General features: G+C 38.7%; 5 protein-coding genes, 1 long non-coding RNA gene and 1 pseudogene across 12 annotated transcripts; 4 read left to right on the top strand and 3 right to left on the bottom strand.

Moving 5' to 3' along the window:
* Positions 1 to 2,904: 2,904 nt before the first annotated feature.
* On the bottom strand, positions 2,905 to 27,287 carry niban2a (niban apoptosis regulator 2a). Its single transcript, XM_055040254.1, has 14 exons — positions 27,126 to 27,287; positions 20,656 to 20,786; positions 17,795 to 17,923; positions 17,608 to 17,713; positions 16,406 to 16,573; positions 10,876 to 10,991; positions 8,966 to 9,070; positions 8,735 to 8,897; positions 7,205 to 7,392; positions 6,943 to 7,098; positions 5,707 to 5,820; positions 5,512 to 5,619; positions 5,323 to 5,434; positions 2,905 to 4,505 (listed from the first exon to the last, which is right to left on the bottom strand). Exons 1-14 carry the CDS (start codon positions 27,178 to 27,180, stop codon positions 3,652 to 3,654), a joined length of 2,505 nt encoding a protein of 834 aa, XP_054896229.1. The 5' UTR covers positions 27,181 to 27,287; the 3' UTR covers positions 2,905 to 3,651.
* Positions 27,288 to 28,653: 1,366 nt separating this feature from the next.
* Positions 28,654 to 50,929, top strand: stxbp1a (syntaxin binding protein 1a). Of its 2 annotated transcripts, XM_055040255.1 has the most exons (20): positions 28,654 to 28,797; positions 33,994 to 34,043; positions 34,429 to 34,510; positions 35,127 to 35,203; positions 36,378 to 36,456; positions 36,793 to 36,896; positions 38,986 to 39,134; positions 39,239 to 39,323; positions 40,288 to 40,418; positions 40,488 to 40,595; positions 40,690 to 40,750; positions 41,282 to 41,347; positions 41,440 to 41,520; positions 41,611 to 41,749; positions 42,260 to 42,369; positions 42,473 to 42,574; positions 42,818 to 42,903; positions 43,742 to 43,896; positions 46,596 to 46,749; positions 50,736 to 50,929. In XM_055040255.1, exons 1-19 carry the CDS (start codon positions 28,761 to 28,763, stop codon positions 46,703 to 46,705), a joined length of 1,812 nt encoding a protein of 603 aa, XP_054896230.1. In that variant the 5' UTR covers positions 28,654 to 28,760; the 3' UTR covers positions 46,706 to 46,749; positions 50,736 to 50,929. The 2 variants fall into 2 exon arrangements, with proteins under 2 accessions (XP_054896230.1, XP_054896232.1); XM_055040257.1 differs by lacking the exon at positions 46,596 to 46,749 and having other exon boundaries at positions 28,655 to 28,797.
* A 3,537-nt stretch (positions 50,930 to 54,466) lies between these two features.
* akna (AT-hook transcription factor) lies at positions 54,467 to 74,394 on the bottom strand. Of its 4 annotated transcripts, none has more exons than XM_055040247.1 (23): positions 74,259 to 74,394; positions 70,668 to 71,026; positions 69,768 to 70,185; positions 69,236 to 69,533; positions 68,096 to 68,170; positions 66,134 to 66,275; positions 65,948 to 66,036; positions 65,818 to 65,877; positions 65,623 to 65,744; positions 64,932 to 65,298; positions 63,639 to 63,811; positions 63,308 to 63,454; positions 62,307 to 62,520; positions 61,342 to 61,445; positions 60,745 to 60,968; positions 59,904 to 60,081; positions 58,436 to 58,642; positions 57,255 to 57,394; positions 56,477 to 56,590; positions 56,301 to 56,399; positions 55,557 to 55,652; positions 55,321 to 55,453; positions 54,467 to 54,769 (listed from the first exon to the last, which is right to left on the bottom strand). In XM_055040247.1, exons 2-23 carry the CDS (start codon positions 70,972 to 70,974, stop codon positions 54,517 to 54,519), a joined length of 3,960 nt encoding a protein of 1,319 aa, XP_054896222.1. In that variant the 5' UTR covers positions 70,975 to 71,026; positions 74,259 to 74,394; the 3' UTR covers positions 54,467 to 54,516. The 4 variants fall into 4 exon arrangements, with proteins under 4 accessions (XP_054896222.1, XP_054896225.1, XP_054896223.1 ...); XM_055040250.1 differs by having other exon boundaries at positions 58,472 to 58,642; XM_055040248.1 differs by having other exon boundaries at positions 62,307 to 62,517.
* A 5,838-nt stretch (positions 74,395 to 80,232) lies between these two features.
* On the bottom strand, positions 80,233 to 209,575 carry whrna (whirlin a). Of its 3 annotated transcripts, none has more exons than XM_055040251.1 (12): positions 208,389 to 209,575; positions 159,134 to 159,352; positions 138,494 to 138,619; positions 116,970 to 117,253; positions 115,268 to 115,304; positions 107,178 to 107,390; positions 106,794 to 107,015; positions 100,748 to 100,822; positions 98,442 to 98,961; positions 97,321 to 97,487; positions 93,641 to 93,763; positions 80,233 to 80,957 (listed from the first exon to the last, which is right to left on the bottom strand). In XM_055040251.1, exons 1-12 carry the CDS (start codon positions 209,124 to 209,126, stop codon positions 80,775 to 80,777), a joined length of 2,907 nt encoding a protein of 968 aa, XP_054896226.1. In that variant the 5' UTR covers positions 209,127 to 209,575; the 3' UTR covers positions 80,233 to 80,774. The 3 variants fall into 3 exon arrangements, with proteins under 3 accessions (XP_054896226.1, XP_054896228.1, XP_054896227.1); XM_055040252.1 differs by having other exon boundaries at positions 80,235 to 80,957; positions 116,970 to 117,178; XM_055040253.1 differs by lacking the exons at positions 97,321 to 97,487; positions 98,442 to 98,961.
* Positions 97,428 to 101,337, top strand: LOC129366426 (uncharacterized). The gene is made up of 3 exons (XR_008606619.1): positions 97,428 to 97,517; positions 100,292 to 100,384; positions 100,741 to 101,337. It is a non-coding gene; the product is annotated as an uncharacterized LOC129366426 (long non-coding RNA).
* On the top strand, positions 143,522 to 145,614 carry LOC129366425 (tripartite motif-containing protein 16-like). The gene has a single exon (XM_055040258.1). The coding sequence runs from the start codon at positions 143,542 to 143,544 to the stop codon at positions 145,231 to 145,233; it is 1,692 nt and encodes a 563-aa protein (XP_054896233.1). The 5' UTR covers positions 143,522 to 143,541; the 3' UTR covers positions 145,234 to 145,614.
* On the top strand, positions 148,835 to 150,846 carry LOC129366424 (tripartite motif-containing protein 16-like; annotated as a pseudogene).
* Positions 209,576 to 218,427: the final 8,852 nt, after the last annotated feature.

Below are 218,427 nucleotides of genomic sequence, written 5' to 3'. Positions count from 1 at the left end.
AATCAAAGAAATTGATTTGCAAACAGACAAAACAATTATTTATTATTTTATTTATTTGCTTGGGGACCAGGTACATAAAGTATTTAAAATTTAATAAAAGAGAGAGATTCTGACAGAGTACGTGACATAAAATGCCACGACATATTTTAGTTTAACTTAAAAAAATACATAGGCTAGAGGTATCGTTTTGGCGTCGCAATGGTTTGGGAGCGTGATGCAGCATCTAGGAACTACTCACCAGTTATTACACTTTGTGGTAGACTGAACATGTATCATTACAGCAAATAAACGTACCACGTAATCCTCAGATATTAACTACAATCAACGAAAAGTCAGTTGTGCACTGACGAAGTGAAGAAACAGAAACCGGTAGCTAATTTTGATGTCTTCAAAATTAGCTACCGTCGTCAGTATAACAAATTGATTACTTTATACTATGCTAGCTTATATTGCAGACTTAATTTAAATTAACAAAACCACAATTCTTACCGTTGTAAATAGCTACATTTAGCTAGGTGATTCCAGGCGGCAGGCGCGACCGATGGTACCGTCAAATCGGTCCAGGTGGACTGAACCAATTCGAAAGGGGGTTCAACCTCCACAGTCTCCTATCTCATTATATTGAGATACTATCTCATTATTTTGAGATACTATCTCATTATTTTGAGATAGTATCTCATTATAATGAGATAGTATCTCATTATATTGAGATACTATCTCATTATATTGAGATACTATCTCATTATATTGAGATACTATCTCATTATATTGAGATACTATCTCATTATATTGAGATAGTATCTCATTATATTGAGATACTATCTCATTATATTGAGATACTATCTCATTATATTGAGATAGTATCTCATTATTTTGAGATACTATCGCATTATTTTGAGATAGTATCTCATTATTTTGAGATACTATCTCATTATTTTGAGATACTATCTCATTATAATGAGATACTATCTCATTATTTTGAGATACTATCTCATTATAATGAGATAATTTTATTTAATTTTTTTAACAGAGTGGCGGAAATGGGCTTCCATATGTAATATTTACTTTATTACTTGTTTTATTTATTGAACAATAGATAGATAGATAGATAGAATGGTAAATTTTGAAACCGCTCTGATGTCGACACACAAATGCACAGAGAAAGATGCACAAAACCAGCTTGTAAATCAAGAAATATCTGTCTAAAACAAACAAGCGGGGATTTTGTTCCGAGCATCTGTGAATTATGAGACTGTTTTAGCTCCATACACGTGAGACTCAATCAGCGCGTGCGTGCCTTTTGTCACGTCGCCAACGGCTGTTTAGCTAGCTTAGCTTTCAGCTACAGATGAAACTGGACAATGACGGATATTTTCTCGGGATAGTTTCACCTAAACGCGGAAACCGGGCTCCCGGACTTCCAGTTGGATGTAAAATGTCCCAGGAGTCATAAAAGTGGATCTTATGAGGTGCTTTTATGAAGCGGGAATCGTTTTCGGCTTCGTTGGCCTCCCATTCAGCTAGCAAGACCCGCTCTAGAGACTGCGTTTCCTTCTTTCTTGTTTTTTTCCCCTGTTTAATAGCACCTTTTTGGGAAAACGTTTTTACTTTTAAAGTCCAGAATATTTACCCCATAAAAGCCAAGACTTCTGTAATTATGGAATTATTGTGTGTGCCTTCTTCAACGGATGCGACGTCCTGACAAGATGGCTGCCGTCCGTGCAGGGAGGTTTCCACTGGTTCTTCCCATCTTTAGAAGCCTGTTTGAGTAAATATTACCTGGAACCACAGGGGTATGAGCTCTTGGTATCGGCGGATGTTGTAAAGATGACTTCATCCAACATGAGGACACAGGAAGCTGACAACCGGAGGTAAGTCAACAGTTTGGTAATCTGTAAGGTTCTTTGTCTGTTTGTTATGTTTAAGCTGTCAGTGAATATGGCTTTAAGCGTTTTACTCTGACTGTGATTCGACACAGCTATCCCCGATTTCAAGGTTTATTGTGCTGAAAGGATTAATCGCCACGAGTCATCGATTATTAATGGTTAAGTGTAGAGATTCAATAAAAGGCAAAGAGAGCAGTAATTAAACAAAACCTTGCAAAAAATACATACATTTTACATTTGAGATACAACATGAAACATCTGTTTGTAAATCTGGTGTACCCAGAACTAAAGTTGCACAGTTTTAGCTACACTCTGTTCAAATTCTTTAAAAAAAAATTAATCAGTTAATCCAAACAATCAGATTAAACCTGTTTCCACTCAGCTCTTTCCAGCTGAAAGAACTGAGCTTTTCACATGTTAGAAGTATTTTTAGCTGCAGATGCAGCCTTTGGTACAAAACGTCAACTGAAGAAATACTTTCTTGCATCCTTTAATGTATTTATAATATTGTATGAAAGATTTTATGTGGTTACATGACAAATCTGCAGAATGTTTCAACTTTTTTTTTATCTGATTAACAATTATTAATCAAACTAACTGATTAATTGTGAGTTGCAATTATTAAATGCCTTTTTAGTGCCCATCTCCAAAGTGGCCAGTATAAAAGTGACTGGAGTAATGATTTGACAATTAAAAAAATAATTTAAATGTAATTTTAATGAAGATATTCTGGCTTGTTACTTAATAGCTTCATTGTGGAGATAAAGAAACTAGAGAAAATTGAATTGGACTGTCAACCCTAACCTGGTCTGCTGAAAGACTCATTTCAGTTAAATATTTACTTTGTACTGTATGAAATGTGGCTGGATGATATTTCGGTTAATTAAGATTAAAATGAGTTTTATAAATTGTTTTGATAGTTTAGTATATAGAACATTATTGGCCTTCAGACAAACTGGTTCCCAAATTACATATAATTCATGCAATCAGTGCTAATTAAGTTTTATCTCTTGAGAAATATACAAAACTACAAACCTTTATTTAAATAACTGATAGGGTAGCTTACAGTTAATCACCACTATGATCCCGTTAATGAGTGAATGAAATCAGCTTTACAACACCATGACAGCTTAACAACCCCTATGAGATTATAAAAATATTAAACAAAAACATTAAATAAAAACAAAACATATTTAACTCAATGTACTGACTATAAACACGTTCATGTATTTAAAACAGATATTGCTGATTACCTTAGAAGATCAATAATTGTTTTGAAATATAAAGGAAATACAGGAGGTTCTCAGCTGTGGCTGTAGCGCCCCCTGCTGGTCAGATACACATATTTACAGTCAAATGAAGCAAGCTGATTAAAACAAGGCGGTAAAATGTTTGCAGATGATGAATTTAACTTGAGTGAAGTTGACAAAATTGGTGAGTTTGTGTCATTTTAAATGTTGATAAAAAAGTTAGTCTTGGGTAACGTGGAGTGGCCTGATTGACCTTTAAACTTCCAATAATATCTTCAAAAGTAGCACAAATAAATATTTTTGATGCACAATCTGGTTAATTGATACCAATTTTGTTAGAGTTGTAGCAAGTGGGAGGAGCCAAACTTCACTCAGGGATGAATTTAGCGTTCTTTACATCTAACATTACGTTACTTCTAATCATTTAACAAAGATTTCTTCTTTGTTTAAATGTCTGACAAACACATTAATAAATAAATTTATATTCTCATCGTGTTTTGGGTTTTTACAGTTTTCTATGCTAGCAGCAGTTCCACGTCCACTGGGTCGGCAGTTTGGTCCGGACCATTGGTGATCGTTTCGGTCTCAGCCTCGTTGGTCGGGGACTGGAAGCCGCTGTCGTCGTTACGTGAGCCGCAGTCCTTCGCTAGCGGCTGAGACTCCGAGTCGGAGGCTTCTGTCGTGTGTTCGCTCGCTTCCTGTTCGCTCGCTTCCTGTTCGCTCGCCTGTTCGCTGTCCTCTTCCTGCACCGCCATCTCCATCTGCTCGATGGCTCTCTGGATGGCCGCTTCATCCTGCAGCTCCTTCTGCTTCCTGCTGCCTACCAGCTCCTCCATGATGGACTTGGACTTGCTGATGCTGTCGCTCACGATGGTGGTGACGTGGGTCACTTCCTCCTGCACTCCGTCCTCCAAGGTGATGGTGCCGTTGGTGGTCTCCGTCCCGGTGGTGGTGTCCTCCTTTGGACCCGGCAGAACCACCTCCACCACCGGGTTGATCAGGTCTCTGATTTGGTTCACGCTGTCGGGAGACTTCGGGTCCTCGGACGGACCCGGGTTCTCCTCGATTTCCCCCATGTCGTCCTCCGCAACGTCCCCGTCCTCCTCGGGAATGAGTTCCACCCCTGGGACCTCGAGGCAGGACTCGTAAGAGATGGGCAGCCCCTCCATCTGGATCATGGAGACCACCTGCTTACGTCTGCCTCTGAATCCCTTTTCTTTGCCGCCGTCTGAACCGTCGGATCCGAACTTGGCATCCCAGTCCACCTGCGGTGTTTCTTCCAGAAGGTGCAGGTTGGGGTCGCTGTTGGTCAGAACGATGCTGTCTCTGTACAGGTTGTGTCTTCGCTGCACCGCCGCCTCCTTCACCGCTGGACAAACACAAATAAGACACAAAGTCATTCATCTTCACACGGTTCCTACAGTTTTCATTTCAAATTTCAGAAAAGGCGTCCGCACATCTGCCTGTCACAATAACACAGATTCCTGGACAATAAATTGTCCCAGAAATTATTGCGATACTTTGTTGAATCTATCATCAGGTAATGCATTAATAATGTTATTATAATGCAAAGAAAAATTAAGAAAAATGCTTTTCTAAATAAATATTAATAATTAGAATAGAAATTAGGCAATATAACTCACACTACCCCTATTTGTCCCAGAAGTTATTGCAATAAACAATAATGTTTTTTTTAGTTTTTCAGTAATATAATGGTTATGGCATAATAATGAAATAATACATTCATTTAATTTCTAATAAACATTTTTAAGCGAAACTGGAAGACATTTTAAATATTTAAACAACAATAAACATAAAAAACATCAAATAGATTATGAGGTTGACAGAAAATGTGAAAATATCAATATGTAATTATGTGTTATTGGAAGACACATTCAAATCATAAATACCAACTATAAACTAAAAATACAAACATTAAAACAAGCATTATTTTTTCACTTCGCCTGGTGGGAGCAAATAAAGCCTGGTGGCCTGCCAGGCTTAAAATGCACAGTGGCTAACTGATCCTTACAAAATTAAAGTCTTAATTTCATTATTATGCCATTTTCAATATATTTACTTGAAAATGGTCTCCAAACGTTATAGTTTATCACAAGTCCTGATAAAATTGTCTTTGTTTGGAGTGAAGCAACAGGACAGATTTTTTTTGTTTTTTTCGTTCTCACCCATCATGATGTCCTTGGAGACGGACTGCAGGACGACCTCCTCGTACATGTTCTCCACCAGCAGGAAGCGGGACAAGTCCTCAAAGATCAGCTCCTGGAAGCGAGGCAGCTCCTGCAGAGAGCATCACAACTTTTAACACATCAAACCGACATCTGACAGGAGCGTGGCAGAGCCGCTGCGTTACTGACTGGTGTGCAGGTCGGGGCGAGCTGCTGCAGCATGTAGGGGATGATGATCTGCAGCAGAGCCTCTCTGAAGAACTTCTTCCGCACCGTGCTGCTGTCGTAGTCGTATTTCTGGCAGGAACACAAACAGAGTCGACTGTTTTCATTCTGCCCGTTAAAAATAAATCCGATTTAAACGCAGCTCTGCGGCTGGTTCACCTTGATAACTCTGTCCTGACACTTCTGGATGGTTTTACAGAGGTCGTCCTCGCCCTGCGCCTCCAGCGCCTGGTGGAGCAGCTGCTCAAACGTGAACACCGCGTTGTCCATTTGCTGCCCAAACAAGCAAATACAAAACGTTTTCACACATGAAACTCCATCGTGAATTAATGCAGAAGTTTAAATATCAAACCTGGAAAAACCAAAGACTGCAAACAAGGAAGAGACGGACGGAGAACTGCAGCTCTATAACATGAAATATCACAAACCAAAGCGCGTCCTGCAACCAGAATGCTGCACTTTTAATATTATTTGAATTTTAATGGAAGTAAATCATATTAAAATTTATTTAAATAACATTTACAGCTGGTTGGATCAACCTCCCGTGCCCTTAACGCAATCTTCATGTTCATTTATTTATTTATTGTCTTTTAAAAGTTGAAAATCTAAAGATTTAGTAGGAATATTGTCATGGCAACATTCATTATATCTTGCAGCCCTAGAAATTAATGGATCAGTTGGTGGATAAAAATCTGGGATTAAAATCTGTAAAAAAAATAAAATCATGCCTGGAAAATACTTGAGCTTCATGACAATATTTTTCTGCTATGGACTGTAAGAGTAACTATAGATAAAATATTTTAAAAATTGGCCACGCAGGAGTGAATTTCCACCAAAAACAAATCCTCTTAATTATTCAAAACCTCTGATCCCGGCAATAAAATTATACTCCCTTGATATTACCAGGCCATTCTATTGAATATAGAAGAGATTATGCTAAAATGAGTAATAAGAGAACGCACTTCTCTCCACGCACACGTATAAGCGATTCATTTTACATAAATACAAGAAAAAGCTTAGAAATGTTCCTTTGTCAAAAAGTTGTTACAAATTAAAAATTTCCCTAATTAAAGCCATGAATTTACAATACTAAAACAAGAATATCATCTGACCCTGTACAGTTAGAAAATTATAAAACAAAAACAAAAAATGTCAATCTGGTAAATGTAGATTCCAAAATTTTCACCGAACTTCATATTTTGATCAATCTGATGATGTAATGTTTAAATATTAAATTATTAATTTGATCTTTTACTCAGTACTTGAGTGGACTTTATACCAAATACCTTTTGTAATTTTTGGGCTCTGCCCACCTCTGGTTATTGGTTCATAATCACAGGAAGTGTGATGCGTGTAAAAGGCCAGCAGGTGGCAGCAGAGTTGCGCATGTCTCACCTCCCTCATGAGGATCTGGGCTCTGCTGACAAACACGTTGGGGCTGGAGACGTCGAACCTCTGCTGCAGCCCCTCCAGGTTCAGCTGCTGCATCTGCTGGTAGCCGCTCTGCATCTTCACCGGGTGGAAGGCCAGCATGGACAGGCGCTCCAGTTGCTGCAGCACAACCAAAAACACACACAATGACCTTAGCCGTGACCTGAGGCGTAGCCTCAGACACTCCCTGGTTAGCAATCTAAAGCCGCCGCGTTCCTCCGCTCACCTCTCCCAGGTTGTCTTTGCCGCTGCCGTTGAGCGAGTTCTTGCTGATCTCCACCACCTCCTTGAAGAAAGTGTCCCTGATCTCGGCGAAGCCGCGGCTGGTGGGCTCCATCAGGGCGTCCAGGATGGAGCTCAGGTACGGCTGGATGCTGCTGCGCAGGATCTGCTCGGCTTTCGGCATCACCACGGCTGGAGGTCAGCGACAAAACACCGGAAGAAGAGTCAGAACGCCTGTGGGTTTCTCTCAGGAACACGTGTCACACTCTTCTGAAGAATTTAGACTGAATGTTCAACATGTGGCTGGAATGCAGACCTTCCACTCTGCCTTTATAAGAAGAGCTGCATGTTTGAGATGATGAGACGATGTCAGGATCAGTGGCTCATTTGAAAGTGTAAAAGTTCACAGTGATGACGGAAAACGCATAACAAAAAGGGGACGACTGAGGAACTTTAAAAGAAGTAAGGGATAAAAATTAGAAAAACAAATGGAGGACGTGAGGAAAGAAATGCATAATGAAAGTGAAATGTAAAGATGTTTGGATGTGGACTAAAAATGTAATTATTATTCACTTCTGATGAATATCAGAGATAAAAAGCGAAAAAATGTGATTCTACACCAACAGTTTCCCAAATGTCAAATCAACATCTTGGTCTGAGAAGAAATTTAAATAACCTGTTTGCATTACCTCATCTCATTCAAATGTTGTGTTTTATAGGTTTAGTTCATCATGCCAATAAAATTCCCATAAAAGGAGAAGCTGCTGAGCTGCTTTACTCCTTAACTTGCAATGGTGACATGATAATGACATCACCATGAAACTCATTTTCTTTATATTTTGAAAAAACAGGAAGCTTGCTCTCGATGCGTCATGTTAGACCAATGAGAACAACCGGAGGTAAAAACTAGAGCCTAAAATAAGAGATGATTCATAAAATAAACCAGATGAAAACTGAGCTTCTCTAAATGTTTTCAATCAGACTGCGGCCATGACGGTCATCAGAGCGATTAGTAAAACATTGAAATCATATCAGTAAGCCTTAAAGATGCAGTATGTAGCTTTTATAAAACATATATTTTTTAAACATTTGTTGAAACTAACTATATTAACACTTTAATGTGACAGATAATCTGTGTCCAATCAGAGCCAGGAGGCGGGTCTTACTGCTGTCAGTCATCCTATGCAACGACCCTCTTGCTTCCTGCTGGGCTGCAGCTAGCATCAGTGCTGAGGCTAGTTAGCATAGCCAAAACTAATGGTAGAGAAACAGTAACAGTAAGCTGTTACTTGTCATTCAAAGGATGATTGGCAGCGTTAAGCCCCGCCTCCTGGCTTTGCTTGGTTGTTTTTGGAGCATTTCTTCAGACGCCAGTAGTGGCTCATGGAAAAGGGGGAGGGGGTTGATGTTTTCACAGATGATATTTTACTGTCTGAACATGGTGATGGTTTAACAGAAATGTGAAAAACTTTCATTTATAAAAGTTTCATACTGCAGCTTTAAACCAGCGTTAGTAACTTCTAACTCCAACCACCTCTGATCTTGCCGATGACATGTTCTTTGGTTGTGACGAGCATGTCCATGTCGCCACGCAGTCTGACGTCCAGCGAAGGCTTCTGGGCCTCACAGGCGTCCACCAGGGCGGCGTACTGGTCTCTTGTCTGGGTCAGAACCTGCCGGTACACGGCGTCAGAGATCTGAAGAGCAGGGAGACGGTCAGAGAGACTGAATGGACCGAGAACGTGTCGGTGGGACAGACACTCACCAACATCCACTTCCTCTGTCTGTCCTGCAGCTTCCCCTTGAGCCGAGGGCCAATCGCATTTCTGAGCTCAGGCTGGAGCGTCTCCAGAACCAGGTTAGCTAGGATCTGGAAAACAGAACCCGGTTGTCACAGAGACAAACATTTCAGTATGCAACGACCAACGAAATGCCGAGAACTAAATCTGATGAACGGACAGACAGATGAACGGATGGATTGAATTTAATACATTAGTGTTAGCATTTGGCTTACATTAGCATGTTGCTAAGTAATACCGGCTAACTAGACCTAGCTGAAGATGTTAGCTTTCAGAAATGAAGCTTGGAGTAAACTTTTTAAAAAAAATCAAAACCTCATCTGAATGTAGATCTGATTGAACTGAAATTAAGTTTTTTTGTAAAGTACCTCGTTATAAACTGAATTAAAAATGAGCCATCGCTCTTTGGTAGTGCGTTTTGGTAGTGTTGGCTTTTGTCACAGCCAATCAGGGAAAACACAGATGTTTAAAAACAGCACTCCCTCCTTCCTGTGTGGCTGCCTGGCCGCTTTTGGGAGGCTGATTTACGGAGGACACATCGACCTCGGCACCAACATGGAGGCTTAACTGTTTACTGAGACTGAGCGGCTGGACAGACTCCACTGTTACCGCCTGTTTACCTAAAAGCTTGTTGGTCTGGAACATGAAACTTATCAGTCTGTACAATATTGTGAATTTAGTCCAAGAGTCACAAACTTTAAAAAATTACCTTTGTACATTTTTTGGTTTTTTAAATATTTGTAGTTTTTTCTTTTCATTTTAAATGTATATTTTTCTCTTTTTTAATATATTTGTATATATATTTTTTTATTTTTATAAATGTATATTAAATATATTTTTACATTTCAAAAAGGACAAAAACAATCTTTGAAGAATACATATATTATTTTGTAAAAGTATATAATTTTTAAAAATACTTTTTCTTAAATACATTTTTTTTTCAAGAATTTTTGTCTTTAAAAAAAGAAAAAAATATGTTATATTAAGAAATTATTTTTCTTCACATAATTTGTGTGTACACATATATTTATAATGGAGAAATATATTGACATATTTAAGAAAAGTTTTTTAAAGGAAAATTTTTTTCTAAAACTTAGGAAAAAAGAATTCTTAAAATACTTCTACACATAAATAAACATGTAAAGCAGCAGACTGCAGGCTAGGTATCTAAGGCATTAGCTTTATAAAAACCAAAATGAAGTCACACTCGTATTATAATCTAATTTTAACATATCTATATTGCATAGAAGCTGATTGCTGCAGACTTTCTTTTGCATTTCTTTCGTCACACCTAAATATTCCATAGCAAGCATATTTCATGCAGCTGCTGCTTTCCTGCTGCAGGAACGCGGAAAAATATGTTGCTGCTTGTTTTCAGTTCTGCCCTGAAGGACGTGGCAGTTTCAGGATTACTGGAACTATTCAGGCTTTGTGTTTATTTTTATAGCTGTCCTTCACACTGTGAAAGGGCTGAAGTAGAAATATTAACATCAAATTTAACTCCTGACCTGCTAATTATGAACACATTAATGTGGGGGTCGTGTAGATGATGCTGTGTTCAGGAAACAGGGCGGAAGATTTGAATAATTGAAGTGCAAAAAGCACAAAGCTTCAGCAGAAGCAGAAAGCAAATTATTTAGAGATGATCATCAGAAATGTTTATGAAAGCTCCAGGAGGAAAGCTCGCCGCTAAAAGCAGCGCTGCACGTCTCTCATCACCTCGACTCTTCCTGAGAAATACTTTCTCTGTGTTTAACACGTCGCCAGGGTAACAGCCCTCCCTTCAATTAGGGCGTGGCTCGTTAAAATATGCAGAGGCTCCCGCTGAGTTTAAGTTGCAAACGTGTTCGAGACGTGAATAATTTAAGGTCCTGACCTGAGGCGGCGACCCGCACATCATCTCCCAGGTGCCGTAGTGACCTTTGACCTGCCTGTAGCGCCTCACAGAATCGGTGAAGGCCGGAGTCTGGACCGTGTTTTCCTCTGACAGACCTGGACAGAAATAAAGACAAATTTTAAAAAAATATAGAAAATAGCTAGATAATTACGCTAATGATGAAAAAATAAGTTAATGAATACAATAATCAAAAAAACTTAAAAAATTTATTAATGCAGAAAAATTTAAAACATAAAATGTAGTTGAAAAGAATTGAATCAAGTGCTTTTATATTAAAAGTATTTTTATTCTGTAAAAATAAAATAAAATATAACAATTATATTAATCGGTAGTTTAAATAATACAAAATGGTATTTGGACTTTTTTTCAAATTTAAACATTAACTCCAAAGTTACAAAAAAATGTATTTAATAAAATTAAACTTTGCAACGAGTAAAAAAAAAATAAAAATTATTTGTTATGTTTGGATTTATTTTGTTTCCCTGCCAACTAAGTCACAGCTGCTGCTCGGTGCATCAGAGATGCTCCCTCTGATGCACCGTCACACACGTCTGTGAGCCCTGAAAACAGGAAGATGTTGACCCGCCGGTTGCTATAGCAGCCCTCCAGGTTCCCCCCCCCCACACACACACACACACACAAAACGTCAGGTCGGTTTGAGGAAGTTCGCTCTCACGAAAACAGAACCGAGCTTCTGATTCTGGTTCCGTCCCAGATGTGTTTCTCCAGTTGATGCTAAACATGAACAGCAGCCATGAGTTTCTGAATGGGAGCCGCTGGAAGCTGCAGGTTGCATGAGAAGCTGCAGCTTCCTGCTCTCCAGTTGGATGCTGAGTTGGACAGGAAGCCACAGTGGTGATTTGCTTGTTGAAAGCCCTAACACACACAAACACACACACACACACACACCCCCCCACACACACACACACACACACACACCCCGTGAATGCCTGTCAAGCCGCTGACGAGTGTGTGACTAAGAGGCGGCTCACAAAGACAGGAAGTTACCCAGAACTCTGGACGAGGAGGGGAACCAGACAGGAAGTTCTGCCGGGCTTTGGGCTCCATGTTCTCTGGATAAATGGCCACAGCACTCAAACACACACCTCACCAGACTGGTCAGCATCACTGGGACCAGTCCGGTCAGAAACAGAAACTTTTCTGTGTTCAGATTAAATGCAGCGAAGGGAGAAGCTTAGAAATGCTCGGCTTGCTGGATCAACCTGCTGACATTCCTGAGGCTTCAGGCGCATTTCAGACATGCGACTGATTCAGAAGAGAACAGTGCTTTACAAAGTTCAACATACTGGATGCTTTTACTGTTTTTATTCAAATATATAAATATATCAACTGTTTCACTGCAGTCGCTCTGAAGCAACACAGCAAAGTCACCATTTACTGCTTGTATTATTTGTATTTTTTATTGGCTTTTAAAAATAATTTCTGCCTTTTAATTTTTAAACTATCAGTTCTATTTGAAAATCATTTTATGTTCATTTATTTTGGCCCAATTCTGATCTTTTCATACAAGAAGATCCAGGTTTTTTTGTTCCATACGAGGAAATAAATCTGATACAAGTCAGACAAACAATCTGCAGTCAGAAAACTTTATTTTTTAAAGTTAGATATGTGTCATAATTCTGCACCAGAATACGCCTGGGACCAGGCTGAGAAAACAAATAATTAGAAGAATAAAACGATGCTAAAAAGTTGTAATAAGTCATATTACAGTTTAGTGATAAGTCTAGATATCACAATAATAAAGTTGTAATTTTATTAGAGACCTCCTCTGATTATCTTCTGATTTCATCGTTTAACACGTCAGCATCAAATTATCCCCAGTAGCACAACTTTGAAATAATTAAACTATCAAAATCTGACATTATTGATTCAATCAAAGCTTTTTTTTCTCTTAACTTTGTCTTTATGATCTCAATATTTATGACTTAAGTGTCATAAATATTGAGATTAATCAATTATAATTAATTTTCCAGAACTCTTGACGAATTGTAATTAATCTGAAACATAATTATTTTTGACTGGATCAGTTTTGACCCTTTAAAAACCCATTAAATCTTAATTTTATGCATTTTTCCAGGAGCTCTCCATGTTTTATCCTGTCAGGCCTGTAAAAATCTAAACATTTTCCAGCATCAAGCTCAGTTCAGATTACAGCTGTGCTGCTGCTGTGTGTGTGTGTTTTATTAATAGAACATGTGGCAGCACTTACCACGGTGGTTTTATTTAAGGCATTTCCCTTTCTGCCCGCCTCACCAACACTCAGCCGGTTCTCTCTTTCCTCTCTGACCTCACAAAACGTTTTTCTCTTTGCTCCCGCCTTTAAAATAAAATCCGCTCTAATTTAAGAACGTCTTTCTTCAACACTTCACAAAGCGACACGCATGAGTGCGATTTCCCCGTATGGTCGCAGTGAATGGAAGCAGGAACCCACAGGACAGTAAACACCCACGGAAACACACCATCGGCCACAGACATCACAACCGCCGAGCAGCTTTAGGTCCCCGCCAGCCTGCCGGCCGCCTGACGGCCTGGGAGTGAATTTAAGACGTTCTGGAAGCTAACACACACACACACAACCAGGCAAAGTTTCACATCGTAAAGCAACGTGCAAAGAGCAAGTTAAGACGTAAAACTGCCCTTTAATTAATCCTAACAAATTCTGCTGGACGATAAATAGTCCCTGAAGTTATTGACATAAAAAATAATGTTGTTTTGAGACCATTTTCAGGTAAAATGGCATCTCAAAGATCAATAAACTTTAGATTCTAATAAACATGTGACAGTAGAACTGGGAGGATCTAAATATCCAAAATAAATAATGTTAATAACTGCTGTCATGAACTGCCTTTTGGTATGGAATGACTTTTAATGCAAAGTTTCAGTAAAAGCATCAGCTTTGCATTAGTCCATAAATAATGACACTTTTAAAGAAAGGTTGCTCCAAAACTTGCAGTGAAAGTGACATTGCAGTAGATTTTTAAGCCGTTCAGTGATTTATAAGCAGGTAACAGTATTTTAAAGTCTATTCTCTGAGCTACAGGCAGTGGAAGGACTTTAGGATTGGTGCGATGTTGATCCGTCTTCCTGGTTTTAGTCAGAACTCCAGCAGCAGCGTTGATTATTTTTTAGGCAGACTTTGAAGACCCTATTGAAGTAATTAATGACACTGGATGAGTTTCTCTAGATCTCGCTGAGACATTAGTCCTCTAATCCTGGAGATGTTCTTCAGGTGATGAAAGGCCGACTTTGTAACTGTCTTCATGTTGCTCTTAAGGTTCAGGTCAGATTTCAGCCTAGTTATCTGTCTTCTGACACAACATCATCTTGATTAGTTCAAGGGGGTCAGAGATGGAGCTTTCCAAGTGAATAAAGTCACTTCCTGTTCTGAGGGGGCGGGGCTTAGATGATGTCAGACCATGATGACATAGGATTGTCAGGCATCCAACCAGGATCACTCCTGCCAAGTTTGGTATGAGTGACTCTGCGACCGTCTCCAGCTGTGATACTGACTCTAGATAGTTTTAGTCGGACCTTCCTGCTGAGCGGATGATTAACTCAACGATTTGCAAATCATCTTGTTAAGGTGATGCAAAGCAGCCGGTCGCTCTATCCAGGATGAAACAAAGAAAGCTTTAGCCAATTCAAATGAGCCCTCGGTTTGTCTGAGTCAACATTTAACTTATGGTTTCTCCATCAGAGTCGGCTGAACAGAAAAAGTCTTTATACTCCAGATAGGTATTGAGAATAATTGATAAAAACCAAAAAATAAATAATTCTCTGCAATGTTTCACATTCCTATTATTTTTTTCACTGACACGGAATCACTGGAGATAAATGTTGAATATGAAGCAACGAGAATCAACAAACCAAACTGGTTCTGATGAAACCTGACGGTTCTCATGTTGGAGACGGAGAATAAATGGTCAAAACCTCCAGATTTCAAACATCCACTTCTATCTCAGATGACCTGTTACGGTCTGGAAGGAAAAATTACCATTTGTTTTAATTTATGGATTTATAAAGAACATTAAAAGCACTTAATGATGCAGGCTTAACGCTTAAAAAGAAATAGAAAGTTTAAAAAGGAATGTGCTAAGGACAACATTTAAAGCAACGTTGTCACAGCTTCTGTTTTATCAATTAAAGTGAAAGCACTGGTTTAATAAATCAGTGCTTTCACTTTAATTGTAGTGCTGTTGCTGCTTTGGTTCAGTAAAAACACAAACCGTCTGTCCCAGCCATCCACATCTACTCAAGCAGAAAGGGTTTGATTTTGTAAATATGTTGCAACATAAACATTACATCACACCTGCTTTTCCACCTGACCGAAATCAAACAAGTCCATTCCTGTAAATGTTGGCCTGCGTTTCTTCATCAATGAATCTGTGAGAGTTCACATGTTCCTCATTTATCCTGCTCGTCACCATTCCTCAAAATCAACCGCGCTGAAATTCAGAAACGTGACCCTCGTTGCCAAGAAGGCAGGCGATGAGTGCGCCGCCGACCCAAGATCTGCGAGGCATGAGGCGGGGCGTGACAACACAACAAACAAGGTGGCTGCAACTTCCTGCTGCGTCTCTGTGTCTCTAAACAATGAGGTGTGAGTCATGTCACTGCAAGAAGAGACGGCTCAGCAGCAGCTCCCCACCCTGATGAAGGAAAACTTCAGGTTTCCTCCTCTGCTAATATTTCTAAATGCATTTGAAGAATGACAAGACTTTGAAGAACGACATTTTATTCCCAACGCTACGTTCACACAGCAGCATTTGATGTTGATGCTGAGTTTTCTGTTTTGTTGCTGAAATCCAATTTATTCTGCGTAATTATTTGAACTCAAGTTTCCGGACCGCAGTAATTTTTTATGTAGCCCTACAGATTCTAGACTAACCACCAACCAAGCTTAAATATGATCTTATCGATCAAATCAATGCAGGTTTTATCCATTTACTGACAGATTATATTAATCAGTTTTTCCATTTTCTTGAGATTTATTGTGGAAATTCTTTCGAAATCAACAAATTCCCACATTTTTTGCGCTAATAATTGGACATTTATTGCAGATTTTTCTCAAAAATTGTCCAAAACTTTCCTACTTGTACTGAACAGCTGCCTCAACTTTAATTGATGTCAGATTATAATCCATGTTCTATACAGTGAGTAACATAAAGGTTGATTTACCCCATTTAAAGATGACAAACGGTGCTCAGGGATTGGCTGCTCGACAAACACCAACCAATAGTGTCAAGTGGCTTTGTGCCAAAATATTTCAGCTTCCTAAGTTGCATTTCTTTTGACTGTTCTACATTAGCGCTACGTAAACCTCTAGAAATAGACACATTTTCCACAAACACTGAACTGTAAAAATTCTCACAAAAAGTAGAAGGAAGGCTTGGATTGTTTTTGGTGCTCAATTAAAAGACAAAGTGTTTGTTTTCTAAAGTGAACCTGTAATTTAAGGTACCAGCTGTGCATGTGATGATGTCATTACCGTTGTTGCTGTGTCTGACGCAGTCCTGCAGCACGGCGTGCCACTTCTGCTGCTCCTTCTCCGTCACCACGCAGAAGAAGTAGTGGCGGGCGTACGGGTGCCACAGGATCAGTGGGAACTGGGTGGCACACTTGATGAAGGGAGCGTTACTCGGTTTGGCCTTGATTTCTGAAACGGGGAACAGAACGAGTCATTTGACGTAGTTCAGACAGAAAGTATTTCAGAAAAGGTTGAAGATGGTACTGTGGTCAATGTTTTGGTATGCTAAATGCTAGCCTAATTAGCCTTAAACAGGAAAATCAGAATGGATCTGATTTTTATTAAACTCTGTAGAAACAAAAAATAATTACCTGAAGGCCTTGTACACACGTAGCTGAATCTAAAAATAATGTAAATGTGATTGCACACGGAAATCAGAAAACCTGCAATCCACATGAACTCTCATAAATCTGCCCTGAGCTTTGGTTTAAACACGCCAGGCCCATAGGGGGCAGTGTAGCACAAAGCCAAACCTGCGTCAGCCAATCAGATTGCTTCAAAAATGCTTTATTATTACTATTCAGTCACATTTTTTCTTGCCTTTTATCAACTCTCTTTCATTTAATGTTTACTGGTCAGTAAGATGCACTTCATTCAGTATTGTAAAGATGATAGAATAACTTATTTTATCACATTTGACTGATGGCTAATGTTAAAGCAGCGAGATAAATGTGGGTAACCATGGCAACAAGTCAGCATCTAAAGGCCGGCGTCCTCTGTGTTTGCAAATAATCCCTCTGTCATGTAACCGCTGTGAGACAATTGAGCGTTTTATTTTTTAACTCCCACAAGCTGTAGGAGTTTTATAACTGTCAAAAACAACTGACATTTCTCTACAAATGGTTATTTTCAAGAGTTTTAGTGATTTAAGTCCTGTTTGTGAAGTAACTGCAGGACAAGTTGTAAACATTAGTTCTGCAGAAGCCAATGCTAACACGCTAACATCAGATTGCTTCAACCCATCTAACACCAAACCAAAGTTTTCGCAAATTGGTTTTTTAATTTTTGTTTGGATGAAACGCCAAAATGTTTAAAAATCAAATTGTTATCCCAACCATCCAGGAAAACTTACTACGTTACTTAACAAATAGGAAAGAACCGTTTTCCCATGGATTGTTGTGAGAAATGATGAGACTGCAGCTGTGTTTTGGATGGTTCCCCACCTGGCAGGCTGCTGGTGAGCAGCTCCATGTACTCCTCCATGGAGGTCAGGGCCTTGTACCCGGCACAGTTAATGGAAACCTTGGGATGCAGCGTTCGGTCGTAGGCCTGCGAAGCAAACACGGGTCACAAACCGATGCTGGTTCAGATCCTCAGAACCAGCATCAGTTCACTCCGACGTCCGCTCACCGCTTTGCTCTCGTAGAGGTCGACGGAGTAGCTGTTTGGGATGAAGACGAAACGGTTCCTCCACTTCCGGTTCTCCTCCAGGTACTGGAACAAACTCCCGGAGAAAATGGTGTGACCCGCCAGAGGGTCCTGGAAGAACCACAGGCCTTTCGTTAATCCTGTGAAGACGTTCCTGACGTATTTCTGACACGTTTTAGATTTATTTCATTCCCACGAGTCTTAAAACCTGAACAAGAATTTCCAAACAGTGATGGGAGGAGAGTTTTACCTCCAGGTGTTTACAGAAGGACGTGCAACACCCTGGTTTGTTTACAGAGTTCCTGTATGGGATCAAATAACTCACTCAAACGCAAGAAAAGTTTGAGATTTACTTTTATGTTTTCTAAAAATTTATCAATTAATAATCAAAGAAGTGTTTCAGATAATGCAGGCCAGCATTAATCTAATGGGTTCATTAGTTAGGATTTTATTTCATTGCACCATATTCTGAGGATTTCCATCAAATTCAATTTGATGAAGAAAAACGTAACAAAATGGAAGATTTTTGGTGTATATGAGCAGCTGCCTGCATCTGCTCATGTGTGAAATGTGCTCTAGTTTCCCTCCAGTGATGGTGGAAAAGCTCAACAGCTTTAGCTTCATTCATTAAAGATGCACAAAAATAAGCTAGAAACATTAATAACATCCTGGATCGACTCATCCCTGCATTTTATGGAATGAACAAACTGTGATCCCTTCAAAATAAAGTCAGAAATCTTGCACCATTTAAAAACATAAAAAAATTTATTTGACTTTGTAAATAATTTAATTCAAGCAGTTTATTTAAATACAGTCGCCTTCTGATCTAATTATATTCACCTTATTAGACTTAGAATTAGTTTAACTGCTACTTTAAACAATCAGCCATCAGATTTATGCATCTACAAAACTTTGTGTAAGTCAGCAGAGTTTCACTTCTTTACTTATATTATTTAATGGTATGACGTTGAGATATTTTGGCTTCATTCATAAAAGATGCGTTAATGTTATATTTATCTTTAAATGCGAGTGACTTTACTTATTGTAGCGTGTAACCGCTGTGAGAGAATCAGGCGTTTTGTTTTTATCTTCATTTTTCTTTTTAAATATCTTCTGCAAAGTTGGAACTTTGAGTTTTAGAAACATCAAAATCAACCAAAATTCCTTTGCAAATAAATATTTTCAGGATTTTAAGTGATTTAAATCACACTTCAATATGAAATAGCTTTGAAACACTGAAACCGTAAAGGGTTAATTGTTAACATCATCTACGCTGACGCTAAGAACGCTATGCCAAAACTCTTTAGCTCTTTAGCTAATAATGCTAATGCTAAAGAGCTAGCATCAAATTATTTGAGAGTACAACCCTGGAGCAACAATTTAATTCTGACATTATTCTTCTCTACTGTCTGTTTTTTATTTCTTGTTTGAAAAAAAGTTATTTGAAAAAAGAAAAAGAGAAAACCCAGCAGCCATTCACTTCAAAATAAAAGCATGAGTATAAGCGTCTACTGAAATTAAGTTGACTACCAAAACTTCAACACAGATGTTGATTTTTATTCATCTGAAAGTTTACAAGACAGTCAAGTAAATTAGTGCTTTAGGATTAATTTAGGGGAAGCTAAGTGCTAAATAGTTTCAGAATTAGCTAAGTTATCAGTTGGCTCTGAAATTCGTGTTGGTCTGATTTTAAGGAGGTGGTTTTTGTTCTCAGATCTTAAAGCTTCAGGAATGACTCAGTCTGAACAGAGCAAATAAAAAAAATACTGGAAGTTAAAAGATTAAAACATAATAGAGGGAGCGGCGCGTCTGTTAGCTTGATTAGTTTTCTGAATGAAGCAGCAACGGGAGGATCAGGAAGGAGAGACGTCTGTCTCATCATCAGCGGAGATTATTTACCTAATGAGTAAAAACGCAAAACGCCCTGGGCTGTTTAGGTTCCTGGGGTTAAAGGTTAAGGTTAACAAATGTGAAGCTAATTTGGCAGAAAAAATAAACTATTTTTAACTTAGGCACAAACTATGTTGTTTTATTAGGGTTTTATGTGCTAAACCAACTTTAGAATAGAATTCAACTTTATTGTCATTGCACTGTCACATGTACAAAGCAACGAAGTGCTTAAGGAAGTGGAAATTATACATCATATAAATAAATAATATAAAATAGAAAGAAATAGATTAATATAAATAATTTGATTTTGAGGATTTTCAACCAGTTTTCTTAATTTAAAGATGGAAATCTCCAGCCGTTCTTCTGAATGATGATCTGTGACCAGCAATTTTCAAATTCTTACCTTAATTTAGATGGAGACTTTGACTAGGCCATTCATTTGCTTTGGTGTCCAAAATGTGGTTGAGGGGCCATTTGTGACCCCTGGATTCATTTAGCAAACTGCCGTTCAAGAACGGCATAAATTTTGCTCTCAACATGTTTAACATTTATTTTAGTATTTATATTTTTTAAATGTCTTGCATAAGACATTTTTTTCTTTAACTGTTTTTGTTCTATTTCTATTTAATAAGTTGTGCCATAAACATCCATCAAATCTTTACTCCTAGCAAATACAGCAAAGCAACATTCATATTTTTGTTGCAGAAATTTAAGTAATAGAGAAAATAATGAACTTAAGTAGTTGTAAACATTAAGGCAAACGTAAAAAAATTACTGCTGTGCAGCTAAAATAGGAAGATTTCACTAATATTTTTGTGTGTTTAATTGGGCGAAAACAATAAAACTTTGACCTTACATTCTTCTTGAGGATTTTGTTGAAGAAAAGTCATTAATTGAAGCTGAAATGTAACTTTCAGCTCTGTGTTGTCGACGTTTGGGGCGATGAAACTTGCCTTTCGGTGCAGCAGCTGCGACTGCGCGCCGCCGCCTCCTTCTATCTCGAAGCGGACGACGTTGAAGAGGGCGACGGCGTACTGCTTCTCGTACAGATCGCCAAACTGCCTCATCACGTCTCCGGTCCGAGCTGCAGGAGAAAAAACACCATCATTTTATTTTTTTTAATCCACGGTTTGTACAAATTTGCACCTTTCAAAGTGAAAAATGAAGAGACTGTTTCCAAAAGTAGTGAGTGTAGCTGGTTTATTATAAATGCAGAACCACAAATCAATCATTTTTCAGTTGGAACATAATTTGTAAATTATTTAGCTCTTTTAACGTTTTCATTGCAACCAGCCTGCTAAATAATCTCAGCTGAAATGCTAACGTCATCCTTTCAAAGTAAATTTTATCCAATTAGTCAGAACAGTATTTTGGGAAACAAGTGGGAAGCCTCTAATTCAGATCTTTCTTTTTTTAGCAGCTGTAACTAAATGAACCTTTGACTTCCACATCCACTAAAAAGAGCCCAGATTGTATCAACTTGGAGGCAGTTGTGTAGCATCCCAATAAAACCGTCTCAAGAACCTTCTGCAGAGGACAAATCACGTGTTTTAGTGCTGTAAACAAGCGAGACGTGGACTCTGGTCTGTTTATGGAAGCATGGGGACAGGAAGGAGGGAGCAGAGCAGGAAGGAAGACGCTGACAGGACAGGATAGACATGGAGGGAGTGTGTAGGAGACGGGGGACAGGGATTAAAAAACAGCAGGGACGAAATGGGAGGACGAGTCTGAGGATGGGCCGAGTCAGAACCCGGTGAAGAAACGGCAAACGCAGCAAGAGACAACAAGTTTCTGATAACTGGCATCAGTATGGAGGAATCGCTTTAATTCAGTCACATTCAATCGTTCTTGAGCTTAAAGCATCTTCTTTAAAATCACAACACTATAACTCAATTGGATTAGGTCCATAAGACTTCATTTTGTGGTCTTTCAGCAGTTATATAATTTGGAACAGGACTTTCTGGTAGAGACCAAAATTTGTGGTTCCATCAATGTAATGAAGCAAGAAAGCAGCCCCACATCACCACACCACCACCACTTTGTCTGACTGTTGGTTTCCACAACGTTATGCTTGTTTTCATCCCAAACATTTCAGAAAACTTTACTTGGATTCATACCAGCCCTGTTTAGTCCACTTTAATCCAACTCCAGTTCGTTTGCATTTAAGTTAATTCATTTAGGGAGTTAAGAATGCAGAATCTAACTCTGCGATTGGTCTCTGGGAACTCGTTTCAAATCCATGTGTGAACACCAAGAGGACCTCAGACAACTCCAGGAAGTGGACTGCAGCGCAGCACATTCTGACCACATACAATCAAAACAAGTGTGCAAGTGCTAACAGGAGAAATGGCTTGTGGTCTTATACAAGACGAATCCTACAACTGCTAAAATCTGATGGCACTCAATTTTAAAGTTCATGAAAAAGGAAGTTGTGACTCTTATTGTTGACTCATGTCCACTGACTGTAACTGAGGAACTCTGTGGTTCTTTACAGGATATTTTGGATTCTTCAGGAATCTTCTGGATGAGTCGCCGCTGTTCTCTTGGTGTAACTTTTGTTCCTTCTCCATTGTCAGGTCTCACCCTACCCTCTTGCTGGTCAGTCTCTGGTTCGGTTCTAGCCAAGTTGGGTGTGTCTCCATTGGCATTGTCTTCGTCACTGATTGGGCAGGAGTCTGGGTGACCTACGATCCACACAGAGACTGATGATGTCACTTTGCGTGGGTACACATGGGTGGTCAGTTTCTCCAAAGTCTCTCAGCAGACTTGTTCATTGTGGGTTGTCCAGTCCAGTTGACGATGTATGCCCTCTTCCGAGTTGCAGTTCTCCATTTTGCCTCATCACAGATCCCACAGGCCAATCAACAAATTCAGTCTGCTGCCAGTCAAATCACTTGTGCCCTTTCATGCCTCTGATGAAAAGGGTTTCTGGTTGGCTAGCCATTCCTGGAAAAGCTTGCCTCTGTTTTATGTTTCCCTATTTGTGAATAGTGATGGTTTAAGAAGGGTTGAGCTTACTTTTTCCTCTCCGCCTGGTCGGTTTGGACAGCTTTACCCAAACCAGTTGGTTGAATTCCCATAATGGATCAATGAACTCTGAAGCTCTCTAAACTCTAAACTCATCAGCCGGACGATGATCCAAAACACACCAACAAGTTCAATTATCAAGACGTTTTTCTCTTTAAATGTCTGTTGGGATATTTGTGATAGTCCAAAGATAGTCTTCTTTTTCTTCTTCTTCTTCTCTATTTTGTTCTCTTGAGTCTAAATGCTCTGCTTGCCTCATTGAAACCAAAATAAAAAATGATGACTCAACGGTTTGGCACATCAAGCCCCTCCCATCTGCATTCTGATCTCCAAACGTAGCAGATCTCTGTTGGATGTTTGCTTTCATGCTCTTCATACCAACTGCGTTTTGCAGCAGGTAAGTGTTGGTCACTGCGGTTGGCTCTATGATTATGCACCAAGTTGGTACTTTCCACCAGACGTCCTGCAGGGCCAAAGTCAACAGACTGGAATGCTTTAAATAGTTGACTGGAGATTGGAAAGCGAAAAAATAAACCAAAACACTCTGTCTAATGTGTTTGACCTGAAGCACCTGCCTGGTCTGATGTAAGGAGGTTTCCCTCGTTGAACCTTGAATTTCTCTACAGGACAAAAGAAATGTACTGTCTTGAAATGTGAAGGACTGCTGAGTAAGGCTGATTCAAACTGTTTTTACCAGGAAATCTGATTTATTCTCTGAGGTCAGGAAACAGGTGGCCTATCTTATGTAATCCTGTTGTGTTTTTCATTGCAGCAGGGAGGTGGGGGGTCTTATTCAGACAGACTGGAGAAAAGACACACAGCTTTTAGACCGCGGGAATCTGGAAAAATTCCCATTTATCTCACTTTTTCTGCAGATTCAGATGATTCCTTTTCCAGTTGAGCTTTTCCTGGTGATCCCAGTTACACCAGCAGGTTGTTGACACAATGTGGTCAGTCACTGTTAAAGATTTGCTTAACTCTGTTTATCTTTTGTGCTGCGATCGTGTAGCATTTGCATGCAACAGAGGGACAATGCTGTGCAAAAGTCTTGAATTGTCCCTTGTGCTGTATCCTACCTGGGCAATAAGTTGTCCCAATAATTATTGCGATAAATAATATTGTTGTTTGAGATCAGTTACAAGTAAAATTTTGATAATGGCCGTCTCAAAGACCAGTAAACCTTCACATCTGAAACTGGAAGATATTTTAAATATCCAACATGAAGTGGAAACAAACATCACTTACAACTGAAACCACAAATAAAATGGGTCATAAAATCTCTATAAAAAAATTTCCCTTCAAAGAATATAAATGGAATAAAAATGATTGAGCTCATTTCAATTTATCATGCACCTACTCCTTGTAGTTTTTACATTTTGTCACAATTCAGTATTTCAGAACCAACTTTTTTTGCAACTAAAGCAGCAAATCTTGTTAGAAATGTCTCTGCTGTCTTTGGATTTGGGTGTAGACTTTGACTAGGCAACACTAACACATGAATATGCTTTGAGTTAAACTCCTGGATTGCCACAGTCTGGCAACTTTTGCATGCATCTCTGCTCCGTCAAAGCTGGATTAAATGAGCGATCAACATCCCGATGTTTGCTAAACCTGCTGAAGAGATAATTCAACGTTTAGATTCAGGTGTGTCGGAGCAAGAATGCATCGGAAACTTTCAGGATGGTGGAGAACTGGAGATGTACACTGCTGATCTGGCTGGACTTGCATCCAGAGAAAAATCTGATATTTTTTCTGATCAGTAAAAGCTGCCAACACTCTTCAGTGTGGAAGCTGTTAAGGTTAGCAATTCTTCGGATCAGAGAGAGAAAATAAGCACTAATTAAAAGGAAATTTTATTTAATACAGCATGTCAAAATCTGATTTCACTTCAGATTGCGAATAAGCGAGAGAGAGCAAGACTTTCAGCAGGAAACAGTAAGGCTAAATGACTGAGATTTCAGCTTCAGTCCTGGAAAATGCTGCATTTGGAAACCTTAGCAGAGTTGAGGTAAAGATTTATGTCGAATTGATAAATCTAAGAAATGCATTGGTGAACGTAAAATTAAATCTTCAGAAGCAGAGAATTTGATTAATCTACCCTAATTCCATCTCTTTTCTTCCTTCATATTTCTTTTGGACACCAAATCATCAGAGCAATGACTTTAAAAGAAAAGCAGTCTGGTTGTAAGTGACGACCTGAGACTTTTGCACAGCTCCACGCAAACAAACCCAAACCGCCACTACAAAGTCGGACCAGGACGTGTAATAACAGACGGGAACCCAGGCGTTCTCCTGTGGCTTTCAGAGGTTTGACGCGAGTCGCCGAGGAAGATGAGCAGGTAGAGGCGGCGCTGAGGAAGGGCGCGGCGCGAAGCGGCCAGACGAACCGGGACGTGTCGCTACCTGCTGCACCGCGTTCTGATCCGCTGCTCCCCTCATCTGCTCTGGAAACGACGCCAGCTCTTTACTGGAACGTTCAAACAACTTCCAACAACTTCCAAGGTCATTTTCAAACTTTTTCCAGAACCTTTCTGGAGATAAAAACAAAACAAACTAAATCTATTCACTATCATTGATTACTGTTATTGATAATATATTGTTATATTAATCCACGGTCCATAGTGAGGATGAAGGGAACTAAAATATATATAAATTTTATGTTATTAAATGTGCCTGACTGCAGCAAAATACTAAAAAAACGAAAAATTTAATTTTCAAAAATAAAATAAAATAATGCAATAACAGAATATACAAAGAAAATCACAAAAAACTTTCTTGCTAAATTTTCTGATATTTAGTAAACAAAAGTAATTTCAGTGTTTCCAACTAACCTAAAACAGAAACGTTATCTCAGATTTAACATCAGACTGAGAGAAAAAAATATGAAAATATCTGTTTAAATTTTTAATCAAACGTTAAACTTTATTACAAAACTTTGCTGTTTGAATATCAGGACCTTCAAGGACTTTCCAAACCTTGAAAACACCTTGAAAATTCAAGCATTTTCAAAGTAAGTTTCCAAACTTTAGATACAAACAACAAACACTAAAAAAAAAGCCCATTATTTATTAGTTATTAATGATGTTAACCTACATTCCACCACAAGAGCAAAATGAACTAAAATAAAAACCACAGCCTGATGCTGCCACTGCCTTGTCCAAACATATTTACATTTGTCCGGTCTGATGTTTTGTTGTTGGCCTATAAAAGCAGCTTCTGAAGATTTAATTTATTTTAATAGTCGTCTTTTTATTCTTCATTTTTAGCCATTGTGAAGGTTAATCTAGTCCCCGTTTTATCAGATTTTCCGTTTTGACTGTCGATCTAATTTATAAAATTATTCTAAGCATGAAACTGAAAATTTCCACTTTTTTAAACGCATCATCAAATACCACATTTTAGGATTTGACTCAGCAGTATTTTCTCTGTTCTTTATTCTTTGCATGTGAATTGATTGTACGCGATACATTGACACTAACATCGGTATCAGCCGATATTTGTAATTTCTTGACACATTGATCAATAAAACTGGGTCCATATGAGCAACTGATAGTTATTTTTAACTCCATTTGTTTCTGGTCTTTTTTTAAGTAGTGAAATGTATATAACATTGGTAAATATTGGTTATCAGTCTTAATAGCAACATCGATATCGGATATCGATCCATCGATATCGATGCATCGTTGAACTCAAAATTAACTATTTTTCCCATCCAGAGATGATTTTCTGTCTATTTTTTTATTAAACAGCTGCTGCCTCATTAGACAGGGAGCTGCAGAGTGTTTTTGAGAAACAATTTTTGAGTTTAGCCTTGACTGAACTTTGACTAGACCATCTGAAAACATGATCTAAGGAGGTTTTCCTGCTGGATGGTGAACCTCCAACAGGTTTCCTTCCATTTTGCCTCATGAAATCCCAATGAAAACATTTAAACTTGTATGAAAGTATTTAACTCAGCTGCATGCAGGCGCTGAATCTCTTTGAACAAAGAGGCCCTTCCCTTTTTTCCTTTTCTCAACTTCACCAGAAAGCATTTCATTTGTCGCTTCACAAAAAGCAACAACAAACAAGAAGAGAGTCTGCAGTTCAACAATCTTCAGATTCCTGCTTTCCAGCAGCAGCAGGGAAACAACCAACAATTAAAACATGCAGTAAAGGAGCAGAACCCTGATGTAAAATCCCTCTGATTGGGTTTGTTTCCATGCTCTGCTGGAACATTTCTCAGTGGGAGGCAGATCAGTCCCAAACTTAGACAAACATACCCCCCGCCTCTGCTGGAAACCTGCTTATTATCTCCGTTTTAAGAGTCATTTGAACTCTAAAAATGGAGAAAAGTGCTCCGATTTGGTGCGTTGTAGCCTAAAAAGGAAAAGCAAAGTGGATAAATCGGTGTAACCTGTAATCATCTCCCGCCTGCTCTCGTCCAGGTGAGAGGAAACCACGTCCCCCATGGCGACAGTGTTTCCCAGCGGTGCTAACTCCCAGGTTAAACCTCCAAGACTCCGGCGCTCTGCAGGGAATCTGCTGCTGCGGCTTCCCTCCTGTTTGGCTCCAGAAAACCCCGAGAGGGAGGAAGACGAGGAGGAGGAGGAGGTGAACACTGCTCCCTTTCACAGAGAGGCAGCAGGACACACCCTCTGGGAGTCATCACTGGTCCAACGTGTTCAGTCGGCCGGGCCAAAGGTGTGGCCTGGAGTCTGTGTTTACTTGTTTTGTGTTTTTGGAAACATTTTATATTTTTACTGGTTTTACAGCTTCACTCATTAGCGTCATGATGAGACGTTTCAGCTCTGGTTTTAGGCTGTAACATTTTGTTAATGTGGTGCTGAAGTTTCCCTTTGTGTGCTTAGATAAACAGAAAGCATACCTGCTGATGAAAACGGGTTTCTGCTGCCCCCTTGTGGCCGCGTTCAGAACTACAGTTTAAAATCTACTAAGAGTTTCTAATATTTTGGCTAAAATTAGCCAAAAACTGAACTGATCAAATTATCAATAATTTATTATTTAAAAATTACATCATCAGACTGACCAAAATCTAAAGTTAAGTGGAGATTTCGATATTTTAAGATCCAAAATGACAATAATTCATATAAGGAACAAAAAATAACAGTCAGGCAAAATAAAATGTTTCCAAATCCGTTTCCTTCAATTAAAAACCCAGAATCTTTTACCAAAACTGCAGGTTTGTGTCTGTTTATGGTGAGTGTTTGATTAAAACTTGTTTGTTTTTTATTTAGTGGGAAGAAAAAAACAGAAATTTTGCTTAAATAAGAGCAGAAATACTTTCTAATAAAATTATTCAAGTAAAAATAAATAGTGTGAAAATACTCCTAATGGTCGATGTTTCAAGTGAATCAAATACCATTATGTCATTTTTAACTGTTAAATGATTCATTGTTTGATCAGTTATACTTCATCTTTCCACCATGTTGTGGCGCCCTCTCTTCTACGGCGCCCCCACACGTCAAATGTGCGCCGCTGCTCTTTCATTACTTGACAACTTTTTCCTTTAAAATAATTTTCCACACTTGTGTTGGTTTTTAGTTTATTTTAAAAACGAGAGTAATAAAATTTCTCCTCTTCAGAAACAACACTTTTGACAACTTTTGTTGTGAATTTGCTACTATAAACTAAACTAATATAATTTTCTGTTATACAAAAAATGCCAACTTGTTTGTGGCGCCCTCTACAGAGCGGCGCCCCTGTATGCCAAACACACTTGAATACTTTTCTTTTACTTATGTTTGTTTTTGTTTAATTTTAATACCTAATAGAAATAAAATAAGAAATTTCTTAGATGCTCAGTTTTCTGTTGCTGCATCCGGATAAAAGTCTCGTTTTGACTGTAAAGTCGTTGCTTCTTGTCAATTAGGGGAGCTAATGATCACGCACGTCACGCAGTCCTGGCTGCGGGTGGAGGAGGGGGGCCGGTGCGCAGTGACGTCTCCATCTGGAGGCTCCGCGCTGCGGTGAGAGGCGACCAGAGGAGGGAGGAGGCTCATCGCTCCGCGGCAGCAGCAGCAGCAGCATCATGGCACCGATCGGACTGAAGGCGGTGGTCGGAGAAAGTAAGGCTTCATCCTGTTCGTGGTTGTCGGGGATTCTGGTGGAGATCTTTATGGCAGCAGCATAGAGATGTTTGGGTTTGTGCGCAGGCCGCGGGTCTTCATGAGGATGAGGATGATGATGGTGGTGCTAAATCACTTGTGCAGCTCTGATCTCCTGCAACCTGCGCTGCTGATGCGCAGAAAACCGTGAACCTTATTATCCCTAATTACGCTCTGGTTTCATTTTAACAGCCAATCAGCGATTTAATGTCATCAATAATCTGCCTGAAGGTGTTGAATGAGTGAAATATGGCGATCCGCGGGCTGATCACAGCAGAGCCTCACCCTCTGATGGAGCTGAAGTCGTTGCGTAAAAACAGCCCCGCTCGCAAACACCGACCTGAGGAAACGTGTTTGCTTTGTTCATCCTCGGTGACGCAGCAGGCCGGTTTGAGGCGAAGCTTTGGTGAAACTCAGGCTGGATGTTTGGTGATGGAGGCCTGGATAACAGAGGTCATTAAAACCGGCTTCGCTCTCATTTGCTGCAGGCTCCTCGCTGTGGCTGCGGCGCAGGATTTGATCCATTTAATAATTAAAAGCGGAATGGACATAGTTGGAAATGTTTATTATTTATTCATCTTCTTATTTAAATTAAGTTTCTATGTCCTTCACTCTCTCCAGGAAGGGTTTTCAGAGCACAAACAGATGTTAAATATAAGAAAATGCAGACTTGAAATCATTTTTTGGCGCCCCCTGTAGCCTGGCGCCCCTATATATCGCATATTCCTACAACCTACACCTCCCTATTTTAATAGTTCAAACACCAAACATGCCTTAATATTCATTAATATCAATATCTGATCAATACTAGCATGATCAGATTGTTTAGTTTGAGATTCCATTGTGAAATGTTATTGTTTTTCTCTTGTAGTTTGTAATTTCTTCCTTTGATTTTCTTTCTAATTCAAAGTTTTTGCTCTTTATTTAGGAGAAACAAACATTTATTGTTTCAATGGAACTTTGTAGACAAATATAAACTTGGTTCAAATTCAAAGGTTTTAGCAACATAATAGGAAAAACAGAAAAACGCCTAAATGTTTGTTTGACACATCAAACATAAATTAATACCAAAATATTCAGTATTTCTAGGGTCTCCAGTGGCATTGTTACCAAGCTGCATTTTCTGTGAATTTTTATTAACGTTGAACAGAAACACCTGCAAATATTGAACCAATATTTTTGTTTGTTGCTTTTTTGTTACTTTTCCCATTAAATCCTGACACAATAAATACTTAAGACCCGTTTTCTTCTCTCTGGAGGAAAATCAAAATCAAAACGAGTCAAAATTAGATTCAAAATGTCAAATATTGGGACCTGGGCCAGAAAAGGCATCTGTAGCTTTTCCATCCAAATAAAACAAGTATTTTTGTATATTTATGGTTTATAGGATGTTTAATAGGATTTCTGGCCTAATCTGACCAGATTCATTCAGTTCAGACTGTTTTGGTTGCAGAAATACTATAAATATGTTACAATAGACGCCTAATGTATCACTTTAGATTTAAAAAAATCAAATGTTACAATATTTAATCTAGACATCAGAGAACTCAGTGGATTGTTTTGCGTAGTTTAATCCTTATGAGAGAAAAAGTCAAAATTAAAATTGTAATCTGGTGATGAAACCTCATCAGAAACAGTCTGTGTCCAGGATGTGTGTGGTCTGCAGAGATGCTACCTTTAATGTAGAAGAAAAAGAAAAAAAGCAAACAGTTGTAATTCTTTATTATTTAGAGCAGACGGGTCCAAAACGTCCCAACAGTAAACTGAGCATCGAATATTTCAATAAGACAAACTAATCCATTTTGTTTAAGATCAAAACTTTAAATTTATTTATATGTTTTGTGTATTTGCTTTGTTAAAAGAAAAGCACCCTGTTTGCACATTACTTGGAAATCATTTGGAAAAATGAAATACATAAACATTGAGTTTATTTTTGGTATAAAAACAGGATTTTTTTCACTTTTTACTGTATTTGGTGAAGTTTAATAAATTAAATTTTGCTGTAGAGTGAAACTTTTGGCTAAATGTGGTCAGATTTACTACAAAATAAAAGGACATTTAAAGAGGCTGGTTATTAAATATTAATATTTCACATTGTATCTTTTATTTTAAAAATAAAATCACCATCCCGTTAACCAGCATTGTGGGGCCGTAGAAGATCAGTCTGGCGACCGCAAATGGCCCTCGAGCCGCACTTTGAACACCCCTGATGAAATCTCACCAACAGCAGATCAGTTCTTTAAAATCATTTCCCTTCGGCCTTCATAAGCGCCATCTTTAATAATTTAAGCTGCCGACTAGATGAGCGGCGGCCAGAGGCTCTGCGCGGCGAGCCGTGTCAAACATGGCGGCAGCGGACGCCGCAGGCCGCACCTGCACCCTGCGACGGGATTGGTGGAGGTGGAGAGGGTTCCTGCTGCAGCCGGGATGAAGGAGGGAGGAAGAGGAGGAGAGAGGGGGGAAGGGCAGCAGGCGGAGGCAGACGGAGGCTCCTCTCCCCCATCAGATGGAGAGATTCCTCCTGATTAGAGCTGCAGCTAATAATCAATTCTTTGAATTTATTTTTGGCTACATGTTCAGTGAGATAAAGTGCAAAAATGTTGGAAATATAAACGTTTATTAGTTAGATTTATACACATCAACACATTACCACTGTATAATTAGTGCATGACGTTCAGGCATTTAATCAATTATTCATTTATTCAATCAAAACATTTCCACGTTCTTCATATTTTATTTATTTAACCAGTAAAGCTTAATTTATACATTATTAACAAACAAAAAAATGTTACAATATAAGTAGTTTTTAAGAAAGAAAACATGTTGGCTAAAAAGCAGGTGATTCATGAAGGTTTTCATCTCGTGTTTCGGCTGTTTTTGTTTTTTGTTGCTGTTTCTGAGTCTTAAATGTGACGATGTTGAGATTAAACGAGCAAAAAACCAATAAATTAATAACAAACTGAAAAGTTTCTCTGAGGAAATAAATATTCAGAGAAACTCAAATGAAGCCAACAAACTTTTTCACTCTTTCGTTTTGTAGTTGGTGTGGCGTTAGCATTAGCGTTAGCTTTAGCATTAAACAGGCAGGAAAACCTTGTGACTTTTTTTCTATATAAACATTTAATTTATCTCTGATATATTTTTTATAAGATCCAAGCGCTGGCTGTACCTTATATCATAACTTTCTTTCTTTTATAACGATGATATGTAGATAAAATGTCAAAACATGCTGCTATGTTTACTACCACAGGCAGACTGAATGAAAACGCTGCTGTGCTAGAAAACTGAGCTGAACCACATTCAGTCAGTCCAGATTACAGTCAGTCTGACAGCAGAGCTCGGAGAAACAATCATCCTTACATTTCGTCCTTTAACCCAAACGCAAAAACTCTGTTGGTTCCTCAGACGGCAAGAGTGAGATTATATAATCTGTGTTAGAAGAGATGGATGTTGGAAAGTGAAGCACATCTAAAATAATGTTGCACAGAAGCCACCCAGTGACCCTGGAGGCGGCACTGAACCAAAGCAATACACACACACACACACACACACACACACACACACACACACACACACACACACACACACACACACACACACACACACACACACACACACACACACGCACTCGTCTGGCTCCAGTGTGTGACTCAGTGCCCCTCTCTGATTTATATTGAGCTCCAGCACATTTGGTCAGCTGGTTTTACCACCGAGTTCTGTTGTGGACTCACCATCCAGAAACCTCTTGCTGCATTCCAGTTGGTTGTTTAGGAGGCTCCACTTCTGCTTTTCAAAGATGTTCGGCGGTGTATTGGCGCAGCCATTTTCTAGTTGAGTTGGCAGCAGCTTGTTTGGATTTAAAGCGACAGGACGCCCTAAAATAGCTACAATATGATTATCTAAGAATGATTTTCTCCCCCAAAAAGTGTGATGAGCATGTTTTGTTTAGGCCGTAGACGTATTCTAAGCCTTGAGGATTTTGCTGAAGGTGAAGTTTTAGTTGTGTGACATCACTGTTGTTTGAGTCCCTCTGATCCGACCCGTAAAGGTTAAAGTTCAATCGTTCTAATGAGCCTCGGCTTCACGTTCTGCATCCTGTTGAACCGGCTGAGGAGCTGCAGAGACGTGTGTTTGTTAATGTTTTAATGTTTGGTTTGCACAGCTGTTTGCTGTGTTTGTTCAGCTCCTTCCCTCTCATTGTGTCTCTATCGGAGACGACAGGGAGGAAAAATCCACACGCCTCTTTCCTCCTGACACAAACAGTTTTCCGTCGGCGCAGGCTGGAAAGTTTGGCTCACAAATGATTAAACATGATTTTTATCAGTGCTTGAATGTAACTATTTAAAATCTACTGATTTGATTATTCAATTCATGCTGCATTTAAAAAATATATTCATCTTTGGAGTTTCTTCCTAGAAACTTTCTGAGGTAAATCTGAATTTTAAATCCGTTTGCGTGAAGGAAATGCCGAATCGGCAACTTTCGCTTTGATTTTTTTTTTTTTAATAATTCTTATTCTGATCAACAAATGCTTTAACAAAGTGAGGAATATTTAAACTTTTGTCTTTTTCAACTGAATTAATGAAACAAATGATCCTTTAAGTATCTAGTTGTTGTACTTCTAGTTTCTTGGATTTTATTTTTCTAACTTTTCTCTAATCCAATCTTTAATTACTTAATAATCAGAATTTTCTTCTATTTTTATTTATGTACTTTAAGTTTCACCAAATGACCAATCATCAGCTTCATAAATCTGCCTCTTCCTTTTCTTTCTGTGTTAGATTAGCGCTCTGTAATCCAGTTAATCTGTGATAATCCATCGGGGTTTGAGAGGCTGAGCCTATCAGTCCAACATGATGTTAAACCGCCGGTCCCTGTGAATGTTTCCGGCCTGGACCTGCTGGCAGATGGACGGTCACTGATCGGGCCAATATCGGCGTAAACATGGATCCATGTGGCAGCAGGCCGGATTAATCCCTGAAGCGGGCTGGGATTAAAGACTTCCAGCCAAAACAGGAGATATTCATAGTTTAGTTTATTCTGGCGGCGAAATTTTGCACTAATTTCTCCCAGTTTTGATCAAACTCACCTGGAGAATCTGTTGCTCTTGGTTTACATAAAATCCCGGATTAAAATCTCTTTATTCTCTTGTTACAGAGATTATGAACGATGTCATCAAGAAGGTGAAGAAGAAGGGAGAGTGGAAGGTGAGACGTTCTGCAGTTCTTATCATTTTCACCAAAAACTGCATTAAAATAACTTATTTTCTTTCTCTAAAACCCAAAATTACATTTAAAAACCGGAAAAATATGTCAGTATTTCTAAAAAACAACTAAATATTGATAAGTTACCTTTAATTTTTCCAATTTATTTTAACACGTAAAGCATTTTAATAATTCCCTCCATTAAACTCTGTTGTTCTGTCTCCAAAACTGCCTTTAAAAAAGTTTTTTTCTTTCTCTAAACCCTGAAATTACATATAAAACAGGAAAAATGTCAGTATTTATAAAACTTACCCAGACATTTATAAGTTACGATTTATTTTACATATGAAGCATATTAATAATTATTATTAATGTTTTTCTGCCCCAGGCTCTGATTGTGGACCAGCTCAGCATGAGGATGTTGTCGTCCTGCTGCAAAATGACGGACATCATGACAGAGGGCATCACCAGTAAGAACTGGGTTTAACCCATCAACCAGCTGGTCAACCAGCTGGTCAACCAGCTTCCTGCTGTGTTTCTGAGATTTAAAAAATTTTTTAAAGTTGACAGGAAATGTGAAAATGTCACCATGTATTATTGGAAGACAAACACCAATTATAAAGTTTTAAAAAGATATATAAAAGGGAGGGAAAACTTGAAGTTTATGTCCCATTATTTTTAATGAATCAAACTCATTTTCATTTTGGGTCAAATCCAGATCCTGAATGCTCTTAATGCATTGATAAAACCCACTAAACTGTTAAAATATGAATAAATACTTAAAATTAAACTCTATTGACCATGTCTTCACATTAACTTAATTGTGTTTGTGATTATTTGCAATGAAACTCAGTGTCTGCAGTACTCATTTAGAAATATTTGCTCTCAGTTTGACTTTAAACACGACTTTATTACCCAGCACAGCCGGTTAGCATCACCATGCTAAGAACGTTAGCATCACTTAAACCTGATTTTTTGCGTTAGCTCAAAATGTGAGAGGATTTTTGTCTATTTTGAATGAATGTCCACAAGAAACTGGTATGATTAGGACTGTTTAACTAAGTGTTTCTGCCTGTACCTTTAAAGTTGTGGAGGACATCAACAAGCGGAGAGAGCCTCTGCCCAGCCTGGAGGCCATTTACCTGATTACACCAACAGAGAAGGTAAAAATACTGAATCATGACTTCGCTTCATTTGCCACAGTTTTCTCCATTTAGACAGGGCTGTTGTAAACAAATGAATCAATAAAATCCTCCTGGGCTGATCTTGAAAACTGGACGTTATGCTGCTAACGCTTAGCTTTCGTCAACAACTCAGGTGGAAGTGAGAGCGCCGTGCAACACAAATAACGACCCGGCCGAAACACGATGCATTAAATAATAAAACTCAACGAAGCTTCGAGGCAAATACATTTTAATAGCCGAGGTATTGGAATCACTCTAATCGTTTCAGCCCTTTATTTAAATACTTCATGTTTGGCAACATGAAGTTCACTGAAAGATCCTAAAAACCACCAAATGTAAGAAACTCAGAAACTAGAGGAGGGAAAACAGCAAACTCTAATATAAACTCTTAAATCACTAACTTATTCACCAAAATATAAACTTTCAGTTCATTAAAGTTTGTTACCAACTGTTATTTATTCAAATAGTTAGTTAGATGTTTATGTTCATGCTCTTATTTTGAAGTGGATGTAGACTCTGTTCCGTTTCCTCTCCTCACACTTTCTTTTTTCAAGAAACTTTATTGATAAAATGGCAAAAATAAAAATAAACAACTGAAGAATACAACATTTACACAAATTAACTACTGAATTTATTCTCACTAGTTTCAGCTGAAATTTATTGAATGTCTATTGATCTCAATTTAACCTAAAATGTTTATTTTCAAACATTTTGCGAAAAACTAAATCCCTTTCCTTTAAACAGATTTTTTTAAAAATAATCAATAAATATGGTTACTGACAAGTAAATTATGAAATCAGCAAGCAAAAATGTCTGCTGTGCTAATGAGTTAGCTGGTTTTTATAGCATAAAAGATAAATTTGACTATTAGCATAAATCTGAAAGCTGACAGCCATTTGGATAAAATATGAAATGAGCAGAATAAAGTAATAAAATCTAAATGTACATTTATCTTTATTAATAGTGATGAATTCAGCTAGCATTGTTTTATTAGCTTAGCAAACAGAAATCTAAAGTCACTTTTTAATGCAAGTTTTTGATCAATTTAACACAATAATAATGACTGTTTTACATGTAACTTGCCTCATTAACCTCAGCTTTGTTTAGCATTGTTAGCGTCATGACAATATGCCTGTTATTTTTCATTTTTCAGTCCGTCCACACGCTCATCGCGGATTTCAAAGACCCTCATTCAGCCAAATACAAGGCAGCCCATGTTTTCTTCACTGACTGTGAGTTACACACAAATACCCCCCTGGGAAATGTTGCTCTTCATGGATGTATTTTCTGCTTAAAACGGGAGTTGTTAAGAAACATAACGTGCTAATGTTAGCATAATGTTAGCATAATGTTAGCATGTTATGCTAGCATTACCATAATGTTAGCAGTCAGTGTTTGAGAACTGGAATATATTCTTTTAAAAAGTCTGTTTAATGTTTAACCATCACAAAACTAAAATGATAAAGTAGTCCTTCAGTGTATAAATATGCAGTTATTCTACTATGGATGTTTTTCATTAAAGTTTATAGAACATCGGTCAGAAGAAATGAGTGTTTGTTTTTTTCCAGCCTGTCCTGATCCGCTCTTCAATGAACTGGTGAAAAGCCGAACCTCCAAAGTCACCAAGACTCTGACAGAGATCAACATCGCCTTCCTGCCCTACGAGTCTCAGGTAAACAAACAGTTTAATTGGCGACTGATTGGTTTTTCATTTTGCTTGTCAATTTTCTGTCCTCACATTTAAAATACGTAGAAGTTCAACTTTAACTCGATGTCTGTAGGTTAGTCCATCTCTTACTCGTCTACCATCATGTTTGACAGTTTCTGTGAGTTTTTGTGCTCAATTGTTGTTAAATTTGTTCCACAGATGGTGAATTTATGTCTAAACATCTCTACTTTGGTGTTAAATTAATTCAGATGAAGCCTTGCAAACCTAAATCTGCAACAGAACTAAAACTTCCTCCACTTTTCCCAATAAGCTACGTTTGTTCTTTCTTTTTCAACTTTAAGTCTGGAGGAGAAAAACCTTACTGTTGCTCATAAAGTTCTCTTTTTAGATGGTTCAATAATTAAGTTTAAAATGAATACATTGTCATATTAAACTTCATATTTCAGAATGAAGTTTCGATGTGAGAGAAAGTATCAGGTTGAAAATTTGGGAATCTCAAAGATAAAGTAAGACATCATCTGCATATAAACGAATTTCACTTTAACATTGATGCAGCTTGTTATTAAATCCCAAAAGGTCAGAAAATTAAGATTTATTTCTACAATATTGAAGCGTAATTATGAGGAAAAAAGGTATTTAGAGCTTAATAGCTGAACAGATGCCCATGTTTTGAAATATTGCAATTCTTTTTTTGTACATTTCTGGAAAAGTGATCCGACTCACGTGCATATTCCATGGACGTCTGGTGTTATAATATCTAATAACTGCACAGTATTTATCTGTCATAATCAATCAATCAATCAATCAAGTTTATTTCACATTTCAAAGAGCTTTAAATCATAAAAACACAAAAATACACTGACAAACTGAAACGTTACATTTTTCTGTCGAAACATCAAAATGTTTAAGTTTCATTTATGACGATTCAAAAACAACTTTAACTAGGACGGTTTAAAGTTTAGGTTTAATTTTCTAGAAGTTCGTCCTAGATCTATGGTTCATAGAATCTGAATGCTGCTTCTCCATGTTTGTTTCTACTATTGTTGTTTTTAATTTGTTTTTCAAATATTTAAAATGTTTTTGTGTAGAAAATCTGTTTCTATTCTGTTATTTAAAGCATAAATTGAATTAAATAAATGTTGTTTGTTGGGAAAATTGCAGGAAAAATATATAGAGCTAAAAAGCGTCTTTAGATCGATTAAAGTGATGCAGTGAAGGACAGAAATACTCCCAGATTGTTTTGTTTTTGATTTGGTTTTAGATTCAGAGAGAAAACAGAGAATCAGATGCTGAGTCATGATTCGCTCTGTTTACCTCAGGCTGATCCAGAAACGCTCATATTTCTCACACTGACTCCTTTCCCTCCATGTTTCCACTCCCACAGTCGATTCTGTAATTCAGCTCCTCTTTTATCTTCTTACTTTTCTCTATTTTTTCCCTCCATCTTCCCCATTAACCCATTTTTTGCGTCCCCTCTCTACTGTCAGCAGTGATTAATTCAGAGTCTGTGGTTTTGCTGCTTGAGGCAAAGCGATGCCTCTCTGTCCCGCCCACAAGCAGAATGAATGAATCCTATTGGTCAGAGCCAGACATACGCTGACGTCTGTAGCCAATCGCTGCTGAGCAAAGGATCCAAACGGCAGAGAGAAACGGTCATGTGACGATGGACAGATGGAGACGGAGGAGAGGAAAGAGGAGAGGAAGAAAAAAAAACTAGAATAAAACCTGTAAAAAGAAAATAAAAAGAAGAAGAAAGTGAGAGTGGAAAAATCAAAATAAAACAACAAAAGAGAGAAAAGAAAGAAACACAATAAGAGAGTAAATGAAAGAGGAAGAGAGAGGAACTAAATAAAAAAGAGGAAATAAAAAAGAGAGCAACAGAGCAAAAAGAGCAAGTAAAAGAGTGAAAAATAGATGGAGAACAGAAGACAGACAGAAAGAAAGAGGCTCCTTCTCTGGTTTAAGTAAAATAAATGCCACAAGTTAAATGTTTGTATCAAGTGGAAGACAATCAGTTAAACTGGGTTGAACTGGGTTGAACTGGTGTGTGCAGGTTGAACTGGGTTGAACTGGGTTGAACTGGTGTGTGCAGGTGTACTCTCTGGACAACCCGGACGCCTTCCACAGCTTCTACAGCCCCCATAAGGCCCAGCTGAAGAACCCGGTGATGGAGCGGCTGGCCGAGCAGCTGGCCACGCTCTGCGCCACGCTGAAGGAATACCCGGCCGTCCGATACCGAGGGTCGGCCATTTTGACTCCTCCAATAATCTGAACCAAAACATTTGGACTAAATCAGACAGAAATTCCTCCTTAGGAAGTTTAATTAAATGTTTTTGATGTTTTAGGGAGTACAAGGACAACGCCACCTTAGCCCAGCTGGTTCAGGACAAACTGGACGCCTACAAGGCCGACGACCCCACCATGGGAGAGGTGATTTAATTCAACATCCCTTTAAAATTCTCATTACTTTTTCCTTTCCTGTTTTTGTCCAGTAGACTTGGTTTGATTGGGAACCAAAATTGCAACATTTGTAACATTTTCAGTTGGTCCAGTTTGATTTCTGTCCAAACTAACTGAAAAGGCTGTTCCCCTCCTCGCCTGTGGGGGCGCTTTGTCAAGAACCACAGAAGATAAAAACCTCTAAAGACACTGAGCGCAACGTTCTTCTTCATAAAATGTAAACGGAACCAGAGTTCACTTTTTTGCTGCACATTCATATCTCCCCCCGAATGAACTGGACTTTCTCGGCAAATGAACTAGAGTTCAGTTAAAGTGAACTAAACGGGGCTGGTGTGAATGTGGAACCAACAAACTGAACTCGTCCACAAACCTCAGTCTCGGTTTGGCTGAAGTGAACTCTGGTTCTGTTCGAATGCATTTGTGGACACTAAGCGGACCGGAGACCGCTCCAAAAGCAGGAAGTGGTCTACAGCCCAGGGCATTCTGGGTAAAAACAACCAAAACCAACTCGCTAAGTTCGGGCTAATGATAGTGGTTTTTTACCAAAGACAAAAGGAAAATCCTGAAAGCACTACTCCAGTTTTGTTGACATTTTGTGAGGCAAGGAGTTGCACTGAGTTGGTTCTTGGTGCAGCGCCCCCACAGGCCAGGAGGGGAACAGGTTGTTCAATTAGTTCGCATCCTTTCACTCAGCTCAGTGTGAAACCGAATCTCAGCAGCTGAAAATCTAACAAATGTTGCCTTTTTAGTTCCCAGTCGAGTCGAATCAATCAGGAGAGTAAAAACCTTTAAAGACGTTTGTAGAAAACATAGAAAGCCTCGATGCTAAAGGTCAACCCGAAAGTGTTTCTGCCCTGCGGGACGCTCCCTGTTTCTGTCCGTTTCTCTGGTCTTTTTGCGTCGCTAATGCCTGTAAGTGCTTCTCCGTCTGCAGGGCCCGGATAAGGCCCGATCTCAGCTCATCATCCTGGACCGAGGCTTCGACCCGGTGTCCCCCGTCCTGCACGAGCTCACCTTCCAGGCCATGGGCTACGACCTGCTGCCCATCGAGAACGACGTCTACAAGTGAGGGAGAGCAGAAAACAGCCGCAGTCTGCTGAGACGGAGGATAAACGGTCTCTGGTCCTTCCTCAGATACGAGACCAGCGGGATGGGAGACTCGCGGGTGAAGGAGGTTCTGCTGCATGAAGACGATGACCTGTGGGTGAGCCTGAGACACAAACACATAGCCGAGGTTTCCCAGTGAGTATCCGCCGCCGCCATGTTCTCTGTTGGAGTGATAAAGCCTCTGTACGGCCGTTCAGAGGAGTTTATTCTGGCTTTGCTCTGATGTTAGGGAAGTAACACGTCAGCTGAAGGAGTTTTCCTCCAGCAAGAGGATGAACACGGGAGAGAAGGTAAAACCTGGGGTCAAATCTGAAACTGTACCAGGAGTTAAACTGTGAAAAGATGAATTTATGCCAATAATGTTCCAATAAATTGTTTTAGATTTGTTTTAGGTGTCGCTACGCCTGTAGCAATAACCCATAAATCAATTAATTGTATGATAAATTTAAAATATGTTGGTGTTTTCAATTCCAGATAGCATTTATTCTCCACAGAGACTTTATATTTATTTTGAATATTAAAAATGTATTTATTAGATTTTATCTTTTATCTCAATAACTTCTAGGACATTTTATCGTCCAGCAATATTTGCACACCGTCAAAACAAAACAAAGAAAATCTAATGTGATTTATTGCTTATTGTGAAAAACTTATGCGTAATAAATCATATTTTTCTGTACCAAGGAGGCTTTTCCTTGTTTTTCAAGTTTATTTTCCATCTTTGCAGTGAAAGGACATTAAGAAGTTTAATTACCTGTTATTATTTTAACATAAACTCCATTTAAATCTTTGGTTGTGATTATTATTAACTGTGTTTTCAGACCACCATGAGGGATTTGTCCCAGATGCTGAAGAAGATGCCTCAGTACCAGAAGGAGCTCAGCAAGGTGTGAGCCTCATGTTTATCCACATAAAACACGTCTGTCCCTCCGCTGAGTTTGGTAATAATACTCGGTGTTTGGTTTCGTGTTTTTGCCAGTACTCCACTCACCTGCAGCTGGCTGAGGACTGCATGAAGCACTACCAGGGAACCGTGGACAAGCTGTGCCGCGTGGAGCAGGTCGGCCCACCGAACCGTCACAGCAGACCGACAGACGAACCGCAGCAGGGCTGGGAGGAAAAGCCTGAACGCTGTGAATTGGTGTTTCAGGATTTGGCTATGGGGACCGACGCCGAGGGGGAGAAGATCAAGGACCCGATGAGGGCCATCGTCCCCATCCTGCTGGACGCCAACGTCAGCACATACGACAAGATCCGCATCATCCTGCTCTACATCTTCCTCAAGAACGGCGAGTAGACGATGCGGCTGTTTTTATCCAGAATAACTCAGTGAACAAAGACTGAGACATTTTCTCTGCTCTACTTTCATAATCCATAAGTATGAACTGCAGGTGTGTCTGGTGAACATTAAAACATGTTTGTTTTTCATTCAGTGGGTAGAAAATCCAGAAATTTTACTGAACTAAGAGAAGAAATACTTCATCATAAAAGTACATTTTTTCAAAACAGATACTCAAGTAACAACTCTGGACAAAAAGGGGTTTATGTACTTAGCAAGACAATAAATACCTGATGATAAAGGAAATAAAACTGTTTCAGAAGACAGAACTAAATTTACAACCTTCTCAACCAAAAGAGAAACAACAGATTTTTCTAAAATTTTCTAGAGATCTCGAGAAAGTAAGTCGTGATTTCTTTGTTTTCCCCAAAGACCCTTTTTTAATGTTACAGCCTCATATCTCAAAATGCAATTTGTTTTCATCCTGTTGGAGCTGAACATATAAAATGTGTGTTTGCAGGTATTACAGAGGAGAACCTGAACAAGCTGATCCAACACGCTCAGATCCCCCCTGAGGACAGCGAGATCATCACCAACATGGCTCACCTCGGCGTCCCCATCGTCACAGACGTACGATTCTCGCCTCTGATCATCAACCTGTTCATTTGACGTGTTTTTAAGTCGTTTCCGTTCTGGTTCTTGTTCACTCTTTGGTCCTCCTTTGCTTTCTCAGTCCACCCTTCGCAGAGGAAAGAAGATGGACAGGAAGGAGCGAGTGAGTGAACAAACCTACCAGCTTTCTCGCTGGACTCCGCTGATCAAGGACATCATGGAGGTAACGCACAGCTCCAAATCGCACCTAAAGACGATGAAACACTTCATAACTGGAGTGAATACTCAGGAACGCTTCTGTTATATTTGGGTTTTTGCTTTTTTTACATTTAATTTTAACTCAACATGAATCCAAATTATCTTTAGTCAAACATTCCCAGCTTGTATTTCATCAACATATTTAGTGACTCAGGTGGTTTTATGCCTGTTTCTATGAGTAATAAACATTTTATCGTGTTTCCTGCAGGATGCGATCGATGATAAACTGGACACCAAACACTACCCGTACATCTCCACCCGCTCCTCCGCTTCCTTCAGCACCACTGCAGTCAGGTATTCACGTTCTGGAGACACTTTGGATTTTTCTCTCTCCAGACAAACTCTGAGGGTTTGGATCGATTCTAGTTGGACAGATGATGAGTCAGATAAATTTAGCGTACTGGTGATTGGCGGGTAGTGATCTATACATTAATTAGATTGTCAATCAGACTTTCTGCAGACCAGATGATCTAGAAAACAGAAGATTGATAAAGAGCATGTTCTGAACAGACTCACCAGTTTTCAAGCCAATTGATCAAAACTTTTCAAAGGCTAAAAATGGCCAGAACCGGGTCAAAACCAATCAGAATTCCAAATTCAGTCCAAAATGGCCGACTTCCTGTTTGTTGTTGAGTTCAAAATCAGGAGAGTTTTTTGCAGTTCGGGGAATTTCCAGAATTGTATCAAATTTCATACTGTCACAGTTTTATGCTATCTAGATAAATAAGGATAATTTTTATCGTTTCCAGGGGGCGCTGTTGTCAGAAGCAGAAAGTTAAAAATATTCAAATAATTCAGAAGTTGAGGCCTTGGGTATCATGTCACAACCCATTTTAGGTTGTGGGAAAACCAATAATTTTTCTAATTATTTTGGTGCAGATTACTTCTATTACCAACACAACCTGATAATATTGTGTTTTTTTTTTATTTATTTGTTCAAATGCTAAGAAGGTTGAAATACTTCACGTATCAAACTGTTCAAAGTGTTAAAATGTGGTTCATAGGTAACTCTGGGCTTCTTTGATAAAAATGATTCAATGGGGGATTTAAAATTAATGCTAACGTGTTAGCATGTTGTGACGAGTGGAGGGAAAAGTTAAAATCTTGAACATAAATCGTGTTTCTTTTTCAGCGCTCGATATGGACACTGGCACAAGAACAAGACCCCTGGAGAGTACCGCACCGGCCCCCGACTGATGGTCTTCATCATCGGAGGCGCGTCCTTCAGCGAGATGCGCTGCGCCTACGAGGTCACGCAGGCTAACGGGAAGTGGGAAGCCATCATCGGTGAGTGGAGCAACGTTGGATCTTGGATCCCGACTTTACTTTAACTTCCTTTTCTACTGAGTCGCACAAGATAATCTGCAGACGTGGCTTCAAAAAGCCCCGTGTTTATAGGTAGCTGCAATCCAAACAGGTCTAATTAACCTGGAATCCAGTTAAGAAATTCGTTCACTTCAGTGGAAGGTGCCTGGTTGGAATTTTAACGTTCGGTCCAGTGAGTTTCCAGTAAGTTTTGTTAATATTTAATCAAAAACTGGGCAGTAAAATCTGTCCCATCTGGGTCATTCAGAAGGAAAAACTCAAAGTTTTGTCCAACAAACTCCTCCCTCCTTTGTATTTCAAAGTTATTGACAGTGTCTTGCAAAATTATTTATCATCTTTTGATTTTTTTCCCCGTTTTTTGACATTACAACCACAGATTTCTGTTTTATTGGGGTTTTATTTGATAGGCTAGCACAAAGTTACTAGGAAATTAATCTTTTATCCATTAAAAATATAATTGATAAGTTTAGTCCCTAAATAAATTAAAATAAATCTTCAGCATTTGCTAATTGTAGCATTTTTAGCTAGGTTTAGCGTACTTAGCAAAACTCAACAACTATAAAAAAATGAAACCAGGAGTGAAGGGTCTGTTTTAAAGAATCACTTCCTGAAGTTCAAACCGTAAATGTAGGTTGTGCAATAACAAATTTGGACCTCTGCTAATTCTGACATGCTAGGTGTCAATATGGTTGCTATTACCACTTTAGCGTTAGCTTTCACTCATTACCTTGTTTGTGTAGCACTTTTATCTTTATTTTCCATTTATTTAATTTCCTTTGGCATTGATAAAATATTTTTAATTGAATTAGCATTAGCAGAGCTAACATTAGTGGCTCGTACTTTAGCATAGTTTCTGCATGTTTTCTCATCAACTCAAATTTAAGACTTTTAAAGACAATTATGAACAGAAATGTAAGAACTCCAACCAGTTAGCTGGCAATAAATGTACTTATCCACAATAGACACAAAAAACTAGCTGGCTAGTCAAGCGTTTGTTAGCATCCAGTTTAAGTTTCTTCTTGATAATTTGTCACATAAAATCCCAGTAAACGGTTCCAGTTTGTGGTTGTGGTGAGACGAAATGTGGAAAACTCAGAAGGTATGGATTATTTTGCAAGGTACGGTACCGACTGTGTCACATCAGTTCTGTTGTGGCCCTTAGTGTTAAAGCTGAACCATCCACTGTTTTCTTGTTTCCTGTTGCTTTAGCTGTTGTCTCTCAATCAACTGTTGTCTTTAAATTGCAGCCTTGTCTTCTTCTGTCTGTTTTTGTTGGCGTGTTTGTGACCTGAGTGAAGTTGGCTCCTCACACCTTCTTCAAATCTAACAAAATTGGTGTCAAAGGTTTGCGCAGCAAAAATTTCCATTTGTGCTGCTGTCACTTTAAAGATATTGATAAAAAAAATAAGTTTCCAGAGGTATTTATCTATATCGGCAAAGCAAAAGCACCACAAATGAAAATATTTGCTGCGCAAACAAAATTGATTGACTCCAAGTTTGTTTGAATTTGTAAACGTGAGCAGGGAAATGGTTGACCTCTGACCTCTGGAAACTTTATCCTAAAATGATGGCGGCGCAAACAATATTTTTTTTTTGTGCAAACGTTTGACACCAATTTAGTTAGATTTGGGGGATGTGGGGGTGTAGGGCAGGTTGACCCTGTGACCTTTAAACTTTTCTTAATGTCTTCAAAGGAAAAGCAGCATTTTGGCTGGTTGACCTTTCATAACCTTTGGAAACGTTTTTAGTTTCAATGAAAGTCTCAATAGAAGCAGCGCAAAGTTTATTGACACCAATTTGTCTGATTTGTAGAAAGTGGGAGGGTGGTTGACCTTTCATGCCCTCTGGAAACATGTATTAATATCGTTAAAGTGATAGCAGCACAAACACAAAATTGTGTTGCACAAAAGTTTTGCTAGATTTGGATAATTGGCTGAACTGTTGACCTTTAATATCTTCAAACCAAAAGCAGCACAAACAATATTTTACGGCACAAACGCAGCAGAGTTGATTGTCATCAATTTTGTTTGATTTAGTAAACGTGAGCAGGGCAATTGCTGACCCCTAATGACCTCTGGAAACATTTATTAGTATCGTTGTACAGTTGTGGCACAAATTCACATTTTTGCTGCACAAACGATTGACACCAATTTTAGTTGGTTGACCTTTAAACTTTCATTAATATGAAAGCAAAAGCGGCACAAACGAAAACGTTTTACACCGACTGTTAGATTTTCATAATGTGTGAGGGCTGGTTGAACTCTTGACCTTTAAACTTTAACATCTTCAAAGCAAAAGCAGCACAAATGAAACATTTTGCAGCACAAACTTAGCTTTGAGTTTATTGACCCCAATCTTTGACCTCTGGAAACTCTTAATATCTAAGATGTTTGCAGCACAAACATCTCATTAGATTGGTCTGGTTGAACTTTTGACCTCTAAACCTTTATTAGTAGAAGCAGCACAAACGTTTGCCAGCGGCTGTATTTGCAGCAGGTGGAGGAGCCGACGTCACTGGGTCGGTACCGCCCTGTGGGTGCATGTCTGCCAGTGGACGAGTGTCTGTGTGTCTCTTCACGTCGTTTTGGGGTTTTATTTTGGAGAGTCGGGCTGTGCGATGCTGTGAGACGACTGGTGAAGCCGCCTCTGTTCCTTCACAGGTTCCACCCACTTGCTCACCCCAACCAAATTCTTATCGGACCTGCAGCACCCCGACTTCCGAGAGTCCACTAGGGTGTCCTTTGAGGACGCACAGCCCTCAGACGAGTGAGGCAGACAGATTGGGAGGGAGGGAGACAGAAATCACAGGACAAAGTAAAGGCAGCCGCTCAGAGAAGCCCTTTCTGAACGTTTAGCACAAAGGGCTTCGTTTTGGTTCCTCCCTCTTCTTTAAACACTCAGAACTGTTTTATGTACCTCACCTTCCTCCTCCTCCTCCTCCTCCCCGTTTCCCACCGGGATGGGCATTCCTGACCCTCCTCACTGCATGGGCCGCTCCAACTCCGACAGGCTCTCCTCCATTTGAAGCCAAAATGTTCAAATTAAAAGCTTTGGTTTAGTGTTTTGGGTGAATCTGCAGATTGAGTCTCGCCTGTGGAGGTCGATGGCGCTGGCGGCGTTGGCGGCCATGCCCTGAGGAGGTCGTGGCTCCATCCCTGCTGCCTCCTCTCCTCATCTCAGCCGGTGGATTAAATCGCTCTGATTTATGTCGGCCACCCGAAGCTCCTTCAGACCGTCTCACTCATTCACCTTTAACCCCCGACATCTTCACCGTGTGGCGCCGTCAGTGCTGCTGCTTTCCTTCAGAGCACAAACTGTGGCTGGTCACCTTTAGCCCGCCGTCACATGATGATACAGGGGTGTCCAAAGTGCGGGGCGGGGGCCATTTGTGGCTCGTGGAATGATTTTTTTGTGGTCGTCGAGAATGATGCAAATTTGACTGAACCAGTAGAGATAGTTAACAAAGAGAAAGAGTTTTTATTTTTAGTCAGGGTTTAAATTATGATGGAGTTTTAGGGCCAAACTAAGAATGAAACATGAATAAAACTGAAAAAAGTCAAAATAATGAGAATAAAGTCATAATTACAGCTTTATTGTTATATTTACTTTATTTTCATATTTTTACAACTTTATTCTTGTCATTTTATTTTTGTGTGGCCCTAATACTCCATCGTAATCAACATAATTCACTCACAATAGAAAATATAAAGTATTTGTCTTTTTCTAAGTGAATCGTGTTGATCCAGAGACTTTTACTGAAAAGCTGACTTTCCTGCACTGAAATCAACGTTTAATTTAAACGTGACTAATTAGAGCTTTTTGAAAGCAAGTTGCCCAAAGGGAACTGAAAACTAGATTCTCGTCTTTTAATATCAAAGTTTTACGACGAAACAATTTTATTGCTTTTTCACCTTAATGTTATTTTATTTCTTTGGCCCACAAGAACTTGTAAGTTGACTAATTTGGCCAAAAGTTTGGACACCCCTGTGTCGTCCACAGACGGTAAAAAAAAACAAAGCAGACATTTTTGTAATCGTCTGAAGCTCCTCGAAATTAAAACCCGGCTACAGTTAATGGTGCTACAAGCATCGGACAGGAGGCTCTTCACGTCGGTGAAAATATACAAAAATCTAAAGGCGGTGAAAAAAGGGAAGACAAATTAAAAACTTATGAAAGTTGACGCAAAAGACGCTTCAATAAATAACCAGAAAGCAGAGTAAATATCAGCAATGGCTCCTTTACAGGTTTCAATAACAAAACTTCAGTCGAAAAGAAAAACCATGAAAGACCAGAGATTACAAAAAAGTCTGGAAAACAAACTGAGCAGAAAAAAATAAACTTTCTACAGACCTAAACATCGTGAAATGCTGCAACTTGGCCTCCAGGTACGACGAACCTGCTGAAGCGTTACGGTTTAAACAAAATGGCCCCCAAATCTCTACCAGACACGACCAAAATGTCTGGCTTCATTAACCAAAACTGACCTAAGAAACTTTCTACAGACCCAAAAACTCTATAACCCCCAAAATAAAATGTTTTCATGTAAAACTTGGCTCCACCCAAACATCAAATATTTCGATTAATTTACTAAATTATGGTTTTCCTGAACAAAATGGCCGTCGCTGCCCAATGTCAGGCTTCCTTAAAGAAAAACTGAGCAGAAAAATAAACCTAAACATCTGTGAACATAGTGATCAAACCCAGTCAATAAAAGGTTTTCCTGTAATGCTCAAACTTGGCCTCCATGTCATAAACTACGGTTTTCTTGAGCAAAATGGCCGCCACTTGCTACAACAGATCTACGTTTAAAGCTTTATTGGTTTGGACACATTTGGAGAATCTGAGAAATCAAAGTCCAGAGTGTTTCTGGGGTGGAAAACCCCACAGAGCTGTTTGTTTTCTGAACAAACAAATTTTTTCTCACTTTTCCAACAAATTCTGCCTCCAACAGATGAAAAAACTCTCAGCTTTCCATCAGAAACAAACCGCAGTCCTGGTGAAAGGCTGCTGGGAGTAAATCAAAGCGCCCGTTTGCCTCAGAAACAATTTAAACTTCCAAATATTTCAGCCAGTTTGGAAAAGTTGTGGCACAGACTGTTTGCTTTACTCCAAAAAGCATCTTTCACGTTGTGCGACGTCTCCAACGCGTCTTCAGCCACAAACACTCGTCTGTCTCAGACTCCTATGTTGGATTTGATCATTTCCTCAGGGTTTTTGTAGCTTTTCCTCTGCAGTTTGGTAGTTTGGATATTCTGCTAGTTTAACTTCACTTTCAACCACAACCTTCTGTTCAAAACTCTTCAGCGAAACTCTGATTGTTCTGGTAGGTCACACACAAATTGATACTTTTATGCATTTTACTTTTTGGTGATTTTCAGGATTGTGGAGTTCATCTTAGAGAAACCCAAAATGTAGCTTCTTGGAAATTTTGTGTAGTTTTATAAGACCAAAAATAAATATTTTTAAAGTAGAAGTACGGTGGTTTAGGGACCAAACGACCCACAAAAAGCTAATATCCATTAAAAACACTTAAAACTTTTTATTTTAATCATTTTAACACCAAATATACCAACGTTTGGATCATAACACGCACAGTAGAAACCATTTAGCTCATCCATAACACCGACAGTCTTCCTCAAATCCACTTTTGGTGTTTCAGCCAATCACCATAAAGCCTGACAAATGGAGCTCCCTGATTGGCTGCTTTGGAACCAACAGCCAATAGCATGTCAGCTTCCCTTGGTTTGTTTTCTTTCAAACATTTTGGGTGCGCTTTACAGAAAAATCTCTGATTAGGTGAATTTTCTATTAATAATTTGGAGTTTATCCCACAAAATAATGAGTAAACACTAAACCACTAATAATTATTGCTAAAAAAAATATTTTTTTACAAAATTGTAGAATATTGTTAAATAATTATTATTAAAAGTTTGCATCCAAGAATTAATGGGAAGTTTAGTTGAAGGAAAAGGCATGTAGAAAAATATTTACATCATTTTGCCTTTATTTGTACAAATTTGGCTTGAATGTGTTATTTTCCATCAAATGACCTTTTTGTTTGAACTCCAGTTAATTAATTGATTGATTACAAAATTAGTTGAGGATCATTTCACTAGTTTCTACCTACGTTGCTGTTTTGATCATCAATCTGTATTGGTCTGCATTTTGGGTTTCATTCGCTGTAAACCACAACCAAACATCTGAAATATAACAAAGTGGAAATTAAACACTTTAATAGCCGTAAAGACGTTTCAGTGTGGAATTGGTTTAACTCCATCAGTACCGAACATTTCTCTCTGTGTGCGTATGAAACCAAACAGCTGCTTCTGTTCGGATGTTGTGTTTCTGGTAGAGAGCTTGGAGTCATTTCCTGCCTGCTCATGTGTTTCGTGTTGTGACCGATGGTTTCGGCCGCATGTGCATGCGAATAATGCATCGAAGTCCCAGCATTAACAGCTGAGTAACTAAAATATTTCTGCTGTTTGGTTTAAGACATAAAGAATCCTTTGACTTGTTCTTGTTTCTCTGAGAAACGTCAGTAAGGGGAAACCAGATAAAGTAATTCTTTGGTTTTTATAGCATTTAAGTGGATATTGATATTTATTTTTCCTACATGATTCATTATTAACCTTCTGACTAACTGATTATGATTTCATAACTCCGGGCTTCCATCTTTTCTTTCAACGGCTGCTGTCATCTGCCGTAGGCATTCATAACAAAAGCTGAGAACACGTTTTATTTTGATTTAAGTGAAACTAAACGCTCAGATTTAATGCTGCGTTTGTGTGTGTTGTGTCCAGGATCGACCCACATCTTCACTCCCACCTGCCTGCTGGAGCAGCTCAAGGCCATGAACAAACCAGATGAGGAAGTCACAAGCTAAGAGTCCTCCTCTTCATCTTTCCCGGCCAAATCCATCAGTTATGTATGCATTAATGCCTGGAAAAGAGAAAAAAAGAAAAATATATATCAAAGAATAAAACTGTTGCAAGTATTCTTGTTTTACAGTGGATGCAACAAATTAAATTTATTTAAAAAAGATGATATTTGAAGGCCAGATAAAATGCAAAGTACCAAAATGTTCTATTGTAAGCTAACATTATGCTAGGATGTGTAAACAGTTTCTTCCTCTAGCGTTCCTCCTCCCTGTGAGTTTTACTGTTGGCAGATCGAAAGGGGATGTGCAATTTGAGACGACATTTTGTAAAATATACCATGCAATATAAATGTATTCACATATTTCAGCAGAGAGGAGCGCCATCTGCCCATCTGAGATGTTCGTATTCAGTAGCATGCTTGGACTCGTGTGGACTGTTCTGTGTTTTTGTGTCGAGTGTTTTGAGTGCAGAGGAGTTAGCGATTAGCTTATTTTCTTGGGGTTGAATACGACGCCAAAAACTTCTGAGTGTCAAACTATTAGAAAACATGGTTGGTAACTAAAAGTGCACCTGCCTCCTGCTCTCAACCCATCTTCAAATTTAATTAAAGATTCTTTTTTTTCAAGGTTTTATGCTAATAAGCTATAAGCTACCTAAACTAATGGCTAAAAACCAACCTTTCTGCCATTTTGTCCACAAAATGTGACACGTGCACCAAAGTAGCCTGTATTTTGGACTTATTTAACAGAAATAAGTCCAAAATGCCATAAGTCCAAAATGCCATAAGTTGGTAAATCACTTTATTCACAACAGTTGCTTCTTAGCATGTAGCTGTCAACAAAAATGCTAATTAGCCGTTAGCGAAGAAATCTGATCAGCCAAATCAGAACAATTTTTATTCAAGTAGGCTAAGCTAGCCAGTTAAATTAACCGTTTTTCTCCTTTTGTTACTGTACCTTCTTAAAGACATTTTCCTATTTTGAAAATCTGAATACATTTAATTTCAAAATAACATTTTCAACCAACAAACATCTTAGCAGTTTTCTCCAGTTGAATTTGCTAGCTAGCTATTTGCTAACCAAGCTAACAAGCTAATCTACCAAACCTGGCTGTTTTTCTGTTGTAGAAACGTTGCTGAAAATGTTAAGCACATGACGAGCGCCAACAGGGAGAACAATGTTACAGAGATTTTTACGTTCTTCTCGTTTGTGCCGGCTTGTTTGACTCTCAAAAAACAAAGTTCTTGGTTTCAGTATTCGCCCAATAAGCTCAGTTAGGAAGAGAAACAAAAATATTAAATGAACGCTAAAACCTTCCTTCACCCCTCCTTACTGTAATTTCCTGCACCAACCTTTTTCCACTCAAAAAGAAGATTTATTGTTAAAAAAGGCTGTTGCTTGCTATATTAATGATTAACCCTAAAGAGGCCCGGCTGTGTTTCAGTATTGTATCCTGTCAGATCATTAGTACAAACCGGGCCGTGCACTGAGTAAGTAGTGTCGTGTATCTGCCATACGTTGCTGTTTTAGCGTCTTACTGTTGAATTGTGATTTATTTTAAAGCAGTGCAGTAGTGAAGCCTTTTCTGTGAAGCCGCCGTGTTTGTGACGTTTTAGCTGTAGATGTTAAACTAGGTAAAATATTTACTACTCTACTTTGTTTTTGGTGCAACGTGACCCCGTCCCTGAAGTTGAATGGCTTTGCAATGATAAAACTAAACCTGCGTGATATCGCCTCCCTTCTGTAGGCCAAACAAGTCGTATTTTGCCCTATAATGAGTTTTCTGTGATGCAAATGCTTGAGTTTTTGTTTTTTTATATATTTATAATTTAGGCTTTATTTGCCCAATCAATGTATTTATTTAAAAGTTATTCATCAGAGAAAAATAACAGTCTGTCTTGTTTCTTATTGGGACTGTATGTTTGCGAGTGTGTAAGCACAAAGCACATCCATGTGTACCGACATGTACTAAGGCTGTCTAATAAATTGGCTTCCATTACATATCGCCGTCTTTCACATCTCATGACTGCATTTCTACTATATACTTAATATTTAAAATCTAAGCTGGGTTTCGGCACAAAAAAAGTTTTCGTACATACAAAAGTACAATTTGTCACATTAATGTTTTTAAAAATGTTATGATAAGAAACATGACTTTTTTAAGGTTTTACAGTGAAAACAAAAAGTCAAAATTTTTACATTATTATTTATCATTTTAAATGATAACTGATACGATAAAGTTAAAATATCTTATTACACCTGAAATACAAGATATCAGCTGATTTTTTAGTAAATAACTCTTAAATATTGATTTAAAAAGTTTCTCTTGTAAAATGACTTTCCATGTGTAGTGATATAATTTGTAGTGTAATCAGAACTTTTTAGCAAAATTAAGGAATTATTTACTCAAAAACTAACTTATAGTGACTTTTCAGCAAAAAATAAAAATGTTTTGTTGTATTTGTTTGCTAAGATAACTGCACTACAAATTACACAAAATACGTTCAGATTTTGTGTTTTAATGTATAAGTTTTAATAGATAAAAGAATCAACTGTAACATAACTTGTATATTTTTGGTGTGAAGTCAGAAATATGAACCAAAGTTCAAAGATGAAACTAATAAAAATTTAGTTTGAGTTTAGACTGAGGTTTATCTGAAACAGAAATGGTTAAATTTGCTGTTTCTAAAAGAGGAAAAGTGGTAAAAAATAAAACTGAAAGACCTTCAGCTGCTGTCGTTCAATATTCAACCTTCGTTGTTTTAATATAAAACAATACTTTGTATGAAAATGTTGGAAAAAATAATTTTGATTTAATTTCACCTTTAAATTCTCAGCCAATTTTACATAAAAAAGGACAAAATTCAAGTGAAACTGTTTAAGTTTAATGTAGAATAAAAGCTAAAGATCTTACTTACATTACAGCTGGTCGGCGCCATCTGCTGGTGAGCGAGATCTCTGCAGGTCGGAGGTCACATCTCCCATCTGGTCACATGACTAACAAATTATACCTGAAATAATGTCGAGCTCTTATTCTGAAATGACTCTGATCTCAGCAGGAAGAGAGTTTAAAGTTCAGAATCACAAAAATCATTTATATACATAAAGAGAAATAATGAAGTTAGTTTACAGTTAAAACATATTAATAAATATATAGAAAAGTGAGTTACAAAAACATTTACAACATGTAAATTAAATCAATATGATCTACAGTACTTATTAAAAATTAGTAATTTTAGTTTTATCATTATCTCATATAAACATAAAACTATTTTCATCAGCTGCGTTTCCATTGACCAGAAAATTGTGCAAATTGGAATTACAAAAATAAATTTATCTGATGGAGAAAAAAAACTTTTAAAAATTTGCTAAAAAGTCTTTCATGTTGAGATGAGGCTTTTTTTACTTTATCAAAACTGGAATGCAAAAAAAAGACAACAACTTTGTTTTGCAGGTAACAACAACAGGATGCTACCACTGCAAGAAACGACAAAGACGACGACAGGAAGTGGAAACAACGCAATTACAAAGTCGTGTTTTTTGACATATTGACAATATTTTGCGCACATTTATAACAAAACAATAAAATTCATCTTCAAAAGCCGAATGGAAAAGTTTCTCCTGAGAGTAAAACCAAAGAAAAGTAACAAAGCAGAAAATTTACTGTTTTTATTCACTTTGGTAGAGTTGCTGTCCCCTGGCCTCTAGTAGTAGCAGGACTGCGTGAGCAGCTTCTGGTAGACGAGGCCCGACGCCAGCGAGTGCGCCATGTGTCTGGACGTGTGCTTCATGCGCCGCGCCGCGCGGATGGCGCGCTCCAGAGAGCCGTCCAGCGACGCCTGGCCCTCCCCCGCGTACGAGCGTCTGCGGCGGCTCTTCCTCTCTCTGGGACGCCAGAGTCCTGAGCCGTGGCCCGGCGACATGTCAGCAGAGGAACACCGAGGTTTGGAGGGCATCCTGGAAAAAAGGAGGAAAATATCAGGGTTAATAATAAAAAGAACTGATTATTTCAATTTATGCTTCATAAATATTTATTTAAACACAATTTAAAAATTCACTTCAAAATCCATTTATATTAGAGTGTTTAACTGATAAGCGGCCATTTTCTTAAAAAGCCCAGTTTTATCTTGTGTCAAGATGGCCGACTGATATTACATTTCTTTTATGTCAACTGAATTAAAAACATGTTTATTTTTCTCGCAAATTAAATAAAAATATTTCTGTTTATTAATAATAAATAATTAGAAAATTTTGTTTTTCTCAACATTAAACTTGGACATAATTATAAAATATATAAAAAAGGAACATCTCAGTCTGCTGATATTTTCTGTTGCTCCACAAATATTAAACGTGCGTGTGAGCGCCCTCTGGTGGCCGGAGGAGGACATCGTCTGGGACGACCAAATCTGAAAACTTTCAAACCCAAAAACTTTTGTGTGTTTTCTGGAAAATTCTCAGAATTTCTGTTTTTTCTGTATTGGGTTTGTTAGTTTTTGTGCGTTTCTCACTGTAGCTGTTGTGGGTGCAAAGGCATCTGATTCAGGGTTGAAGGTGAAACTGCGGCGACGCTGGACCTCCTGGTTCTGTCTGGGGAACTTGGCTGCTGGTTTACGTGACTGGAGGGAAAGTATCTGTAACAATCTGTGAATAAAACAGTTTCATATCCAAGTAAGTCAGTTTTTCTTTGATTTTGTTTTGTTAGTTTCTTCACCAGTGTTAATTGATTATTCTCTCCTTAAATCACCTGAATCTTTGCATTTGTGCATTTTGAGAAGTCCACAGATGTGACAGCGGTACCAACACGGCGGGTCCGACGGCTCTCTGCTGCCCCCTGGTGGACCTGCCAGCACATATCAAGCAAAACTTCATTAATTACGCAGAAGTCATGCAGAATTATGTAGGCGTTAAAATGTTTAAATAAAACTCAGAGGCAGCAGACGAAGGCCCTGTACACTTGGAAACAAGCACTGCATGTTTTTATAGTATTTCAAACTCCAAAAGAACAAGTTTTCCTAGAAAAAGTTTTTTTGTTGCAAATTTTCTGCTGTTCAAACTCTAGAAATCTTCATGCTCGAGGATTTCTGTGATTAATCTCTCAATTTTTAGGGGGAAAATTTTCGTAATTTCAACATTTTTCTTGTCAATTTCTAAAATTTATCTAAAATTTTTTGAGTTCTTTCTCACTAATATTCAACGTTTCAAAACTATAAAAAATTTTACGGTTTTGCCAGAAAACTTCTGAGATTCATCTAAACATTTCTGATTTCTTTCTACCAAATTTTCAACGTTTCAAACTCCACAATCTAAGTTTTTACAAGAAAAGCTGCGCATGTTTTGGCCCCTGTAGTTTCATCAGGGGCTGGGTTTTGTGTTTTTGGAGCTGAGTGGGTTTCTGAACAGCCTAAGTGACAGAAATCCTGAGTGGATTCGCCTGAAAGGTCTCGGTGTGGGCGGAGCCTCAGGCTGGGGATGAGAGCTTGTGATTTACGTTGTGCAGGCTGCCTGAGGATGGACAGACACTGAGGACAGAGAGGACTCTGGTCTTTGCCGTCAGGTTTGTCTGCAGCTTCCGGAGCGGAGGACATCCCTGCAGAGACAAACCCTGAGTTTTAAAACCGCGTTTTATTCATTTAAGCAGCAGCAGAACGTGAGATAAATCCTTACACGTCTGTGTTTTCCTGCTGCGAACGTCAGAGGTCGAGATGTTTGGCGGCGCCAGAGACGTTTGGGTGAATCTGGAAACCTGAGACTGAAGCTGCTCCGGTTCTGATCCCCTGACTGAAAAAACAAAACAAGACGCAATAAACAACTTCCTGTTATTGAGCGGGAAAAAAGAATTACTGGTATGTTGCACCAATTTTTATAAAGCCCAGAACGAGAGACCGAATGGTGATCATTTCTGGTTTTATATTTCCTAACAGTAAAATTAAAGAGGTTTTTAAGGATTTTCAAGGGAATTTTCCAAACTTTTCCAGCACCAGATTAGAGATAAAAACAATACAGATGAACTAAAGCAGGAAGTTCTAATTCACTATTATGTGATATAATTTATTACTCTTATTAATGATCATTTATGATTGTATTCTTGTAGGTCTCTACACGCTGACTGGTCCACAGAAATTACTAAATAAAATCTTAAAGTTTTCTGGCATTTGATAAACAGAAAACATTTTTCTGATTCTAACTGACCTAAAAAAAAAAGAAACTTTATTATCTTTAAGCATTTGGTTCCAACTGTAAATAACATTTACCAAATTTAGGATTTTAATTTAGCGTTAAATTTAACTAATATTTAAACATTCATCACTTTTCAAGGACAGAAATCAAACATTTCCAAACTTTGAAAACACCTAAATGAAATTCAACAATTCCAGGAAGCTTTAAATTACTGCAGCTGCTTAAACAGCCTGCAGGTGTCTAGTTAAAGTATTGGTAAACTCACAGAAGAGATTCTGTTGTTTTGGCGCAGCGGCGCCTCTCGTCTCTCTGGTTCGATGAGAGACGAGCGTCTCCGGTTCGACGTCATCGAAGGTCTGAACTAATTTCCTCTCCAGACCGACGTCACTGCAAAGCTCCGTGGATCTGACGAGCAGACGGGAAAACACGTTTAAAAACTGAAAAACAGCTAAAAACAACTAAAAACTGAAAAACAGCTAAAAACAAGTCACTAAACCCTAACCCCAAACCCTAACTAAATAAATGATATCAGATTTTTGATATCATTTTTATTATGAAGAGCGACAGAGAAAGTGTCAATGTTTTCCCTTTTTGGAAAATCTGCCCCCAAATGCAGTTTGCATAAAGACGATCGCTCTTTGTGAATAATCACCGTTAAGATAAAACAACAACAAAAGGAGTGAAATAAAACGGCAGCCTTTTGAAAACGTAAAGCATATAAAATTAAATTAATAGAGTTTAAGTTCAATTTCTGTGCAAAAGCCAAGCAAGTCAGTGCAACAGTAACACAAAGCAGCCATGAGCAACACAACCTGAGCAACGACACAAAATAATATCGCTGAGTGTCATTCTAAATGTGTACTGATGAAAATTACTGTATCGCTTATTGATGTAAATTTGTAGTTTCGGCTTTTATTAAAACAAAAACTATATTTCCCATTTTCAAACATTTTTGATGAAGCTCCAAAGAGCCGCTAGGGCGGCGCTAAAGAGCCGCGGGTCGCTGCAATAGATGAACTGAATGATTTTTAAATCAACCTTTTTCAGAATATTCTAATTTCATGACCAGCACGTGAACATATAGATAGTTTTTATGTAGTGACCGTATGAAGGAAAGCAAAAAATAAATAAAATGTTTAAAAAAATGTAAATATATTTATATATATTTATAAAAAAAAATTCCTCCACACCCAAACAAAGAAAAACCGAAGCAGAAAATGAGGAATATTTCAAAAATATATCTTGATAGTATTGTGAAGATTATTTCACAGAGTGGGTTTTATTGCAGTTTGTTCATCAATATTAAGGAATTATTGACTTCAAAAAGCTCACATTTCTTGCTGAAAAGTTATTTTTAAGTTCGTTTTGTCTCATTTCGGGTGCAGAGCTGCTTGGTGTAGCGTTTTGCAGTGTCCTCAGCTATTGCTGCAATGAAGGTGTGCAGACCTGGGACTAAGTCGAGGCTGGAGGATAAAATCGGACCTGATGGGAGACGGGGAGGAGCGGCGGCAGAAGGTTTTCTGAGCCGAAGTCGTCGCGGCGCCCAGCGGCTTCTCGTTTTTCGTCGAGCTCAGCGGTTCCTCGTACCGCCGAGAAATTTCCAGTTTCTCCTTCAGGCGGTTAACTTCGGCTTGCAGGATCAGGAACGCGTCACTGCAGAGCAGGAAAACAGGCGGGTGAGTCAGGATCATAAGATGCATGTTTACCTGGAAGCCTGGGTTTAGTTTCACACAGCAAACCAGTAAGAAAAGCTGCTTTACTGGGAGCATTTCCAGTTAAGTCCCACAAACATGCAGCACCACACCATGCAGTGAACAACAGATTGTACCTCCTATTAATCTCACTGAAAAGCAGCAGATTCTGCAATAAAATACAGAAAATTAAACAAGATTAAACATCTCCATAAACCGGGATATTTATTCCAGCAGTTTGGTTTCAACACAGATGATAAATTTAACTAGTTTTATTTCTGGAAATTTCAGCGTTTATGGCTACAGCCAATAAAAACCACAAATTCAGTTTGGAGAAATTACATAACACCAATAAAACGGATTTGTTTACTTAAATAGATATGCTCTCATTTGAAATTACTGTAAATATCCACCTAAAAGATTTCAGTGTTTTTCTACTTGATCTTTGCAGGAACAGAAAAGCTTGAATGTTGTTAAACCATATAAACAAGTAAACACTTTACTTTTCTAACAGTGAAATTCATTTTCAAGGTAAGTTTTCACCACTTTAGATAAAAACAACACAAACTGATTAAAAAAAAGTTTCAATTCACAATTATAAGAGCATTTATTACTGTTATTAACAATGACAAGCTAAACTAAAATAATACAAAATGGAATGGTTTGAAACGTCTCACACTCTAACAACAGAGGAATTTGACAAAAAAAAAGTCAATACCTTCATTTATTGTATAGGATATGAGCCAAACCTTATCTAAAGTACACAGATCAATAACCCATACGATCAATAACTTATAGAAACTACTAATCAAGATGTGCTACAGTAAATTTGGTTCAAATCAAAAAATACTTTACTGATTGCAAAGGGAAATTAAATGTTGTAACATATTAATTCAAAAACTAAACACTTAAACCATAATATTCCAAAAAAGCTAAAAAAAAAAAAATCTACAATTATTTTATGCAAAGTTTAGCAGACATAAATAATTTTGGTGACTTTGACCTAAACAAGAAAAGGATTTAAATTTCAGACGGCGAGGAAAAGAACATGTCCGCCATTTTATCCGGTGTGTGTAAATATACGGTTTCATCTGTAAATAATGTTTATTTTCCAGATTCAGGCTTTAATTCACTTTGTCACCAAACAAACTGATGCTGGAACCAATTCAACGCGTCACTGTCCCTTTAACGTCGCCGTGGCAACGGCCCGTCCACACACTCACATGGGGTTCCCCCCTCCCCCTCCCCCGCAGCTGGAGCTCCGCCCTCTGGGGGGGTCGCCATGGCGGCGGCGGGCGGGCGGCGGGGAGCTGGAGAGAGAGCCGCTGGCGGCGGCGGCGGCGGCGGCAGCAGCGGCGGCGGCGGAGCGGACGCTGCGCTGCTCTTCAGAGACGGAGCGAGCTGAGAGGGAGAAACAGGAAAGACTGAACCCGGCGGGAAAACCGTGTTTGTTTTGCTTTTACTGTCAAGTTTGTCACTTCATTCAGTTCACTTGATTTTGCCAACATGTGTTGAACCCACATGAAGTTTAATAAATACATTTTAAATTTATTTACCTAACATAAATATTTAAATATGAAAATGAATGAACATTTGAGTTAAATGCAGTATGAAAGCTAATTATTCAGTAACTAAAGTAAATATACTTTTTCATGCCTAAAAAGTCTCACATTCTGTTTTTTATGGTAATAAGTCGTGTATATTTTACATTTAATTTGAGTTTTGTTTACTTCTGGGTCAATATGTTAATAAAATGTAGTGTAAAGTGAAAAATAATAATAATTGTACTGGATTGTTGGTATGCAGCTTCCTTTAAGCAGCTAAAAGCTGCAAATACTTCACTCTAAAATGCTTGCTACGTCCCTATAGTCACAGACTTCTTTGTTTTCATCCAATCAGCTCCAAGGACGATAAATGGAGCTCCTGGATTGGTTGCTTTGTGAATGTGTCAGATAGCATTGCTGCTCTTTAGAATAATTTAGAAAAATGTGTAAATTTTCTCAATATTCTGAGTTATGCTCTGCCAAACAATAATCCGAGATGAAACCTGTTGTAGGTTTTTACCGTTGCTTGTGCTGGAGTAAAAGAGCGTCCAGAGGTCAGAGGGCTTGGCGTCGGCTCTGGCCTGTTTCCTCTGGCTGATGGAGCTTTGGGGGGAGAAGGTGCGCCTCCTCTGCCTGCTCCTCCTCCTCTGACGGAGCCCCGGCTCGGTGCCGGATCCAGGCCCCGTGTCCAGCTGGGAGGCAGACAGGGGGCTGTTTGGGCTTCTGTCCTGGAGATCCGACACGCTGCAGAAACACATCAACAGATTCAAACTGAAACAATCCATCAGAGCGGATCTGTTCAGTCTAATTCTATGTTTTGTGACATACTTAAAATGTATTTAAAATTCCTAATTACATGTTTTGAAAAAGGTTTGTTGCAGGTTATTTTTACGTGTTTGACCAAAGTATTGTTTTAGTTTCTTTACATCGGCTGTTATTCTCCTAATTCTACTGATATTTGTCCAAACTCGTGAATATTTTTGTATATTTAAGTTATAAAATAAATTTCTAATTCAAAACATTTATGTCTGTTTTTTAAAAAGAGAAACGTTTTCTGTATCGGCAGATACTGAACCCCAAATATCGGTAAGTGGATCAGTGAGTCAGTGCGCCCCACCTCTCTGTCGCCACCTGGTGGTAGCGGAGCGGAACTACCCCAGGAATCTGATGACTGCTCTCGGAGCCCATGAACCCGCTGTCCGTCTCTGGGGAGATCCGATCCTGATCAGTGAAAACAGAGGAAACGTTTCTGTTGACGTGATAGAGCTGGGTAGTAACTAGTTACATGTACTCAGTTACATTAACTCACTGCAGATACACTGAATCTTACCAAGTATTTTTCTCTAGTTTCTAGTGCAAATATCTTTTTACGGTACATTTGAATTAAGCCAAAAATTGCTACTTATAAGAAACTTTTCAGTACGATATTGGAGCTCTTTATGAAGTAAATAATTACTCAATATTAATAAAAAAAGTATTAGTTCCACTGGAAGATGAGTATGAAAATGTCTTACATTTTTTGTGAAAATGTTACTTTTAGGAGTAGCTTTACTTTTACTAGAGTAAAGTTTCTGAATACTCCACTGTGAGTTACATACAGCATCGTTATCGGCTGCAAGTATTTAGTTTTTTGAAAAAGTGACGCCTGAAATCTTATTTTGTAGACCTTATATATCCTCATCACTTGCACTTATAAAGCTTTTTAACTCGAGCCAGAGCTGAAACAAAGTGCTGAACATCAGTAATAATGAATAAGATAAAGAAAAATAAAACACAATAAAATGGCAGACAAAGAAAATCAATGCCAATAAAAATGAAGTAAAATCAAATCCCAGTTGGGTTGATTGCCAGTTTCCAAACTGGTTTTAAAAATGTTTATACCTGGAAGATCCTATAGCATGTCTTACACATCATGTGATTTAGCGGTTCTCAATCTGTAGCCTGGATTGTTTAAGTAAATATTAAAATCCAGATAATTTCAAACCTTTAAATGATCATGAACATCTATTGCTGTGTGAAGTGTTTGTTTGATGGAGCAGATTTAGATCTGCTGCCAACAGGAAGGTCTCCCCCTGCGCTGACCTGAGACGGGACCCTCCGGCTTCCTGTCTCAACCTTGCAGCTCCTCCATTCTGGCGCTGCGTCCGCCAGGCTGCAGGCGCTGCTCAGGCTGCTGCTCCGCTCCAAGCGCTTCCTGCTGCGGGCCGAAGCAGCAGGCGGCGTGGAGGGGGGGCTGCATGAGGGAAGGCTGGTCTTAGCGCGCCGCAGAGAGACGACGTCCAATTTCACTTTTCTGCTGCAGAAACAGGTGAGTGGGTAAAATGATCTAAACCTCAAAAATAAACACGTTAAAAACGCTTTTCAAAAATTCAACTTATTTTCTGCCCCATAACAAGTTATAATACAAAATATGTTTTTGACCAATGTCATTTGTATTGATGAGATTTCAGGCGTTTTAGAGTCTCTGTCACTTTAAATCCAGGTAAGCTGCTGCTGGCCACGCCCCCCCAACGCAAAGTTTACAGTCACAGGTGAAAATGGCTGCCAACAAATTTGGATTTATACAATCGCACATCTTTGAAAAGCAGAAGTGGAGCCTCGTGCACAACCAACAAGAAGGCAGCAAAGTGGCTTTGTTGACTCTGGACGTTGAGTCAGTATCAATCAATCAAATTTGATTGTTCAGCCCATTTCAGCAGCAAGGCCTTTCCAAGTGGTTCACATCATAAAAACACAAAGTCATGCAACACAGAATCAAAACATGACAGTAAGTGGGTTCTGAATGAAAAGTGGTTGAAAAGACAAAACAACTTGTCTTTTCCAGCAGCCACTGTGAAACCAGCTGACCAAATGTGCTGGAGCTCTTCTTGGGTTGCTAGGCAATCAGGAGGTTTTTGAAATGCCTCGTTCTCCAGATGCCAAAAAACTTTGGTTTCTGGTTTTCTGAAGCAGTTGAGACCCAAATGGAAGCATAAAAACATAAAAAAAATTTTTAATTTTCCATAATAGGTCCCTTTCAAATTTGACACAAACATCAGCTCAGAGTCGGCAGAACAGCCAGTCGTGGTTCAACCTCGACTCACCTCTGTGCAAAAGTTTCCTGGACTTCAGCGTTTCCATTTCTGCAACCTTTCTGCTCTTCTTTCTCTCCTCCGTGCTTCACAGGCGGGTTTGAAGGAAGAGAGGACGCAGGTTTGGGAACTATGAAACACTCCTTCCGTGTTTGGCAGCTAATCAGAGAAAAAATCAATAAAAACAGCAACGTAAACATGCTGACGGAGTGGAAAAAAAGATTCTTTGTTATTCTCCATTTACATCCAAAATGGCTGCCGATCATCAGATCTGGTCATTTTTGATTTTCTGGTAATGTTTAGAAACAAAACAAGATGCTTAAATCAGCAAATCTCCACTTACTAGTCCACCGAATCAGTTGGTTCAAACTCAACACGTTTGCCCCTTCTAGTCAAAGATCTTAAGTAGCGAGACAGGAAGTCTTCTTGAGCCTCTTGCTCACTGTTTTTGCAAGCGGATGTTGTCTCCGGCTCTGCTGCAGAAACTGAATCCGTCTGGGAAGGCAGAGATGGGCTCTGAAAGGAGAGGAGCCCTTCATTTTTAATGATATTTATTTTAAACGTTTTTATTTAATCAAAAAACTGTGGTCAGAATTATACATAACATAAATATATTTATGGTAGAAATTTCAGACGTTCTTCTGGATTTAACCTCCATAATCCTTCATTAACACAAGATACTATAGTAGCTTAAATTTCTGGGAAAATGATTGTTAAATATAATCAGGGTTACATTATTTAAATCAATGTGTGGGAAAAAAAAACAGTGCACATTTGAAGAGTATTCTGAAAATTGTTTAGAAACCGTGATTATAGTTTGAGTTAATACACAAACCTCTGTGCTTAATTCTGGTTTAAGGCAGAATTAAAATTAAACTGAAATAATTAATGAGATTAATCACAAGTAATCGATTTTTGAAATAATCGTCAACTAATTTAGTAATCAATTAATCGCTAACTGGAAAACGCAGACTCACAAAACTGTTACTGAAAGAGCAACAAGGCGGTAGTTTCACCAAAACTTTAGAAAAAATATATACATTTTGCATTTACAATATTAAAAACTTCACACAAAATTCAACAGGTAGTTTCAACTTCACCTGGATCACATTCTTAAAAAACATCTTGTTAGATACTTTATGTTGTCTCAGTACTAATTGGTAAATCCAATAAATAATTTTGAAAAATTAGCCAAACACTGATGGTTGACTTAGATTTTTAGTTGAAAACTTATTGTTTGCTACGAATGATCACAGTGCACACTAAAGGAAGGTTGTTTTTATATTTTAGGCAATAAAATGTTTATTTCTTATTCTAAAAAGAACTGGGTAATTTGTCTGGTTGCATTTTCTGCTGTTAAACAGCCAATTCTTTGCGATTAATCGATTAATTGTCAGGAAAAATCAATTAATTGTCAGAATAATCATGAGCTGCAGTCCTGTTTTGATTGAATAATGTTTGCATAATATCAGGTGAAATAAATAAATAAAAGGATCTGAAATTTATTACTCAAGGTGACCTTCCTACTCCAAATTGTACAGAAAATACGTTTTCAACTTCAAAGACATTTTTCAGATTTTCTGTTGCGTTCAGAGATGCGAAGCGTTAACAGACAGAAAGAAGAAAGTGCTGGAACCTGCGGTTGAGTCTGGGTTATTTCTCCTTCAGACAGATCAGATAAGGAGGTTCCAGGAGGTGAAGAACAACAAGAAGCAGCGGCTTTGTGCTGCTGAACCTCCTGCTGAATCGACTCTTGCTGCTGAATCTTCTCCTGCTGAATCTGATCCTCCTCAAGCTGCTCTGGAATCGGTTCCTGTTGCTCAGTCAGCTCCTGCTGAATCGGTTCCTGCGGAACCTGCTCCGCCTGCTCAGTCTGATTCTGCTGAAACATTTCCAGCTGAACCGGCTCCTGATGCTGAAGCTGCTGCTGCTGAATCTGCTCCACCTGCTCCTTCAGGTCCTCCATTCGCAGCCCACACTGGAAGATCAGGCTCTCCAGCTTCCTAGAACACAGCAAACCAAACTCTGTGAAACACAACCACATGCCAACGAACTGGAAAACTGTTTTTAGAGCTGAAACAATTAATCGTGATTAATCAAATATTGAAATAATCGTCAGCTAATTTAGTAACGATTTATCATTAACTGAACGGAGAACATGTTCAGAGCAGTAACTAAGTCATAACTGTACAAAGTTACAACGTTTTACTTAATTACATCTCTAATATTTTAAATCTGCAGAATGTGCACCTTGTTTTTTCATTCGATTAATCAATTAATCATCAGAATAATTGATTATTAAACATCTGTGTGGCTCTCCTGCTCACCGTTCGGGGTCAAAAAGTCGGGTTTCCTGTCCTCTCTGCTGCAGGAGCTTGTGCTCATCTCGAGCCAGAAGGTATCCTCTTTCTAGAGAGTTCAGCCCCTCGTAGAGCTGAGAAACGCCGCGCTGGGGAGAAACGGCGCAAAGTTGGAAAACAGCCGCCAGACAGATCACAGATCAAAGCTCGGTTTGCTCTCACCTTTAATTCTTCTAAGGATGCGAGGTCATCCTTCTTAAAGAGATCCTCAAAAATTTGCACCTGGGAAAGAAAATCCAAATTTACATTTTTAAGTCCAGTTGGTAGAACTTTGTTTTAGATTTTTTGTTACCTGCTGAAGGAACTTGTCAGACTGAGCGAAGAGGATATTAGAGAGTTGCTGTCCCAAGTCGGATGTCAAAGAAGAGGCGTCTAACTTTTCTGTTCAACAAACAGGCTGGTTACAGAAACGCATTCCTTCAGTTCCGTTTTTAAAAAAAGAATCAGATTAGAAAAAGGCAGCGGACGACGGCCTTACCCTGCCGGGAAGCTCGTCCAGGAGAGCAGGTCGTAGCTCTGTGAGGGTGAAATAAATCCATCTTGAAGGCGTATGAAGCCTTCTGGTTCAGCCCAGCAGGCACAGCGTGACCCGCCTTTGGAGGCTCGGAGTCCAGGTTCACCTGCACGGAAAAAACCCGAACAAACAGAAATATTATAAATCACCTGCTTCCAAATATCTAATTCTACTTCACAGTTTGGCTCATTTACACATTTTGTCTCCAGAAACTGGATGTTAAAGTAAAGGTTGCACCAACAGCAGGACCACAGAATATCAGGTCAGGCCAAGATATTTTCATTTGTGATTAGAATAGAATAGATTTTATTGATCCCCAAGGAGAAATTGTTGCTTCGTTGACAAGCTACTCCATCTGAAGTGTTAAACATTAATAATACAAATATAACCATAAGAGATGAAGTTTATAAAATATAGAGAGTGATGCAAGTAATTCAATTACTGAATATAAATAAACTAATAAAAAATAAATAAATGCAAATATGTTAACCTAAAAATAATCTATAAGAGAAAATTAGATTAATTTCTTATTTAACAGAAAGTCAAATGGTTACTGGCAGAAATTATAATTATAATAATTACATGCTATTAGGAGATTAAAGTCTACGCACATCTAAAGTCACTTTAGTCAATAAATGATTAACTTTTATTCATTTATTGACCTTTTAAGATTCACAGAAATAAAATCTGGAAAGATTTTTTGCTCTTTTACTTCTAGGTGTTTTTTTATGATGGGTAACTATGGTAACGAGGAGTTATTTTTGCAACTGATTAGCATCTCAAAAGCTTAAATGAACTATGACCCCAAGTCTTCCCTCAGCTTTACTGACCACACAGCCAGACGGATTGACAGAGTAGCAGCAAAAGCAAATGAGGTGGATTAGCAGGGCCTGGTGTCCAGGACATGTTATTGTGGGACGTCGTCTCTGACGTTGGACTCTGGAGCTGTTAGCATGACCCGACACTCATAACACTGTCAAACAACAACCGCCTTCAGTCAGAGACCTCTTCAGATTCACTGCGACACTGACTGCTACTGAGGATTCTCTTAGAAGATATTCGGATCGTCTGAGTTGCAACACTTGATTTGCTTTTGGGATAAATAAAGTACGCACAAAATAAGTAGTTTTGGTTTGTAGTAGAAATATATTTCAATATACTTGAATTGTGAGAAAATTTATGTAAACTTTTCAGCAAGAAATATGAGTTTGCTTAGAGTAAATAATTCCTTAAATTGCAGAAACTAGTTGTTCCACTGGCAGATTATCTCAGTGTTTTTGGTGAACTTTTCCAATAAACCCATATTTCTTGTTGAGGAGTTTCTTGGGATTTAGTTTTCTCTTTTTCAAGACTACTAATATATTTGCAATAGAAAACACTTGGTAAGATTTTGTGTTTCTGCAGTGTATTTGAATTGAGCTGAATTTTCCTTTTACATAAATTAAAATGAAGAAGTGGGATTGTTTTATAGGTCATAATGTTTCAGCTTGTATTCAACACACCTTTCTGACTAAATAACTTGTTTTTCATCGATAAAAAGTTGGATGTAACTTTAAAAAGATGCAATCCTTCAACAAACTACCATAATGTTCACCTGAAATGTGATTTGTTTGCACTCAGCTGATCCCCTGTGGTTAAGACGCCATCTTGAAACAAGAATAAAACGACGCATTATTTCGCTGAGCTGCAGAGTGGTCAAATAAAATAAACAAAGACAGCTGGATTTCATTTTTCTTTTTAATTTCCATTTAAAGTCTTCCGTCTGATCTTCAATCTAAAAGCAATTTTGGGAAACGAGACTGCAGTCATTGTTTTGAAAGTGGGATCAATGATAAATCGCACCGGCATCATTACTAAGCGACGCTTTCCTGAAAAAACACAAAGGTTGAAATATGAAAAACGAGCTCAGGCTCGGAGATAAACTACCTTTGCTTCCAGACGGAGACGATCGATGGTGTTCTCCGCCTCCGCGTACTTGGTCAGCAGCCTATCGTAGTCTTCCTGCAGAGCGACAAAAAGTGAGTAAATATTCCTCTGTTCCGGAAAACCAGATTCTGAAGCTAGACAACAAAAGAAAGTTAGTTGAAATAAAGTAAAATAATTTCTGAGGGATGAATGGACACATGGATGAAGCAAAATAGCATTTTAATCATAAATACGTTGTTTTTTAAATATACTTTTTTGAGCCTGAATTGTACTTGCATCCTTTTCAACTAAGTTTAACAGTTTTACTTCAGCACTTATTACTAGATAACCTAAATTGTACTCATGCCTGGAATCATTTTTAAATTAAATAATGTTTTCTTCTTACGGATGCGTCTGGTTTTAATTTTATTATAAATGCTTACTGTGAATCATAAGTCACGTATGTTTGCTAAGCATGTTGACTGTATTTTTTTAATCCATTTCACAGATTAGACTTAGACTTAGACTTGACTTTATTGATCCCTTGGGAAGACTCCCTCAGGAAATCTGACACATTTACATGATGTATTCATGTTGACGTCATCACAACATGGCTCCTGCATTAGCACTTTAAAACATTTTCAGCAGCAGTGAACTGACAGGTAGCTTGTTTAATGAGTTTAACCAGACATTTGCTAATTGCTGCTGGCTAGTCTGAAGGAGCTCAGGGGAGGAGTTGTGCCTTGAAGGCGGAGCTAGGTCCACCCAGGCATTTTGCCCAGCTGAATGGTTGCCATGGTGATCAAAGTATTTCTCAAACATGAATGACAGAATCAAAGCAACACTCCAGGTTTGTTTTGATGACAGAACAACATTATTACATGATGTACAGCTCAAAAAAGTCAATTTTACATAATATTTAAAACCTTGAAATTGGGCCTCTGTCTCTTTAAGAAGCTCCTCCTCTTTCTGACACAATGTCTTCAGCCCATCAACAGTTCTCTGTGATGCTAATTTTCCATATTACCCAATCTAACTATTATTTCCCTGCCGCTTTCACCATTGTGCACAAGAAGCCAGCAGTAGACCACTAGCGCAGGCTAGCGGTCTACTGCAGGAGCTAGGAAACGCTAGCAGAGGCGCGTTTCCTCCAGATCGTACCTGAAGCTGTTGCAGCAGAGTGGTGGCCTGCTGCCGACACCTGAACTCTAGAGGGACGGTGGAGTTGGGACCCTGTGTGGGCGTGTTGGAATCGGAGGAGTAGGAGGATCCGCCACTGTTGAACAGAACTTCCTGAACGATGTCGGCGGGGGATTTAAACACGATGGGGGGCTGCGGCGACATCGTGGCTTTCTCTAACGACTTCCTGCCTTTCGGGGGCTGGTAGCCTTGCTTGGGGAAATGAATCCTGGGTTCCACCTTTGAGAAGTTCAGGGTTTGATGAGACAGTGATGCTCTCCTGGAAAGGAAAAACAAAAGTGAAAGCTGAGATATTAGGTGTCAGTAGCTGCATTTTCATTCATCATAAAATTCCTCAGTTTGAAATTACAAAAAAAACAAAAAACATGCTTAATGGAAACTGATTTCAGGGGAGATCAAATAAATCACATTTTACTGCAAAATGCTGTTGTTTTTTTTACATGAACAGAATAGTGAGGAAGATTTGCTACTGAAATCAGTCAGATGAGCCCACCTGAGCTCATTCATTCCTGCAGGGTTACTTCTGGCTCCAGCAGCTTTCACGTTTCTGTCACGACCTCTGGCCTCTGGCGAGCCGTTCTGGGCTCCGCCGAGGGAACACGTCCTGGACTTCAGAGCTCCAGGAGGGAGTCCAGCTTTCTGCTTTTCTGATTCTTCTGAAGGAATGTTCTCTTGTTCAGAACTGGCCACAGCTGGCTGGGGAGAACCTCTGAGCTTCAGCTCCAGGCACGGCGGGCTGGACCTCATGCTGCTGCGGCTGCAGGAAGACTCTACTTCTGCGTCGGGGAGGGTTTCTCCTTCGATCTCTGAAGTAGCTGTCAGCTCCTCCTCGGTGAATGCAGCAAGGTGAGGCGAAAAGGAGGAGGTGGACTCGGAGACCAGACAGTTAGACTCTGGGTTTTCAGCTGCTGCTACGGAGGAAGAAAACATTAAAAGATACTTTTACATCAAAGAGGTTGGAGTTTTATATAGATGTGCAATTATACAACCGCACATCTTTGAAAAGCATTAGTAGAGCCTCCTGCACAACCAACAACATTGCAGCAAGTGGTTTCTGGATGGTAAGTCTACAACAAAACCCTTGCCATTTCCAGCAGCCATTGTACAGCCCGTCTCGCGGTAAAACCAGCTGACCAAACATGCTGGAGCTCCGCTTTGGTGCAACAGGTAGGATCTTACACTGGTTACCTAGCAACCCTAAGCAAGGGGAGAGGGGACTTGAAAGGGCTCATTTTCAAGGCACCAAAAAATTGAACTTACTGCCTAAAATTTGAAGCAGTCAAGACCCAAAAAGAAGTACAAAAACATGCAAAAGCAATTTTTTTATAGTATTTCCTCTTTAAAATATGTTGAATATTTAATCATCTAGTCTTGAAAGCAGAAATAAACTCACTGGCTGTCCGGAGTTGAAAATCGTCTCCAGAGGACTTCAGAGATGAATCCTTGTTGCCTCCACTAGGAACCGTGTCCTCTGGGGAGCAAGGATCGCCACTCGGGTTCCCTAATTCCCACTCCTCTAAGGCCTCCGACAGCCCAATGATGCCATCTTCATTCATTTCCTTGAAGAAGTCATCCTCTTCCTCTTCGTCATTGTCTTCCTCCTCCCAGGAGTCGTCGGATGTCAGCGTGGAGGAGGCAGACTCTCGGACGGGCGTCGGAGTCCAGTGAAGAACCCCGGGTCTGGTTTGTCTTCTGTCCATTCAGCCCTAACGTCTCAGCTTCTTAGTCGAGCAGTCGCATCGCTCTCAGGTTCTGTGGGACCAACAGAAATCGATGCAGTTCAGAAAAATTGAAATATGGAAAAAAAAAGTCCTGAAATGCAACAAATTATGTATTTATTTCTGGTGTTTATTATATGGTTCAGTAATCACTTCATGTTTTTTCTTTGCTGATTTATGGCAAACTTGTCAATTTAAACTATGGAAGGTTGTAAGTGCCACAAGACAATTATAACTTTTTTTAAATCATATCTGTGTATTTCCATATTTTGAGCCTTTAGTTATGCATTGAGTTTTATATTAAATGATCACATTTATGAATATGTATTTGGCAACAGTTACTGGATGTTGGCATATTTGGCCCTCCGTAGAGAAGAAAAAAATGAACAATGGTGAATGTTTGTCAACAGGGAGCTATTCTGGAATATATACACTCAATTAAAATAAATATACTTAATTTTCTCTGTAAAGAAAAAAATTTTATATTAGAATTTTTCAAAATAAATTTTAAATTGTATCATTGATTATGGTTGTATTGTATTTACTGCTTATCACTTTGGATGCAGTAGCTTGTGAACAAATCAGTAATTTCCCCTTGGGGATCAATAAATTATATTCTACTCTATATAAGAAAAATAAAAATCAATTACAAAAACAAAAGAAAAAATAAATGTTTCTTGAATAAAAATATACAAGAAAATTAATATATATATTTAATTATTAGTATAATCATGAAAATTTTAGTTATTTTTGAGATTTAAATTATTAATCAAAATCACAAAAGTAAAAGGGAGACACACAAATACCAAATGAAACAAAAAATAAAAATAAAAACAATAAATGGCCACACAGATTTTAAAATTACAAGCAGAAGTTTTGTTTTGTCTTGTTGTTTTCTGCACATCTAAACAGTCATCAGATTTTAACTGATTACAGAACGGTAATCCTGTTAAACTGCATAGAAGAGACATATTTTATGTCATTTTACATTTTACATTTTAGTTTGGTGATAATATATGGTAATATATTTATGATGCCAGACAAAAAAATGTCTCAAAATGTGCCTGTGTGTCATGTGATCTCAGAGGGATTGTTACAGATGTTTATTTACTGTCTTATTATTCACCTCATTGTTTTATTTAGTTCAGTCTTGTTTGCTTGAGCGTTACGAGGCTGCTGCCTTCACACAGAGAAGTGAGATTAACGTTCGCTGCTGTGTTGCTACAATAAAACCCCACGGAGCGGCCGACTTTTTAAAATCTATTGTTTTTATCAGAGGAAACATAAATGCTCACCTGTTGACTCGTTCAATCTCCCTGCAGAACTGAGGGTTTATCTCAGCTGCCATATGGGGGTTAATCTGCTCTAAACTCCTGACGGGGGGCTTCACTGACACCCAACAGACCCCCATCACCAGCAGACATCTACAACGCTAATCAGCTGACATTCATCGAGCTGCCATCTTGGATGGACGTTATAGAAATTAAGGGTGAAAAGAGGAAAATAAAACTGTTTTTTTATTTTAAATGGTGATGAAATCAGGTCATGTTGAGGAAAAAAACAGAAAAATGCAGGTAGAATAAATGCGACAGGAGGATGAGGTGAAGCACGGCTTGCTAGCCGGCTCAGATATTTGACTGATAATCTCCTTATGGTTCACCAAGCAGAGCCAAGGACACTGGAGGCTCACGCAATGGACCACTGTCACTAAAGGTTAATAAAACTGACGAAATAAAATAATTTAAAAAACATTTCTGTTAACTCAAATTAATAAAAATGTAATTTAAAGCAGAGTTGGGGAGAGTATCCAAAAATTGTACTCGAGTAGCTTTACATCAACATATTTTTACTCTAATAAAATTAAAATGTATTTACTGAGTAATTGATCAAATAATCAACCATTTAATATAAAAAAATTACATAATCAGATGGAGCAACAAATAGTTAAGTTAATTTGGATATTTTAAGGACCAAAATGATAAATATAAATAACATAATTACAAAATAACAAAATCAGGCCAAGAAAAATTTTTCAAAATGAGTTTCTTTCAATAAAAAACTTCAATAAAAAATGAAGGTGTGTGTCTGCGTCTGGTGAATTTTTGGTTAAAACATGTTTGTTTTTCATTCTGGATGTGAAAAATCCAGAAATTTTACTTAAGTAATACTTGATAATAACTTTCACCTTTTTCATTCTGTCAAAAAAAATAAATCACAAAGGTATGAAAAAAATAAAACTACTACTATAAGTAATGAAAAACTAAACAATATTTTAAACAAAAAGTAGCAGAACCACTCTGAAAGCTAATCAAAATTAACTGAATTAGACAAAAAGTCACAACAAAATAAAACTAAACTGTAATGAAAAACCCAAAACTATCTTAAACCTTGAAGTGAATGAAAAAACATCCAACATATTTTGGTTGGCCAATGCTTAAAGTAATACTGAAATAAATAACATCTGAAAGGACTTTGCCAAATAGTCTGTATTTGTGGCCTAAATTGAAAATCTAAAGCTACAATTTGGTGAGAATATAGTATTTCAACAGCTGCTGAATTTGGAAATTAATAAAAAAGGATTAAAAAACTTTTAAAACGCATTTTTATGTTCAGCAGACTTTAAAATGAATATTCTGCTTATTTCTACACTGCTTTCTTTTTTGGTCATTTTGATATAAAAAGATGTCCTAATATATTTTCCTCCAACATAAACGTATAAAACCAACAATTGAGATTTATGAGCAGTAGTAAATAGTGTGTAGTAAAGCTACTTCTAAAACTTTTATTTTTTCAGGACTGCTGCTCAAGTAAATGTAACTGAGTAACTAGATAATGCAAACCTTTGTAACACGAAAAACGTAATTTATTTATCACCTCTAAACAACCAGAGAAAGGAGCAGCAGATCGGATGCAAAATGCAGGTTTTTACAGCAGCGGCTCGTTGCCTAGAAACCATTAAACTAAAAAAAAAAAAGACAAAATGAAAGTCCCACCCTCCGTGTCTCCATGGCGTTCACGCCACAACAAACCACCCACTGGGACCCACTCACCGAGAGTTAAAAGACACAAAAAACAGTACGAACGTAAACCAACAAAATTATCTGATTCGTCTCTCGGCATTAGCGAGAAAGTGCGTCACAGAAAACCGTTAGCTCGCAGTTCAAAAGTTTGTTACGGTTTACAAACGCGGACAGCAAGTTACAGTTACAAATAAATGCCTTCTGCCCATTGTAGGGTTAGTTTTGACAGAAAAAAAACGGCGTTACCTCGTTTTACAAAATGTTACAGGACGTCTTTCCTCCAGACAACGTTGACACAGGTCACATTTAGAAAGCTAATTATCATCAGTCCAGAGCGCAACACTGATTCTGCTGCCTGGAAGGCTAATTACCCCAAGCAGAGTGAACGGGTTAAATTTCGCCCTACGTTATGACTTGCAGGTATTTCTTGCCAAATTATTGACGCAAGTGTACCCTTCAAATGATTTACAGCATCTGTGTGCTTTAGAAATTAAATATATTCCAACAATTTTCTGAAATACATGTTGAATTTCTGTAGATTTGAGGTAGTGTTTACCTTACAGTCAGCGCTGGGGGCTTTGCTTATACTTTCTAGGTCAGCCTGAGTTGTGATTGGTTATTATGGTAAAAGGAGGCGGGACATGTCGTTCATGAATAAACCTTGGAAAATGTAGTTCTTAAGCGACGCCACAAGAGGACACTGTTTAATAACAATTTGAACTTTAACTGATCCTCCAAATAAGTTTTCAAATCAAATAATTAGCAATTATATACTTGAATTTTATGCAAGTAAAAGTTCATATGTTTTTGGTAGAAAGTCTACTCAAGTAATATGAAATTGATGCAATTATTGATCATTTATATTTAAAAATCACATCATCAGACGAAACAACAAAGTTAAATGTAGATTTTGGTATTTTCAGGACCAAAATGGCAATAATTCATATAAGTAGCAAAAAATGACAAAATCAGGCAAAAAAAATGTTTTCCAAATCAGTTTATTTCAGTATAAAAGTTCAGAAATGTTAACAAAACCTCCAGATGTTTGTCTGTTTGGTGAATTGTTGATTAAAACATGTTTGTTTTTCATTCTGTGGATAGAAAATCCAGACATTTTACTCAAGTAAGACCAGAAATACTTCAGAATAAAATTACTAAAATTAATGGAAAAGTACAGCGTCACTCCAGGATTTCGCAATTTCTTTTTGTGGTGCTAGTTTAGAAATATTTGCAAAAAACTAACAGTATTAATACTTATATAAGACAGTAAATGTGACTTTTTGTCATGTTTTCATGAAGTTGAGGCAACAGAGTAGTAGAAGTAAGAAACTCCGCCACCTACAGGTGGGAGATACCATCACTTAAACCTAATGATCATTTTAGCAGAAAATTTGCAGTAAACTCACATTAATACATTAGCACAAAAAAAGTTTGTGGATCTGTTGAGGGACTAATTGATGTAATTTGGCAATAAACAGATAAAAATTGCTTTGATTTGACTTGTAAAATAATATTTAGGTATATGTGTGTAATATTTAAATGTGGGCCTAGTCGACGATGGACGGATGTTAACTTTCATCCATCAGCAGTGAAAAATCAGGCTGAATATTTTTCATTTTCTTCCAGATTTCCTCTTCTCCACCTGATGGGAGGTGACATCTGTTTCCGAGAACACACACACACGCAGGCAGCAGCTTGAATATCGTGTCTGACATGTCTCTGATCCATTAACTCTCCTGAAATGCCCTTCCTGTATTAGTCACTCTAACAGGAAGAGAATATGGAGGCGAAAAAGTGTCAAAAATTGGAGACAAACTGCGACTTTAGCTTGTTTTAATTTTTAGACATGGTTTTTAGCAGGTTCTAAACAATTAAAGAGTGGGAACTGACATGGTGATATTTTTCAGTAAAAAGGTATGGAGTTAAATCTGGGCCAAAAGAAAAAAAAAGACGCTGAAAACCAATGTTAAAACATAAAAATGCCCACTTTAAAACACAACCACATATTTGAAACTGAAGAAAAAAACTGAATCTGAAAAGTGGATTTAGACTTTTCCACTTCCATTTTTTTTTGTCAATTTCTAACAATTATTTTTATTTTATTTTTATCAACTTCAAATTATTGTTTCAGTTTTTTCATTTGCAATTTTTTCAGATTAATTATTTTTTCAGTATCCTATGTTTTTTCAGTTTCAAAAATTCCTTTTCAGTTTCAAATCAATTTATTTTTTCTTTTAGTGAAATGAAATCAGGTTGAATTTTTTTCAGATCCAAAAATTTTTGTTTCAATTTTATATCATTCTTTCCCTTCAAATAATTTAGTCTGAAATTATTGTAATTTTTTATTTTAGTTTTAAAAATTTGTTTAAATTATTTTTCCGGTTTCAAATATTTTATTCATATTAAAAAAAAAATTCAGTTCAAAATTTTTTTGTTTCAAAAAATTTGACTTTTATTTCAGTTTCAAAAATTTATTTAATAAAAAACAGTTGTATATCTTTTTTTTCATTAAATATTAGATGAAAATATTTTCAGTTTCAAATTACTTTTTCCAGATGCAAAATTTATGTTTCCAGATAAAAAAAAAAAAACAACAACAAAAAAATAAAACACTCTCAGTGATTTTTCTTTGACCAAACTTTATGGCTCTAATGTAGCTCTATATAAATATCCTGGTATTTCAGTGCATTCTGACCAGGCTCCCAGTGACTTTAGAGCAGAAACAGGCCCGCAGCATCACAGATCCTCCACTGTGTTTAACAGCAGGAGAAATGCAGTGATCAAAATTAGACAAATGAACTAATCTGAAAAGGTTTTACATGAAGTCTTATAAAGTTTCTTTTCTCAAGATCTTGGTGGATTTTTTCCATTTTGACTCTGTGAAGGTTAAATGAACTTTACTTTATTAATCTGTTGAATCCAGAATCAGCAGTTTGAGCCAATGACAGACTAAATCAGTTTCCATCAATCAGTCGCTGACATTCGCCAACAGGCGGCCGGATGTGTTAGAGAAGCTCATGTGGTGTTTTTCTCTGAAATGACTGACGAGTGTTTGATGGTGATTTGTCAGAACCGTCCAGGAGGAGCATTTCCTCTCCGCTGATGACATTTATATTCATCTTTAATCACCATCTGCTTGTTTTGACCATATTTCTCTCGTTTCGTCCATTAACCGCAAACAGACACGCTCCAACTGCAGAAAACAAACAGGACGCACCTTCCTGCACCAAATGCAGATTAATATCTATAATTTCAACCCAAACCGGCCCAACATGAGTCAACAGAGTGATGAACAGAGAGGAGAAAAAAACTAATGAATCAAATTAAATTCATTTTTGTTTCCTCTCCGTCTTTCATCGCTAATAACTGCTTCTAAAAACGGACCGAATGTGAACCCCCACCCGCTCTGCATGTAGGATTTTTATTTTAATATTTAGCAATGTCATTCTGTAAATGTCTCATTACTTTCCCTCTCAGGTGTAATTGCTGCTCCTGAAAGGCCCACAAGAGGGGAATGTGATTAAACGCAGCTGATTAAAAAAATTAAATCATCGTCTGGGGAACCGGTGCAGTCTGGGGTGAAAGAACGCAGCAGACTGAGCGCGTCTCATCTGAAAACATTAAAATGTCATTAAATAACATGGAAATAACTCGACTATTCTTTAAAAATAAACAACTCGCGCAATAAAACCCAAATTAAAAAAGCCAGTTTTCTTTCTTACTACTAAAACATCAAAACACGTTCAAGGTGCGTCATTTTGCAGAGGTGAAATGATAATTTGTGGATTGTGTGAATTTTTCTTGAAACCAACTTAATATATTTAACTCAGTTTAGTTTTTATAGATTCAAGCTTTCCATAAAATCTGTGGAATAATCTGCTAAAGTCACATGATGATGACTTTACTAAATAAAACACTATTTATAAAAAAGAATTACAAATTTGTCTTCTGGGCCATATTTAGCCAATTTAAAAAAATGTAATGTCAGAATGACAAAAAAAAAGTTACAATTTTGAGATTTAAGTCAGAATTGTAAATAATAAAAAAGGAAAGATCAGAGTTTTGAGATTTTAGTCAAAATTCTGAAAAACTCAGAATTCTGAGAAAAATAAATTTAATTCTGAAACTGCTCAGAATTTTGATAAAAGTGCACAATTTTAAGATTAAATTGAAAATTCTGAGGAAAACTGTCTAAATTCTGAGATTAAAATCAGAATTCTGAGGGGAAACAAAAAGATGAAAACTGAGATTAAAATCAGAATTGAGAAACAAAAATCAGGATTTATAGAGTATAATCAACATTTTGAGAAAAAAGGCTAAAATTTAAGATTAAGATCACAATTCTGTAAAAAAAAAAAAAAAAAAAAAAAGGTCTGAAATGTGAGATTTAAGTCAGAATTTTGAGATTAAAGTTAGAATTTTAAATTCTTAAATCCTTAACCCAATAATCTGAATTATTCCCTGGGAAACTAATCCAACACCAAAATTAAGGCTAAAATGCTTGCCATCTTTAAAAATTCCTAAAAAAATTTATACATATATATATATATATATATATATGTTTTTTTTTTTTTTTTTAAAGTGTTAGTGCATTTCAGTCTGGAAGCAGTTAGCTCAGGTTGGTTATTTATGTTTTCACAAACTATGTGAATGCTAATAAAATACATTAAGTAACTTTCACATGTGCACTTTATGTCTTTCTTTCTACTTGTTTCCTAGAAATCATTTCTGTTCCTTCTTTATTGATTGATTAGAGACTTTAAACTTCTAATTCTTCTGATTCACACGATGTAAATAAACATGCAGGTCTAATCTGAAAATCATTATCGGTGGGAGTTTTGATGGGATTCTCATTCAAAACATCTCTTCACAATTCACTGAATAAAAGATAATGAAAGTAAAAACTAATACAGGGTTTTGTTTTGAAAAAAACTAAATTATAAAGTAATAAACGACCAGCTTGTTTTTACTGCTAAGATGTATTCCTGAGAAAAGCTGTAATAAAATATCTGGTATATAATTAAATCTGTGGTTCGGTTTTGTGATGCATTCAGGCGACAGGCTGTTTGTGTTTAACAGAGGAGGATAAATCAGGGAGATTGCCTGGAACATCCATAATTACTTCCTTCCCAAACATTTGAGGTTCTCTGTCATCTGTTCAGATGCTGAAAATATGACAGCAACCTGTACAAGCAATATTATGTTCTTCATCGCTTATTTCTACAGAAAATTATAACTGGCAGTTTAAATGGCTCTAAAGTCAACATTATGTCTTCTTCGATGGTATTTTATTTTACCAAGCTGAAATATAGTTTTAATGTATTCTTCTTGGAGCTGCTGGTGGCAGTTTTTAATTAGTTATCCACTAAAAATATGCTTCGTATCAGTGAAATACATCAGCATGAAGGCCAGCAGGAACCCTGACGGACCTGCTAGTGTTAGCATTATGTTAGCATGCTAACGCTAACTTAGCATGCTATAATTGCTTTCTAAAGAGGTTAGATTTTCTTGGAAACGATACATTTCCGATGTTAGTTCATAATATATGTACTTCTAGTGTAAAATGGGGATAAATACGTTGTTTTGAACTTGTGCCACTGATAGAAAAACGACGTCTACTGCTACATTTGGAACGGAGCATCGCCGCCATTTTAGCTCCGGACAAACAAAGAGCTAATTTTGTTTGTTTTCGGCTGGTTAAGGTTGTTGCCCACCAACCGCTGTTAGCCAACCGCAAAAACACTCAAAACGAAGAACTGTTTTATTGGACACCGAGCTGATATAGCGACGCTAGGCTTTCATGTTCATATTTAGTTGCTAACGAGTGCTAGCTCCCACACTGTAAGCCAAAAAACAAATGAAACAAACCTACCTTTCAACCAAAAGCCTTCTTTCTGCTCACTTTGAGTCCATAATGTGATGATTGGTACTTATTTATACATTATCAACAAATAAACAAGAGCTTGAGGATATGAAAAATGCAAATTCTTAGAAAATGTCAGCATTTTGAAATTAAAGTCAGAATTACAAGTTTTCTTTCATTTTATTGTTGGCCCTAATCTTCTTCCATACTGTCCAGACTTGTAGGCATTGGTTAATTTTTTTCATCTGCTGTGAATTATCTGTGGATTGTAGCACATTGAGCTGCTTTTTCAAAGTAATTAACCTGCTTTATTTCATACAGGAAGGAACCATTGATCAAAATTGAGAGAAAAATGATTAAATTACCCTTTTTTATTGATAACTGACTTTTATCTAGTACTCATTTAAGTCAAAATCTGAGTTCTTTATACAAAAGGTTTAAAGATAATTCAAAGGTTACACATGTTTTTATTTATATAGGAGCATTTTAATGTGTGCAGCATATATCCATCTGTATCTACATATGTCCATTTTTACATACAGTACAAACCCGAGCTTGTAAAGCCAAGCATCCGTTGGTTTCAGCTGTACAGTTCACTCTCAGACAGAAGCAGAAATAAAGGTTAAATCAATAAAGGAGACATCAGACAGCGAGGAGCCGTTCCAACAGCTGCAGGTTTCAGACAGGAAGAAACCAGAAAGGTAAAGATTCACGAATCCTCGCCGCAGCCCATCGGGTCTCACAGCTGGAGGTAACACGTTGAGAAGATAATGCCGTTCAAGTTAAAGGTTGGATTAGAAAAGAGAAGGGCTCAGAGATCAGTCGGTGGTTCTGTTTCGGTTTGTGCCGTCGGATCGTGAAGCAGGTTGGCCGTCTCCATCGTCGTCGCCTGCTAGCAGCTATAGCGCCACGTTGAACTCCGTCACCAGGAAGTCGACGTGGTCCCTCTCTTTGGTCTTGAAGGCCTCGGCGATGAGGCGAGCGGCGTCCCGGTGCTCTCGGCCCCTGAGGGAAACCCCGTTCACCTCCAGGATGATCTGACCCACCTTCAGCTGGCCGCAGTTATGGGCCGAGCCGCCTCTCTGCAGCGCAAAAATAGGAAATGCATCAACACAGCACCAAGACGAGGTCACAGTGAGGGCTGCAGCAAACGATTCGTTTACTTTCATTTAATTATTTCAAACAGACAAAAACAAGAAAAAATAAAAATGAACACAAATTAGCTTCCTCATTGACATTCAATTTTACATTATTTGTTCGAAAAGAAGCAGGCAGAATATATAAGATATTGTGACTTCCTGCTAATAAATATTCTATTGATTAATCTGATGATTAATTGAGTAAAAAAGTAAAATCAATGACATATATCATGATATGTGATCAAAATTACCAGCAGGTGTAACATGGTAGAGGATATTTATTGCCACATTTGCGTCACAAACAGCACAGATCTTTGAAAATCAAGCAATTTAACAAACTTCTGGTGAGTTTTCCTCTGAAAATGTTCTGATGCCTTCATTACATCTAAAAAAAATTGCTTTAATTAACTTTTTTTTTTACTTAATTAATTAAAAAATGGTTTCTTAGTTTCTCTTGTTGGTAACATTTACAATATTAGACTTAGACTTGTACTTTATTGATCCCTTGGGAAGACTCCCTCAGGAAATTAAAGTTACCAGCAGCTCACAGGCAAAAAAGTGGCACACAGTGCGCATACGCAAAATAATACAAAAAAATATTGGCAATTATTTCCTGAATTCTTGCATAATGCCTGATTTAAATATGGATTAGATGGATGTTAATCAGTTTTAATGGTGCAAAATTATTATAAAGGCCACAAAATATACATACATACTCACAAAAATGTAATTTCAAATGTGCGTATGAATAAACATGCTAATTAAACCAATAATAAGACTTATGAAAAACATTTTTAGGTCACTTAGTGAAATAAATATAAATTTTTGAATAAATAGATGGGTTATTGTAATAAATGAAAGTAGCTTTTAATGCAAGTGTGTTATTTCATTCTGGATACTCCTAATGTAACATTTTTCTGCATCTTTAATTGCTTAACTTCTTATTTTTAAATATAAACTTCTGAAGCTGCACCAAAAAAAACATCTTGAAATTAAAATAAATGTTTCAATAAAAACAAGAATTTATTTTGCTCATAAATGAGTAAAAAACTTTCAGAGAAGCAATCAATCAAATATTATTTGTGCTTGTTAAACTAATATCTGATTTGTGCTTTTGGGTTAGCATAGCTTACTTTGTAGCTAGCGGTGTCGCTAGCTACCCACCTAACCCTATGGGCTCAAAACCTTCTAAAAGCATCAGTACACTGTTTTAATATATTCATAATTACAGTTGTTTTTAAATTAAAAACTTTCCTTTAAACGTGAAATCTGACTGTTTTATAACAGGATCTTTCATTAGGCTCCAGGTGGAGACGCCACTCAGCGGTAGAGAAAGAGCTCCTTGTTCCTTCCTCTGCTATTATCCACTGTGATGAGGAGCATATTTCTCATTATTAGACTCTCAGTGAAGTGACTCAGAGCTCCATTTTTGAGGTATAAACATTGTTTGTGCCTCTAAATTTAGAGACACGATGAATTAAGCTGAGGTTCTTATCGGCGAGGCAGTAATGGGGAATGCTGCCTGTAAAACGGCTTCATTCAAAGGCTTACTCCATTATTGGTGATAAAGAAATTTAATTCCCAGAAGTTTCGTCTCACTTGGTACATAAATGAAAGCTTTTTCTAAACCAATGATTGCTTTTGTTGGGTAATTCCTGATTTTTGCGTTTATTCGGCGGCCGGTTCCCGTTGGTTTCTGCTCCAGGTAGAAGCAGCAGACCACAAGAAGAAGAAGCTTCAGAGAGGATTTGTTTTCTGATTGCCATCACAAGCACGAACAGCACCATCACCTCCAACCTTCACATGCAGAGCAGCCGCACTGCTCTTCCTCACCTTATTATCTCCAATCTCACGTTTTTTTTACATTCTGTCCTCCAGTCGCCTATTTGATTCTGAACGCCCTGATTTCCAAACCTTTCATCCTTCCCTTGGCAATCAGCCGACCCAAGCCAACCCCACTTCTTCATTTTTTTATTTCAATCAGCGTCTCAGTGAAGTGGGAGGCTGAGAATGCTCAGACCTTTTAAAATCGCCGGTCCTGTGCTCCCTGAAAGCGATCTGCTGACTCACAGAAACACAAAATAGAAAGAAGCACCAACAGATGCAGACGGAAACTGTTTTACATGTCCTGTACAGAGGAGCATCTGAGTGAACTGCAACCTCTTTGATTAGTCATCCTTCAGTCATTCAGAAATGCATCGTTAAAAAAAAATCTTAGATAATAACGTCATAATTAGGCCCGAGCAGCTAAGCGCTGCGAAGGCCTATTGTTTTCCTATTGTTTATTAGGCCCGAGCAGCTAAGCGCTGCGAAGGCCTATTGTTTTCCTATTGTTTCTTATTATTATTCTCCCTCCAAATGCATTGGCTTTTTGGGGGCTTTATCATATTCAAAAACTCACCAAACTTGGCGGAGGCCTTAAGCCTGTTTCAATTTACGTATTTTTAAAGTCGACGCAAATATTGCAAAAGAAATGGCTGAATAGCGCCACCTAGAATTTTCAAGGACCCTTTGCTATTCACTTACTTCATCGTAGAGACATGAAATTTGGTACACTTGTAGAGCTCCCAAGACGCTCAAAATTTACAATTAATGTCATAGTGCAGGTATCACAGGAAGTCAGCCATTTGGATTGAAGGTCCAATTTTGAGGCCATTTTTGCCGTTTGCAGCCTTCGTATTTGATCGAACTCCTCCTAGGGATTTCGATTGATCGGCTTCAAACTCGGTCAGTCTGTTCATAAGGCATGTCCCATCTAAGTTATCAAAACGGTGAGTTTTTGGAGTATGCTGAAGGGGGGTTAGCAGGGGTCAAAGTTCACCTACTCGCCATAAAAAATTAAACTGCTATATCTCCTACACAGAAACTCACAGAGGCACCAAAGTTTCTGTGATTGATCATCATCGGGTCTCCTACAATATCCTATGGTCAAGTGATGACATCACTTAGGCCACGCCCCCTGAGAACAGGAAGTGTCATGTTTTACTGTCAAAGGTCGCTATCTGACCCCTTTGACCTCATCAACATGAAACTGTTCCCAGACACAGAAGACATGTTGGTGTATTGAGGATTCCAACCCCAACCAGCTTCAATGCAGCAGGTGGGCGTGGCGGCGTGGCGAAGTGACCTGTAACGCCATCGCCATACGTTTGGCTCTCAATTCCACATTTTTCGGGCGCAGCTGCTCCAAATTCACAAAGATAGACAGTCATCTACTACCGGACAGGAATCCATCACAATATTTGGTGGGCGTGGCCTAATTTCTCTATAGCGCCCCCTAGAAAACTTTAAATGATCAGCCCTAAGCCATGCTTTAACCTACAATTACGAAACTTTGTACACGTGTGTACCTTGTCAGGACTTACAAAAAAGTCTCTTGGAGCCATGGTCTAAACCCCACAGGAAGTCGGCCATTTTGGATTGAAGTTCGGATTTTGACCCATTTTTGCAGTTTGCAGCCTTCGTATTTCATCGAACTCCTCCCAGGGATTTCGATTGATCGGCTTCAAACTCGGTCAGTCTGTTCATAAGGCATGTCTCATCTAAAGTTATCAAAACGGTGAGTTTTTTGAGTATGCTGAAGGGGGGTTGGCAGGGGTCAAAGTTCACCTACTCCCCATAAAAAATAAACTGCTATATCTCCTACACAGAAACTCACAAAGGCACCAAAGTTTCAGTGATTGATCTTCAACGGGTGTCCTACAACATCCTATTGTCGAGTGATGACATCACTTAGGCCACGCCCCCTGAGAACAGGAAGTGTCATGTTTTACTGTGAACGGTCGCTATCTGACCCTTTTGACCTCATCAACATGAAACTGTGACAAGACACCGAAGACATGTTGGTGTATTGAGGATTTCAACCCCGACCAGGTACGATGGAGCAGGTGGGCGTGGCGGCGTGGCGAAGTGACCTGTAACGCCATCGCCATACGTTTGGCTCTCAATTCCACATTTTTGGCCCAGCTGCTCCAAACTCACAAGGATGGATCTTCATCCACTCCTCGACAGGAATCCATCACAATATTTGGTGGGCGTGGCCTAATTTCTCTATAGCGCCCCCTAGAAAACAGCAGCCCATAGGTTATGTTGTTATTAATTATTGAAATATACATTATTATAACTTTTTATATATATATTTATTTTTGTGGGTTAAAGTACAAACATTCATTCATTTTTGCTAGAAATAATACAAACAAAGTCATTCAGCAAAACTTATGACACAGCGAAGTAAGAACACACTGGGGTCAGTGTTGATGGAGTACCACTGGCACCTTGTGGCGATATACTGGTACTGCTAGTGCAATACCAGTATTGCCCAGCAGGAGGCAGTGGTACTCCATCAATGAGAAACAGATCGACGCTACGTAACAGTCAGCCGCGACAGCTGGAGCTGCGAAGTTTTCCTGAACATTTTGCTTGCTTTTTGGAGCCACAGAACTGGACTACGCTCAACATTTTGCTTGGATTTTGGAGTTGCAAATCCGAACCACACTTTTGAGCAAGAAGGCTCTGTTGGACCGGAGTTGGAGAAGTTTAAACTGAGCAACAGCTTCCGCGGTGCGGGCGGAGGCGCTGAAAACTGCGTGAGAGCTTCTGTGGTGGCTGGCATGAGGCGGCGGTTGCTCGTACCCCGCGGTGACAATAGGCCGGAGCGGCGCTTGGCTGCGAGGGCCGTTCGAGGCTGCTTGCAGCTTTAATTAGGCCCGAGCAGCTAAGCGCTGCGAAGGCCTATTGTTTTCCTATTGTTTATTATTATTATTATTATTATGATTCTCCCTCCAAATGAATTGGCTTTTTGGGGGCTTTATCATATTCAAAAACTCACCAAACTTGGCGGAGGCCTTAAGCCTGTTTAAAATTTACGTATTTTAAAGTCATCGCAAAAGCTTCCCATGCTCAAAATTTACAATTAATGTCATAGTGCAAGTATCACAGGAAGTCAGACATTTTGGATTGAAGGTCCAATTTTGAAGCCATTTTTGCCGTTTACAGCCTTGGTATTTGATCGAACTCCTCCTAGGGATTTCGATTGATCGGCTTCAAACTCGGTCAGTCTGTTCATAAGGCATGTCCCATCTAAAGTTATCAAAACGGTGAGTTTTTGAGTATGCTGAAGGGGGGTTAGCAGGGGTCAAAGTTCACCTACTCGCCATAAAAAAATAAACTGCTGTATCTCCTACACAGAACTCACAGAGGCACCAAAGTTTCTGTGATTGATCATCATCGGGTCTCCTACAATACCCTATGGTCGAATGATGACATCACTTAGGCCACGCCCCATGAGAACAGGAAGTGTAATGCTTTACTGTGGACGCTCGCTATCTGACCCCTTTGACCTCATCAACATGAAACTGTGCCCAGACACAGAAGACATTTGGTGTATTGAGGATTCCAACCCCGACCAGATTCGATGGAGCAGGTGGGCGTGGCGGCGTGGCGAAGTGACCTGTAACGCCATCGCCATACGTTTGGCTCTCAATTCCACATTTTCAGGCCCAGCTGCTCCAAACTCACAAGGATGGATCCTCATCCACTCCCCGACAGGAATCCATCACAATATTTGGTGGGCGTGGCCTAATTTCTCTATAGCGCCCCCTAGAAAACTTTAATGATCAGCCCCAAGCCATGCTTTAACGTACAAATACAAAACTTTGTACACATATGTATCATGTCAGGACTTATAAAAAAGTCTCTTGGAGCCATGGTCTAAACCCCAGAGGAAGTCGGCCATTTTAGATTGAAGTTCAGATTTTGACCCCATTTTTGCCGTTTACAGCCTCCGTATTTCATCGAACTCATCCTAAGGATTTCCATTGATCGGCTTCAAACTCGGTCAGTCTGCTCATAAGGCATGTCCCATCTAAAGTTATCAAAACAGTGAGTTTTTGAGAATGCTGAAGGGGGGTTAGCAGGGGTCAAAGTTCACCTACTCGCCGTAAAAAAATAAACTGCTATATCTCCTACACAGAAACTCACAGAGGCACCAAAGTTTCTGTGATTGATCATCATCGGGTGTCCTACAATACCCTATGGTCGAATGATGACATCACTTAGGCCACGCCCCCTGAAAAAGGAAGTGTCATGTTTTACTTTGAAAGGTCGCTATCTGACCCCTTTGACCTCATCAACATGAAACTGTGCCCAGACACAGAAGACATGTTGGTGTGTTGAGGATTCCAACCCCGACCAGCTTCCATGGAGCAGCTGGGCGTGGCGGCGTGGCGAAGTGACCTGTAACGCCATCGCCATACGTTTTGGCTCTCAATTCCACATTTTTGGGCGCAGCTGCTCCAAACTCACAAGGATGGATCTTCATCCACTCCCCGACAGGAATCCATCACAATATTTGTAGGGTGTGGCCTAATTTCTCTATAGCGCCCCCTAGAAAATTTTAAATGATCAGCCCCAAGCCATGCTTTAACCTACAATTACGAAAATTTGTACACATGTGTACCATGTCAGGACTTACAAAAAAGTCTCTTGGAGCCATGGTCTAAACCCCAGAGGAAGTCGGCCATTTTAGATTGAAGTTCAGATTTTTTCCCCATTTTTGGCGTTTATAAACTATTTCAGTAATTCGCCACTTGGGGTCAGTATTGCTCCACAAATGAAACAGCAGATAAACAGGATGAAGAACAATATCAGTATTTCGCCAGTAGGTGTCAGTGTTCCTCCACCAATGACAGATCCACGGGCGGATGGGCGCGAAACTTTGTGAGAGCGTTGCCATGAAATTTCTAAAAGGATAGAAATGTCTCAGATAATTTTTTGTTGAATTAAATCATGCAGTAAATGTAGCGTTTTCTTACTTCTTACAAACCATTTCAGTAATTCGCCACTCTGAGTAAGTATTACTCCAACAATGAAATAGAGTGCTTTAGAAACACAGCTGAAGATGATGAAAAATGACGAACTGTAGTACTTCGCCATGTGCATACGATCGGCTGTAAATGACACGTGGATCATCCGACTGACGCCAAATTGGATACGTATGACCTTTGTTGACCTCTAAAGAGAACAACAGCATTGAAATATATTTTGGCTCCACTGCGCGTCCTACATTAATCCGCCAGCTATATTTCCTCGCTAAACCAATGAATCTGCACCACATTTTTTGCATCGTCAAGGAGCGACTCCGAACGCATCAGTGCGTACCGCCTGGTGGACGGGCGCGGATACTGCGCAACAACTTCTGTCTTAGCACGTGGCCAGCGTTGATGGAAACTGAGCAACAGCTTCTGCGGTGCGGGCGGAGGAGCTGAAAACTGCGTGACAGCTTCTGTGGTGGCTGGCGTGAGGCGGCGGTTGCTCGTACCCCGCGGTGGACAATAGGCCGGAGCGGCGCTTGGCTGCGAGGGCCGTTCGAGGCTGCTTGCAGCTTTAATTATTATTATTATTATTATTATTATTCTTCCACCCAAATGAATTGGCTTTTTGGGGGCTTTATCATATTCAAAAACTCACCAAACTTGGCGGAGGCCTTAAGCCTGTTTAAAATTTACGTATTTTAAAGTCGTCGCAAAAATTGCAACAGAAATGTCTCTACGGCGCCACCTAGAAATTGGAAAAACACCCTTTTTTACCCTCTGCTATTCACTTACTTTATCGTAGAGACATGAAATTTGGTACACTTGTAGAGCTCCCCAAGACGCTCAAAATTTATAATTAATGTCATAGTGCAAGTATCACAGGAAGTCAACCATTTTTGATTGAAGTTCCCATTTTGACCCCATTTTTGCCGATTTTTGCCTTTTACAGCCTTTGTATTGATCTATCTCCTCCTACGGATTTTGATTGATCGACTTCAAACTTGGTCAGTCTGTTCATAAGGCATGTCCCATCTAAAGTTATCTAAACGGTGAGTTTTTGAGTATGCTGAAGGGGGGTTAGCAGGGGTCAAAGTTCACCTACTCGCTGTAAAAAATAAACTGCTATATCTCCTACACAGAAACTCACAGAAGCATCAAAGTTGCTGTGATTGATCATCATCGGTGTCCTACAATACCCTATGGTCGAATGATGACATCACTTAGGCCACGCCCCCTGAGAACAGGAAGTGTAATGTTTTACTGTGAACTGTCGCTATCTGACCCCTTTGACCTCATCAACATGAAACTGTGCCCAGACACAGAAAACATGTTGGTGTATTGAGGATTCCAACCCCGACCAGCTACGATAGAGCAGGTGGGCATGGTGGCGTGGCGAAGTGACCTGTAACGCCATCGCCATACGTTTGGCTCTCAATTCCACATTTTCGGGCCCAGCTGCTGCAAACTCATAAGGATGTGTACCCTCATCCACTCCCCAACAGGAATCCATCACAATATTTGGTGGGCGTAGCCTAATTTCTCTATAGCGCCCCCTAGAAAACTTTAAATGATCAGCCCCAAGCCATGCTTTAACCTACAAATACGAAACTTTGTACACATGTGTACCTTGTCAGGACGTACAAAAAAGTCTCTTGGAGCCATGGTCTAAACCCCACAGGAAGTCGGCCATTTTGGATTCAAGTTCGGTTTTTGACCCCATTTTTGCCGTTTACAGCCTTCATATTTGATCTATCTCCTCCTAGGGATTTCGATTGATCAGCTTCAAACTCGGTCAGTCTGTTCATAAGGCATGTCTCATCTAAAGTTATCTAAACGGTGAGTTTTTGAGTATGCTGAAGGGGGGTTAGCAGGGGTCAAAGTTCACCTACTCGCCGTAAAAAAATAAACTGCTATATCTCCTACACAGAAACACACACAGGTACCAAATTACTGTTGTTGATCATCATCAGGTCTACTACAATACCCTATGGTCAAATGATGACATCACTTAGGCCACGCCCCCTGAGAACAGGAAGTGTCATGTTTTACTGTCAATGGTGGCTATCTGACCCCTTTGACCTCATCAACATGAAACTGTGCCCAGTCACAGAAGACATGTTGGTGTATTGAGGATTCCAACCCCGACCAGCTTCGATGGAGCAGGTGGGCGTGGCGGCGTGGCGAAGTGACCTGTAACGCCATTGCCATACGTTTGGCTCTCAATTTTATTTTTAAAGTTTTATTTTTTTAATAATTTTGTATTGTGGGTTAGAGTACAAACATTCATTAATTTTGGCTAGAAATAATACAAACATCGTCATTCAGCAAAACCTTTATTGTGTTACTCAGCTCTGCTGAGTAACACATTCTGGTCAGTTGATGGAGTACGACTGGCCCCTGGTGGCGCAATACTGGTACTGCTGGCGCAATACCATTATTGCGCCAGCAGGAGTCACTGGTACTCCATCAATGAGAAACAAATCAAGTTCGGTTTTTTTCGGACGGCCGTGAAAACGTTTCCAGCGCGTCTGCCGTGAGATTTCCAAAAGGACACATTACATTTAACCTGAAATGTTATATGTAAGCCCTAAGATAATTTTTGTTGGCTTAAAACACGGAGTAAATGTAGCGTTTTGTTAATGACTGTTATTTCCTACCGCAAGTAAATGCATCATTTCCCTTGTCTCTGCCTTAATGGCCAGTCAAGGGCAAAACACAATTTAAGCAATTTGATTGGTTGAGAAGGACTGCACGTACTGTAGCTGTGCTAATACTTACTGTATGTACTGGCAGTCGGCAGGAGACCGTACATGGTTGAGGTTCGGCGCATTATGCTGTGGACTGTACATTTTTTTTGCTAAACTCTTGGAGCAGCTAAGTTTTCCTGAACATTATGCCTGGTTTATGGAGCCACAGAACCGGACCACGCTAACGTTTGCTTCGGTTTTGGAGCTGCAGACCCGAATGACGCTCATGAGCCGGAACTGTCTGTTGGAGAGGAGTTTTATTGCCGTTCGTCTTAAAGTGGTAACTGGAGATGCGGTGAGTGAAGCTCAGTTCACACTACACGATTTTAGAAAAGTCGGCCAATTCTGAAAACGTGAGAGAACACACACTAGCCTATTTAAAATCGTAGGTGTAACGGGTTCGTTCTAAGAGTGTGAGGTTTCACTCGAACACATTCTAATACCAGCTACGAAATACCTTCAAATTAAAATTCTGCACCACAGCTGAATTTGGAGTAAACAAACAAACATGGACAACGACGTTGAATTGGTAACTTTAGTTTGCGGACTTATTTTAACCCAAAAAAGACGTAACCAAAAATCAAAGCTTTGGATTAAGAACTGGAGATATCGTAAGCAAGGATTATATTTGTTGCATCGCAACATGGAGGTGAGTTTTTTTTTTCATAAAAAATACTGTTTTCAATGTTTTTAGAAAATCAAATGGGAGTTATCCTTTCTCCCCAACTGACCGCGAAAGCTTAACGTAGCCTATTCCAGCTCCTTTAATTGAAACTTATTATATTGTTTAAATTGTATTATGACTGCAGAATAAAATCAAATGCGCCATTTCAACCAAAGATTGGAATGTGCTTCTCAACCAGATGTACTCTGTGCAATAATTTTATAATTATCTTTCATTAAAAGATAAAAAAAAAAGTCGGAGGAACACCACAGAGATTGGATGAATGAGCAAAGATGATTAAAGACAGTCAATATCCCCGATTTTAGATCAAAGCGGTCCCGAGGTTCCACCGACTGAACTCGATCAGTCGTAACACACCACACACTACAGGATGATCGGTTACGATTGTTGGGAGCGACAATCTTACAACGTTCTGAGTTCTTAAGACTGATACATTGGGGTTGTAATATTTACTTGGACCACTTGCTGTGATTAATACCTAATTATTGAGAGAGATTAAACCTGTGCTTTTGTTCTAATGTACTGAAAGTTAACTGTGCTCTCTGAATGTGCATTGCCCTTGGTTTATTACTGATCAGAAGGGTTTATTAAACTGATACATCTTAACCTTTACCATTTTCCTGACTCATTTAGGAAAATGTTAAAGTTGCACTGCATTTAGATCTCAGTTGCAGTTAACATCAAAGCATGTGGATGTGGCTTCGTGTAATACCTTCAATATCTGCCATGAAACATAAACATTAAAAAACTTCCAAATGCAAGATCACAGCTGCATCACACTTCCTGTGTTTCTCTATAGAACAGTCCTGAACACATTTCCATGGTCACTTGATGAAATCACCCTAGCCCCGCCCACTTTTCAAAGGCAATCACCAGTTTTTTCTCCTGTGAGTTTTACTGTTATTCTATCTATATATGGGTTTCATCATGTGAATACTGACTTAAAACGACAAGATGATGAACTCTGTGAATGCTGGCTGCTGACCAAACCGCATTGGGGTGTAGAAATGGCGAACTGCAGTTCTTCACCATGTGCATATAATAGGCTCTAAATGATACGTTGATCATCCGACTGGCGCCAAATTGGATATGTATGACCTTTGTTGACCTCTAAACACCCACAACAACATTGAAATGTATTTTGACTCCACTGCGCCAACTACATTAATACACCAGCTAAATCTCCTCGCTATATCAACGAATCTGCACCACATTTTTTGTGCGTCGTCAGGAAGTGCCGCCGAACGCATCGATGCGTACCGCCTGGTGGACGGGCGCGGAAACCGCGCAACGACTTCTGTGTTAGAACGTGGGGAGCGTTGATGGAAACGGAGCAACAGTTTCCGCGGTGCGGGCGGAGGTGCTGAAAACTGCTGAGAGTATCTGTGGTGGCTGGCGTCGGGCGGCGGTTGCTAGTACCCTGCGGTGGCAAAAGGCCGGAGCGGCGCTTGGCTGCGAGGGCCGCTCGAGGCTGCTTGCAGCTTTAATATTACAACTTTATTCTCAAAACACTGAGTTTAATCTCATGTCACTATGAATAATCTCGTATTATTTTGAGTTTATTTCTAACTCTTGTATTTCTGCTGGTTTCACCAAATCAAATTAAACTTTTTTCGACTTTTATGAATAAAAATTAAGTCACTGATTCAAGCAATCCAAAATAATTGAAAAAGCTGTTCCCCTCCTCGCCTGTGGGGGCGCTGTACCAAGAAACAACATGAAAACCTCTGAAGAAGACACTGACGCTGAACTCGAAATAATAACAAAATTGGAGCAGCGTCAGATTTTAGGTTGTGGGATTTCTCTTTTGTCTTTGGTAAAAGACCACGAGTCGTTTCCCTCGCTAGTGCAGGCTAGCAAATCTGTTTTGGTTATATTTACCCAGAATGCCCTGCACTGTAGTTCACTTCCTGCTTTTGGAGCGCTTGGTGTTCACATATGCATTCAAACCGCACCAAAATTCATATATTGCTTAAATATTATGTTAATAGTCAAATTAATGGAGGTTTTATCTGTTTACAGCCAAATTATATCATTCAGTCCCTCCACTTTCTTGGGAATTATTTTGGAAAATAAAGCAAAAATTAACAAATACCAGCAGTTATTAACAAATAACTTCACCTCTACTGTCATAAATAAGCGCAAATATTTCCAAATTAGTACCAAAACACTTTGATTTTTATTCCCAAAAATTCTGGAGGGACTGAAAAAATGTTCAATAATATTATTAAATTTTAAGAATTCATTGATATTTTATCAGTTTGTGATCAGGTTTTATCGGTCCATTCTGGAGTAACCGGCCCTTTAAGAGCTTTAAGAGGTTCTGTGACTTTAACGATGTTGAATCTGTCATGGATTTTCCTGTTGTTCTTCTGAACTCACCTGGATGGTGACGATGCGCGGCAGCGGCTGGCGAGTGTTGGCTCCGCCCTCGATGGCGATACCAAGGGTGCTGGCGCTCTTTGGGACCCTCACTAGCGTGGAGGTGGGCTCCAAAAGCCCCGGCTGGGGCAGCAAACGGAGAGGAGAGGATTTCATTAAATATGTAAGAGCATCATTTGGTAAAACAACGTTTCTTCTTTGCATTTGCAGTTTGTTCTTTGAGCAAGAGGAGTTTTTCTAAGAGGCCAAGACCTTTTATTTCTTAACTAACTCAGTGTTACAAATATATTCATGAATACATTCAACATGTCAAAGGTCAGATCATTATGAGGAATTTCATGTCATCTCATTTTTTCTGACTCATTTAAATGTTTATTTCTTCAGTGAACAATCTAAAGCATGTTAGGGGGTTTAATGTTCTGGTCCAGTCAGAACCAACACCAAGAACATTTGCATTTCTGTTTCCAATGTTTATGAATGCCCAGTTACCACGACAACAATATAAAATGTATATAGTAGAGAAAAAGCTGTACGCAAAAATATTTAACGATTTTATAGAACATTTAGACTGAAATGTGAAAACTAAATGGGTTCTCGACGGTTCTAGACTTTAAGAGCAAACGTAATTTGAATTGGTAATAAGAGTTTAAGGAGCTTTTAGCTTTTGCTAAAAACCGTGTTAGTGTGTCACTTTAGCATTAGCTTCCACTGAATACCATGTTGGTATAGCGCTTTAGCATTAGCTTCCACTAAATACCATGTTGGTATAGCGCTTTAGCATTAGCTTCCACTAAATACCATGTTGGTATAGCGCTTTAGCATTAGCATTTCTTAATAACCATGTTGGTATAGTGCTTTAGCATTAGCTTCCACTAAATACCATGTTGGTATAGCGCTTTAGCATTAGCTTCCATTAAATACCATGTTGGTATAGCGCTTTAGCATTAGCATTTATTAATTACCATGTTGGTATAGTGCTTTAGCATTAGCTTCCACTAAATACCATGTTGGTATAGTGCTTTAGCATTAGCTTCCATTAAATACCATGTTGGTATAGTGCTTTAGCATTAGCTTCCACTAAATACCATGTTGGTATAGCGCTTTAGCATTAGCTTCCATTAAATACCATGTTGGTATAGCGCTTTAGCATTAGCATTTCTTAATAACCATGTTGGTATAGTGCTTTAGCATTAGCTTCCACTAAATACGATGTTGGTATAGCGCTTTAGCATTAGCATTTGTTAATTACCATGTTGGTATAGTGCTTTAGCATTAGCTTCCACTAAATACCATGTTGGTATAGTGCTTTAGCATTAGCTTCCATTAAATACCATGTTGGTATAGTGCTTTAGCATTAGCTTCCACTAAATACCATGTTGGTATAGCGCTTTAGCATTAGCTTCCATTAAATACCATGTTGGTATAGCGCTTTAGCATTAGCATTTCTTAATAACCATGTTGGTATAGTGCTTTAGCATTAGCTTCCACTAAATACCATGTTGGTATAGCGCTTTAGCATTAGCATTTGTTAATCACCATGTTGGTATAGTGTTTTAGCATTAGCTTCCACTAAATACCATGTTGGTATAGCGCTTTAGCATTAGCATTTCTTAATTACCATGTTGGTATAGTGCTTTAGCATTAGCTTCCATTAAATACCATGTTGGTATAGTGCTTTAGCATTAGCTTCCACTAAATACCATGTTGGTATAGCGCTTTAGCATTAGCTTCCATTAAATACCATGTTGGTATAGTGCTTTAGCATTAGCTTCCATTAAATACCATGTTGGTATAGTGCTTTAGCATTAGCTTCCATTAAATACCATGTTGGTATAGTGCTTTAGCATTAGCTTCCACTAATACCATGTTGGTATAGTGCTTTAGCATTAGCTTCCATTAAATACCATGTTGGTATAGTGCTTTAGCATTAGCTTCCATTAAATACCATGTTGGTATAGTGCTTTAGCATTGGCTTCCATTAAATACCATGTTGGTATAGTGCTTTAGCATTAGCTTCCATTAAATACCATGTTGGTATAGTGCTTTAGCATTAGCTTCCATTAAATACCATGTTGGTATAGTGCTTTAGCATTAGCTTCCATTAAATACCATGTTGGTATAGTGCTTTAGCATTAGCTTCCATTAAATACCATGTTGGTATAGTGCTTTAGCATTAGCTTCCACTAAATACCATGTTGGTATAGCGCTTTACCAGGCCTAATGTTTATGATCCGTTCTTCAGGGTTAGCATAGCTAATGTTTAGACAGCAGTGTAAACTGCTGCTGTGAGCTTTAAAATGACATTACTGTGGGCGTGTGTCACATTTAAATGTGTCCCCGAGGTCCGAGTTTGCATTTTTCATATCCTCAAGCTCTTGTTTATTCGTTGATAATGTATAAATAAATACAAATCATCACATTATCTATTTTGTTTCTTATGAGACGAAGAGAAAACCCCACAAACATGTTTCAGGTTTTTACCTTGTGACCACAGCAGGAGTTTTTTTTGTGTAAAACCTGACCAAAATATTTCCAGTCTCCCTTGTTTCCTTCTCTTAATGAAGAGAAAGGTAAATGTGATGATCTTTAAAATAAAAGCTTTTTATTACACACAGTCCATTTAATCCTTAATTTCCCTGAGAAATAATCCAGTTTGGAATAAATAAAACACTCCCATCCTTACTTGTTATTCCTGACATCAATCAAGCAGGAGCAGAGAGCGATTTCAGTTTGGTAACATTACAGCGCAGCAAGTGAACGGATAAATGATGGATCATGGCTGAATGAATGAATGAATGAGTGATAAATGAAGAAATAAGTGAGACAATGTGTGAACAAACAAGAGGGAGGAGAGAAGAGATTGCAATTAGGGTTAAATTCAGGATCAGGAGGAGGATTAAGCATCAGACACTTTGATTTATCGAGCTTCTACCAGCCGGGCCCGATTTAAACCGCACGCACGTGGGTAGACAGCCAATCACCTGCAAGGAAAATCACTGGGGCTCCAGGATTGGCTGCTTCGCTAACACAAGCTAATAGCATGTCAGCTAGTATTACGGCTAATGGTTTCAGTTTCTTAAGCCGTATTTACTTCAGAAAGTTTGAGAAATTCAAATCGGTGAATTTTCACAAATAATTGAAAATTATATTCCAAAAAAAGAAAAAAAAATTAATTAATTGTAATCAGAAGCTGATATCGGACGAAAAAAATTGTATTCAATTAAAAAATACTTTATTTATTCCACAGAAAAATTAAATTTGATTGTTTAATTTAGACAAAATAACTAGGGATGCACAATTTATCGGCATCAACATCGGTATTGGCTGATATTAGTTATAGTTTAACATATCGATTTCGGTCCGATACATAAAACTGGGCCAATATGAACAACCAATATTTATTTTTAGCTGTTTCTGACTGATTGTCTTTTCCAAAGTTATTGAAACAGCAGTTGAATAAAAATAATATTTTTAAATATTGGTTATCAGGCTTCATAGCAATATTCATATCAGATAGAAAAGTCTTTCGGTTTTTATTTTCTCAAACAAATCTATATTTTCCTTAATTAGTCTTTCTAAGCCGAGTCTCAGAAAGTCAAAACCAGCCATGTAAACATTCGTCAGCGGTAGTTGATTCTCCGTGTCGTTAATCTGCAGCCGGTTCTGAAGCGCCATCTCACCGGTTTGGACGGGTTTTCCCCTCCGCCGTCCTGGGAGTGGTGGGCGGGGCGTGCGGCTGAGCATCGGGGGCTACCGTCTTTACTGACGTGTCCCGACTCGGCGATGTCCACGCCGCTGTCCTCGCTGAGGGTCTGTCCGCTGTCGGACAGCTGAGACAAGGCGCCGCCTGAGGAAGCAGGACGACTCCAGGTTAAAGGTCACAGAAAATCGCTCTTTCATTAAATCAATTAGTAATTTACTGAATTAATGAGAGATTTATATGAAGGTATTTTGTTTCTCAGATCTTATTAAACTGGAAATAAAACTGATTTGTTTTAATTTAAAGCGTAAACAATTATTTCTACTGCTAAACATAAATCCACATATTGACTATAAGATAGCCTTTAGCATTAAATTTTATATTAGATTTTTCTCTAAGGACTCATTAAAAAATAGATTAAACTCAAAATAAACCAGTTATTGTAATGTTTCACTTTAGTGCTTTAGCATTTTTGCTAGCTTTGAAAACGTTTAGCACACTTAGCTTCTTTCAGGTAAATCTTTCTGAATGTAAACTTTATGTTTTCTGACCGAAGACCTAATGTGTCAACTAGGCTAATCAACAGTTAGCAAAACTCAACAACTATGAAGCTACCGCCATGAGTGGAATGTCCATCTCTTATGCAATAACAAGCTAACGTTGTTAGCATTCTTATTTCACGGACACATGGTGAATTTCAACAAGGTTGAATTTAGCACTTTTGCTTTAGCTTCTGCTAAATATCATTAATATTCAATTTTAGTATTAGTTTATGCTAAATATATTTTGGTATAGCCCTTATTAATAGCTTCTGCTAAATATCATGTTGATTTAGCACAATAAATCAACATGCAACTAGTCTTTTAGCTAGCGGTGGCACCCATTGATGCTTTGGATCCACATGAACTCGCCCCCATTGTTGTTTTAACCATGCCAAACCCAAAGGGGGCAGTGCAGCACAAAGCCAGTAACTATGTTAGCCAATCAGATCGGTTGTCTCATAACGACAGATTCAACAAATAATATTTTTATAAACGTTACACACTGCAGCTTTAAAAACATGAAACCAGTTCAGGGTACTTTCTGCCCCGGTTCTTTTACCTCTAGCCTGGGGCAGCGGCCGCACCTCGTTGACGTCCGGCTCCGCGTTGGGCCTGTGGACCTCCACCGTCACAAACTGCTGCTTGGAGGCGGCAGGCAGACCGAGGGAGGCCTTGGACTGGGACACCGGCTTAGAGGGAAGCAAGGGAGGAGGAGGCGGGGCAGGAAGTGGCGGCGGCGGCGGGGGCGAGGGGGACGGGGTGGCCGGTTTGGGGGCTCTGTTGGGCGACTGGACCCTGGGGAACGGGCCGATGTTGTGCTGGGAGACGGAGGCCAGCTGGGCTGACGTTATTTTCTCCTTCTTGGGCATTTTCTTCTTGATGGCGGCGTAGTCCCGGGAGGCGTCGCTTCTCGGCGCAGAAGAAGAGCTCGGGGCCGTGAAGTACAACCCGGACTGGGAGGATTCGGAGGACGGGCACTTGATGAGAGCGTCCCGCCTCCCCGGGCGCCTCTGAGACCCCGGAGGGGGCGGAGGCTTGAAGGAGGGGGGCGACTCTGCTGAGGCGGACTGAACGTCATCCTGAAGCGAGACGATACATTCACCATCACCGTCGCCAACAGAGAAAACGCAGAAACACATGGACACGGCGCCGGGCGCGCCGCCTCAGGTCCGGGTCATTAAAGCTGACCTGATAAAGGTCAGAACAGACGAATGGCCTATTCAAAGCACGGGAGCAAAACCAAACAATCGTGTTGAGTTCCTGGCTGAAGCTGGTTGAAATCTGGGCTGAAGCATCAGTCAAAACGCAACAGAAAGTCATTCTACTGCCACAAATAGTTTTAGTTTGGAGACTTTGACCCACTATGCTTCCTTTAACAAGTTGGGATAGATCTACGGCCTACACAAAACATGTTCATTAAATTTCAAAATAATTCTTAGATAATGAGATTTTAGCTTTTTAAAGCGTCATTTCACTTTAAATCCAAATAATCTGCTATTAGCCACACCCCCCAACTCAACGTTTTGAAAATGGCTGCAAGCTGATGCGTAATTATGCAGTTGTCCATCTTTGAGTAGCGTAAGTGGAGCCTCCTGCACAACCAACTGAACGGTTTCTGGATTGTAAATCAAAACACTTGTTGTTTCCAGCAGCCATTGTAAGGCAGATACAGCAGTAAAATCAGCTGACCAAACATGCTGGAGCTTTGGCTGCTGGGTAACGATGCAGAGCCCATCAATTATGACTCATAATTAAAACTGTTTCACTGTGAATAATGTGAGGATCTTTGTGCTCAACGTGTTTTTTTTTTTTGTAGTTGAGTCGTAATTAAATGTTTTGAGGCCTAAAAATTAAACATCAGTTAAAAAACATAATAAATCCTGTAGAACCTTAAAGATGTTCAGTCACTCGTTCTGACTGGATCTTGGCCAGGAGAACTTTTCTTTACGTCTTAAATCCCTTCACTGCTAAATGTTACCAAGTATTTTTGTCTGGTTTCTGGTACAAATATCTCGGAGCATTTGAAACAAGAGAAAACTGATTTACCAGGAGCGTTTCTGATAGATACAGGACTTTGTTTTGAGTAAATAATTCCTTAATAATGTTGAAAAAGCAACGTTTCTACAGGCAGATTATTAAGACATTTTTACACGTTATCAGTGAAATGATCTGCCAGCGGGACGAGAGATTATTTCATCAATATCATGGAATCATTTACTCAAAAAAAGCACCTAGAAGTTGCAGAAAAGTTACTTGTACGTCAGTTTTCTCTTGTTTCAAAAGCTCTGAGATATCCAGAAACTGGATTAAATACTTGGCAACATTTTGTGTTTTTCAGCGATAAAACCTGAATTTGTCCAGTGGTGAACACATAATAAACCAAAGCCCGACTGTTCTGTGTTCACGCAGCTGTACTACACCGCTCCATCAGCGTCGGATACGGTCGCCTTGATGACGCATCCAGCCTGCGCAGATCCTGCTCATTTCCTGCATTTTCCAAACGTGAGTGAAAAAACACAAACTGAAAGGTGGGATGGGCACAGAAACAGGCGAGTTTATGCACAAAATGTGATAAAAATAATCAAATAATAACACAAAATGGTGACGTGTGAGCTGAGCGGTGAAGAAGAAATCAGCTGTTTTCAGTCATGAAATAGGATTTTCAGACCTCACTGAGCCGCTCTCAGGAGAAAAGAAGGCTTCAGGTGTCACTCACTCCCACTTTTCTTCTTCCAAATCTCACATGGCTCCCACTCCGCTCCGGTTTTCAGAGCCTGCAGCCATGTTTCAAACACCTTCCCATCTCCCTTCGCCCTCCCCTGTCGGCCTTATCTCTTATTTTCTGGCTCTCCCAGCAGAGCTCACCAGAGAGATGTCGGTCAGCAGCGTGTTCAGGCTCTCCGGAGGATCCGCCTCGTTACTCTCCGCCACGCTGTCGTTCTGCAGGCGGGAGGAAGAGGAAAGACACAGGCCCAGGAGTCAGGCAGAAACGACTAATCGTGACTAATCACGATTAATCGATTACTGACGTTATCGTCAACTAATTTAGTAATCGATTAATCGTTAACGGGAGTAAAGAGACTCTGCAAAAGATCATTTGCTGAAAGAAGAACACACTCAGAGCAGGAATTAAACCACAAATGTTGATTTAAAGATGAAATTTTGTGTGTAAACATGTTTTAGCCAGAACTCCTAGTTTCATTTTTAGCTTCACCTGATTAAAAAACCCTCCAGCCTCACCTTGTATTCACGATAAGTCAGGCAAAAAGGGCTGAGATTTTCACATATTACAAGAATATTTTAGATAAAGGTGAATCCATTGCTGCAAATTATGAAATGTTCACTAAAGGAATGCTGTGCTGTTTCATTTTAGGAAGTGAAATATTTATTTTCTTGTTATTTTAAGAAATAATTAAATTGATTCTTTATTTGGATTTTTATATATTCTTAGTTCAGAACAAAATAGGCTTAAGTGACTGAATGAAAACTCTGCAGAATTTCCCAATTTTCTTATCTGATTAATCAATTAATCATCATAATAATTGACTAATTGTCAAAATAATTGTTAGTTGCAGCCACAGTTAAAAGTTTTTTTTTGGTTGCTACAGATGAATACCTGAAGGAATGTTTTTCTTGTCCAATCAGGCGATTAACTGCCAGAATAATCGATTGCTAAAATAATTGTTTCAAGCCAAAACAAACCCCGGATTTCATGGCTGCTCCACATTTGTTTACAACTGGACAGGAAGCGGTGCAAGCAAAGAAGACGTGCAGCCCTCAGACTGACGCTCACAGCCTCCATGTCTCTTTCACAAACAAAAACACACACACTGAGAAATCGATACGAAGCCATCAGAGCTGGATCTGGAGGACCGACCCGTCCAAACGGAGGTAAATCTGAGCGCGAGCGGCGCCCTTCGTTTAACTCTGCTACTGAACCAAAACAAAAGCCCCATCCATTCAGCTTGATTAGCCCTCACTGCAGCATGTGGAGCACTTACACCCCGTCCATTTATCACAACAGTCAATCGGCTTTCTGCATGCGGAGACGCGTCTCTGCACTGCGAGCAGACCGCCGCTGGCTGCCATGACCGTGCAAAACATGTGAGCAGGTGATGCACAAACATTCAGCAAATGTTGGGCTCATTTCCTGCAGCATTCTGTTTTCTTTCCACAATAAATCAGATCATCTTTAAGTAATTCGGGAATTTATAATATTAAAGAATTTTTAAAAACTGAAATGTTATACAAAATAATGGGAAAACAAAATAACTGTGTTGTTGTCTTAAGGCATATGAATGGAAAGTTTAGTGGAAGGTGAAAGCTACATGTAAATACTTTTCAGCAGAAACACATTTATATGCTAAAATCTATGAATAAATGAATAAAAATGTTAAATTGAAAATTAAATAATCTTACATTTATAAATAAATTTAAAACAGAAATTACAAAACAAACATTTAAATGAAATCAAATAAATAAAAATGACAATTTATAAATTTTGTATCCACTAAATTTCTTTTTTTTCCATTTATGCTGAGCTTCTTCATGGATTCTGGGTTTTTGGAGACCAGAAGTTATCATTTTAAAACCGCGATCCTTCTGCTTTCATGTCTTTATGCGTTTTTTTGTTTGTTAAACGATAACAGTGAAGCTCCATCTCTTTTTATCCCACACTGCGTCTCACGCTCACAAACCCAACGTGGCACATTTCGGTTGCTTCTGTGTCACCACAGCGCCACCGCTTGGCCCGGCAGACCTACTACTGCAACCATATCGCAATTTAAGCTTTTCGTATCAGTCGATATCAATAATTATTTAGTTTTTTGGTTTGTTTGTTTTAAATATCTAAAATCCTGCCAAGTTGTTGCCGTGACATTTCCTGTTTTAACCAGTTTCCTGTTCATGTTGTCGTTTTTTTTTTTACTTTTAAGCAGTTATGAGGAACGGTGGGAAAACTTGAAACTGCTGCTGCGTCAGTCAGTCAGCAGGCGGTTGCTAGGCAACCACACAGCGATGGAGTCAGTTGGCTCCACCAGCCGATTAAAGTCTTTCCTCTGCCTTTAAATCTGTCGTTTCTGGATCGAAGTTCAGTAAATTTTCTATCAGACGTATTATTTATTGATATTGATCACATATCTATCACATTGCGTGTTGTTATTGATTTATTGTCCAGCCCTTTCTGAATCGTTTCCAATAGTATTGCAGATGTTTCATTCAAACCAAACCAAATAGTTTTTGTTGTGTTCTGGGCTTTGGGATTTAAAAAAAGCCCAGAATGTCGCCACAGTAACAGCGATACAAACCTCTACTGCTATGCACCTGATTATGTAGATACCTGCCTTTGTGAGAGGCTCAGGAACGCAGACCAGCCCAGCTCTCTAATCTGCCTCATGCAGCAGCGGCACCAATCACCCACGGGTCCAAAACGGCACAAACAGAAGCCGCACAAACAGCCTCCAGGATAGCCAGCATGCTAACGCGGCTCCGCAGAGGAGGACAGGCTGAACCCGCCTGAATGAGACCGGCTGCTCGGCTGATAAAGACAGTCGCCGGCTCGTCTCTGCAGGCACCCAACCAAATATTCATGTGTTTACCACTTCCTGTTTGCGCTCGTATGTGAAAGCTTTCCAACAAATAAGAGCCAGAATAAATAGAAAACGTGCATGAAAACATTAGCAAACAGAAAGCTGATGTTTAAAAAGCAGAGAAACTGTCGTCGGGCAGAATAAACACTTTCATCTGAATATTCAGAGGTTTTCTATAAAAACAACAAAAGGCAGGTTTCCACAAAGTCTAAAAAGTAATATTTAATCATGGAACAACAATATTGCAGAAATGTTCACAGATATCTTTCGAGTCAAGAGAGAAATTAGCATTCTCACGTCTCGGCTGCCTGAAACACAACATCACTGCAGGTTATGAATTCAAACCGTTAACTCTAAAATTAATTTGGTGCATTAACATTTTACTTCTTCATCTGTGTCACAACATGTAGAAAAACTGAATAATTACTCAACTGAACCCCAAAAACCATGAACTGATTGTGACCATGAATGCAGATGCTTGTGAACCCCTCTTCTCTTAAAGGATCTTTCTTTTCCAGTTAACAGCCCAGTAAGATTTGTTCCACAAATTATTTATGATTGATTATTAAAACAAGCGTCTGATTTACTAAAGCTGACCTATTGTGCCTCCTTAAACAGGTTAGGATACATCTGTGGGCAAAACAAATCATGTTCATGACAGTTTTTGCACAAAAACATTCTGCTTATACAACCGTACAACTTAGAAAAGCAGAAGTGGAGCCTCCTGCACAACCAACAGTAATGCAGCATGGGGTTTCTGGATGATAAGGCAACAACAAAACATTTACACTTACATACAGCAGCAAAACCAGCTGAGCAAACCTCTTCGATGTTTGGGTTGCTAGGTAACCGTTGAAGGTTTTTGAAACGGCTCGTTTTCCAGACACCAAAAAACACCTGACTGGTTTTAGAAGCAGCACAAATCCAAATGCTCTGTTTCTAGAGCTGCAAAATCTCAGGGAAATATTTAAATGTAAGAACATAGCTGAAAACAGCATTACTACAACTACTACTATTAATAATAATAAGATGAATAATGTGTACATAACTCTACAAAAGTATCTGCACTGACAAAATATTGCGTTGGCCATAAAAAAACAGAGTCAATTTATGTATTTATTTTGCTCCTCTATTTATTTTATTGTCTTGTTTTGGGTTTATCAACAACCAGGAATTTCTGCTGCTGCCTGTGAAACTTAAACATTTTAAACGTCTCCTACGTCGACAGTAGGCGACGTTAGGCTGCCATCATTCATGTAAATAAAATCGTCTGGGAGTCGCAGGAAGTTACCAAAGTCTTGAACATATCCAGATTCTGCTCTGAATGATGCTTTTTATGTAAGGCATCCCATAATTTTGTATTCCTCAGACGTGAGGCAGCAGGTGAATTATTATCAAACTGACCTATTTAAAGGGTGTGAAGGTTGAAAGGTATGAATGATTAAACGCTCTGTGAGGGTGATCCATTTGTTTTACGTCAGCTCTGTCAGAAACTCAAGCTTTCCAGTTGGTGCAACTTTTATAAACTGTGAATAAAATTAGGATGAAAGCAGAAAGCCTGTTGGAGCGACTCAGAAAACGGAAACGTGTTTCTCTGCGCCGGCTGCATGTGAGATGTATGAAGGTCATTTGGTTGGTGGCATCAACGCAGCGACGGAATGGACCTCAGGTAATGACTGCTGTCATATTTTGCTCCTTGGTATAAAAACGACTGGCTGGATTTGGCAGAGACAGAAAATGATTAATGAAACCCTGAAGAAATGGAGCGAAAAGAAACAAATAATGTCTCCTAAAAACCCAGAACTGATTCACACGGACGATGTGAAGCCAGACTTTATTCTGTTGTCATTATGACTTTATACTGTCTCAGAACTAATACTCTCTTTCGACTTTATTCTAAGAATACTGACATTTTGTCACAACTTTATTCTTGTATTATTACAAGTTTATTCTCATAATTATGGCTATTTTTGTGTTTATTCTCGTATTATTTTTCCTTCTATTATCACTTTATTCTCTTGTTTTTGTGATTTCTTCTTATAGTTTCACTAATGGTGATACAACTCGTAATTTGATTACTTTTGTAATTATTATTTAATAAAACATTGTAGGATAAAAACCCTAAAAAAGGCTGGAAACATTACTTTGCATGCTGGCCTTAGATTTTCTTATCTATTTCTATTCATAACCTTTAATTTACTGTATATTGTGAGTTTGTAAGAGCAAAAACACAGCAAACAAAGTCACTGCAAAAGCACAAAGTGAGATGGAAATGAGTGTGTTGGTGTTTCTGATTCGCCTCAGGGACGTTAAATTGTGTCGTTCTGTTTGTTGTGCATTAGCGATGGAGGCCATTCATCATGTTCAGCTGCAGATCCTACCTCCATCATGTCTATCAGCCACAGCAGCCTCTCCTACGGAAGGGGAGACGGTCGGGTTAAAAGCAACAAACTGGGGGAATGAAGACCCATAAAACATCAGCTGGGATTACTGGGGTTTCAGCAGGTGGAAAATGAAATGTGTGTCGCAGACGAGCTGAGCGTCTTTACGAAACAGAGATTCTACAAAAATACTGGAAATGATGACAATCTGAAGCGGCATGAGGCAAACTGAGGATGGCAGGAAAATAAAACAACAAGCTGAACAGAAATTTCACTGAGGAAAAAATGAGACAAAGCCATCAGAAAGCAAAACTAGTGGAAACAATGTTTGGTGGAGCGTGAACTGAAGCCATTGTTTACGTCCAGATTAATCACGTCTGCTGTTTTCTGGTGCAGAATTATGACGCAAATCTCACATCAATGACGGGAAATCTGATAAAATACGATGTGACCGAGTGTCTGCAGTCTAATCGCATCATTATTGTGTTTCAACCAAACCTTGAAACTGCAGGTGGACAATAAATCGATAATACTTATCATAACAGACACGTGATCAATATCAACAGATAAAACATCTGATAGAATATTTAGTATTCAAAATACAAAATATTCACCGCAAAGCACTATGGGAGACGTAGGCAGAGGAAATGCTTCAGCTAGCTATAGCCTAGCTTGGTGGGATCAACTGCTTCACTCACTCTTTGGTTGCCTAGCAAGTTTCAAGTTTCCCCTCAGTGCCTCAAACCTGCTTAAAAATAAAAAAATAACGTAATAATAGTTTGGAAATGATTCTTATTTAGACTCTAAGAAACAGTAACCTATTGATTTATTAAAATGCTTGTGTTGATTTTAGAAGCATTCCAGACACAAAAGGAAGTAGAAAAACAGACAAAGTGTGAATTTATCGTAACAAAAGAGACAGTCTGGGTAAAGCCGGCCTACCCGCGCAGAGCTGAGCGTTGTGTTGGTCAGGAAGCTGGCTGAGGACGACGTCAGCGTGTCTGGAAACGACACCATGGACAGGCAGTCCGGCTGAGCGTTGGCGGCGCCCGCCGTCCCCTGACGCGCCTTCAGGGCCTGGATCTCTCGCCGCAGCACCAGCCCGTCGAAGCGCTCCAGATCCTGCGGCGTGACCAGCCCTCTCACCTCCGACAGGAGGGAAAACTGAGCAAACACAGAGATGCAGGTGCATGAAGTAGCAACTCTGAATGGATTTTCCCAGCCTTAAACACAATGAAGACGATGGAAATCAAAAAGGCACGGTTTTAAATCTCAGGAAGCTTCAGATCAAACATCGGCGCTACAGATACCGATCCTCCGACTCACCTTGGCGTGCGTGTTGAGCAGCTCGAACAGCGCCATGACCAGCGGCTCGATGCCGATGTGTCCGTCCCTGTACTCCTCCACGTAGTAGCTCATGGTCTGACGCTCGGCTTCGGTCAGCAGGTGGCGCGCCTGCTCCTCCAGCATGGCGCGGGACTGGTTGACCAGGCTGGACAGGGTCACCTGAGAGCCGGCAACGCCCTTATAGAACCCGGGCTGCAGTCAGTGGAGGAAACGACAAACACAAAGCTTTTATCGTCAGAGTTTTCTGGATTTGATTTTGTTGTTGCTCCGAGCATGAATCATTGATTAATATCAGAAAAGCAACAAATATTTCTCAGTTATCTCTTCCTCATGACTGCAGGTTAAAGATTTTGGGGGAAAAAAACATAATATAAACACAGACAAAACTTCTGTTAATGGTGGAAAAACCCACAATGATCTGTGAAATACCTGGAAACTAAATATTCCACTTAGATGTGAGTAGGTGTAAATTTATTTATGTCCAGCTCTTTCTTGAGAATTTTATGCCCCTTTCAATTATTTCCTGATAAATATAACATGATGTCGTCTGCAAATAGGCTAATTTAGCCAATTTGTTCTGCTGCGCAGTTGGATAACGGCAGGAGAGAAAACAAAACTACTGCATAAATAGTTTTCATCTACTTCAAATTAAGAGCATGAATATAAACAACTAATTAGTTGAATGGCTAACAGTTGATAACCAAAACTGCAACACTGACGTTGAACTTACAGCCAAAAAAAATGAGCACTTTAGAATTTATCTGACAAAATTCATAATAAGCACAAAGAGCATTTTTAAAAAGTTAGCAAAAATGCTAAACTGCTAAGCAAAGAATTACTCTGCTATCAGGGCTTCATAGTATCACATTGAGGGACTTTAACCATTGCTGAAATGCAGTGGTGGGCGTCGCTAATTAAAAATGTAGTAAAAATAAAAACAAGAGGAAATAAACTTCCCCAACTTTCACTGGAACTGTACTTTCATCCCAAAAGTATAAATTACCCGCAGACTTCCGCCTTCCTGTTTTCCCTCATTCATTATCATTATCCTGGCTGCGCTCACGCCGCAGCTTGCTGCTGAACACAAGCTGTGATGTTCACACATGTGGGCAGCCGGGATTTTTTCCCTCCTTGTTACAGCTGTCAGCGTTGCGCCAGATGGCGTCTCTGTCATCCAGAAACTTCTGAGCTGTCAATATTTCTCCATTTCTCCTCCTTCTGCATATTTTCTCCTCTCTCTCCTTTATCTACTTCCCTACAAGCAGCTATTCTTTAATTAACTCCTTAATCAAAGACACCACTTCAAAGTCAACGCTTCGGGGTCTGGGATGCAAACAAAAGGAGGAAACAGAGCCGATGCAACCTTCCTAGTCTCTCTTCTCTCCTTCCCACTTCAACTCTCGCTGTGATTATCGGCTGTGGTTGTCGCAGGTTCCCCCGTTTGAGCGCAGCCAAAAAATGTGACATGGCCAAGGTGAATTGAGCCGTTGCGCTTCCTGAATCCTAATAACCGGAGTGCTTACCACAGGATTCCTTTAAAGCATCCGTGCTCCGGTTACTTAACTCAAGGGCGCAGCGGAGCGAAGCGACAGGACCACACCGGGGATGTGAGCGGCCTATTGCTGTCAGATTACAGAGCGGATTGACACTTCAGGGAGCTTAAAAAAAAATAAAATCATTGTCACTCAGCTGGAGTGGAACACCTGGAGGATGTGGGGCACTTTAACCGTGAGGATGGAGGACCTGTGTAAATGGTTACAGTCCAGGCTGCTCAATGCCAAACAATTCATCAGTATGCCAAGCAAATGAGGCCTCTGGGCAAACAAGGAAGGGATGCAACAAAATGATTATCAAGACTGTATGAAAGATTAAAGCCTCTCTATGAACCTCAGTGCAAAATCTGGCCTATAGGAAACGGTGGCATTGGCTAAGCTAATCCTAAAGTGCTGCACAAGCTAATTCTAAAGTGCTAACTTCAACTCAAACTAGAAACATTTACATTTGCAATTCGGGTTGGAAGGAGGGTCACGTATAACAATGTGAACACTTAGCTATTGCTAACATGCTTAGCTAAGGCTAAAGCGCTAACTTGAATTTAGGGGAGTTAGCGTTGGAAGGAAGATTCACAGATGTCAACTTAAAGTTTACAAATCAATTTAAGGGAAGCTAAGTGTACTAATCATTTTTTAAAGTGAGCAAAAGCGCTAAATAAAAAAATTTGTTCCCTTGTTAGCGCATTAACAGAAGTGTTCCCAACCCTGCAGTAAGTAATTGTGTTATCGGTGTGGCATTTAATGAAAACTGTTTATTTTTTTAGAAATCAAATATATTTTTGGTCATTTTAAGTTCTTTAAAATAGGTATAAACATCTCAAATACCTCTTCTTTTGTTCAAAAAGCACTAAAGTATTCTAAAAATTTGATAAAAAAAATTTCAACAGAGGTCAAACTTTATTTAATAGAAATTTTACAAAGCAACCAATTAAATCTGCACTTATTCAGAAAAAATAATTTTGGAGAAGCTGAGTGTGCTACGTGTTTTCAAGGTTAGCAAAAGCGCTAAGCTAAATTAGCCCACTACTGGGTCCAACTGCACCATTCATGTTACAACCACTTCCAGATATAATCTGATTCTGAAACAAGGTGGTGGAAAAACCTCCAGCAACAAACCCGGACCAACTCTGCGCTCGTCCTTTGCTCTGGAGCTTTCTGGTGTCTCTCAAACCACATTCATCTGCTGCAGATCAGCTCCCAAATGGGTTCAGGGGGAAACTAATGATTGAAAATTGCTGTGTGACCTACACTTAATTAATTAGCTTATCTGTTTGCTTTGGCCTTTAGGCTGCAATTCCAGTTGGGAAGGGAGGGAGGGCGGCTAAATGTAGTTCAGAGCTGACAGAGACGGAAACCTCGTTGCTTGTTTAAGCGTGAGCGGCGTCCCCACCTGCGGATAAATATTGATGCTGCGGCGGCGGGAGGTGAGCTGTGGGAGTCGACTCCAACACAGGCTGGCTGACACACATGGAGCGCCTTGAGTTATCGCATTGCTCCTTTCCGCTAAGCCCCAAAGCCCTAGCGCTATACATCTTCCCCTCTTAATGCCCCCAGACTCGCTCCATCATGCTAGCACAAAGCAGCGTCTTCAGTGGCTCGTTCTGAGCTTCTTCATGAAAACTGGAGCATTTCATTTTCCTCATGCTGCATTTTATACCAAGATTACTTCAAGCTGACACAATCTTCTTCCTGATGTCTGTACAGATTTAAGCTAGCTAGTTTAGCAACAGAGCATTAAAGAGACCCTTAGCAACAAAACATGTGTTTATTTATTACAATATGTACAAAATATCAAATGTATACATTATAAAATACTATACATATTTTAGTGATTTAATATATATTTTAGGGCTGGAACTAATGACTATTTTAGTAATCGATTAATCGATTGTACTGATGATTAATCGGATGAGAAAATTGGCACATTGCAGATTTTTTATTTTACCAATTAAATTAATTATTTTATGTAATATTAGAAATGTGTTAGAAGATGTATTTGAACAATATACCAAGATTACTTCATGTTGTCACAATCTTCTTCCAGCTAGCTAGCCAATTTAATCTAGCTAGGTTAGCAACAAATTGCTAAAGGAACATCTAGCAACAAAAAGTGACATATATTGTGAAATATACATAGCAGCGTATTATCATATAATGTATTATATATATTTATCTGATCAATACGTATAATACATATTTTAATGCTGCAACTAAGAATTATTTTAGTATTTGATTAATCGATTGTATTCAGTATTAAATGATTAATCGGAAGAGAAAATTGGCACCTTGTACAGATATTTTATTTCACCAATAAACCCTTTTTAAACCCTTTTTCATGCAGTATTTAACAAATTAATAAATCCCTTTTTAAAATTAGAAAATATAAATTTTATTACATAAAATTAAAATTGAATAATTCGTTTAGTGTAGACTTTTTTCATCTTTAATGCAAAATGTTGATATTTGTATTCGGTTCCAGCTTAATTAAAGCTCTGACTGTGTTGTTCTTTTAGCAAATTAATTTTTTTAAAAGTCTGTATGCTGCAGTCAACAAGTCATAAATAACTGATTAATTTTACAAGTATTTCAATAATCGATTAATCGCGATTAATTGATTAAATGTAATGAGACATTTTCAAAATGCTCTCAATAGTTTGCTTTATGAAATAGTTATGTCTGTCATGTATTTTAAGACATAATGTAGTGGAAGATGCATCTGTATAGTTCAGAATATTTATTTAAAAACAAGCAGAAAGAAGAAGAAACAGTTGAAAATTGAAAGGCAGCAGAAAACTTTCCCAGCATGAAAGCAGAGCTGGAAGCGGAGAATATCTGCAGTCAGCGTTGGTGTTCTGCTCCGTCTTTCTGGGCTTGGTGGCGATCCAGTTTCGGTTCTCCACACCAATCAAGGAAAAGCGTTTATGGATCTGGGTTTATGTAGGAGGGATTTGTCATCCGAGAAGATGAATAGCTCTTCCCCAAACATGCCCACAAAGTTTAAAAACAGGCTTTCTACTCACTCAAATATAAAAAATTCACACAATTTGCCTTCTCTTTGCCAAATCATTAACATTTTATAACACAAACTTGTTGTAGTGTGGACTATTCCCACATACTGAAATGCTGCCAAGGTTTTCAAACTAAAAATGGAGCCAGGTGAAACAGGAAATCACAGCCAGATTTTATCCAAAGTGGATGAAAAAACACAATAACCAAAGCAGTGTTTGTAAACAAATCTCTTTAAAATCAGAAATTACCACCATATTTAATGTTAACCAGCAAATCAGACATTTTAATCAACATGCTTCGCCTTTAAACTTGCAAATATTTGTCAGTTTTCTATTTTTTGTTGAGAATCTGCATGGCTAATTTATTGGTTGGCAGCCATGATGCATTCTTCTTTAGAGGGTTTTCATTGGTCAAGGAACCAAAATGATACTATTTGTCTATTTAAATGCACAGTAAGCATAACGTCCTAATGACTGCATTTCTGCAGCTTTCAACTACTTACATTTAAGACTTTTTAAGACCATTAAGAAAATAATTCAGGGCTTATATCTCCAGAAATATATGAATTTCATCCATCCAACTGGCAATAAATGAGCATTTATCCAATATCTAACACAGTTAGCAATGATATGCTAGCAGTGAGTTAGCGGTAGCCTCAAAAGTTCCTCAACAAAAAAAAATACATATAAAATATGAGATTAAATAGTCTTGAGCTGAACACAGTTGAGGCCAATTTACTTTTTCACAATGACTTCAAAAATATATTTAAGGCCTTAAATTCGGATACATGAATTTAAGACTTTTAAAGGATGCATTAACACCTTTAAATAACTGTTACAAATTAAATGAATCTTAAAGAGTTGGCTCGGTGTGCAGGTTAATCCTCTGCCAAGTCTGTGTGTACGCAGCTCTGCAGTTGGATTGAGAAATCCAGAAATTTCAGAAACTTTTAGTGAAAATTTTAACTTTCCTTTGCAAAAGAACAAATACTGCAGCGAAAGACTTAAAAATGTAAGTTTTTTTTCTTTTTCACAGATAATTAAAGAAATACCTTACTGATCCTCAAAGGGAAATTGCTTATTTGTTGACCAGCAACTCCAATTCATAGTGTTAAATATAAATGTTATAAAATTTATAACGCATTTGAAATTAGAAGTAATTTAAATATGAGCTGGATAAAAAAAATAAAGAATGTAAATGGAAATATGTCGGGTCACAAAAATAATTTTTATATTCATCTTATTTATTTTGGAGCAACTACAAAAAAAGCAAACCTTCTTATGTTCTGTATCTAAATAATTTGTTTAAAAACACTATTTTGTTAATTTTAATAATAATTTAGTTTATTTTTGAAAAAGCACAAAATGTTTATGTAAATAGGTATTTTTTGTTTCCCCCAGTGCGTTTAACACAATGTTTGGTCCACACTTCCTCCAGCAGATCAAAACAAAACCAATAAATCAATGAAAATGTGAAACTTTTCTCAGTTTCTCACACACCCAGCCTCCTTTACTGTGGCGTCCCGGTTCTGTTGGACCCAAACTGTCCATCAGAGTCGGCGTAATAAAAAGTGAGCTCTTCTTCTCTCCTTCCTCTTCGCTGCCTTCAGCTGCTGTCGCTTCCAACTTTCCTGCCGTTCGGACATTTTCCTCACAAAGTCGCAGCCAAAGTCAAAGCGGAGGGAAAGTTTTGGTTCTGCTGAGACAATCAGCGACGGCTTTGGGGAATATTTGCTTCGATTTTTAAAAGTTTGCCACGCAACAGTGATCTCTGGAAACATTATATTTGAAGCAAAAGGTAAAATGTGGATTATATTACTGCAGTTTTTAATGCTAGATCCCCAGCGGTCCCATTAGCTCGACTCTAACCTTGAGCTGCTGCTCATCCATGCAGTCATGAACTGTTTCAGTCTGATTTAATGTCGCTACATTCATGTGAGGGTTTAGTTTTCTGTTATATCAGCAACTAAACATTTCAAAATGCTCACATATCTAAGGTCAGATGAAAACACCTGCTTTTGGATAAATTAGCAACATTTAAATTAACTTTAGGGAGAGTCTGTGAATTATTTTGTCACAAAAATACTTTGATTCAGAAAATGAAGAAAAATGGGTGAATTTCAATTTCTTTAAAAAGTATTTCACCTTGTTAAACATCAAAAAAGAAACTGAAACCACATAATTAGAAAGTTAATTTAAATTAAATTTCAATGAGTTAAAATAAATGATGTAAATTTGGTAGTTACATGTTTTGTAGTTGTTGCAGATTTACTTTTATTTGAGTCACAAATTTGTAACAAATTTATTGTGGGGTTCCACAAGGTTCATCACTGGGATTCTTGTCATTTTTTACATTTTTTGTTTTTACACCACGTTCCAAATTATTATGCAAGTGATATTTTCTCAGATTTTCCTAAACGGTCAAATGATGGTCAGTATAAGTTTCAAGTCATGAACTATTACAGTATAAATCAAATTTTACTGAACAAAGCTCCCCATGAGAACAGTATTTTTTTCAGAATTAAAGAAAACTCAAAATGAACTGTTCTGTTATTGTGCGCAGCAGATTTTCTAAACATTATATGGATTATAAAGAACTGCAAACAGTCAATCTTTGAATGTGCAGCATTAAATGGTCTCATCGTCATGCATGCTCTTCTTTTTGAGCCATAAAGAAAGTGATCAGTCAGAAAGCCCATATTTGTTGCTGAGGTCATTTTCACGCCTTCAGGGACTCTGAAGGGGCCGACCAATGATTCTCCCCCATGATTTGGGCCCACAGCATGACTCCACCACCTCCGTGCTGACGTCACAGCCGTGTTGGGACGTGGTGGACGTCCCACTGCTGCGTCCATCTGGACCATCCAGGGCTGCACAGCAGCCATCAGTGAAGAAGTCTGTCTGAAAATGAATCTTCACGTCCGGCTGGACCCACTGGGCCAGTTCTGCTTGTGAGCGGGTTAGAGGCCCAATAGTCGGTTCCAGAGGCTCCAGCAGCTTCTAATAACTGTTTGCTGCTTTATCCCATGAATTCGTCTAACAGGAACCTTCCTCATTATCTGTGCAAACCATGTTTGTTCTGAATCAGCCACTAATCTCTTCACAGTACGACGATAACAGATCACTAAAAATAAAGTATTAATATTCCTGCTGAGCGCAAACAAAGTTTAGCTTAAGGAAACAATGGCACCCGTTTCTGATTGCTAGTGTTTCACCAGTGAATGAAACTAATCACATTATGCAGCTGCAGCAGAAAATCACCACCAAAAAGGAAAATGTACCCAACAGAGAAACTCTGTGATTTCAAAACATGGAAAATAACAAATCAACTGGAAAAATATGGATCAGATATGTTTGTTTTTCTGCTGCTTATGTAAGCAGCTTGATGCAAACTTTAGTAGGAGAGACTGTGTGTTTTCTGAGAACATTGAGATAAAATCACAAGCAAACAGCATCACTGGTACATGGACTGAAATGTTGTTCAGATCTCAGGCAGATAAAATCTCACCTTTCCTGCTGCAGAAGCTCCTTGATCCACAGAGAAGCTGAAGAGAAACAAACAAAAACTGATGATTAAGGAGAAAACATTACATTTATATATAGAACATATTTTCTTTTAAAAGTGATTACGCTGAGATCATCAAAATATAACAACTAAACTTTTACTTTTTTTTTTACTAATTAAACAAAAATAATTGTTGCTGATATTCTTCAGTAATATTAGCAACATAAACTGAAAAATTTTAGTTTGGAAATTTATTCAGACATCCAAACAATTTAATCTAATTTTATATCAAAAGTTATTTAAAATTTTATTTTATGTATCTTTTTGCAGGCATCATATTTCAAATTAGACTCCCATTTTCATTTTTTGTGCTTCAAAAACATATTAATAAGTACAACTTACTCAAATTTAATAACGCAATCTTCACAAAAAAATATACACTTTAATAAAAGATGAGAACAAATTCCGCTTTCTATGCACATATTTTAAATTTCAGCTGAAAAGAGCATTTGAAGCGTCTTGAATGGCAGCTTTTCATCTTCTGCAGCTCGTTTCCATCACAGCCTCATGAATGCACAGTTTAAGTCCCATCACAGCTTTTGTGTCTCTGAAATGTGGCAGAAACTGCAACAGGAAACGTAAAAATGTCTCCCAGGCTTTTTTTCTGATGCATTCGGAGCGCAGACACGGAAACGTGAGCCAAAAAACACCATTAATTTCTCTCTTTCTCTGCCTCTTCCTGGAATCGTTAAATGCTTTCTGATGTCTGGTTGAAGCAAAAAGTACACAGGTGTCTAAAATAAAATAAATACTATGAGGAAGCGCTAATGTACTAAAACACTTTGTTTAAACATTGAAATTTAACCGGCTGATGCTTTAAAAGTATATTATTTTCTAATTTTCCTGAAATATTCAAGCAGAAATAGAGAATAAATTAAAAAATACAAAAAAAAAGAACAGTCATTAGATAACATGTCTCCTATGCAGGTATTATTTTTGACACAACTTGAACATGAATCACTTTTGTACTCTAAGTTAAATTACTATCACTTTTAAGGCGTAAATCAAAGAAATTGATCAACATTTTTACTCACTTATGAATGCAATACAGTAAGGCTGAAACGATTAATCAGATTATTTGTGATTAATCGATTACTGAAATAATTGCCAACTCATCTGTCGTAATCGATCAATCGTTAACTTGAATATAGAGACTCAAATAAAGGCAATTTGCAGAAAGAACAGCATATTCAGAGCTGCAATTAAATGTACAAAAAATATATAGAATTTGCAAATAAGATTAAAAAAAAGTTCTACCCAAAACTCATCTTTTCGGCTTCACCTGGTTCAAAATCTGCATGTAAAAATCTCCTATTAACCACTGAATTATTTGTTTGTTTGCATTTTTAATGTATTTCTAATACTGTATAAAAATCAGTATTTTGGCTCCTTTACTTTTTTGACCGGAGAGTCAATTTAGACTCATATCACAAAGGAGTTTGGACCCAAAAAGGTCAGCATTTTGTTTCTGTTTCCATTGTTTTTGTGTGTGGCGTTAACTTGTAACTTTTCTGGCCAGGTTTGGACGCCCGGGCCTAAAGCGTGGGACGCCTGGGCCTAAAGCATGGGACGCCTGGGCCTAAAGCATGGTTTGGACGCCTGGGCCTAAAGCGTCAGGAATCTCGCTCCTCAGGCGGAAGCTGACCTGGCCACGCTGCTGTTGGCGGAGCTCTCTGCGATCTGCGAGCTGGCGATCCACTTGGTCTCCCCCACCACCGTGCGGGCGTGCGGCAGCCGCCCCACGTCCTTCACCGTCATCATGAGGTGGCGCGACGACTTGAGCACGCGGACGGCCTCGTCGTGCGGGATGCTGAGGAAGTTGTGGCCGTTGACCTCCAGGATCTGGTCGCCGACCTGCGGGGACGGAGCGGAGAAGAGAGGCGTGGTGGGAGGGGCTGAGCCAGGCGGCGAGGGCGGAGCGGGCAGACACTGTCACATGCATGGGGTCAGAGGTGAGAGGTCAGAGAGAGGTGGAGGCGTGTGAAATGTTTAATGAATCGGAGCGAGGTCGCGGCTGCAGCTCGGCTCCTTTGGGCAGCGGACGGTAATGATTAGGATTAAAATGTGCTCTGCTGATTCGTATGAAACGGCTTCAAAAGTAATTTAGCTTCGGATCAAAGAGTTCAGGCTGCAGAGGAGGAGAAATAACGTTCACACTAAAAAGCACCTTGAACTGCACCTTCAGCTGCCAATAATGAGCCTTTTCTGTAGAAACAAGACTCTGATCTGCCCTGAGGGGAAACGGCTCCTTCGTTTCTACTGAACTAATCTGAGTTTCAGCCACAAATCCACCGTCGCCTGCCATCTTTAAACCGCATATCTGATGCAACTCAAATGTATTTCATACACAAACCACTGAAAATACTTGAGCTTTTCAGATGATAACTGATCAAATCCCAGAAAACAGCAACAGAAATTTTAAAAGTTGACAAGAAATGTTGCAGCAATTGTTTGACGTTTTTGAACTTTTAATTCAAATCTTCCTGCTCTGGTTAAGAACTGGAACCAGAGCAGGAAGTGGAAAAATCTGAATCCCTTCCCTTCAGAACATTTCAAAAACAATAAAAGAAATCAATACAAAAAAAATCACAAAAGCCGAAGTAGCAGATTATTGTAGAACGCTGCAAAAACTCAAAATCTTTTCAGATATTTTACTGTTTCTAGTGCAAATATCTTAGAAAACCAACTTCGTTTCAACAAGATAAAGGAACTTGTTTTTACTAAATAATTATTGCATACGGATAAAAATCAGAAATTCACTGGCAGATGTTTTCACTTATTGTGAAAATGTCTTAAAAGTGAAATAAGTTGCCACAGAATTAGTCCTTTTAATAAAAAGCTATTGTATCTTCCTGAAACCTTACTTGTTGTTAGTTTTATCTTAAAGTGAACTGAGATATTCGCACCAGAAACTAAAAGAATTGGCAAATATCTTCATCTCAGCTTTTTCACGCGTTTCGAACTTAAAGCTCGACTGGAAAACCAGAAACTCTTTCCTGTTTGGTTTCCAGAAATGAAAAAACTGCAAACTGAACCGTTTTTCTTCTGCTGCGTTGCCGCTTTGTCTGATCTCAGCACGCCGCCATGCATGGGTGTAGGAAGAAGGTAATTACTTCTGTCACTAAAATATTCAGCGGTGCAATGAGCTGGTGATAGAAATCCACATTTTGGGAGAAGAGAAACTGAAGGAAGGAAAACGGCTGCTGTGGTTGTAAATGCTCACTTGTTTCCTCTTTAACTCACAGCCAGGCTGAATAAACGCAACAAACCAAAAATGTGTAACGACTGAGGCAAAATTATAAATATTTCCTTATTCAGTTCCTATTGATATTTGCTCAAAATTAAAACACAAAGTGATGCTTTTTACTTTCTGCCGTTTAGTGCAGCTTTAGTTACATTAATGTAACTAAAATTTATTTCAACAAAAATTCTTGGCGTACAAACTTTTTCAGGATAAATGATAAATGACACAATAAATGCTGAACATCCTGCTGTAAAATCTCCCTACCTGCATTTCCATTAACCAGAGAATTGTGCAAATTCAAATTCTAAAAATAAATTTGCTTCATGGAAATTTAAAGCAAAATCTGACATTTACTGATAAAAAGTTTTTCCCCAGGTGAGGTGGTTTTTCAGAAACAGATTTGTTTCATAAAACTGCAATGGAAACACTTTTCACATCTGATAAACAACAGGATGTTACTACTGCTGGAAATGACAAAGAAGATGACAGGAAGTAGCAGGAGGATAACGGTTTGTTGTGTTTTTTTTTGGACAATCTGTAGCTCTCAGCATCACAAAGGTCATCAAATTTGTGCATAATTCCAACATGCTGAATCTCTTCTGTAAAACCTACAATTTCCCCAAAACGCCGCAAACGTAGCGGCTCCAAAGTAGGCCGCGTAACACCTGAATCAGACGCTGACATCTCTTCTGATTGGCTCAACTGTTCACATCCGTCGCTGCCACGATTTAACAACTTATCGTGCGAACAAACTTGTTTACACGCAACTTTAATTTCATTTCCAAACACCACTATTGTGAAATTATTTTTTGTCTGATATTAGCAGAAAACAGTCAAAGATTTGCTCGCATTTCTAATGGATGCTGCGGCAGATTCCAGCAACCGCCTGATAAACCGCAGCGGGTCACGCCGACGTGCCACAGCGAGCAGAAAGAACAGGTGTAAATAATTCAATTATTAATCCACTTTCCTCTTTGCAGCCCGCCGGTTCATCCAGATATTGTTCCTGCTTCCAGGAGGCTTAGTGGGAACACAGCTCTTAACGTTACCTCCTATTAACTGGAGACGGTGAATTGCCTCGGGGTCTGGAGTCAAACTGAGGACATCCCCAAAACAGCAGCAACCGGCTTCGATTCAGAGGTTTTATGTGTACAGAAACAATAAGGAGGAAATCTTCCTCCGCCTGTCGTACGGAGGAGGATTAGTGGCTTACACGCCTCTATCCTGACGTTCACAACAGCGGGATTTTACCATCACAGCGCCGCCGCCTCACCAGCTAAAAATACAGCTTGAAACAGAAATGGATTAACACAGAGCTAACTGATGCTGAGTTTGAAAGATTAGGGATTCAATTTAATTTATTTTGAAGAGTCAAAAGACATTTACTTTTCAATTAGCAAATCAGCAGGCTTGAAAGGTCTCAACAAATTGAATTGTTTTTCTACTTGGATAATTAGGGAATCTGCTGAAGTGTTTGTGACAACAGCATCTGCATGGCTTCCTGCCTCTACTTGTTGTATTTTATGACAAATAAAGTCAGCATGGACCAATTTATGGCACCAAAATAAAATGTATATATGATATATCTGATATCTGAGAACCAACTGAAAGTCACTAAAATCCTCGAATATTTGAAACTGTTTCTAAAAATGCTTAAAACTTAATATTTTCATTTTTAATGGCTGTCTTAGTGCTACCACAGAAGCTCACATCTAACGTGACAAATAAATACTTCAGCTTTCCAAGATGCCTAATTGCCCAAATATGTTTTCTGGAAAAATTCAGAAAACAGGAACATTTTCCACAAATAATTTGGAGTTACATTCCACGGAAAAATATCCACGAATACTAAAGAAGGAGGTTAACTTATTGCTAAACTAGTTTCCATTGAACTAGCAGGAGAAAACTGTAAAAAACTTAAACTTTTGCCTTTTTGAAGAAAGCTGTTTTCCAGTGCATGAACGGCCTGAGGACCAATAAACCTGCTCAGATTCATCATGCCGGCTTATTTGCACCTGCTGTATCTAGAAAATGAACACAACTGTAATCCTGACTCTAATTACACGCTGTTTTAATTTTATAACCGTCATTAAAACCACTCCATTAATTACAGAGGAACAAATTAGATGACGCCAATTCGCCGTATTAATCTCCCAGTAAATGTCTTCATTGTGAAAATGGCTCAGGGTATTACGCCGACTCGCCTTCATTTCCTGAGGACTTACTCTCATCTTAACCTTAAATATCACCTTCTCTCCTCTCAGCACAGCCTTAATCGAGCAGAAACCTAACCTTTAATTTGTTCCCCTCTCGTTTCAAATTGAGGAAACGTCCTCCTGCTGCGTTCCTGTCGTGGCTTTAAGTTCACACGGCCTCGTGTGGCTGAAGGTGAGTCACTGTCTGCTGCCGCCGTTTAGCTGCAGCAGCTCCTCGTTAATCTGCCTGTTTCCGCCTCACAGACCGACTCTGTCCGGTTTCTAAAGCCGATGTCTGAAATAAGACTAAACTAGCTTTCCAGCAAGACGCAGGAGTTGATTTTAGGTAAATAATTCCTTCATATTGACGAAAAGTTCTGGTTGTGTTGGTGGAACGTTCCACTGTTACCTAGCAACCCCGGCCAAGCCAACCCCGTCGCCTAGCAACCCGGACAGGCAGATTATGTCACTCAGACATTTTCTGTGTTGTGAAATAATCTGCTCCATTTTCACCAGTATTGAGAAATTATTGACTGGAAATAAACTCTGTTGTCTTGCTGATAGGTTCTTTGTCAATTAGAGTAAATTCGTTTTAATTAGTATTTTAAGGTACTTGTACTATAAGCCAGAGAAAAAAACTCTGTTTTTGCGGTGTTGATTAAAAATGGCCGAAATGAGTAAATTTTCTGAAATAAATTTCGGCATTTGAAAAGTTGAAAATTTGCTAGAAAAAAAAATTCTGAATTTTTTGGATTAATGTCAGGAAGGTTCTAGCAAAAAAAAAAAAAAAAAAAGAAAGACAAAAACATTTAACCTTTTGAATTCTCTGAGTTTCAAATGTTAAAAATTTCCAAGTTTTTTTTTTTTTTTGGAAAATTTCTCAGATTATCTCAAAATTTCTTCCAATTGTTTAGGAAACGTCTGCCTCCCTTTTTGCTAAACCACCATCAGAGATTTCGAAAGTTTGCTGTATTGAAAGAAAATCGTCTAGTTTTCACTGTGTTCTGGGCTCAATTGGTGATGGGAATCGGCCTCTGCTCCAACTCTTCATTGGAGCCTCTGGAGTTTTTTTTTTGTTTCATCAATTCACTCCTTGGGATTTCAATGTCAGCTCACCCAAAGTGGCCATCTTGTTTGGCAAACATGCTTAATAGCCTCTACTTAATAGACTTTGAATTCAGGTTATCTGAGTAAGAATGCTGGTTAGAACAGGAGTAGAAATTACAAAAAGTCTCCAGAAACTTCTGTTTTTAATCAGGATGCACAGATTGATAGGTGATCAGACGATTTATTGAGTTCCCTAATTTTTGAAAATTGGAGATCAGTTTGTACTGTGATGCGAAACAAATCTTATCTACCTTTGCAAAGGTCTGAAAATCATCAAAGTAAAAAAAAATATGAAAATATGACAAATATGAGACTAAGATCATTTCCACGCCTTATAGTTTGGTAGATTTGGTTCTATTGGCAACCAAAAGGACGACATTTGTTACATTTGTTACATTATTGCTTTCATTTTTGGTTGAACTTACCCAGAATGCTGTGCAGTGGAGTCTACTTCCTGCATGTGCAGCTAAAACAAGTTTGTTTCACTTTGTGGAAATTGGTCAATGTTTTTAATAAAATGATAAAGTGTACTTGGACCTTATAGCTGACAGTGGCACTTATAAAAATGTAAAAAATAAAATCTGTATTGACCAACATCGAAATCAGCAGGTCAGGTTTTTAAAGATTGGCGATCGGCCAGACAGCTGCAATCGGTGCATCAGAAATTTGAGTTGCAGGAAGATCTGATCTGAAGAAGGTTCTCCAGGAAATGTTCCCGCAATCCAACATATTTCACATTTTTGGGAAGCAATTTCCCATTGATGATGCAACACCCACTACAGAAAAAAATAAAAATCTATATTTTAAGACTGTGCAAAGAAATCCGAGTAGATTGAGAATTTATTCATTTTTAATTGTGTACATATAGTTTGTCTTGGCAATTAAATCAGCATTACTTTCATAAATGGATCCTTAGAAAATAATTTACAACATTTAATTACCCTTTCCCCACAAACCTGATTCCTCAAGAGGTAACGTTCTTGCAAATCCATGCAAATATGAAATATCTGCAGTTTGTGCTTCTCATGTCTCAGTGTCACAAAAATACATTTTTGCTCCATCTGAAAATGATTAGTGTAAAGAAAACTCACATTTTTAAAGCCGCCTCCTGCACCTTGATGTGAAATCCGGTCTATTAAAACGTGACCATCAGTTTGGATCCCTGATGCACTTCAGGACAATTAAAGTCGGTTTTTATTGTTTCTCGCTCACTGCAACACATTAAGCTGCTGGCAGTTTCATCTACAAGCCCTCAACACGTTACCCCAGTAAAAAACCAGTAAAGTTATACAACCTATTATAGAAATGTTCAGCATGACGAACAAAAGGGCTTTAATGGGATTAACACAGAAAACACCTGAACTCTCAATTCATTTTAATCTAAATGTTCAATAAAGTGCTTCACTGCAAAAACACGTCTTACAAAGTCATTTTTGTCCAGTTTCAAGAGCAAATACCTTATTACACTTGAAATAATAATGTTATTATTATTAGTTCATTTATCTGGTATTGGAACCAGAACTTTTTCATTAATGATGAGGAATCATTTACTTACAACAAGCCTCTATCTGTTATTGTTTTAGTTAGTTTGTCTTATTAGATATTTGCACAAGGAACGACTAAAGTTAATGATAAGATTTTGTTCTTTTGTAGCGTAAAGTAAGTGATGAATCATATTGTTGCCAAAAATCAGACTCAGCTTCTCCATCAACTGCAATATCCACAATAATGGTGGCACTTATTTAATATTTTAAGGGGATTTTTCTGGTAATAGAGGTCGTCTTTCACAACAAGAAATATCTTTAAATCCTACAAATTTAGTTACAATTCTCATTCAGGACGATTGGATTTGGTGCAGCACTATGTACTGAATAATTGTGACGCTAAAAGTGGTGAAACTGAGTCAGTCCAAAGGAAGATAAATACACCTATAAAAAATATTTGATAAGTGGGACTGGAAAGCTTTTCTGAAATTAAAATGTGCAGTTTGTGGGCACTACTCCGTCAGGAATCAGATTAATTTCAAACAAAACAGCTGAGCTCTGGATATTTTTGTCACTGTTGCAGTTTTACGCTGGCATCAGTTCAGATCTGAGGAGAAAATAACGTGGTTTTGTTTAATATGTGGCGCAGGAAGCACCATGTTGACAAGAAAACGAAACAAACAGCAGAGTTTTTGCGTGAAAATATGATGCAATGAGAAACATCTTAAAGGGATCCGATGATAGTTCATCTTCAACCGATTAGCATAGCAATACGGCCTAATCAAAACATCTTTGTTACATTTTTTGCACCAAATCATGATATTTCACCAGATCTCTTCTGTGTAATTTAAGCTTTCTTCAGTATGAGCTGTTTTGGACGTCTGTCCCTTTTATGCAAATTAGCTGATGCTGGCCACGCCCCCCCAAAGGTTACATCATACTTAAATCCTTCCACAGCAGCTTGTTTTGCTTTGCATGTTGTATTTTTAACGATACTAAAAGTCAGTGATGCTTTGAAACGGAACAACAGAAACACCAAGAAAACTTAAAAACGCGCATTTAGCTTTAGCATCTCCAGCTAGCAGCAGTGGGAGGAACTGTCCTCAAGTACGTCATGCTCAGCTCTGCCGCCATTACTGAGAGTCACTGAGTCACATCCACAAAACTGGACCGTTCAATGTAAGCAGGTATCTGTCACGAAAAGGTTCGTAGCTCCTTATTTCTGACCCGATTTCTATAAAATATGGCTCAAATTAAAGCTGAGTAAATGACCCATGTGAAATTTGTTTTCTTTTTGGATATAAATTTGGTTTCTGTGAAGATGCAAGAGATGACTAAGAAAATTTCTCTTTTATTTTGGTCAATAATTGACAATTACATAGATGCCGCTGTTGAAATTGATTTGTTAAAATTTTACAAACCACAGCTCCGATACTTTATGAAATTTGATGATAAGAAACGAGGCGGTTATTAGTCCAGATTTTGTTGTCTTTATTGTAGGTTTAAAAATTACAGCAGCTGGAGCTTTGCGCTGTGGTTAGTGTCCGGCGTCTGGAGCGTTCCCCGATTCGGCTGCCCTCAGAGTTTTCCCCGACCAAACTGAGAGCGAGAGATTTCCAGGGGTTCGTTTCGTTAGTCCACGTTCTCACCTCCACAAACGAACCGATGCTGGATTACAGTGGACTCAACTGGGCTGGTGTGAACGCAGCCGCAGCGTGAAGGAAACTTTGAAACTCTGCAAAACCTCTAAATCACGAGGCTCCAAGGATGCGGGAGCCGCTGGTGTCGGCAGATTAATCGTCGCTGCGAACGACTCCAATCACTTCTTTTGGAGCTTTTTAAAGAGTTATGTGAAAAGCTCTTGATCAATTTTCGCTAGTTTGTTTTTTTCCCCTGCGAGGCGAGAGAGTTGCAGCTTTGAGCTACGAGGCGTTTTGGGGAAAACACACTCAGGGCTCAGGGGAGAAACACTAAACTACTGAGCTACATGCGCAGAGATGGGACGCATTACGAAGCAGATTTCACTTTCCCAAGGTTTCCACTCAGATGTTCATTAAATGTCCCTCTGCAGGCGTCGCCTGTTGCTGGGACTTGAACATTTCCGCTCTAATCTGGAGGAATCGATCGACATCAGAGTTCTGGAAAATGGCATTTCCCAACTTACAGGCTTCAGTTCGGTTCATTTAAAAGCTGTTTGTACAGAAAAAGTTACTTAAACTCAATAACAGATGCACTTAAAGGTGATTTCCATTAAAATCTTTGCCGTTATTCTGCTAATTTGAGTAATCTATAGCTTCCTCTGAGAATAAAGTGATAATATTAGTAGAATTAAAAAAAAACACCAGAAGAAAGTTGGAGTTTATTCTTATATTATAAAAACTTTATTCTCATATTCAATAATAATCTGTCATTTCCTTTTGATATTTAAATTGTATTTTATGAATATTACCTTTATTCTCTCATTAAGGGTTAATTTCACTTTGATAAATAATTTGCTAAATTATACCTAACAGCATAATTTAGAGATAGTTTATATAAAATATATTAAAACTGTCTCTTAGTTTTATTGAAGTCACTATATTCTTAACTTGACAGAAGATCAAACTGAAACTAGGAGTTCATTTATGCAAATATTACGGTTTTATGGTAAGAAACTGTTTTTAAGCTTCTTCTCAGATACTAAAGGAAAGAAATGACGTCTAGTTTTCTTTTTTAGCAACACTTTGCAGTTTTTCCAGGTTTTTCATTATTTTAACAGGCTAAACTCTTAGCCTTTATGCTCCCTGGCGCACTCTGCTTCACATCCTACTGTCTCTTAATCAGGCCTAATTTTCTCCTCTTTAACCTTTGCCCCCTCGTTTCAACCCTCTAAGTCTCCATCAGCCTCCTCCCTCTTTCTACTCCTCAAGAAGACGTCCATCCTTGCAAACCTCCACCAAGAAGCGCTCTGCTCATCCGCCATGTTTTTCCACACTGGACTGTATGTGTAGTTATAATATTTTAGAGCTGCGCAGTGTGAAAAAATTATTTTTAATAATGAAAGAAGCTCTTTGTATTCAGATCTGATGACTGTTGAAGCCAGTGGAGTTCAGATTGAGACAATTTGAACTTGAAACTGTTTAGATTGATGCAGAACCAACTTGCTGTGATAAACAACCTGAAATGAACTAAACACAAAATTTCCAACTGTTTGTTTAATCCGTATTTCGTCCGTGCTTGGCCAGACGTTCCTAAATTAATAGTCGACTTGTGAAAAGGTTGATCAGAGGAGTGCGAGGGTCGGCTTAATGATGCAACACTGACAGCAGCGAAGCCCGTCCGATTCCTGCCTGAATGAAATGTGTCAGAATCAGCCCGACAGATTCACGCTGCGCATACTAAGCTCTCACACATGACGGCTGCAGCAGCAGCAGGAACCGGCCATCCAGACCCAGAAGTGTCATCATTCCGGGTATTTATTCAGATAATAATAAAAATGATGGTAAAAAAGTGACTAAAAATCCCTTGCGATGTTTTTTGGCAGACCACTGCAGTCAAAACGTATCAAAAAAAGCATATTATTTAAGAGGCGAGATAAGGACACTACTTACATAAAGAGAAGGCAGCTGATTTGCTCAGGACCATCCAATAGCTGCATGTTATCAGACTTATACGGAATTAACAACAATACTTAGTTTTCTTGGGTTTCGAACATCAAGTGGAGTTTAAGAGGTTTTGGACTTTAGTTACATTTTACCCGATTATGAATGCTGTCTGTTTTCAGAGTTCCCACAAGTCAGAGCTGGATGTGCTCGGCGCCATCTTGGTAGGCAAGCACAGGACAAAGCATAGCGATTCAATGGCTTCCAGACCAACAAAAAGAAACTCTTGACTGATGTGTGAGAGAGAAAGATTCAGGAACAAAATGGCTGCTGTTGGGATCGACCCGAATGAGATGGAGAAGGAAAATACGTCAGACAATCAGATCTCGTACTATGACCTGGTTAACTAGCTACTGAGACCAAGATGGAGGAGCTTCACCTGAAACCCATGAATGAATGCTCTTCGTATGAATAATACCTTTCTGGTGACTGACAGAGTTAGCATGTCGCTAACTCCTAGGCTACATGCTCGTGTTAGCTACAACTAAAGGGTCCCCAGGAATAGTGTGGTACGGGTCGGTTGATTGGGTTGTTTTTACAACAGAACCAGACACAATAGATCAAGATTATTTACACAAAATACAGTAAAAATGTAGAGTAACGTAGAACGTATCTTAGCATAGAATTAGACAAAATACCAGGTGTGCAATCTGCCGCAGTCAGTCCAGGTAATTGGCTACAGCAGTTGGGGGTTGTGTATTCTGCTGGGATAAATGCCCCCTTGATGATGGCTTCTCTGTTGCCCACCCAGGCTGGAGCTGAGGGCAACAGCCTGGGCTGCTCCTCTCCTGCCTCCAGCAGAGCCTCTCAAACACATTCATCACATTGTCCAGACACCTTATGACCAAAGCTGCCCTGCCTGGATACGTTTGTCCCAACACTTCATTAATTGCTCCAAATCTATATCTGACTGGGGAACCTTCTCTGCATCAGTAAATCCCAATGTGTGTTTTACATCCGCATGGAGGAATTTGGGATAAATGTTTTAGTTTTCTAGTCACTCGATTAGAAGCATTAGCTAAACCTCTGTTGAGGGTTTTATCCCCAATGTTCTCTCTCCAATAGAGGCAACACATCATCGCTTGGGCGATAATGACTTTTACATGTGTGTCAATTGTAACTAATTAGTTTAGTCTCAATGGGTGAGAAGTAGGACCTTTCTGCAGCAGCTAAATCAGGCCAAGGAAAATCAATGCTCCTAATCAGCACCGAACTACGACTGCTGACCTTTTAGCCTAAACACACTTTTTTACTCGTGGCTTGACAGATTATTCTGGGTTATTTGTGATGTTTATCTACCAGTTGGGGACTAATTAGGGATGGGGCGAGCTTTTAGGTTTAGCGTATTGCATCCTGCTCAAGTCTACAGCCCATAATATCTCTGGAAACAACTGGGCTTTGGGTGAATACAACAAAAACAACAGCTGGATTAGGACTGGTTTTATTGATCATCTTTAGATTTGGTGGCTTAACACAAGTAAAATCTGCAATTTTATGAAATACAAGAAGATTATGTTGCGATGATAAGTTAGACCTTTAGAAAACATCGAAATTGACCAGATTAATGCAAATGTTATTGGTCTCTCAACATAAACTCATCACACAACGTGGACAAAAGGAACAAAATACTTCGATAGAGAAAACTGGGCTCCAGATTTGGTTTGTCAAAGTCTACTTCAGAACATCAGCAAGCATCAGGATCTTAAGAGGCCCACAGCATCACTGTTTCTGCACCGTACTCAGTGAGTATGAGAACAAGATCTGAAGCTGTGCAGGTTTCATCGGAGTTCAGGATTTAACAAAAAGAAAGAGAGACTGGAAGAACACAAAGGTCAACAATCTCCAAGACTTTTAGAAAAATATCCTGGAGGCTGATGGGACAAAAGTGGAACTTTCTAGAAAGTGTCCATCCAGTTAAACTTAAAAGTATTTCAGAAAAAAGAACTCTGAAACATGGTGGAGGCAGTGTGATGATGTGGGGTATGACCTCCTGCCCTCAATCATCAGTTTAAGAAGCTCAAGTTTACTTGGACTAGACAGCAGGATACCTGCAGGTTACAACACTGATCCATCAACGATCGGTCAATTAATCAGTTACTTTGACGATTAATCGGTTACAAAAGTGACGAATTGTGCACATTTAGGCCTTTAACTATATTTTAAATGGTATAATTACATCATTAAAATCTTTTTTAAAGAGAAAATTTAATATTTTATTGCTAAGAAAACAGTAATAGAGAAAATTTGATCATTTGTAGCAAAGAATGCGTTTGCAGTTAAAAGATACTTCTAACATCTCCATGTGCTCAACGTTTGGACTAATATGTTGATGATTTTTTGGATTACCAATAATTGAATGCTTAGCAGGAGAATTAATTTATTTTATTTTCCAGAATTTGAACAAGGTGAAGCTAAAACTTGACACTTTATGGGGGGAAACATTTGCAGAAACATTTATAGAAAATCCTAAATGCAAAATGTACATACACATTTTGCACAGTTTTGGCTCTGATTGTGTTATTGTTTTTTGAATACGCATACTCCAGTTGATGATTAATCGATTACTAAATTAATTGACGATTAGTTGATTGATCTGATTAATCGCTTCAGTCTGACAATCAACCATGAAGCTGAACTCTGCAAACAGGAAACTGGGGTGAAAATGAAAAGACGTTTCTGTCTGTTTCAGTGAGAGATGCGTTTCTGTGCTGCATTAGCCCGCATTAATAAGTTTCACCTTGCTAAAGCGCTCTGAGGCTTCGTCCTCTGTGGCGTTTGTGTGACGGAGCGGTTGCTGTGGCTTTGTGGGAACAGATAGCCGAGTGTTTCTGCTCTTTAGCTCCACGGGGAGATTGATCCTGTGGAGAGCGCTCTGCAGGAGACATCACGGAGAAACAGATGGGCTGCACTCCCGCCTGCGACCTTAATGCGAATTTTTAATTCACCCCCAGAGCAGACGTCCAAAGAAAAGTAAGGACAGAAGTCCATGTCGGGGCATTTCAATTTCAGCAGTGGTGTGTTTTCTTTATAACTGCACAACAAATGTTGCATTTTCAGCCTCCATGTGTCAGTAAAGCATTTTTTCTGTGCTTTGGCATTTGGCCCATTTAGAAGTGATTTATGCAAACAGCCTAAGTACACCATTGCTGCTTTTGGGGGGATATAAGAGGAAAAGTATCTGGTCAGGCGCTCTGAATGCACTCCATTAATTGATCATCTCTAAAACGACAGTTAGCTCAGGAGCTGGTTCTGTTGCAGGGACTCTGTGTCCTTGGGCAACGATTGAGGAATGTTCTCTTGAAAAACACAGTTCAACTCTTCGCCTGTGGGGGCGCTACACCAAGAGCCACTGAAGGAATCGACACAAAACCTCTGAAGAAGATGCAGATTGTCCTTCTTCATGACACGTCAACAGAAATGGAGTGGTGATTATATCCTCTCTAGTCAAAAGCTAAAAATCTCATTTCCAAATGACTTGAAGTCCATCAATCTTCAGTGAGGAAGATTAACTGAGTGAACGTCAAATCAAACGACGCTCAGAAATGCAGCAAAGACTCTTCAGTCCTTGGTTAGCAGGCGAAAGACAAACAACATGATGAGCCATTAAAGTAGGACTTTTAACTAGCAGCATGTAAATGTGATTTATTCATCTCAAACAATGTATTGAAACAAAAGCCAATAATAACAGTGGCTAGAAGTGCAGAAATAAATCGGTTGTATTGAGGATCGTAATTCCTATTCCTGGATTCTGAATCCATTCAAAAAGTGGCTTAATATTTTGGTAAATTTAGATTTTGCAGAACAAACTAACAGGACGATGATCCTAAACTCGTCTACAGGAAGTCTAAAAGTGCAGACATCAACCTGACTGAAGCGGAAGAGTCTGAAAGCAAGTCGTGATAAAAATTACTCCACATTCAAATGAACATTTTAAACTAAAAACAAATGTTCATGAGCAGAAAACAGAAACGCTGGAGTGTATTTACGTCCAAATCACCATTTGTCATTTACTTTCAGCCAGGTGCAGAGAAACAGACGAGACGTTGATAGATGGACCTGCGGGCAGAAATCACTGCCTGCCCTTCTGTTGTCTGTAAAACCTGTTGCATCTTTTTGCATCTGAATCTCATGTTTATGAAGGAGCGAAGCCTCCTGTCTTGTTTCCGCACAGCAGGTAGTTAAAGTGAGCACAAACAGACAAAATACAGAGGAAGCATCAATAAATGACACAAATATGAAACACACGATGCCAGAGACTCGTCCGTCTCTTCGGTCTGGACGTCTGAGGCTTCTACTCACACAAGGACAAGAAGCAATTTCCCTCCGGGGAATTAATTACGTCTAAATTTGAATCTAAAGAGCATTTCAAGCAAATGGCTGCGGGATCGTTTCAAGACATTTTCAGATGATTGCATCGTTTGGCTCTGAGGTCTTTGGTGTGGAGGAGAGACGGCAAACCGAGTAAACAAACATGTTTACTGCTGCAGATTTCAGCAATAAAAAGATCACAGGTTACCTTCAATTAATTAGATTAAACGAGTTTGTTAAGCTAACACGATTGATTTAGTAAACGGTTCATTGTAACTGGAGTAAACACTCAAAAAAATGTCTGTAAATATTTTTTATTCATTTGTTATTTCATTTTAATCAATAAAATGTTAAATTACTTATTTTAAAAAGTACTTTTTTAGCATGTTTTAATGTATTTCTAATATTTTATGAGTAAGGCTTAAGTGGTTAGATAAAAAGCCTGTATAATATGTCATTTTCTAATCCGATTAATCGATTAGTAGTCAGAATAATTGATAGCTGCAGCCCTGGTCATAACTGAGAGAACATAAATTATGCATTAATTGCTGAGTAGCAGGTAAAAATCGAGAAGATTCAGTTTGATTAGGAACCAAAATGGCAACATTTGTTACATTTTCAGCTGCTCAGATTTTCTTTCACACTGCAATGAGTGAAACAAACCTGATTAACTGAAGCAGCTGTTCCCCTCCTGGCCAGAGGGGGCACTGCACTAAGAACCACTGAAGGAAACAGCACAAAAGTCTGAGGAAAAAACTGAGCACAACTTTCTTCTTCATGATAAGTAAACAAAAACGGAGCAGCGTCAGATTTTAGCAATTTTCGGATTTTTCTTTTGTCTTTTAGAGAAAACGTCAAATCTAACGCCACAACTACCAATTTTACGCATAAATTTCTCTTATTTACAGATTTATTTTCTAAAATATTTGAAACAAAATGCAGCTTTGGAAGCTGAAACATCTAAAGCCTCTTGACACGTTATTGGCTGGCGCTGGTAAAGCAGCCAATCCAGGAGCGCCACCATTTCTCCTGCCTGCTGATTGGCTGAACCCCCAAAGAGTGGAAAAGAAGGAATAACTAATTATTAAATTTATTGTTTAAATGCTGAAATAATCATTTTACTGTCTAAAATACACTACTGTAACGTTCTAAAGCTAAGCTACAGAATCAATGGTGTTTTTATTTCAAATGCAAAAATTCTGCTACAGTTTTAGTTTTTATTACTCTGAATAGTTTGGGGTTTTTTCAGAAAATTGTATTTTTGAGTCTTCTCCAGTTAACGATTAATCGATTCCTAAATTAGCTGACGATTTCAGTTATGAATTAATCACGATTAATCGTTCCAGCCCTTCCCAAATCCAAAGAAAAACCCTGAGAAAGTTTATTTCGGAGGTGAATCTGGGCTCGTTTCAGATCTCTGCTCTGTAATCATGAGAGGAAAAAGGTCCAAGAAGGACGAGACAGGTGGAGGGGAGCAATATCCTGAAACAGACGCAGGGAGTGGATGCAACCATGGAGACGTTTATTAGAGGAGAAAAGGTTCGCCGACGTGTTTCCTGTAGTGTGAGAACTGAAACTCTTTAATTTACACATTTTCACTCGATCAGAAGATTCATTTCTATTCACGTTCCTCTGTTTTGCAGGACTGTAATGTTAATTTTATGTAGTTGTGCTTTATTCCGCAGAGTCGATATTCAGACCTTCATGTTGATTTTCTTTTCTTTTTCTCTGTTTTTTCTCTGAATTTACTGAGTGCAGCTCTAGCTGGATGCATGGAGCCTCCTGTGGGATCAATAAAGCACGGGGCCATCTCTCCGTCTAAAAGGCCATGTAATCACTGGAGCTGCTTCCAGTTCAGCTTGCAGAGAGATTTGTGTCTTTGTTATCATCCCGCTGCAGTTCAACAACCCTTTTCTCAGCTGTATTCAAACTCTGAAACCCTCAAACGTCGCCTTTATGGGCGATATTGTGAATATTTCATGGCTGCAGCTCATCTTATTTGTCAGCAGCAACACATGGATGGATGACTCAAAATGGATGTGTTTATTCTGGTTTGCGTTTATCTTCTCTTTCTATTTGATGTGAAATAAGACATGAAGCTGCAGGTTTTTCTCGCCCTCTGCTACCTGTAGGTTATCCTCCAGCAGCAGAAACTCTCAGCATGCCTGGGAAATAAGAACTGGACAAACGCTGCGTTTTATTTCTCTCCTCTGCATGCAGCAGAACGAAACCTGCTGCCAGTTTGTGATCGGAGACAAAATAAATTGTTGGTGCGCGTAATATTTCCTGACTGCAATCTGGTGCGACGTAATATTTCAAAATACTAATTTCCTTTTCAAACATGAATAGATATTTGCTGTTTATATCTAAACAGCAAGTGAATATTTAACAGGGATTGCAATCTCTAGATCAGCCTTTAGCTTATTAACATTGCAAAATACTGTTTGGAATGTAATAATTGATCCCTAATAAACACCAAGTGGTTTGAGTTTCTGCTCGGCTGATGTTGATTCGTCTCCCAGCAGGAGAAATTAAACACCAAGAGGGAAACGTGGATTCATCGATAATGTCGCTGCTGCATGATACAAATTCCCAAAGCGTTTTTAAAGAGGCGGACAGAAGAGCTTAATCCGTGTGCGAAACCAACTGCCTGCAATACAGCACCGCTACCACAAGGTGGCGGCAAACAAAGACAAGGAATTCTGCAGTAATTTGTGTTTAGCCATTTTTAAAAGTCATATTTTCATTTAGAAATCAAAGTTGTTAACTAAATGTTTAGCTACCAAGCTAACAGCAAGAGCTTATAGAAAGAATGGGCTTTTATTCTGATAGTCTACTAACAGCTATCAGAGAGTGAATGTGCATATAAGCTAAGAATTTAGCATGATAGCTTAATATTTAGCTTGTTATTTAAATATTTAGGCTGGAGATAAATATTTTGTTTGCCAACTGAATATCTGGCTGAATACTAAAAACTTTCAGCAAGCTGAAAATGTATTGTAAAAACTAAATATTTCATTTGGATCCAAGTAATTAGCAGTATTTTACTCATCAGCAGGAGTTTATGTAGCAGTATGAAAAGACCCAGCTTTTATTTTGATAGTCCACTTAAAGTTATCGGCAAGGTAATTTGTATATTAAATAAATATTTAACATTTAGCTAAAGTGCAATATTTAGTTTGCCATTTAAACATTTGGCTAAATATTTAAGCTAAATATTTAGCTTCCTACAAGCAGTTCTGATTTTATAATGACTTACACGACACTACCTGCAGGAATTTTAAATATTTGGTCATTTCTAAGCTTCATTGTCATTTTGGTGAATTTACTCCTCCAATAATATTATCTTTTAGACATTTTTACTCCAATCTATTCAATCTAACACCGCTAACATTCAGCCAACAGACCAAAACTGGTTAAATCTCAAAAAACATTAAAGAAGGTTTAATTTCTGCTTTATTGTTTTTACTGAAATAACCAATTATCCAAGTTACAAGCTAATTTCTTAAAATAAAGTAGATCATTGTTTAAAATGTGTTGTTTTTATTTTAAATGTGATTTGATTTGGTTTAATTTTAGGCCTGAATCTCCTCTTCCTGCAGATCAGCTGGACGCTCTTTTCAACATGACATTTCAGATTTATTAAACTACAGAGAGCAAAAATAAAAACTGGACAATAGGGAATGCAGCAGAGCAACAAAATAGATTGTTGTGGAGATGGAAGCTGTTACAGTGCGTCTAACATGAAGCAGCCTTTGTCTGTGAGCCGGGCTGAGCAAGCATCAGGCTGAGGTTCTGTTCACCTTATCGGACTCGACGCACCGCTGGGGTTGATTTAAACCGGAGAAAAATCGCTTTGACAAAAAACCTGGTCAGCATTTATCAACCTTTATCTACAATATCTGAGAAAAACTCGGAGTTTTTACAGCAGAGAGTAAAAGTTTCATCTGTCAGGAGATAAAGAGACGGAAAGAAAAGGAGGGAAAACCCGGATGGAAACCGGATGAACTGGTTCATTTGTGATCTGAATAACCGAGTCGATCTTTGATCTGTTTCTACAACAATGTGCAATAAATTCAACGTTAAACCAGTCTGTGATTTTGTGAAAGCGTCCGTCCCTCTGAGCGTCCGTCAGCTCCTAACGAGATGCCTTCAGGGCCTGGAGAAGGATGGGAAACCAGAGCTCTACAGCATGAAACCAACATGTCACCTGAACGTCCCGGTTCTGCAGATTCAAAGGCCTGAACAACTGGAAACATCTGGAGTCAGTGATCCAGGAACTATCTCTAATGCCCAAATTCCTCTTTATTTTTAGTGCAAATGGCGTCTAAGACGGAGGCAGCGGCGTACGTCACAGCAGACGTAACCTTTCCCCGGGTCTCTGATCAGATTAAAGCCAACCAGCCAGATGTCAACAAAAGGCCAACGAGAACAGGTTGACCTTTCCTTCCCCAAGCTCCTCAGTGGGAAGGAAAACATTCAAAAACAGAACAACAAACACCTGCAACAAGAGCCGATCGCCACGGTCACATTTACACCTGTGGATCAGTGTGGTGGTGGTCCAGCCCAAACAGGAAGAGTTTACTGGTTCTCCTCACATTTAAGACTTTTAAAGACCTCTACGAATCCCCTGGATCCCCGTTGACGTGTACAAACTTCAGTTTACTAGTGACTGGTTACATTTATGCAGATTTAATGGAGTAACTTTCAGAAAAAAGTACTTTCCTTTTAGGACTGCTTTTACTGAGCTGAACTTTTTAACTTTAGTGTTTATTATGAAGTTTTGCTCACAAAACAGCAAATTGGTGAATATGGATGTTTGTTTTTGGTCTGAGAGGGTAGTAATATTTCACTTTTACTACCAAAAAAGAAAATATTTTTTTGTCCAATACTATAGTGAAGATAAATATTATTTTAGTCAACACCAAATATTTCAGTTTGATTGTGTTATTGTAAAATGATACGGCTGTTTGCCTTTTGGCCTAAAAGGGCGAAAATTTCTAACATTTCCCACCAAAAACAAGTGAAAACAACACCATTAATATTGTACTATTGACAGAGGTTCCCAAGTATGTTTTTAATATATATATTTCTGTTTTGAAGGAATTGTCTCAGCGTCGTCCCCCCATGTAGAGGTGCTGATTGCAAAGGCCTGAAAGCGAGAATCGTCATCCATCTTTGTCATCCCAGCAGAGGAGCTGCAGCAGCAGCGGCAGCGGCAGCGGCAGCAGCGGCAGCAGCAGCAGCAGCTAGAGTGCTGCAGTCTGCAGCTGCAGGATGTTTACAGCAACTCTCCATATCTCTGCTTCACAAATCATTCATATCTTCCAGGCATTTACTCTAAAACTATTTTATAAAAGATGAATATTGTCAGGTAGAGCATCATCACTTATTTAAAATGACAAGATGTAGGTTTTAATAAAACAGCAGCACAGGATTAAAGTTTGCTGCTACAAGAAATCAGGAAAAATAAGTAATGCAAAAATCAAATAGAAAATATATGTGTAAATAAATAAAATAATTTGAAAAGCGACTATTCTACAGAAAAGAAAATGAAGCGAAATGCATTTTTTAAATAAATAATAGATTTACAAATAAACAAAATATAATTAAAATAAATTTAAAAGATATATGTGTTGCCACAGACGTATCAAGAAAGAAAGATGAATGAAAATATAAAAATACAAATACTGAAATATAAATGACTTAGTAGTAAAAGATACATATAAACAATAAAAATGTGTATAAAAAGTCAAAAATATGTATAATTTAAATAAATCATTCATGCAAATATAAAAAGCAAAACAAAAGTGCATCAATTTGATCTTTTAAAAAATATAGATTAGGGCCCTTCTATGAAGAATAAAACTGTAAAACATAACACCGTCTAGAATAAAAGAATTTGAGTGTATAATAATGTTAGTAGTAAGTTTATAGTAAGTAGTTTTGAAATAAAATCAAACAATAATCTGTGAAAGCAAACAAAATGAATCAGAAGATTTTGTGCAAGGTTTCGCTGCTGTGACTAAAACAAACTAAATAAACTAAACCCAGGCTAAATGAGAGCCGTCATCAGCTGTGGCGTCTTTGAAGGATTCCCTGCCGCCTTGATGGCTGCAGTCTGTCTCCGTCATGCTGTCAGCGCTGACAGCGTGGAAGCAAAGCCCCGATTTATCTCCTTTTCATTTATTCCTAAACTTCTCAGCAGGATCTTCAGCTTATTGCATCCGTGACAAGTTCAACATCTGAGCTCAGAATACCAAGAGTAAAAAACAAATGGACAAACTAACTTCATAAAAGTTTAAATTTAAGAAAACCTAAAACATTAGAGTAGATTGGAGTCAAGATTAGTAGATTACATAAAAAATGTAACACTATTAGATCCTTTAGTCTGGATCAAACTACTTTTCAGTTTTTCTGATGTAAAGAGGAAATATTTGCCAGTGTATTCGTGTATTAGAATGGCCCAGTCAAAGTCCAGACATAAATCCTGTGGCTAGATCTGAAAATGGCTGATCACGACCGCTTCCCATCCAGACAGACAGGAATTCAGCTGTTTTGCAAAAAAGACTGGACAAAAACTCTCCATTCTGGTAGAAACAAACCCAAAAACACTAGCAGCTTGTTATTGCGTCAAAAGTGGGGCTGAATACTTTGGCAATCTATTTTAACCTTTTTAATTTGTAAAAAATGCTTTGAGTCATGTATAATTGTTTTTCTACTTAAGAACTGTGTCCCACTTCCTGTTTCATGTCTTTCACATTAAATACGTTTATGTTTGTGGTTGTTATTTGACGAAATATGAAGGAGTTCAAGGGGTGTGACTGAACGAGAGGCAACGACAAACTGGTCCTGATTTTACCAACAGATGCACCATTATGGTGCGTTCAAGTGCTGAAAAACAAATCGGTTTCATGTCAGCCAACAATACCAATAATTATTGACCAATAATGTCTGACACTTCCTGTTTAACCCAGGAAGTGTCAGAAAATGTTAAAGAAAATGATTTAAGGCTTTTTTCAGTCAGCAAATTGTGCAGCATTACACCAACTGATATTTACATTAACACTTTTTCTTCAATAGCCCTTATGCTTTTCACAAGTCCTTGCGATTTCTGTGACATTTCTTCAAAAATGTCGCCTGTTCATTCCATCATTTAGATAAACGAGACAAAGAAGAGAGAGGAATACCTTGAGTCCTCCGCACTCCGCTGCCGATCCCTTGTCCACTCCGGTGATGTAGATTCCCAGCGCGTATTCAGCTCCTCCTCGGATCATCAGGCCCAGAGACCGTCCGTCATCCAGAACCAGGTTCACCTGTTTGTGACGGGCAGAACAGCAGATAAAACAGGCGCTCCATAAACATCGGCGCTTTACAGGACTCAGATTGATGACTGTGGCTGAGGAGTCGGGCTCTTAATAACACAGAAGACAGATAACACGTCCGATTAATGAAACGCCGTCAAGGAACAAACCTAAAATCCTGCACATTGTTAAACCTGCAGCAATAAATCCACATTAGATGTTTAAAAATGAGGCAGAGGATCATTAGGTTCCCAAAAGGGTCATAAATACCTGAAACAGAAGAAACTCATAGATCCAAAGGCGAGTTATGTGTGGAAGATTACATAAAAAATGTGACACTATTTATGGATCATCTTGTCAGGATTCAGCGGCATGAATTTAGATAAAACTGGAGTTATCTGAGAGACATCACCTCAAACTGGACGTCCATTTATTCCCTTTAACACGTCATTATATTCTGTCAATTCGTCACTAATAGACATTTTTCTCATTTTACTAATCTAATTATTGAAAATGAAACTTTTTAAGCTGTTCTCAATCATCAGTTTTGTAGCGTTAGCTTTGGAGTGTTAGCTTGTAGCATTAGCATAGCATGTGTCATCATTAAGGATTTCCTGTAATGATTTTAAGTCGTTTTGACGGATTAGTGATCTCGTTAAGTTGCTGTTAATCATCAGCGTTAGCGTTAGCTTGTAGCATTAGCAAAGCTAGCATGTGGCATTTCTCAGGATTTTCATCATTTCTGGTATCAAACTCTTTAAAGAGGGTCACATAAGTGTCTTTTCTGGATGTATTCAACATCCTGATGCTGCCAGGATAATTTCCTAGTATTGATTAAATTGAAAATTGATTATTTTAACAACCTTAACAGAGACAGTGTGTTCCACTGCTTCTGACACGTCGAGACGACTTCAAAAAGTCCCTGATGAGAAAAAAAACACTGCTGATGATCCGTCAGTTAGATGAATGGGTGGGAGATAAAACAGCCTCTATTGGATTAATGGCTATCTCTACTTCAATATACATCTTTCTGCATAAATGGAGGGATATTATGATGCATCTGAGAGGCACTGATGATCTGACTGATCTAACCAACATCTTTAATAAGGAACTGAAATAGTACATGACATACTAATCAGGAAACGACTTGGAATGCACCAAACACCTCAGGCATCCTCTTGGACTCCTAAATTTTCCCGCTGCCAATCACTTTTCAATCTCAGACGTCCATCAAGACAGAAAGACAACAGACTTGGAATCGAGTCGACGGTTAAAGCTGGTTAGAAAAGTTAGAGAAGCAGAGGACGCTTGACTATGCTCTTTGGGTGAACTGAAAAACGACCGCTTTGCCCGCTCTAATGAGAAAAAACACACCGAGGCAAACAACACATGTAAAAACAGCTGTTTGTGTAATTCTGTGTGGTTGGCCGCCTGCCAGTCCTCCACGGCACGCTGCCCTGAAACGCTGCAGTGCATCGTTTTATTTTCAAACGCCGCAAAAGAAGAAGAAAAAACAAAACAAAAATGTTGTCAGGAAAGTAAAAGAAACAGCTCATTGTCTCCTGAAGAGATTGAGCAGAAATGAAGATTTGTACAAATATATTATAGTGATTCTTCATTAGCTGAAGAGTTCAGCTGCTTCTTTGACTGATCAAATGTAAAACCAAGAATATGTATTTAAAATGATATGTTAGCTTTAAAATAAAACGTTTACTGTTTATTTTTCCATCCTTGCGGTCAAATTAATGGATTTTATATTGCAACTTTAGAAATATTTGCACAGAATTTTGTGAGCTCTTTCCTTCTTGGGACTGCTTCAAAAATCTACAACAAAAGATGAGAAAAAATAAACAAATTTTATTCTTAAAAGAATTTAAACAGCTCAATTTTTGTTTATCGCGATACAGATCACAGATGATAATTTGAAATTGAGTCACGCTAATCCAGCAGAGTAGTAAAAGTAAGAAACACTGACTCCTGCTGGTGATTTTTAATAATATTTTAACCAGCTTTATTTTTGTAAACTTGTAACTTTCCCCATATCATCTGATTTATTTTGGATCTGACACATTTCTACTCTACAGCTAATATTTTGTTAGCATCTTGTAAAAGCTAGCAGATCTTTTCTGCTGCTTTTGAAAGTTAATACAAGTGGTGGGGCTAAATTAAAATTTTAATTGAGTTAACTCTGCAGGCTCTAATCAGTTAATAACATTTTCATCTAAAACATTTCAAAATAAGCAGCATTCTTAATTCAGAAACAATTTTTGCTGCTAAATTGAAGAACACATATGAGCGCAACAACATCAATATTTGTTGTTTTTAATCTATTATTGATACCAGTGCAATTGAACCCGACTTGTTTGAAATAATATTAACAGATTGTTTAAGAAGCAGAAATTAACTTCCAGTGGGGCAAAAGAATCTGTTTTACCGTGCGGATGCCGCGCGTGCGTCGGGATTACAGCCGTACTAGAAACACAACACAAAGGTTCCGTCTGGGGAAAAAAAATTAATTGTGTTAAATTTTTTTTTAAAGCGTTAAAATATATGCAATAAATTAGTTTAAATTAACGCACTAAACTGCATGACCTTGGTTTTAACTTTTATTTCGGTTGAATAAAAAGTGGGAGGGATTTTATTATAATCTATAGAGGGGCCCAGAAAATGTTTGGGAACCACTGCTTTAAGATATTCTCTTTTTACAGACAGCACCAGAGGCTAAAGAGCTAATGAAGAGTTTATTTATATAATAATAATAATAAAGCCAGTGTATTCTGTGCCACTGAAAGTCTTTGTTTACTGCCGTTAGGTTTTCTCATATCCTTATGACTTTATCTACAGCTATTTGTTTTCTCCCTTAAGCGTCTTTTTACTTAATGGGAAAATCATCTAATGTCATGCTTTTCTGTATAAAACCGATAAGCATATGGTGTATAAATTCACACTCTTTAGATTTAGGAAATAAAATAAAGTTTTGTTGGGGTAAAAAAAAAAAAAAAGAATTGAACAAAGTTCTTGGAAAACAATAAGTCAGCATTTTTTCATACCTCCATTCAGAGACCAAAGGCTGCCTTTTATAATTTTACAGTCTGCAGTGAGAGTGGTGTAACTGTGCCAAACTTGAAATGTTATCTATTTTCCCCATCACAATGAGGTCTTTCATTACCCGGTCCGCGATGCCGCTGACGCTCGCCAAGATCGAAAAGTGGAATCAGTTGGACCCGGGCGGCTGCAGGACGGCCCGTATGCAAATATCTCAATTAAATCATGTCAGCTCTGGACCCGCAGGCGCACAACCGGCATCTGGCACAGCAAGCCTCACTTTCCTTCAGCTCCTCTTGTTTTAATAACAAGTGTCTGGGTGTTGGAGGCCTCGGATCACCTCGGGGAGAATTATAGCGTTCAGGTTCTGTGACATTTCTGCAGGACGTTGAGAAAAGTTTTAATTACCAGAGCCATCTTTTATGGGCTCCACGCAGCGTCCCCAAACATCGACTGCTGCCACTAAATCAATTAATTGCTCCCTCTCCTTTCCTACTGAGGCTCTGACTGGTCTGCTGCTTCTGTGAAGAGCATCGCAGAACATTTTTGGGTTAAAGTAACGACACAACAGGAGCTTTTTAAAATGTTTTCATGCTGCAACGACAACTTTCAATATATTTACTGGGATTTAATGTGACTGACCGTCAGAGTTGGGTAGTCGAAACAAGTTACATTTCCAAGTGTATAGATATTGAAAAAGTTCTCAAGATGATTATATATGGCGCGGGTGCCCGAGGGCCAAATCTGGCCCGCCATACGTTTTTAAGTGGCCCAAATTATAGCAATAGGCCCCAAAAGTTTTTCACCAATAACTGCAAAATTCACACAGAAATCAAGAGATCTACACATATTTTCTGGGTTTATCACAATTTTTTCTCAAAAATTGGCCAAAAACATTTGGGTTCGAGTGACTGCTAAAATTTGATGTCAACTTATAGTCCATGACCGATGGAGCGATTAATAAAAGATCACATTTAACATCAAATATCGTAAAGATTCCTGTCAGATATTTCTAAATTAGCTCCACAAAATCTGTGATGTTGCCTGCAGAAAACCACAAAAACAATCCTGGACAGAGTGATTAGTGTGAACAGATGTTCAATATTATGTTAATTTAACCTATTTATTGATATTTTAACAATTGAATTGGTTTTTATCAATTCGATCTGGCCCCAAATGGAAGTAAGTTTGATGCCCCTGATATACGAGATAAAAACAATAAATCATGGACCATTTTGGATGTAAACGAGAACAAAGAGGGAAAACGCCTCAGAAACAATGAAGTTGTGTATAAAACTCAGAAGAACTGGTCAGATGTTGAACCTTGAATTAAATGATTCTCTGAAAATGAAATGCAGAACTTGACCTCTGTCTCATATCCAGCAGTAGAATTACTAAATGCTGTTCTGTTAAAGTTTTACAGCTTTATAAAGATACGGATTACAAACTGATGTGAACACGATGCAAACATTGGACTCTCTGCAGTCTGTTGTCATTATAGAGCAGTCAGGAAACAGGAAGCATATTTTCCCTGAACCACCAAACACATCTAGTTTCTCCAGCAAGAATGAATCTTTCATTTTATTTTCTCAAGCTGTGGAGAGCTAACATGTTTAGCAACCTGAGTTTAGCCACTCAGTCGGTTATTTTGAACAGAAACTGTTGTGAAGATGATTCAGTTTAAAATATCATTGCTTTCAGAGCGCTGCTCTTCCTGGTGTCAGGTTACTTAATACACACACTGAGTCTGGGTGGAACCAGCAGCTGCTGAAGCTGGAAGCTGATTGGCTGCAGCCTCTCTGCCCTGGCATGTGATTGGTGGATCACAACTCAAGCTTGTTTCTGTTCTCAGGAAATGAAACTAACAGCCAGTGCTACTGAGAGCAGAAATGGAGCAGCAGGCAGTTCAGCTGGATCGGGAAACTTTCTCATGTCCCATCTGTCTGGATCTACTGAAGGATCCGGTGACGACTCCCTGTGGACACAGCTACTGCATGAACTGCATTAAAAACTTCTGGGATGAAGGAGAGAAGAAGGAAAGCTACCATTGTCCTCAGTGCAGGAAATCCTTCACACAGAGGCCTGACCTGCAGAAAAACACCATCATAGCAGCTTTAGTGGAGCAGCTGAAGAAGACTGGACTCCAAGCTGCTCCTGCTGACCACTGTTATGCTGGACCTGAAGATGTGGCCTGTGATTCCTGCACTGGGAGAAAACTGAAAGCCAGCAAGTCCTGTTTAGTCTGTCTGGCCTCTTTCTGTGAGAAACACCTTCAGCCTCATTTTGATTCAGCTGCATTTAAGAAACACAAGCTGGTGGAGCCATCCAAGAACCTCCAGGACAACATCTGCTCTAAGCATGATAGGTTGCTGGAGGTTTTCTGCCGCACTGATCAGAAGTGTATCTGTTATGTTTGCATTATGGATGAACATAAAGGCCATGAAACAGTGTCAGCTGCAGCAGAAAGGACTGAGAGGCAGAGAGAGCTGGAGGAGAGACGAGGAAACATCCAGCAGAGAATCCAGGACCAGGAGAAAGATGTGAAGCTGCTTCAGCAGGAGGTGGAGGCCATCAATCGCTCTGCTGATAAAACAGTGGAGGACAGTGAGGAGATCTTCACCCAGCTGATCCGTCTCCTCCAGAAAAGAAGCTCTGAGGTGAAGCAGCAGATCAGATCCCAGCAGGAAACTGAAGTGAGTCGAGTCAAAGATGTTCAGGAGAAGCTGGAGCAGGAGATCACTGAGCTGAAGAGGAAAGACGCTGAGCTGGAGCAGCTCTCACACACAGAGGATCACACCCAGTTTCTCCTCAGCTACCCCCCACTGCCAGCACTCAGTGAGTCCACACACTCATCCAGCATCAACATTCGTCCTCTGAGACACTTTGAGGACGTGGCAGCAGCTGTGTCAGAGCTCAGAGACAAACTACAGGACGTCCTGAGAGACTCATGGACAAACATCTCACTGATTGTCACTGAGGTGGATGTTCTACTGTCAGAACCAGAACCAGAACCAGAACCAAAGAGCAGAGCTGGATTCTTAAGATATTCATGTGAAATCACTCTGGATCCAAACACAACACACACACGGCTGGTTCTATCAGAGGGGAACAGGAAGGTGGCAAGGATGAATCAGGATCAGAAACAGACTTATTCTAATCATCCAGACAGATTCACTTATTATTTTCAGGTTCTGAGTAGAGAGAGGCTGACTGGACGTTGTTACTGGGAGGTGGAGTGGAGAGGGGAATCAGTTTATGTAGCAGTCGCATACAAGAGTATCAGCAGAGCAGGTTTAGGGGATGAATGTATTTTTGGATATAATAATAAATCTTGGGCATTATATTGTTCTCAAAACAATAGTAAATTTTGGCACAACCAAATTTCAACCTCCATCTCAGGTCCAGTTTCCTCCAAAGTCGGAGTGTACCTGGATCACACAGCAGGTATTCTGTCCTTCTACAGCGTCTCTGAAACCATGACTCTCCTCCACAGAGTCCAGACCAGATTCACTGAACCGCTACTGGCTGGAGTTAGGATTAATAAGATTGGATCCTCAGCAAAGTTCTGTAAACCTAAATAATAAGATCGCCTTACTTTATTGCTCTGTTATTTAGTTTCTGGTCTCAATATCTGTTTATGTGTTTAAAAAGGAATGTAATTGATCATGTTTTTGTGTCATATTCATCATGATTTATTTCTTCTTTCTCTGTTTGTCACTTCAGCCAAACTGAGGTTTATAGGTGGATCAGAGTTTTATTGCACAAAACCTCCAGAAACAAATCAGATTTTCTAGGCTAATGTTAGCGGATATATCTATAAAATATTTTGTGTTTATATTTCCTAATTGTATAAATAACTTGTGTGACAATGTGTAACATGTCCTATAGCTTTGTGCATCTTCAAAACATAATTCTGTTCATATATCAGCCTTTGTGGATCTTTTCATTATAAATAAATACAATGTGAACAAACCAGACCATATTGTAACTTGATCTATAGATAGAAATATCAGATGTATCAGTATTTTTATTTTATTTTAAGTATATGAACCTTAACATTTAATAAAGTTGTTCTGTTTGGAGGAGACAGGAAGTCAACATGCCAAAATTCAAGATGGCTGCCTGTTCGGTACCTCAACGAACCTACACACACATCAGCATGGAACCAGGCCTCCAATAGTGCTGTCAATCAATCTGTGTACGCTCTGCCAACAACCTACATTACAGGAACAATGATCATCTACCGTCATCGGTGGCTAGGCTGACATAGCATTCATGACATGCCATGCTAGCTGCAGCATAGCACAGAGCACACAGAAAGGTGATTGACAGCACTAAGCTCCGCCTCCTGGCTCTGATTGGTTTGTCACAGATTACTGGTCTCCTTTCAAACTGCTACAACATAATGACGATTTTTCTTTAACCGTCTTCAGGTTGTTTGTTTTTCGTGTGAACTGCAGCTCTCCCAGCTTAAGGACGGATCGGTTCTCCGTCTGGCTCTGAACGTCTCTACCTTCTTTTGGTCTCCCTCATGAAGCAGCTGCATGTTGCTGCGCCGCTGGCTGTCGGTCCGCCGCAGCGTGGCGCTCCGATGCTCGAGTAGATCCGGAGGAGGAGACACGCTGCGACCCTGAGGATCCACCCAGGTGGAAACGTGGTTGGTGACGTAGTCTTTGCTGTTTCACAAGCATCTCAGTGATTTCATTTTGCTTCTTCATAATCTCTGTGAAAACATCAACATCAACCTGAGGAGATATTTTCCTCTTCTGGTTTCACTTTTAACGTTTTACTAATCAGTGTCTCTTGGGGAATTGGTAAAGGTGCAAGAGGAGACAATCGTTTCTGAGTTCTTGAAGCCTTTTGAGCTGTAGCAGCACGTATGAACTCAGTAGACGTTCAGAAACTGATGTATCCTGATTTGTGACACCAACGCTGGAAACAAGACTTTCCTGCTCTTGTTTAGAGTTGTAGATTTTCATCTTTGCATCCGTGTCCACCAGCTCGGTTCTCAACGCCAACGCTTCTTTTCTTGCTTGTAAACTGAAGTTCTTCCAGCTCTAGCTCATGTTTTTCTTGCAGCGCATCACCTCTGCTTTCAGAGCGGCTCTTTCCACCTCGGCTTCCATCAGCGCCTTTGCAACTCTTACTCCTCTCATTAGAAGCTTTACTCATTGCACCGGGCACCAAGATGGCCGCCTTGCTGCCTGGTTTAGCTTCGGACCCAGATAGCCTTGCAGAGCCTTTTCTGATCGATTGCTGTCTGTGAGACGCTGTCATCCGGCTCAACTCTACGGTCATGAGATGCCGCCTTTAATTCAACTTCAAATGCTGAACATACTTCGCTCTTCTGTGCATCAGGATCACCATTCATCCAAGTTTCGATTTCATCCAAGAACTCTTTAAAACTGATCAGTTTTGGTTCATACCAATCACCATGATCGGTTTCTTTCTCATCATCCTTAAGCAGTCTTTGAATGGAAGATTGCAAGTCCATAAACTCCGCTAAATAATTATTAAAAGTTTGCATTTGCTCATCTATGGAGGATTTTGATTCTCCAGCATCTATTAGTGCCTGGATTTCATTTCTCTTTCTTGTCAGCACGCTGAGTTTGGCTCTGCGCCTTTTATTGTATTAAAGATTTATTTTTCTTTTTGAAATCCTTCATCTCGTTCATCCATTTTTAACACAAATTTTGTTTCTCCAAATCCAAAAGAAAAGTGTCCAAAACAAACTTTTCACTTTACAGATCAGCGTTTTTGCTCTTTCCAACAAAGAACTGCATTTACTCACAAACTTTGTGCGTCTTCTCCAAGTTCATCCAAGTTCAATCCATGAAGTTTCATCCATCCAAGTGCGATTGTCCACTCTTTCAAGCTTTTCTGATTTCCAAAAAATGATTTTTTGACTTAAATGTCACAGCCTTCTATTTCCAACAAACCAAAATTTCCAACTAAGACTGTGGGTGTTAACAGGCGGTGTGATTTGAACGCACTTCTTGAATGTTTGTAAAAAATATTATTTATTTCTTGGAAAAAATAGCGACAAAAAAAAACTAATTAAAGTGTCTTAAAACGTAGTCAAAATGAAAATTAATCTTATAAAAGTGTCCAACAAAAATGCTCCAGAAAAGTGGTCAAAAAATCTTTTACAATCTCCATTAAACACACCAGACATTTACCAAACAAATTTCTCCTGCACCCAGTGGGTTTTTAATCACGCAAATTACGATTCACACAGAAATCAACTGATTCCCACATTTTTTCTGGGTTTATCAACATTTTTTCTCAAATTGTCCAAAAACATTTGGGTTCAAGTGATGCTGCTTCAGCCTCACTTGCTGTCAAGTTATAGTCCATGACCGATGGAGCGATTAACAAAAGATCACATTTAACATCATATGTTAGCACAAATATTGTAAAGATTCCTTACAGATATTTCTAAATTAGCTCCACAAAATCTGTGATGTTGACTGCAGAAAACCACAAAAACAATCCTGGACTGATTAGTGTGAAAAGATGTTCAATATTATGTTATTTTAAGAAACGAGAACAAAAAGGGAAAACGCCTCAGAAACAATGAAGTTGTGTATAAAACACAAAAGAACTGGTCAGATGTTGAAACTTGAATTAAATGATTCTCTGAAAATAAAATGCAGAACTTGACCTCTGTCTCATATCTGGCAGTAGAATTACTAAATGCTGTTCTGTTAAAGTTTTACAGCTTTATAAAGATACGGATTACAAACTGATGTGAACACGATGCAAACATTGGACTCTGCAGTCTGTTGTCATTATAGAGCAGTCAGGAAACAGGAAGCATATTTTCCCTGAACCACCAAACACATCTAGTTTCTCCAGCAAGAATGAATCTTTCATTTTATTTTCTCAAGCTGTGGAGAGCAAACATGTTAGCAACCTGAGTTTAGTGACTCAGTCGGTTATTTTGGACAGAAACTTGTGAAGATGATTCAGTTTAAAATGTTGTTGCTTTCAGAGCGCTGCTCTTCCTGGTGTCAGGTTACTTAATACACACACTGAGTCTGGGTGGAACCAGCAGCTGCTGAAGCTGGAAGCTGATTGGCTGCAGCCTCTCTGCCCTGACATGTGATTGGTGGATCACAACTCAAGCTTGTTTCTGTTCTCAGGAAATGAAACTAACAGCCAGTGCTACTGAGAGGAAAAATGGCGCAGCAAGCAGTTCAGCTTGAGCGAGAAACTTTTTCCTGTTCCATCTGTCTGGATCTACTGACGGATCCGGTGACGATTCCCTGTGGACACAGCTACTGCATGAACTGTATTAAAAACTTCTGGGATGAAGGAGAGAAGAAGAAAAGCTGCCATTGTCCTCAGTGCAGGAAATCCTTCACACAGAGGCCTGACCTACAGAAAAACACCATGCTAGCAGCTTTAGTGGAGCAGCTGAAGAAGACTGGACTCCAAGCTGCTCCTGCTGACCACTGTTATGCTGGACCTGAAGATGTGGCCTGTGATTCCTGCACTGGGAGAAAACTGAAAGCCAGCAAGTCCTGTTTAGTCTGTCTGGCCTCTTTCTGTGAGAAACACCTTCAGCCTCATTTTGATTCAGCTGCATTTAAGAAACACAAGCTGGTGGAGCCGTCCAAGAACCTTCAGGAGAACATCTGCTCTAAGCATGATAGGTTGCTGGAGGTTTTCTGCCGCACTGATCAGAAGTGCATCTGTTATCTCTGCACTATGGATGAACATAAAGGCCATGAAACAGTGTCAGCTGCAGCAGAAAGGACTGAGAGGCAGAGAGAGCTGGAGGAGAGACGAGGAAACATCCAGCAGAGAATCCAGGACCAGGAGAAAGATGTGAAGCTGCTTCAGCAGGAGGTGGAGGCCATCAATCGCTCTGCTGATAAAACAGTGGAGGACAGTGAGGAGATCTTCACCCAGCTGATCCGTCTCCTCCAGAAAAGAAGCTCTGAGGTGAAGCAGCAGATCAGATCCCAGCAGGAAACTGAAGTGAGTCGAGTCAAAGATGTTCAGGAGAAGCTAGAGCAGGAGATCACTGAGCTGAAGAGGAAAGACGCTGAGCTGGAGCAGCTCTCACACACAGAGGATCACAACCAGTTTCTCCTCAACTACCCCCCACTGCCAGCACTCAGTGAGTCCACACACTCATCCAGCATCAACATCCGTCCTCTGAGACACTTTGAGGGCGTGGCAGCAGCTGTGTCAGAGCTCAGAGACAAACTACAGGACGTCCTGAGAGACTCATGGACAAACATCTCACTGATGGTCACTGAGGTGGATGTTCTACTGTCAGAACCAGAACCAGAACCAGAACCAAAGAGCAGAGCTGGATTCTTAAGATATTCACGTGAAATCACTCTGGATCCAAACACAGCAAACACATTCCTGAGACTTTCAGAGGGAAACAGGAAGGTGACATGGATGAATCAGGATCAGACTTATTCTAGTCATCCAGACAGATTCACTAATTATCTTCAGGTTCTGAGTAGAGAGAGTCTGACTGGACGTTGTTACTGGGAGGTGGAGTGGAGAGGGGAAGTTTCTGTAGCAGTCGCATACAAGAGTATCAGCAGATCAGGAAGAGGGGATGAAAGTACATTTGGATATAATGATAAATCTTGGGCATTAGATTGTTCTCAAAACAATAGTAAATTTTGGCACAACAGAATCTGGACCTCCATCTCAGGTCCAGTTCCCTCCAGACTAGGAGTGTACCTGGATCACACAGCAGGTATTCTGTCCTTCTACAGCGTCTCTGAAACCATGACTCCTCCACAGAGTCCAGACCAGATTCACTGAACCGCTAATGGCTGGAGTTATGGTTTATAAAATTGGATCCTCTGCAGAGTTCAGTAAACTTAAATAATACTTTATTGCTCTGTTATTTAGTTTCTGGTCTCAATATCTGTTTATGTGTTTAAAAAGGAATGTAATTGATCATGTTTTTGTGTCATATTCATCATAATTTATTCTTATTTCTCTGTTTGTCACTTCAGCCAAACTGAGGTTTATAGGTGGATCAGAGTTTTATTGCACAAAACCTCCAGAAACAAATCAGATTTTCTAGGCTAATGTGAACGGATATATCTGTAAAATATTTTTGTGTTTATATTTCCTAATTGTATAAATAACTTGTGTGACAATGTGTAACATGTCCTATAGCTTTGTGCATCTTTAAACATAATTCTGTTCATATATCAGCCTTTGTGGATCTTTTCATTATAAATAAATACAATGTGAACAAACCAGACCATATTGTAACTTGATCTATAGATAAAAATATCAGATGTATCAGTATTTTTTTTTTAATTTTAAGTATATGAACATTAACATTTAATAAAGTTGTTCTGTTTGGAGGAGACAGGAAGTCAACATGCCAAAATTCAAGATGGCTGCCTGTTCGTACCTCAACGAACCTACACACACATCAGCATGGAACCAGGCCTCCAATAGTGCTGTCAATCAATCTGTGTACGCTCTGCCAACAACCTACATTACAGGAACAATGATCATCTACCGTCATCGGTGGCTAGGCTGACTTAGCATTCATGACATGCCATGCTAGCTGCAGCATAGCACAGAGCACAGAGCCTCCTGGCTCTGATTGGTTTGTCACAGATTACTGGTCTCCTTTCAAACTGCTACAACATAATGACGATTTTTCTTTAACCGTCTTCAGGTTGTTTGTTTTTCGTGTGAACTGCAGCTCTCCCAGCTTAAGGACGGATCGGTTCTCCGTCTGGCTCTGAACGTCTCTACCTTCTTTTGGTCTCCCTCATGAAGCAGCTGCATGTTGCTGCGCCGCTGGCTGTCGGTCCGCCGCAGCGTGGCGCTCCGATGCTCGAGTAGATCCGGAGGAGGAGACACGCTGCGACCCTGAGGATCCACCCAGGTGGAAACGTGGTTGGTGACGTAGTCTTTGCTGTTTCACAAGCATCTCAGTGATTTCATTTTGCTTCTTCATAATCTCTGTGAAAACATCAACATCAACCTGAGGAGATATTTTCCTCTTCTGGTTTCACTTTTAACGTTTTACTAATCAGTGTCTCTTGGGGAATTGGTAAAGGTGCAAGAGGAGACAATCGTTTCTGAGTTCTTGAAGCCTTTTGAGCTGTAGCAGCACGTATGAACTCAGTAGACGTTCAGAAACTGATGTATCCTGATTTGTGACACCAACGCTGGAAACAAGACTTTCCTGCTCTTGTTTAGAGTTGTAGATTTTCATCTTTAAATCAGCCTTCACCAGCTCGGTTCTCAACACCAACGCTTCTTTTCTTGCTTGTAACTGAAGTTCTTCCAGCTCTAGCTCATGTTTTTCTTGCAGCGCATCACCTCTGCTTTCAGAGCGGCTCTTTCCACCTCGGCTTCCATCAGCGCCTTTGCAACTCTTACTCCTCTCATTAGAAGCTTTACTCATTGCACCGGGCACCAAGATGGCCGCCTTCCTGCCTGGTTTAGCTGCGGACCCGGACAGCCTTGCAGAGCCTTTTCCGATCGTTTGCTGTCTGTGAGACGCTCTCATCCTGCTCAACTCTACGGTCATGATTTGCCGCCTTTAATTCAACTTCAAATGCTGAACATACTTTGCTCTTCTGTGCATCAGGATCACCATTCATCCAAGTTTCGATTTCATCCAAGAACTCTTTAAAACTGATCAGTTTTGGTTCATACCAATCACCATGATCGGTTTCTTTCTCATCATCGTTAAGCAGTCATTGAACAGAAGATTGCAAGTCCATAAACTCCGCTAAATAATTATTAAAAGTTTGCATTTGCTCATCTATGGAGGACTTTGATTCTCCAGCATCTATTAGTGCCTGGATTTCATTTCTCTTTCTTGTCAGCACGCTGAGTTTGGCTCTGCGCCTTTTATTATATTAAAGATTTATTTTCTTTTTGAAATCCTTCATCTCGTTCATCCATTTTTAACACAAATTTTGTTTCTCCAAATCCAAAAGAAAAGTGTCCAAAAAAACTTTTCACTTTACAGATCAGCGTTTTTGCTCTTTCCATCAAAGAACTGCATTTACTCACAAACTTTGTGCGTCTTCTCCAAGTTCATCCAAGTTCAATCCATGAAGTTTCATCCATCCAAGTGCGATTGTCCACTCTTTCAAGCTTTTCTGATTTCCAAAAAATGATTTTTTTGACTTAAATGTCACAGCCTTCTATTTCCAACAAACCAAAATTTCCAACTAAGACTGTGGGTGTTAACAGGCGGTGTGATTTGAACGCACTTCTTGAATGTTTGTAAAAAATATTATTTATTTCTTGGAAAAAAATAGTGACAAAATACATAAATAAATAAATAATTAAAGTGTCTTAAAATGTATTCAAAATGAAAATTAATCTTATAAAAGTGTCCAATAAAAATGCTCCAGAAAAGTGGTCAAAAAATCTTTTACAATCTCCATTAAACACACCAGACATTTACCAAACAAATTTCTCCTGCACCCGTTGTGTTTTTAATCACGCAAATCACAATTCATACAGAAATCAACTGATTCCCACATTTTTTCTGGGTTTATCAACATTTTTTCTCAAATTGTCCAAAAACATTTAAGTTCAAGCGACTGTTGCCTCAGCCTCACTTGATGTCAAGTTATAGTCCATGACTGATGGAGCGATTAACAAAAGATCACATTTAACATCATATGTTAGCACAAATATTGTAAAGATTCCTTACAGATATTTCTAAATTAGCTCCACAAAATCTGTGATGTTGACTGCAGAAAACCACAAAAACAATCCTGACGGACTGATTAGTGTGAAAAGATGTTCAATATTATGTTATTTTAAGAAACGAGAACAAAAAGGGAAAACGCCTCAGAAACAATAAAGTTGTGTATAAAACACAAAAGAACTGGTCAGATGTTGAAACTTGAATTAAATGATTCTCTGAAAATGAAATGCAGAACTTGACCTCTGTCTCATATCTGGCAGTAGAATTACTAAATGCTGTTCTGTTAAAGTTTTACAGCTTTATAAAGATACGGATTACAAACTGATGTGAACACGATGCAAACATTGGACTCTCTGCAGTCTGTTGTCATTATAGAGCAGTCAGGAAACAGGAAGCATATTTTCCCTGAACCACCAAACACATCTAGTTTCTCCAGCAAGAATGAATCTTTCATTTTATTTTCTCAAGCTGTGGAGAGCTAACATGTTAGCAACCTGAGTTTAGTGACTCAGTCGGTTATTTTGAACAGAAACTTGTGAAGATGATTCAGTTTAAAATATCATTGCTTTCAGAGCGCTGCTCTTCCTGGTGTCAGGTTACTTAATACACACACTGAGTCTGGGTGGAACCAGCAGCTGCTGAAGCTGGAAGCTGATTGGCTGCAGCCTCTCTGCCCTGACATGTGATTGGTGGATCACAACTCAAGCTTGTTTCTGTTCTCAGGAAATGAAACTAACAGCCACATGAGAGAGCAGAAATGGAGCAGCAGCAGTTCAGCTGGATCGAGAAACTTTCTCCTGTTCTATCTGTCTGGATCTACTGAAGGATCCGGTGACGACTTCCTGTGGACACAGCTACTGCATGAACTGCATTAAAAACTTCTGGGATGAAGGAGAGAAGAAGGAAAGCTACCATTGTCCTCAGTGCAGGAAATCCTTCACACAGAGGCCTGACCTACAGAAAAACACCATGCTAGCAGCTTTAGTGGAGCAGCTGAAGAAGACTGGACTCCAAGCTGCTCCTGCTGACCACTGTTATGCTGGACCTGAAGATGTGGCCTGTGATTCCTGCACTGGGAGAAAACTGAAAGCCAGCAAGTCCTGTTTAGTCTGTCTGGCCTCTTTCTGTGAGAAACACCTTCAGCCTCATTTTGATTCAGCTGCATTTAAGAAACACAAGCTGGTGGAGCCGTCCAAGAACCTTCAGGAGAACATCTGCTCTAAGCATGATAGGTTGCTGGAGGTTTTCTGCCGCACTGATCAGAAGTGCATCTGTTATCTCTGCACTATGGATGAACATAAAGGCCATGAAACAGTGTCAGCTGCAGCAGAAAGGACTGAGAGGCAGAGAGAGCTGGAGGAGAGACGAGGAAACATCCAGCAGAGAATCCAGGACCAGGAGAAAGATGTGAAGCTGCTTCAGCAGGAGGTGGAGGCCATCAATCGCTCTGCTGATAAAACAGTGGAGGACAGTGAGGAGATCTTCACCCATATGATCCGTCTCCTCCAGAAAAGAAGCTCTGAGGTGAAACAGCAGATCAGATCCCAGCAGAAAACTGAAGAGTCGAGTCAAAGATGTTCAGGAGAAGCTGGAGCAGGAGATCACTGAGCTGAAGAGAGGACGCTGAGCTGGAGCAGCTCTCACACACAGAGGATCACACCCAGTTTCTCCTCAACTACCCCCCACTGCCAGCACTCAGTGAGTCCACACACTCATCCAGCATCAACATCCGTCCTCTGAGACACTTTGAGGGCGTGGCAGCAGCTGTGTCAGAGCTCAGAGACAAACTACAGGACGTCCTGAGAGACTCATGGACAAACATCTCACTGATGGTCACTGAGGTGGATGTTCTGCTGTCAGAACCAGAACCAAAGAGCAGAGCTGGATTCTTAAGATATTCACGTGAAATCACTCTGGATCCAAACACAACACACACACGGCTGGTTCTATCAGAGGGGAACAGGAAGGTGGCAAGGATGAATCAGGATCAGAAACAGACTTATTCTAATCATCCAGACAGATTCACGAATTATCGTCAGGTTCTGAGTAGAGAGAGTCTGACTGGACGTTGTTACTGGGAGGTGGAGTGGAGAGGGGAAGTTTCTGTAGCAGTCGCATACAAGAGTATCAGCAGAGCAGGAAGAGGGGATGAATGTAAATTTGGATATAATGATGAATCTTGGGCATTAGACTGTTCTCAAAACAATAGTAATTTTGGCACAACAGCAGTTCAACCTCCATCTCAGGTCTCCTCCAAGTCCTGTCGGAGTGTACCTGGATCACACAGCAGGTATTCTGTCCTTCTACAGCGTCTCTGAAACCATGACTCTCCTCCACAGAGTCCAGACCAGATTCACTGAACCGCTACTGGCTGGAGTTTGGGTTGGAGAATCTGCTGAGTTCTGTAAACTTAATAATACTTTATTGCTCTGTTATTTGGTTTCTGATCTCAATATCTGTTTATGTGTTTAAAAAGGAATGTAATTGATGATGTTTTTTGTGTTATATTCATCATGATTTATTTCTTATTTCTCTGTTTGTCACTTCAGCCAAACTGAGGTTTATAGGTGGATCAGAGTTTTATGGCACAAAACCTCCAGAAACAAATCAGATTTTCTAGTCTAATGTTAACAGATATATCTGTAAAATATTTTTGTGTTTATATTTCCTAATTGTATAAATAACTTGTGTGACAATGTGTAACATGTCCTATAGCTTTGTGCATCTTCAAAACATAATTCTGTTCATATATCAGCCTTTGTGGATCTTTTCATTATAAATAATACAATGTGAACAAACCAGACCATATTGTAACTTGATCTATAGATAGAAATATCAGATGTATCAGTATTTTTTATTTTATTTTAAGTATATAAACCTTAACATTTAATAAAGTTGTTCTGTTTGGAGGAGACAGGAAGTCAACATGCCAAAATTCAAGATGGCATCTCTGAGGAGATATTTTCCTTGGGGTTTCCTCTTCTAGTTTTTCCTCTTCTGGTTTCACTTTTAACGTTTTACTAATCAGTGTCTCTTGGGGAATTGGTAAAGGTGCAAGAGGAGACAATCGTTTCTGAGTTCTTGAAGCCTTTTGAGCTGTAGCAGCAGGTATGAACTCAGTAGACGTTCAGAAACTGATGTATCCTGATTTGTGACACCAACGCTGGAAACATGACTTTCCTGCTCTTGTTTGGAGTTGTAGATTTTTATCTTTGCATCTGCTTTCACCAGCTCGGTTCTCAAAGCCAATGCTTCTTTTCTTGCTTTTAACTGAAGTTCTTCCAGCTCGAGCGCATGTTTTTCTTGTTGTGCATCCACCTCCGCTTTCAGAGCGGCTCTTTCCACCTCGGCTTCCGTCAGCGCCTTTGCAACTCTTATTCCTCCCACTAGAAGCTTTACTCATTGCACCGGGCACCAAGATGGCCGCCTTGCTGCCTGGTTTAGCTGCGGACCCGGACAGCCTTGCAGAGCCTTTTCCGATCGTTTGCTGTCTGTGAGACGCTCTCATCCTGCTCAACTCTACGGTCATGAGATGCCGCCTTTGATTAAACTTCAAATGCTGAACATACTTCGCTCTTCTGTGCATCAGGATTACCATTCATCCAAGTTTCGATTTCATCCAAGAACTCTTTAAAACTGATCAGTTTTGGTTCATACCAATCACCATGATCGGTTTCTTTCTCATCATCGTTAAGCAGTCATTGAACAGAAGATTGCAAATCCATAAACTCCGCTAAATAATTATTAAAAGTTTGCATTTGCTCATCTATGGAGGATTTTGATTCTCCAGCATCTATTAGTGCCTGGATTTCATTTCTCTTTCTTGTCAGCACGCTGAGTTTGGCTCTGCGCCTTTTATTATATTAAAGATCAAGTCCTGTTTATTCTGTCTGGCCTCTTTCTGTGAGAAACACCTTCAGCCTCATTTTGATTCAGCTGCATTTAAGAAACACAAGCTGGTGGAGCCGTCCAAGAACCTCCAGGAGAACATCTGCTCTAAGCATGATAGGTTGTTGGAGGTTTTCTGCCGCACTGATCAGAAGTGTATCTGTTATCTCTGCACTATGGATGAACATAAAGGCCATGAAATAGTGTCAGATGCAGCAGAAAGGACTGAGAGGCAGAGAGAGCTGGAGGAGAGAATCCAGGACCTGGAGAAAGATGTGAAGCTGCTTCAGCAGGAGGTGGAGGCCATCAATCGCTCTGCTGATAAAACAGTGGAGGACAGTGAGGAGATCTTCACACAGCTGATCCGTCTCCTCCAGAAAAGAAGCTCTGAGGTGAAACATCAGATCAGATCCCAGCAGGAAACTGAAGTGAGTCGAGTCAAAGATGTTCAGGAGAAGCTGGAGCAGGAGATCACTGAGCTGAAGAGGAAAGACGCTGAGCTGGAGCAGCTCTCACACACAGAGGATCACAACCAGTTTTCTCCTCAACTACCCCCCACTGCCAGCACTCAGTGAGTCCACACACTCATCCAGCATCAACATCCGTCCTCTGAGACACTTTGAGGGCGTGGCAGCAGCTGTGTCAGAGCTCAGAGACAAACTACAGGACGTCCTGAGAGACTCATGGACAAACATCTCACTGATGGTCACTGAGGTGGATGTTCTACTGTCAGAACCAGAACCAAAGAGCAGAGCTGGATTCTTAAGATATTCATGTAAAATCACTCTGGATCCAAACACAACACACCCAGTGCTGGTTCTATCAGAGGGGAACAGGAAGGTGACACTAATGGATGAGGATCAGTCTTATTCTAATCATCCAGACAGATTCACTTATTATTTTCAGGTTCTGAGTAGAGAGAGGCTGACTGGACGTTGTTACTGGGAGGTGGAGTGGAGAGGGGAACCAGTTTATGTAGCAGTCGCATACAAGAGTATCAGCAGAGCAGGAAGAGGGGATGAATGTATTTTTGGATATAATGATAAATCTTGGGCATTAGATTGTTCTCAAAACAATAGTAAATTTTGTCACAACAAAATTTTAACCTCCATCTCAGGTCCAGTTTCCTCCAGAGTCGGAGTGTACCTGGATCACACAGCAGGTATTCTGTCCTTCTACAGCGTCTCTGAAACCATGACTCTCCTCCACAGAGTCCAGACCAGATTCACTGAACCGCTACTGGCTGGAGTTAGGATTAATATGTCTGGATCCTCTGCAGAGTTCAGTAAACTTAAATAATACTTTATTGCTCTGTTATTTAGTTTCTGGTCTCAATATATGTTTATGTGTTTAAAAAGGAATGTAATTGATGATGTTTTTGTGTTATATTCATCATGATTTATTTCTTATTTCTCTGTTTGTCACTTCAGCCAAACTGAGGTTTATAGGTGGATCAGAGTTTTATGGCACAAAACCTCCAGAAACAAATCAGATTTTCTAGTCTAATGTTAACAGATATATCTGTAAAATATTTTTCTGCCTATATTTCCTAATTGTATAAATAACTTGTGTGACAATGTGTAACATGTCCTATAGCTTTGTGCATCTTCAAAACATAATTCTGTTCATATATCAGCCTTTGTGGATCTTTTCATTAGAAATAAATACAATGTGAACAAACCAGACCATATTGTAACTTGATCTATCGATAGAAATATCAGATGTATCAGTATTTTTATTTTATTTTAAGTATATGAACCTTAACATTTAATAAAGTTGTTCTGTTTGGAGGAGACAGGAAGTCAACATGCCAAAATTCAAGATGGCTACCGAACGGGCCGCCATCTTGAATTTTGGCAGCTCTCCCAGCTAAAAGACGGATCGGTTCTCCGTCTGGTTCTGAACGTCTCTACCTTCTTTTCGTCTCCCTCCTGAAGCAGCTGCATGTTGCTGCGCCGCTGGCTGTCGGTCCGCCGCAGCGTGGCGCTCCGATGCTCGGGTAGATCCGGAGGAGGAGACACGCTGCGACCCTGAGGATCCACCCAGGTGTAAACGTGGTTGGTGACGTAGCCGCCGGGGATCCGCCCGACCGAACGCACAGACAGGTTCAGCTTCTTGCTGCCCTTCAGAACCTGAGGAGGCGACAAGAAGGGATCCAACAGATGTTTAAAGTTTCAATGCATTTGTTTACATTCAGTGGATTGAATTATGTTTATACAGGAGAATGTTAAAGAATCCCAAGATCTCAAGGTATGGGAAGCAAACAGGGTCAAAAATCAGTTTCTACAGTTTTTTTCTACCGAAGAAGATTACGACCACTGAATTTAATTTCACAATTCTCATTTTTTATTTTATTTATATTTTCTTTTCTGAGAAGGTAAAATTTTTTCTAAATAATTTTAGAAAGTAAAATTTCTCACATTTTACTTTTTAAAATGTAAAGCTTTTTAGGAAAACTTTTCTTTTGGTTAAAAAATAAACATTTTTAGCTAAAAAAAAATTTAGTAAAGTAAAAATACTTTTACTTTTTAGAAAGTAATGAATTACTTTCTAAAAATTTTTAGAAATTTTGAGATTTATTTTCCCTCTAAAAAATACAACTGTTTAGAGAAAGTCAAATCTCAAATTTAGACTTTTTCTCAGAATTTCTCTTTTATCAGAGATCTGACTTTTCACTCAAAATTTTAATGTTTTCTCAGAATTCTCACTTAAAAAAACAATTAAATAAAAGATACAAAATTTCAAACCAAGAGTTCCTGCAGCATTTGGTCAAATCTAACATTAACAAAAGCTAATTATTTATTCGCAGCTGATTTATCCAACTCCTATTTCATTTTATTTTAATGTAATTTCAGAGGCATCCGAGTAAAAAAACACCTGATCTAAACAAACACAGAGCATTAATCCTTTTTCTCAGTTCTTGCTGAGAAAAAGCTGAAATCTTTATCGGCGTTTCTCCTGTGAAACAAGTCGAATTATTCGCTGTCAGTGAATGAGAGCAGAGGGTCAATCTCTCCTCCCAGATGGATCGATTTCTCAGTCTGGGTTTGTGTTTGGGAGATAATAACTCCAATTCAGAGGCAACAAAACCCCATCAGCTCAAAAATAAAAAATAACCAGGAAAAAATCCCAGGTTCTGCTTCCTGCTCCTCGGAAAAATCGCAGATGAAATGTGAGAAACTTTTATGTGTTCAAACTTATAAAAGAATTGATCATATTAATTAAGCAAAATGTGTTTTCATGGCTCTGCAATAACACATCAGCAAACAGACAAATGTGCTGAGCTGGCAGCAGAGTTGGTAGTAACTAGTTACTATTACTAATTACATTTACTGGAGTGATTTTATTTTGAAGTATTTCTGCTCTTATTTGAGTAAAATGTCTGGATTTTCTACCCACAGCATAAAAAACAAACATGTTTCAACCCAAAGTTCACCAGACAGACACAAACCTGCAGTTTTTATTAAAGTTTCATTAATCTTTTACTGAAAAAAATTATCTGGAGACATTTTATTTTGCCTGATTTTTGTTACTTATATGAATTATTGTCATTTTTATTCTTAAAATACGAAAATTTACACTTAACTTTTCATTTTGGTGCAGGTTATGTAATTTTTATTCAGTATTTGAGGAACTTTTTTACCAAATACATTATTACTCTTTTTTTCAGTCATTTCTTGGACGGCTACTTTTTACTTTTACTTGAATGAAAGTATGTAGAAGTACTTCTACTTTTACTTAGCAGCATGTAGGTATCTGACCGGCTAACTAGCTACCGTGATTTGCAAACTGTTCACACAAAATATGAGTTAATGATATTTAGTCAGGAGCAGGAATAAACACAAAAGAAGAAGAAAAAAATTAAAATAAATAAATCAGATTGAAGAAAAAACAAAAAAATTTTATGCGAAGCAGATTTTAGCAAAAGAAAAGTCATAAATAAATAAATTAAATGTAGCAGAAAAACAAAAGAAAACAAAAATATTTAAGCAAAAAAAAAAAAAAAACTAAATTAGGACTAAAAAGCAAGCGAGTGTGGAGAAGTTTTACCAAACGATTTGTTTAATGACTAGTTTTTAATGTTACCTGAGTGAAAGTATGAAGTAGTACTACTACACTTACAGTATTTGAGTACCTCTGGCTTGTTCTAGTACTTATTAAATTCAATGAAAGATGCTTTAAAGTTCTGGGTTAAATCTCAGACTTGTATTCATTTTTCTCAGACTTTCACCTGAGATCCAGGTGAAACACATTCAGGTTTGCAGCATTAAAAGCCTTTTCCGAGGTGAAGCATCGCTGCCTTGCAGCATCGCGGCCTTGCAGCATCGCGGCATCGCTCTGAGCTCATTAGCAGTTTGTTGGAGCTGAAACCAGGACGACACAGTTAGCAGGTTGTTTATGCAGTGCTGCAGACTTTGCATAACAGGGATAACAGAGAGGAAGAAAAAAACCTTTGGTAGGAGAAATAAAAGTTGTGAAGAAGCCGTTTCCTGTGCAGTAAGTGGGACATTCGGCGCGTTGCAGTGGAACTGGGACATGTTGGGGTTTGCTGCGTATTTTCAAGGTAGAACTGCAACATTTCTGCAGAGGAAGCTTTGAAATGAACCAGCAGGAGGGCAGAAAGATGCACGCGGGAGCTGGAATCTCCAAATTCGGAGATTTATTTGCATTGACGGCTGCAGTGATGCGAGAACAGGATGCAGGAGTTTACAGCCGAGGGGAGAAAAACGGGTCTGAAGCTTCGGCTGAATGAAGAACAATGAGACAGAAACTGCTTCATTAGGTCGCTGAATAACTTTCTGCTCCTCGCAGACGCTGGTAAAGATGAATTTAAAGTCTCATTATTAGTTAATTGGTCACTAAAGTAAAAAAGAAACTTTAAAGTCAAACTCGATGGAAATGCTGAGGAATGAAAACCTTCTGAATTAACGCAAATCACACTTATCTTTTTTGTTTTTGCTCAAATTTGATTTCATTTAGTTAAAATGAATTATTTTCAAATATCAGAATTTTTTGCTAAAATTTCAGTTTCTAAAATTTTATGTTTTTTTAAAAATCTGGATTGTTTTTGTTAAAATAAGTCGTTTATTTGTTCTCTTGCTATTACTTGTGTGCTAAACTATCACATTATTTTTTCTAAAATTTGATTTCTTTTGTTAAAATAAGATTATTTTTGGTAAAATTCACTTTTTTTGCAATTTTTTTTTTTTGCTAAAATCTCAGATTTTTTTCCTGATGGTTTCTTTAGGACACATGAAAATATTTTAAAACAATAAATCCTTAATATTGATGAAAAAGAACAAGTTCCAGTGGCAGAATATTTCACTTATAACATGGGGAAAAACATGTTATAAATTAATCTGTCGGTGAAATTAGAACTTTTTCATCAATATTCAGGAATTATTGACTTACTGAATATAACTTACTTGTAAGTTGTGTCTTATTTCAAGTGGACTTTAAATCCAGACACAAAACACTTGGTGAGATTTTTCTCTGATAATTAGATTAGTGTGATTATCTGAGCCATTTCAGAGTGAGAGTCTTGAGGACAAATATATTAGTATAATCTGCAGAGAGCAGCAGAGAAAGTCTCTGCGAACAGGAAGTGAGACAGAGCTGTAATCAGCGCCACGGTGGCTGTAATGCTTCACTCCTGCAGGAGAAGTGCTGATTGTGACCCTGGGCTGATGAAGCTGCTCCTGAGAGCAGCACCAAAAACAGACGGCGAGCTAAAAATAATGGAATACATTACTGAGCAAAATGGGAAACAGCATCAACAGGTGAAACGGCCTCAGAAAACACAAACCGGCCTCATAAGGTGTCAGGAAATCCATTCCAGGATTAATTTCAATCCCACTTTTAACCCCGGCTGGAATTAAACGCAGTGGCGCTCTCGTCTGAGGTTTCCGGTTGGACAGGTGGAGTTATGAGGCAGAAAGAAAAACACTTTCCCGCTCCTCTGTTAAAAGCATTTCTCCTCCTGCCAGCAGTGCTGATTTGAAAGCCCTCCAATTCTTGTTCATGCTAATTACAGAGAAACGCGCAGCTTCACTGAGGCGCGCAAAGCAGCCAGCATGTCACACAAAGCCGAGAAAAGAGCCGCGTCCGCCTGACGGATACCTGCAGACAGTGCAGGTACAGCAGCGCAGCAGACGGGTAAATTGCCTTTCACCCTGGTTATTTACTGCTGTCAGCGGAGATCTGTCAGCCGCAGCTGATCGCCTTCACAGAGGAGGGAGTGTGTCCAAAAATAATAAATACATACACAAAGAAAAACAACAGAAATGGCCGCAGCAGCTGATGGTTTAACTGTTAGTGTTGCTTCTTGATGAGGTTTTACTGTGTTTCGGTGGGAATCGGTGGTTTGGTTCGCGACCTGCAGCTCTGATCCAATGAGCAGCTGAAGTTTTCCTCAGGTGAAGGTTCACGCATGCGTACAGAGGCTGTTTTACCTGCCATCTGTAGCCGCGGCAGAACAACCCGGATGTAGCAATTATTCATTCAGTTCACTGCGCAAACAGACAAATAACAGAAAAACAGTTCAACAGCAACTCAAACCGGCTTTCAGTGTCGCTCTCTACACGCAGACTCGTTGTCATAGCAACTGACAACAACGCCACGTTATGTCTCAGGATTCAACAGGCAGACATTTTCCAGATCATCCAGTTTTATGTACTAAGGTTTTATGTTTATTTTTTGATTATTAATAAGTGATCGGTGCTATTAGCTAAGCTAACATAGCAGCGGTGGTAGATTAGCTACCCCTGCTATTAGCTAAGCTAACATAGCAGTGGTGGTAGATTAGCTACCCCTGCTATTAGCTAAGCTAACATAGCAGCGGTGGTAGATTAGCGACCCCTGCTATTAGCTAAGCTAACAGCAGTGGTGGTAGATTAGCTACCGCTGCTATTAGCTAAGCTAACATAGCAGTGGTGGTAGATTAGCGACCCGCTATTAGCTAAGCTAACATAGCAGTGGTGGTAGATTAGCGACCCCTGCTATTAGCTAAGCTAACATAGCAGTGGTGGTAGATTAGCGAACCCTGCTATTAACTAAGCTAACATAGCAGTGGTGGTAGATTAGCTACCCCTGCTATTAGCTAAGCTAACATAGCAGTGGTGGTAGATTAGCTACCCCTGCTATTAGCTAAGCTAACATAGCAGTGGTGGTAGATTAGCTACCCCTGCTATTAGCTAAGCTAACATAGCAGTGGTGGTAGATTAGCTACCCCTGCTATTAGCTAAGCTAACATAGCAGTGGTGGTAGATTAGCTACCCCTGCTATTAGCTAAGCTAACATAGCAGCGGTTGATTAGCTAATCTAAACACCTGCTCTACTGATGATGCTCTGCCAGAGTTGTTGTTTTGGTCAACACACAGAATCCCACAGCACATCTACGTGTTCAGGTTGTCATAATCAAGCTAGCATAGCTGAACTACTTTCTTCTCCCTCACTATTACTAAATTAAAAGTTGGCCTTGTTAGTACTGTAAGAACCAAAGAATATCAGTTCATTCAGCTAATTTGATCCTTTATTTCCTCTAAAGCACGTGCCAAACTCGAGGCCCAGGGGCCAAATCTGGGTCGCTGTAGATTTTTATATGGTCCTCTATTAACCAACTTATTTTTGTGCGTTACAGTTGATTAAAAATTGAATTAAAATAAAAGCAAAATGAAACAACACTGGTTTTTAAGCTTTATTCACCTGAGTGCAGGACGCAATAAGCTGACTTTCTGGTTATAAGCGAAGTTTTTCTGTGAATGTTGCAGAGCTAGATAAGCTCTGAGGGAACAGAGTGGCGTGTCTAACTTCTGCATCTCTGCATTGGATGCAAACCTACTTTCTCTCTGATTTCACACTTAGATCAATGCAGCTCCTCTGCAGCGGCGCCGAATCCCCACTGAGCCTTTTTAAAAACGCGCTGCAGCCCTCAGGGGCTTCGTGATCATTGTAGGGACGTTCTTCACGAGAAAAACCGCTAATTTTCACTTCACGAAAAATAATTTTAATATAGCAAGGGACAGGATGTGTGATAGGGTCTAATTCACAGCATGTTCCTCAGATATTTTCTTTAATTTGCATATAAAAACACCTTTCAGCAGCTGCCATTGTGCACAATGCGAGTTGCCTCGCTCCTTTCTGGTTCACATCGATGCAACAGGGGGGCGATTCGCTGCGAGTCCTACCTGGAAGATACGCTGGAAGGAAACCCACAATAATCACAATCTGAAAGGCTTTTTCTGCAGGGCAGCAGGAAAAACACGACCCACAAAGCACAACTGGGACAAACCAACAGAAACAGACGATTCACAGCAACTCTGGTCAGAATTTAGGCCTGAAAAAGAAATTTAAAAAACCCTCTTTTCACCTCACTGATGCATAATTACACAGAAACATAAAAAACAAACCCAAATGCTGGAATTAAACTCTATAGAAAGATGAAATAACACATGACTAATAAATAGTTTCCAGAAACGTTAATTCATCTATAAACACTTTATAAACCATTAATTACTGTTTATTATGCATTGATTAGGGATGAGAAGGAGGCAGAATCTACTGGTTTCTTGCCAAATAGTGAAGCAAGTTTGTTCACCTTCATATAATGTCTGGATTTATTTTACTAAACGTTTCATTTCATTTTTGTAAGCATAATTTACAAATATGAAATTAAATTAATAATTCATATACTGTCATTCTCACCCTTAATCCATAATGAACAGTAAATAATTTATAGAGTGTTAATAGATTAAATTGTTTATTAGCCGTATTGTAAAGTGGTGTAGATTAATTTTATAAAGAATGTTTAGATTATCATAGTCAAGCTAGCATAGCCTACCTATTTCCCTCTCCTTGCTAGTTTTTCTTAATTCAAACGTTTCTCTGACCTTGTTATCTAGTTTTTGTGGTGTTGAAAATTATTAGCAAAGCACTGCATCCCTTTAGTTTTTGTATATCAGCCGCACATTTAAGATTTAGTGCTTTATAGAAACAACTAAAGAGCTAAACCCAATGCTAATCATTGCATTGACTGAACTTGTGACTACATGCTGCAATTATAATTTAGGGCTGCAACTGTCAATTATTTCAGTACTTGATTATCATATTGATAAACCAATTAATCAGATTAAAAAACTGGGACATTCTGCAGATATAAACTTAAAATTTTGAACTAATAGCTGCTCTGAAAATGCTGTTCTTTCAGCAAAATAACTTTGTAAACTCCAGCTGATGCGATTAATCCGATTAATCGTCCATAAACTAATATTTGTACAGCAATAGTTTGTGGAATCCAGGAGGATTTTCCCTATTTATATTATAGACTAAATTAGTATTTTCTAAATGATTTTTCTAGTATCGATTTAATATGGGCAGTGGACCAGATGACAGCAGAGGAAGATCAGTGAGAAAACCATAAAAAACTGCAGATAATCTACATGAAATCAAAACCAGAAACATGAAAACATCCAATCATCCAGATATAGAAGCTCAGCCATTATTACAACTAAAATCCTCCTTTAAATTCCTTAATTTCATATTAAAGGAATAATTTCATGCCTTTCAGTCTCGTCTGAAACTCCTCCATCTCTGAATGTACAGCTCTGCCACATGTGAACAGTTTGACACAGAAAAGCGATAAACACTCGGGAGGATTAATGAGTAATCAACAAGACGGCAAACATGGAGAGTTAATGGAGCCGCGGCATCAATCACAGATTAACCGGAGCGAAAACATCCGCAAAGATTCGCCCAAGCCATCTTCGCTAATCCGCACGTTTTCCAATCCACAGCCGCTCCCCAAATCTGAAGAAAACCAGGGATTACCTGCAGCAGAAATCATCTCTGGACATGCAAATTACAGGCAAGTTTAAGGGAAAATGAGCAGAAAAAAGCATTAATTTTACCAATAGAACAGAAAAGATTGATGTTGCTTCATAGAAGTGACAGGTGGGATGAAGAGCGATGTGCCAGAATGGAGGCAGAGATTTTAGAGATTGTGTCACCTGAAAGTATTCCCACCGCAGGAGAAACCTCCCATCTAAACACCCGCTGCACAGTTTCCTTCAGCGTTGAGCAGCGTCGTTTTTGTTGGGAACGTCAGAATTTGATGATTTTCAGGCTGCAAATTTGCTATTTGTAACATTTTCATCACATTTTTTTGCACGAAATCAATCCTACATAATGAGATTTTAGCTGTTTTAGTGTCTGTCACTTTAAATCCAAATAATCTGCTGCTGGGAACGCCGCCCCAACTCAACGTTTACACTCACACGTGAAAATAGCTGCAAAAAGATGCTCAATTATACATTTGTACATATTTGAAAAGCAGAAGTGGAGCCTTCTGCACAACCAACAAGGAGGCAACAAGTGGTTTCTGGATGGCAAGTTAAAAACAAAACCCTTTGGGTTGCTAGGTAACGGGGAACGGTGACTCAGTAATTTGAAATGACTCGTTTTCCAGACACCAAAAAAAAACTAACTTACTGCCACAAAACAGACTGGGTGTGTTTTTTAAGAGCTTGCTTTCTGCTTTGAAACAGTTTAAATGGAAGAATGAAAACATACAAAATGTGAACTTTGAATATTAGGTCCCCTTTAACATCTAATGAGGTTAAAACAGCTAAAAAAGACAAATAAAGAGTCCATGATTGGGTCAAACTTTTCTGCTTGAGCCTTTGCTCCACCTCATGAATCAACGAATCCTCCGTCTGCTGAATTAAACGCTAAATCTCTCAGCAGCCGTTATTTACGGCGCATCCTGCCCAGCATCTCTCACCGATGTTTCCTTAAACTACAGAGAGGTCAGAAGAGGACGGGATGAAAACTAGAACTCTTTACACCTGATAGTCCAATAGACTCAATTTGATAATAACACGTGAAAAGCTGAGAGTTTCTGCTGGACTGAAAATCAATACAGTGTAGAGCTAATCTGGTAATTAATTATTGGATTAACAGATTAAAACTGGATGGCAAAATTTGCAGCGCTAAATAATTAACAGAAATTCAACCAGATGAAGTCAAAACTCACTTTAGGAATTCTGGGTAAAACATTTTTACAGACAGTTTTTTTTTTCTTAAATTCAAAATGCAGAGATATTTTTGTACAGTTTTGGCTTAACTGTTGCTTTGAATGTGTTGTTTTGTCACCAAATGGGCTTTTCCAAGCGTGTACTTCAGGCCCCATGAGCAATAAATCAATTACTCGCATGATAAACTAAAACAAATTCAATAATTTCCATTAGATTGATTTGTTTTTCTTTTTCTCTTTCCATTTCAACCAAAAACTGGATAATAAAGTCTTGAGTCTTGTAAAAGTTTTGGTTTATTTACTGCTCTGAATATGTTTTTTATTCCAGTGATTGATTAATCGATTACTACATTATTTGACTGATTTCAAACAGCTGATTAATCACAATTAATAGTGTCTTTTATAGACAAGTCACAATTAATCAGACCTATTTCACAAGGTTGATTGAATTGCTACTTTTATGTTTAATAGATGTATTAATCCAATTAATTATCGATTAATCATGATTTATACGATTAATCGTTTCCTGGTTTCAGTTTTCTTCCATTTCACCAGAAAATGGTGCAGAATCATGTTCTGCGACTAAAATAAAACCCCGTAGCTCCACTGAGCCTCCTCCACCTGAACTGGACATACGGTCAGCTCTAGCTGGAAGGCGTTGAGGAATTAATTGGCACTAAACTTTGAGCACCGTTTCCAGACGTGGATTTTTACACGAGTCCCTGTTGTGCAGGTAAGTCCAGGCGTTTCTGCCTTTGCTGCTCTCTCACAGTCAATTAAAGCTCTCTCAGGTGCACTGATGTAGCTCCACTTGTAGACGAGAGTTATGCCTCAAACCGTCAGTGAGGAGACTGAAATAAATTCAGTTTAATGGTGATAAAAGTAAATTTATAGCTTGGAGGGTTTTTAAAGTGGAATGAAAATGGGAATTAAGGAAAGTGCATTTCTTAATAGCGACATCAGAGCACATGTAACTGTAATACACCTGATCTAAAAACACATTTCATATCATGGCAAATTAACACTATTTATCTTTCCATTATTGCCTCTGCAGACAGGAAAGGTTACTCTGATCCGCAACCAGCAGAGAAAAACTCAGTGGAGGTTTGACTGCAGCAGATTTCAAGGAGAAATTCATCCAAGGTGGTTCTGAGACCAAAAGGACAAACTGAACTGCTGCACAAGTGATTCTATCGCCAGACCAGGTGGAGGCTGGATACGACTGCAGTTCATGTCCAAGCAACTACAATGTTGCACTAAAAGTTGCATTTAGTCCTTTAAAAGTGACAACTCTGCATTATTCTGTAAATTGTTCTGCAAATATTCTGTAAATAATTACATTTTTAAAGCAAAGTTACCTTAAAAGTTGCACTGAAATTGTCAACTTTGCATTTTTTGGTAAGAAATAAAAAATATTCAATGCACAGTTGCAATAAAAGTTGCATTAAAAGTCCACTAAAGGTAACAACTTCCCATTATTTGGTAAAAAAAAAGTGACACTTTAATTAAAAATTGCACTAAAAGTTGCATAAAAAGTCTCAACTTTGCGTTATTCAGTAAATAATGACAATTTTAATCAAAAGTTGAGCTGAAAATGGAATTAAAAGTCCATTGATGTCAAAAAGCAACTTCTAAGCTTCGCCAGCGAATCACAGAGGGAGCAATTAGACACAACGAGTTAGCACGTAGCTTCAGTTATTACAGCTAAAAACCAGCAGTCAGAGACTAAATCCTGGTGTAGTGATGGACCTGAACATTCAGAACCACATAGTGATGGTCACAAAGTCGGCCTTCTGTCACCTGAAGAACATTTCCAGGATTAAAGGACTAATGTCCCAGGAAGACCTGGAGAATCTCATACATGAGTTTATCTTTTATTGAACTTTTAATGCATGTTTTAATTGAACTTTGCATTAAAATTGGCATCGTTCATCGAATAATGCAAAGTTGACACGTTTAATGTTATTATTTACTGAGTGACATTTCATGACAACATTCATGAAAATCATAAAATCTTAACAAATATTTGATCTAGTTTCTAATTTAAACACCTCAGTTCACCTGAAATAAGACAAAACTAACTTACAGGTAACTTTTCAGCAAAGTAGAGGCTTGTTTTAAATAAATAATTTCTTAGTATTGATGAAAAGTATCCGTTCTGTTGGCAGAGTGTTTAACTTGTATCAAGATATTTTCCCCTTTTATAAGTGAAATAATCTGCTAATAGAACCTTTTTTGTTAATTTTGAGTTATTATTGACTGAAAACCAGAACATATTTCTTGCTGAAAAGTTGCTTGTAAATTAGTTTAGTCTTATTTCTTGAACACTGAGGTGTTTAAAGTAGAAACTAGAGAGGTTTTGTGTTTTTGCAGTGCTCCTTCATATTATGTTCAGCCTTTATTTTTTTAGTGCTGGGTTAGTTTCTCTTTCTCTCTCTCTGTTTTTCTTAATTTTAAAATCTCTCCTTGTTAACGCAAATAAAACACCAAATGCTGCTGCTGCTTTCGGATATTTTCAATCAATATATCTGCAGATGAAGACGAACCTGAATCAGGATTGAAAGTATATCTGTTAACACCGTCGCCCTCCAACCCACCGACACCTTTTCAGTGTGAAGGCTTTATTTATCTGCTCTCGTTTCTTTAAAAGACATTATGCAGGCGGGCGAGGAGCCATGAATAATGGACCGCAGCGTCTCCAGCACCTTGACCGCACCCGGCACACGTCTGAGCCGAGCATCGGACTCATTACGCTCCATTAAACCCGGAGCGGGACGACTGTGAGCGCTTAGAGTGTTTATGACGCCGTGTGTTGTTGATCTTTGTTTTCAGGTGAGTTGGCTCTGGGAGTGTGGGAGGATCAAAAGGACCAGCAGGCACACAAGTTTCCACGTTGAGTTTTTGTTTTCTTCTTGCCTCCGGAGATGCGGCGTTACTAACAAGAGTGGGTAGTTCCACAACACTCGCATCTCAATTGAGAAAGTGCAGATTGACTCATGACTTCTTCTCTAAGACGCAAAACATGAAAAAATAGAAAAAGATGCAGAAACTGACACCTACGTCTTTGCTGCAAACTGGTGGGAAACAGAGAAACTTGGTCCAGACAGTCAGAGATGTAGATAAGAAACAACTAATGCAAAATAAGGTTTTGCCATAGCAACCAAAGACTTTGCTGTATTTTATTGGGATTTTAAGTCACAGATCAACAAGATGCTGCATAATCAAGATGTGGAAATGAAAATTCAGGACAATAATCCAACATTTTTCTTGTCTAAAGGATTTGCAGTCATTATTTAGGGCTGCAACTAATAATTAATCTTTTAAAGGTTTTGTTGGCCTTTACTTGAAATTAGTCTGACAGGAAAGAGGGTAATGAGAGACATGCGGCAAATATCAGCAGGCCGGGAATCGAACCTGCAACCACAGCTATTTTCATAAACGATTAATGGCAATTAATCATTACAGCCCAATCTGAAAGTTACACTTTTTACCTTCTTTATGGACTTGTTAAATAAAACAGCAGATTATGTGTTCAATCAACATTTAAATGTCATATTTTCTATAAACAAATGTCCCTTCTGTTGAAAATATCTGTAACGTACTAGTGGAGTCAAAATGTCTGACCTCACAGCAGAGAGGGGGAAACACATGAAAGGTTTGTCCAACATTGTTCTTTATGCATGCAGGCATGCAGCCTGTGTGCAGCTTTTGTCTCTTTCACCTTTGATGTTCAAAGCCGAGTTACTCTGTAACGCATAAGAGCTGGATGAATAATTCCTGAAACAAAAAACCCTGCAGCCCGGAGAAGACGACGCGGAGAAGGCATCGATATGCAGAGAAGGTTCAGTTTATGGATTTGAAAGAAAAAGTCTGGTTTTGGTAAAATAAATTAATAAATACAGGTTTGTAAAAAATGTAAAGAAATGATCAAGTGTAGACTAAAGGAATGCTACTACTGTATGTTATTGCATTTATAAAAAATTTATTGTATTATCTATTTAAATTTTCTTGTGTATTTCTAATATTGTACAAAATAAGCTTAAGTGATTAAAAGAAACATTTCCACAAAAGTCCATGTTTTTATCCGATTAATCATCAAATAATCAATTAATCGATTACTCAAAAATTGTTCATGACAGCCTAAATGTGCAAAACAAATAAAATTGAGGCATAAAAAAAATGAAAGAACGTTCCTAAGAATTGCTACTCTACCAAAAGGTCAGAGGTCATGATTCAAATGACGACAAAGAGTCAGCAAACTGATTCTTGTTCTACTGCATCATTTGCAAATACAAGCTGTCAGGAATATTGCTGCTGCAGAGCTTCCCCCCATGCGAAGCTGCAGGGCCAACATCAGTCAATCATAAAGAGATTAAACATTTGTTTTTTCAACGGGGCATTGATTTTATGTCCTGAAATAAAAGCGCTCATGTGTGGAGGGAGACCCTTCTGCTCCGATATGAACCAACGTATCGGAATCATAAATTTATCAATACCATCTGACAGCCAAGAGAGTTGTTCACTTCTACATTATTTCCAAGTCTTTTCCTTCGTCGCGCTCAGCCAGAGAAAACACGAGAGCTGGATCGCCTCCAGATCCAAGCGTTCAGCCAGATTTCAGAACAATAACTTCCAGCGAGTCAAAACAAGAAGCTGAAAATGATTTTTTACTCAAAGCAAACTTTCTTTATGAGCCTCCTGCTCCCAAAGCCATTTAGGGCTTTTATTCAATCGGACGTTATTAACACACCGGCCGTTTTTACAGTGAGCAGCAGAAGGCAGAGCCTGGATTCAGAAAACTGCAGTCAGCACCTATAAATAAGCGCCACTCAGGGCCACACTGGAGTGGATGCCACTCCGGTCCCCGGAGAAATTCAGGGATCTCAGCCAATTAAAACGCACAGCAGAGAGGCGCAGGTGGCCGTCAAAGCCGCTCGTTTCTCTGCGCTTTACACAGGTTCTCCATCTGTGTTCATCTGCAGACCTCAAGGTGACGCAGCACGCCTGAGAGTTTAGGTTTTATTTATGGCTGCAGATGGAGCAAAAAGTAAAATAAAAAAGAGAGTTTCTGCTACTTTTTCCCTCTAGACAAAGTCATCTTTCAGCAACAGGATTTAGTGTTCAGTTCCTGCATATTTATAAGAGTTTATGTAGCTAGGAGCTAGCAGTAGCTAGCTAGCTAGCTGGTACTGCATGTTTCTAACAGTTTATGCAGCTAGGAGCTAACAATAGCTAGCTAGCTGGCTGGTGTTACTGCATGTTCATAACAGTTTATGTAACAATGAGCAAGCTAACAACAGAAACTAGAGATAGCTAGCTGTCTACAGTTTAACTGTATATATTGTTATGTATAATTCCTACTAGCTAGCTAGTGCTAGCATTAGCTATGGCTGAACACACTGAACCAGCGTCTGTCCTGTTAATAGGGAGATTTCCTCCCTGTTGTAGCTACATGTGCTCAGTATGAGAGATTGCTGGATGGTAAAGACTAAATGCAACCGATTATCCAGCTGGAGGAATATTGTGTGTGGTGTATGCTTGAAGTGAGAGGTTGCTGCAGACAGAGGGATTGCTCAAGAATGAGTGATTGCAATAATATTGAAGACTGATTGCAGGAGGAATTGATCAAGAAGGAAGGACTGCTGATGTGTTGTGGATTACTGAACAAAGTGATTGCTCAACAAAAGATTTCATCAAAGGAGGCTCGCTAAAAAGGAGAGATTGCTGCAAAGTCAGATACTCAATGCAATCGATTGTTTCCTTTGAAAACATCAAAACTTTTTACCAATTGTAATCAGAAATCTGAACCTCACTGTGTTGCTTAATAAGAGGAATCAAATTGGAAGGAACTTTACATTTGTAAATGTAAATAAACTTTTGATTTTTCACTGTTTCTTGTTAAGACGACATTGTGAATCACAGCCGTCTTCAATGTTTAAGTTTCCAAAGGAAAGAAAACATCTTCAGAACTTTAATTTTTTTGGCAGGACGACAACAACAAAAGTTTAATTAGTTCTTCTACTCTAACTTTTCCGTTTTCCGTCCTGGTTGATCTTTTTAAAAAGCCTCCAAAATAAGATAAACGTCTAGAAGAGAAACTCTTCTCTTATAGATATTTGTAGTTTTTTTATGCAGCAGTTCAGAATCCGGTTCCAGAGCCGCAGTTCTTGTCCGTCTCCTGCACACCTGAGATCTCATCCCGGCGGAGCCGAGCTCAGAGTCCGAGTTCAAAAGAGTAAACATGAAAAGAGAACGGACCGTCCCCTGTGGCACTCCGGTGTCACTAAGAACCATGTCGGACAGGAAGCTCACTGTGACAGGCAGCTGGCGACCCGGCGGGCAGAACCACCCTGAACCGACCAGAACAAGCTAAAGACGCCAACCTTTCTAATAAACCACAAGATTCCTCTGCGTTGTTTAACATAACAATGACACCCAGACTTTTAATAAATCAATTAATCACCTGACGAATTAAAAACAGCTCAATAATTTCTTCCTACCAAAAACTGACTTGATAATTAAGTTTTATTTGTTGTTTCTTGTGTTCTTCCATTTTTATGCCGTTATTTTATTACGTGAAAATGGTCTCAATGAATCTGCTGCTAAAAAAAATCCTTCCAACATCAACCTGGTGAAAGCTCACCTCATTCTGCATTAGGGCTGATTACGCTTCGACTTAAATTAGTAATTGGATATTAGTTGATCATTTCAATCATTGATTAATTGACTCAGGCAAGATGGTCTGAATCCACAACATTCAGGGATTTGTAAAAGCAAACAGCTGAATGTTACAACCCTAAATTTGTGTGGAGACCGGGCAGAGAGATGTTGGAGTAGGGGATGAGATGTTGGAGTAGGGGATGAGATGTTGGAGTAGGGGATGAGATGTTGGAGTAGGGGATGAGATGTTGGAGTAGGGGATGAGATGTTGGAGTAGGGGATGAGATGTTGGAGTAGGGGATGAGATGATGGAGTAGGGATGAGATGTTGGAGTAGGGGATGAGATGTTGGAGTAGGGGATGAGATGTTGGAGTAGGGGATGAGATGTTGGAGTAGGGGATGAGATGTTGAAGTAGGGGATGAGATATTAGAGTAGGGGATGTGATGTTAGAGTAGGGTATGTGACCTGTGCCCGTTATAATGGACGGAAGAGATTATTTCTCTCTCTGCATTCATGAAGAGTCATTTTCATTTGGGGTTCTGGTTCAGGTATCATTTGAGTTTGTGAGATGCTCAACAGCTCTGGCTGTAAAAACAACACCCTATTTCCATAGTTACCCATCAAAATCCTTCCAGTCTCAGTGAACTGACTCAGTGCAGCGCTCAGTGTTTTAGGAGGATTTTCAGAAAACTTTTCAGGTGACACACAACAACACTGGCGACTCAGAAAAGTTTTTGTCACCTTTTCTGTTACTGAGAAACAGAGCTGGGAGTTTTGCCTCCAGGACTTCAGGAGCTCAGTGTCAGCACTGAAGCCGCTCTCTGATCTCCTTCGATATCTACCCTTGGTTTAATGTGACGCTGTTTGGTGAGTCAACGGGCGTCAAACCACCTCTCCAGACCCCCGCAGCGCCGCGACATCTTGCGAGCAGCTATATCTCCCTCCAATTCACAGCTGTTTTTTATGCTTTCGCTGTTCAGCTGTGCAGAAAATTAACTCCAGGAGCTACAGCGCAACCACAAGAGCCAATTTACATGCAGTCGCCGCCGCAATCGCACATCTCTGTGCCCTTCGTTTTGTCCTGAACCTGCAATCAAGATGATGATGCACCCTCTGCACCATCACTCAAAGGGTCACAAGGCAGCAGCTCCAAAAACACAAAGTCTGATCAGTCGAGTCTCATCGCTGCACCTGTTTTCACAACAGGCCTAAAACGATTAATCTGATTAATCAATTAATCAATTAATTCAAATAATCATCTACCAGTTTATTAACTGAAGTAAACAAAGATAATTGAATAAAAATGTATAAAAATCAGAATCACACTGTACATCAGGGCAAAGATACATCATAAATATGCAAATGTACAGTTACAGAAAACAGGGCTCAAGCAATTAATTAGATTAATCGTGATGAACCGATTAATTGGGTTAATCATCTTCTAATTTAGTTTGATTAATTCTTAAGATAAATGCATACAAATATATATAAAAAAATAAGAATACAATTCTGTACATTAAAGATACAAAATAAAATATGTAAATATAAAGTAATCAAGAACAAAGTTCAATAGATTAGATTAATTGTGATAAATCAGTTAATTTAAATAATCGTCAACTAGTACTAATAGTAATTGATTAGTAGTGAACTAGAGAATACACTCAAAAAAAGAGGATTCAGAGCAGAAACTAATCCAAAACATCACATCTGAATGCGTTAAAAACTGTCATTATGTTTTACCCAAAACTGCTACAGTTTTATATATATTCACCTTTTTAGCATTTTAGGCAATAAAATATTTTCATATTTTAAAAAAAGAATTGATTTTCACCTTTTAATATATTTATAATATTGGATACAAAAGGTATGTAGTTTAGTTTTAAAAAAGAGAATCTGATTAATCTGATTAATCAATTAATCGTTAGAATAATCAGTTACTGAAACAGTAATTAGTTGCAGCCCTACTTTAAAAACAGCTGAATGATTCTCGGTTGGATTTATTGGGTTACCTGTAGCTGCCTTGAACATCACTTTGTCATGCAGGGTGGAGAGTCGTAAACGTCAGAGCTGCTGTGCAGCAGGCGGCATATTAATCGAAAGAACAACAGCAATAAAAAATGGCGGACAGGAACATGCAGATCTCATCAGCTTGGAAAACATAAATGATCAGATAGCGCAGCAGATCAGTGCAGGCAGTGATGGGTAGTCGTCTTCATGCGCCCACAAGCCGCCTCAGCTGGGCATTTCACGCTGCTGTCAGCTGTCACTGTGAGCAGCCTTCCTCCTCCACCTCCTCCTCCTCCTCCTCATCCGGGCTCACTGCTGGCAGTGGCGGGTCCAAAGCGACGTGGGAGGACAGGAGATGTCGAAACAGATGGGTGCTGGCACCAGCCAAAAACACGTGAAATAAAATAAAATAAGATCAGAGTGTGACAGTAACGGGCCTGCAGAGCAGCGGAAAGCGAACGGGACCATCTGGGTCCAATACCCACCAATCAGCCTGCAGCAAACATCCACAGACACACAAAGAGCCGGGCCTCTGGCGACGCTTCACATCGGATTTACATAAGAGCCGTGGTTTGTTTTTGGATGAGTTATTGTGCCTACGTTTCACAAATCGTTCCGTAAGATCCAAACGAGCGTTTTAAAAAAAAACACATTTTTCCTTTTGCACCGTGGGTTCAAAACCCTCTGCAGTTTAGCAGCAGACGATCGCAGGTATCTGCAGAGCTGAGGGACATCCTGAGGAGAAAACGCAACCATTTAATGGCAAAGTGTTGGAGAAGGTTAGAGTTGGCCAACCGAACTAGTTCTAGGTCATAGAACCAGTTAGCGTCACAAAAATCTATTAGAATCAGTCTGAAAAACGAGGAATAAATAAGATTATTTATTCTTTCCCACTTCCACCAAAAATATCTGTGACCCCAGATCAATCAGGGGTTATTGGAGGAAAGAAAATATTGATACCAATCAGAAAATAAAGGGAAAAAAATCTATTTAACCCAAATATGTTAAAGTTTCATTGTTTTTGTCTAAATGTATCCATTTTACCTCTTTTTTTGTTTTAATTTTGTTGCAGTTTTTCGTTCTCTTATCTGGTTATTTTGTAGATCAATACCCGTTTGTCATTTTGTAATGTTTAAAAATGATTATAACTGCCTAATTTCATAGTTTAAACACTAAATATACCTGAATATGTATCAACAAGCCCAATGGAAACCATTTTAGCTCAACTGCAGAAGCTAGCATGTAGCTATGCTCTTTCTGGAGGGATCAGCCAATCAGTGCCAAGGAAATTTGATGCCAATCCTGGAGCGAGTCGATCAGTAATTTTATTTTTGTGTAACAGTGTTAAGCTAACTTCCACTATTCCACTAATTCTGAGGCTAATTTATTGTTTGGCACTAATTAGTGTTAATTGATTAATTGAATTTATGGTTTTGAAGATTGAATTTTGGAAAATTGAGATTATCAGCGCTTATTTTTATTCAAGTGAAAGTAAGAAGTCCAAGAAATTACTCAAGTAAGAATAAAAAAGTATTTCGTAAAAAGTTACTCAAGTGCTGAACAACTGATCAAATGAGTCGTTTGATATTTAACAATTACATCATCAAATGGACCAAAACATAAAGTGAAGTGAAAATGTTGGTATTTTAAGAACCAAAATGACAATAATTCACATAAGTTACAAAAGAAATAATTTTTTTCCAAATCAGTTTCTCTCAATAAAAACTTTAACAGAAGCTGCAGGTTTGTGTCTTTTTATGGTGAATTTTGGTTTGATTTTCATTCAGTGGTTAGAAAATCCAGAAATTTGACTCAGATAACAGCAGAAATACTTCATAAAACAGTTACTCAAAGAGCAGCGCAGTAAAGATACTCCTAAAAGTAAATATTTTCAAAAAAGTTACTCAAGTGAATGTAACTAGTTACCACCCAACTCTGGTTATATGAATTATTGTCATTTTTATGCTTAAAATACCAAATGATTTCACTTAACGTAGTAAAAGTAGTCATAAAATTACGTTTTTTCAACAAAAGTAAATGTAAGTCTGAAAACAGTCTTATTTCTGTCGATATTAAATATATTTTGTTGTCGAAATTTTTATGAGCTCCAGTGTTTATTGTGAATCATTTAAAGTTAAAACCATATTGTGCTTTATTATAGTTGGATATAAAAGGCGCGTTTGCCAGGATTTCTTCATTGCAGCCGTGAATCTGGAGGAAACTCAATAAAGCAGCAGATAATTAGGAGGCATCGCGTCGCCAACGCCTCGCATCCCTGATAAGCGAGTTTGCAGGAGAGACATCAGATATAAACGCTGATATGAATCATGTTTGAAATGTGAGATCTTTCTTAATTTCCTCGTTAGCAGCTGAGAAAATTCACAGATTGATGACATGAAGCAGGTTTCCTGCTCTGTCCGGTTATTTCATCACACCAGAGAATCCAAATCGACAAAACCCAAAGAGGAAGAGGCGTCACTCCGCTCTGTTAGCGGGACGTTAGGAATATTTTAAGTGTTTTCAAACTCATCTAATTCCTTTCATGGTCCAGGAGGATGTCTGCAACTTTAATCTGGTCGTTACACTGAAAACCCTTAGCAGGCCACCGAGCCGCCATTTCCCCCCTCGTTAAAGAGGGAGAAATTAAAATAGGGGAAAATAAAACGGCGTGTGAATTAGTCGCAATATAAAGATGCAGCGTTTAACTGCCGGCTGTAATATTTTAACGTTTCATCAGGTGATAAAAGAGGCTCAGGTGACTTAGTGGCACAAATAAAATGTTATGCAGAGTTTTGAATAATGGAGCAGCCCGGCCGTCAGTCCTGAGACGTGACTCAGCAGGTCGTCCAGCTGACAATCCAGATTAACCTCTGAGCTAATCTGGCAGAATAACGTCTGGCAGGTTCAACAGGCGGGGCTGATGATAAAAGGGTAAAATCACACTTAGTGTGGAATATTCTACACAAATTAGGATTTTTCTTTATAAATTACTTAACAATTAAATCCAGTTATGGGACTCCTGGTAAGTATAAAATTGCAATTTTAGCAACAGCTTGAAGTAAATGCTGAAAAGATTATATTGTGCATATTTTTAATTTTTTTATGTCAAATTTAAGTTAAATTGACCATTCATTAATGAGGCCTAGTTCTGTGGATGTTTTAAAGTCTTCTTTCTGTTTTATTTTGTGTTTTATCTAAAAAACTTATGAATCTGAAACAGAAGTGTGGTTTAAATAAAACTGTCCAGAAATGTTCATTTTCTGGTCAAACTTCCTTATTAATAAATGGTTTCAGCTTAAATAAATACACAAATTTAAATTGTTTAACATTTAAATTTCAGATTTAAAGGAGATGGGAGGATCCAGTGGGATCCCGGCAACTCTGGAAAAACGGCACGAGAGGCCGGAGAGTGATGGTGCATAAAGCGCTTTCAGGATCGCTCGCGCTTGGAAATGGAGGCGAGCGACGAGGCAGCGCCTGGCAACACAGAGCCCAGGTTGGACCCGACGACGTCTGTGGGTCATAACTCAGAATAAAAGCCAGATCTGGGCACAAACACCTCTGGATGTCGACTCTTCCAGGTGAGTAATGTTGCGCCGCTGAAATATTTACACACGTTAATGCAGAGGGTGGATCTTTTTAATCACTTCTAATTTCTCGTCCTCTAACTAAATCTTCCTGCAGCCTTTAAATCATTCCCGCATGCAGCTGAATCCACTTTTTAGCTTTTAGTCATTTTTTTTCCCATCTGCACTTTGGTCTCTGAGTCTGAGAAAATGTTGGCAAAGCAACAACAAAAACATTCATTTGTGAGGGAGTGGTGAGGAAAAATCCTGCTACGACAGTCTATTGATTACTTAACCGATAAATCTGATTACAAATTGGCACACACTCCAGATATTTGTTTTGGCATAATATTAGAAATACATTAAAGAGTAAGAATTTATTATTTTTTTTAAAGAGGAAGATATATATATATATATATATATATATATATATATATATATATATATATATATATATATATATATATATATATATATATATATATATATATATATATATATTCTCCCAAAATAACATAACTTTTAGAAAACTGTCTTCTAGTTTTTAATTAATAGCTAAATAATTGGATATTTGAACCAGGTGAAGCTAAAACTGCCACTTCTGGGAAGAACATATTTCCAGAGAAAAGCGCCTTTCCATCTTAAATGCAAAAAATATACCTATTTTGTACAGTTTTGGTTTAATTACTGCTCCAACTGTGTTGTTCTTTCAGCAATTGGGCTTTTATAATAGTCTATATGCACTATAACAATTAATCGATAACTAAATCAGTTGCCGATTATATCAATAATTGATTAATCAACTAGACATGACAAACTAAATTAATCATGATTAATTTGATAAATTCTGACTAATTCAACCAAGGACAATGAAATACATCATGATTAATCACAACTAATTTGACAAATTATGACTAAATCAATTAATCATGACTAACTTGGTTAATTAAACTAGATATGATTAACTCAATTATGATCATGATTTAACTGAATAATCGTGACTAATTTCATTAATCATGATTAATTTGATTAAATGACTAAATCAATTAATCATGATTAATTTGATTAATCGTGAATAATTCAACTAAATAATTAACTCAATCATGATCATGATTTAACTGAATAATCATAATTATTATGATTAATTGTGACTCTTTCCATCAATTGTTTGAGTCCTAGTAAGAAAAATTAAGGTGCAAGTTTTACCACTGCAGCAACTACAGAATATGTTCAAAGCCAAAGTTGCTCATAGAAAGCAAACCTGGCAACTAAATGATTGCTTTGACCGCTTTGTGCTCCGGTTTGAGCTCAGCGTGAGGCTCTGCCGCTGTTCCCTGAGTCATGCGTGTGTCACCGAGTCTCCCAGCTAAGAGCGCCCTGCTGAGCGTCTGCACTGCATGACTGTGATCGGTTTGTCTATTTTCCAATGACACCCCGAGAATCACAGCCACTCAATGCGCCAACGCACCGACCAGCTCCTGTGTGTTTTCACTGTGTGAGCATAAAAGGAGCCGTCGCATGTTTGTCTGCCATGATCTGAGAAAGTTTATGAGACTGCAGCTCCATCCAAGACTTTGAAATCCCTCCATAATACAGTTAATGGGGGAAAATATGGAGGAAAGGTTTCAGCTTCAGTAGATTTAAAAGGTGATACAGTTAAATCCTGCCTATTCAGGGATTTTTAAAAGATATTATAAAGAAAATGCAGCTTTGGAAGCTGGGCTAACAGGCATAGAGGAAAAGTAAACTGATATCCAATTGTTTACAGCATGTGTGTGAAATTGCTTGTTTACGAGTATCAAATGGAAGTAGCAAAGTATAAAATTGGCAAATGGGTGAACAGAGCCAGAGCCAATTGAAGTGAAGTAAAAAAAAAGCTGGGTGAAGTGTTTTTAATTGCTTTTTAATGCTTTACTGGTCTGGCATCTTCTCTTTTGAATACTCCAGAAGTAACGTACCAAACAAGGATGTCAGAGGCTCCTTCTGGAGAAAAAGAGACCATTTATTGATTCAAAATACTAGGAATGAGATTTTATAGTCCAACATACCCATTTCCTACATTTCTCATGACAAATTCATTCATTTCCAACAATCCAAACTGATGCTAGCAAGTTAGATGAGCAAACCAAATTCAGCCAGACTGCTAACTAACCACCACTAAATTAGCAAGCTGTAGCTGCAGCTAGCTAGCAAGCTAAGTGCTAGTTAGGTTACATGTAGTCACTTACTATAGCTACACCTATGTAAACAAGCTAATTACTACCAAAACTAACAGCCAATTAGCTACAGCTAGCTAACCTATTTATTGGCTACATTTTACAGTTGCTCAATCAGCAAACAAACTACAACCAGATAAATAGTTAGCAACCAGTAACCTAGCTGTAGGTAAAACTAGCTAACAAGCTAAGTGCTAGCTAACAGCCAGTTGGGAAACTCACTAAGTGCAGTTTAAGTACAGTAGCTATAGCTATACCTAGAAAACTGCTATCACAATTAGCTACTGCCAAACCTAACAAACCTAGCCAACTAGCTACAGCTACTTATGCTATTTTTTAGCTACATTTTAAAGTTGGCCAGTAAATAAACCAACTACATCCATCCAGCAGCTAAGTTAGCTAGTTAAAACTACAGTTAACTAACAAGCCAACAGCTAATTAGGTTTTTACTAGCTACACCTGACTAACTAACATCATTTAGTTAGCTAAGTGTAGCTACCATAGCTAAAATAGTTGTAGTGAAAGCTACTAGCTTAACTGCAACTAGCTTCAGCTACTAGCTTAATTGCAACTAGCTTCAGCTACTAGCTTAACTGCAACTAGCTTCAGCTACTAATTTGGCAAGCAAACTAGGAAGCCTTTAATTGTTAAAGGTAAACTGACAAAAACTGATTCATTTAAAGTTTTCAATTAAAAAACCATTGAAAAAGCACAGATTACTACAATATGAACCAATAATCAATCTCTTAATGTTCAAGAAACAAAGATAAATTAAAATATTTAAGGTTTTTACCATCATCTTGTTGTAGCATGAGAAATGAAAACCTTTAGAGGGCAAGTAGTATGTTGATAAGACACTGATTGTGTACTGGGTAATATAAAACCCAGATGACATTAGTAATTAAATCACTCATCTCTCTGAGCTGATTAGTGATCAGAATGACACACTTCATGTTTTAATGACTAAACGACGTCGTCAAGATGCTTCCTGGCTTTCAGCAGCTTGATGTGAGGAGGAAACGTAATTAATCATTAAAACACTCAGAGAGCAGATCAGCTGCATCATGACTGCTGCTGCTGCTAGCATCTCCACCTACACACAGTTGTTCAAACCGCGCTCATGAATCAAGTGTTTTAGTACACAACGATGTCTGATAGGTTTCTGATAATGACTAATTGTTTTTGAATCAAGCACACTGATTTTCATTTTAGCTGGGCGTCTCGTCTTCCTCCCAAGCAGACAAAGGTCCCTGGGCTAAATTATAATTTAAAAATGATTAACTGATCCCTCCACAGCAGCTTCACTCCATCCTTTACACATAACATGACATCTACAAAGACACTAAATTATTTACTTAAATCAGGCTTTCTTGCTTAAATGTTAATTGTAAGCTAGTTTTTGTCTAACTTAAAGTGCACTAACATGAGAAAATAGACCAAAAGGACTTGGTTTTGTGTTTTACAGGGCAATTTTCCATGCAGTTTCAAGCAAAATGGTTTTTAAATTCTGTGGAAGCCTCAGTGCTGCACGGCAGCGTGTTAGGCCCACTGCAGGTTTAAATAAAGGAGTTAACTTCCAGCAAAAAACTAAAGAAATTTCTGATCGAAAAATCCCTAGAAATAAATCATAAATTTTATGGTTAATCTCAGAAATTTGAGGAAAAAAAATTGGAAGCTTTAAGGTTTCTATCAAAGTTTTGCCTTTTCAGACTCAGAACGTTGCCAGCTTTTTCTCAAAAATTTGTTTTTCTAGCAATTTTTTAACTTTTCAGATTAGAAAATGTTTGTTTCTTTAATCTGAGATTAATGTTCAAGTTTGAGTTTTTCTAGCAAATCTAGAAACATTTAGTTTTGACTTTTCACACAAAGAAACTTACTAAACAAGAGGTTTTCGAGTCCATTTAATAAATGAGGTTCTGGTTCTGGTCGGCGGTGGTTCTTATCTGCGCTCTCTTCCTGTTTGGCAGCAGTGATTACATAAAGCTCATTAGACTGCGGCTCCTCCAGAGACTGACGCAGCAACTCCATCTCCGCCGCTCCGCTGCACACGCAGAAACCCAACAGGAATAATTTATCGCCAGTTTGATTATTTTTTACATGCGAGCCCGATCTTAGTGATGCATGCCAGCGTGTACATGAGAGTAATTTTCTGCATGGACAGCGAGCCCTTGCAGCGGTCAGGCGGTGATGGTTTTATGGCCCCCTGCTGTCACAGAGTAATCCATTTCCTGCGCCGGTCGGTCCTAACGGCCCGGCGGAGGGCGGCGGGGGAGCAGTGGATGTTCCGCCCCAAACCGAAATCGATTCATCGACTCGCTGTGGCCCCGCAGCCTGGCCTACTTCCCCTGGGTGCATTTAGAGTCACAGGACGCGGAGCAGCTACTGGGGGCCGATAAACGCTGGAGGAGCAAAAACAGGCTGATGACGGAACAACGCTAAAAGCCCCGAAACAGGAAACGACCCGGGAAACAAATCACTGCGGGACAGCAGCGTCATTCACAGGATGGGCAGACACGGACGGTTCCCATGCAGGGTATCAGGAACCAATCAGATCTCTAAGTTCAAACTGGAGGAGTTTACAAACTTCTGTCATCAATGATCAATAAAACTGATGATGGATGGATGGATGGATGGATGGATGGATGGATGGATGGATGGATGGATGGATGGATGGATGGATGGATGGATGGATGGATGGATGGATGGATGGATGGATGGATGGATGGATGGATGGATGGATGGATGGATGTTTTTTCATACATCATGTACAACGAGCGCCGTTCGTTTCTGCAACATCGGATCCGTTTTCACCTCACAGTTAAAACTGAAACGTCAACAAGTCACCAAACGAGGAAATAAAAAGAATAAGAACCTGGAAAAAAATAATATAATCACAAAACCGCAGTAAAAATTAATATTGATATAAATTACACTGAAGTGAAAAGAGAAATCAAATCTGTCTGAACGGAGTTCAGGACTCTGCCGTCTCAGTCCGTCTCCGGAGACGTTTTGTTTTGTTCTGCTCTGAGCTGATCTTTAGTTCCTGTTTGCTGTCAGCCGCCACATGTTGCTGAGCCACAGCGCAGCACCAAAAACACATAAATAAAAATACACATCTCATATGGAAGGAGTGTTATTTGGGGAACGGTAAAAAGAATAAGATGCTAATCATACAATCAGTTTTCTTGTTACTAAATAGCTGCTTGTCAACACACATAGCAATTATGGAACAATGGCTACTTTCAGCTGCAGCAGGCTTTTAAAATGTCAATTGCAAAAAAAATAACAGAATTTTAAAAAGCATCTAGTTGTTTTTTTTAAACAAACTGGAAACCTTGATTAAAATATAGAGACACCTTTCTTCATTTCTCTCTTTAATATTTCATAACTCTACATTTAGAGTTACATAGATAATAATTTTAAAATTAAATTGGTGTGAGTTGTCGTCTTTCAAGTTAGCATTTTAGCTACTATTAAATTAGCATTCGAAGCCACTTATGCACACTAATTCAGCTAATTCACTGAATTAGCTTCAAATGCTAAAAGTAGAAGGTAAATACTGTGTTGGTCTAGCGCTTTAGCGTTAGCAGAACTAATGTTTATGATTAGCGCTTTTGGGTTATAACATTTTCATCAATATTCAAGAGTTACTAATAAAAAAAAAATTCCTGCATGTTCCTGAAAAGTTGCTTTAAGTTAGTTCACTAGAAACTAAACTAAAATACATGGTGAGGTTTAGTGTTTTAACCCTTTTTATTAGAAGCTAACTTTAGCCTCTAATGCTAAGCATTAGTTCTGCTACACCAACATGGTATTTTGCTTCTAGTTTTAGCTTCAGATGCTACAATTAGCTTTTAATGCTAAAACTAAAAGCACGGTGTTGATGTAGCATTTTACTGTTAGCAGAACTAATGTTTATGAATAGCATTTTTTAGTTAGCATAGTTGATGTTATAGCAGTTTTGGGAAAAACATCCCATTTCTGCAGAGCTCAGCTTTACAAGACGTTTTTGGACTGAACTATAAAACTGAGTCAGTGTCAGAAAACCCAGTCAGTTTAGGTGAACTCTGCTGTTTCTGAAGGCAGACCTCAATTATCCAGAGCTACAGTCTTTTTCCTGCCCTGTGTGGATCAGAGAAAATCCATAATAACTTCTGCACCAAACTGTTGCTTTGAAAACAGAACAAAATGTAAACATGGGACTGAAACTGTTCTACCAGTCAATAAATCAAGTTTTATCGAAAATTTTCACAGTTGTAATATTTCTCCTGCAGGATTTGATTAGCAACAACAAAGATCCAGGTTTTCTGGGGACGCTGATGAGGTCATGAGGTGGAGGACATGCAGCCTGTATGAGACGTATTAAAACTCGACTCAATAATCCCACTCAACATATGCTCACAGCAATGATGGTCAAAATAAAAAGGAACCCATCTATGTCATCATTAATCTACATTCACTTATTCAAGGACGTAAGCAGGACATTTAAAGTCATAATCTATATGCAAAACCAAACATGAGAAGCTGTTCCAGACAAAACACTCCCAGTGTTTTCTTTCTTTTTGTACGAGTTAAGCTGATTAGCCGCCGGCTGGCAGTGAGGACAGCGTGTTTGGGTCTGCGCTTCACACGCGTCTGCCTCAGCTGCTACACCAAATCAGAGCACAGAGACGATGTTGATGTCTCTAACGGGCCTTTCAGAGAGTCACAGTCAAGTCTAGACGTTAAGGGTTCAAATCAGTTTAAGGAGCAGAAGAAGAATTTAGCTTTGAATCCATCCATCGTCTATATCCAGCAGCCATTGGGCAAAATGGGACTATATAATGCGTGATATTCTACTAATGTTTACTAAGTTTTGAAAATTGGGATTTATTTTCCACCACTGCTCTCTTTGGGTTTTCGCAGTCCAGAGTGATGTGAGGCGGCCATTTTGTTTGGCAGAGTGTTCAGGTCCGCTCTACAACTGATTCTTTCATACTGCAATAAAAAAATCTTACCAAGTACTTTTGGTCGAGTGCAAATATCCTGCTACCCTTGCAGTGTGACGTCACACACACATAATCCTGCCCCCATCTCCCACCTGGAGGGCAAAAAACGGCTGTCCAACAATGACTACCATTAGATTTAGCTGTCACGTTGTCAACATAACGTGCTAAATCTTAAATGTAAGCTGATATATCAAAGAAAAACAGAACACAGTGCTTTGCTTCACAATGACAACTAGATGATAAGGTCAGAACAAAGTTAACAGCGAGGGAGAAGGAAGTAGTTCAGTTATGCTAGCTTGACTATGATAACCTTAGCATGTGGATATGCTGTGGAATTCTGTTCAAAGATAAATAAAATGAGTGCTGTGGTCACTTAATATTCGCAAAATAAAATAAAAGACTTTGTGTTTCAGTCTTGAAAAATCAAGACTGAAACACAAAGTGGCGCTGTTGTCAGTTGCTATGGCAACGAGACTGTGCGTAGCGTAGCCGACGCAAAAAGTGAAAATAAAAGAAGAATGCGAGTGGTTTTGAGTCGTTCTTTAATGGTTTTCTGCATTATTTTTCACATTAGTGTGGCGCGTCGCATTAATTAATAATACCCACGCCTCCGGGTTTCATTTTGGTAACAGGATTGTTCTACCGCAGCGCAGAATCTCCAGTGTTGCTCTATAGAGCAGAAGACTACATAATAAAAAAATTTTAAATTGAGTGTTTTGATAAAATGTCCTATATAAAGCAGCGGCCATATTCCTGGTGGTTTCTAATCCAGTTTTAATTAAATCTCAGTACTTCTGCCACGCACATAAACACACCCGACAGATGAATACGTTTTCATTTCTGACAAATCCTTTCCATCCTCCGCATCTATTAAAACACACCCTCCCAGAAACATCGTTGGTGTCTGAGACATCTGGCTCAAACGGGACCGGCTGCACGGTTAGCGCATGATAGCAGAGCCCGGGCGCCGAGCCAAAGCAGGGAAAGTCTCGTCGCTCCACGGGCCTCTTCTCGCGTGCCACATAAATTTGAGTGCTTCTTAATCCACAGGCACTAAATGTTCAGGCACACACATTGAGACTGCACTAAGTAAGCCTTAGTCACTGCACTGCCCTGTATATAAAGCCTGTGGGCAAAACTGCCATCATTAAATCAAGCCTCTCGGTCTGTCTTCTGGAGTTTTAGATTCCGTCTCCGTCATGCTGAAATTCAGTCAGACATAAAAGACTCTTCTCTCTTGCAGACACCAGGTAAATAAAATAAAGAGACGACTGAACAGACTCCTCCATAAACAAAACACCGACTGACAGATGACTGATAAGAACGTGTGTAAAATCTCAAAAAGGTACAAAGAAAAAACTTATTTTGCATGTTTTTGTACTTCCACTGTCTCTAAAAATGACTCAAGAGCTTGTGAAACGAAACACCTGCCAGTTTTGGGTGATAAGTGTCTGGAGCTGTTCAAAGAAACCTTTGGTATGTAATGTCACAAATCATCAGGGACTTCCCCGTTACCTAGGAACCCCAGCAGAGTTCTGCCCGTTACCTAGCAACCCCAGCAGAGTTCCGCCCGTTACCTAGCAACCCCAGCAGAGTTCCAACACATTTGGTCAGTTGGTTTTAGTTGTCAGTTGTGCTGTATAACGGCTGCTGGGGGGACAAAAGTATTTTGTTATTCATTTAGGATCCTGAAACCACTTGCTGCATTCTTCTTGGTTGTGTAGGAGCCTCCAGTTCTGCTTTTCAAAGTTGTACAGTTAGCAGCCATTTTCAAGTGCAAGTGTAAACTTTTCGTTAAGGGGTGTAGTGAGCAGCAGACTATTTCGATTTACAGTGACAAGAGGCCCTAAAACATTTAAAATCTGACGATCAAACAATGATTTTGTGCAGAAACAAAATTTATGTTTTGTATCATCTATAGATCTACCGACATGTTCAAAGAAGCATAATAGGTCAGCTTTAACGCAATTAAAACCTGCAGGAGCAGCTACTGTAGTTTTCTACACCATAATAATCAGATTTTACAGATTATCATTCTATAACAAGTTCAGATGTCGTGCTTTGGCATCCAGAACAGCTAACTGGGGATCCAGTAGAACCCCTGAAGGTGTGCTGTGGTTTCTGGTACCAGTTTCTCTGCTGGATATCTGCGTTAAGCAGCGTAGTGGAGCCTCCATGGATCAATCTGTTTGTCCAGCACGTCCCATGGATACTGGACTGGGTAGACATGTGGAGCATTAGGTGGTTGAGGCAGCATTTCTGGTTCTCCTGAACCATTTTGTGTTTTATTCTGCTGAATGTGATCAACTTCAATATATTCATGATCTACAAATAGAAAATATGAATGTTTGACTTCAAAGATACTTTCCAGAGGTCATCAGAGGTCATCATCCCCCTCCTCCACATAATTTTGAAATCAAATAAAATTGATGTTAACTGACCTCTGGTTTATTAATAGCTTTAAAGACACAGAGACAAATGAAAACCTCAGCTGCATAAACATCTGACACCAATTCTGTCTGTTAGATTTGAGTCATGTGAGAGGGGCTGGTTGACCTTTTGACCTTTAAACTTTTATTAATACCTTCAAAGCAAAAGCAGCACAAACGTAAATATTTTGCAGCACAAACCAACACCAATTTTGTTTCTAAAATGTTGGAGGTGGGGTGCTTGACCTCTCGCGACCTATGTCACTATAGTTACTATTTTTAAAATGTCAGAACATCGCAGTTGATTCTCACCAGTTTTGTTTGATTCTGTAAATGGGTGAGAGAACTGGGGCACCTTGGATGACCTCAGAAAACAAAATCTTGACAACGACAGCAGCACAAATTTAAAAAAAAAAATAAAGTTGCAGCACAAATAAAAATTGTTGCTGCACAAACCTTTGACATTAATTGTGTTAGATTTGGGTAATGTGTGGGGTTAACGTTGACCTTTCATGACCTCAAGAAACTTCATATCTTCAAAATGATAGCAGCACAAACCAAAACTGTTGCTGCACAAACGTAGCACAAACATTTGAAACCAGCTTTGGAGAATATTGGAGAGCAACTTCCCTCAGGTTTTCAGGTATTATAGTTGCAAACATGAAGTTGCTATTGAGCAAAGCTCCCCTCCACCCAATACTAATCTTGTTATGAAACGTAAGCCTTTAATGTCATGCAGGCTTTAGAATAATACCCTAAACACTCTGTATGCTGCGCAGCATAATATCACATTCAGGTAAACTGCGCCACTAGCCGACACTCCAGCATCACCTCTTCCTTTCCTGACATGACAGAATCACGCCCACAAGTGTTGGCTGTAGTGACTCACAGCAGATGCAGCGGCTGCGATAGCGTTACATGATCGCAGAGACAAACACCTGAAAGAGACGGAAGTGGGTGACGAGAGCGCGGAGTGCCGACGGGGAGCTTTTATAAAAAAATGAGCCTGAAGTCTGCATCGCTTTGCATTCATTTACATCCCTCAAGTTGGCACCCCAAGTCTCCCTGCAGAACCAAACTGTTACAGTTTGCCTGAATTAAAACAGCAGAGCGGCAATGAAAAAGGGGCAGATTTAATCAGCTGCCGTCTCTAACGTCTAAGCCAGTTAGAAGGAACAATTCTGAATAAATTTCAACTCTATAAATTTAGGCGTCCTTGACTTCGAGAGTGAGAAGCAAATTTCACATGCTTTTACTTTCATTTCCACAAATAATTCAATATTTTTCTCGAATTAGTGGCCACTTCTTCCCTATCTATTGAAGAGTCTTGACAATACGGAAGGCCAAAAGTGCCAGATTGTGCCCGATTTAGTCAAACTCTGGTTCATTTGGGAAGGTGTGAACGTGTAATCGCACTCTGATCCTAGAAAGTGAACTCTGGTGTGGTCTGATTCCATATTTGAATGCCAAGCGGATCAGAGACTCCTCCAAAAGTAGGAAGTGGACAACAGCGCACAGCATTATGGGTAAATACAACCAAAACAACACAGTGCAACTTCTGAAATATGATGCTACTCCATGTTTGCTTATATCTTGTGAAGAAGGAAGTTGCACTCAGTCTCTTCAACAGAGGTTTTTTTGTCGTTTCCTTCAGTGGTTCTTGCTGCAGCGCCCCCACAGGCAAGGAGGGGAACTCTTTTTTTAAAGGATTTGGTTTGTTTGACATCAGCTGAAAATGTAACATGTTGCAATCAAACCAAATCTACCAGACTATCAATTGTAAAAACACCTTAAAAATGACTACTTACATTAACAAAAAATAATCCATTAACAAAATACAAATTCCTCATTTAAATATATAATATTAGTTCAAAATGTATAAAATTATATTACAATTGTCTGGCTGATATCGATTGTTTTGTTTTTTGAGGTTTCATTTTGATTTTATCTCAAAACTTCAAGTCCGATTTGGACCAAAAATGTGAACTGTGCTCCTCCTACAGAGACCTTGGCTGGTGGAAGTGAACTCTATTGCACTTTGAACTCCAAGCGGACCGGAGACCGCTCCAAAAGCAGGAAGTGGACCATGCTGCAAGGAATTCTGGGTACATACAACCAAAACAGACGAATAGCACTAGCAGGAGAAACACGGATGAAAGAGAAGTCCTACAATGGAGCAATCTGACGCTGCTCCATTTGTTTAAAGTTTCACGGTTTGTTGCAGACGGAAAACAAGACGGCGAGCCGAAGCCTCCTCTCCTCCATTTGCAGTCCTTCCACACGTCTCTGAGTCTCCGTGGGACGTTTTCTCATTTGCCAGTTGGATTGGAGTGCTATAGAAACAGCTGGAGCTCAGGCTTCACCTGTGGTTTTAATACATCAACGCGACTCCAGCCTTCGGCCATTAAGGAGCCACTTCAGCTGAGAGTCCATCGGGCGGTGAGAGGGCAGGGCCCCGCGTCGGCCACCGCTCCGCCGAGGTTCTGGTAATAACACGGTGGACGTCAATTACCCTGTTGAGGCGTGATTATAGCCTTTCTGCCCCGACCCCTCGTCACACACACCGAAACTCCAACATGTCTGCTTCCAGACAGGATGGGAAAACCCACCCGTCATTTACCGCTGCAGCAGAATCTCTCTTTGCAAAACAGACGAATCCAACCCAGAATTTGAGTTTATATCCATGCAAAAAAAAAAAAAAAAAAAAGACTGAATCGATGGTATAAAAAGATATTTGGTTTATTGAGAAATTTGCTTTATTTCTTAAAAGAAAAAGCAGGTTTTTAGTTACTCTGAATGCAGATGTGGTTTAATGAAATGAGCTAATTCATCTTTACACTCCAAATTTTTCCACTGCTGTATGGAACCCCATTACTGCCATCAAACAAAAGAAAGAAGTCCAACAGAAAGTCATAATTTTGAGTTTTAAAGTCATAATTTTGTGATGAAGGAATAAGCCAAGAAATAGTGTCCCATTCTGTTATAACTCTAAAAATCGAAATTATCACTTTTACTCCAAGTTATGATTTTTGTTCTCAACATTGTCATAATTTTTAACTTTGAAAATCATAATTTTAACTTTAAAAGTTAAAATTACGACTTTTATTTTCATAATTATGACTTCAAAATTAAAATTCATTTTGACTCTTGCAACTATGACTTTGAAACTCAAAAGTCTAAATCTCAAAATGATAACTTTAATACTTCATTTTCCCCCTCACAATTCTTTTATTCTCATAATTACAACTTAGAAAGGCAAAATCTGGACTTTTCTCATATTTATGACTTATTCTTATGAGTTTAAGATGTGAAATTATAACTTTTACTGTAAATTATTTTGTATTAAACTTTAAAACTCAAAATTATGACTAAATATTGAGATTGTGATTGTAAAATTCTGACTTATTTGCATAATTATAACTTTGAAATTCAAAAGTTTGACCTAATTTTCTAATTATTACTTTAAAACTCTCATAATTAGGACTTATACTTTGATAATTCACTTACATTCTCTTATTTATGACTTTTTCCTCATAATTACGACTTAAAATGTAAAATTGTGACTTTTACTCTCATGTTTACCACTTTAATTTTGTAGTTATGACTTTAAAACTTGTAATTGTGACTTCCTATTGGGCATTTATTTGGGGAATTTGTCTGATTCTAATTGGAAATAAAATATGTGATCATAATTCAAATTTCATGTTTAGTGATTGAAGAAACTTGAAAAGAAAAAGCTGAAACTTGGGGGCTAATTAGTCAAATTAGCTTGTTGTCATGTCGCTGTGGACAGTTTAGTTTTCAGTGGATGTTTTTCTGTCACCATTAGAGGACGAAGGCAGGTGGGAAACGGGAGGTTAAAGGACCCAATATGTGCTTGAGATGCTTTCAGACACACAGATGTCTGCAGCACCTGTCAGGAGGCGTAAACAACGCCGCTGGGAGACGACGACGGGATGATAAGGAAACGTTTAGTCAGAGTCTCTGATATGTCATGTTTCCCCAACTGCAGCCATTTTATTGCTTCTCACAGAAACCCAGGAGCCCCATTACAGCGACATAAAACCATTTCAGGATGGAGGAGGGCCTCAGAAAGGAAACAATGCAGCTTCAAACACCTTTCAATTTTACAGCTGCTCTGGTTTCTGCTCCAATAAACAGTGAAAAATTACAAAATAATAGTTACAAGTTTTATGTGTTTATTTTGAATTATAAAACAAATTCTATGCACTTACAGAAATGTTCATTTTAGTGAAGATTTTTCTGTCAAACTTAACTCTGCTTTTATTTTTTTAAGGTTTTGAGTTAAAATCAAAATCAACAGATGGAACCTCAAAGAAAAAAACAACTTGGTATTGAATTGGTATCAGTTCTTCCTCTAAGCTACAGTTTCCAAGTTGTAGCACTTCCAACTCACGGAGCGGTTCCTTCAGACTAGCCAGCAGCAATTAGCAAACACCCGTTGGAACATCAGCTGAGCTCATTATGAGAGCTACTTCTGAATAAAACGCTGGTAAAAACATTAGGGGTTAATAGAGGAGTCATGCCGTGATGACTTCTTGAAGGCAGAGTTTCAGAAAGAGCAGGAGCTTCTTAAAGAGACAGAGGCCTAATTTCAAGGTGCTGAAGGTAAATATTTACTTGATTGTGTTACAAAATGGCGCTATGTAAGTGAAAAGCGCATAATGCTGCTCAGTTTCTGTTGCTTACTGAGACGTAGCGCTGCATCTCCAAGCTAAGAGCCGCCGGTGGCCTCAACCTTGACCGCTGGAGGTAATAAAGCACTAACCAGTCCCGTGTCATCCCTGACTCTCTTCCTAACCCTGATGAAGGAGCTTACAGTACGGAAATCTGCACAGGCCTTCATAACGGCAGGTTCAGTTCAGCTTGCTGACTAAGCTTCAAACACGCATACAGTCGAGGTTAATGGGGTGACAAGCTGAGGACAAGGCCTGCATTACAAGCATGGCTCCACGCCATGTTAACACACACACACACACACACACACACACACACACACACGCACACACACACACACACACACACACACACACACACGCTCATTGTTATTCAGCACAAAATGACTCAAGACGGAGGAGGGTCTCTGTTGTTCCAGCAGGACTGATGTGACACAGCCCACAGATTATTAATTGATTTGTTCTGTTCTGCGTAACTAAACATTTTTAGCATCTTTCGTTTCATTTTTTTTAAACAAAATGTAGAAAATATCCTAAAAAATTAGAGATGCTGTGATTATTAGTCAAACAACTGGATTTCCTGGATTTCCGCAGCACCAGTGAAAAATCTGATTTTCACAGGTTTTGGCCTGTAAATATATAAAAAACAACAACAAGTAACTAAAAGATAAAGTGGTGGACAGACGATTATAGGTTTTCACCTGTGGTTCTCCAATAGACTCAGTTTTATTTGGCACCAAAGTTGCAACGTTACATTTTCAGCTGGTGTAAAACGACACACATCTTTTGGAAAAGCCGCTCCCCTCCTCACCTGTGGGGGCGCTGCACCACGAACCACTGAGGGAAATATGAGCGCAACTTTTTTTGAAAAATGTAACAAAAATAGAGTAGTGTTAGATTTTCTCTTTTGTCTTTGGTTAAGAAAAAAAAAACATTTCTCCCACTAGCGCTAGTTAGCACATTTGTTTTGGTTGTGTTTACCCAGAATGCCCTGTGCTGTAGTCCACTTCCTGCTTTTGGAGTGGTCTTTTTAATCACTTCTAGGGACTTTGCGGCTGGCAGCCATATTGGTAGGTATCTGTAACCATCATGGCAGTAGCATGGGGTTGCTATGACAACAAACAAGCTTTTCTCTGATTTATAAATAATAAGTACAATACAACCGCTACTCTATAATAATTTTTGAGTACCCTATGCTTTGTGCTGCGTTTGCCTACCAAGATGGCGGTTCAGTGGCTCGGATCACTTCTGGTTCAGACTTGTGGGAACTATGAAGAAGCAAAGTTTATTTTGAGTTTAATGTGAGGAAAACATAATTTCCTGTTTATTCAGTCAGTATTCAGACACAAAAATGCTCAAATATAAATGATGCGCTCCTTTTTTCAGAACGTTTATCTGTTAGTGTAATGGGGAAACAGTCGTTCCTAGATACAAGAGAAAACTCAGGTTTTTAAGAAAATGGCCGCTTTTTAATCATCTTTAGATTAACTCCATCGATAAATTTGATAGACGTTGCAAAGACACTTTACTCTTAAGGTAATGATCCATTTTCTCCATTTTCTGGCTACGGCGATGAGAAACAAACGATTTTAATTTGTTTCTGACATTTAGATGAAAACATGTCCATTGATCAGTCTGATCAGTAACGAGCTTTCCTCTTCATCGGACACCGTGTCCGGTTCGGACGCCAGCTGTGTCTCCCGGCGTTTGACCCGTTTCTCCTCTTCCTCTCCGTACCCAAACTAATCTGTCAGACCAAATCCAGACGGCAAATAATCATCTTTCTCTCCATACAGACTCAATTATCTGTCTGCCGTCCTCCGGCGTAATCCAAGTCAGATCAGCGTTCATCTTAACCGCAGCTGGTTGGTTTCATCAGTTACAACCTGTCCCTGAATGCCACGTGTGTTTTTCTCCTTCACTTGTCTTCATGAGGCCCTGAAGGCAACCTCTTACTGTAATTATCTCCTCATCACCGAGCTGCAGGACATCAGTCACTGTGGCTTTAAACGGCGACAGAATCTGTCGCCAACGAGTAAAAATCCTCCGTTATGTAACCGGGATCTGACTTTAATTCACTGCGAATTTAATATCTAGAAGAAATAAATGCTCGACTGGAAAGTTTTGTCATTTCCCTGCATTTCTAATCTCAAAACTCAAAAACAGAAGCACTCACGGTGCAGCGTGGACCAAATCTGTTGCTGTGCTTCTCAAATAGTCTTTTTTTTCTAACTAATAAATCCCATAATTAACCTGAAAGGCGGATAAAAAGCAAAATTCTGCTACTTCTAAAAACAATGGCTGCTGGAAAAGACAAGAGCTTTGTTGTTGAATTACCATCCAGTACTTGTTGGATGGAGGCTCCGCTTTTCAAAGATGTTCGATTATTTAAGTGCGCATCCCTTTGAAGCCGTTTGAAGCCGTTTGAAGCCTCCATGCATTGAGTTTGGGGGCTTAGCCAGCAGCAGCCAATTTAGATTTAAAGGGAATAAAGCCAATAAAAATTAAAGAAAGAAGTAAATTTTGAGTTTAATCTCACGAACAAAGACATTTCTGAGCTCCAAAAGTCGAAAATATCCTGTAAACAAAATGCAAATTTCTGAGAATTTCCTCTTAAAAGTTTTTGACTTTTGAAACTGAAATTTTACATTTTTTCTAGAAAATTTGTGGGGTAAATCTGAAAATTCCTAATTTTCTTTTAGCAGATTTTTCACTTTCCAAATTCTGAAAACGTCAAGTTTTGTTCTAAAAAATCTCAGATTTATCTCTGGATTAATTTAGGCAGATATTTTCTTTTTGCCTGTTGAAGTGACTCAAAAATCAGGAGGTTTTTGAAGCTGCTCATTTTTCAGGCACCAAAAAACACCTAGGTGGGATTTTTTAAGCGCTTGGGACGTTTTTAGAAGAAACTGAGACCCAAATGGAAGCATAAAACCATGTAAAACGTGAATTTTGTATCAAAGTTCCTTTTAATGAAGCCACAAAGAGTCCAACAGTGTCTCAAACTGTTGACTAATATTGGAGAAACACTGTAAATATGGAACTTCCTTGTAAAACTCAGCTGTGTGTTTAAGTTCCTTACATGTCGCCTGATTCGCAGGACTTAGTGAAAACTGTTTCTGAAAGCCAATGAAGACACACAACCATCAGTCTGCTTATCAAATAATTGCCTGGACCCAAACGGTCCAACCTGCTGCTCCTTCGCTTCACACCTTCTCGTTTTGCTGCTTCCGTCTCAAAGCGCCGAGCGCCAAGCGGGCAGCAGACGGTGAGTGGGACGGTGGTCGGCTAGAAAGGCAGATAAGGCGGCTCACAGGTGTCAGATATCAGGCAGGACTCCTCTACGCTTGTCCTTCACATAAAAGAGACATCTGGGCCGGCTGACGGACCGCTGCGGGTCGGACGTAATCTGACACAGAAGCGCAGGAGGATTCAGGCTTTTTCATTCCTGCTCTCCAGTTCGGACTAAAATCTTCAAAGCGGGCCTGAAAATTGCAAAACGGCATCAATCTCCCCCTGAAGACTCGCAGTGTTTTACCTCATTCACACATCAGAGGACTCCCAGGACGCCCGTCTCCCTGCAGACTCCTGTTAATGGTTACATAACCACTGAATGCCTCCACTCATGCATCACAATGGGTCTGACTCTCAGGATGAGTCCAATACGAAGCAAAGGAAACTAAACTTACTGCAGAAGCACTAAATGTTATCAAGCATTCCTGGTCTGGTTCTGGGGGCTCAAAGTGCGGCCCGGGGGCCACAAACGGACTTTTTTGGCCAACAAAATCCAGATGGTTTACAGAGTAAAGTTATTACCGACTTACTTAAAGTTATTTGCTACGATGGAAACAGTCAAGAACAGCACAAAGCGTCTTTTTATAACCAATATAATTCATCCGAGAGTTTTACTAAAAAGTCATTTCCTGAAAAAAAAAGTCAACAAAAAAGTTATGAAATCATCCTACTTTTATTACAACAAAAAAGCCACTTTATTTTATTAAAATATTGCTTTTTACTTAGCATGCGATACTAAGCAGATAAATTAATTACTTTGCCTCCAGAGCACTTTCAGGTTTGGCCACCACTGTTTTAGATGACGATGTAAATCAAGTTTTCTAGTTTTCTAACTTAATCATCCCTTTAATTATAAACAATGTTGCTTTTTCAGATTTTTTTACTCTGAAAATCCTTTAAAAAAATCTTTTAATCACGACTGCCACTCTGAAAAGGTCTCAGTATTTCTTCTTTTCTAATTGAGTCTCTGAACAGGATAATAATCAGCGCAGTGTGTGTGTGTGTGTGTGCGTGTGTGTGTGTGTGTGTGTGTTTGATTGCGCCTCACACACCTCTCTTAGCTACATTTCATAATTATACCTCTAATACAGCAACAGACAAAACCAAAGTAGCAATGAAACCTTTCAGATCGTCATTTATATTCAGAGCAGACCTTCTTAGTCTCATGACTCATAACGGCGGCGGCGGCGGACACCCAGAGAAACTTACCCAATAAGCTCAATTCAATAAATCCATGCTGAGGATTAAATGGGGAAACTAAATCCAACACCTCAGATTTAAAACATATCACATAATGCTGGGATTTTATCTCTAAATAGGGATAAATTGAAACAAACAGATCGGATCATTTTAACCTGTTGGATATTAAGCTCCAAACTACTGACACTGAACAGATTCTCATTTCTTCAACTGTTATTTTCCTTCATTGAATGCAATTATGTACAAAAGCTAAAACCTTTTGGAGTTCTTTTAAAAGGTTTTAATGAATAGGAGTTTGAAAGAGGCATCAGGAAACAATAATTTCATCCTAAATGTGAAATTTAGGATGAAATCTAAATCATCCTAAGTCTTGGATGATTTAGACGATTGTAGACAAAAATATTAGACTTCTGATTCTCTAAATTATGCAAAATTACGCTACAAGTTCTCTGAAAGTAACCTGTAAATGCTGCAAAAGTGCATGAATATTACCCCGAAAGTAGCAGGATGCAGGAAACTAATTTTCAGGTTCTGGAAAGCAAAATGTAGATTCTTTATTTATTGCGATAAATTTCTTCCAATTAATGAAGTTCAAAATTTGCCCATATTGTTAGTTTTATTATTTTCTCCACTGTTTGTTCAATAAGAACATATTATAGAATAAATATTCTATATAATGAATATTCTATCAGATGTATTGTCTACTGATTCTGATCATGTTTATTATATATTGTTATTTATTGTCCATCTCTGTTTCATCTTTATGAGAACTGTGTCACAAAATATCAGGATAAAAATGAGCCTAAAAATAAAAAAAATTTAAATGATAAATATTTTTAAAATCCTTCAATCGATATCAGTTTTGACACCCTGCTGCAAAACTTTGACCTTAATTAAGGCAGGATTTACTTCAGAAGTAAGCAGCTTTGTTTAAAACAACCCATTTCCCATGCAGGCCTTAATAAAATCAGATTACAGTTAAACTAAAAGCACATGAGGGACCAAGAGAAGCAGCCATTTCCTGCCTGCAGGGAGAAGTGACCAGAATCGGCAGACGTTCGGCCCGTTGACGGGATGCTAATGGCTGCTTCCGCTGATTTAGAGCCGGAGACGGATGGAGGACACCTTCACTGGGAAGTCGAGCATTCGGCGGCTTCATTGTAAAGAAATTAAAATGCAGCATTGGAGTCATTTTGGCAGGTCTGATGGACCCAAAGTGGGCCGATCAGAGGAGAATATAAATATGAGGTTTTTGACAGAACAAGCCGGCGCTTTAATTATAAAAGCAGCAGAAGGACGCACAAAGAGAACATATTCTCCTCTACGAAGACTAAAATTCAAGTTGCATTGAGTGTCTTGAGTAATTTCCCTGCTTGTTTGGATCGTTACGCAATGAAAATCATGTAAAGTTTTCTGTATTCATCACTGCGCTCATCGAGGAAAGCAGACTGGGTTCCCACCCAAATAATTAAAGCAATTTATAAATATTTCACAGTGTAATTACAGTGACAAACTGAATCAGAAAACCCTGGTTTATTTAATTTTCTGCAAGAGATGGACAGAAATGCAACTAATATAGAACAAAACTTATTTTTAAAAAATCTTTATAGAGGCGAAGATTAAACTTAATCATACAATAATATTGGAGTAATGGTAAATTTGTGATTAAATAAGGTTTAAGTACCTGGCAGCATAATCCATGATTTTAGTAATCGACAATTAATCAAATTTGTTTTTTAACCAAAAGCTTATTTTACACAATATCAAAATTGTGCAAGAAAATAGTAATAAACAATTTAATTTCCCTAAAATTAAGAAAATGAGCATTTTATTGGGTAAAAGTGCAATAGAATAGCCTTTCTTTGATTGATTGATCATTGGTAGCAATGAATGCATCTGTAGTTAAATAAATAAATCAATATTATTTCAATTAATCGTAATTAATCGATTTATTTCATTCCTAAAATCCAACCCAAGAATGAGCTTGAAGAAGTTTCCTGATAAAACGGGGACAAAGTTGGACAATAAACCAAAACTAATTATGGGAAGGACAAACCAGAGAAAATAAATATTGCTTTCATCAGATATTATCGACCGGTATTTATGCAGAGGCTTAATTAGAGGTCATACATGGCTGAACAGGAGACCTGCACAAAAAGTGGTCAATTGTCAGATTCCCTTGAGGAACTCAAAGAGAAAACACCAAGTAATTACTGAGAGGAAAACCGTGTTCCAATTAATACCAGCACTGATTTTTCTAAAAACCTGATAAACCTTTTAGCATCGGTTAAAAAAATCTCAACCTGGGTTATTGGAAAGCGATCGCTCAGGTATTTTCTGCAGCATTTCATTTAAATATTCTCCTCTCAGGTGAATCTTTGCCATAAAGCACGTCAGGATTTGCATCCTGGACATAAAGTCCAACATAAAAGTTTATCAAGCAGTAATAAAGGCTTTACAGGAATGCACAATAAAACCCGAGCAACGTCATTCTGTAAATCTCTGGGCTTTTGGTGATAAATATAGGAACTGCTGGGGAAAAACCCACGTTAATTTGTTTCGTTTAATAAAGTAGAAGCCCAGCTGAGCTTCTGGTTTCCTGCCATTAACAACCTACTTTCACAATAATTTAAAATAGCCGCGTCCCGATTGGTTGAAGGTTAATTATCTCTCCCAACTGCCTTTAAAACATTGATGTTGAAAGCTGGAGAGAAGCAGTTTACTGCTTTAAGCTTTTCCAGAGTGGAATGATGGTGCAAAACACAGCTTTAATGATTTTTAGTTGAATTTATGGAACAAACAGTGGCCTTAAATATGTAAACCCAAAGCTAACAGTAATTGGTTAGAGGATTTTAGTGAGTCCACACTCTTTTTGTTGCCGTAAACAAGATTCTGGTGACCAAAATTGGCTGAATTAATTGAAATCTATTGTTTTTTTTTTATAAAATAAAATGTGGACCCCGACTATTCATGACGATTAACAATCCCAGCTTGCTGCAAAATGCTAAAATCTGCAAAAACTTGATAACTGCTCTAAAAATGTATTTGACTTAATGTTTTCACAGTGCAAACAGCAAATATACCTCAATTTGCATTGATACGCAGAGTGGAAACCAATGCTAACATTTACAATCTCCACTGTTGGATTGGATGCTTTGCTGATGTCCGCCATTTATTTCTTTGAACATTTTAGATATGTTGAAAAATAAAATCCACAAATAGCTCGGTTTTCCGGAAAATATTTGAAGGTATGTTCAACAGAAAAATGCAAGAATATGCAAATTTACAAATAGATGGAAGTTCCATGTACTCACCTGCATTAGCATTGGAGAGGCTAGTTAGCATTGGAGAGGCTAGTTAGCATTAGAAAGGCTAGTTAGCATTAGAGAGGCTAGTTAGCATTAGAGAGGCTAGTTAGCATTAGAGAGGCTAGTTAGCATTGGAGAGGCTAGTTAGCATTAGAGAGGCTAGTTAGCATTGGAGAGGCTAGTTAGCATTAGAGAGGCTAGTTAGCATTGGAGAGGCTAGTTAGCATGAATATACTGGCACCAGCAATGTGTAGGCTTATGACTAGTAATCGATTAATCATTAATTGGAGTAGTATCTAAGATTTGCTGTTCGCTGAAAGAACAAACACTTGGCAGTAATTAAGTCAAAACTGCATGAAAAATATATAGTTTTTGCATTTTAGATGAAAAAATTGTCTGTAAATATGAAACCTAAAACTTCAGAGTTTTATCTTCACCTGGTTCAAATTCTGTAAATTTCCATAATAAGCACCTTTTGCTGTCCAGTTATTAATTGGCTAATTGAAAATAATTAAAAACACATTGGTTCTAATTGCATTACTAGTAAGATAAAGAAATCATACTAGTAATAAATTACTAGTAAGAAGTATTAAAGTATTTATTTAGCTGCAGATGCATTCTTTAGTATCTTATTGCATCTTAGGCAATCTACTGTTTTATTTCTTATTCTGAAAACATTTTTATATGTATTTTTTTAATAAAACAAGCTCCAGTGGTTAAACATGTTGCAGATTAATCGCTGAAATAATCCTAAAATCAGTTTTCCAAATATCCGTGTGCATGTATATATTTGAGTTTGTGGTTGTGATTTTGACAATTTGCATTTCAGAAAAGCGAAATCCAAACTTGTGCGACCGTCTCTGCTGAGAAGCCTGAAGCGGCATTGGAGCTCAGGACGAGCAAACATCTCCATCAGGCCTCAGATTTGTCTCGACACGCCGCCGAGCGCGACAGACGCTCCGAGCCACGAACAACCACGGAGAAAGAAGATGTGAGACTTTTTCACGCTCGTCCTGCTGGGAAAGTTTTCCAAAGACGTGCAGCTTGTCGCTCATTCCCGTCTTTCTGCTGTCAGACTCTGAAAGCGGTCAGAATTATTATTCCTGTTAGTTTTTCCCCTCACCAAGGAGAGAGCCGTCAGCTTGACAAGCGATCCAGTTCCCAGTCTGTCTGCTTCATTTGACAGGAAAATAAGACGACAAATGAATACAAAGTGAGCATATATATTTTAATAAAGCTATCTAGGGCAGCAAGCAAGTATAAAAAGCATTCATCTGAATACTTAAAACTTATTCATAAGCTGTTTGACCAAGTGAGTCGAAGGAAAATCTATTTTTATTGGTGCAAAGATGCTTTTTATTGCTGGAATATTTAATGATGTTAATTCCCAGGATGCAAAGGGGTTGTTAGGATCCTCAACTAAAAGGTGAAGTGAGGTAAGTTTATTTATGACACACATTTTCAGAAACAAGGCAGTAGAGTGGGAGAAATCTCTGGCTTTTACCCCAACTATTGATTCATTTTGTTATTTTAAAATCTAAATGTTTCTAAAATCAGCTTCTAATATGCAAGATAATAAACTGCAGCTTATGATTATTTTAGTTATTAATTATCCTGACGATTAATCGGTTATCCTGACAATTAATTGGTTAGCCTGACGATTAATCGGATATTCTAATGATTAATCGATTGTCCTGATGATTAACTGGTTATTCATACGCAGATTGTTGCATTCTGCTTATTTCTCATTTAACCTCTTAAGCCTTTTTATACATTACCAATACATTCAAGATGCAAGTAAACAAATATTTCCATTCATTTTTTAAACATGTAAATTTTAATGCTTAAAATGCAACAGCAGCATTCCTTTAGTAAATGCTTATTTATTTGTGACAAAGATTACATCTGCAGCTGAAGAAAACTGATCAAACTACTTAAAAAGTTTTGGTTTTTCTATTTATTACTTGGGTCATTATGTAATGAAATGCAGTTGGGCCACGCCGGTACAATCAGGTACTATTAATCCAGACCAGATTAAGCAGATTTAAAAAGTGAAGAAGTTACTGGGCATTTTCAAACTTTTCCACACGGCTGCTGATTGTTTTCATCGCTTTTAAAAACAGGATTGACTTTTAAATCTCTGCATGTTTGTTTCTGGGCAGAAAATTAATCATTCACCTTGTTTTCTCCTCACCGTAATCTCCTAATCAAGCTTAATCCCTTCCTCTGGTCCCAGCATCTACTGGTTGCTGTTTCTCTGAGCTTACAACTGAATTTCACTTTCATCTCCTCTGGACCCGGACTCGGTCCGGTTTGCCTCTGTCCGGGACGTGATTGGGACGTAAATCGTTTTATCCTGGAAGAGTGACTCTTCTCATCGACAGTCTATGTCTCTTGCCTTTTAATTTCATTGCTTTCTGACTTAAGGAGGGTTCTAGGAGGGACACGGGAAGAGACGTATAGCTGGGGATAAATCAGTTACATACAGACGTATCTTCCTTCTGCGTTTGGTTAAATAAACCACAGTTCAGGAGTCGGACAGAGCTAGCTTCATCTCCAAGCTGCTAGCATGCAGATTAGCACCCGGGATTAGCAAACGTTTAGCTTACTTTGAATTTTATGCTTCAGTTTTCAGTTGCTTCTGCCTTTTGCAACAACAATTTATTCACTTTATAATGCTGCATTTACACCAATCCCATGTAATCCGCTTTAGTCGAAGTCCAGTCCGATTTTTCTAGAAAGTCCGGTTTGTCAGGGGAAGTGTGAAAACGCAATTGTAACAAAAAACGCGAACTCTAGTCCGCCTGCAAACCTCGGTCCCAGTTGAAGTGAACTCTTTAGTATGTGAACGCCAAGCGTACTGGAGACGCTCCAAACAGGAAGTGGACTACAGCGCAGAGCATTCTGGGTAACACGAACAAAACAAGCGTGCTAAGTAGAGTTAGCAGGAGAAATGGTTTGTGATCTAAAACCGCTAAAATCTGATGCTGCTCCATTTTTTTGCATTTCATGAAGATGGAAGTTCCGTTTGCGTGTTTTTCACAGGTTTTTGTGTCATTTCCTTTTGTAGTTTTTGATGCAGCGCCCCCACAGGCGAGGAGGGGAATTGTTGGGATTGTTTGACCGTGCAGCGTGAAAATGCAACAAGCGTTGCGTCTGAATGAAACGCTTGTATACCGGACTATTATGTGGAAAAACACAATCAAAACTATTTTCCTGGTTAAATAAAGGAACTTGACATCCTGGAAGAAACTTTTTTTCTACATGTTTGGCATTTATTCTGTACAACTAATTCCACCAAAACCTGCAGGTTTTTAATTGTAAACGTGATTTTTGCACCATTTTGCTGCAGAAGCCACATCTATGAGCCTTTACAGTAAACAATAATCTAGAAACAACCGGCCCAGATCTTCTTCTTCTTCTGCTTCAACAACTCACAGCGCTTCATGGAAAGCATGCAGGGTTTGGATAATGATGCTCGGTGAAATGGATTCAATTAAAGCTCTTTTAAACGTCCCAAAGGTCTGAGATGCAGAGATGCATGTCGAGTTTCTAATGTAGGGCGATATTAATACCAGGCAGTTTAAATCAGACACTGAATAAAAAGGCCTTCTGCTCATTTATGTCTGGAATGCGATCACACGAAAGTTTCTCTCTTTTAGGACGGCCAGAATCACAAGAATTTTTAATGACTTTCTTCAAAGTTGAGCATTTACAAACGGTAAACTGTGATCTCAAATCATCTATGATCAGAGTAGAGTTAGCTGTACTAGAAAAAACAAATTTTTCTTGGTTTTGGGCCTTCATCCTGTTTGAAAAGAAAACCTCCGCCCATTCAAACCTGCACACAAACACGGGACACTAAGGTTACCGCCTGCTGCAGGCGTCCGGTTACACTAGAGCTTCCAAGATCAGTTCCAAGAAGAACTGATCTAGAGTTTACATTCTAGATGTAGCACATCCAGATGCTTCCAAATAACTTCCTCCGAAATATCAGGGTGCGTTTTCTCCAAAAGGAGCCATGTTCAATGGTGTAAGTATGGTGTAAATATCACACCAGAAAAAACCCAGAAAATTTCTGAGCTCCAAACATCAAACATTTGCAAGAAAAAAATTCTGAAATTTTGAGAATAATCTCAGAAATTTCACAGAAAAAAAAACATTAAAATTTTTGAACTCCAAAAGTTACAAAAATTCCAAGAAAAAATTTAAACATTTTGAGAACATTTTCTAGAAAACAGCTCTGAAAGTTTTTATCTCCACAAGTTTAACATTTTTTAAGAAAGCAGAAATGTTGAGATTAATCTGAAATTTCAATAACAAAAATAAAAAAACTTTCGACTTGTGAAATTTCGAACAAAATTATAAACTTTGGAGCTCAGAAATCCAAGTATTTCCTGGAAAATTTGGGAAACATCAGAAATGTTGGCCAACATTCCAGTATTTTGAATTGAAAGCAGCTCCAAACTGATGAGCTTTTAACCTCGATTTAAAGAAAATCACAGTTTCAGCCGCTTCGGATGTTTCTGGATCATTTTCCAGAAGACTTTTAGAAAATTTCTGAGATTATTCTCAAACTTTCTGAGTTTCTATGGCAGAAATTTACTCCTTTTTGAATTTTCTGTCTACAGTGGCCCCAATATGCTGCCCTATATAAGCGTGCAGCGGAGAAAAAAGCTGCTGTAAACAGCCTGGCAGCCTTGACTCTGACATGCAGCAGGCCAATGATTTAACCTCAGAGCGTCTGCAGGAAGTTATGCGCCGATGCTGCTCTGTGGCGACTCAACTGAGAACAATCTCATTTTTTACCCCAGAATCAAATGTATTTACCAAGTATTTCAGATTCCTGACTTCCTCTGAACCTTCAGAGTCACATACAGACGGTTACAAAGTCAGCCTTCTATCACTGGAAGAACTTTTCCAGGCCTAAATGTCCCAGCAAGAACTCAAACACATGTTTACATTAACTTATCAAAAAACATAATTTCAATTTGGGTAATTTTATGGCCAATGAAATGCAGCTAGTGTTGACAAACTTTGAGCTGTTTGTAGTACGTTCAACTCTGTGGTGAATATTAAAAAACATATTCTGGTGTTTTTCACACCACATTTTACAACTTTCAGACTTCTTCATGTGTAATTTTCACAGAGATGGACCCAAAAATTAAGAGTAGCATCACTTTAGCATATTTTTAACTCAAGTAAAAGCAACCAGGCAAGAAATTACTCAAGAGTAAAAAAGCATTTTGTTGAAAGTCTACTTGAGTACTGAGTAACTGATCAAATTATCAATGGTTAGATTTAAAAATTACATCATACGTTTTACCAAAATATTAAGTTAAAAGTTTTGGTGTTTTAGGGATGAAAATGATAATATTTCATATAAGTAACAAAAAAATAACAAAATCAGGCAAAAAAAATGTTTCTAAATCATAGTGTCAATAAACAAAACTTAATAAACTTTAACAAGAACTGCAAGTTTGTGTCTGGTAAAATTTTTTTTTAGCAAATTATGTTTGTTTTTTATTCAGTGGGTATAGAATTCAGAAATTTTACTCACGCGAGAGTATTGATATTTTGTAATAAAATTATTCAAGTAAAAGTAAAAAGTACAGAGTATTAAAAAGTATTTATAAAAGTTACCCAAGTAAACTTGTTACCCAACTCTGAATTTTGACATCATTTCCCATCCATACTTGTTGGGACAGATGCAACATGTGGCACCAGCGGCATTCCATAGCTGGCGTTTCCAAACAGAAACACGTTGCCTTACCTTCACCGCTTCAGCGTGGGTGACTTTCTCAAACACTTTGTCGTTGACTTTCATGATCTGGTCCCCGATGCGGAGCCCCTGCTTCTCCGCCAGGCTGCCGGGCTCCACCAGGGACACGTAGATCCCGACCCCGTGCTCCGAGCCGCCGCGGATGCTGAATCCCAGGCCCTCGTTGCTCTTGTGGCGCTTCATGGTGACCTGCCGGAGCTCGCCCGGCGGCTCGTGGATGAAGTTCCGGCCGAGCAGCGGCACCAGCGGCGCCCCGGCCGTCCCGTCGCTGCTGGTGCTGAAGCTGTCCGGGGAGCCCCGCAGCGCCACCTGGAAGTCCGGCGGGATGCTCGGCGACCGGTTCCCCGGTGGAGTCGGGCTGCAGCTCGGCGGGGGTTCGGCGTGGCCATTGTTCGCGACTAAATCCGACTTTAGGTAAAGCCCCTCCGAGGTGTACTGCTCGAAGAGCAGCTGGTCGGAGCGGGGGATGACCAGCCGCAGCATGGGCAGCAGCTGCCGCTTGCTGGGCGCGTTCAGGATCACGTTGAGCGTCTGGACCAGGTCGTACACGTTGCGCTTGGAGTGGTACACGTTGAGGCAGTGGATGAACTGCTCCCGCTCCAAGTCGCTGAGCAGCAGGTTGAGCGCGTTGTGCAGCTTGCGGACGTTGGCCGACAGCGTCCGGGCGCTGGAGGCCACCGAGTTGGCCGAGGAGCTGAGCGACATGCGCTCCAGGTCGGTGCTGCTCATCCCGGCGGCTACAGGGCGCGCGGTCCCGGCTGGAGCGGCATCAGGACGGCCGGAGGAGCCCGACAGCCGCCATAACGTCGAACTTTATCCCCGCTGTGTCTATAGTCGGACGCTGTGACCTGGAGCTGGAAACTTTAGTTTCCAAGCGGGAGAGAGCCGGAGAGCTTAGCGCGCCACGTCAGTGTCATTATCCGCCGTGTTATTTTCCACGGGGTCAGGTGGACACCGAGTCTCTGGTGTCCAGAAAAACCCCGACAAGAACACCGACTCCCGCCAGTTCAACAACAAAAACTGCTCCAGAAACACCGGCAGCTGGTTCTCCAGAACCTCCCGCGGCTGCTGGGAATGTAAGTCCACGCGTGGAAACGGAGCGGCGTCCGCGAGTAGGAGAGCTGCGGCTCCGCGAACCACTTCCACGGACGTTACTACAGCGACTGAAGAAGCGTCTCTTTCCCTCATCTGTGCGGAAGTGACGCAACCACCCGGCAGCCAATAGCATTTTGGTCACAAACAGCACGCGCTCGTGGCTGCGAGTCTAAATAATTCACACTTAAATACAAGAACAACCAATGAGAGGCTGACAAAGTTTACCAGAAAAAAATGAGAATTTTTTATTTTAATCTCAGAAATATTTTGGGAAAAAATTAAGGAAATTTATGAGATTCAAAAGTCCCAAATTTTCATGAAAAAATTAGATAAAATAGAATTTTTATTTTGGAAAAAATAAAAAAAATTGTTTCAAAATTAAAAGTATTCCGCTTTTGAAACTCAGATAATTTAGTATTTTTGAGTTTTTCCTTTAGAGAAAATTTTACTTTCCAAACTCAGAAATTTCCTTTTTTGTTCAAGAAAATGTTTGAGATTGATCTAAAAATTTCAAAGCTTTTTCCAAGCTAATTTTCAACTTTCAAAAGTCAGACATTTCCTTGTGTTTTCTCAATTTACGGGATTCATCTAAAAATGTTGGAGATTTTGGTGACGATTTGCTTCTCTTTTTTATTTCTATTATGGTCCTTTGTTGCTTTTTCTTCCAGTTTACCCACAGAATATATTTATAATAATGTTACTTAAATTATAATAATGTAAGTTTAAAAAAATACGACAAATTAAAACAATATTAAATAGATGGTACATATAGACATAATCAAAGTCTACAAATTAAAACCTCTGTTGCAGTTGCACTTTTTCCTTCCACTCAACTTCCTACAAATACACTTGCTTGCACCCTGCAGGTGTTTCAAGCTAATTAGAGGCTGATTGTGGCACAAATAGTTTTCGATATTAATATTTTTCCACAGTAGTTCCTTCATATTTAAAGCTGCTGCTGAAATTCTTCCTGCTTTCAAAGCACAAAGTCGAGTTTGTAAAGATTATTTAGGTCAGTTTAACACACAGAATAGAAAAACAACACAAGTTGCAAAATGTGCAAATGAGGGTTTATCAAGTAGTTCTGTTGAAAGCAACTGAATGTATAGAAAAGGAGACGGAGGTGAATGAGGTCGAAGCAGAGCCACACATAAAGTCAGCGCCTGAAAATGACGCAGCGAATCTGTCAGCAAGCAGCAAACGAGGCAATGAGATAAAAGCAGCAGCATCTGATAATGTGTGAATGATTTTAGAGCCAACAGTTTATCTTTTAATGATTCCCAGCACTAAATCAATCTTCTGCCTCTACATTTGCTCTAAAATGAAGGAGATTTAGTCAGTTTTTTAAAATTCAGAACTCAGATTAATTGATTAATTGGAGCGTGTTCCACCCACGCAGCTCTGTGGAGAAATACTAGAAGTGACAGTAGCAATGAGAAAAGACCTTGACCGACCTGAAGAGCCCGTCCGTTTCAAAGCGAATCAATCCTTCTGGGGAATCTCAGGAACATCAACTTCAGCCCGGTTTTATCACCTGTCCTTCCTCGCTGTAATGGGGAAAAAATCCCTGCTAGCCTGGTTTTTATAACGATGCAAGCTGTAATTCAGCAAAGGTCTCTACAGCAGAACATAAAAGGTTTAATCAATCCTCACATGTCGTTCTCGTATTTTTCACCAAAACAAGAACAATCCTTGAATTATGATTAAGAACTAAAATTAAAAACACAGTAAAAACACAATAAGACAGTTGAAAGAGCACTACAAAACTGACATGCTAATTTCTTTTTCTACAACTGTTTTACATCATTTAACAAAACCCCTGAAACTTCACTGAGTAAAACCTTCCAAAATATACAAACTGTAGGGATAATTTCTCCCTTAGACTCATTATAATATATTGTAATAAAAGTCTAACTAGTTAAAGAGTCGATAACAAAGTAAGTTAGAATTTCTTCATTAAAGTCTGATAAGTGTGCCAAACGTTTTCAGAGTTACCATAAATGCTAAAGCGCTTAGCTTTGCTATTAGCGCACAGAGATGCTGTATAATTAGCTGTTCCCTGAAAACCAAAACCTTATGCAAATCATCCAAAATAACTTCATCACCTATGTTTTTATTTCCTCTGGGAAGCAAAACTAAATCTGTCAGTACAGGTGGAAACAGCAGGGGGCTAACAATGCTACTGATGAGAGTAATAAGCTGCGGGAAACAATGGCGGACAAACCGTATCGTACCGGAGAAACCGCATCGTACTGGAGAAACCTTATTGTACCAGAGAAACTGCATCGTACTGGAGAAACCGCATCGAACTGGAAAAACCGCATCGTACCGGAGAAACCGCATCGTACCGGAGAAACCGCATTGTATCGTTTGGTCAGTATTGTACTGACCAAACCGCACCGTACCGGCCAAAGTGCATCGTACTGGACAAACTGCATCGTATGGGCCAAACCGCATCGTACCGGCAGAACAAGCAGGATGAAAAGAAAAGCCAAGAGAAAATAATTTTACTGCGTGAAACCGGGAAGTGAGCGATGGAGGAATGAAGAGACCACGACAGACTGAAGGAGAGTGAAAAGACCGCAGTAACCCACCCACGGAGCTAATTACACCGGCTGTTGTCACGGTTTTTAATTTTCACAAAGCTGAACATCCATCCCGCCACCGGAGTGACGGACAAAGACAGATTCTGTCATGCTGGCAGAACAATTAACGTGTTAATGAAGAGGTGACCGCTGTGAGCTGCGCAGGATGTGCATGCAGCCGGCAGCTAGGTACTTTGACTACAAAATATTCCCCCCACTTCCAACATGAAGAGTTACCTACTGCTAATTAAATTTCATGGGTAAGTGTAATCACTCTGGAGGCTTAACAGGCCTTAAATACTTGGCCTAATAGGCTTAGATGCCAACCAAAGTCATCAGTTTTCATCAAACAGCTAAATCTGTGTCAAGCATATGTCTGTGTAATCTGATTTGCTTAATTGGTATAAATATCTACTGTTTTAGAGCTTAATTGTGTTTTTCTTGGTCTCTTTTCAACATAAATGTTTTCACAAAGCTTCTTTAAATTCTAAATAATTTCACTTTACATAATACAAGAACTCTGAAGAATTTGAATTAAAGTGAGAAAGAAAGGGACATTTAATTTCCTATTTTTGAATTTGAATTTCATTATACTTGTTTCTTAGTAGACTTTAAATTAGACAAAATTAACTTACAAGCAGCTTTTAAGCAATATAGCAACTTGATTTAAGTTCATAAACCCTAAATATTGAGCTTCACTAGCAGATTACTTCACTTATAATACGAGAGAAAACATAAAAATTTTGAACTTTTTCATGATATTACATTTTTTATTTATTTATTTTTGGAAAACCAATTTATGGAAGGAAATTAAATTAACCAAACATTTGAGAATATAACCACCTCCAACGTCTGAGTCACATTTTAGCCCTTTTAGTCAGATCATAGTTTGAAACTTCATCTGAGGTGAAAACAATCAATAACATTTAACAGTGGCTGGTTTGAGAGTTAATCAAAAAGTGAAAAATGGAGACCACAACAAGATAAAAGCGCATTTTACCCTTAAATGAAGATTTTCTTTTTTACAAAGAGAATAATCAGATCTAAAGCAGAAAAATATTAAACGTTTCTTTAATTCTCCGTGGTTTTAATGAGACTGAAACGCACAAACCTTTAAGAACTACAAAAGATTCTCACTGGTGAAAAACATGAAACCAATTAGAGGTAAAGAAAGAGAAAGTCTGAGGGATCTTTCATGGAAATCCAGTTAATTTGTTTGGTTTTGCTGAGAGATGAAGGCATGTTTGAAGTTTCCCAGACAGAAATCCCTCTGAGTGACGCTCCTTTCTGTGAGTTTGGTGTCATTATCTTTTCTCTTCCACCTGAGATCCAACAGCAAAACCATCTGAAAATAACCCGGGGTGTTCGTTTGCAACGCATCGTTTAATCAAACGAGGGATAAAAACTCCGGTCCTGCTGGGCAGCTCACACACACACACACACACACACACACACACACACACACACACACACACACACACACGCTTAATGATGGGATAATCTGCAGAGAAGAGACGAGCGTCCAGCATCAATCGAAACCCGCTGCAGAAATCTGAACAGTCAGACGACTGCCAGTCATATTGGCAGCAGGCAGCAGCTGGATCCACCTACAGTGAGAATCTAAAAGCCAGAAAATGAGAATCTGATCCCAAAATCTGTTTTATAAAACACCTCACATCCATTTATATCTCGATTTCTTTAAGTTATTGCCAAAAGAACGAGTGGGTGTTTTGGAACTGACTTTAGAGAAGCTGTAAAGACCGAAACTGAAGTCCTAAAATGTGTAAAATGTTAATTTTGCACAATATAAAATAATTTTATGAAGCTAAGCTAGTTAAGCTAATTTGTTTGATGCTTTTGTGTCTCTACAGTTTTGTTTAGTTGAAACAAAAGCAAAAATGGCTCTCTGAGTTATAAAGGTTTCAGACCCCTGGTAATAGAAGGCCTCAGAAAAACTGCTGGCGGGCCGGATTTGGCCCCCGCTCCTTAAGTTTGGAAACCAAAAACTTAACCAATCATATAAAATATGATACATTGTCTGTATTTTTATGTTAATCGCAGATCTAGCTTCTCCAAAGTGTGAGTGAGTTGTTTGAACCACGCAGCATCATGAATAAGATGATTTTGGCAGACTGCAGCTGCTTTCGCGTTATTTTATGCCTCATCTGGGAGACGTGGGCTGACACGCCGCTGATGGATGGCGGCTCTCGCCTCAACCGGGGTGCCAAGGGCTGTGGCGTCTCGGATGAGTCTGGCTCTCCTGAGCGGAGGATCCGCATCGGTCGTGGATCATCGCTGCGCTGACATGGAGGAGAGAACGGAAAGACGGAGGGAGGAGACGGCCACGAGATCACAGCAAAACCAACGCAGAAGATGACAGATAAATAAAGATCTGGGTTTGTTTATCTGTCAACATGGAGTCATGCGTTCAGAGAGATTAGTTTTTACTGTCTGAATGTAAAAGAAGAAGCTGTGCTCTGTGTTTTGGCAGGAAAGCGTCTGGATTCTCATTATGATCATTAGAAGATGCACCTGGTGACCTGAGTACTGCACCAGCAGGGGGCAGCACTCAGATTTTCTCTCACTAACTTAAAAGAACGTTTTGTATTTTTATCAGTTCCTGTTTCTAGGTCAACATTGCATGGCTGAAAGTTTATTTCATATTTTTGGTCAAAGGATGTTTAAAACTGATGAAAGAAGAACAAATATTTTAATATTAATGGTTTTATTATTGAGTTAAATATGATAGAAATTAGTTTAATTTCTAACTCCAGTATATTTTCTCTATTTTAGAGTAAATCATCATAATGTTTTTAAATTACTTTCCATCTTTTGTTCTGTACTTTTTTCAGTATATTTTTATTTTTCTTTAAGCCCGACTGTCATAATTTTTGCTTAAAAAGTAGAACAATAAAAATATTACAGTTAAAAAAATCCAATGAAGAAGAGAATGACAGCATTGTTATCACTATTTAATTTCCAACCTACTGGCTAGTTAAAGCTCTGCTGTTAAGAAGAAGAAAACCAAAAACTTTATTGAGTTGTCGTCATGGACAGCACAGCTAGCTTCAACGGGAAGTTAGAAAAGTGTCATTTTACACTCCTATAAGCAACAGCTGTAAACTTGTGAGGATTGTTCATTATTTTATTATCATTATTTATTTTTAAACCCTTTACAAAGGGTAAAACCTACTTCTTATTGTCAGATAAATTATTGTAATTTATTGGTTTCCTCAGTCAGACAGTAATAAATGAAATTATTTCAAAGTTCCCTTCTAATCAAATTATTGTGAAGATCTGAAACAAGAAAAAACAGAAGAAATTGTCTGGAAATAATCTCTAAATCCCAGTTAATCCCTGATAATCTGGGATTAACAAGCATTTAACCAGCTTCTAGTTTAAAAAAAACATGATTGGTCGAGATTAAGGATGCAAACAAAGAATTACAATTAATAATTTATTAAATTAAAATGATCCCCAGTAGATTAACTAGTAATGTCTGTTTGGATCGTCTTCCAGTGTTGTAATTTGGCCGCCATCCAGCAGAGGGCGCTGCAGGTCATTTGGAATAGGCTGAGCCGTTGGTATGGAAAAAAAATGGCCGCCGGGCCAGAAAGGGGAGGAGAAACTGTCCATTTTGAGGTGAAAAGTGCGATTCTTGTGATTCAGTTCTCTTAATAACGCTCTTTTATTATCAGTTAATCATTAGAAAATAAACGTAATTTGATCGATAAAACCCTGGTTAATATATTGTCATTTTTATGTGCTATTCAGGATCGTCTTTCTTTAACCAAGAAGCTTTGGCGACATTTTTCCCGCCTGATTTTTGTTACTTTCCCTGGTTTTCTCTTCTTCAATATTCATTTTTCCAGATCCTTCAGCAATCGATGCACCAGAAAGACGTGACTGTACTGACATGGTTTGTGTTGTCAGGCGAACAAAAATCCTGAATGAAAACAAAACCGTCACCGAAATGTTTTATCTGACCTCTGAACGCCGTGAAATGCTCAGCGTAATTGCAGGACCAATATGTTGAAAACAAAAGAGCGAATTTGCAGAAACAGAATCTGTGGGAGTCAACGGAGCTTTTCATCAATAATAATCCAAAGCGACAGCAGCACTTTGCATGTCGACTCTTCAGATACGTTTCTGTGCGTTCAACAGATGTTGCATTTCCTCCTTCGACTCGTCTGAAGCACCAACAACTTTTTCTGTTTTCATGTTAAGGTCACAGGATGAAACAAACACATCTGTAATCAATTACCAATAAAACAGTTGAACAGATTCTGTACATCAAATCTGTTACTTTTGGGAAACAAAATCCAGCATTCAGCTCGTTTACTGAGAGTTTTAATACATTTTTAGATTTTTTTATGACAATCTGAACAATTAAGTAAAAAAAAATAAAAATTTTCAATTAGAATAAAAAAAACATTTGTCTGGAAATATGTTTTAGCCAAAACTCTTTAAGTGGCAGTTTTGATTTACTGCAGGGAATAAAATGTTTATTTTATTAATAAATGTTAATATTTTCTAATTTGTATATTTTAACATATTTCCAATATTGCATAAAAGAAATTTAGATGGTTAAATAAAATCTACAGTGTTATTTTTTTATCCGATTAATCAATTAATCATCAGAATAGTCACCACATTAATAGTTAATCTTAGTTCTCCAACAGATTAGTGCTTTATTGTTGATGTGAATTTGGATATTTGCCACCAAAAGCCCCGTAATTAACCTAAAAATATTAATCCTGCAGCTTCCTTTCAACTCTACATTAAAAACCAAACATCTGTGTTATTCTTTTACTCAGACATCGACACAAAGCACATAATGAACCGTCTCTGACGTGTCAGATGCTCTGTGAGCTGGAGAGGCAGCGCCTATCTGTGCCAAATGAGCTCAACTGTTGCCCAAAAGCCATTAAAAACCCATCAGTGAGCCACAGGGCTGGATGTTAGCGGCACAAAAACGCGCTGCAGCGTCTCAGGGTCTCCATTTAAGGCTGAGAAGAGCCGCAGCATCTCGCTCAGGTGAAATTAAAAGCCTCATCAGAGGTTAGGTTTGTCCTTTTCATCACGTAAAGAGGCGTTAAAACAAAGTAAAACTGCTGAGATTTTAGATTTCTATTGGAGAAACCAGCGCGGGAAAAATTTAGACAAATTAGGACATTTCTCCGTCTATTCAAGTTCAATTTGACACATTTAGTGGTCAGTTTCACTAAATAAAAATGCTGTTTGAATTAACAACATTCTGAAATTTTATTAGTAATAAATACTCAGTTTAGTTATTTAGTGATAAATTATTCTGACATTTAATCAGAAAAAAAATTTGTAGTTTTCATTTAATCATGTATTTTTATACAATATTCAAAATACAATAAAAATGCAAATACGATTCATTTTTTAAATACAATAAACATTTAATTGCCTAAAATGCAACAACAGCAAGTGAAGCTAAATCTTCACATATTTGTCTCTAAACATATTTAGAGACAAAGTTTTTTATATCTTCAATTGTTGAACTTGATTACTTCTCTGAATCTGTTTTGTGAATCTGAATTAATCAATTAGTTGAAGATTATTTAAATGACCACAATTGATCTGTGAAATAGAATTTAAATAAATAATTCCAAAACAATTTAATAAGCCAGAAGCATTTTAATAAATCACTTTAATCCAAAAAGATTATTTTTATTTCCCCAGTTCAATTCAAAAACTTGAACTTCACATCGTTTAGTTACAAACAGGGACATTTTAGACATTTATTATAGTAATTTTGATGATCAGTTACAGCGAATGAAAACCCAAAAATTCAGTTAATCAGATAATCTTAATATGTTCAGTCTTCCTGGAGATTTTTTTACTTTCAAGGCTCCGGTTATTCCCATTGGTGGTTTTTCCCTCCACTAAATTTTCTACGAATGTTTGGGAACATCAAGCTTCTTTCGCAATGAGCGTTTTGAAACTTGGCTTGGTTTTTTTTTAACAGAAGTGGAAGCTCAATGAAAAGTTGCAGACTTTTCTAAAAAGCTGGATCAGAACCAGGAAATGGATTTATTCAAGTGAAACCTCACAAGGAAGTGGCCAAATATCCAAAAGCTCAACAAAATTCTAATATTTGGATTATTTTAGCCAAGTACTAACATTTCTACCAGGAAGTGAGTCGGGCATCGCTAAATAAGTAACAAAACATGGAAAAAAATGTGCAGAATTTATCCCTTTGCAGTTGTTATTCACATTTTATTAAAAACTGTCACATTGAAAATTATTTACAACCTTCTCAATAATAACTGAAAGTATATTTATTGGCTTTGCAGTGATCAAGTCATCCTTCTAATGGCTTA

Source organism: Poeciliopsis prolifica, unplaced genomic scaffold, assembly GCF_027474105.1.
Source record: "Poeciliopsis prolifica strain line A6 unplaced genomic scaffold, Auburn_PproV2 SCAFFOLD015, whole genome shotgun sequence".
Lineage (NCBI taxonomy): Eukaryota > Metazoa > Chordata > Actinopteri > Cyprinodontiformes > Poeciliidae > Poeciliopsis > Poeciliopsis prolifica.
This window is presented reverse-complemented; position numbering and strand designations above follow the sequence as displayed.

What these genes read in the sequence shown, in the direction of transcription:
- niban2a (XM_055040254.1), bottom strand. Translation starts at nt 27,180, where the DNA reads ATGGGGGACGTGGTTTCCTCTCACCTGGACGAGAGCAGGCGGGAGATG. An exon ending in CGTCAGACACAGCAACAACG is followed by an intron (nt 10,992 to 16,405) that starts GTAATGACATCA and finishes ATTTCTGTCCAG; the next exon opens with GTCTGTCAGAGGAAAACACG. An exon ending in TGTGCGGGTCGCCGCCTCAG is followed by an intron (nt 9,071 to 10,875) that starts GTCAGGACCTTA and finishes TCTGTTTTCCAG; the next exon opens with ATCCTAGCTAACCTGGTTCT.
- akna (XM_055040247.1), bottom strand. Translation starts at nt 70,974, where the DNA reads ATGGACAGAAGACAAACCAGACCCGGGGTTCTTCACTGGACTCCGACG. An exon ending in GTCTCCGTCTGGAAGCAAAG is followed by an intron (nt 66,276 to 68,095) that starts GTAGTTTATCTC and finishes TTTTCCGTGCAG; the next exon opens with GTGAACCTGGACTCCGAGCC. An exon ending in CACCAGGTGGCGACAGAGAG is followed by an intron (nt 60,969 to 61,341) that starts GTGGGGCGCACT and finishes GTGTTTCTGCAG; the next exon opens with CGTGTCGGATCTCCAGGACA.
- LOC129366425 (XM_055040258.1), top strand. Translation starts at nt 143,542, where the DNA reads ATGGAGCAGCAGGCAGTTCAGCTGGATCGGGAAACTTTCTCATGTCCC.
- stxbp1a (XM_055040255.1), top strand. Translation starts at nt 28,761, where the DNA reads ATGGCACCGATCGGACTGAAGGCGGTGGTCGGAGAAA. An exon ending in CTACATCTTCCTCAAGAACG is followed by an intron (nt 41,750 to 42,259) that starts GCGAGTAGACGA and finishes GTGTGTTTGCAG; the next exon opens with GTATTACAGAGGAGAACCTG. An exon ending in TTCAGCACCACTGCAGTCAG is followed by an intron (nt 42,904 to 43,741) that starts GTATTCACGTTC and finishes TTTCTTTTTCAG; the next exon opens with CGCTCGATATGGACACTGGC.
- whrna (XM_055040251.1), bottom strand. Translation starts at nt 209,126, where the DNA reads ATGAGCAGCACCGACCTGGAGCGCATGTCGCTCAGCTCCTCGGCCAAC. An exon ending in GGGAAAACCCGTCCAAACCG is followed by an intron (nt 93,764 to 97,320) that starts GTGAGATGGCGC and finishes TTGCTGCCCCAG; the next exon opens with CCGGGGCTTTTGGAGCCCAC. An exon ending in CGCGCATCGTCACCATCCAG is followed by an intron (nt 80,958 to 93,640) that starts GTGAGTTCAGAA and finishes TTTGCGCTGCAG; the next exon opens with AGAGGCGGCTCGGCCCATAA.